The sequence below is a fragment of the Chenopodium quinoa genome, unplaced genomic scaffold (assembly GCF_001683475.1).
Source record: "Chenopodium quinoa cultivar QQ74 unplaced genomic scaffold, ASM168347v1, whole genome shotgun sequence".
Lineage (NCBI taxonomy): Eukaryota > Viridiplantae > Streptophyta > Magnoliopsida > Caryophyllales > Amaranthaceae > Chenopodium > Chenopodium quinoa.
In genome coordinates, this window is record NW_018745461.1 from 667,991 (window position 1) to 893,394 (window position 225,404).

The 225,404-nt window shown below is 35.6% G+C and overlaps 24 protein-coding genes, 1 non-coding gene and 1 pseudogene across 31 annotated transcripts; 12 read left to right on the top strand and 14 right to left on the bottom strand.

Moving 5' to 3' along the window:
* Positions 1 to 1,078: 1,078 nt before the first annotated feature.
* Positions 1,079 to 9,170, bottom strand: LOC110714916 (Werner Syndrome-like exonuclease). Of its 2 annotated transcripts, XM_021893470.1 has the most exons (6): positions 8,423 to 9,167; positions 8,061 to 8,240; positions 3,253 to 3,383; positions 3,004 to 3,165; positions 1,774 to 1,884; positions 1,079 to 1,696 (listed from the first exon to the last, which is right to left on the bottom strand). In XM_021893470.1, the coding sequence occupies exons 1-6, from the start codon at positions 8,799 to 8,801 to the stop codon at positions 1,649 to 1,651; spliced, it is 1,011 nt and encodes a 336-aa protein (XP_021749162.1). In that variant the 5' UTR covers positions 8,802 to 9,167; the 3' UTR covers positions 1,079 to 1,648. The 2 variants fall into 2 exon arrangements, with proteins under 2 accessions (XP_021749162.1, XP_021749163.1); XM_021893471.1 differs by lacking the exon at positions 1,079 to 1,696 and having other exon boundaries at positions 1,798 to 1,884; positions 2,968 to 3,165; positions 8,423 to 9,170.
* A 3,738-nt stretch (positions 9,171 to 12,908) lies between these two features.
* LOC110715007 (DNA repair protein RAD50-like) lies at positions 12,909 to 38,827 on the top strand. Its single transcript, XM_021893579.1, has 27 exons — positions 12,909 to 13,279; positions 13,687 to 13,773; positions 13,880 to 14,047; positions 14,806 to 14,981; positions 15,536 to 15,650; positions 17,382 to 17,610; positions 17,709 to 17,887; positions 18,699 to 18,869; positions 27,115 to 27,219; positions 27,334 to 27,441; positions 27,542 to 27,753; positions 27,870 to 27,962; positions 29,502 to 29,629; positions 30,184 to 30,298; positions 30,377 to 30,506; positions 31,192 to 31,401; positions 31,806 to 32,014; positions 32,837 to 33,038; positions 34,585 to 34,754; positions 34,851 to 35,175; positions 35,914 to 36,039; positions 36,117 to 36,169; positions 36,630 to 36,780; positions 36,891 to 36,953; positions 37,059 to 37,192; positions 37,272 to 37,400; positions 38,327 to 38,827. The coding sequence occupies exons 1-27, from the start codon at positions 13,157 to 13,159 to the stop codon at positions 38,364 to 38,366; spliced, it is 3,951 nt and encodes a 1,316-aa protein (XP_021749271.1). The 5' UTR covers positions 12,909 to 13,156; the 3' UTR covers positions 38,367 to 38,827.
* Positions 38,828 to 39,460: 633 nt separating this feature from the next.
* Positions 39,461 to 43,262, bottom strand: LOC110714912 (serine hydroxymethyltransferase 4-like). The gene is made up of 4 exons (XM_021893466.1): positions 42,307 to 43,262; positions 41,080 to 41,470; positions 40,860 to 40,961; positions 39,461 to 40,111 (listed from the first exon to the last, which is right to left on the bottom strand). The coding sequence occupies exons 1-4, from the start codon at positions 43,180 to 43,182 to the stop codon at positions 39,867 to 39,869; spliced, it is 1,614 nt and encodes a 537-aa protein (XP_021749158.1). The 5' UTR covers positions 43,183 to 43,262; the 3' UTR covers positions 39,461 to 39,866.
* A 9,688-nt stretch (positions 43,263 to 52,950) lies between these two features.
* Positions 52,951 to 55,762, top strand: LOC110714762 (adenosylhomocysteinase). Its single transcript, XM_021893308.1, has 3 exons — positions 52,951 to 53,337; positions 54,120 to 54,554; positions 54,695 to 55,762. Exons 1-3 carry the CDS (start codon positions 53,053 to 53,055, stop codon positions 55,439 to 55,441), a joined length of 1,467 nt encoding a protein of 488 aa, XP_021749000.1. The 5' UTR covers positions 52,951 to 53,052; the 3' UTR covers positions 55,442 to 55,762.
* A 5,915-nt stretch (positions 55,763 to 61,677) lies between these two features.
* Positions 61,678 to 61,749, bottom strand: TRNAW-CCA. The gene has a single exon. It is a non-coding gene; the product is annotated as a tRNA-Trp (tRNA).
* A 181-nt stretch (positions 61,750 to 61,930) lies between these two features.
* LOC110715000 (photosystem I reaction center subunit V, chloroplastic-like) lies at positions 61,931 to 62,709 on the top strand. The gene has a single exon (XM_021893565.1). It carries the CDS (start codon positions 62,065 to 62,067, stop codon positions 62,566 to 62,568), a length of 504 nt encoding a protein of 167 aa, XP_021749257.1. The 5' UTR covers positions 61,931 to 62,064; the 3' UTR covers positions 62,569 to 62,709.
* Positions 62,710 to 63,370: 661 nt separating this feature from the next.
* On the bottom strand, positions 63,371 to 73,004 carry LOC110714999 (partner of Y14 and mago-like). Its single transcript, XM_021893564.1, has 4 exons — positions 72,574 to 73,004; positions 71,520 to 71,633; positions 70,337 to 70,573; positions 63,371 to 63,878 (listed from the first exon to the last, which is right to left on the bottom strand). The coding sequence occupies exons 1-4, from the start codon at positions 72,778 to 72,780 to the stop codon at positions 63,735 to 63,737; spliced, it is 702 nt and encodes a 233-aa protein (XP_021749256.1). The 5' UTR covers positions 72,781 to 73,004; the 3' UTR covers positions 63,371 to 63,734.
* Positions 73,005 to 76,305: 3,301 nt separating this feature from the next.
* On the top strand, positions 76,306 to 79,636 carry LOC110714930 (mRNA turnover protein 4 homolog). The gene is made up of 8 exons (XM_021893483.1): positions 76,306 to 76,437; positions 76,853 to 77,018; positions 77,404 to 77,494; positions 77,588 to 77,646; positions 77,949 to 78,009; positions 78,253 to 78,343; positions 78,445 to 78,521; positions 79,243 to 79,636. The coding sequence occupies exons 1-8, from the start codon at positions 76,410 to 76,412 to the stop codon at positions 79,357 to 79,359; spliced, it is 690 nt and encodes a 229-aa protein (XP_021749175.1). The 5' UTR covers positions 76,306 to 76,409; the 3' UTR covers positions 79,360 to 79,636.
* On the bottom strand, positions 79,603 to 89,453 carry LOC110714931 (uncharacterized protein At2g33490-like). Of its 2 annotated transcripts, XM_021893485.1 has the most exons (4): positions 88,394 to 89,453; positions 88,138 to 88,210; positions 87,919 to 87,993; positions 79,603 to 79,716 (listed from the first exon to the last, which is right to left on the bottom strand). In XM_021893485.1, exons 1-4 carry the CDS (start codon positions 88,499 to 88,501, stop codon positions 79,709 to 79,711), a joined length of 264 nt encoding a protein of 87 aa, XP_021749177.1. In that variant the 5' UTR covers positions 88,502 to 89,453; the 3' UTR covers positions 79,603 to 79,708. The 2 variants fall into 2 exon arrangements, with proteins under 2 accessions (XP_021749177.1, XP_021749176.1); XM_021893484.1 differs by lacking the exon at positions 79,603 to 79,716 and having other exon boundaries at positions 87,481 to 87,993.
* Positions 80,344 to 87,242, top strand: LOC110714929 (anthranilate synthase beta subunit 1, chloroplastic-like). The gene is made up of 7 exons (XM_021893482.1): positions 80,344 to 80,717; positions 82,863 to 82,933; positions 83,084 to 83,121; positions 84,377 to 84,487; positions 85,353 to 85,452; positions 86,088 to 86,220; positions 86,846 to 87,242. Exons 1-7 carry the CDS (start codon positions 80,490 to 80,492, stop codon positions 86,930 to 86,932), a joined length of 768 nt encoding a protein of 255 aa, XP_021749174.1. The 5' UTR covers positions 80,344 to 80,489; the 3' UTR covers positions 86,933 to 87,242.
* Positions 89,454 to 91,378: 1,925 nt separating the features above from the next.
* On the bottom strand, positions 91,379 to 93,347 carry LOC110714932 (annotated as a pseudogene).
* A 1,096-nt stretch (positions 93,348 to 94,443) lies between these two features.
* On the bottom strand, positions 94,444 to 97,936 carry LOC110714795 (heat stress transcription factor A-5-like). The gene is made up of 2 exons (XM_021893349.1): positions 97,389 to 97,936; positions 94,444 to 95,849 (listed from the first exon to the last, which is right to left on the bottom strand). Exons 1-2 carry the CDS (start codon positions 97,614 to 97,616, stop codon positions 94,620 to 94,622), a joined length of 1,458 nt encoding a protein of 485 aa, XP_021749041.1. The 5' UTR covers positions 97,617 to 97,936; the 3' UTR covers positions 94,444 to 94,619.
* A 3,493-nt stretch (positions 97,937 to 101,429) lies between these two features.
* On the top strand, positions 101,430 to 105,269 carry LOC110714849 (histidine protein methyltransferase 1 homolog). The gene is made up of 9 exons (XM_021893399.1): positions 101,430 to 101,559; positions 101,640 to 101,783; positions 101,869 to 101,931; positions 102,804 to 102,870; positions 102,976 to 103,076; positions 103,712 to 103,756; positions 103,854 to 104,147; positions 104,243 to 104,345; positions 104,843 to 105,269. The coding sequence occupies exons 1-9, from the start codon at positions 101,542 to 101,544 to the stop codon at positions 104,923 to 104,925; spliced, it is 918 nt and encodes a 305-aa protein (XP_021749091.1). The 5' UTR covers positions 101,430 to 101,541; the 3' UTR covers positions 104,926 to 105,269.
* Positions 105,270 to 105,654: 385 nt separating this feature from the next.
* On the bottom strand, positions 105,655 to 106,369 carry LOC110714851 (protein RALF-like 32). Its single transcript, XM_021893400.1, has one exon. The coding sequence runs from the start codon at positions 106,212 to 106,214 to the stop codon at positions 105,867 to 105,869; it is 348 nt and encodes a 115-aa protein (XP_021749092.1). The 5' UTR covers positions 106,215 to 106,369; the 3' UTR covers positions 105,655 to 105,866.
* A 3,666-nt stretch (positions 106,370 to 110,035) lies between these two features.
* On the bottom strand, positions 110,036 to 114,680 carry LOC110715001 (selenium-binding protein 1-like). The gene is made up of 8 exons (XM_021893566.1): positions 114,505 to 114,680; positions 114,234 to 114,406; positions 112,838 to 113,033; positions 112,181 to 112,405; positions 111,587 to 111,818; positions 111,383 to 111,490; positions 111,009 to 111,281; positions 110,036 to 110,525 (listed from the first exon to the last, which is right to left on the bottom strand). Exons 2-8 carry the CDS (start codon positions 114,400 to 114,402, stop codon positions 110,244 to 110,246), a joined length of 1,485 nt encoding a protein of 494 aa, XP_021749258.1. The 5' UTR covers positions 114,403 to 114,406; positions 114,505 to 114,680; the 3' UTR covers positions 110,036 to 110,243.
* A 1,061-nt stretch (positions 114,681 to 115,741) lies between these two features.
* Positions 115,742 to 125,628, top strand: LOC110714714 (CRM-domain containing factor CFM3A, chloroplastic/mitochondrial). 2 transcript variants are annotated; one of them, XM_021893246.1, is made up of 10 exons: positions 115,742 to 116,178; positions 117,126 to 118,120; positions 120,326 to 120,800; positions 120,875 to 121,005; positions 121,229 to 121,579; positions 123,087 to 123,243; positions 123,350 to 123,642; positions 125,156 to 125,215; positions 125,334 to 125,417; positions 125,496 to 125,628. In XM_021893246.1, exons 2-10 carry the CDS (start codon positions 117,149 to 117,151, stop codon positions 125,580 to 125,582), a joined length of 2,610 nt encoding a protein of 869 aa, XP_021748938.1. In that variant the 5' UTR covers positions 115,742 to 116,178; positions 117,126 to 117,148; the 3' UTR covers positions 125,583 to 125,628. The 2 variants fall into 2 exon arrangements, with proteins under 2 accessions (XP_021748938.1, XP_021748939.1); XM_021893247.1 differs by lacking the exon at positions 115,742 to 116,178 and having other exon boundaries at positions 117,132 to 117,249; positions 117,332 to 118,120.
* Positions 125,629 to 145,873: 20,245 nt separating this feature from the next.
* On the top strand, positions 145,874 to 149,181 carry LOC110714944 (receptor-like kinase TMK4). The gene has a single exon (XM_021893496.1). It carries the CDS (start codon positions 146,084 to 146,086, stop codon positions 148,604 to 148,606), a length of 2,523 nt encoding a protein of 840 aa, XP_021749188.1. The 5' UTR covers positions 145,874 to 146,083; the 3' UTR covers positions 148,607 to 149,181.
* Positions 149,182 to 150,639: 1,458 nt separating this feature from the next.
* On the bottom strand, positions 150,640 to 153,927 carry LOC110714918 (pentatricopeptide repeat-containing protein At4g14050, mitochondrial-like). The gene is made up of 2 exons (XM_021893473.1): positions 150,883 to 153,927; positions 150,640 to 150,715 (listed from the first exon to the last, which is right to left on the bottom strand). Exon 1 carries the CDS (start codon positions 152,822 to 152,824, stop codon positions 150,965 to 150,967), a length of 1,860 nt encoding a protein of 619 aa, XP_021749165.1. The 5' UTR covers positions 152,825 to 153,927; the 3' UTR covers positions 150,640 to 150,715; positions 150,883 to 150,964.
* A 3,806-nt stretch (positions 153,928 to 157,733) lies between these two features.
* Positions 157,734 to 168,858, bottom strand: LOC110714907 (probable UDP-N-acetylglucosamine--peptide N-acetylglucosaminyltransferase SEC). Of its 2 annotated transcripts, none has more exons than XM_021893464.1 (28): positions 168,336 to 168,858; positions 167,008 to 167,153; positions 166,801 to 166,899; positions 166,612 to 166,662; positions 166,296 to 166,412; positions 166,149 to 166,205; positions 165,638 to 165,757; positions 165,450 to 165,512; positions 165,246 to 165,324; positions 164,121 to 164,230; positions 163,958 to 164,011; positions 163,820 to 163,868; positions 163,564 to 163,610; positions 163,227 to 163,429; positions 163,001 to 163,097; positions 162,596 to 162,667; positions 162,391 to 162,467; positions 162,172 to 162,288; positions 162,006 to 162,090; positions 161,754 to 161,921; positions 160,639 to 160,749; positions 160,475 to 160,561; positions 160,263 to 160,390; positions 160,039 to 160,121; positions 159,842 to 159,947; positions 159,600 to 159,746; positions 158,928 to 159,048; positions 157,734 to 158,126 (listed from the first exon to the last, which is right to left on the bottom strand). In XM_021893464.1, exons 1-28 carry the CDS (start codon positions 168,616 to 168,618, stop codon positions 158,013 to 158,015), a joined length of 2,991 nt encoding a protein of 996 aa, XP_021749156.1. In that variant the 5' UTR covers positions 168,619 to 168,858; the 3' UTR covers positions 157,734 to 158,012. The 2 variants fall into 2 exon arrangements, with proteins under 2 accessions (XP_021749156.1, XP_021749155.1); XM_021893463.1 differs by having other exon boundaries at positions 163,564 to 163,666; positions 163,801 to 163,868.
* Positions 168,859 to 173,291: 4,433 nt separating this feature from the next.
* Positions 173,292 to 175,247, bottom strand: LOC110714920 (protein MAIN-LIKE 1-like). The gene is made up of 3 exons (XM_021893475.1): positions 174,080 to 175,247; positions 173,574 to 173,999; positions 173,292 to 173,490 (listed from the first exon to the last, which is right to left on the bottom strand). The coding sequence occupies exons 1-3, from the start codon at positions 174,830 to 174,832 to the stop codon at positions 173,350 to 173,352; spliced, it is 1,320 nt and encodes a 439-aa protein (XP_021749167.1). The 5' UTR covers positions 174,833 to 175,247; the 3' UTR covers positions 173,292 to 173,349.
* Positions 175,248 to 180,395: 5,148 nt separating this feature from the next.
* On the top strand, positions 180,396 to 187,609 carry LOC110714755 (putative F-box protein At1g32420). 2 transcript variants are annotated; one of them, XM_021893300.1, is made up of 2 exons: positions 180,396 to 180,736; positions 181,705 to 187,609. In XM_021893300.1, the coding sequence occupies exon 2, from the start codon at positions 185,974 to 185,976 to the stop codon at positions 187,228 to 187,230; it is 1,257 nt and encodes a 418-aa protein (XP_021748992.1). In that variant the 5' UTR covers positions 180,396 to 180,736; positions 181,705 to 185,973; the 3' UTR covers positions 187,231 to 187,609. The 2 variants fall into 2 exon arrangements, with proteins under 2 accessions (XP_021748992.1, XP_021748993.1); XM_021893301.1 differs by having other exon boundaries at positions 181,737 to 187,609.
* An 808-nt stretch (positions 187,610 to 188,417) lies between these two features.
* On the top strand, positions 188,418 to 195,605 carry LOC110714792 (F-box protein At4g22390-like). 2 transcript variants are annotated; one of them, XM_021893347.1, is made up of 4 exons: positions 188,418 to 188,660; positions 188,856 to 188,922; positions 190,647 to 190,703; positions 191,277 to 195,605. In XM_021893347.1, the coding sequence occupies exon 4, from the start codon at positions 194,139 to 194,141 to the stop codon at positions 195,363 to 195,365; it is 1,227 nt and encodes a 408-aa protein (XP_021749039.1). In that variant the 5' UTR covers positions 188,418 to 188,660; positions 188,856 to 188,922; positions 190,647 to 190,703; positions 191,277 to 194,138; the 3' UTR covers positions 195,366 to 195,605. The 2 variants fall into 2 exon arrangements, with proteins under 2 accessions (XP_021749039.1, XP_021749038.1); XM_021893346.1 differs by having other exon boundaries at positions 188,418 to 188,922.
* A 1,887-nt stretch (positions 195,606 to 197,492) lies between these two features.
* Positions 197,493 to 202,815, top strand: LOC110714813 (protein PRD1-like). Its single transcript, XM_021893363.1, has 5 exons — positions 197,493 to 197,984; positions 199,471 to 199,577; positions 199,669 to 199,844; positions 200,442 to 200,753; positions 201,014 to 202,815. The coding sequence occupies exons 1-5, from the start codon at positions 197,493 to 197,495 to the stop codon at positions 202,813 to 202,815; spliced, it is 2,889 nt and encodes a 962-aa protein (XP_021749055.1).
* Positions 202,816 to 202,874: 59 nt separating this feature from the next.
* Positions 202,875 to 204,611, top strand: LOC110714984 (protein PRD1-like). The gene is made up of 3 exons (XM_021893536.1): positions 202,875 to 203,138; positions 203,206 to 203,863; positions 204,247 to 204,611. The coding sequence occupies exons 1-3, from the start codon at positions 202,882 to 202,884 to the stop codon at positions 204,493 to 204,495; spliced, it is 1,164 nt and encodes a 387-aa protein (XP_021749228.1). The 5' UTR covers positions 202,875 to 202,881; the 3' UTR covers positions 204,496 to 204,611.
* Positions 204,612 to 205,026: 415 nt separating this feature from the next.
* Positions 205,027 to 206,226, bottom strand: LOC110714814 (F-box/kelch-repeat protein At3g23880-like). Its single transcript, XM_021893364.1, has one exon. The coding sequence runs from the start codon at positions 206,224 to 206,226 to the stop codon at positions 205,027 to 205,029; it is 1,200 nt and encodes a 399-aa protein (XP_021749056.1).
* Positions 206,227 to 210,955: 4,729 nt separating this feature from the next.
* LOC110714904 lies at positions 210,956 to 216,915 on the bottom strand. Its single transcript, XM_021893461.1, has 5 exons — positions 216,605 to 216,915; positions 216,073 to 216,285; positions 215,749 to 215,982; positions 212,427 to 214,436; positions 210,956 to 211,893 (listed from the first exon to the last, which is right to left on the bottom strand). The coding sequence occupies exons 1-5, from the start codon at positions 216,639 to 216,641 to the stop codon at positions 211,262 to 211,264; spliced, it is 3,126 nt and encodes a 1,041-aa protein (XP_021749153.1). The 5' UTR covers positions 216,642 to 216,915; the 3' UTR covers positions 210,956 to 211,261.
* Positions 216,916 to 225,404: the final 8,489 nt, after the last annotated feature.

Sequence of the window (225,404 nt, forward strand, 5' to 3'; positions counted from 1 at the left end):
AATGAATTTTTTTGAAGTTGAAATAGGGCCAATAAGGTCAATAAAATTGCTTCATTTTTATGATATAATAATCTTTCAATATTACCAAAATTATAAGATAGATTGTCCAGAATAAGCATCAATGTAGAATCAACCAAACTTCCAAGAAAATGTTTCATATTAATAACCAAGAAATTCAAATGTTTGATTCAAAGCAATTCAGGCACTAACGTCATAGTCTATCCCTCAATGATCACATTAGTGTAAATTTTAAAGGCCATTCCTATAAGCTTAGCTTCTCTATAGATGGTAAGAAACGTAGTAGTTCAATATTATTATGACGTATAAAATATCCATGGTCCCCCGTGTTAGATATTAAGACTATTATTAACCAAGTAACATACGCGTTTAAATTATTTGCACGTAATTCCCGTCAAAAAAAAAAAAAAAATTATTTGCACGCAATAGATGTCAAATAAAATTTGTTACCTGTGACAGCACTCATAATTGTAGTCCATACTCCATACAGTGACACTAGTACATAAGTTATAAGTACCATCAACTTCTTACCTGTACTTGTGTCTTGAAAATTTCTACTAAAACATTGCCAAAAATGGAAGCTGAAAAATAGGATAAATAATTCCTCAAATAATGATACTAGTATTAGCTACTTTCACCTCTAAATCACAGAAATTTAGAGATTTTTCAGAAACTTTACAAACTGTTATTATCTCAATATAACTGTCATATTCTTCTTCAATTCACAGATAAAAAGTGAGAAAAATTCTTGTCCTTAATCACATGGGACACTACCCTACATCTAAAGGGTAGTGAGAGAGAAAGTAAAGACCATTAAAATCACATTGACAAGAAGAAAATGGCCCCACTCACATGCAAAGTGGCAAACAGTGCCAACTCTGCAATCACTTTCACATTGAAAATGGCATCATTGAAAAAAAAAATAAAAAAAATATAGAATTAAATATGGAGTAGAAAAATGTTATGGAGCTCCTTATGATTATACAGTAGCATAACATGGTACATTACCTCAGAATTCAGGGGATGAAATCCTGAGTCAGAAAATTTAATATAGTCATAAGAACTATCAAGGGCACATTTAATTTAAGGATAACACATTATAACATACATTGAATTAAAACAAAGTAGTTGTTGATGCAAACATGGGATGTGTTTTACAATCCCTTCTGAGGGAGCGAGTCACTCCCAGGGGATCTGATAGTAATTGTTCGTTCGTTACAGTTATTTCATGACCAACTGATACATTCTTAACAAGATTCAGACTGTAGGTTAAATGAAACTGATAAATATGGGAATTGTGTGGCAGCTCAAACCTCCCAACCTCGAAGTTAAAATTTCGCCTTTTCATCTCTGCTGGCTTCAAAACTGGGTTAGTGGCTAACCCAAAAAAAACAAAAAATTAATGTTGTGCACTTGTGCTACAGTTTGCCTATGAGATGGGTGGGTTCACTCCTGCTTCTTGCAGGGGCCAGTCCCAGGACAAATAAATTACTGGACTTGTGAAAAATACTAATGATATATAACTAGAGCAAGCTCAGAAAAGACCTGGGTGAGCATCTTAGCCTTGAACATAGAACCTGCTCACTTATAACAGTCAGTGATCAGTCAGTCACAAGTTATATTCCAGAATTTAGTTCTCCTTCTGATTCTCTGGTAAATCTGAGAAGGTCTCCAGCACCTAATGCGAGGGGAAACATAGTCAGATGACTAACTTTCAAGTGCTAAAACAAGAGAAACAAACTGACTTTTACTTGCCTCATAGAGGTACCAAGAAGCAAATGCATCAGTTGCTGCATAACGTAATTGGGCCTTTGAAAGCGGATCAGCTTCCCAATTTCCTAGTCTAATCTTCTTAGGCTTCAAGAGCTGCATACAAATATACAATACAATCTTTAATTACAAAATCTTTACTATTAAAAGAGCACATAACACAGCCAAAAGAGTAATGGGGACAGTTAGAGCCACAGTCATAACACACAAAAAAATTGATGGTCGGAGTGGAGAGCAGTTTTCTGAGGTGACAAATACCACAGTGGAATACAAACACAGAACTCAATCCATATGTAAATCAATTGTTTAAACATTTCATAGCACAGATGGGAAAAGGCAATTGAGGCAGCTTTTAAAATTCAGATTAGATATCAAGAAATCACAAAGAAACATGGAGTTACAACTGGCAAATTTAGGCTTCATAGGGAACTTAATATTGAAATTAGAATGGGACATAGCCTTCAAAAAAATTAGGATTGGCAACCCCCTCATTCATATTTTATACACTAAGCATCAGGTTGACGAGTTTACAACAACTTTGTATCATATATCTTTGTATCATAATGATCCTTTAACAAGTTACTCATGACACAGAATAATCTTCACCGGATTTCATTTCTAAGGCTAATTAAGGAAGAGACAAGGCACATAACATGGCTAACAGCAGAATCTGTTACGAATGAGAAGTTCCACAAAAATACTTTTTCAGATGTGATTCTCACAATAAACGAAAATTGTTGTAATCGTGCAATGAAAAACCGAGGTTCATGACTCAAGAAATTAAGTACAATTTATTTATAACAAACTGAAATAAGGAAAAATTGTACGTATATGAAGAAAAGTACGAGTAGCTAAGTTCCCATAACTGATAGGGTCTGGGCAACAAGCCCAAATCTGGGTATGATCTACAATGTCTATAATAAAATTCTCCATGAGAAAATGCAAGGTGCTGCATCATGTCTTCAATTTATGACAATCATCTATCTTAGAATAATCATACAAATAAAAAAAATAAAAAAATGAAACACAGATTGTAAAAATTAAGAAAGAAACTGATGAGCAAAGTTTCTGGTGAACATAAAACAACAAGAAGAAATTGGAGCATATAAAAAAGGCAATTAAAGAATGAAAGTTAAAGACACCCTCGGCATTAAAGAGAGCTTTAAGAGAGGCAATAACCAATAATTAGTAAATCAAGAGGTTCCAATTATGTACTTGTTTGCAAGTAAATGTTTCGACCAGTGAAGACAAACTCCACTGCTTAGGTACACCACCAAGCTTTTGATTGGCCATACTGGATAGATCTTCCAAAGATTTTATTGACACATTATGGTCATGAAAGACTTTGACAGCATCATTGTCAATACCAACTCCAACCTGTAAATAGTACAAAATTAATTCACTATTACAGAAGAGGTTCACAAGAGATACAATTTAGAAGCACAAAATTATAAAACTCACAACCTTGATATATGTAGAATCTTCAAGGAGAGATTGCAGACTACCAGGGATTCCAGAATGAATTATATGCAATACATAACAATGATGCATACCCCCGCATATTTGCATGACTGCAGCTTTTCCCTGTGGAATACCTGTAGCACAAATTTCAATGTAAGAATGATTAGAAAAGGTTGTAATTTACTTAAAAACGTTTGTTGGTGCACATTTTTCGTCATTAATATCATTGAGACAAACCCTTGACTATCGCTGCAACAAATTTTCAAAATTGTCATATCATTGAATCAAATTCATTCTCGATACTTTGTAAACCCTATTGATAAGCCTGTTATGGTTCCAAACCAACTATTATCACCCCGTGAGATACCCTCCACAAGCCCACATCCACTTCAACTTTGAAAAAGTTCCTGAAATTGGTCTAAAAACATGGATTATAACCTTCAATTTTGAATTTTTTTCAACTTTTCCGGCCAGAATGGATAGAGAAAGAGGTGTTTCCCTTAGACCCCGGCAAGCCACTTGGGTGGTTTGACCCATCAACTTTGGCTCTTAACTATCAATTTAGAATGTTATAAGACATGTCTTCCATCATTTATATAGGCCACCTCAAGATGGGACTGAGACACTGAGTGACTAACTAGGAGTAGTCGAGTACATGTTTCCAAACAACCATTTGTGATCACAAGAAGCATCCCCATCATAACATAAATTCATGAACTAGGGTTTGAAAATCTCTGAAGGTTCAATTTCATGTATAACCTTTAATTTTGCCTCAGAAGGACAATTTCGAACTAGCAAGGTTAGACACATTGAGGCACATCCCAAGCTTCTAAAGGGACCCCGTGAGGCCTATTTAGTGGTTGGTTCCATCTAATTCATATCTTAGCCCACGACTTTGCATCCTTCATAAATATGTCTTAGATGGCCTACCATGGCCTTATCGTACCTTGTTACAACAATTTTCATCTTGTTAAAAGTAGTAATTTCAATATAAGAATGGTTAGAAAAGGGTGGTCATTTTCTTACAAAATGTTTGTCGGAGCACAATTTTTATAATTTATATCATTGAACAAAGTAATAAAACTCTTTACTACTATAGTAACAAATTTTCTAAATAGTCATATCACCGAACCAAACTCATTCTTGATACTTTAAAATCCTATTAATAGACTATTACGGTTCCAAACTAGCTTTAGGTTGTTGAAACCATTTGCTTTGGCTCTTAACCATTAATTTAGCTAGTTGTAGATAAGCCTCCTGTCATTTATGTTAGGTCACCTTAGGCCTTTATGTAATAAATAGTATGTGGTTTCAAACAACCTTTTGCTAGCCCAAGATGCCCCCACCATCACTTGAGTTTATCTAGTTATTACATTGGGTCCAAAAATGATTCGAAAACGTGTTTGCAATCTCGGCCTCCAAAACTTTTTTGGACCCGCCTAGGTTAGGCAATAAGATGCTTCCTATGCTTTTTAAGGGACCCCGCGAGCCATATTTGAAGGACAAAGACATCAAATTCATATCTTAGCTCATGAATTTGCACCAATGCACCCTCAAAATTATTTTTCTTAAGTCACCTACCTCGGTAAAGGAAATAGAGAAGAAAGGATTCAAGAAAGGGAATTCAAGTTACATAATTGGTACAATTACCCAAAAAAAAAAAGCATTCAACAAACTCTCTCTCTCTCTCTCTCTCTCTCTCTCTCTCTCTCTCTATAGCACAAATTCCATGTTCATCATCTGCTCCCTTATCCTTCTTCAACCAAACACCATCTTCGTCTCTTACTGACTTCGATGATGATCCATTGCTCCCTATTGCTTCTGAGAAACCAACCAACCTTCATCTCTTTCTAGGGCTGTGTTGCAGTGGTCAGGTTAGTCTGTTTGGATATTTTTGTGGTGGTCTTTTAGCAGTTGGATTCCACGGTTCCACCATTTAACTTTAGATAAAAAGCTTCAATGACTGAGCTCAACCACCATCAATCCCTTAACCATGATCTTTCAGGATCATACTACTCTATCAAAGTTTATGTCTGCAAATACCATTTATTCCCCTGATTTGATATCTCAAATTTGCTCATACTTGCTGAAATATGCAGCTTTTAAGGATGTAATAATGGTTTTTGGGTTTCCAAATGGAAGGACAAAGGTGGGATAGGCCGATGGGGCTTGAGGCTTAGAATGTGTGGGGGGGCAAATAACAAAAGACACGATAAAAATCAATAAACTGCACACTAAAAGTTATAGTATAGATAGCAAAATAACAAAAAAGATGATATAAACCAATAAACTGCACACTACATTTAATTAATAAGGTGAAGAACAGAAAGATATACTCCACCCAATAATTTTGGAAAAAACATCAATGGAGGGAATAAAACCAAAGGCTGATGCATTGCATAAGCATACTACATCGAGGTCAGAGCTATAGATGCAATAACATTGGTCAATTTGGTTACAGTCCTGCATCGATCTTATATGCTATTATGTAACAGTCCCTTATGAGTTGTGCTCACAGTTTATCAGTTTGGAAAACTGAAAAGCTATAATGAAGTGCCAAATATGTGACATAAGGGGCCTTGTGACCATACATAATATTCAAATTCACAATATGAGCCATTGCACAGTCTCAAGTATTCAAGGGAACATAGCTAACTCTATCACAGTTGTCAAACCAAAGGCTAGAATCCCTCCAAATGGATGACACTACTGATACAAAAGAGATATCAGAATGATCATACCTTCTTAGGGGCTTGGCCCTAGCAGCATTTTGTGATGATGCCAAGTTCAAGGGAATAAGAAGAACACCATAAAAGTTCGAAAGAATTTCAATCTAACCACAACATGTGGGTTGTCAAAGAAAACATATCAAAGGTCACCCTTTAGAGATTATGATCTCACACTCTCACAAGAGGGTATCATGAATATCAAGGTCACTGGCAAGGACGTTGTGCACTGAACACAATCACAATGGTAACCTAGTCTCTACTGCAAAGTCCATAATTTGGTGGGACATGGTCACGTTGCCCAAATGGAAATAATACTGTAAGAAATTCAATACTCCAACCCCCCAAAGACTAATTCCATATAGTGCATGACCAAGAAGATATCGTAAAAGGTTGTCTTTATTAATCTCAGAATAAAAAAAGTTTAATGCTTACATGTAAGACCACCCGAAATAAGTTATGCTACTGCCAAAGACGAGATTTGGGGTCCGAAGCCAAATGTCAAAAAATTAGTCAATTGAGGACCTCAAGAAGCTTGGCATTAACTGCTAAAGTTCAAGGAAAAAACCCAATGTTAATAATTTGGATATATTTAGTTCCATACTTAGAGATGTCCTAGGAAGAAGAACAAATAGAACAGCATCTCCAATCATTTCAGCTTTTCAGGCATAATGTAAGACGCATTAAGCTTTTGAAACAAAGTAAGCATAATCTCATCAAATTACAGACCTGACTAAGATCAAAGATAACTTATACGACGTGGGGGAGTTCCAAGAAAGCAACAAAGATAATATATGCCCATGGTTACAAGCCACAATGGAAATGGGAATATTAACAAGTTCGAAAAAATGATCCTCAAAGCAAAAGTTGTCATAAAACACGTCTTTAAAGGCTCGGCTACTGTTATGATGTCATCAAACTACTCGCTAGGGTAAATAAAACCCTTTCTTCAAACCATGCACTTTCAACATGGTTCCATTGTCCAAATCGCCTCACGTCCCTAATAACGTGTAATGTACAAGATCAAACAAAAATGAAACATATACCTAACTATCTAAGTCAAAGGCAAGCTTTTTACAAGTGAATATTGCTTGTCAGATAAGCCCCTCAAACCAGTGTTTGAAATGGCTCGACAGAGCACTGAAACCAAGCACTTATGAAGATCTCGGCAAGTCGCTTTTGGACACTAAATGGCACAGTGAGAATTACAGGCTGCATTAATTCCATGTATGCAATCTGTTTTATACACAACTTTAAGAACTGCGCTTCACACCTAAGCCCTGTGACTCCATCACCTAGGCACATTAAACCTTCTCAACTATTGTCAACGAATCAATGATTCAAAGGTATCTTAATCAATTACCAATCTGGAATAATTATGCCCAAAGGGTCAGGATTCAATCATCCTAGTTTGTGTATGGAACTTTCCATCCATAGATAAAGCCAGATGGTACAAACCTATTGTCCTGTTAAAGGCTAATGGCATAACTGCAAAGCCTACATTCAGAAGCACTTCGTCAAGTCACAACTATCAAAGTCTATCATAGTTTGAACTAAGGGTAATTAAAAGCTAACAGTCAATACTTGATACCTCCAATTAGAAATTACAAGCATGAACAATGCCGCAAACAATCAGAGGGTAAGAAGTAAGGTCTTGCCTCAAACTGATAGTAAAGCTTAAATCACATATTTATAAATAACATGCTAAAAGGTTTCCAGCAATGATAGATTGGGTGCCTAAGCCTAAACTACACAAGCACTGATATAATAACATCAACAACAACATTCCTCGAGACCTCTAGATAGGCTCCAACACAAGATGGATAAGGGTTATAAATACAATCTTATTCTCATGGTAATATTAAAGCTACTTCACCATTGTTAAGAAGTACACAGAGTTTATAATGATCATTTTAGTTAGTCCATTAGAATCCAAAGTCAAATAACATTCCCAAGAACAAAGTTGTAGCGCGTGATCATGCTTCTCATTCTCATGCCAGACAAGCAATAGGCTCATATAGATATGAGCTTGGTAATCTAACAAACGAAACACTAAAGCACGAATAAGAAACCACATAAACCAACCTCGATCGAAGCTAGGTTTCCATTCAATGTCAAGGCCGAGAACAGCCCTGCCTGTTTCGCATTTCCTAGCCTCCAAAAACTTCAAAATCTCCAATGTAGCTTCCTCTACCTCCTCCGTCGTCCGGGAATACACAATGCGGCCACAAAAATTCAGTGCAGGATACTTCATTTTCACACTGCCTAACAAACAAAGTTACAAAATTCAATTCATCACATCTACAACAAAATATCCCCACAAATCACAATACTAATATTCTAAAAACAATCCATCAAAAACCTAAATTCCAGGCAATAACACAAAATTAACCAAATTTATAAAATCAAACAAACCCCAATTTCCAAAAAAATCCAATAAGTTTTACCTTGGTGGTGGAAGGCCCGATTTCTTGAACACGGGGTTAGCGCGAAAGAACCCGAATTCGGAGATGAACCCAATTCACCATTTGAGCAAGAAATGGAGCCCGGCAATCGACGGCGGGTCGTGGGTCGGGTATTAGGGTCATCGTCGCCGTTAACTGAAGAACTGCTACGTGGGGTTTTGAAGGAAGACGAAGAAGATGAAGGGGTTGCAGAAATTGTTGATGTTGCAGCTTCAAAAGCTGCTTCAATGGCTTCCAATTCTTCGTTTGAAAAGGGTTTATCCCAATCATCAACAATTGTTTGAAATTCAGTTGTTGTTGTGATTGTTGTTTCTGTTGTTGATGATGATGAAAAATAGGGTTTTTCTGGGAAATTCTTCATTTTTGGCGGAGTGTTTGAAACTTTTTAAACGTTTGGGAGTTGGAATTTTAGATTGAGAGACTTTCAGTTGAGAGACTTTCTTCTATAACAAGTGTTTTGAAATGTGAATATTTTGTTTTTTGTTTTTTTTTTTGGTACAAAGAGAATTTTATAAATGACAAACTTTTAAATAAAACGGATGTTCAGTAAATTACTAAACATCCGTTATAAAGTGACAACAAAATGTGCAAAAATTACACTAAAACGCACAAAAGTTACCCTGACATATATAAAAGTTTTTTATGTTTCTTTGATAAATTTGACAAAAGTGACACTAAATTTGACAAAAGTGACACAAAATCTGACAAAAGTGTACTCGATGTACAGTAAATTACTGAAAACTGGGTGTATACAAAAGTTTTCCTTTATAAATAATGAGCAAATTACAACCTAAGCTAAAATAAAGGAACTAAAATACAACACACTAAAATTTCATTACATACTTTGGTAATATGACCTATGCAAAAGAGAGCACTGCTACCGCAAATATTTGGTCGAAAAGAACAAGACAAACCCCGTTAAGAATTACTTGGGAGTCATGAACTTGCCGCCACCACAAAATACCCAAATCGGATCGAAGAAGATGAGGAAGCTGAAAATGGGAGTACCAATGTAGCATAGGGCCTAGGAAAAAGAACGGTACACAAGTACACAACGTTGATGGAAGTCGGTATGAGCAAAATACTACCTTTTCAAATCTCAAGTGCCATGACACTAAGGTCAACCCAAGGTCCTAACCACAACGAACATCCTGAGATCCTTGACCATGAGCTACTTAGGTTGGAAATACTCCTATATAGGAGTGCCCATAATTCGGATAAAAACCGAAATCCAATCCAATCCAAACCGAATTATCAATTCGGATCGGATCCAAACTTTAAATCGGATCGGATTGGATTGAGATTTTTTGGAAATTCGGATTTTCGGATTGGATCGGATTGACCCTAATTGGATCCAATCCAAACCAAAAACCGAATTATAAAATTAAGCTTGTATAAATATGAATTTTTTGTATATTTTGAAGTTTAGTTTAAATACATACTACTACATAAAATAAGTTAGAGAGACTTTGTATTAATTAATTAATGACTTGACGTTGAACTATTTATTTTAATCATGATTTTGAGGACTTTTATTTATAGTGAAGCTTTATTTTTATAATTGTATTAGGCGCTAAAAGATAATGTATTATAATTCGGATTTTCGGATCGGATCCAAATAACCGAATTGTAATTCGGATTGGATTGGATTGGATCAAGAGAGAAATTCGGATCGGATCGGATCGGAAAATTGAAAACCGAATTATATTTCGGATTGGATCGAATTTGGACTAAATCCAAACCGAAAACCGAACGGACACTCCTACTCCTATAATCTATTATCTTAAGCTGTAACATTTCACATTATTAGTTAAAGTTGTGACTAAGGTAAAAAAAAAAAAACAAAAAAAAAACAGAACACTTTTGATAATATGATTTAGCTGCTAAATTAAATGGTCTTGGACTCTTGGTGCATATGAACCGGTGACATTGTTACCATCAATCACCTCTTTCAACTCATGGTCTGTTCTTCACATTTTGTTTTCCAGGTACACCATTAATGTAATTAGCTTCAAAATATCATTTTTGCTAACTCTGAAATTGTTGTAATATCAATTGATAATTCTCTGAAAAAAAAAAAAAAAAAAAATTCAATTTAGCCCAGTTTAATAATGTAATCATGAACTAGGTATTGCTTGTTTTTTCAAATAATCAATTTCCTCATTTTCACATTTTTTGGTCATGAAATTAATTAACTTGTTGATATTTCAATAAATGGCAGCAATTCTATCTGCAATGCCATTATGTCCAAATCGCAGGTTATTCTCCGGTCAATTTGGGTCATAAATGCATCGACTTGTACCGAGTTTGACCCGGTTATGTTCAGTCAAGGTCCAAATCTAACACACAAATTAAATTGATTATGTATAACATATAGTTTCAAGTGATAATTAAATTCTGATAAAAACAATGAAAAACAATGTTTTATGTAATTTAATACAATACGCATTATTATGTAATTTGTTTATTTATAAATATTTATACACGCACAAAAACCCAGCTTGTTATTGACCCGACCCGAATTTTACTGGAAATAATATGAACTTATAATGTATATATTTCTTATTTAAACTTACTTTAACTTATTAGCTCAAATTTATGCTTCACAATCAACCTCGTCATCATCATCAAAGCTTTCAATTAGTTCAGAAAAGGATGCTGATTTGGTTGCTGCTTCCACTCCCCCCGATTCTCTTCTTTTTATGTAAGAGCTCTCTAATTTTTGTCTTTCCTTAAGTTGGTGATAATTTGTGCTTGAAAAAAAATAATTGTTAGGGGGGTCTAGCAGGGATGACAATTCAATCTGAGTTCCATTCTAATCCAACCCGATTTGAAAAAGATATCATATCCAACTCTGATAATGATCCTTCCGGAAAACATCAAGGTCCTCTACCAAGGTGTATGAAGAGAAGTGTATAATTGTGATACTGTTATAGTGTCATTTAAGAGGGAACACCCAACAAATTATAAATTGTTATATACATCCAAGTATAAGGTACACTCAAGTATATTTTACACTACTCGTACTTATTTGATATATGAGTATTTTTTTTTTTTGCTCATTTAATTTTCAAATAAAAAGAGCAAAATTATATCAAATAAGCAAAAAACAAAAAAGGGAAAAAAAAAAACTTTGGGTGCACCTATCTTTATGCACACCCGGGTGTATATAATAGATTCCCCAAAAATAAATTAATTAAGGGATCGTTGTCGTTGGTCTTTTGATCAACTTACTTTCGTTACTTAAGTGGTATAGTAATCGTAATTTCATAAAGTATTATCCTCAACTTTTGACTATGATGGGTGACATATGCACTATTGAGGTCTGACTATCGATTATGAAGTATTACCTCTGTCCTTATTTGTTTGCCACATAAATTTTTTGAGATGGTACCGTCGTTTTTAAATTCCACCCTCCTCCTTCCTTCCCCAGGTTTACCCACCTTCCATTGATACCATTATTTCCACCATGTCTCCACCTTCCACTGGTGGCACCACCACATCGAAAAATTCTATGAATAATTGTGAAATTATGGCTGATTAACCTCAAAGATATAGTGGTGAGCATGTTCTCCATTGAAGGTGTAAAAAATGGTGGAGATCGAGGGAGGGAGAAGGAGGGACTTCAATGGAGGATGGAGAAAAGACGAAGCTTCAATGGAGGATTGAGGAGCTTCAATTCTCCTCTATTATACCATTACTCATAAGTTACACTCCTCTAGTCCTTTTCTTTATAAAAAGTGTTTTGAGAAATAGTTTTTGAAATGTGAATAGTCGTTCTGAAGTCATATTCTATAATACATTTAGAAATTCTAATGAATAGTTACTTCCCATTGTTTACCAAATAACTTTATAACATGTCACAAACATATATTTTATTAGAATGAGTTCGAACTTGGATCTTGACTCTAAGGATCGAGAATTATTCAACCACCTAATCTATCCATTTTATTATACTCCCTCTATTTTTTTAAACCTTAATGATTTTTCCTTTTATTCCCTAAACATTGAAGAGCAGGGGAAGGGGACAAACACTTTTTATTGCTTTATTTCTTAGACTAATTCAACGAAAGCCGTTAATAATAGGAAAATGCTATACATAGCCCTTAGGGCTACATATAAGCATTTAATTTACTCTAGAAAATTGTTAAAAATTTCAAAATTCATGACAAAAACACACTAATTACACCGATTTGCGCATGTTCTTGTCATGAATTCTTAACTTTATATATTTTTCAAGAGTAAATTTAATGCTTAAGTATAGCCCTAAGGGCTATGTATTAATATTACGGAGTAATAGTTTTCATTAATATAACCGCTATCACCCTTCTGGTTTCACTATTACAGTATCGTAACCCTCCTACATGGACGGTATAAAGGGAATTACGAGTAATTTGTACTCGTACTAACCAAAGCAAATGGGGAATTAAATTTTTGGCTTACTTCGTAAGTCCGTAACCAATTTTATTTAATCGTTCGAGTATTCCCGCGCCCATTACAGAGTCGCAAAACTCCATATAAACAACTCACAAAACTTTTTGAGTGAAAATAATTGAAAATTAAACCCCCACAAAACCCTTGTTTTCATCTCTCACACTTTCGCCGGGAAAAAATTCCGGCGAAAACTCCATTAATTTTGCAGCAAATTGATCAAAATCACTCAAATCAGAGAAAACCCTTTAAAATTCGCAGCAAATTGTATAGAAAGCAGCAAAAATGAGTACAGTAGACAAGATGCTGATTAAAGGAATCCGGAGTTTCGACCCGGAAAACAAGCATGTCATCACCTTCTTCAAACCCTTAACCTTAATCGTGGGGTCCAATGGCGCCGGAAAAACTGTATATTTCTATTTTATTTTATTTTATTTTATTTTTTTTGTATTTTTTTGGTTACCCATTTTCTTATTTTTGTTGTAAATAACCTTAATTTTTCTGGGGTTTGAATGTAATATATTGCTTGGTATTTTTATTTATTAGATTATAGTGGGGTGTTTATTTGCTTTTAATATATTGTTGGTGATTAAATTGAGTTGCCCATTTCCTCTTTTGATTTTTTTTTTTAAAAAAAAAATTATATGTTAGTTGCAAAGTGTATAACATTTAGGGATGAAAAAGGGTGAAGTTTTGCTAATGATGGGCAATTAATTGAAAATTGATATTGAAATTGTAATTTAGAAGGATGATTAATGTACTTGGAATTGTAGGATTACTCTATATTGTTTGTGATTAGTTTGATTTGGGTGTAGACTGTAATCGAGTGCTTGAAGGTTGCATGCACCGGGGAGTTGCCTCCGAATGCTAGGTCGGGTCAAAGCTTCATTCATGATCCCAAGGTTTCTAATTCTCTCAGCTATATTTTTTTAATTTGTTTGGATTGTTTTGTTTTATTGGAGATTGGTGCTAATATGAGGGTTTTGCTTTGTTGGGTATGAATGGTAGGTGGCGGGAGAGACAGAGACAAAAGCGCAAATTAAGCTCCGGTTTAAGACAGCCGCAGGGAAAGATGTTGTGTGTATAAGGTCGTTTCAGCTAACTCAAAAGGCGTCTAAGATGGAGTATAAAGCTATTGAAAGTGTGCTCCAGACTATTAACCCAAATACAGGGGAGGTGAATACATGCTCATTAATGCTATCGTTGTGTTGTACGTCATAGATTGTTTATCTGCAGCAATTATTGAAACTTGGATGTTGCTAGAATCATTGTTTAGTGATTATTCAACGGCTATTTTTTTAAACCTTTGCAGCTTTAGGTGTTGTGCGAATTGCCTAATTTCATGTGTTGGGTGATGGATTGTTCAATGTATTTAACGGTTTATGTTGCATAGTTAATTGTTCATCAGTGGTATTTTTCTTCCTTTTTGGACGAAATGGTAGAGCTCTATGGTAATATATGTCCTCTAGAACTCTAGAAGGGATATACATAGCCCTAGAAATCCAGGATATCATTGAGACTTGAATATAAAAGGAGAATTTTATTTATTTGCCAACTATTAAGCCTAAACTTTTGCTCAATGCAACTCTAGCCCATATGCTATGCTCACATGTGTTTATCATATTGTCAATTTGCTGGTAAGAAGGTGCATGTTAGGCATTGTAATCTGTAAATTCTTACTATTAATTTTATTTTACGAGGAAAATATATGGTAAAATTGATGTAGGTGCTAGCCTCCCTTTCTTCCTTTGATATGTTTCAGTCTCCATCCTTTGAATTGTTTGTCTGAAGGATGATGAGACCTTGCAATTAATAGTTTTAGTTCTTACCCTGCATGCTACTGTGTCTGTGTATAATCTGTAAACTTGTATATGTCTTGCTGAAAAGGAAAAGTAGGTCCTCCACTCACACATTATTCTCTTACTTCCTTTTAGAAAGTTTGCCTCAGCTACAGATGTGCTGATATGGATCGAGAAATCCCTGCACTGATGGGTGTTTCTAAAGCGATTCTAGAAAATGTGATATTTGTGCACCAAGATGAGGCTAACTGGCCATTGCAAGACTCCTCCACTCTGAAAAAAAAATTTGATGATATATTCTCTGCGACCCGGTAAGGCTGTAGTCACTTGGCATTATGATGACGTGAATTTTTTTTGATGTGATTTGGAGCATAATTGTATGCTTTTTTTTAAAAAATCTTCTTTATAATTAGCGGAGGCATTCATGCTTCAACAGGGTAGTGGGAGCTCTATGTTTATACCATCTACCAATTGCCATTGTCACTAACAATCTCTGTATAGGTTTCGACTTAGGAGTCATAACTCATAACAACAACCTTTTAAGCAAAATTGCTTAAGGCCATTAATTAGATCTAGGCATATGCATGTCTTGAAAGGGTGCACCAGTGGAGGTAGTCGGCAGTTCTGCATAGTAATAATTAGTAAACATCACGAGGGATGGCTCATAAAAAAAAAACTTACTATTATGTCATAGTTGGGCTTCTATTTATTGCTGAACTAATGCAATTATAATTATGGAGAAAATAGTGCTGTGAGATACTGAGATGACATTATATATAAATTGTTGGCACCTTGACTTGTTTTCATTATTAAGTATAGCCTGAGTTGAGAATTGGATTGAGCTCTTTCAATGTGCTTTGACCAGATACACTAAGGCATTGGAGGTCATCAAGAAGCTCCATAAAGAGCAGGCCCAAGGGATCAAGACATACAAGCTGAAATTAGAGCATCTGCAAACATTGAAAGATTCTGCTTATAAGGTTTTCCTTCTTGTTCTCCTAGAGTCTTAGACATATGCTTCCTGCATCTTTTTTGGTCAGCTTCGTTTTGTGTAGTTTTGTTATGCAGTGTGGAATTTTATTTGGTACCCGAGTCTTGTATATTATGAGTGATCTACGTACCATTTATTTGTGAATTAGTGTAAATAGGGGGCATATATCAATGCGTTTGAAGTTGAGTTCACTCTTTCTCTCTCTTCAATCTGGACTTCTTTCATTCTTTCTCTTCGACCTTATCTTCTCTCTTTTCTAAATGTCTTCTTCCGTCACAAATTCAAAACTTTCTATTTTCTCTTTTCCTTTTTTGGATGAGCTTATTCTCCGTGTTCTTTCTCCTCTTTGACAGTATGAGTTTTTTTTTTTTAATGGTTTTCTTATTTTCCATTTTAGCTAACAGATTGACTGGTACCCACCCTTTGTTATATTTTTTTCAATGTAAAACGCACATTTTGATTATACAGTCATGTGAACCCCCCCCCCCCCCATCTCTCTAATTGTTTTATTTTTTTTCAATTCCTTAAAACTATTTTTTTGGCCTTCTTTTTTAATCAATAAAAGTTATAACCTTAAAAAGAAATAAAATTAGAACAAAAACAAAAGACAAAGTTTCGTCTCATTATCTTGTATATGAAAGGTGCACGGCCTTTGCCTTGCACCTTGGCTCCATTGACCATCTGCGCCTTGTGTGTCTCGCACCATTTAAAACTTAAGATTTGCTGTCCATTTAGAGAATTTTTCAATTTTTCAAACTTTACTCACAATCATCGGATGCAGGTAGCTAGTTTTCATCTATGGTTCTTGGAAGATTGTATGTGTTTTATCTGCTGTAGGTAAAAGGGGAAGGGAAGCTGAGATCAGTCAATGTAAGGGAAAGGTTAAGTCCTTTTTCCTTATCTAGTCCTCCTCCCCCTTCTCCAAAAAATGGTAGGGTAGAGCATGAGGGGAAATGGTGCAATATAATGCACCAGTGGTTAGTCTGTCCACCAGTCATAGGAAGGCTTAGGGGGTACGTGAGATAGTAGCACTGCAGTACCCACAACTGGGACCAAATGCCTTTTTCTTCACGTTTATTGGGTTCGTTGTCGTATGACTTGTATCTTTGACAGGTGTATACCTTGGAGGTAGTTCAACAGTCCTGTTTCTGTCCTTCTACTCATTCTTCTAGTCTATTCATATTAAATTATTATGGTAATGATATGTGCAACCATAAGGTGTACCCACGACTGGGACCAAATGCCTTTTTCTTCACGTTTATTGGGTTCGTTGTCGTATGACTTGTATCTTTGACTGGTGTATACCTTGGAGGTAGTTCAACAGTCCTGTTTCTGTCCTTCTACTCATTCTTCTAGTCTATTCATATTAAATTATTATGGTAATGATATGTACAACCATAAGGTCTAACTATAAGCATTAAATTTCATTCCTAATTGGTATTAGTCTCGGAATGTATGACAAAGTCACACGTTGATCACTAGTATTAATGCTTACTTTGTGCATGATGCTTAACTTTTTCTAATAATTATCCCTTAGGGCTGTACATATAATTTTCCTTTGTGTTAAGTTGCAATTTCTTCTAGCCATATGTGTCGAATTCCTCTGTTGTAGTTTTGGTGATCTATAGTTATTTGTCTTTAATTGTTGTAGTTGGAAACATTAATGTTTGTTTTCCTTGGGATGTTCTGATGGTCTGCGGCTTTGATCATTCTCTGACAGTTACGAGATAGTATTGCTCAAGATCAGGAAAGAACAGAATGTTTGAAAGTTCAAATGCAGAATTTGGATAAGGAAATCGAAGAGGTTGATGCGAAGATACAATGTACTGAAACTAAGCTAAAAGATCTTCGTAAGCTTCAGGATCAGATAACCGAAAAGAGTGCCACAAGAAGTGCTTCATATAACGAGCAGGTTCAAAGGCATCAAGCGCTCATAGAAGAAATCGAAGGTCTGTCAATCTGTTGTGTCTCATTTATTCATGAGTGTGCTAATTGCATTAATATTCTTTATTTGTGGATATTGCATTCAATATTGTTTGTATTTCAGATACTGATGAAGAACTGAAGGAGTGTAAGGAAAAGTTTGATGAAAAAATTTCTCAGCAGGATAGGCTAATTGCCAAATTGGTCAGAGAAGGAGATGACTTAGAGAAAACAAGTATTATCCTTAGCAAAAAAGTTACTGAGTATCTTGTAGAGATAAGCAAACTTCAAAGTGCAGCAGATGTAAGTCTACCATATATATTGTATAAGTAAATTTCACAAGGTAACTCTTTTTTTAACAAGATGCCAGCACTCCAGCAGGGACCTTTGGTCCATAGTGTTTATGCATGGACCATTCCTCAGAATATCCTATATATCAACTCCCTACACTGCATTGACATGATGAAGCTTTCCATTCCAACTACTTATAAAATAATCCAAAGTTTAATTTCTATGTAATTCACTGTCTTAGACTTATAAATAAAAGAGCATGTACATTTGTTGAAATATTTTATGAAGCGTTGATGAGGGCAGGTTTATAACTATCTCACTCCTTCATCTGAGGTTGTGCTGTCAGTATCATGGGTGCGGATTGGGTTTTTTTTTTTTTTTTGGGGGGGGGTCAACTCTTGTGGGCATTGACTTGAGATAAAGCCACTTGAAGCATAAGACTCCCCCCCCCCCCAAAAAAAAAAAAAAAAAAAAATCCTGACATTTTGCTCTTATTTTTGAGTAGCCTATTTATAATATAAAATTTTCATTGTGATAACTCCAAGATATGATGAATAGGATGAGAGTCAATAGACTGAGCAGGGAATGAATGAGTTTTATTTACCCCCTTTATAAATTAGGGGGAGTGGCAGTAGTTATTGCTTTAGCTCATGTTGAGGGTTGTGATAGTCATTGAATTTTTTTTTAATTTATTATTATTATTTTTTCACATGAAAAAACCATGGGGAGTTACGTTGTGTGATTTACCTAAAATTATATTTGTTGCCTGTTTCATTTTCTTTATTATTTACAATTATTGGATGTTTTTTGCTTTTGGCTCCAGGCTCATACTGAGTTAAAGAATGACAGGGACTCCATGATCAAAGAGCTCTATTCTCTGCACAATTTGGGATCCCTTACAAATGGTCCTTTCAGTGATGAAACAACTTTGAGTTGTACAAGTTATATAAATGAGAAGATACTTGACTTGGAGAAGGATTTAAACGAGAAGAAGGTCAGTTCTACCTTTTCTATGATTTTGTGAACAATCTTTGGGCTTTCTGATGCTTGTGATGTGCAAAAGCATATGTTCCTACATTTGTATTTCCATTGGATTTTAGACTTAATGATATGCTTTCTCATTGGTGGGCTTGCTCACTAAAATTAGTTTCATGAGTCTGGTCATCACCAATCACTCCAACCATTTAAAACTCTTTCTGAGTTGGTGTAGAATTAAGTAGGGAGGAAAAAATGACCAGATTCTACATCATGGACTGAGAAAGATTTAATGGGAGGGAGAGAAGAAATAGGCAAGATTGTTGATGGTCATGGTAGATTGGTAGTAGGAGTATAAAAGGATAGATGTGGAAATTATAGGAGAAAGACGTGTTGCTTACTTGGGAGAAGGGATATTATATTTTCCCCTGGTAATGGAGTACTGGAGTGGAGTACACTCTCAACTTTACCCTCTCTTTAACCCTGCTCTTCCTCGTGAATGCTGGAGATTGGAGAATCAGTAGCATCTGTATATGGAGTATATTATCAATTTATCATGTTTGTACTTTTTTTACTTACTAGGGTGGCTACCCTCTCTTTAACCCTGCTCTTCCTCATGGCTAGCCAATGCGGAGAAGTTATCAAGGCTTGTCTTTTTGCTAAAGATTTTAGCTTGTACATAGTTATGATTAGAAAGCATTTCGCATGTAAAATGTCTTATGCAATCTTTAAATACCTTGAAACTGATAAGAATTAATACAATGAACCTTTAGAAAGAGTAATAATCGACTATTAAGTTCAAAATCATATATCCTTAACCTTTTTGTCACGGATTCAAGTAATCCAAATCTCAATGCGGGTCAACCCTTGATCAAGGTCTATGCAAGGAAGAGGAAAGTAGCAGCAAGGATGGCAACAAAGGAGGACACACCATGCTTTGACAACTCCAAATGAGAAGATGACAAAAGTAATTAAAGATTAGAGAAGGAAAGGAAGGCAACTAGTTTCCTTGTGCCTTATCTATGTTTTTCTTAATTTAGCTTTAAGTAATCACATGTATTACTAAGGTCAGCTTGGCCATCTTAGTTAAATATTGTAGTAATAGCAAGAGGGAAGGGATCCAGAAAATTAGTGAAAACATTTAGTGAGAGTTGTAGCCTCAAGCTACTAAGGAGAGTGATAGCCTCAAGTTATCAATTGTAACCTTCCCTATCTTAATCAATCAAGCTTAAGCCTTCCTTCTCTTTAAATTATTGCAAATTGCTAGAATTAATTGATAGCCGTAGGCAGTACATTACAAATTGGTATCAGAGCAGGCGGTCTTGCGGCGGCCGGTGACCGGAAACCATCACTCCGATATTAAAAAAAAAAAATAAATAAAAAAAGATGGAACCCAGCACCACGCAACGACTGGACACCATGGACGAAACACTTACTGAGTTGAAAAGATAGATGGCCGCGATCGCCGAGAAGCTGCAAACACCTGACGACCATCTCTCACGAGCGGTGGCAGCAACGGTAAGGGCATCCATGGAGGAAGAACGGAGGAAAACAGAGGAGGCACTTACCGCCACCATCAACAAACTGGAGGACCGCCTTGATCGGTTCTGAGAGACGGTGGACGGTCAAGGGGCCGTCGACCGAGCAAAAATCACCAAGCTCCAGCAAGAAGTAGAAAAAGTGAAGCAAAATCGACCCCAAACTAATACTCCGTTCATACAACTGGAGGATGAGAACGAGTCGCAACCGGGGTTCGATCGAGCTCCAACACCAAGGGGTGGAAGGTCGAATGATGAACAGGAGTGGCGACCGCCAAAGCCAGGGGCTGGCGCGGTGGAAACCGGAGAGGAGGTGGAGACGGCGGCGATCCCGGCAGTGGTGGGCGGTGGAGACACCGAAAGCTGGAGATTCCGGTGTTCGACGGGTCCGACCCGGATAACTGGATTACACGAGCAGAAATGTACTTTGAGGTCCACTGATTGACGAAAAGGGAGAAGATGGAGGCGTCGATCGTCGCCATGGACGGGGCGGCGTTGAGGTGGTTCCAGTGGGAGCAAAAACGTCGGTCGTTCTACGGTTGGCCCGACCTTAAGCAGAAACTCTCGGGGGAATTCCGACCCTCTAACGTAGGTTCCTTGCATGAACAGTGGTTAGCGGTGTTGCAGCAAGATGGAACGGTCTTCGAGTACCGGCGGCGCTTCATAGAAAGGGCCGCTCCGTTGGAAGATATACCGGAAAGTCTAATGCTAGGCCAATTTATCAACGGCTTGAGGAAAGACATTAAGGCTGAACTGAGATTTACTCAACCCCCCAAGTTTAGAAAGAGCTATGGAAGTAGCTGGTAGAATTAAGGAGAGGAATAAATTTCAAGTGGAGCAGAGGAAGGCAGGAGGAAGTTGGAAGAATGGGCCAAGCATGGGAGGGCCGAGCTCCAGCAACCCAGTAGACAAAGGGGGGGGGGGAGCGTTGGGCTCATTAAGACTTATGGGCTCCCCAGCACCGTGGGCCCAAAGTCATGGCCCAAAGCCCCGGAATCATCTTAAGGGTCCGTGAACCACGTGCAGCCCACCAGTAGCAAGACGGTCGGCACCACCCAACGGTTAACCGAGTTGGAGTCACAAGATCGGAGAGCGAAGGGACTTTGTTTTCGATGTGATGAGAGGTGGGGGGTGGGCCACCGATGTAAGAGAAAGGAGCTCACACTCATGGTAGCCGGTGAAGAAGAAAATGATTTAGAAAATGAGGAACACGAAGAGGAAATACGAGAAACAAGTGAGACCGCCGTTGGAGTTTCCCTATGTTCGGTGGTGGGGCTTTCAAATCCAAAAACAATGAAAATTGGTGGCAAGGTGAAGGGGCGACGGGTGGTAGTGATGGTGGATCCAGGTGCAACACATAATTTTATATCAACACAATTAGTAGTGGAGTTGTCTTTAGGGGTGCATGGGGGTAGGGAGTTCGGGGTGGCCCTCGGGAATGGAGACACGGTGAAGGGCCGTGGTGTGTGCCAGAATGTGAAGGTTGAGCTAGATGGAGGAGTGACCATCGTGGAGGAGTTCCTTCCATTGTCGTTGGGTAATGCCGAGGTTATACTCGGAATTACATGGTTAGAAAAGTTGGGCTCCGTGGTCACAAATTGGAAAACTCACGTTATGAGGTTTACCGTCGCCGGAGTTCCGGTGATTTTGGTCGGCGACCCCACTCTTGAGAAGTCCCAAATATCGTTGAAAGTCATGGTTAAAAGTTTGTGTAAGGAGAAAGTTGGGCTCTTGGTGGAAATCAGCAAGTTAGAAGGAGAGGAAATGGGCCAAAACACAAGGCCCATTCCAGATTTTCTTGAGGGCCTCATTGAGAAAAATCAGAAAGTCTTCCACATGCCCATGGGACTCCCACCCAAACATGAGCATGAACATTCAACTGTTCTCAAAGAAGGTAGCAATCCCGTAAGTGTACGGCCGTACCGCTATCCTCAAATCCAAAAAGACGAAATCGAGAAACTCATCCGTGAGATGATTGAGGCCGGAATAATTCGACCCTCTACGAGCCCTTTTTCTAGCCCGGTCTTACTTGTCAAAAAGAAAGATGGATCTTGGCGTTTTTGTGTAGATTACCGAGCTTCAAACAAGGAAACGGTGCCGGATATATACCCCATTCCGGTTATCGACGAACTCCTTGATGAGCTCCATGGAGCAAAAATTTTCTCAAAACTCGATTTAAAATCGGGTTACCATCAAATTCGGGTTAAACCAGAAGACGTGCCAAAAACCGCTTTTCGTACTCATGAGGGGCATTACGAATTTCTAGTAATGCCATTCGGCCTTACTAATGCTCCGGCCACCTTTAAATCGTTAATGAACGATGTTTTCCGTCCTTTCCTACGGAAGTTCGTTTTGGTATTTTTTGATGACATTTTGGTGTATAGCCAAAATGAGTGTGATCATGCAAAACACTTGGAAGAAGTGTTTGAGAAGTTGGGCATGCACAAGTTATACGCCAATCTCAAGAAATGTGAGTTTGGCCAAACTCAAGTGGCCTACTTGGGCCATGTTATTTCTTGTCAAGGAGTGTCCATGGATCAAGAGAAGGTGCAAGCAATTATGAATTGGGCCTACCAAAGAATATAAGGGAGCTTAGAGGCTTTCTTGGGTTGACGGGCTATTATCGAAAATTTGTAGCCCGGTATGCGTTGATTGCGGGCCCACTTACGGCCCAACTCAAAAAAGATTGCTTTGGTTGGACCGAAGAGGCAATCCAAGCCTTCCAACGGCTTAAGGAGGCCATGATCACCGCTCCCGTTTTAGCCATGCTGGATTTCTCGAAGGAGTTTGTAGTGGAGGCCGACGCATCGGGGTATGGGCTTGGAGCGGTTCTCATGCAAGCTAACCGGCCCATAGCCTATTATAGCAAGATGTTGGGCATTCGAGCCCAAGTTAAGTCCATCTACGACAAGGAACTCATGGCTATTTGTTTAGCTATTGTCCGATGGAAGCATTACTTGATGGGACGCCATTTTGTTGTGAGAACCGATCAACAAAGTCTCCGGTATCTCACTCAACAAAGGGAGGTGGGAGGTGAGTACCAAAAATGGCTAAGGAAGCTAGTCGGGTTTGACTTTGAAGTTCAATACAAACCCGGAGCTTCTAATCGAGTAGCGGATGCTCTATCCCGAATTGGGGGAGAAATGGGCCAAGTGATCCCCAAGGCCCAATTTGCTGCCATGGTTTCCTCAATTTGGGTGGACTGGACAGAATTGGAGAAGGAGATTGAAGCTGACTCATGTTTGGGCCAAATTAAAAGGGCCCTAAGTGAAGGTAATGGTCCAAGTGGGTTCAAGATGGAAGGAAATAGACTCCTTTATAAGGAGAGGATCGTGATACCCAAAAGCTCTAAGTTTGTCTCCGAGCTTTTGAGGGAATATCACGCCACCCCTACGGGCGGTCATGATGGGGAGATTAAGTCGTATTTGCGGGCCGCCGCCGACTGGTATTGGCAGGGTATGAGGAAGGATGTCGGGGAGTTTGTGAGAAGGTGCGAGGTCTGCCAACGAAACAAAGTAGCCCAGCAGCATCCCCTCGGCCTTTTGCAACCGCTTCCAATCCCAGCAGCGATTTGGGAGGATTTGTCTATGGACTTTATCGAGGGATTGCTCGTGTCCAAGGGGATTGATTCGATTTTGGTGGTAGTGGATCGGCTATCAAAGTATAGTCACTTTATCGGTTTAAAACACCCATTTAATGCGCTGAGAGTGGCTGATTGTTTTATTCGCGAGGTGGTGCGCCTCCATGGATTTCCATCCTCGATTGTGTCGGATCGCGACAGAGTTTTCATGAGTATATTTCGGAAAGAATTATTCAGGCTACAAGGAACCCAATTGAAGCGGAGTACTGCTTATCACCCACAATCCGACGGTCAAATGGAGATCGTCAATAAAGGACTTGAGGTATATTTACGGTGTTTCGTAGCGGGGCAACCGAAACAATGGGCTAAATGGCTGGCATGGGCGGAGTACTCTTATAATACGTCTCCACACACCTCGACCAAGATGACACCTTTCAAGGTAGTCTACGGTAGAGATCCGCCTAAGTTGTGGCGAGTGGGAACGGGCAAACACCTGTTGGCTCCCTAGAGGAGAGCTTGAGGGAGCGTGATTTTGTGTTAGAGGAATTACGGCTCAATTTGGTACATTCTCAACTCGTCATGAAGGAGTATGCGGATAAGAAAAGGAAAGATGCAGAATTCGAGGAAGGGGAAGCAGTGTCTTTGAAGCTTAGGCCGTACCGGCAGAAATCTCTAGCGAAGCGCCCTTTTGAGAAACTAGCAGCACGGTATTATGGACCATTCAAGGTGCTGCAACGAATTGGGCGGGTGGCCTACAAATTAGAGTTGCCACCAACTTGCAAGCTCCACCCTGTTTTTCACATCTCCCAATTGAAACGCGCGGTGGGGAATGCCTCGGTCAATTCGACGATTCCAGAGCAACTCACTGATGAGTGCGAGTTAGTGGCGGAACCTGTTGCAATTCTGGATGTTAGAGCAGCGGATGCCGAGTTGGGGAAAGGTTGGGAGGTCCTGGTCAAATGGAAAGGATTGCCGGAGTTCGTAGCAACGTGGGAAGATGGTGACGCCATGGATCAACGCTTCCCTGACTTCCACCTTGAGGACAAGGTGAGTCTTTTGGGGCGGGGTATTGTCACGGATTCAAGTAATCCAAATCTCAATGCGGGTCAACCCTTGATCAAGGTCTATGCAAGGAAGAGGAAAGTAGCAGCAAGGATGGCAACAAAGGAGGACACACCATGCTTTGACAACTCCAAATGAGAAGATGACAAAAGTAATTAAAGATTAGAGAAGGAAAGGAAGGCAACTAGTTTCCTTGTGCCTTATCTATGTTTTTCTTAATTTAGCTTCAAGTAATCACATGTATTACTAAGGTCAGCTTGGCCATCTTAGTTAAATATTGTAGTAGTAGCAAGAGGGAAGGGGTCCAGAAAATTAGTGAAAACATTTGGTGAGAGTTGTAGCCTCAAGCTACTAAGGAGAGTGATAGCCTCAAGTTATCAATTGTAACCTTCCCTATCTTAATCAATCAAGCTTAAGCCTTCCTTCTCTTTAAATTATTGCAAATTGCTAGAATTAATTGATAGCCGTAGGCAGTACATTACACTTTTCTTATGTATTTTAAAGAGTAAAAAATAGCATTTACATGCTTTTCTTATAGAGTCTAGATGATTCTCTAGAATAAAATTTTGATACATATTACAAGCTGAAAAACAAAAAGAAACAAACAGAGGAATAATGAAATTTTGCATCAATTTGTTCTTTGGTACCCTCTGAGTAGTTAGGACTCTAGGACTCTCAGGTGTTAAATTTTAGTTTTGAGTTTGGATTTTGCTCAAATCCAATGCAACGTACATTTATACTTAGTATTGCTGTTAAGTCTAATATGATCATCTAATATAAAGTTTGATAGCTTGAACCCAATGTAAAAATCCAAAATAATAAAATACGGAGTAGCTTTTTTTTTTTTTCCCTCTCTTTGTATATTGGTCCAGGGGCTTTAATTTTTATTTTTTAATACTCTGTAATTAAACCCAATGTAAGAAGAGCTGAGTTATCCAATGCAGGCAAGCTTGAGCTAAGCTTAATTCAACTCAACAATACAAAGAAATATAGTAAATCATTAAACTGATACTCATTAGATGCAGAGCATATAGCATTATTAGGATGCATCATATCAGAATCTCACCAGAAAAGTGGTATCTTCTCTTCTAACAAGTAACAAGTAACAATAAACCTTTAAGGTAGGTTAGGATTGATAAGAGAAATACTCACACCTCTTTTCCTTCAAATATAGAATATACATCCAGAGCCTAAGCACAAAGGCATTCTACTCCCTTTAAAAAACATGTACCTTGAAAAATTGCATCTTTTAAAGTTGTGGACTCTCATTTTATGCTCTTAATCCCAAAATTATAATCGAAATTTAGATGTCATTTGCATCTCATAACAACGAATCTAATAGCAATGTTGAAAGCCACCTTTGTAAAATTCTACAATCCCCAAAATCAAAACCAAAGTACAATCTAAATATCATAAATAAAAATCCTAAAAAATCTTATAGGGAAAAAATTAAAGTACCTTTTGATTAGATTTGTGGTAGCGCTTAACTGGACAAACCACAAAGTCACTGACAAATATTCATGAAATGATCAAATTGAAAGAATAGAAAGAGATATGAGGGGCTTCCATGGGGTAGTGCTCGGAAGTTGGTATATTTCCCTCGCTTATAGTGTTTCTGGTTCTCCATTCACTTTAATTATCTACTATATTTTTTTCTTTCAAAATCCAATCAAATTTAGGAAAAATAGATTAATACCCAGACCCTAAAATTTAAAAAGGATAATACCTTAAAATCTAAAATTAATCAAAACCTTATAAAAAAGTTGAAATTAAAACTGAAAAATACCTTTGAAGATTGTTAGTGACTTTGTGGTTCAAATTTGAAACCAATAATTCAACCGATTGAATGTGAAGATGAAAAAGTACGTAATAACATAGAGAAGATATACAATATTAAAAAAAAAAAATCTTGTAATATTAAATAGGGGCAAATGCATAAATACACATTTTTGGGGTTATAATTGTCACAACACTATTCATAAGAGCAAGATTCTACTTTTTATACAGTAGGGATCTATGAACCTCCTTGCCATTTTTACACCATCTTTCTTTGCTTGTAAAATATTTAACTGAGATTGTTACAGAAAACAAATGAAACTGAAATTAAAGCAGCACTGGACTCCTATAATGATGCTAATAACAGTCTGAAGAATCTTGAAGCCAAAAGGAGGGCCAATGCGGACTATAAGGTTGTTACAATTTTTTATTTTTTATTTTTTATTTTTTTTAAAATAAAAATCTGCTTAATTTCATTCATGTCCACATAATATTAAGTGTCATGTCTTCTGGGTTGTTCCTTACAGAATAAGATTTTGAAACACATTAAAGAAAAAAAGAGTGAACGTAAGTCATATGAAGATCAGCTATCTGGATTTGATCTCCCTCGCTTAGATGAAAGAGAAAGGCACATGGTAATATATCTGTTTATGGGTTTCTTCTATGACGTTTCCCCTGCTTGATTACTACTTCTTAGTTCTTAAACCATTATACTTTATAATTTATTTGTTTTAGAATCTTGAGTTGGAGAGGAAGACAAAGCAACTTGCTGAAAGAGATTTTGATTCTATTATAATGCAAAAGCAAAGTGAAATCTTCAACTTGAACAGTAAGATTAAATCTCTGAATCGCGAAAGAGATATCTTGGCTGGTGATTCTGATAATAGAGCAGAGTTGGCTGCGAAGAAATCAGAGATAGAAAAACACAAGAAAAAGTTAAACAAAATGTCAGTTTACAAGCTCTGGAGCTGTTCATGTTTTGTGTGTTTGTTGAGGATAGATTTTATAAACTCCTGTGCTGCCTGATATATCTTCAAACTAACGTATTTTGCTCTTTTTCTAGAATGGATGAGTACAAGGATAAGATCAGAGGAGTGCTAAAAGGGAGACTCCCACCAGAGAAGGATTTGAGAAGTGAAATTCTAAAGGCTAAAAGGTTATTTTCAAGCTTTTGAAGATCTACTTTGATCTTTTTCTTCTTTTATATGTCTTGATTTTGGTTCACACCAAGTCACGATTTGAATGATATAGGGGTTTATTAGTTTATTGTGAGCTTCCTAAATCATGATCTATTTCTATTATATAACTGAAGGAGGAGGTGGTGGTGCCCCCATTAACTGCCAAGTTATCTTTACTTCATAATTAGTTCTAAAATGATCAACAATATAGAACCCGGCATATATGGATTAAATTAAAAGGCCAAATTGTCAACTTTTCTTATTTGTAGAGCTAATCAAGGACATAATTGATGCATGAATAAACAAACATAAATGAAATAAAAATAGCATATTGAAATAACTTCTATTTCAATAAAAACAATATAAGGAAATGAGCATTAGGCTATAAGATAACTATTTTGGTATAAATACATATTCCTATTACGATGGTTTGCTTGGGTGTAGTTTTCCCACTTTTTAATTAGTAATGAAGAATTATATAAAAAAGACTTCATAAGGCACATACAAAGTGAGGGCCCTGGGCAAGAAAGCTCATTCCCTTAAGCTATCATGAAGCAATTTATCTTCATAACAAGAAAGTTAAGGGTATTGATTAGAGTCTGAAACATGACTCCAACTGTACATAAGTTTCGACATACGGAACTTGAAAGTCTCAACTAAGGGAAGCTATATCATTAAAAAAATCTGTTTGCTTATTTCTAAGTGCACCGCCAAATTGGCAATGGAACTAATTAAGGAGTGCATACTTATATCCTTCTTTGTTTTGTCTATGGTGATTGGTGAGGAATCAATCAAAGCCTTAATCCCATAAGTGGGGTCGGCTAACATGAATCAAATTTTATTATTCCGTGTAGTGATCGACATAAATCTTCCTTCTCCATCCCTTACAATCCAATGCTTCATCATCATGCAAACCCATAAACTTCATATCCTTCCTAACTCCTTTTAGCCAAGTCATTTTCGGTCTCCCTCTCCCTCGTTTAACCCCTCCATGGTCCCACTTTTATATGACTTCTTACACTTTTATATTCTAACTTTGACTACTTTTATTTATTATTTTACAATGAGTCAATGATAAAGGTCCTTATTTCAATTGTTAAGGTTATAAACATTGTAAAAAGTCAAAATGATGAACTTATTGAGAAATGGATGAAGTAGATTCATTGGTACTTTCTTGTGGAATTTTTTTGGGGTAATTTTTTGGATGAAGTATATTTTTATTCTTATTATTATCTTGAGTCCGTGTACAAAAGTTATTAACATTTACGTTCTGTACATGAATAAAGGCAAGTGGTAAGGGAGTGATGATGTAGTGATTGGGTGCAAGAAAAGGGGAGAGTGTAAAAATGGGAGGGTGTAAAAAAAAAGTTGAATAAAGAGAGTGAGTGAAAAGGGGTAAATAATGTGGGTTAAAAGAAGGAAAGGTAGGGAATAGGTTTACCAAAAATGGACTAAAGTGAAAGTGTTAAAAACTTTCGGACATGGGGAAAATCTTTATTTTTTCATTATATGTGCAGCTCTACAAACAATGAGTTTGATGACCTTATTCCCAAGTCCCGCGAGGTTGAAAACGAAGTTTCCTTGTTGCAGTTGAAGATCAAAGAAGTCAGCAATAATTTAAATAAATTTCAAAGAGATATGAACTGTAAGTTTGATTTTTAATCTCATGGAGTAGCTAAATGCTGTAGTTGCTTGGGACATGATTTTTGGGTCAAATGGGACTTTTGTTTGGGTATGGAGTGTCATCAATACTCTATGTTCGCTGAGCTATAAATGCTGTAACTTTGGTTTGTAAATGAGCATATTTTGCTGTGAATTCCATTTCATTTCCTTTTATGATACAAAGTGCAATATGCACCCTTCATATACATATTATAATCCTCCACCCCCACCCCCACCCCCACCCCACCCCTTTGGTATTTGGCAATTTCATTTGCCTTATACTTGTAAGCCAAGTTGGCCCCTGTCTTCAAAGATTTTTATGCTTGAATGCTGGTGTTTCCTGTATCGTGTTAGAATTGTCTCATTTTGAACAATGTTTGTATGTAAGAAGTATACTAATCATAGCCTTGTTGATGGAGAAATGAGTTTTATTGTTGCTAATTCATCTGAATATTTCAAAGATATATGCACTTATTTTAATTGTTTGTCTTATACACCTAACTCTTCATCTAAATGCCTCTCCATGTATATTTTCAGCTAGGAAGAAGTTCATTGAGTCAAAACTTCAATTACTGGATCAGCAACTTTTTGGTGTTGATTCCTATCTGCTAGCCTTGAATAAGGCCAAAGAGAAAAGAGATGCTCTGAGAAGGTTCTAGACATATTATGCTCTTTAGAAGCAGGCATGACTTCTGTTTATGTACTAATTATTCTGACTAATGCGATGCAGTAAATACGATATGGAAGAGGGTATGCGCAAAATGTTTGTTCCGTTTGAATTTACTGCTCGAAACCATCATATTTGTCCTTGTTGCGCACGTCCTTTTTCTGCTGAAGAGGAGGATGAATTTGTCAAGAAGGTAGGATATTTACTAGTTTTTACTGAAGTTTTCATCAAAGATTTAATGCTGTAGGCTCTCTTCAATCCCTTGGGTAAGATTGCATGCATTTGAGTGATTTGACCCCTTATATCGTTGTAGGTGGGAGCCGAGAGCCTTATGAGAGGACTTGGGGCTTTGTTCTCTTCACTTTATTCATAATACCTTTTACTAGTTAAAAATATACCACATCAGATCATACCACAAAAATTCAGACCAGACCAAACAAAAACCTCTTACTATGTATTTACATTTTCTTAATGCCATATATCTTTAGTTTCATATTTGTAAAAAATATGAATTTTAGATCTTTTATTATACACTTTAAGGTGAATCTAACAAGAACCTACTTGAATGGTTTTTTATTAATTAACGTACAACTAAGGTCTATGTTCAGTCAAATCAGAGAACTGGACTAGACCAGACCAAAAAAAAAAATCAAATCAGACCAGACTGTAGAAATTCAAACCTGAACACCTTATTTCAGATGAAGAGAACAAAGTCTCGATTACTAAATTTGAGTAACGGTGTGATATGATATAGTCAGAGCCTCAGAGGCCTACTTTACAGATTTTTTTTTTCTTTGGTTGATCTTGTAAAAGCCTTATGATCTCTACAATGTCTTTTTCCTATTTTACAAAATGCACTTCTTTTGGTTTATGCTCAGCAAAAGGAAAGTATGGCCACTACTGGAGAGCGATTGAAGGAGGTGGAAGCAGAGGCTGCGAGTGCTGATTCTATTTTTCAGCAGTTGTACAGTCTCCGAGCAGCATATGATGAGTATTCTAAATTTAAAGAAGAGGCAATACCGCAAGCAGAGGCGGAGCTAGCTAATTTAAATGAAGAGTTGGATCAGAAGACGCAGGCACTCGATGATGTAATATTTTGGACTTCCGTATTTTGGACTTGTGTTCTCTTATCTTCTAGCAATAACGTTAGCTGTGTGTGTGTGTGTGTGTGTGCCACTGTGCCTGCGAGATTTATTCACGACACTTGTCTACTAAATGAGTTCAAGAGATTCACCTGAAATATTTCATTGTAGGTTTTTCACATGGTGATCATATCTAAGTTTTGTAGTGGATCATTACATAGGCTTGTTGCTTTCTTATGTAGTTACAGTGTTGACATTAAGTTTGTTCAATGTGTTAAATAAGTTCTGAAGTTCCATCTTTGCCTTTTTTCAGATTTAACTGCTATAAAAATCAAGATTGTGTTATGATGTTAGTCCTGATAATCCATGGTTCTTGAGTCTTATACTACACTGTTTATTGTTTCATGTAGATTTCATGTATAGTTGCCCAAGTAAAGGCTGACAAGGATTCAGTTGAAGCCTTGGTATTGCCTGTGGAGACAGCGGACATGCATTTCCTAGAGATCCAGACTTTAAAAAGTCAAGTCGTGACGTTGGAAGACAAGCTTGATTATCGAGGGCTGGATGTTCGATCTATGGAAGACATCAAGTCAGAGATCAATGATCTGCAGAACAATAAGTATATATATATTATCCTGATTGTTTTCCTATTTTGTTTGTGTTTGAGCATGATATGTTTCTCTTTTCCTCTGCTGAGATATAAATTCCTCGTCACATGTGCTTTTACGTTTAAGCAATATATAGAGATATGAAGATTGCTTTAGCTTCTAACTTCATACCAATGTTTGAAGTCATGTACTTAGAGCATAGCCAAACGTTAACCATTTAGGATGGTTATTGGGACAGAGAATGTGAAAAAATAATTAAAAAATGAAGAGAGAGAAATTTTTGGGAATAAAAAGCAATAACCTGGTTGTGGAAATAACCAGGTTATAAAGCTTGGTTATTGAGTGAAGTAGTAGGGCCAATTTGCTTGGTCATTGAGTGAAAGAGGGAGATTGTGTGGTGGGGTTGGGTAAAAGTAAGAGAGATAAGATGTGTAACCATGGTCAACCATTGGGCTACATTGGTTATTAAGTGGGTATAAGAGTGGTTATAAATGAGGTGGAAGATAGAGAAATTAATTAAATAAGTGTTTACTCTTAGTGATAACTTTTTGCTTTGCTGAATCTACATGTTATGTGCAGTGTGCCTGTCACATTTGAGGATTGAGTGTTTGAACTAAGCTCTTTCACTTGCCTTGTTGAAAATTGACCTCCTTTTCCTCTTTTCTCTCTCTTCTTTGTTTTCCTTAAGTAGATTGGGCATATTTCTAGCAGTTCTATGAAATAGCAATATAGGCACTCTGACTGAAATTGTAGACAGCTTCACTGTTTTTGTAACACTATTTCCCTCCCATTTTTGTCTCCTTTCAATGTGGCTTATTTTCTGTGCTATGAAGGGATAAATTGCAAGATGATATCGAGAAGTTAAGAGAAGAACAAAAGTATATCACGGAAGATTTAAATAGCACCACCCTTCGGTTGTACTCAATTAGGGAGGAGAAAATGAAAGCTGCTGCTGTATTGAATAATTTTAATAAAGTGGAAGATGAGCTTCAAAGTTTGATGGAGGAGAAAAGTCAGGTGGAGCTTGAGGAAAAGGTAACCTATAGAATAGATGTTTTTGGTTAAATTAGCATTAATGCACAGCTTTTGATTTTGTTTTGTTTTTTTTTTTTTTTTAAAGCATTGTCCAATCTGCAATGCCTCTTGCTTTACCCCAAAATGCTGTTTTCTTGAATTTATATTGAAATATTTGATGCAGATGAAACCAGCAATTGTTGATTTGTTGGTCTATCAAAATTGTACTCCGTACTAAAACAATACCAATTATTTACCTTGATAAAAAAAAAAATGTGTTAAGCTAGACTGGTAGGCAAATCTTAGGCGAGAATACACGTCAAAAAGGAGCATTAGGCTAAAACGAATCAAATTTAATCTGAATTTGATTATTGGAATTGAATACTAGCAGTCTTTGGAGACACTATTAGTTGATAGTTAAATTTTATTTTGGAGATTTGACCGCTGGTCTTGTTTAATGTATTTTTGCTGACAAAGTTGTGGGGATTATATTTGTATTATTCTGTTGTTAAATTGTCTTTCTTAGCCTCTAAACTCTGCTGAAATAAGTTCCTCACATAAGAAAAGTGTGATGCTCTGCCCTGATTTTAATTTTTACTTAGTTTGTGGCTTCTTGCTCCATGATCAGCCCTCCACTCTTCCGGCACCCCATAATTGAGACTTTAATAATTGACGTAAAAATCTCTTATCAAAATCAGAAGGCAAAGCAACTAAAATTAGGTGAATTACAACACTAATAACAGATTAACTGATCTTCTTTGAGACTACAACACTTCAAAACAAAAAGAGCACAATCAAGAGTTTCAAACTAATTCTCTATCTTTCCTATAAATCCTTATGTAATTGGTATATTTTCCCTTGTAAATTTCATTTAAGCATATGAATTTTAATCTAAAAATTGATCAAACCTAAGTTACTCAAGCTCGGGTACCCATGTCCAACATAGATATGTGTCCATTTATCCGACTCGGATGTTATGCGAAATTATTCCACTCCCACGATTTAGGCCCAAAATGAAGGATCTAAGTGTCCTATATGTTTGGGTGTCGAGGATTTGACATAGGTACTTGAGGTAAAAATGAAGAGTCTGAGTAACTTAGGATCAAACCATTTAAACTTGATGTTAATGGGGCTTTGTTTTATCTGAAGTACCATTACTTTTGAATCTTTATTGGTTTATCGTTTTTCATTGGATATATTCAATTTAATTCTAAGAATAGAGTAGCATGATTTTGTGAGATTATTGATATGGCAGAAGTTTTGTCTATTGTTTAAAATTAGGATTATTTCATTGTATCTGGATTTTTTAGGACACATCATACAGAACTCAACAGATATATTGATTGCACTATTCTAGGTCCATTTTGTTATTGAATATTTTGAAGTGAGGTTTATTTATGTACTCAACAATTTTGTAATTGGTATTATTGTTGTTTGATTGATTGTAGTTCATTTAATTTGTGTTCGATTGTTTATTGATTATAAACAATGTAAAAGCAGAATAATGTGTATTTATCTTTGAATATGATTTTGATGAGCTGAAGTTAATTTCTTTTCATAATTGCAGCAACATGCTGAGGTTATTAATCCTTTGGCCAAGGAGACATCAAAATTGCTAAGTGATTACAATGCTCTTAAAAAAAAACTTGACTGTGAATATGAGAGGCAAGCTGATCTGTGGAGAAGTCAACAGCAGCAGCTCAAAGACCTTCTCAAACTTAATTTCAAGATAGAAGAGTATGCAACTCAATCATGCCTTTGGTCATTTGGTTGTCCTTTCTTGTGCCCTTGACTTCTTTCCATGTGACTTTTTTTATAGCATTCTGCTGGCAGGTTTGATGAGACTAAGAAAGCAGAGCGCTTAAAGGAACTACAAGTAAGAAAGTCACAAGCAGAATCCCAGATTGAGAACTCTGGTCAAAAGAAGAAAAAAATATCTGATGAACTGGAAAGTGCACGGGAATTCAATAAGAACCAAGAGTTACTGAGACATAATATTAATGAAAACATTATATATCGGGAGGCAAAAGCCAGAGTAGATGAGCTTACTCGTGACCTTGAGTTGCTGGAGCAGAGACTAGTAGAGATTGGTAGTGCTGAGTTAATTGAATCTGAACTATTTAAGTTAGGCAAAGAAAGAGATAGGCTTCTGTCTGAGGTATTCTTAATCTCATTCATCAGTTTAACTGAAGTAATAAATCATTGTGTCGCATGATTCTTGTGATACCTGATTGCATTTCAATTTACTAAAATATTGGCAGATGCTATGTTACTACTAGTGGTGGGATTTATTTCGGTTTCCCTATAACAGTTATGGATCTGTGTATGTGTCATATTATCAGCTACAAGCCTACAAGTCATATCTGATATCACCTACTTTTATCAGATGTCTGGCTACAATTATTTCAATTGGTTGGAAATTTTGTGATGCATTTTGCACCAAGTTGGTGGCCGTTTACTAAAGCATCTATGCTGGATGCAATCCAACATGTATCTGCTGAATCTGAAGTATAGATTTGTATTATGACGATCAAGCATTCTGCATTAGGGCCTAAGAGGGCCTTTTATTCTGTTTTATTTTTCTGCGTTTGGGGAAAGTAATTGCTGTTTCACTTACCTGCCACTACCTCTGCTTCATACATGTGACTATCATATATTCTGCATGGATTCCTAACTTTTTATTGCACTCCCTTTGCCTGCTTGGAAGCCATATTTTCATGCCTTACTTGGAATGTTTTTTTTATGCTTGAAATCTGTCTAAAAATGTGATATATCTTGTCATGTATGCTTTCATAAAAAAAAAATTAAAACAAATAAAAACATACTGGGTTAGTTGAGTTGCCATAGAATGTTCTGCAGATATTAACTAAATTTATAACTTCTGTAATATCTATAGTTGAATAGGTTTCATGGTACAATGTCCGTGTATGAGAGCAACATATCAAAAAACAAGAGTGATCTTAAACAGCCACAATACAACGATATAGACAAACGCCACTTCGACCAATTTATCCAGCTCAAGGTAACTATCACACAGCTTTTACATCCTTTCCCTAAGCTAATTTCATTGTATTAATGACTATTGTCTGATTTTTACAGACTACAGAAATGGCAAACAAAGACCTTGATAGATACTACAACGCTCTTGACAAGTAAGCACTCCCTCATTAATCTAGAGAACAGTATATTTTATCTGGAAATTAAGCTTTTGTTTCCTGTTTTCTTCAGAATTTATGTACTTCCAGTATATAATGTAGGTTCTTTTTTATTTTTCCTTTTTCTTTTGATATCTTCTTTGTTTGACACTGTTGCTATATGCCAATGTGATTAATTTTTTTTTTTCCCCTGAAGATTTAATATCTTTGCAATTAACTAGTGTACAAGTCTATAATATTTTGACCTCAGTTTTGTATTGGGTGAACTAGGAAAGTCTCTTATTTCTGTGTTGATAACTTGATATTACTGTCAGGCCTTGAATACTTTGTCCAGCACTTGTAGTCATAAAGCTTTGCCCTCTTATACCACACATTTTGTCACTTTACGGTTTACGGGCTTTATGTGCTTGTTGCTAATGTTGAACATAGCTTCTTATGTTGGCTTACCTTCCTCCAGAGCCCTGATGCGTTTTCACACTATGAAAATGGAAGAAATAAATAGAATTATTCGCGAAATCTGGCAGCAAACATACAGAGGCCAGGACATTGATTACATATACATACATTCTGATTCTGAGGGTGCTGGAACTAGATCTTACAGTTATAAGGTAATATCATATTCTTGACTACGTAATAGTTCTTCATTAAGTTTGTTGCTTTACAAAAGCCCTTAACATCAGTGTATATATTTATTAATTGTCCGTGATTTCTGTTTCAGGTGCTCATGCAGACAGGTGATGCTGAGCTTGAAATGCGAGGAAGGTGCAGTGCTGGCCAGAAGGTGAGGCAGGCAGTCTGCATGTCTATAGAGATAACTTATATTGTTTTCCATTTATACTTGTTTGTTATTTCTAACTTTCTCATTCCATGGAATTTGCATCTCTAGGTTCTTGCTTCACTTATTATAAGATTGGCCTTGGCAGAAACCTTTTGCCTCCATTGTGGAATCTTAGCACTCGATGAGCCAACAACAAACTTGGATGGCCCAAATTCTGAGAGTTTGGCTGCTGCTCTTCTTAGGTATGCATAGTATTTGCAGAGGTTCATACCTGTTACTAATTAAATTCTAAACATCTTAGTTTTGGGTCATCCTCTTCAGAATCATGGAAGACAGAAAAGGCCAGGAGAATTTTCAGTTAATTGTTATCACTCATGATGAACGGTTTGCTCAGCTAATTGGTCAACGACAGCATGCGGAGAAATATTACCGGGTTTACAAAGATGAACAGTAAGGGCCTGCCTATTTCCTTGCTAACCTTATGCTATTTTCCCTGTTATGCTATGGTGGTCTGCTGGCCACTGTTGATTCCTCTAATGATTGACCAGTGGTAGTGGTGGTTGGCTGGGGCTGGGATGAGGGAATTTCTTTTTAAAAAAACTCCTATGTTTCTTATAACAAATTTAGCTTTCTTATGTTCTTTAGGAAACTATCTATAATACCTTATACCTAAAGATAGTAACTATCTATAATTCTATAGTAATCTTTAGGAAACTATCTATAGTAACCTTATACCTAAAGATATTTCTCAAAATTCCTAATCAACCCTGATTTTGTTAAAATTCTTAAATCACCTTTGAAATTGAAATCTGAAAGTGAGTTTACGTGTTTGAATTTAGTTGTAGTGAATTTTTTTCTACATTTTTTTTTTTTTTTTTGGTTTCTCACTTCACACTTTTTTTTTCCAACTGTTATTCAATCGATTATATGATCCATTTTAGCCGACACCAAATCGTTGGGACTGTTGTTGTTATGCTGTCCATAGTACCGTTATTTAGGAGAACTTTCTCTACAGCAGGGTCGATTTGAAAATCTCAAATAAGTCAGGGCCGTGTTCAGGAATGGCTCTAATATACAGAAATACCAATAGTACTGCCATAGTTCTTTTACTGTATGGGTTATAGATTATTTAGCATATTTTCTTCCTTTTTTATTTTTTTGCATGTTTGTTTGAATTGGGTTTGCAAAAGAAAGTGACATGAATAAAATGGGCTTGGTAGAAGCAAATAGAGAAGAGGATCTTTGTGGATTAACATGGGAGATTAATTATTTGTTCATGCAGCCAACCCCATCCTTTTGAGAAGGCTTTGCATTTGTGTGTTTGTATGCATGTTGTTTGTTTTTATCTAATAATATTTTTCGTTCTATTTTTGCAGTCAACATAGCATAATTTCTGCTCAGGAAATCTTTGATTGAAGTTCCTTAAGGTGCTCCATTGGTCTCCATTCTGTTGACCCTTTCCACCAGCCTATACTGAGTTTTTCATATCACTTGGTTTGAGGTGACTGATTCTGTACATCCTGCCTTCATCCAGCTTTTGATGTTTCTCTTAAAAGAAGTGAATACTTCACTTGTCTGCACATTTAGGTCACTTACATGGATCTTATTTATCATATGTATTGTCGTTCTCAGAGCATAGCGGAATATGAAGTGTATAAGCTGAAACATTGGTAGGCATTTGTGGTTGAATATCAGTATACCACTAAGGTTTGTTTGTATAGAGTTTGAAATGAGAGGAATGTGTGCGGTGTCCATTGAAATGAGTTTGCTATGTTACCACAGAACGTTGCTTTGTAAGATGTGCCTGATTTTTACCGTACAGAGTATATATTTTTGTTTTAGCTATTCTCGATAATCATTGAATTGTTTCATAATCACTATTCTTCCTAACTGAAATGTTTGATTACCTTGAAGAGTAGACATTAGAAGTTTATTTGGCTAAATTTTGCCCTTTTGTTTGGCACATTCTAGCCCCTGTTACAATTGACTGAGCCATTTTCTGGGAAATTGATTCACATAGCGTAATGTAATAAGTTGTTAACATTTCCTCTTAAGTGTGTTACAACAGAACCTTATTCAGCTAGTAGGTGCCTGTATAAGAGTAAAGGTAAATGATAGTGTGTGCTTCGGTGTATGGTATGAAATTTAGAGAAGCTGAAGAAGAGGCTGTATTCGATTCTCGTTGATAAATAAGAGCAATTTGCCTGCTATGACTTGCTAATATTGAAACCTGGAACATCTGAGAAGATAATACGAAGTATTGAGTCACACCAGCTCACATTCATTAGTTTAAATCATCGACTAATTACAACCTTTTTGCTTCCCTAGATGAAGTAATGTAATTTATACACCCATTTATGGTGTGTTAATTACAAATTAAACAGCATATGTAGTCACCAAAAATTGATGAAACATTGTGTGTAGCTTAAACCTAATAGTGAACATATACTGGCACCATAACAATTGAGTGATTCAACATCAATCGGCCTGGAACTAGTTACGGAGTATTCGTCGTTGCTTTTTAAAATGAGCAAGCAGCAAATTTCATCCAAGAGGATTGACATTACAGCATTGAGAAAGTTAAGGATCCCGACATTCAACCTAGGCTACCTAATTAATTTGATAAAAGCACGGGTGTAAAGGGAGAAGATAAGGCAATTTTACAATGTTTATTTCATATAAATTTCACCTCCAAATGAAAAACTGCTTTAATTAATTTCCATAGAGAAAAAAGAAAAGAAAAAATAACTAAACTCACTGAAATGTAAAAATTCCAGAACTTTTTTCTTTGGATCAAATCCCCTAATATACTACTAAAAAGCACAATTAGCTTTCTTCCACTGAGACAGCATAACATTGGAGGCTTCGCTCGTGGAGAAAACTGAAGTGATCCTGATTATCATTACACGAAAATACTTAGTCCTTGTACTTCAACTCGGACTTCAAGAAACCAGGCATGTCATATGAAGACGAAAACTTCTCAACGTCAGCCTTGAGTTGTTCAATCTCCTTGTTGTTCACTAGACCTTTGTTGAAGTCCTTGAGGAGCTTACCATACTCCTTTTGGATGTTCAAAGTGATGGTGACGGCCCTGTGAAGGAACTCACCAATCTGCTCGAAATCCTTCTCCAAGAGTCCTCTTGAAGTCATGGCAGGAGCACCTACCAAACACACAATTTATGTTAATACATCATTGCTTAGCAGGGAAATTAGGGAGCAGTGTGGAATTACAAGCGCACAATTCCTAAATTTAGAGCTACAGTCCATTTTGGTGGATATAAGTCAAAAGATGGAGAATTTTTTATACAAAATAAGAATATTTATTCATATCTGTCAAACAAATGCAGCCAGGTTGAAAAATTCCCATTCCCATAATCTTGTACGTGATAACTAATGAAAGTACAGATGCATTATAAACCTGGCATTAGGAATCTAAGCCATCATGATCACCTCAGGACAAAAAAGAAATAAATCTTACCGTGGAGACACTAACTTAAGATTGGAAAGCATGGCAAGCCAGATATTCTAATTGGCCAATTTTCCATGAGTTCAAGTTATATGCATTGCACCAAGAAGTCAAAATAATCCTATTAGTCTAAATACTTGGTACAAAGAAGCAACACTCCCTTCATTCCATGTAATTTAACCCACTTGAAACAAATTTTGTCGTTCAAAACTATCCGTCATTAGGTCACATAAGTACCAAAACGCTAAAATATGTTCGATCAATATACCAATTCACTACTAACTGTTAGTTTTAAGTTTCAAATTATCATTGCTATAGGTCACATAATTACCAACACCTATAACATGTACAATTAAAATACTAATGCAGTGATGCACTATTACTTGTGTTGGTTTTAAGTTTCAAACTTTCAATACAATAACTAAAACTTTTATGATCCATACCAATTCGTACACCTCCGGGAGCCAAAGCACTGCTGTCACCAAACACAGCATTCTTGTTGACAGTGATGTTGCAAAGATCGCATAGTTTCTCCACCTTGTTTCCTGCCAAAATATTGAGAATAATTCAATGCTTTGAACATCTACAACATATCTTCCAAGGATTCACATTGTAGTAAAGAATGAAGCAAAAGAAATGCCAAATGGTTCATCTTAAAGTTACCTGTCAATCCAAGTGGGCGAAGATCCCAGAGAACAAGATGGTTCTCAGTTCCTCCAGTAACAATGCTGTATCCCTTGCTCATAAGATAGTTTCCAATTGCAACAGCATTTGCCCTCACTTGCTTGGCATAAGCCTTGAACCCAGGAGACATGGCTTGCTTAAGAGCAACAGCCAAGGCACCAATTTGGTGGTTGTGAGGACCACCTTGCAGAGAAGGGAAAACAGCAAAGTTGATCTTGTCCTCGAAGTCGTAAACAGCATCCTCGGGTTGGCCCTTCTTTGGTGGTTTTGGGCCTTTACGGTAGAAAATCATACCAGCCCTTGGACCCCTAAGACTCTTGTGAGTAGTGGTGGTGACAATGTCACAGTAATCGAAGGGACTAGCAGCTTCCTGCAATCAAAACATCAGCAAAAGTTAGAGATCAGCTATGCAAGTGTATCAATTTCATGCAACCATCATATCGCTTTAACCAGCTTCATCAAGGAGAGTATTCCCAATCTCTAACAACCAAATTTATCAATAATAACATCTTATTTATCCACACTATCAATATATACTCCATCTAATTCAATAGTATTCTGAATCTCTAACAAGCAACAACCAAATTTATCAGTAATAACATCTTATTTATCCACTGATAACAGCCTTACAAGCTACAACAGCCAGATAATGAGATGATTAGAACAAAATGCTAATTATACACACACTATTACATTGTACTATTGTAGTAAAACCAATTACTTCATAGGAAAACAACCATACACAAGATACAAACACAATGGTAACAAATGCATAATATTACTCAGTAAAATGCAAATTAGAGACAGATACATTATACAGTCTTTCTCATCACTGTCATTTCCTCAAAACTATTACCATGAATGCAAAATTACATTTAACTTCACTAACAATATCTCCATCTATTACCACCTACCAAACGAGCCTGTTCGATACATACAACAAAACACACAAATTCCAGATCCAATAATGGACCAATTCACCAAAATCAGATCGCACATCCTATAATCAACCCAAAAAACAATTTTAAATGAGAATAATCACAAGACCAGATCTAATAATCAATTATTTTCAACAACCCACATCAAATCAACACTAAATAATTCAAGAACAACAATAAAATCTAAGAATTAATAATTAAAAAAAAAAAAACCAACAAAAATCAAATGAAAAATAATAATAATGATAATAATAATAAAGATATATACCTCAGCAGCAACAAGGCCACTAATGTGAGCCATATCACAAAGCAAAAGAGCACCACACTTATCAGCAATAGACCTAAATCTGGCATAATCCCAATCCCTAGGATAAGCACTTCCACCACAAATAATCAATTTAGGCCTAAAGTCCAAAGCTTTCTCTTCAAGCTTATCATAATCAATATACCCAGTTTGGAAATTCACTTTGTAAGGCAAACTCTCAAAGTAAATCGAAGTTGCAGAGATCTTCTTCCCACCAGCAGTGTAATACCCATGAGTCAAATGCCCACCTGAAGGAAGATCAAGCCCCATAATCCTGTCGTGCGGATTCAACACGGCCGTGTAAGCCGCGAAATTCGCCGGACTCCCAGAATACGGCTGAACATTAACACCCCATTTTTCTGGGTTTAGCCTGTAACATTCAAGTGCCCTTGATCGGCAAAGATTCTCGATCACATCGATATGCTCGTTGCCACCATAGTAGCGGTTTCCGGGCATACCCTCTGAGTATTTGTTGGTTAGAGCAGATCCAAGAGCTTCAATGACGGCAAATGAGGTGAAATTTTCGGATGCGATGAGCTCAATGCCTCGACATTGACGACGCTTTTCTTTCTCAATGAGGTCGAAGATTTCTGGGTCGATTTCTTCGAGGGAAGTGTTTCCCCAGACATTGACGGGATCCATTGAAAGAGGGGAGGAGAGAGAAGATGGGTTTGCAGAAGATTTGAGAATGGATGAAGAAGAAGATGAAGGGAGGAGAGAAGAGGGAGTGCACACAAGGTGTTTGATGAAATGCGGAGGAGATTTAAAGAGGGAAATGGAGGGCTGTGAAATTACTTTTATGTCCTTGTAGTACAGTGATGATGAGATTTGGTGCATCATTTTTTAATTTTTTAAAAATATATTTAGATAATGAAATAAAAATAATTAAAATTAATGTTATTTTTTGACTGTGGTTTGGTGGAGAGAGAGATAACGAGGAGAGAGAAAGAAGAGGTTGGTTTTGGATCTGAGAAAATGAAAGTGTCGACACATAAAATACAGTATTTCTTAGTATTTTATTTTGGAATAATATTAAAAAAATATATTAAAATAAATATAATATGGTTAAAAATATCTGATTTGGGCCCTTTGCGGTTTGTGGACTTCACTAACCCACTAGTCCACAACATAGAATATGGATGGAGTATATTATAGTTATCCATACAACTACTTGTCAAACTACCTACAAAGTGTGACTCGATTTCAGAGGTATAAGGTTTGAATCCTAAGGGTGCTTGAGGAGTTGAGGGTATGAACAAAAAGAAATTGTGATAGTTATAGTTTAGTTTGATTTACAATGAAATTATTACATATGAATTGGTCTTTCAAATTTAAGAAAATGTAGAATTAAAGAGGTATTTCTTTAATATTTAATATTACGTATAAGTTAAGGCTATAGCTCTTAAGTTTTATAGGAGATCAGATCAAGAGAATTTAGATGATGATAATACTACACTACAATGTATAAGTTACTTCGTATGTCTTTTTAATTTGAGTTGGACCAAGTTTTTGAATAAGATGAGCAACTTAGCAACTCTATATCTGTATTATTTTAGTCATATACTTTGTATATCTTGTTAGGTTTGAGAATAAAACTCATTCCTTTCATAGAATAGAAGTGTAGTTTTATAAACTTTTAAAACTCAAAACATTATCAATTAGGTTATTTCTCGATCAGATTTGAGTTTGATCACATCTTTACTGATATAGTCCGTCAAATTAAGAAAGTTTCAAACTACATTTTAATACAAGCTTGATCGATCTTTAACTTGGCACACTTTACCAAACTTTTATGAACTTAAGAAATATCAGATCATGTGAATATATACCTAGACTTTGTTGTACAAATAAAATCTTGTTATTATTGGAATGCCACTAAGCAAAGGTTGGTGTACAAGTACAACAAAGCGAAAATGTACGTGGTAGTATGTAGTAGGTGAGAAATAAGGTGTACAATACTACATAGTAAGGAGTTTGATTATGTCATTGTTATTGTGGTTGGTGAATTGTATGAAAAAGTAATGACTTTATTTAGCAATTTCATACTTAGAGAAAGCTAATTTTGGGAGTTGGTAATGACCATGATTAGATAATTAACTTCAATAACTATTTAAGTACCCGAGACCCAACTATTTGACATTCATGAAATATATTTTTGGCCCAATTAAATTACAGGAATTGACAGGATTATAATGATTGAGTATATTTTGTTTTTATTCCAAAAGAAAAGGTTTCTTGTACCAAAATAACTCTATTTTACCAATATATAAAAATTAAAAATACTAATATAGTCTATAATTATATCATAGTTGTCGAATGATATATTTGGACAAAGATGAAAATTTTGTCCAATATAGTTTTAGAAATTGAAAACAAATACGTAGTACAAAGTATTCAATTTAATTTTGTGCTACAGTAACAATCAATTAATCAAAGTCTTAATAGTATAAATGGAGTCGGCTATATAAACTAAAAATGATTATTCCGTTTAGTCATTATTTTGTAGTATGTACTATAGTATGATCAATTTTGTTTGAGTCGTGTCATAATAAAAATTTAAAAAAAAATTGCTTTTTTTTTTGGTAAGATAAAGTATACTATGTATTAAAAAGCATAAAAAGTCCTTACCAAACACCAACTATAAAAGTGGCAACCTAGTGAGTTGTAATAGTAGTAGGCTAGTAGCTAGTATGATTAACCCTCTTCATTAGTCACGAGCTTTAATTTGGCTGATTAATTGCTTATTTAAAAGAATTAATAAAAATTAGTGGTCAGAGTTGGTGGATTGGACAAAATAAAATAGCATGTATTTTATATAGCTTATATATGTAAAGTAATACAGTTATATTGACATGCTTATTGTTTGCTAAGTTTATGGAGTACAAGTAGTACAGGTGTAAAGAAAGACACAATCAACTTTCCTACATTCCTAGTTATTTGTTAAGCTTAATAAAACACATTCTTCATTCTTAAATTTGATATTATTTAAAGGAAACAAATGCTTAATTGGACAATATAACTAGTGAATGCATTGAAATTGAGGGAGAATATATAACTTGGCCAGCCTACATGCATGCATGAACTTCTCATTAGTGAATAGAGATTTTTTTATAATTGGCACCCCTTTTGACTTATGCACTAATTATAATAAATTATGGTTAACGAAAAATATAATAATGTGGGATTATATTAAATTCATTTTGAATTGATGAATTATGGTAAATGGCCGGAAAATCTAATAATGAATTGAACATGTCTCATCAATAAATGATTGAGGTATTTTAAGTTGTCTTATATTACGGTCATCACTAGGCCACAACGGCGCTAAGAAGGTGTATTTTGATTGGGTGCAAAATACATATGCAAGTGTCATGTGTAGGTCTCATCATCCGGGGAATTCCATGCTGCTTGCCATGTAGCGAGCTCTGGTTGGCCAATTTCGGGGGAGCTAGCTCAACATTGGAGAAGGCCAGATGTTGACTTCTAATTGGGTCGTGCGGCATTGGGTATTTTTACCTCCAAAAATTTGTATTATATCAGTTTATGTTAAAATCATACCGCAGTTTTACCTTGTATAAAAAACCGTCAATTCAAAAGGAGGGGTCATAAACTCGTAACTAAGGAATTTTGGTCTTTTTTTACTCCTTATATTTCAAAATATATAAGTGCCATAGGACCTGTTCTCTTTAGATTATTTTCACTTCAATTCTTAATTTCCTTCTCTCATAAAATATTCAATTCAGCTCAAATCGGTCAATCAGAATATGCCCTTAATGTGACTTTTTCATTATTCACATATTCCACTTTGATCTCCAATGCTGCTTACTTAGATAGATAATACATGGTTGTGTTGATATTAGTTGGGATCGATGAACTCAATGTATACTTCTTAATATTGACTTTTCTACTATTTATGCCATAATGATAGTCAAAGATATTATGGGCCAAAGTTTTAATTTGATAAATATACCGATTAAAATGAGCCAAAGTTTATGTTAAAATCTTGCTAACGAACGCCCTCCATGCATGACGTTAAATAAACATTTAAAATATTTCCTAAATTGGTGTTAATTTAAAAATATATGACAAAATCATGCATCGATCGATGTAATTAATGTTCAATTTAATTCAATACTTCGTATTTCTACTTTTATTTCCCTTATTCAATGCACCCAAGAGGTTTTTTTTTTTAATTGAAAAAGGTGAGTTGATACCGCAGCGACTAGTGAACGTGAGCCAATGAAGTGTGTAGCGTCACTCATTGTCCGGTGGCCTTGCACCAATTTCGTTTGATTATACGAAAATTCATACACTTGTTCACCTCTACTGTTTAAATGGGCCACCGACACCACTTCATTTCACTCTCATTACTAAAACTTTTTTTTTTTCTTTGGCCTTTTTCTTTTTAAGTTTTTCTTATTAAAGGAGGAATAGCTTTTTTTTTTTTTTTTTTTTTTTTTTTTTTTTTTTGTTGGATGTGATGGTGTTTAATTGTGATCACAAATAGTTTTTGTTGGTGGGGTTGTGTGGGTGATTGTTATTTTTGTTACATGTCTTATTATGCAAAATAACTAACTTCTAAGCAATTAATAAAAGTGATAAATAGGTACGAAGAATATGTTACTTTAATTGGCTTTTTATTTGATAAATTAGGTTAATTTTAAAATTGTATATATGAAATTATAAGGTTGTGACACTTGGAACATTGACATTATGTTTTATTGAGAGTTGTAAATTCGACAAGAAGTTATAATTATTAAGAAAATTGTTGGAGTTGAAGATTTCATCAATTCATTATAGACAAGGACAAATTATTACACACTAAATGAGCCTAATTTGAAAGCTCAACTCTCTAGGGCCAAAAGTGAATATAACGTGGTTATGATTAACAATTATGACAATGGGGTGAGAGTGAGGGATAACTCAAATGGTTAGAGTTTTCTCCAGGTTCCAAGGGATCATAGAATTGATTCTCAATTTCTCACCCCCGCCCTTTGTGGCTCTCTAAACACTAAAAAACAATTATGACAATGGGGTTATTGCAAAATGACAATTTATTTGCTCAATACTCAATTTAAGGTGTATTCTATTTACCTAATCGATCATGATTTTATTTTATGTTTATACCCAATTCTTGATTAAATCTGATAAACCCTAATTAACCTTAAAACTTATTCTTGTAGGTGAATAAAATGTATCCCTAATTAATATTGTGATTTTTCATTAGTTATAGAGAATGCAAAAATACTTTCTTAATCTCATAGACAATTAACAAACAAAAAAAAAATATAAATAAATAAATAAAATAAAATAAAATAAATAAAAAAAAAAAAGTAATGGAGTTTAGATTACCATTTTTCTTAAAAATTTAATGTATAGGTGCCTTGAGATCTTCATGGATCAATTATGCGATTATGCCCATATGGCCATATGCGTAAAATATTAAAGAATTGGTTTCACCAACTTCACTGAAACAAGTACAACTAAAAAGCCACTACATTTGCCAAATCTAAGTTTTTTATAAACACTATATTATTAAATTAAACATAGAGAATAATTGATGTAGTATTGAATTATTGTAGATTTGAGTTGAAGAAACAAAGATATTTTAGTCAAATGGACTAAATTAAAGTCATACGAGATCGTGACTTAAAATGAAGAGGTCCTTCTCTCAAGAGTTACACCTAATTTATCAATTTAAGGAATCGAGGATATACTCTTTCCATCCCAATTCTCAACATAACTAATACGTTAGGACTTTTTTTTCGCTATTTATATATTCATTCTAATTATAAACTTTTACTAACATAATAAAAATATATTTAGTCATAAAATATGTTGTTAGATAAGTTTTGATATAAAGTTTCATAATATAACTTTTATTATAATTTTTTATTAATCTTTAACTATATAAAAATAAGATCAAATTAATGCATCGACATGTGTGTAAAAGTTGATTGTAAAAGTTATTGTGGAATAGAGGGAGTAAATCAAATAGTGAAAGGAGAAAGTATTGCAATAATAATACTCCCTTTTTTGAGGGGGCAATAATAATACTCCCTAATGAGTAATATATTGTCAAAAACAAAAATAAACAAATTAAATTGAAACGGAAAAATAAAATGAAGTAAATTAAAATGAAAAGAGTGTATATGTAATTCTAAATTATACTTTCACCAAAATATAAAATAGAAAAAAGGGAAAAAAGATCAACATCGTAAGGGTGTCGCCATTTTGCCATTGTTAAAGTCACTCACTACCAGAATAAATAATAAAAAAAAGGTCACTCATTACCAAATACCAACCATAAAGTTGGAAACAATAAAAATCTTCATTTGTGGATGTTGTAGAATCGTAGAATTACACTCATATTGTGGAGCCCAAATGACATGAATTATTTTTTATATAATTCCTCTACTATTTTAGTTAAAAAAAAATTAAAAAATTGTACATCCTACAAAACTTTTAACATTGAGATCAATAAGGGCTTGTTCTCTTCAACTTATGTTCAATTCAATTCAATTCAGCTCCAATCAGTTCAGTTCAATTCTTAATTTACTTCTCTTATAAAATATTCAGTTCATTACAGTTCAGCTCCAATCAGTTCAGTTCATTTTAGTTCAATAAATCAAAACAGGCCCTAAGTGTTTGAATTTAGAGAATTGTTTTGGCTTCATTAAAGTCATGTTCCGATTTACTGAATACAACTGAACTGAACTGAACTAAATTGATTGGGGTTCAATTGAACTGAACTTAACTAAACTAACATTAAGCGGAACATAACAAACCCAAGTTTTGGGTTGACGACTTAAGAATTTGGGAACACGACAACGTGTATTAAGAGAACTTTCCACCTGATTGGGATTTGATTTAGTTTTACGAGGTAATTTAATTTGGATTAGTCTGTGTTTAGTAGACTTTAAATTACCGTGTATGTGTACATAACATAGATATCGAATAAATTTTCAATAGGGAGATTTACAAGTAATTAAAAATCTATCACCATCTGTTTCTTCCTCCCTTTTGTCGAAGGATCAATCACTAACCCGAAGTAAATTTATTTGTGCAAGATATTACCCCTATCAAAATAATTCTTATTTCCTCCGTTCTTTTTTACTTGACCTACTTTAAATTTTACACTATTTACTAACCATTCTTTAACAGTCTTTTGTGAATAATATATAAGGAAAAACAATTTCATGTGAGAACTATTTGAATTCGTTTCAATAAGTACTACCATAAAATATAAATTTTATAATTATTATTTATAGAAAATTAAAGTTGTTGATTCATTAAAGTTTTGTATTAATAAACGTGATAAAAAAAGCAGGTCAAGTAAAAAAAAAAAAAAATAGGAGGTATTATTTATCAATAAATAAAAATAAGTTAAAATAGTACTTTTTTGTTGGTGGTATAAACGGTTTTTCACTTTAGAAGGAAGCATGGGAAAAAAAGCTCAATGACCATAATAGAATATTACGGAGTATTAGAACTAGTCTTTTTAAAGCTTTTAACAACAATTGAAGTTCATTATGCAACGTCTATTGATTGGTTTATAGAGTAGGTGATCGTAGAGTGACATTTTACCATTTATAAAATTTCCTTGGTTGTTTGATTATAGTTCGTTTTCTAATGTTTATTGGCAGAAGAATGAATTAACATGTATTGTAGCTATATATGGTAATTGTGGCAATGTCGATTGTCATCTTTAATGCCGATTGTGGTAATTGATGATTTCCCTGAGTTTTCTTAATTGTAATGTATCCATATAGGACCATTAGTGCATTACGGAGTACAAATTTACAATATGTTTAGTCTAATGACGTTAATGCATGACATATAAAATATAACAATATTGACAACAAAAGTGAAAATTATAGTAAATCAATATTTAGTAGAATGTGCATAGTTATCGAGGATTGAGTATTTATCGGAAAGGGAGAGTGATGTTTGAGTATGTGTAACTAAGGGCATGTTCTCATTGCCTGAATTCAGCTGAACTGAACTGAACTGAATTACAACGTATGAGAACAGACCCTAAGTAGGGGTTGCATTTTGCAATCAAACATAAAAGGATGTTAACATGAATTTATTGTTAAGTGTTCTTCTTGATCGAGTAAATTTTGATATATTTTGATCTATATATAGAATCACATTCAAAGAAATCCTAGGCCTTCCACCCATCTGTTGTTGTGAATAGTCTTCAATGGCGAAGAATTAAGAGTAAATCAGCTTAGCTTTGTATGATTATTGTTGCAATGTTGCTGCATATTCTCATAATTAGGGCATTATTAATTACAAGATGCTTCATAAATTGTAAACCAAATTGTATTCGTGTTGATGCATGAGATATCTAATTTCAAACAAAAGTTTAAGTGTCTAAGTGATAGGAAAGTAATAACTTAAAGGAAGTGTATGGTTGTTGAAGATATACAAGAATTGAAAAGAAAGAGAAGTATTTTGGTAATATACAAGAATTGTTGATGCGAGCATGAAGTAGGCGAGGGGTTGCATTTTGCAATCATATAACTTTAGCATGAGTTATCAAGTGTTTTTCTTCAGTACATTTTGATAAATTTTGGTAACGCAAGAGTCAAATTCAAAGGCCTTCAATTGTTCTACCCCTCTATTTTTGAGACTTGAGAGGATTAGAAGTCTTCAAATGTGCAGGTGATTGAGAAAGTTAGTCCCACATAAGAGAAAGAAGATGTCTTTGATGACTTTATAACTCATTATACATCGTGTAAATGTAGATACTTTGGACCTACGAAAACAATAATCTATTTTGTTATACAGATTGGCTGTAGTAAATTAAAATAGTTTAATCCCAACGTTTACATAGGTTATTGTTAGCCTAATGACAGAGATTAGCCTCATTTACCTAGTTTATATTTTCCTTTACTTTAGTTTTGTAATTTCTAACACGTTTATACTATAAGCAATAATCAAGGAAACAAAACCAAGTTCTTTTCATAAAAAATAAAAATAAAAATAAAATTATCGATGAGATAGAAAAACTCTACATTTCAATTGATTTTACAATCAATTGTCTGAAAATAAACCCTAATTATTGTTGTAAGATCTAAACAAATTAACCAGCGTATATTAATGTGACTGCAGTCATAATATAAGGAATAATTTTTACATTAGACATAATCTACAAACCAAATATAGGAAGAAACACTACAATGATACATGCCCTGTTATATACCATAAGTAATTAATTAACTTTGATTACTTATCTTTGATGGTTGAAATCTTTTGGGTGATATCCAATATGGATCAATCCACTTTCATAAACATTATTATTTGACCTTCACGACTTTTTCAATGTTAAGTTGTATATTCAGAACCCCTTTTAAATGTTCTCGTCATCCTACATGACATTTGTCTTACACATGCCTAAAACCGTGGTCAATGTCAAAAACTGTGGTCAATCGATTGACCCAACCAAACTTAATCGTCAACAAACACCAACGGTAATTGTATCAAACGTCACCTTTCTCATTTTGCACAACAAACTCCTGCAACCAATTCCACCCCTTATGTCACACACTCACATGAATCAATACGTTCATTGCTTCCTCTAATTATGAACCTCTGCATCCCCCGCTCATTGAGAGAAAGAATTAAGGCTGAATCGCATGGTACAAATATAGAGTCTTGAAAAGGAAATTCCCCTTCGAAATATTTCTAAATACGCATTATAAAAAATTATAAATATTAATACTTAGACATTAAAAATCAAAACAAATCTAACAAACTGCTGAATTACTATGTTTTAACGAAGTATATATATTTTTCAATAAAGTATTGCGTTTAAAGGTAATGAAAAGAAACAGATAATGATAAAGTATCTTAAAGTTATAATTGTGTATCACAAAACATAAATCTAAATCTTACGAAGTATAAAATACTCTGTATTATTATTATCACTAGATGAAGCCCGTGCGATGCACGGTTTGTTAATATTTTTTTAAAAAAATATTTTTTATATTTATGTGATTTTTATTATTATATTAGCTTTAAAATATTAGATAAAATTCCTAATCTCAAAAGATAATATTTTGTATTTAATTAATTTAAACTTTAGTATATCATTCGTCAATTTTTCTTATGTGGCATTTGAATTATAATTGTAAAAGAAATTAATAATCTCTTATTTAATTGGCTACAACTTAAATTTATAATCTTACATGGCGCGCTAAGAAAATTAAATCCTACATGGCTATCTAAAAACTCAGGAAAAATTTCCCTTTATATTTATATATATATATATATATATATATATATATATATTAGATTACATCGTAAGTACATAAAATAATATACGTGACTATTAATTTAGAGTAAACGATAAAATGGGTTGGACTACTTGGCTTTTTTATAGAGTCATCAAATTCAAACATGACACTCCACAATTATAGTCCATGACCAACAACAACAAACAACAATATTATTAGCCCAACTCAATTTTTTTTTCAATTTAATTTAATTTTAATTTCCAAATCACCAACCCCTGAAAATCAAAACATTGATAGATTCAAATAAATCGTGACCGTCAAATCCAATCTCTTCAAACCTATTTATATCCCTACCCTCACTCCCTTAACTCCTCGCTACACCCCTCTTTCTCTCTTCTCATCACTCCTTCCATTTTCTCTCTCCTCTTCTTCTTCTCTCTCTTCCTGTTCTTCGAGCTCAGCAACAATGGCGGCGACTCCATTGTCAGTCGAGAAGACCACCTCTGGAAGAGAGTACAAGGTTAAAGACATGTCTCAGGCTGATTTCGGTAGACTCGAAATCGAGCTTGCTGAAGTCGAAATGCCTGGACTTATGTCTTGCCGTACTGAATTTGGTCCTTCTCAACCTTTTAAAGGTGCTAAGATTACTGGATCTCTTCATATGACTATTCAAACTGCTGTTCTTATTGAGACTCTTACTGCTCTTGGTGCTGAAGTTCGTTGGTGTTCTTGCAACATCTTCTCTACCCAGGTATAATTTCATTTATCTCGTCATTTTTCGATTTAATCCCCTTTTTTGATCTGTTGTTTACCCTTGATTTTGGAATTTTCAGATCTTAAATGGGGTTTTATTGCTTTTGTGGATTGGATCTTGTTGGGTTTGATTCATTTTGTGATGATTTTAATGAAATGAGTAAATGATTGAGTTGTAGAATTTTTGATTTGAAATGGGTTGTTTTTTCTAGGGTTTAAGATCTCAGATCTTGTGTTTTTTTTATGGTTAGAATTGTAGGGTATTTGCTTAATGATAAAAATGATGGTATATACTTAAATTATTTAATCATTTTTGGTGGGATTTGGTATATAGTTAGAGTTTAAAATGAATAAGTGTTTAATTTGTGCAATAAATAATTCGAAATGGGTTGTTCATTTCTGGATTCTTAAGATCTCAGATCTTATAGAATTATGGGGGTTTAATTAATATTAAATGGATGATTTAATGGTGGCATTACTGGTATATACTTTAATTATTTAATTATTTTTTGTGGGATTTAATCATAGTATGAATTGAGTAGATCACAGTGTTACTGTCTTAATTTTTAAGCTAAGATCTGTTTAATCATAATATTTCATGAAAATTTGAAGTTCAAAATGAAAATATGAGCTCAATAATCGGATCTTAGCATGAATTTTGGGTTTTCTGTTGGCTGAGTTTCAGATGCGGTTTTTGTGGATCTATTATAAAATTCATACATTATTTTAGCAAGAAATGTTGATTAATTAATTGAATTATTGATTTAATTTGTTATATAGGACCATGCTGCTGCTGCTATTGCTAGGGACAGTGCTGCAGTATTCGCCTGGAAGGGTGAGACCCTCCAGGAGTACTGGTGGTGCACAGAGAGGGCTCTTGACTGGGGTGCCGCTGGCGGTCCTGACCTTATCGTTGATGACGGTGGTGACGCTACCTTGTTGATCCACGAGGGAGTTAAGGCCGAGGAGGAGTTTGAGAAGACCGGAAAGGTGCCCGACCCAAGCTCTACTGACAATGTCGAGTTCCAACTCGTGTTGGGCTTGATCGTCGAGAGCTTGAAGGTTGACCCTAAGAGGTACCACAAGATGAAGCAAAGATTGGTTGGTGTCTCTGAGGAGACCACCACCGGAGTTAAGAGGCTTTACCAGATGCAGCTTAACGGTACCTTGTTGTTCCCCGCCATCAATGTTAACGACTCTGTCACCAAGAGCAAGGTATAAATTCGAGTCTTGGATATCGATACACTTGATCAGAATCGAATCATCATATTGACATTATCATAACTTGCTTTGTTGGAAGGAAAATGTGATTATTTGAAATGGTGTGGTTATAATGTATTTGTGTTTGTTAACAGTTTGACAACTTGTATGGATGCCGTCACTCCCTTCCCGATGGTTTGATGAGAGCCACCGATGTTATGATTGCCGGAAAGGTTGGTGTTGTATGTGGATACGGAGATGTCGGAAAGGGTTGTGCTCTAGCCTTGAAGGCAGCTGGTGCCCGTGTGATCGTGACTGAGATTGATCCCATCTGTGCTCTCCAAGCTCTTATGGAAGGTTTCCAGGTCTTGACCTTGGACGATGTTGTCTCTGAAGCTGATATCTTTGTCACCACCACCGGTAACAAGGACATCATCATGGTTGATGACATGAGGAAGATGAAGAACAACGCCATTGTTTGCAACATTGGTCACTTTGACAACGAAATTGACATGTCTGGACTTGAGAACTACCCAGGAGTCAAGAGGATCACCATCAAGCCCCAAACTGACCGTTTTGTCTTCCCCGAGACCAAGACTGGCATCATTGTCTTGGCTGAGGGTCGTCTCATGAACTTGGGTTGTGCCACCGGTCACCCCAGTTTTGTCATGTCCTGCTCATTCACCAACCAAGTTATTGCTCAGCTTGAGTTGTGGAACGAGAAGGACTCTGGCAAATACAAGAAGGAGGTCTACGTTTTGCCCAAGCACCTTGATGAGAAGGTTGCTGCCCTTCATCTTGGCAAGCTCGGTGCTAAGCTCACCAAGCTTTCTAAGGACCAGGCTGACTACATCAGCGTGCCCGTCGAGGGACCATACAAGCCAGCTCACTACAGGTATTAGAGTGGGGAACGGAGATTGGCGTATTGGGTCTTCGAAGAGGAAAGGGGTGGTGTGCCTTATATCTTAATTTTCGCTTAGGATGTTAGTTTTTTTTGCTTGTCTTTGCTGTTTGGGAAAGTTTGGAAGGGCTTAGAGGACAAGTATCAAAGTGTGTTTTGAATTGAGGTCCTAATATGGGGGTTTTGAATAAGGCAAAACTTTTAGGCTTATGTTTTGTAATTGCTCTCAGACTTTGCTGTTGTCTTGTATTCGGCTAGTCTGTTTAAAATTTTTCTATCAAAATGAAGAGGAATGAGTGTTTTATCATTTCTGTTTCGAAAATTTCGCCTTGTTAGAACATTGCTTGATTGTTTGCTTATTTTTCTGAACAACAAGAAGTTGCTGTTTATTTCTTGGATAGATGTTGGACAAATCTCATTGTCAAATTTTTGTTGGATAGATTTGAAATTTTGTTGATCAAGAGTAGGTTAAGCGTTTAACCACCAAACACTCCGCAGTCCGTATGTAAACTAGAGAGTCAACTTGACAATGATTTTATCTGTAATCAATATTTGGAGTGTCAAAATCTGTTACGGAGTATATAGTAAAACTAGTTGCTTAGAACCTATTAACTTGTGACAACAACATTCACTTGTAATTCGCAATAGATATGAACATGATTACTAACGAAGTAACACTTTTATTTTGTTCCCGTGTTTACCTATGTTATATTCGAGAATAACTAATTATTTTGTCGTCAATGCATAGCTTTTGAAATTTCAAATTTGTAAATTTTAATACAACCTCTGTTCATAAAAATAATGAACAATTGTTGATGAAAGAAGTCAAAAAGAGCACACTCCATTTTAATTTTTTAAAATTATTCTTTCAAATTCTTTATGAATACGTAATCTAACGATGATAATCCTCTCCTAACTAAGGAATTCCAAGCAAAGATATTGTCAAAAAAGGTGTTTGGTAGATTTTTTTATGGTGTTACTTCACTGACTTGGGCATGAGTGATCCGAATTACTATGCGATTATGTTGCTCTATATAGACTATAGAGGTTAATGTGCCTCCTAATAATAAGGAATTGACATCAATTGAGGGGTCTTGGATGACTATTTTAGGATCTTGTATTCTCGCTCTTTATGTTATCTCATTTTTCTTCGGTTTTAGGGGACTCGTATGAATTATGAATGAGGATTGTACAAGAAATAAGATCCACAAGTTTTGAATCTCATCAAGTAGCTAACCCCCTCTTTTTGTAGCACTATCAAATAATATGACACGTATCATATTAATTTGTGTAGTGAGATGATTCATCATTATGATTTATCACTTTATTCAAATTATATAGTTTAACTCCAAAATATAGACTTATTTCTCACTTAAGTAATGACACCAAAAGTTGATTTTGACACTTGTATTGTGAGACAATAATCTATAATCTAGCTCGAACTTATCATAAAGTGAAGTAAGATCCTCACTAAGCTAACCTGCACAATATTGATATATTTGGTCACTTGTAATGTAATATCTCCCAACACTTGAGCTCAAGATAACATCCATCCTTTATTTTCCATATATAAATGCTCACATAGTCATATGTATACAATTTTTTTTTTGAGAAAAGATGTATACATTTGTAATTGTGTAGCAAAGCAAAGATCAATTTGAAACATCCTTACAATTATTTAATTACTATCATAAAATTATAGGAATAAGTTTGTGTATATCTAAGCCAACTTAACCATATAAAGACGAGACTCATAAGTAGAGCTGTCAATTCGGGTAAATGGGTCGGGTAAGAGTGGGTCGGGTCAATTCGGATTAATTCCACAGCCTATGCGGGTCGGGTTTTGGGTTGGGTCATGCTTGAGTCAGGTCACGTTGGGACATACTTCTTATCGGGTTTGGGTACAGGTTGGGTTACATTCGGGTCGGGTGAACAATAGGTCAGGTTTGAGTCGGGTTTGGTTCAAGTCAATAATTTGCGGGTTAGAATCAGGTCGGGTCATTCTAGGGTTTGAGTCGGGTTCGGTTCAAGTCAATAATTTACAGATTATAATCAGATCGGGTCAATTTCAAGTCGGGTCATTCTCGGGTTCAAGTCGGGTTCGGTTCAAGTCATTTATTTGCGGGTTATAATCAGGTTGGGTCATTTTCAAGTCGGGACAACCTCGGATTCAAGTTGGGTTATGTTCAAGTCAATAATTTGCATGTTACAATCAGGTCGGATCATTTCTAAGTCAGGTCATATTCGGGTTCAACTAATTATAAATAGATAATTATCATTTTTATCAAGCTAATTATTTCCTTTGACTATAATATATATGACAATATACAAGGGAACTATAGTCTATAATTTAGGAAGATAATTATCTCCTTTGAGCATACAACAAATATATACTATATTTAACTCTTAAATTTGAGGATAATGCTCATTTCTTTTGCTGGCTTGGACTGACTTGGTCTCCCTACACAAAATGCTTTGATCAACAATAGTAAGGTGGTCTAAATTGCATTTAAGGTGATTTGAAATCGGGTCAGGAACAAATTGGGTTGAATATAGGTCGGGTCAATAACAAGTTGTGCTAATTTCGGGTCGGGTTAGTAATAGATCGGGTTGAATTTTTGAGTCGGGTAAATAATAGGTCCGGTAAAATTCGAGTCGGGTCAATATAATAACAAGTCGGGTTGAATTTGGATCAGGTCAATAACAAGTCGGGTTGATTTCGGGTCGGGTTTGTAACAAGGTGGGTTAAATTCGGGTCAGGTTAAGAACGAGTCGGGATGAATTCAGGTCAGGTTAGTAACAAATTGGGTTAAATTCGGGTTTTGACGGGTTAAAACGGGTTAGGGTTAATTTCGGTTCAAGTCAGGTTCGGTGCAAGTTAATTAAATTGGTCGTTGTAAATCGATAAATCGATGCAAGTTGTAAACCGGTAAATTGACCGTTTAACACCAAATTGGATGGTTCCACACACCCAATTGGACTCCCGTAGGATATTAAGGACCATGGTAAGCATTTTGGCAATTTTTATTTCCGGGCAAAAAAAGTCAAAAAATTCCAAAGTCAAAAAATTCGAGATGTATCCACACTTTTTGAGAAATTTTGAAGGTTTCGGGGACCAGTGTAGAAAAGTCTTGATATTTAAGGGGATACATCTCGAGGACATATAATGCCGTTTGAAACCATATATGATAATCATATGTTGTCATAAATGTTAGTGCTAGGCTTGATTTAATGAAATCGATGCAAGTTATAAACCGGTAAATAGTCCGTTTAAAGGCAAATTGAATGGTTGCACCCACCCAATTGGACTCCCGGAATGTATTAGGGACCATGGTAAACATTTAGGCAATTTTTATTTCCGAACGAAAAAAGTCAAAAAATTCCAAAATTGAAGACTAATATCCACGTTTTTTGAAGATTTTGGAGGTTTCGGGGACCTGTGTAGAAAAGTCTTGATATTTAAGGGGATACATCTCGAGGACATATAATGCCGTTTGGAACCATATATATGATCATTGTATGTTGTCATAAATGTTCGTAATATGCTTGAATTAATAAAATCGGTGCAAGTTGTAAACCATAAATTGGTCGTTTAAAGGCAAATTGGATGGTTCCACCCACCCAATGGTACTCCCGGACGGTATTAGGGATCATGGTAAACATTTCGGCAATTTTTTTCTTCGGGCAAAAAAAAGTCAAGAATAACAAAATTAAAGGCTAATATCTACACTTTTTGCGAATTTTTGGAGGATTCGGGGCCCGGTGTCGAAAAGTTTTAAAATTTTAGGGGATACATTTTGGGGTCATATAATGCCGTTTGGATCCATTTACGATCATTATATGTTGTCATAAATGTTTGTGGTAGGCTTGATTTAATGAAATCGGTGCAAGTTGTAAACCGGTAAATTGGTCGTTTAAAGGCAAATTGGATAGTTCAACCCACTCAATTGGACTCCCGGAAGGCATTAGGGACCATGGTAAAAACTTCGGCAATTTTTATTTTCGGGCGAAAAAAACCAAAAAATTCCAAATTTGAAGGCTTATATCTACGCTTTTTAAGAAATTTTGGAGGTTTCGGTGCACAGTGTCGAAAAGCCTTGAAGTTTTAGGAAATAAATCTCGGAGTCATATAATGACGTTTGGAACCATATATGATCATTATTGTTGTCATAAATGTTCGTGGTAAGCTTGATATAATGAAATCGCTGCAAGTTATAAACCGGTAAATAAGCCGTTTAAAGGAAAATTGGATGGTTGCACCCACCCAATTGGACTCCTGAAGGGTATTAGGGACCACGATAAACATTTTGGCAATTATTATTTCCGAGCGAAAAAGTCTAAAAATTCCAAAAATAAAGGCTAATATCCACGTTTTTTGAGAAATTTTGAAGGTTTCAGGGTCTGGTATAGAAAAGCCTTGAGATTCTATGAAATACATCTTAGGGTCATATAATGTCGTTTAGAACCATATATGATCATTATTTGTCGTCATAAATGTTCGTGGTATGCTTGAATTAATGAAATCGGTGCAAGTTGTAAAGCGGTAAATTGGCCGTTTAAAGACAAATTGGATGGTTCCACCCACCCAATTGGACTACTGGAGGGTATTAAGGACCATGGTAAAATTTTCAGCAATTTTTATTTTCGGGCGAAAAAAAGTCAAATATTTCCAAAATTGAAGGTTAATTGTCCACGTTTTTTGAGAAATTTTGAAGGTTTCGGGGCCCGGTGTCAAAAAGTTTTGAGATTTAGGGGAATGCATATGGGGGTCATATAATGTTGTTTGGAACCATATATGATCATTATATGTTGTAATAGATGTTCGTGGTAGGCTTGAGTTAATGAAATCGGTGCAAGTTGTAAACCGGTAAATTGGTCGTTTAAAGGCAAATTGGATGATTCTACCCACCCAAGTGGACTCCCGGAAGGTATTAGGGATCATGGTAAATATTTCGGGAATTTTTGTTCTCGGGCGAAAAAAATTCCAAAATTGAAGGTTAAAGATTTAAGATCCACGTTTTTTTTTAGAAATTTTGCAGGTCTCGAGGCCCGGACTCGCAAAGCTTTAAATGTTAGCGGAAACATCTCGGGGTCATATAATGCCGTTTGGAACCATTTATGATGATTATATGTTGTCATAAATGTTCGTGGTAGGCTTGATTTAATGAAATTAGTGCAAGTTGTAAACCGGTAAATTGGTCGTTTAAAGGCAAATTGGATAGTTCAACCCACCCAAATGGACTCCTAGAGGGTATTAGGAACCATTGTAAAAATTTCAGCAATTTTTATTTGCGGGCGAAAAAAAGTCAAAAAATTCAAAAATTGAAGGCTAATATCCACGCTTTTTTAGAAATTTTGGAGGTTCGGGCCCGGTGTCAAAAAGTTTTGAAATTATAGGGGATATATCTCAAGGTCATATAATGCCGTTTGGAACAACATATGATCATTAGTTGTTGTCATAAATGTTCGTGGTAAGATCGAGTTAATGAAATCGGTACAAGTTGTAAACCGGTAAATTGGTCATTTAAAGGCAAATTGGATGGTTCCACCCACCCAATTGGACTCTCGGAGGGTATTATGGACCATGGTAAACGTTTCGTCAATTTTTATTGCTGGGCGAAAAAACGTCAAAAAATTCCAAAATTGAAGTCTAATATCCATGTTTTTTGAGAAATTTTAGAGGTTTTGGGGCCCGTTGACGAAAAGACTCGAGATTTTAGGGGACACATCTTGGGGTCATATAATGCCATTTGGAACCATATGTAATCATTATATATTGTCATAAATGTTCATGATAGGCTTGAATTAATGAAATCGGTGCAAGTTGTAAATCGGTAAATTGGCCGTTTAAAGGCAAATTAGTTGGTTCCACCTACCCAATTGGACTCCCGGAGGATATTAGGGACCATAGTAAACATTTCGACAATTTTTATTTTCGGATGATAAAAGTCAAAAAATTTAAAAATTAAAGGCTAATATCCACATTTTTAGAGAAATTTTGGAGGTTTTGAAGTCGTAAAACATTCATTGTACGTGGTTATTATTAAGAGTATGAAACTAGCTTGATCGATGTAGAATTGAACCTTTTTTAAATCGTAGTGCTACGTAAAACAGAAATCATCATCAATCAACTTTATTAAATTTCATAAATACAATAATATATTCTCTCAATATGTAAGTCATACAGCAGCAAGAACCCAAAAAATAAAAAAATTTGATCCAATGAGTTCGGGGTTTTGAACCCGACGTGAATCGAACACGCAACCTTCTGATCTGGAGTCAGACGCGCTACCATTGCGCCACGGATCCTCATTTGTTGATAATTAACAAACCCAAACATACTTAATCAATATTAAAAAACTATAGGATTAATAATATAATCTTTGATCCACAACAAACCAATAAAAACAGTACACCTCACCTAGTAAAATCTTTTTAAAAAATCCTCAAATACCACCCACAAAAATATTCTGATTTGTCTGTCAGATTTTGTGGACATCATTCTTCATATCCATTTTTCAGATATCTTCATCTTTACATGATCATTTTATAGTTCATATCATATAATTTTCATGTTCTAAAATCACCCAAAAAAAAAAAAAAAAAAAAAACCGTAAAAAAAAAATGGCAGCAGCAACAGCAACAGCAGCATTAAGCAGCAGCAGTTTACTAGCACCCTGCACCACAAAGCAGCCGCAGCAGCAACAGCAGCAGCTAATCAAATGCAAGTCTTTCGCAGGGCTACGTCCCCTGCAGCTCAGCAGCAACATCAGCCGCAGCAGCAGTAGCCTTTCGATGTCAGGAAAAAGAAGAGCGATGACCTGCAGAGCTGAACTGAACCCATCATTGGTGATAAGTCTGAGTACAGGACTATCACTTTTCCTAGGAAGATTTGTGTTCTTTAACTTCCAAAGAGAGAACATGGCTAAGCAAGTGCCTGAGCAGAATGGAATGACTCATTTCGAGGCGGGCGATACTCGTGCTAAGGAGTATGTTAGCCTGCTCAAGTCTAATGACCCTGTTGGGTTCAACATTGTTGATGTTCTTGCTTGGGGTTCAATTGGTCATATTGTTGCTTACTATATCTTGGCTACTGCTAGCAATGGTTATGACCCCAACTTCTTTTAATCATTTCTTGATTAAACAATTATGTATTTGCCCTTTTGATTATGTTATTATTAATGTTATTATTATCGAGTGTTGTTGTGTAATTAACAGATTGTTCAAATGTTGTTCCTCTATATATGCCCTTATCTAATTTTGTGCCAATACTATTGTTTTGTTATAAGGATTGTTCGGATCTGGTTGAGTTCGAGGATTTAGGATTAGTTGTCGATTAGCTAATCATGATAAAGTGATCAATATTGAATCGTCGAGTTAGGATTTTTGTTCGGATTATGTAATTTCAAGTCGAGTTTGTACAACTGAGAATGTGAGGAATCAGAAACAATCTGGAAATTGCAATAGGATGTGTAACTAAAGCAAGGCTATTGATACGCCGTGATAACATGTAAAAAGTAATTTAATCTTAATTAAGAAATCGAAATCTAGGCACCCTGATCGGATGTATGTATTAAAAAATAGGTTTGGGAGGACAAGAAGACATTACCACGAGTCCACGAGGTTGAATCATACATCCACATTAATTGGATTTGAGCACGGTGCCAGAAAGTATCCGATCTGATGCAATCGTTGTGTATTCAACACGGCGTATATTTTAATAAACCTAATTGGATCGACAATTGCACAACTGACATAGTAACATGTAAAAAATTTATGTATGTTGTGGTTGTCAGCTTGCAGATCACCTGTTATATCAGTAAACTTAGGCAGTTGATCAGTTGATTGTCTTTGGATGAGCGAGCGACAACAACATTTGATCAACCCTTGTTCAATAATGAATGCAAGCAGTACGATATCAAAAAGAAAATTCGCAATGCAAATGTTACATGACTAAATTTCATAACACAGCATGTAAAATATAAGTTACAATGGCACAAACCACAAATATTGGACTCTAACAAAGCAACACTTCTCCACCGAATCACAAATAATCAACAATACCACACGTTATGTGCAGATATGACTAAATGTACTAGTATATAATTTTGAGTTGACACCATCGCAATTCCCCTGACCAATAAAAGCTCAAACACTCTAGAGTACACACCCCGAGGGGTGGGGGGAGGTAGCTTCTGTTAAGAGCCCCTAGACCCTAATGGGGAGGTTCAGCTAGTGACCTTACCAACTAATCAAGACAATCTTGGTTGAATAGCGACTACAACAAATGAGGGTCACGACGTTGATTCTGTCGTTTTTTCACCTTCCAAAAACTTTAGCTCCTCGCGCCAACCTTCCAACTTCTTGACCTTTTCAAGCTGCTCAGGCTTCATATCTTCAGGGCTAGCTTTTTGTAATTGAGCTTCTGCAAGCCGAATCTGAAGAAAGCCAAATTCAAGTTCATGGATCAGAATATGTTTAATCTGAAGAAAAATGTAATTATAGCCCACGGGCAGCATAAATTGATGTCAACTGAAATTTGGTTATTAACACATTAAGCTCGAAACTTAAATTAAAAGCAAACCTCATTGTGAATATAGAGAAAGCGAATAACAGTAAGTTTTGCTAAGCTCAGATATACACCATAGCATATTGTAATAACTGACAGTAAGATTTGCCAAGCTCACATATACAACGAAACATGTAATAAATGACAGATTTGCAAAGCTCACATATACACCGTAGCATGTGAATATAGAAAAAGAAAAATGACAGTAATGTTTGAGGTATAGCACGTCAATAAATGATGAGAGAGTAATTTCATTCCTATGCGACACAGTACAATTTCTTCTTAATAGCCATGACATCCTGCAATCCACAAAATCAAAATTGCATAGAGAACGAGTTATATCCTTTGAAATAGGAGCAGAGGAGGCTTTCCTCCACAAATCAACAAAACTTTTTTTTCCTAGCAATGAAATCGAGCTTTGTTGATTCAGTAACCTAATTTTGTCACTCATAACAGAGCTGGGAAACCCAAGTAGGCTCACTCTGGTTGCTGTAACCTTCTTAAAATGCGAGCCTCCAAAATGGAAACTGCTGAGGCCATTGGGGGATGCATCCTATAATATGGACCCTGGCACCCTTCAAGGACTATTACGGAGCTTGATAGGCTTTTAAAAATGTCTGCTTTTACAGCATAGCAATAGGCCCCAACTAATGTCCAAAGTAATGACTTTGAATTGTTGTAGGCCCAAAATAGCAATAGGCAACCATGGGAGACATCTGTCCATTTTCCTCACATAGTTTAATGCTGTGATGGCTTCATAATCTCTGTTGTAGTTTCCAACAGAATGCTGCTAGGGATATGTTTTTGGATGTTATAATTTTGATTGCCCAAAAGGAAAAATCTATGTATCAGGCAACTCAAAGAAACTTCCAGAATCTTTTAATAGCCTTTGCAGAACCACAGGAGTAGGAAAGCATCCACAACTTCTAGATACACTTTTAGAGGTTTCCGTGTGAAACGGTGAGCTCATGCCTCTCAACAAAATTATAAATCCAAAGTCTAATATAATACATAAAAAATCATGACCATTAGGTGACTCAAAAGAGTTGACAGACTGAACCCCTATTTCTATTGAAATTGCTCAATTGTCCCATTAGGTATTGCACACCTTTGCATCAGACCTGATATGTGAAACATCTGACCAGTATGGACCCAAGGCTACCAAATAGCCCAGAAACCTTAGCCCATTGTACATGACCACCACTTACAGTTGTCTTTGTGGTATTGTACACAAAGTTGACAAGGTCACAGAGATCATGTAAATAGCTTAACAGATATAACCTTCAAAACAAGAGTGAGCCTAGCTAGAGCTGTCAATTAAGGTAAACAGGTCGGGTAAGAGTGGGTCGGGCCAACTCGGGTCGGTTCAATTCGGGTTAATGTCGTAACCCTATGCGGGTCGGGTCATGCTTAAGTTGGGTCACGTCGGGTCATACATCTTATCGGGTTTGGGTCGGGTATATAACAGGTTGGGTTACATTTGGGTTGTGTGAACAATAGGTTGGGTTTTCACAGGTTAAAATGGGTTAGGGTAATTCTCGGGTTTGAGTCGGGTTCGGTTCAAGTCAATAATTTGCGAGTTTGAATCAGGACGGGTCATTCTCAGGTTTGAGTCGGGTTCGGTTCAAGTCAATAATTTGCGGGTTATATTCAGGTCGGGTCATTTTCAAGTCGGGTCATTCTTCGGTTCAAGTAAATAATTTGCGGGTTACAATTGGATTAGGTCATTTTCAAGTTGGGTCATATTCGGGTTTAACTTACTATAAATATATAATTATCATTTTTATCAAGCTAATTATTTCCTTTGACTATAATATATATGGCAACATACTAGGGAACTATAGTCTATAATTTAGGAAGATAATTATCTCCTTTCACCATACAACAAATATATACTATATTTCTCTCTAAAATTTAGGGATGATGCTCCTTTCTTTTGCTGCCAGGGCCGACTTGGTCTCCCTAGACAAAATGCTTTGATCAACAATAGTAAGGTGGTCTAAATTGAATTTAAGGTGATTTGAAATCAGGTCAATAACAAGTCGTGTTGATTTCAAGTCGGGTTAGTACTAGATCGGGTTATATTTTTGGGTCAGGTTAGTAATAGGTAGGGTAAAATTTTAGTCGGGTCAATAACAAGTCGGGTTGAATTTGGGTCGGGTTAATAACAAGTCGGGTTGGTTTCGAGTCAAGGTTGTAACAGGTCGGGTTAAATTCGGGTTAGGTTAGGAACGAGTCGGGTTGAATTCAGGTCGGGTTAAATTCGGGTTTTGACAGTTTTAAAACGGGTTTGTGTCTATTTCGATTCAAGTCGATTTCGGTTCTGGTCAATAATTTTACGGGTTACATTCGGGTCGGGTCATCTTCAGGTCGGTTCATGTTCGGGTTTGGATCTCACATACTCGGGTCAACTTGGATCTAAGGTTGGTTTCAGGTCGGGTTAGGTTTAGGTCACCATTTTTTCGAGTTCAGATGGGTCAGTTAACAATCGGGTTCGGGTCGTGTCAGCTTTTGACAGCTTTAAGCCTAGCTTTTATAAAGCTAAACAACTCTTGAATCCCAAAATTTCCTAAATTCCCACCAACACCTAAAAGGAGCCATTCAGCATGAACAAGATAACTTACTCCAATCATATACGATTATAGGAACCCTACAACTATTGAACAGCCAGTCAAAGACAAGCACTCTCTCAGGTTCAGTAGGTATTTGTAATTTAGCCTTTATGTGTGTGAAAAGTCTTATGTAACAACCAAACACTAAAGATATAGTGTAATAGAAATGGCATATGGGGGATGTTAACCCAAGCATCACAGTCATATCGATTACCAAGAATTGAACATATTAAGAAAATCCAGTTCTTATTATCCTATACTTTAAACATATTCTAAAATTTATACTTCAAATTATACTTTTAAGCACCTTATCTAGTTATTTTTGTGAAGAAATAGTGGTTCTAGACAGATGTATAGAGTAAAAATTAAATTTAATGTTCTTTTAAACTCATAGCCTTAAGGAAGGGCCCACAAAACATGCCAACAAATAAGATAGAAAATACAGAGCCATAGCCCATAGATCCAAGGAAGATTCTAAAATAAAAGGGGGCATGATTTGTGGCTTTTGCTCTGAGCCTCACAACCAGCTAACCAAGTGACCAACTAAGTGTTCCTCCTCTTATCCTCTCAACATTCATTATTCATCATTCTAGCTCATAAGCACCTCAAGAGGGTGACTTTGGCCCTAAAAAATGGAGACTGACTTAACCATACAATAACCATCAATATCCGAATAGGCAAATCTCTCATCAGATATCACATACATGTCCAAAGACCATTAATCGGTCTAAGGAAGGTTACGTACATGTCTTTGGGGGTCTTCATGAAAATGAGCCATAAATGTCAAGATGGGCTGTGAGCCTGTGACACCACCAAAGCTAGTGCTGAATCTGGTAATGCCTATGGTATGGAACTATGGATTATAGAAATGAGTGGTGCTTTAAACTTCAAAGCGAGAAAAATTACCTCAATCCTTACTATGATCTATGCCCTCAACAAAAATATTACATTACCCAAAATACATTGTTAGATGCACCTAATAATTATTTGACAACAGCAAAGGTGTTTGCCACTGTCCATTGAAGTTTCTCGAGGCCCTATAAGGAAAATATATGTGAATTATTTTTCATCTAGATGAATAATTTTTTATCTAGATGAATTATAGAACCCTATGTGATTCCAAGATGCTAGAAGACTGCAGGGTAGCAAAAAGACTAACATCTATAAATTTATTAACAATTTACCTTGTATTGTCAATTGTCCCTCACTCTCGGTCATTATCTAATAAAAGCCCTTACTACTTGAAATTTCAATTGCATCCTTAGCAATCACTACGACACCCATTTAATACTTCTATTTTGACTTTGCATATTATTTAAGAGAAGGTAAACCATAATGAGAGGATGCAAGGGGAAGTGCATTGGAAAAGTTGCCCATGAAATACTACTTATAGAAAAATAAAAATCAACATGAGATCGTAGAATTGGGATTAAGCAAATTTCACAGAGCGAAAATACAAAACAAATATAAAACCACTCTACCCCCCAATGTAAAAACTATTTTCCAACCTACAATCTAACATAAACTAAGATTTATAAATTAATTAAAAAGAAATACGGAGATGAAACCACATGTAAACCGTACCCATTCTTATTACCTTCTACAATATCATTTCTTTCTAAAAACCCCATCATTGAACTGTCCCCCAACAAATAAATACTCTAAGAAATCAGAATAACCTTTCAAAATACTGATATTGAAACATTTCGCAACTAAGCAGAATTTGTTAACTTTTTTGAAAAATAGCTTTAATGTAATTTGACTTCTTTGGTTTTTTCATTTTATTTTTTCTCAAAGGGTCAACCAGCTAGGTTAAAGTTACTTGATTTAAGATGCACGACAGTTATCTATTTAAATTTACATACTTCATCAGTTTTAACTAAAGAAGACATGACAAGAGCTAATATTTGTGATTCCAGTAAGAAGCCCTCATAAAAGTTGCCCTTACAGTGTTTACGTGTGCCTCAATCAACAGAAACTTATCCCATTGCCTCGAGATTTCTCCCAAGGGGAATAGAAAAACTGGGTCAAGTGTAAGTAGCCATATCTTGTAATAGGCTCTGCTAAGCATTTCACCTATATATAGTTGCTCTGCTAGCCTGTTCACCTATGTGTAGTTGGTCTGCTAGACTGTTCACCTATATATAGTAGCTCTGCTAACACGCATACAGCAAATTCACTTTTTTTTTTGAGGAGATACAGCAAATTCACTTTGAGAGTTACTATAAATTATAAGCATATACTTCCCCCTCCCTTTAAAAAAAAGATTCGTCAATAGGACATTCACATAATTCACACTTCTCTTTGACCATGTTTTGTGATTTGCATGCTAGGAAAAATATAATCGTGTGACCTTGTTAGATTTTTCTCGGGTATACTTCCAAAAATTAAAACTTTTGATAATTTTTTCTATAAAAGTAAGTTAATAATAGTAATGGTATAAGTTGTGCACCAACGGGTGTAAAAGTTCAAATTATGCAATTAAAAAAAAACACACACAAACAATAGGAAATATAGTTTAACAAGCCATCTTGATCAGTACATGACAGAGAACAACACAATCGCATAGAAATAAATAAAAACTTAGCAAAAGTAATTTGCCCTTTCTTTCTAACAACATACGTCAATATATCAACAATAAGGAATGGCACCAAACCATCTCCCACATTTTGTTTGCACAAAGACTAAATACTCCCCTCATAAAAAATACATAATGGTACCTAGGCAAAACAAATCCTTACTAAAAATTGCAAACTAAATCACCCAATGGTAGCAGGCAATCAAGTATTGAAGATGTAAATGCTTAATGGGGCAAAACACAGCACATCATCTTGGATTGACACTTAACAAGCCGTCTCACTTGGAGCACATTACTCATGTTGAGTTCAAATCATTGTCACCTTCTAAGTGAAGGAATTCAGTTCATGGGCTACTTGAAAGCACCACATAAATCTACAAAGGGAAAAGGGAGCCAAAGTCCTCCACATGAAGTCATGAAGTACCAATAGCATGTATAAGCAGTAGTGCACCACCACAATAGAAAATTGCAGAAGTACCCAAAATCCCAAATTTTGAACCAAGAAAAACATTTTCCAACCACAAATTGAATCATCCTCCAAAAAATAATCTTTTCAAGCAGTTCCTTGAGACATGTGATGGATTCCTCGTCATCCTATATCTTTATTTAGTTAAGTATATAGATTACCAGCAAGTGCATCTTATCATATGTTATTGGTTATGATTGTGAATTTGTGATATTTGAAGTCAATACCAAGGAAACAATAGATAACTACTTTATATATCCATGTTCATGACTGTAAACTACTATATATATATATCCATGTTCATGTTCATGACTCTATCAGTTTGTAAATATGAGAAAAAATGTCCAAGCAAAAATGGGAGAGAGCAAGCAAGACCACAAGCCAAAAAAGGAATGTTTCAAAGTGTTACATCTATTTACAAACACAGGGAGTAACAATTAAAAAAAGAAAAGGAACGAAAAGACATACAAGTTCCTAAATCTGTCAAAGGGTAATTTTCATTAAATAACTTTTTGTATGCAATATACATGAGAGTAAGGGAAAGAGTAGTATGAAGATTTTCTCAATCCTTCAGAAAATAGCAGATATAAAATTTGATCATCACTAACCAATTACCAAATAAACGTACTTTTATGGTAGAAAATAACATTGATAGGAAGTAGGAACGGTACCTTCTTTTTCAAAGCTCGGATCTTTTTGTCAATATCTACACCTGCATTGGCCGTATCTGATCCTACTGCAGGGTCCACTGAAGGTTTACTAGTAGCTGTGCTTGTAGAAAGAGCTAGTTGACTAATCTGAGAAGCAGCAGACTCCAGAGATTGCTTTAGATTAGGATCTTTAGAACTTGTCTCCTTCAGATCCTCGTCAGCTGAATTATCTGGGTTACTTACCCTTTCAACGGAAGCCTGTGAAGGCCAATATAAGTATTAGCTAATAATTTCATAATATGTTAAAATCCATACTGACGGAAGAGAGAGAGAGAGAGAGAGAGAGAGAGAGAGAGAGAGAAGAGGGGGGGGGGGCGAGTATTATGTTGCTTATGAGCTAGCATATCCGTAGCAATATTGTTATTCTAATTACAGACAATAAAAAAGATTTTGACGCTTTCAAGAGGTTTGAATGCTCTCCCAAATACAAAATAAAACAATTTTAAATTTCTTTACGTCTTCCTTCTCACTGCTCTCATTTATTTACAGAGCTAACTCGATTTCTTTCTCAGCAATGCTAACATGCTGCACTCCAGTATTATCCCTTCTCTACATTCAATGCATAACAATATGACGTAGGATGGTAAAAATTGAAAACTACAATAATACTATAACAGGAAACCAAATAAAATCTTGCAGCAAGTGGAGGTCGGAAATTGTAAAACACAGCTCCGAATGAAGCTACGGAAGCTACAAAGTTGTACGGTATAAGAGCAAATCTCACTAAGTCTATAGATAGGGGAAGCTGGAGTAGCAAGGGGTGTACATGAAAATTGTTGCCTTTTTACATTGACATATTATCAAAACATGTGGGGATAAAGAAAAGCAGGAGGTCCTTGTTAGGTAGTAACAAGTCTCCCATACAAATAAAAAAAAATCGAAAAACAAAAGGCAAGAACCCCCAATTGTGCATGACCTCATACACAAAAAGACGTAAGACAGGTGCTCAAGTTGAATCTCTCAGCTCCATCCGGACAAGATCCTTTAAAATTATTCAAAAGCTTGGGAGAAATTGTTTATACAAAATACTACAGTTTGAATTATGATAAGTATAACAAGAAGTGCTCAATATAGTAGACGCCTTAGATGTATATAAAGCATATCAGGATATATTAAGACAAAATAAGAATAATATAAGGAGTACCTGCTGTCTCTTTTCTTTCTTTCTCTCATTCCTCTTAACAGACTTGCTTTTAGGCTTTGCCTCCGTTTCAGGAACAAATCCAGGTGGCCCTTGTGACTCCAGCTCCTTTTTCCACTGCAATAATTTTTTAGTCAATCCTCTTAGATTTTGTTCGTATCATATTCATAAATTGAAGGCTACAATCCTACAACACACATATAAACACACACAAGAAGAAAATCGGGAAATGAAGCAACTTTGAAATTAAATTACAGCGTGGAGGCTGAGGCAACAGAGGGAGAGGGTGATGTAGAGGTAGGCATGCCAAGTAAATGGAGGCAAACTAGTCTTTTCTTATTTGAGTTGCAAACAAATGACATAAACTCTTGTCATTCTCATCATTTTCAAAATTAGCGAAATCGATAAACTTTGTTGTTCCTATACGGCTATAGGCAAATTAACAAATCAGCGAGTCCACTTTGAGTTAATGCTGGTCAAGTACAATTGATAAATAAAATACGCAAACAAGGGAAAACTTTGAATAAGGCTCGAGAACTACCTAGTACGAAAGATACAAACCGAAAAAGGGAGATCTCCAATAGATTCTCTCAAGAGCCTGCGAGTTTGAATTATCCCTAAACCACATTTACTAAAACCACTAAAAAAAACCTTTCATCAACATTGATCCAACCCAAAATTCAAGTTTTTGGATTCATGCAAAACTCTACCAAATACATGCGAAAACAACCCAAATCATACCCCTTTTCCAACAATTCCTTACAGATGAAGAATGATCATCAATTGCAGGTAGACATTGCCAAAGAAACATAATCATAAATTAACAACAAAAAACACACAAATTAAAGTGAAATTGACAAATAGATAACCAACTACATTAACAAGCAATCCCCAAACTATGAAAAAGATAACATCTTTACAATATAAATTGGCATTCACACTACAATCATCATCAAATTTGACACTTTTTTTTTTTAAAAAAAAAAAAAAAAAAGGAGAAAATTACAATATATTATCTAACAATACTAAGAATTAATGAATGATATAAAATTATTACCAAAGATCCTTTGGATTGATAAATTGCAACTTCTTCTTGAGGAACATAACCAGCCCTAATTCTGATGGGTTTGCGAAGAGTACCATCTGGTCTACGAGTAGGACCCACTAATCTCTCTCCTTGTTTAAGAGATCTTTCAAGCTGTTCTTCCATTTGAGTAGAAACTTCTCCTTCTTCAATTCCATTGTTTTTCGCACTGCTCGCCATTTTTCATCAATTTCCCCCCTTTTTTTCACAAAAACAATTGGAAAAAAAATGGAAAAAAATGCAGAAATTTTGGAAATTGAATTCAACCCAATTCAGCTAATAAAGAGAAAGAAAAAGGGTAGAAAGCCTTTACTCAATTGAGAAGGTAAAGGTCAGTCAGCCATGGTGGCATGAAATTGGTGTGCTCAAAGGTTTAGACTTTACAGTGTACTTCAACTGAGAATTGTATATAAGGTGTTGGGGTTTTTAACTCGTTTTAGGACTTGGCCCTTTAGGTTTCCGGGGAGATCCGACCCATTTAATAAAAGAGTCATACCGTCCATGTAAACTCGCTAGTATAAACTATAAAGTCATGTATTTTGTCGATTTGTTCAGTAATGGTAATTATCTAGATGAAGCCCGTGCGATGCACGGTTTGTTTGATTTTTTTAAAATAATGTTTTTTTTTTTTTGTATTTATGAGCTTAAAATTTGTTATATATTTAGATAAAATTCCTAATATTAAAAGATAATATATAATATTTAATTAATTTAAACTTAAAAATCTCATTCGCCAATTTTGATGACATTTGAATTATTTAATTCTAAAAAGAAATTAATAATCTCTTATTTAATTGGCTACTATTAAGATTTATAATAAATTAGATCCTACGTGGCTCTCTAAAAACTCGGGGAAAAACTCCCCTTTATATATACTAGTTTTGTGCCCCGTGCGATGCCCGGATTGTATTTAAATCTATCCAACGTGGCGCGACACTTGGCATTGACACTTGGCGAAAAGTTAGAATGCCAAGTGTCGCTGCCTCGTGACCTGGCTAAAAGTTTAGCGCTAGTTTTGTGCCCGTGCGATGCTCGGGTTGTTTATGGAATTTTAAGATAAAATTATATTATAATTCAATTTAATTGATTGAAAATAGAATTCTAAATTAACTTTTTTTTTCTACAAAGTCTATCTATATTTGTCCAACGTGGTACGACACTTGGCGAAAAGTTAAAATGCTATACGATGTTGTCTTGTGGCCTAATTATAAGTTTATTATTTGGTATTTTATCGAAAATAAAACTCTAAACTAACCCTCTTATTCTAAAATTCTATCTAATTTGATTGAAAATAGAATTTTTATCTAACTTTTTTATCTTATGAATCTATTTAAATCTATCCAAGGTGGCGCGACACTTGCCGAAAAGTTAGAATGTCAAGTGTCACTGTTTCGTGACCTGGCTAAAAGTTTATCTTGCGATGCCCGGGTTGTTTATGAAGTCGATTTAAATTTATCCAACGTGGTGCGACACTCAAATTTTATTTTATTGAAAATAAACCTCTAAATTAACAATTTTATCCTAAAATTCTATCAAAATTTGATTCAAAATAGAATTCTAAACTAACTTTTAAAACTCAATGTGGTACATTTTGAAATAATTCCTTCGCTCCAGAAAAATATTATGATACAAAAAATAAATTTATATGATAATTTATGAGAGTTATAATCTAATTATTTTTTCAATAATGATATAATTCAATGTGTACTTTCAATAATGATATAATTCAATGTGTACTTTATTAAAAAATAAAATTCTATGATAAAAATATTGGTACTTTATAAAAAATAAAACTCTAAATTAACAATTTTATCCTAAAATTCTATCCAAATTTGATTAAAATAAAATTCTAAACTAACTTTTTTATCCTACAAATTGAATTCTATAAAACTCTATCCTACGTGGTACGACACTTGGTGAAAAGTTGGAACGCCAAGTGTCGCTGCCTCGTCGCCTGGCTAAAAGTTTAGCTTTATATATTAGTTATATGATATATTAGATTATCTACGAAGAACTCCGTACTACTAACCATTGCTCGGTAAGTACTAAATCGCTAATTTTTGTACGTGCGGATAATAGGGGAAGATACGTTTAAATATTGGTAAATCCGTATGGAATATTAATTATTTTCTTTGATACTATCATGATTTTATCATATTGCTCAAGGATTATGGGCCAAATTTATAGAGGTTTATAATTTGGCCAAATGAAATTGGTTCTAAACCTGCACATAAGGTTTATAACAATAAGTTTTTTTTTTTTTTTTTTTAAAAAATATCGACTCTTAAAATATTTAAAAAATAAAATTCGAATTTCTTAACCCAGAAACCAAACCAAATATCTTTTGTCTAGTATAGCCGGAGCCGGTCCCCTTTGATACCAGATATCAACAAATATTGTTAATATCATGGCAGTGTTGTAAATAATAGGCAAAACTTATGAAAAGTATTGATAAAATTATGAAAAGATGAGGTGGACTCCGTTGTGCCAATTTGTGGGTAAATCTAGAGAGGAGGAGAGAGAAACAATGCCCCCAAAGTGAATCGTGATGTTGTTACCCACCTCTCTCCCTGACATGGCTGACAATAAAGGAATGCACATCAATCTGATCAAACACTACCAGCGGTGAATCTCAAACACTACCAACGGTGGCTTCTCCGCCAAATTAAACGATAACCCTAAGTAAGAAGGAGTAATTTAGGGTATAATTAACCCCAAGGTGTTATACTCCTCCATTGTTGCCACCATTAAAGATGAGCTTTCATTGCTTCACCATTAAAGATGAACATTTCATTATTCATTGAAGGCATCCACAAGAGTTTGCCTTGGTTGAAGGTGAATTGACGATGATTACGGGGTTCCAAATACGAAAATGAATTGGAATCTTTGTTCTTACAATTTTACCCCTCACTAACATAGTTGAAAAGACCGCAACACCCCTATATTAACAAATTTTGTTGATATATAATATTGACTTGTATTTTCTCGTCTAGCAGTGTAGGTTTAATATGATCCACTTAGGGCCTGTTCCGATTGACTGAACTGAGCTGAGCTGAACTGAGCTGAGCTGAACTGAACTTAACTGAACTTATTAATTAGTGATTTCTAACTACGGATTAGTGATCTTTGATTATTTATTGATTATTTATTACTATACATATGTGTATATACAAATGTACATATTATTAATAATAATAATATTATTATTAATAATAATATTATTATTATTATTATTATTATTATTAATTTTGATTATTATTATTATTATTTATTGATTATTATTATTATTATTATTATTATTATTGTTATTTATTGATAATTATTATTATTATTTATTGATTATTATTATTAATATTATTATTTCAATTATTATTGTTATTATTATTATTTATTGATTATTATTATCATTATTATTATTTATTACTTATTGATTATTATTATTATTATTATTGTTAATATTATTATTATTATTATTATTGTTGTTGTTGTTGTCGTTGTTATAATAAGAGCTTAAAAGAATGAAATTTGGCTTCATATCATTAGCAATATCATTAGACGTAAATTAAGAGTTGAACTGAACCGAACTGAAGTGAACTGAATTTCAACAGAAGAGAACAGACCCTTCTCTATTTTTTCGATCCGAACCGATTTTTGAACGCTCTAGCAGTCTAGCCTAGAGGCAACTTTATGTTAGAATAAAAATATAAAATGAAATTGAATTTATAAAACCCTAACCCCTTTCTTGCTTAAGTCCCCTCTTTCTTCTTCCTCATTCCCGCAGTCCTCTTTCTCTCTCTTCTTCTCCAAACATGCCGAAATCCAAAAGAAATCGCGCAGGTATTCTCTTCCTCCTTCTCTCATTAGCCTTACATTCGTATTTTTCCCTATTTATTATGTTCTTCTGTTGATTTTTATTATATTTTTCAATGTATTAAGAATTTCTATGTACTGCTATACTGTGAAGAAACAGAAGAATTATAGCTCACTCTTTCATCTGATATAATTTATGCAATTGTTAGTTCTACCAGCTGTAGTTATTTCATCTTTTTTCTATATTTTGTTTTCAATTTTGTATGATTTTTGGTGTTTTTAATCAGTGAATCGTATAATTTTATGTTTTTGTAATTGTTCAATATTTGATTTTGGGTAGTTTAGATTATTATCTTTAAAATTGAAGTGGGACAGAGAGTGATTACTGAGACAATGATGGGTTTTTTGTGAATTTGAAATTGAAATTAAATTGAAAATGCAGTGACCTTATCAAAGACAAAGAAGAAGGGAAGAGAGCATAAGGAGGTGATTGTTAACTCAATAAGGGAAGCAGCAGAGAAGTTCCCCTCTGTTTACGTCTTCGCTTTCGAGAACATGAGGAATCTTAAATTCAAACAGTTCAGAGATTCTATCAAGTCCTCCGGCAGGTGATTATGATTGGAAACCGCCTTTTTTTCCATATGAGTGCTTGTTATGAAGTCCGATAATACTTTATTTTGATGTTTGACATATTTAGGGGTGAAAGATTGAATTTTTGATACATATTATGTACTGTACTTAATGCTTGAGTGGTCTTTTCAATGGTTATGCTGTGTAATGATCACAGTTGAATGAGCATTGTAGGCGTGTAGTAGGGACTAATTGACATGGTTGTGGAATTGGTTAAATTACAATGTGTAGCTAGGTTTCTTAATTCAAATTCATCAAGAATCATATGAAGCAATTTTACTTCTATTAGTCATGCTTCTTGCTGGTTGTTCTATGTGTTGGTTATGACTTATGATGATTAAATTGTGCCATTTGCTATTTCAGATTCTTTCTTGGATCGAACAAAGTCATGCAGATTGCTTTAGGTCGTTCTGCTTCTGATGAGATTAAACCTGGTCTTCATAAAATTTCAAAGGTAATGTTCTGCTTATTATTTGTCTAATTTACATTTCTTGGTCAGTTTGTGATCTTGTTTCATTTCTTCTTTGTTTGCTTCCTGTTTTTGCAGTTTTTGCGTGGAGAGACCGGTCTTTTCTTTACAGACATGTCAGAGGAAGAGGTCAAAAAGTATGCATGAGAAATTGTTCTAAAGTTGTTTCTGTCATTGTTTATTACCTTTTCATTTCATGTATCTATTAATGCAATATTTAGCGGACAAGCTGATTTGCTTTCCCTTTTGTTCGGGTGATAAGAGACTGTCTAACAATGGGCTGGTTTTTATTTATTTTTTTAAAAATTATTTCTGTAAATCTGCAAGGGATTTTTGCTTCAATGTTTGCATCGAGTAGCAATTGAAAGTAGTACGTGGCTTTTTAAAATTTGATGTGCCAATGCTCCTCTAAATGTTGCTTTTGTGGCTTCGTCTGCAGAATATTTGAAGAGTTTGAAGTTTTTGATTTTGCAAGGACAGGATGTCTCGCTACCGAGAAGGTTAGTTTGTATTTTGTATATAGTAACCGTTTCTCAGTTTTTAGTTTGTTCTGCTGCATTGGTGGGTCATGTATATGCAAATGATATTATTCAAGAATATTTTTGAGGCTATAAGTCTTCTGTGCATCACTCATCATTTTTGTGGTCTAGCTCTTGGATATTTTGTATATAACTTGAAACTTGAATCCAAAGTTCATTGCCGTATGTTTGTCTGTTTAATCGGACAAATGATGAATCTTACAGGTGGAGCTTAAAGAAGGACCTCTGACTGAGTTCAGCCATGAGATGGAGCCCTTTCTACGCAAGCAAGGGATGCCTGTGCGATTAAACAAAGGTTTGCAATTTTAATTGTTCAGGATCTCTGTCACACCCCAAATAAATTTCAAAGGAAAAAAGAAATTGTGAACATTAATTGGGTTTTTATTGTCATGGCAGGTGTGATAGAGCTTATTTCAGATTTTGTTGTTTGTGAAGAAGGGAATCCTTTGTCTCCCGAATCATCTCGTATCCTGGTTAGTGTCACTACTTCATGCTCTACTGTCTATACTACAGTACTACCTATACACTGTGTACGGTGTTGTTAGATGTATATTGTAATGAATGTCAGTCTTACTTTTATATGGTGTGCTTAAGAGAGCCTCAGAATAGCTTTATATGAAAGAAAATATTCTAGCGAACCCACACCCGTGGAAATAACGATTAACAAAAGATTTTTTTCGATGCGAAGCTCTTATAGGTAGAGTGAGCTGTGGTCTTTTTAGAGAGTTGACTAGCTGAGGTTTGAGATTGATTTGGACCCCCTTTTTTAAAGGAAGTTCCCAATGAATTATCTGCGTACACATGCTTGGCATCTGAACATTTTCTGCTCTGCGTACATGTACTTCTTTTAGGAGTTCTCTCTTTTTTGCAATCCAAAGTGGGGAGGTTGGAGGGGGCTGGGATTTACATCGACATGTTCCAATTTGTGCCTTGTCATGTGTCCCACTCGATTATAACTTATTGGTGGATGTTGATGATGTGGCACAAATATAGATCAATAAATTCATGAAACCTAGATTGGACTCATTATAGGATTGAGAAGATGGTGGGTGTTAGGACCATAGGGATGCTATTTTGTGGTTAATAGTTGCTGGATTATATTATAAGCTATGTTGAATTGTGTTGCAAGTATTGCTATTGTTGAGACCGTGTTACTTTCTTGCCATATAATTCACTGAACTTTTTTGTTTGCAGCGTCTACTTGGAGTGAAGATGACTTCATTCAAGCTTCATCTGATCTGTAGTTTGAGAGGTGATGATTTTGAGGTGTATAGAGAAGGGTTGGAAGAATCTGACGTCGAGTCTTCTTAAAGATATAGCGAATTTTGGTGTGAGAATGTTCTTTTTGGTAGATGAAACTTAGATAGGAGATATAGGATCTTCCCCTGGTGTTTCTGTACTTCAAATGTTCAGTTTTTGCTGTCCTTGGGGACATGGGGAGCTGGGAGCCAAATATGAATGCCAATTTATTACAGAATTTGATTGTGATCGGTCTTTAAGTACTCGGTGTGTAGTATGTTGTGATGAACAAGAAATTTTGATGAGGTAGAGCAACACTAATGCTAAAATTATTACTCCTTTTTGTTGCGAAATTGAAAGCTTGATAACTCTTCTTCAGTTCTCATACGATGATTCATGACCAATTCAACAATGCCATGATTCATGAACCTAAAATCAAAGAATGAGAGCATATGACAGACATGTTAGACTTAATTAATAGTTTTGTAAGAAACAAGCTTCAAACTCAAAATTCATAAGTCATAAACATCAATAATTACACAAAAAGAAAACCTTAACCATAAATAAATTAATAAACTACATACTCCATAAATCAAAGAGACTTTTCATCGACGATTTATACTTCATTAGCTTTGTCAATCATGGCGATGACAATCTTGACTATTGAATATGGAAGTGGTTGATATTCTAATCATGGTGATGCCAATCTTGACTATTGAACATGGAAATGGTTGATATTCTAAGATATAGGTATGATTTAGATTCAAAATGTCTAATATATAATGCGGAGTACTATACTAAAGCGGTTCTTTTTTTAACATCTCGAGAATAGCATAGGGATTACCTAGTACTAAAACTAATTGTGTAAAAAGTTTAAATCCTGCGGCGAAATCTTTATTCTCCGAGTCATAATATACCGATATACTACGTATGTCACTCAATAGCTCAATGCATCCGGATCATATTATGTTGCTCGGTGCACCTTAGCCATAGTCCCTAATTCTATATCAAACCAAGAAATTATTCCTTCAAAAAACCAAGGAGAAAAAACAGTTATTTCTACAGATTTTGTGCCTTCTCCTACTCCTGAGCTTCCTCTCTTCCCTCCAATTAAACTCTCTCTCTTCAACTGATTTCTCTCTCCTAAATTTTCTCAAAAACCCTAATTCCCCAATTTCTCCCTCATCCAAATTCTTACCACCATGCATACATTAGGCCAAATTCCCACCACTTCTCCAATCAAAACTTCGTTCAAATCCCTAATTTCTCGAAAATTTCCCGCCCAATCATCCTCGTTGAAGTTTTCAATTAAAAATGGAGGTGATTTTAATGGTGGTTTGAAGGCTGTTGCGGCGGATACTAAGGCTGTGGATTCTCGCCCTTTCGTTGTCATTGATAATTATGATAGCTTCACTTATAATCTTTGCCAGGTTTGTTTTATTCTGATTTTGCTGTATCTAAAGTTGGATTGTTGATTGAGATAGATTTATTTTTTTGCATGTTTTTGTTTTTGTGTGAATTTATTTCTGCTGATTTTCATATAATATTATTTTTGCTTGTGACATACTAATGATGAATGTACCTTATAAGCGGGAATTTGGGTTGATTGATGCATTGGGTTCTGTTGAAAGTGAAGATGAGAGCATTGGGAATTAGAGCATGTTATATAAAGTGAGGATTATTTGATTTTAGAGGTTTGAGTTTCATGATTTTTGAATTTGTTGCCTTTTTCTGCCTTGGTATGTAAATATATATTTGAGCTTAGAAGGTCCGTTAGTATTATATATTGCATTGGAGGTGGCGGATTCGATGAGGATGAAGACGACGAGGAGGGGGGGGGGGGTCATGGCTGAATAATTAGCTAGGGAGAAAAGGGTGTTTTTTTAAGCAGCTAATGTACAAGATTCAGTTATTGGATCATTTGTGATGGACATTCAGCAAAATTCCAAAAATTGTAGAGAGTATATAGTCCATAGTGCATCATGGGGGTTTGGAAATTGGTTGATACAAAATGGTTGCATGACTTGCATCTATAAATATTAACGACAAATGTGGATGTTCTAATAACTGAATTGAGTCAAGAAGCAACAATAATACGGGAATCAAATAAAAATACAAAATTTTGTTGTATTTTCTTCATATGGCAGTGTGGAATTTGGAAATCGGTTGATACAATATGGTGGCACGTGTAGATCAGTAGGTAGTAACGGAAAATACGGTTGGTTTTGCTTGTCAGATTTCTATTTAAATTTAGTTGAGAAGCTACAAAAAGAGTGACAGTAAATGAAATAATAAAACTAGGTGTTTATAGTCCAAAGTACACCATGGCATTTAGAAATTGGTTGATAGTTATTGCGTCACTCACAACTCGTCAATCTCGTGTTAGGAATTATCATTATTAATTGCCAGTTGGATTCCAGATATCTGGTGTCTGTCTTGGGTTCATACTCGTATGTCTTTCTCATAGAGTTTGAAATGTCCAACCATCATATTAATGTTTTTGTGTCCTTTTATAGCTATGGTATTCGGGCTGTAGTCTAGTAATACACGGTGCTTTACCCCTTTGACTCAGTTGGGTCACGTGTGCATCCTAATTACATAATTTTTTTACCCGGGGGGGGGGGGGGTTGAGTTTTAGTGAGAACAAGAGTGTAAGGCTTGGGGCATGTATAATTGTTTAGGGGGTTGTAATGATGAGAACAGGACATTAGAAATCCTCTTCAATGAAAATAGGAAGGCACATGGATATTGTTTTTATACTATAGTATCAAGATTTGTTCAATCATGGAAAGGTGTTGATTACTAAGTTTTGAGCTACAACTACTAGCCTTGTGTTGATGTAATGTAATGGTCGCAGGTTTTACAAATTTGAAGGGTCAAAATTTATAACTTTGTTTGTTTTAGTAATAAGATAAATGGTAACAAGCATGGATTGTTTCCCTTTTCTTAGAGCTTTGATACTCTTTATGAATAGTGAACTACTGAACTTTAGTTGGAGGAATAGTTATCACTTCCTATCCTAACCTGATGGTCTTGGGTTTGATGCTTGTCCCACATTCCCACCAGGTGGGGCTCCCCCCCCCCTTTCCTCCCCTTTCCCCGGTTGGTTGGGCCACCTTCATGCCTTAAACTAATGGTCATGGGTTTATTGCTCATCCCACTAGGTGGGGGTTTCCCCCTTCTTCTTTTCTTGGTTTGGTCACTTTACCTTGTCCATAAAGACTCTTCATGAATAAGGCTGCTGTCTTGTGATTTCAGTCATTGTTACGTTTTGCAAAAGTTAAAAATGCCTGAGAAATCTGCCTTTTGAAATATTTATTTTTCCAAACTCTGTTGTGGATATTGCAAGAGTATACTCCAAGCTTCCTTCTTTGTGTTCTTATACAGATTGGATTGATGACCTAAGTAGCCTTCTGACATAATTGCTTTATCTGAATATTGTATCAGTGTATCTGAGCTTTAAGTTTCAGACTTTGAAGATTGGTTTAAAGTTACTGCATAAACAGACATTTAAGTTGCTGGTTACAAGAAAGCTATTTTCTAACTTTAAATATTATGTTGTTTTCATTTTCAAGTATGTGGGAGAATTAGGTACGAATTTCGAGGTATACAGAAATGACGAGATCTCTGTGGAAGATTTGAAAAGGTAAGGTGGGAGAAGAGTGGTTGAGTTTATTTATTTTTCTTATGTTAATTTGTTGCTTGCAAGTGTGTCTGAAGTTTTAAGCATTGTATTAAATTTTCTTTTCTTCAATTAGATTAAAGTTAATTTATGCTGTTCAAACTGTCGTACCAGGAAAAATCCAAGGGGAATCCTTATATCTCCGGGTCCAGGTGAGCTTTTTTGCTCTTTTATTTATTTGTTTATGTTTTTAATTTTTTTTAAAAATCTATGTACAATATGTCCATTTTGATTGGAGTAATATTTTTTTTTGTTATTTTGCTTTTTCATGGTAATGGACTACCTTTAAATGGATCATATAGTTTGGCTACATTCCTTATTATTACAAAGCTACCAACGCTCAGTGTGTGTTTAATCATGAAGCAGTCTCTCAATATCTCAGGTTTACAATATATCTGCTAAAGGTGGAGTCCTTTCAGATGCATAGGAGTGATGTTGGGTGTGGAATTGATACAAGTCCCACATCCTTTATTTTTTTCCCCAATAGATTAGTGGAAGTGAAAGAAATCTTGACCTTAAGATTACAATTGGAAATTGTGAAGGTTGGGTAAGGGGGTGGAGGGTATATGATCTCATTTTCCTGGTAGAAGATCCGAACCTATACATGTTATCTGGTACTTCGTATCTTGATAGTTTTGAACTGTTTGAATAGAAATCTGCAAAATTAAAAAGAAGATGAGAATAGTAAGCAAGAGAGACAGACAAATTGAAGCCTTGGAATTCACAAATGAGGGTTTCAGCCTCGAGTTTTTTTACTCAAAATCATCTCTGATATCTTTTTGGCTGAATCTTTGTGAACAGGTTAATGTTTTTTTGGCTGCAGAAACTCTTAGGAGGTAAGGATTGCAACATCTTAGGAGAACAGGAAAAAAAAATATTTATTTTTATTTTTTATTATTATTTATAAACTTATGTCAATTGGTTAATTGGGTTCAAATGTTAGATAAATTGACATATTTTTTTTTAGAAGTGTCTCTTCATAGACATCCAATTGTTTTCCTACTCTAGTTTCCTTTTTAAGTAAGTGATGGGGCTGAGTACTAGGATCCTAAGTTTGACAGGGCTTTGAAAATCTAATGACTACTTAAACGTGATGAAGTTCATGTACATGGATAGAATGTATCACATCATCATCTGAGTTTTGGACAACAACTCTTGTTTGAGGAGTAGAGTTTTTATATACTTTAGATACTTCTGACATTTTGTACTTCTTTCTGTCTTCTGAAACCTAAAAGTTCTGTTTATTTTCGATTGAAAGATGAAGTCCAAGTGCTTGGTTGAAGGGTGGTCGATTCATGTATGTATATGTGACTATATGATTGCTGATGTTAACTATTGTTGTCCTTGTTAACAATGTTAATTATTGTTGCCCTTGTTAACAAAATGCTCATGCATTTCCATTGAAAGGTACACCACAAGACTCAGGAATCTCTTTAGCTCTTGTTTTGGAATTGGGACCCACTGTACCAATATTTGGTGTTTGTATGGGCCTGCAGTGCATTGGAGAGGCTTTTGGAGGTAAAAATTCACTTTTGTTTCTCAATTGGCTTAGAGGGTCTTTTACACTGTAAATTAGAATATTAGATGATGCTGCTTCACATTCTGCTTAAACTTCTCTGTCTACCTATGCTGCTGCCAGTATTGCTGTTATAAAGTGTCATTAATTTATTCTTTCAGGCAATTGTTTTCTTGGCTCGTAACAACTGTAATTTAGTATAAGCGTTAGGAGGTTTTCATTGTGTTTAAACATAATTATGCAGGTAAGGGGTGTACTCACATTGTGATTTGTGAATTACAAATTCTAAAGAGGTCAAAACATATCTAGCTGGACTTACATTATTCTAATTTTTTTTTTTTTTTTTTATAGAGGATGAGCATGTAATGAGGTTAAAATGCTCTACTCAAGAGTCCAGAGCTCTTGGCGTGAAGTTTTGAAACTTAGATGCTGTTTTAACTTTTACTGGTGATGTTAAAAGAATATACTGGAGTTACCAGTACTGAATGAAATGCTTGAATTATTGTGAATTTTTGTGATTCGAAGAAGAAAGGTATACCTGCAATTAAAAGGAATGTACTTGTATTAGTGGGGAAAGGGATTTCATGGCTTTGAGTGCCATCATGTGTTTATCATCTAAATTTGAATTTATTTATGGAGTCAATAAAGGAATCGACTTGTCATTCATACATTATTGAATGGGAAGAATAAAGCTATATTACTCGTAAAGACTTACAGCCCAGACTTATGTACAAAATATATTGGAGTGTTTACTGCAGTTTCATCTTACTTGTTGACTGTTTCTGATGTATCCATTCCAAGTGTGTGTTTGTCGCTTGCAGAGCCATTTTCCTTTTGATAAGTCATGTTACCATAATAATTTTACAGGGAAGGTTGTGCGTTCCCCATATGGAGTTGTGCATGGGAAAAGCTCACCTGTGTACTATGATGAGAAGGGGAGCAATGGCTTGTTTACAGGTTTACCCAAGTAAGTGCTTTGTTGTGTATTATTATGATCAAAGTCTAGATGTGGAGCAATGCATCAGAATATAGAGGTGCTACACTGCTACAAGTGATCCAATTATGGAGTAGTAATTGATTTATATAGCAAGATTTAATCATGCAGGCGATTTGTAGTGCTCTTTTTATTTAGTTTTACAGGATTGCAGCTATGCATTTTTTTTGTGTGTATGTGTGTGTGTGTGTGTGGATTGTCATTGATTGAAGTTAAGCTATGCTTCTATGTTAGGTTATTTTTGTAGGTCGCCTTCTGTTTGAGTGTTTCAGCATGCTAACCCTCTTCTATCACTGAAGTATGTTAGGTTATAGGAATGGAGCCTCCTACTATTGCTCTTCTTATCTGCATCCTGTCACCATGTCTGTAGGATAGATTGAAGTGCTAACTTGATAAAGATAATTGGTTTAATTAAGGATTTTCTATGAAAACTAGTTTTTTCTTTTCTTAATGAAATAGAAGAAAAGAAAAACAAATAGTTCTAGCTGTGTTCTACTGGAAAATGAAGATAGCTATGTTTTACACGTGCATTAACTTGCATGTTTCCGAAAATGTACCTTCTATTGTATATTCCAGACTCTAATGATAGAAATTTCTCTATGTCACAGCCCCTTTACTGCTGCTAGATATCATAGCCTTGTAATTACCAGAGATAACTTTCCTGATGAGCTTGAAATTACTGCATGGACCGAGGATGGGTTGGTCATGGCTGCTCACCATAAAGAATACAAAAATTTACAGGTAAAAACTTGTCTACAGATCTATGCCATCTTCTACCCCATTACCCCCACTCCCAACACTCAAAAAGGAAAGATCTTTAAGGGAAGGAGACAAAAAGTTCTGTCCCCATTCAGAAAGGAAGGCCAATAAGTTGAGTTCACTTTGAGACATGCATACTGGAACAAGTCCTGGCCTCGCATTTTGTAGTTTGAGGATGTTAATGTCTCAATTTTTTGAGCATTTTTTTTCTTGGGCTTTCTATTGAATTAGTTTTAAATGATTCATTTGTTAACCAAGTCTATTGCTTTGTTCATCTACAATTATTGATTATGGTATGTTGAAACTGGAGATTGATGAGTGTTGACACAGGAGATATGGGAACAGATCTCACTAATAAAATAATTTTGTTTTTCTGAAAGAAACAGGTGTGAGTTAGTCATTTTGATCATTGCAATCAAAGATACGCTAATATGCACTAGAAAGAATGAATAAACATATGCTGGTCCCATTCTTTGTATAAAGTAGTCTCTTGGTAACTTCCATGGTTTTTGAGAGGCATTTTTGTGTTGGCAGCTCGCCCTTTTAATTGTGCATGGTTTCTTTTCGGAATTGTCCCATTAATACCTTTTCCATATTTAATTTTCAGGGAGTCCAGTTTCATCCTGAAAGTGTTCTCACTCCAGAAGGTAAAGGGATAATTAAGAATTTCATCAAAATGATCGAGAATAATTGAACAAATGAATTGCTTTGGAAGCTTTCAAAGTGATTTGTTTTATTGTTGTTAATTTATGAATTAGGTTTACTTGGCAACAAGATCAATTTAATCTCTATTGAAACAATAGAATCAGATCTAGTTGTAGCTATTTAAGAAAACAGATTTGCTACAATTGTGTAATTATTGTATCAAGTCAAAGGATATATGTTCAGAAACACCTTTTAATCCCCTCCATATTGGAGGAAATGTCTTTTATCTCTTCAAGACCAGAAGGTTGTGAACTCCTGAACTCAAATTTCAGAATAAAAACTCGAGCTATGTAATACTATGATGGGTTTGACTGTTGCCCGATGATTGACAGTCGAAAATACGAATAAGAACGAAGTCGCCTTTCTGGCAGCTCAAACCTCTGCATACTTGAGCTGTAATGAAAGAAGGTAGCTTTCGTTGAGTTTATATACTGTATGGCCTTATTTTTAGACATGAAAATGAAGTATGTTGAAAAAATTTCATGCAAAGTTTGTCTTGGCCCACAAAAGTCATTATCATTTGACCTGTAAAACAATCTGAATTCACCTGCCTTTGGATTTATTGTTTAGGAGAGAGAATGATGGGATTCAACCTGTTTTTTACTCTTATATTTGATGATGCGTACTCTTTTTCTCATGTGTGATTTCGTGCAAGTTTTGGAAATGATTGACTTTAAACTTTCTCCTGTAGTAACTATAATGCTGGCCTTGACATTTACTCTATCTAGTAAAGACAGTAGATGATTAAACTCAAGTATTATTAAGTTCCTCAATCTTTACGCAATTTGGATAATTGATGCAAAATAGATTGGATCAAGATTTCAACAAACTCGAGCACAGGGTCATCATCAAGAACTCTTATTGCTAAGCTTCAATTAAGAAGTAAGTTGGTTATTTCTCGTCCTGGTGATGAATCAAGTGGCCTGCTCAGAGATGAAAATCAAATCGAATTTAAATCGAATTTCGAAAACTCACCAGATTCTTCATCATCATTCAATGCAATTTTCTGAAGGAGGCAAACACCCATCTCACGCAATGATTCAGAAAACTCTAAAGAACATCAAAAATCATTTTAGAAAAAATTACACACAATTCCATAATAATTTTGTGCTACAATTGCAAAATTAACTACATTAATTCATAATTTATATACAAAATAATTAAAGTGTAAAAAGAAAATAAAAATCATCATACCATATGCACTATTTGTTGCCGCAGCAGCAGCTGAAAGCAAACTATCATAACAGTCTTTCATATCTTGCATAGCCTGCTCAATTCAAAACATAAAATTGCACGTTAATTTCAAATTCATTTTACAAAATATTAACAACAATCAAAATTACAGAATTATGAAATTCTTGAATTTCACCAATAATATAATACATTAAAATTGAATAAACATTGCATAAAAACCAATCAAAAATCGAAATTAAACCCTAAAAAAACATACCTCGGAAGCTTTAGCAAGCTCATCCAATTGAACAAGAGGCTGAATTTTTCTGTCTTTGTTATTGTGCTTATTATGATGATTAAGCAATTTCTTCAATGAAGTCTTCATTTTTTTTTACAGAAATTTCTTCAACCCAGAAATTTCGCCAACAATTACAGAGGAGAGAGAAATTACGAAGGTCGAAATTGAAGGATTAATGGCGGAGAAAACTTGCGATGCAATCAACAAAAAATCATCCCAAAATTGTATAAAAAAATTGAAATTGAAGAAATTGGAATTGAAATTGAATAATTTGAAATGAAATTAGGTAATATTCACACCCTTTATATGTGAATTAGGCTTTGTTCAACTAATGCGTTCTTCTTCGTTGTTCGTCTTCGTGTGAGACTTTCTTGTTGAATTTTTCTATGTACTCGTCGACGTACCAATATGGAAACGAATATGAAATGAAAATGAAATCATATCATATTCATATGTACTCGATCACAATTTGCTCATTATGATTTTTACATGTTTTACATCTCATTTTCGAAAATTGACTTTCCGATCAAAGGGTACGAGTTGATCGGACGCAGACGACATGGTGATCGGATTGACGGAGTAACAAAGCTGTGAATTTGGATAGTGACATTGTCTTGGAATAGCAGGATCACATTCACACCATAGACATAGACCATTGCACTTGTGCCCATAAAAAAAATAAATTGTTAATATATTCCATCATGAATGGTCAGATTTTCTTCTGCAATTACAGTCAAACAGAACAGAAATTACAGCAAAATTACCATTATTTTTATAGTAATTAACTGTCATTTCATCAATAATATCCCAATTCACAAAATTCAATTAGTACTCCAATGAGTCCAATCCCAGATAAAATTAGACCACAAACAAAGATAAAAATAAGATAATTAACCCTTTACTAATGTATCTAACACATTAATTAATCATACTAATATCAATTACACAGAAGATCAAATCAAATAAACCACAACAAATTAAAAAAATGATAACACAATTACCCTGAAAATTTGGTTCTTTTTTCAAGAGAGAAACTTGAAAAATCAGTACATTCTAGCACATTTAGTGATAACACTACAACCTCTTCTGTATCTGTTAGCTGGTGTAGCACCACAACTGTAATATGAAGATCCTGGTGTTGAACAAGGCACAACATCTCTCTTCAATGTTTCATAACTTATATATTTTCTCCTCATACTCAAAATTCTTCTGTTTATCTCTGAATCAACCTCAAATTCTTCTGCTTCAGTTGCAACAGGGCAATTTCCCATCTTTTCATCACAAACCCTTTTCACCATTTCATCATTTTCTGTTGAATTTAAGCTCAAATCTGAGTACCCTTTTGAGAATATGAGATGGGTTTGTAAGATTATGAGTAATGTAATAAGTAATTTGAGTTTGATTGTGAGCATTGCTAATTTGGGAGTGTTGTGGGAAAGATTAAAGGGTTTTTGTTTGATGAGTGAGTGAATTTTTTTGTTTTTTTTTGGGATTTTGTTTTTGGTTCAACAAAAGATTTGATTTTTACCTAGTTGAGAGACATTAAATATGATAAGGGTCACGGTCTGAACTAGTGGTCCACCGAGAGCGAAAGAGAGATACTAAATGTTTGCTTGTTGTGTCATAAATAATATGGTTAGAAAGGGCCAACTCAAAGTGATATGGCATGAGTGACATCTTGGTAGACCAACTCGTGTTTATGGATGTCATATAGATTAGTTCTCGAAAAACAGTTTAAGTACGATATTGTATTTAGTGTAAGAATCAAATACCTTCTGCATCACTCTTATAGTTTGGCTATAGTTATAGCCTTTTTGGATTGGCGATGATGTTTTTTCTATTGTCAATTTGTCATCCTTCGTTAATTAATTAAAGCTTATATGTTCAATATTGTGATAGAAGCCAACTTTAGTAAGGTTGATATGTTCCTTTCATAGGCAGTCAACAAATATGATGGTTTTTACGATGATCGACAAAAATATTCATTTGATTGGTAATTGTGATCTACTTTATAAATATACGAATTTTTGGAAATTACATAACTAGATAAAAGTCGTGATGAGAACAAAATGTCTATACTTTTATTTTTCTCTCAATAAATAATCTCTTTGATTAGAATATAAATCATAAAATTGATTAGCACAAATGATAATGTGTGTTGGGATAAAATTTCTAGTAAGAGTAAGTTATAGATTATATTCAATTATGTTTAGTCCTTACAATTTTTGTGTCGTTATCTTGAAATTACTACCAACATTGTACTATAAAAACTACTTTTATGTTATGGTTGTTTATTGTATTGGTGGGTCAAAATATGACAATTGCCACTCATTGGCAAATTCAAGCTGTCTTCATAGGTTTGTCGTAAGCTGGAATATGCAATGTGTACTCGTTTTAAACTCTTTATTTGTTTAGGGTTGTTGACATGTCTTAACTATACCAGTTTCATATCGAATTAGAGTGACATATGACACATATCGACCCTAAATACAAGTTATCTAATCCATACCCGAAACAGATCCAAAACTTGTTACGATACAATAAATAATGTATCTTGTACACATGCACCGACTAATTATGGACATAAAGTATTTCAATGAAGTATTCTCCACCACTTAGAAAGCCCGACCCATAAATTTGGGTTTAGGTGTGAATGCTCAAAGGATTTGTGTGTTTCCAATGTTAGTGTAGTGGCTTTAGATCTGTCTTGTTCAATTGAGCTTATTGGTTCATTGACCTTCATTTTAATGTACTAATTATAGCTCCACTAATCTCCACAAAAAGAGGGAAGCAATCATCGCCAATTTAGACATAAATAATGATGGATAATAGGGGTGATATAGTAAATAAAATTAGCCAAAAAATATACTCTGATACTTTGTACGAGTAATAAATTAAAAACGGGTCAAATCTTGTGAAACACCTAAATGGATAATTAAGTTGAATTTTAAAGAACAAATGGAGTATAATCAATTCAAATTTCAATGCTAACAAAAGTTTTTGTTACAATAGCCAACACGATAATTGTAGCGCTAGAGAATAGCTAAAAACACAAAGAAATTAATCATACATTCATACCAAAGACTAGCTAGCATATTATTGAAACTAGTATAGTGTTGATGTTGACTATTGAGGTAATATATTTTTATCGGTTAAGCTTGTAATAAAGTAGTAATTAACATTTGACAGTCAACAAATGTAATGCAAAAAAATCATGTATTAATCAAACTCTTCATCATTTATGAATCTTTTTGGAATCAACATTATTATTGAACAATTCCTCCATGAAAGCCTTCAAGTTCATATTAGACGATCCACCCTCGTTGACCGCTTTGACCGCCAATTCTCTCCATTTCTTAGCATTCTCCTTAATCTCTTCACTCTCCATAACCTCTTCCAAACACCTCTTAATCTCATCACTCTTAACTAATACATCACCTCCTCCTTCACTCAAATTGACCCTTACCCCGGTCTTCCATAGATCCTCCATCAGTTTAGCATTCATTGTTTGATCCGTCCATTGTGGAAACCCGACCATGGGGACACCATATGCTAGGCTCTCCAATGTCGAGTTCCATCCACAATGTGTCACAAAGCATCCCACTGAGGGGTGGGCTAACACCTCCACTTGGGAGCACCATGGGACTATTAGCCCTTGTTTCAGCTCCTCCATGCAACTCAACTCTTCTTCACTATTACCCTCTACATTTACTCCATGGCTCGCCTTCTCCCTATTAATGACCCACAGGAACGGCCTGTGGGTCTGTATAAGGGCTCTGGCTAACTCCTCCATCTGCGGCTTGGATAGCACTGAGATGCTTCCAAACGACAAGTAGATCACCTTGGAATTCTTTCCTTGCAAGTTTAGCCATTCCATGTAATCTGCCTCCTTAGATTGTTGGAAGAGGTCCCCTTCAAAGGATTTGTCGGAGGGGTCCTTCCCATTCAACAAGGCGGAGGGAAGGATAGGGCCGATAGGAATTAAGTTGAACCTTTCAATAGCTCTTAAAGCATGAACTTCTAAAGCTTCAAAGGTATTCACTAGGATTATTGGCTTATCCTCAATCTCTAATTGTTACATTTGCTCTTGGAATGAAGGGATGGCAAAAGTGTAAAGGGAATGGTTGGAAGGAAGAAGGAATACGGGGAGGTCACGTGCTTTGAGCTTCAATGGTATGTTTGGTAATTCTAACGACCATGAGGGGTCTTTTTCACATTCATTTATAGCCTCACCGTAGCCATTGAAATAGTAATAGTAGATATTAAAAACCATGGCAGGTTGAACCCAAAGGAGCGCGGATGGCAAGTGAAACTTACATGCCACCTCGGCGGCCCAAGGTAGGATTGTGTGCACCACGCATGTAATTTGTTTACCCTCGACAACACTCTTGTCAAGGAACTCCGATAAGGCCTCAACCCCACGCTGGCGAAACATTGAGAGGTAGTTCATTAAATCTGTATCGGCGACCTTAAAACTATCGCCATACCCATCAGAAAACGTGGTGAAGTTCATACCCTTAGGAACCGTGGCCTTTTTAAGGCATCGGTGGCCAGAGGCAGCGGTGATAAAGGTGACATCGGCCCCAGCTTGTAGGAGCCGCTTGGCGAATTGGAGGGCCGGATTGATGTGGCCTTGCCCCGGGAAGGTGACTAGGAGGAAGTGAGGCTTTTGTTGCTCCATAAAAGGCAGAGAGTGACGTTGGAAGGAATAAGGTTATGAACTAGCTGTAATGCTCTTATCTTAAAGATTGTGAATAGTATTTGTAGTGGAAGTGAACATTGGATATTTTTTTTGCAAAATGTTAGTTGTCTAAGTATGTGATCAGGATTATAATATGACACAGTGGCTGACAGCAAGCTATTCAGTATAATATAATCCACAGACTATTCAGTATAATATAATCCACACACTATTCGTTGATTGTAACTTAGGCTATTTAGCAAGTGGCAACCCTTAAGTAATAGAGTATGCAATATACATTGCATCTAAGGGTACCTAAGACAGTGCTCCTATCTCAACTTGAGGTGCGCATGACATGCTCAACCTTTAAAGGGAGAGCATGGCCGAGAGCACCATTTTCAGGTACTTTCGGAGTTCCCGAGTGCATATAATAATTTGTTGCGACTCCGCTCACGAGTAAAAGTGTGGGAATCAATTTAAAGGTGCTGAAATCACTTCCACTGTCAACAGTCTTACTGTATTACATATGTAAACCATTGTGAGCTCCATTAGCAACAAAGGTCAACAGAAGCTAGACAGTGATGAGATAGAAACTACTAATAATGTTTGACTAACTTCAGTGGCTCACTAAGTCACTAGTCACTACCTAATGTAATGAGCTAATCCGTAGAATATTGTACTGCACAAGCCTACAGCTTAAGGACAAGAAGAGGGGGAAAAAAGCAGAATGAAAAGCATATTTTGTCAGGTACTTTGAAAATTGGTTAGCGGCTGTAACAGATCCAAATCTATACAAGACAAGAATGGCTGAGCCTTGTTACACTCGTGAGCCTACTTTTTTGCTAGCTTCCAGGTCGATAATAGGGATGTTAGTGAATTATTAGATGATGATACTTGTCCAAGTGTTAGGCTCGACTAGTTTATGAAGGTTTGGGCCGTTTGGCTGGTCTTTGAAGTGTTTAGTTTTGTTGGGTATCGAAAGTAGGTAACAGAGAAAAACGAGGAGTTACAGTAGGATTTAGGTCTGGCGCTATAAGGAAAGGAAGTAAAAGGCTTCTAATAATGGCTCAAGTCCTGTGAACTTATGACATATTTGAACCTTTCCATCTAGAGTGTTTATGGGCGACTCTAGGGAACTTGGATAAAAATATGGCAAGCTTTATCAGCTATTTGTCACATTCGATGATAAAAAAGAGACTACAGAAATCTACATTTTAATTGGCATTCTAGAAAACAATAGCTAATGCATTGCAAGGTCTGCAACTAAAAGGCGTAAAGAGGAAAACAAGGATAAGCTAATTGCATGAGCAAGCCGAGCAACTAGCAGTTATCAAAAGAAACAATTAGATTTCAGCAGAATGCTACTCGTATTAGATTATTATATACAAAATACAACATTTAATGTTTAGTCGATTCAACTTAAATTGTGGTTGGCATAGTTTAAATCGTATAGATCTGGATAATTTCAACAGAATGAAAAATGTAATTGTCTATACAAATCCTATTCATAATATATGTAGCAGCTCAAAGAGTGAGCTTACCCAAATTCTTTGCATTTCTGGAAATTCCATGGCTTGACCCTCTATCTTCTTGCTCATCTCCAGGTAGAGCCCTATAACATGAAGAAGCCTCTTCTGTATCTGAAGCTCCAGGCCTTTCAGTCAAAAACTGCTCCCAGAAGTGGTCATTTACTCGGGCAGGTGCAGCAGGAGTAGGATCCTGGTTATGACTCCGAGTCTCTTGTGATGATGACGAATTGGCAACATTAACAATTGGATGATTGTTCTTTGAAGCCACCCCCAGTCCATCTCTATTACTACCGCTGGCATCAGGTTTTGTTCCTTGAGATCCACTAGCATCCACGTCCATATGGGTTGCTCGACTTGAATAGGCATTTTGATTGAGTTGTACAGGGGAAGAAGCTAATGAAAGATTCAACTGGCAGCATATCGCATCACATTCTTCTGCTGACACCATGTTTTGCTGCAAAGACGGCAAACCTGAACATTCCTTTACCCCAACTTTGTCCGACAATGAAGCATCCATCTTAAATCCCAGGCATGTTCCAGCGTCTGACAAATCGAAAGTTTCTGTGGCAAATGGCAGTGTACATATACCCAATTCTGAATCTTTTGGGTCTGTCCCAGATGATCTCCTTGTTGGACTTGCCCAGTCTTCATTTGAGCTATGTGTACTATTTGAGACCAAATTCATCTTAGAAACAGCTGTGGACAGCTCTAGCTTAAGTTTATTCGACAAATCTTGCTGATAAATATTAGCAACCTCTGGTCTGCAAAAGCTTTGGTTGTCCCCAAAATTATTCTCCCCTGCTGGTAGGAAGTGATCGGATCGGGGCAACCGCCTCTTCTTGTTATATGCCGTGAGGTCCATAGCATCTATTTTCTGAGAAAGATGATCAACAAAAGCAGGATTTTGAACTGCTTTTTGCAAGTAGGTAATTAGCTTCTCTTGCCTTTTCTCCATATCGCAATGTCGCAGCGTGACATCTTCAAGTTGAGACTTTGCCGCACAATGGTGCATATTGAAACCTGAAACTTTTGCATCAAGTTCATTTTTCTCACGACTAAGCTTTTCCATCTCTTCCTCAAATGCTGCTCTTTCTGGATCTGGTGGAGGATGACTGTGGCTATGGACGGGCTTTCGCCGGTGGATATTTTTCAAGAGATGCTTCTTATCTTTTATAAAATCATCATTCGCAAATTCCCATTTTTCTGGGTCAATTTTCCGAAATCCCTGCCAAAAAAAAAATTAATGTTCCATGTTCAGTTCACTTGACATGATTAAATTAGCCTTAAACCAACCATATTCAGGCTCTTATTTTCAAACAAGCCCTTAATTTGACAAAGAAACTTGAAAGTTGAAATAACAAGGAGTAACAATGACCAACAGCAATGTAATCGGAAGACACCTCCAGCAGTACACTATTACGAAATCAGAGCAGCGATAGGTCATTCACCTTGAGTGTAATGAATAACGATACATCAGAAGCAGATTCCAACTTTCTGAATCATGAATTTCACAATTCAAATCAAAGGTTGACATGTCAAATAAAAAGATGGGGATCATTATCAGGATTAACTACATCCAGATTTCAGATTAAACAGCTCCTAAAATACAAACATAGTCTACACAGACCCTAATGAGTAACAATCAACTAGTTTCACGGTGTAAGATATCCAGAATCTGTACAAGCAATCAAATTCTCATCACTCACAATCATTACGACCCATTTCTTAGCTCAGAATCTCAGATATACAAAATCATAAAAAGGCTACGCATTAAATTTACCATCATTCACAATTATATCAACCCATGTCTTAACCTAGAGTCTCAAATACATGAAAAACTAATTGTTAAAGGGCTTCTCATAAAGCTCATTCAAGGATCAAGCGAAAGCAGTGTAAACCCTACTAGCACAGAATGTAATATACGTAGTACTTCAAAACCTTTCACTACACCAACTACAAACCACCTACCAACCTATACTATCTTTGATTCAGTAATTGTTTCACAAAACTTGTCTGAAACATTTGAAGCCGGGGCTGATTCAGTAATTGTTTCATAGAAACTTGTCTGCATTTTGTCTAAACTTAATAGACATGACACATGAGGTGGGAAACTCTCACGTACAGTTCTAAGAGAAGGAATTGACCCTCCAATTCAGACCAGGGAGAACAAGCCATTCGACAACTCAATCAATCGGGTGATCTTTTCCCCTACAACGGATCCCAATACCGCCTCCCATAAACTAAACATCCATAACACCAATTGCTACACGAATACCGCTTAGAACAAAGTTGCCTTTCAATCAGCCTATTAATTCCTGAACTAATCTTACAATCAAGCAAGTTCTTAAATTCGCATAGATAACCAAAAGTCCAGTACAATAACACAATCAACACTTCAACAACACCTATTAATATAAAAAATCATCATAAAATTCATAAGAAATTGAATAAAAACTACAAATTTCCTCAAAAACGATTCAAAAACGTACGATTAAGCAAATTAATCAACATCATCCTACTAAACAAAACAAAAACTACAAAAGTCCTAAAAAAATGAATCACAAATAAGATTAACGCAAATTAATTAACATCATAATAAGAAACAGAACAAAAACTACAAATTTCCAATAAGATTAAGCAAATTAATCAACAACAACATAAGAAACAGAACAAAACTTTCAAAATTCGACATAGTTGAATCAAAAACCTAAAATTAAGCAAATTAAACAAAGTAGAAAACGAAAAAAAATTGAGAGAAAATTACGTAAGTGTTGAGCTGACGAATGAAACTGGAGAAATTGCTATGCTTGAAGTAAGTAGGAAGCAAAAGCCTAGCAAATTCAGGAGGATTCCAAACGATGAAACTAGTGTTGGAATCACTCCAAGATACGATCTCGTTGGTCGACGGATTGTCTACCATGTCGTATGTCTTCAACAGAAACGGCGCCGGACCTCCGCCACCACCGCCATTGCCGGAAGTTGAGGTTTCCATCGCTGAAACTGTGGAAGGTCGAGGAGAGAGAAAATGAAAAAGAGTGGTTGTTGAAGAAATTGTTTTTTTTTTTAATTTTAATTTTTGTGTTCAAAGTTGTCAATGTTGACTTAAGTTGAGGACAAAATGGTAGATGTTAAGTCAAAAGTTTGAATTCCATTTTTTTTTAATGCATTTTGAATTTTTGATTGGTACATTTACAAAGACGCAATTTTGATCATTGCTTCCTCCATCCCTAAATACAAAGCCCTTTTTGGTTTTAACACGGGTTTTCCTCTCTAAAACAGTAAAACACTATAGGTTTTCCTCTTTTCAGATTAGAGGTGAAGTGGGGTTCAACCACCCAATTGCCCTCCTTGAATGTCGTGGAGTTCATGCAGAACACACTGAACTCTCATTGTTTTTGCCCAAAAAAGTCGTTAAATTTCCAAAACTAAAAGCTTCCATGCTTTTGGACCACTTTTGGAAAAAATTTCCAAAATTGAAGAGAATATATGGCTTATCCCTCAAGGCCATTTAAGTAGTTTGAAGCCATAACAAATATCTCAGCAGGTCTATAATAAAGTCATTAGAATGAGGCCCTGTTCTGATACGATTATTTTCAATTCATCTCTAATAAGTTAAGTTTAGTTCAACTCAGTTCAGTTCAGTTCAGCTCTTAATTTCCTTCTGTTATAAAATATTCAGTTCAATTCAGCTCTAATCAGTTCAATTAAGTTCAGTTCAGCTCTAATAAGTTAAGTTAAGTTCAGTTCAACTCAATTCAATCAAATGAGAACATGACTTGAGTATTGTTTATTAACGTGGCTATTTTGGAGTTGTATTGCATTGGTAGTGAAAATTTGCAAAAGATGCATGGTTCTAAACTTCTAAATAGCAACTTGGTATCCCGAGATCCTATTAAGGTGTCCCTCATTAGATTATCAATCATACCCACTCATTACTTACCAAGTTACCATATGACCATATCTTTATGTTGTTATTGATACATGCATGTATTACTATACAGTATAAATGGGTTGTTTATATATTCTATAAAATATATTAAATTCATTATATGTCCTACTTATTACTACTAGCTAGGTAGGCACCACGACACTTATAAGGAAATGACGAACTTCGAATAATTAGAACATACTAAATTACTAAGTGAAAATTTCATATGGATTTGATTAGGGCTGTGCACGGTGCAAAATTGCACCAAACCGCAAAATTGCGGTTTGTGATTTTTTCAAACCGCACCAAACCGCAATTCTATACAAACCGCACCGCAAAATACGGTTTGGTGCGGTGCGGTTTGCGGTTTTTCCATAATTTTTTTACCTCACAAATAATGATTATTTGCTAATCTTTTATTATGAAATTTTTACTTAGAAACTGTACAACTATGCAAATAATTCAATAAAGAAGTAGTGCTTTACTTCAATGTTAATAGTGACCCAGTAACATGCCAAGGCAAACATTGAGCAAAATCATTAAGTAAACCACAACCACTCCATTACAACTCCAAAGCACAAGAAACGGAGAGTAATAAGAAAGAAAAACTTTGGTTTTCTTAATAATGACCCACACAATTCAGTACATATAAATACAATATAAGAGTCTTCTTTCCATATAAGAGTCTTAGCGTTAAATTGCGGTTTGGCTTGAAATTTTTTTGAAACCGCACCAAACCGCAAAACTGCGGTTTGATCAAATTTGAAAACCGCACCGTAATTTCCAAACCGCACCAAACCGCAAAATTGCGGTTTGGTGCGGTCTAGACCGTACTCTGCACTACCCTAGATTTGATTATCATATAATAAAAAGTTAATCTTACTAATATTACACACACAAATAAGGAGTACATCATAAAGTCATATAACTAGCTAGTACAAAGACTACAAACTAAGTTACACATAATATAGAACAGGGCATTCTTTATTCTTCTAGTACATAGAATTGAAACTCATCTCACAAAAGCATAACAACAAAGTTTAGCCATATATCTCACATAAAACCTCATATAAATAATGAGTTTTATGAACAATGATCATCATAATGATGGTGGCCATGGTGATGGTGGTGATGGCCGTCGTGATGACCATGGTGATGGTGGCCATGGTGGTGATGATCATCATAATGACCGTGATGGTGATGATGATCGTGATCATAATAATCATGGTGATGACCACCATGATGACCATAACCATGGTGCCCTCCATGATGATAGTCTCCATAACCATATGGGTTACCACCATAGCCATATGAGCCTTGCCATGGTGATGTGTGTTGATGCCCATATCCCCATCCCCATGTCATATTATTTCACAATGTAATTATAATTATTAATTGGTTGTAATTTGGAGTAAGAAATTCGATCTAATTTTTGTGGTGTGTAGGAGATATACTTGTCTATAGTGTGATATTTATAATGAATACGTAGGTGCATGAGATTAGTCGACCATATTGAGAATATAATTTATGGTGTTACGTGTTATTCCCTCCATACTACTTTATTCCCAAAGTTGCTAATGAAACTCTAAAGTATTATTTCTTTGATTACAAAAATCTTGATTCTTATTTTTGGTTACATGTCTCATATTAATTAATAATAAGAATCTAGGCTTAGTGGAAGAAGAATAAGTTCAAGCCGCAAACATCTAGATAGAGTTTGTAGTGATAAATTATTTATTTATTTATTTATAATAAAATTAAAGCATATTACATTTGGATATTTACATTGGAAATGATTATGTTACTTGTGTATGAAAGTCGTATATGGTGGATATAGCTTGTATGTTTGATATTTTAATTCATTAATCTACTAGTTGATTCATACCAAAAATAAAATAAAATAAAATAAATAAATAAATTTGTTGTCAAAGTTTTAAATTGTTGATCATAAAAAGTCAATTTCAGTTTACTAAAGAGAGTCCTTGTAGTAAAAACTTCTAAAGCAATCGTGAATGCGTTTAGGCTATAGTTCCATAAAATGTCGAGGATATAGAGTAATTCTCTCACGATACGACTCTCCATCCACTAATTGCAATAAAGTTTTTTGAGAAGAATTTGATTCTTTGAGTTTATAATGGACGGTTGTACAACACTTTAGTCACTTAAAAACTTTTTACCTACTAATTGGACCAAAAATCTAATCATAAAAGTCACTGAAAATATCATACTAGTAAAGGTATTATAAAATTGACAACACCATGTAACATACTATTATTGAGTTTTTCGAAAATGAAAAAAAGGGAAATACATTATTTTAGTAATTAAAAAGTGAAATAGTTGTTATTTTATTAAGATAATTTTTGAATTCAACATCGTACAATTGGTATAAAAAATAACATGTATTTATATTCGAACAAACTAGTTAACTAGATGAAATTGTAGGACCGACGTCTTAGTTGGTCACAACCACGTTTGGTCACGACTGACTTCATCCAGGCCACCAACTTCGAGGGCCACCACTCTGATCTTGGTTCTGATACCATTGATATAGGACAATAAGAGAGCCACCCCAAAAGCTAGCTCAAAGGAAGAAGAGTCCATTGTTCTATATAAATTCCACATCAACCCCTCATATGACCGATGTGAGACTCAAGTGGAGCCAAGTCCCATACCTTACAATTGATAATTCTATAACATCTAAACTGTTTTTTTTAATCTATAATTAAAATAATTTCTGTCTTTGAAAGATGCACCTGAATTGAACCGTCTACACCGTATGCTCCTATCCAAATCCGTATTCATACCCGAATCCATATCCGCATGGAGGTAATTAAAGGATTGGACTTAGAGCATAGCAATGGGCTGTATAACTCTCTAATACAATTAGCCCATAATTTTTAAAGCCATACTAAAAGAGAGAGCTTTAGACTTTATAGCTTACACATTACAATCCTCTATTTCAGCTGGGTTTTTCCGGTGAACTGCAAAAATGGCGGCAAATTCCGAGGTTAGCTTTCCTACCAATTATCTTCAAAATTTTGTCTTTTATTGTTTCTGTAATCGCTATTGTTTTCTTATTGTAAATAGAATACAGGGGTTAGATCGTTTCAGCTTTTTCAATCAGCTGATGAGAGCAAGAATAAACCCAATAATGGAGGATTAGGGTTTTTGAATTTCCCAGAAACCCCTCTTCCTCCTCCTCCCCCTTGTGTTGAAGTACTCCCTTCTGAGGTTTGTCAATTTTATTTTTTGTGAATTTTTAGCTATTTTATGGGCATTTTTTGTTTATAATTTTGTTGGGTATTGATATATTTAGGTATCTACTTCTGTGAAGTATACTGTTGAGAAGGTTGATTTGGGGGTTGTTACTTTGCTTAAGGTAAGCTTTATTTACTACGCATTATTTTATGTAATTGTTTTTACTGAATTGTTTAAGTTGTAGAGGAAATTGGAGTGTGGAAATTTATAAACTTTAGTAACACTGATCGACACATGATTTTATTATGCATTCGGAATGGATACTGGAAAGTGTTGGAAACTTAATGTTAAGAACTATACAAAGATGTATAGCCTAGTGATTTGACATTTTGATTAGAAGGATAGACTCAATACACATTCTTTTCATGAACTTTTGTTGAAGAATTTTGTAGAACATGCTATTGTGAGACATTAAAAGGTAGTTAGTACTGGACTAGTAGGCGAAAAGGGGAAGAAATAGTTAGATAGTCTTCGAATAAACTTGTTCAAGCAATGGTTTGAGTAGGAGCTTTTCTTGATGTTTGATTCATTGTGACGATAATGTGTTTGAAAACTTGAAAGACACTTAAATCACCTATGTAAAGAAGATGGCAGAGAATTTAAAGAACTCTTGATCAATCAACTTAGAAACTGATGCAATTTTTTTGTAAATTATTTTAGAAAACTGTTTCTATTAATTCTATTTATAAACCTTACATGTCTAAGCTCTAACCTTTGACAATTGACATGCTCCAAGATGATTGTACTTAGGTCTTGCATAAAAACTTAAATTTGTTTATGATATTTTTTGATTAAAAGTTGTATCTTAATTTCATTTGTTGACAAGATATTTTCTTCTTCTTTCTTGGATAATAAAAGCCTTACATATTCTTTTCCTTACATTGCTTTTGACTTGTAGAATGGGAAGTGGGGAAGGGGCTGGGTAGAAAACCAAATTTGACATGTTGATTTGATGTGCAATAAAGTTTGAACATTTTTTAAAAAAATTTACAGGGTCGGGTGAGTACACGAGAGGTTTTTGCATTGCCAAACTCTGATTTGGTTCCTGGGAAATATGAAGGTGTGCAAAGTAATTTACTTTTTGGTTTTCCTGTGACGCTTATATTATGATTTACTATATTATTTACTAATTAGCAATTGGTATTATAAATTATATGGAGGACAGGAGGTCTTAAACTCTGGGAAGGCTCGCTTGATTTGGTGAAAGCTCTCCATTCAGAGATTCAAAAAGGGGATTTATCATTTGAAGGGAAGCGAGTCTTAGAGGTGGGCTTTTAATTTTCAGGTGATTATTTTTGTTTGTTATTTTATATTGATGAGAAACAAAGAATGCCAAGGATGGCTTTCTCTGGGGGTGGAAGTTCTAGCCTTCATATAGGTTTCACATATATCATCTTCGTTTGTACTCTAATTATTATCTATAATCGCATGGTCAATGGTAACCCATGACTCTAGATTATTGCTTGGGGGACTTGGGAAGATGCTCCTTTCCAATTTCCATCTAAAATTTCCACTTGCCTAAAGAGGTGCCATGGATTTTGGCAAGCAACCTCATGTATGACCTTCTTTGAGGTGTCATGTGTCAGTTTGGCTTGCATTATGTGTTAAGACTGTTAACGGTGCATAGAATTTGGCCCTTCGTGATGGTATGGGTAATGATTTGACCTTGATTGTAGCCTATAGGTAGTAGGCATGTGCTGATGATTCCTTAGCCTTATCCAATGTGAACAATTGTATAGCTTCGAGCCTCGAAGTGATATCTAGATATGTTGAGATAACGAATTATCTTTTCAATTGGTTTTTCAATGAAAATGGAATTCAGCTGGATTTTTCATTTAATAATTTTTTTTATTCCATGCCTTTTAAGTTTTTAGTAACAGTGTAACCTTTGTTGTTTGTAGCTTGGATGTGGCCATGGGCTTCCTGGAATTTTTGCCTCCCTCAAGGTGAGCACGTCACTGTCTCACTGCTAACTGTTCATTCGTTGTCCCCCTCCCTGCTCCCTCTCATTTGCTCAGCTGTTCAAATTTATTCTTGTGTCAGGGTGCAGGTTCCATTCATTTTCAGGATTTCAATGTAGAGGTCTTAAAATGTCTCACTCTTCCAAACGTGAATGCAAATCTGCCGTCAGGAACTAGTATTGCTGATAATTGTGAAATTCGTTATTTTGCTGGTGATTGGAGAGAAGTTGATCGAATTCTTTCCCATGCTCACCCAGACAGTATTAATGCCACATCATCTGATGACAATCCAAATACAGGATATGATGTGATTTTAATGGCTGAGACTGTTTATTCCATCTCCACTCTACAGAGCCTTTACAATCTTATTAAGAAAGTATGTTGTTAGTGTTTCTCTTTTGTATTTGCATTTTGCTGGAAAAAAATTGTTTTTTTTTCCAAGACTAAACATAGTATGTACTACTCCTGCAGTGTGTCAGCCGTCCGCATGGTGTTATCTATTTTTCTGCAAAGAAGCATTATTTTGGAGTAGGTGGAGGATCAAGGCAATTCATATCTATTGCAGAGAAAGATGGTAGGTTTTTTGGTTGCATGCCATAGGATGCTCAACATTGTCTTTCATAAATATTGAGAGATTAATGCATTAGGCATAAACAGAGGGTTATTTATGCTGGCTACGATAGAAAAATTCAAAAATCTCATGAAGTATATTTTTCCATGTTTTCTATACATGTAGTATTGTTTGGTGGATTAATTAATACCTTTTCCGTCCTTTATAATTAAGCTTACTTGGAAATGTTATAGAGATTAAGAACTGTGGATAGAAAGAATATGTAAGAAAAAGCTTGGAGTTAGAGAGAGATATAGGAAGAGAGATTTTACTTGAAAAGAAAGGTGTTCTGTTGATATACAATGGCTAATTTGGGCATTATAATATGGGACAAATGGAGATTTGGGCTTTTTATTCACAACTTACTACGGAGTATCAAGAAGTTTACTGCAGAGATTCTGTTGCTTGCCATCTCTGACCTGTGGTTAATTGGCTTAATTTGTTGCTGACTGATGTTGCAGGTATGATGATAGCCAGCTTAATTGCTGAAGTGGCTGATGGCTCATCAAACCTCAGAGAAGTTTGGAAACTATCTTGCAAGTGAGCATGCAATTCAAATATTTCAGTTTGATGCTGGAACTAACCCTCAAAAAGACGGGACCAACTATTGAGAAAGCTTAGAGAAGAGACCGTTGTGGGATCTAATCCTTGTGGCAGTTGCTTTCTGGTTTTGCTGCAAAAACAAACTTGAAGCTTGCTATAATCTTGATCTATGTTGCTGATATGTATGCCTCATATGATATGTTTGTTTTATTGGAGGGTCTTTTTTTCTGTTCCTGCCATGTAAGTGTAATGCAAATGTTCAGGAACTATTTGAACTAATGAATTGGAGTTTTTATAAGATGAATGGGGCTGTGTTTCTGAAATCCCCTTCAGTTTTTTTACCTATATTCTTTGCCAGAACAGAATAATCATACAGGTAGAGAATTTCTCAGTTAGTATTGTAGTGTAGGACACAGGTAGATGCCCAAGGCCGTCTTGCGAAAATTTTCCATGAGTTTGGCTTACTATGAAGTGTCCATGAGTCTGGCTTACTATGAAGTGTCCATGAGTCATAAATTCATGTACAAGTAACGAGTATCTGACGCAGATATTTGAAGTGAAATGAGAAGTCTAGATTTTACCTGACTCAAAAACCTGATTGGGACCTGCCTAAAATCTTATGTTTGAACACCATTTTGACCCTAAGTAAGAAATGTATGAAAAATAGTTGAGCCAAAAGTGACCTGAAATTGGATCATGTACTATTTCAATAACAACCGAAGCCTTAATCTTGAAAAATTGATCTTGTATTGAACCAAATATAACTGACCCAAAACCAGTTTGACCAGCTGATTTGACAGCAATGGTTAACATTTGAGTCTAAGCAAGCAAAACCGTAGTAAAAGCAAAAATGGACTGCACAACTGATAACCAATATATTTCAGAAAATTTTCTTTCTGTGATAAATACACAAGTAGCAGCAAATATGAAGCAATTACAATGCTAAGTGTCTGATCTACAGCGATAATACTTTGAGCAGCCTCTGTGATACGGATTGGCTGCAGGACCAAGACATTCAGAATTGCTGGAATAAGCCTGGCCCCTAGGACCGCCGCAGGCAGGTTGATTTCTGTTCAAAGCACCATACGAGATGTACTTCCTTTCTTCAAGAATCCTCCGAGCTATTTCCGACATCATCAACATCTCATTCTCTTGTTGGCATTCGCCTATTGAACCATTACACTGTAAGTATGCATCAGTATCCGTTCTGGCACCATGAACGTGGAGCGGAAGACTGATGAATATAAAAAACAAGCAGCATGTAAGTTTCCTCATTGCTTTGTATTCCATATTTCTTTTCCCTTTTGAGCTGTTTATTTATGGCCTCCCATCATTTCCTCTTAGAGAGCACTATATAAGTAAGTGTTATACTCACCTTTATATTATAAAGGTGACAAAGTGGAAAGCCAACTTTAAGCATGCACTTTGATGGACCGCACTTCACCTAATTGCTCGAATTACAAAGCATATTGGTTTTTGCACGTTTAGCAGCTCAGAATGATTAACTTTAGTCAAATTATATGATTTATAATTTTCACTAAGATATGCTTTGCATAATGGTTGCCTACCAAGGGAGGAAAACATGATCTGCTTAATGATTGGTTTTGACTTGTGTTATATCATAAGGGCCCAAGTTTGGTAAACTAGCACCAAATCATGTCTTAGATTTGTTGATCTACATGGCATAGATATGCAACAAGTTTGGAAAAATCCTTTCTATCAATCTCTTATTGATGGCTAAATGTAGAGGTGGGCCGTGCTTGAGCCTCTGGGTGGCACGGCTGATGAGTGATGAGGCCACAATAGTCGCGCTGGACCACTGAAGTCCTTTTAACATGGTTGAGAAGGGAGAATTCGGATAAAGTTCCATAAAGATCAAACTCGAGTGATGAACCAATTAATTTGGGTATGTGTTGGGCATATAAAGTTTATTACAGTATCAATTATGTGTAGCTGTGTATGATTATACAACCGATTAGTCATGTCCATATTCAGGTTAGTCCTTGTTTGATTTGGTTTGGAAGATTTGAATCAGGTTATCTAGTTTCAGAATTGAATACAGGTGGTTGGGTTTGACTCGGACTATTTTGGCTATGTCAGTTTACGAGTTCTAGTTAATGCAAGGTAGGAACATAGCGCGAGTTCATTTAAAGTTACCAGAGGGCAGAGGAACTGACTCAGTCCATATATGAGATAAATCACACGTCACACCATTAAACAAAACTTAAGTCTAGGACACCTTAAATTCTACTGAGAAAATGAAACAATTGTATACAACACATTGCATCAGTTCAGACTTCAGAGTCTGACACAACATAGCCTTGTTTTATTTGCTTCATGACTAGAGAAAAAGGACATGTTAAGAAATTAAACTTGAAGAGTCATCTCCTGCAATGGTACTTGCACCTATGATTATTTTCTGGATCGGGGCTTGGGTTTACCCCTGGCTGCCCTATCATATTTCAGTACTCCATAGCTGATGTACGTGGCTCGTGTGGAATAAGCAGGGATTGGAAGTTTTGTCGATTGTTCATCATCGTTGGAGTCATCATCACTGGAGCTGTCACTGGACTCATCACTTGTCCAGCTCTTCTTTCCATGATGTTGCATACTATCAGTATAGCGGTAGCCTTTCATTGTTTTGTGGTTTGTGTGTGAATTTACTCGGCTGAGAGATTGGTGTTTCTGCTATTAAGTGAGAAGATGTACTCTTAAATAAGCTAGTTGCATTCTGAATAAGAACTTAAAATATTTACAAGTTGTGGAAACACTGAATCTGAATCTATTCCCCCAACAAAGTAGGATATGTAGATATAATGTATTGATTATGGGTATCTCACAACTTTTCTAATAGCAATAAGAACATGTGATTTGATTTGAGTAAACTAAGGATCAAATGTGAACAAACTCTTGTTGATCATAGTGATAAAGCCTGCATAGAGTGACCTGTTTCTTAATTACACGAGTTTTTATAAAGAGGCATCGAAAACATGTTGTTTAGAAAACTTAAATTATGATACTTCATCCATCTACAAATTATAATTCACCACAAAATTCTGGAGAATCTATGTCTTGTACATAGGCTCAGTTAGAAATAGGTGTAACCAATGCTATATTGGGTGCATGATATGCTCATTTCATTTGCTCATTTGTGGTTACTTTTTGCTCGTTCAAATGAGTACTAAAATAGTCTTGGTGCATCCAAGGTGTAACTAGAAACAATACAATTTGTGTTCCAACATTTGTTACAAGATTTTTAGTCATGAAATCTTGCAGAGCAGATATATTATTGGTGGACGAAGGGAATTTGTCATTTGGCCTCTTTGAACAAATCCATATCCAATCCCTAAAGAAGAATCATATTCCCCTTTCGGATCTTCCCTGAAGCCTGTGTATTTGTCCTTGAGGTCGAGTAGCATAGTAGAGGCCTAATATTCTATTTAGAGTGTATCTATTTCCTCAAGTTGGGTAATCAAAAGGGTCTGAAACATTGGCCCTTTATGAATCAAATTTCAGTTAGGCAAATACCCAACTCCTCTCATTTTCCTGAACATTTTATATTTTGAAAGCATGAAATGGAGGTAAATATGAATAGGTTTTTGAGTATATTGATATGGTGTTTATTAGATCTTGTACTATAGTACTTCAGAATCCTCTGAAACATGGCTTAGTATTATTTATGACATTAGTATGCATTATCATAGAAACTAGCTAAAAAAAAAACAGCCATGAAAGAAACTGAAAATAACTATAGTCCTCATTTTTCGGCCTCCTGCAGTCCTGTAGGTAAATCAACCCCTGCACCTGTGACACTTAGAGTGGCCACGACGCCAGGTGTTTGCAGGCTGAAGAGGACCATGAATTCCCTGGGGTGACTGTTCCTGATCTCCCTTCAGAGCATTAAAACTGATGTAGTTTTTCTGCTGAGCAAACATCGTCTCTTGCTCAACTTCCGTGTGTCTGCCATTGTGGAACTGCTCGTAGTCTTACTCGTTGTACTGCACCTCAGTGGAACTACTGTCATACTCTTGGTTTGTGTATGGCCTGTAGTTTTGATAGTACTACATAGCTATGATTTTGTTACGATTCTGTTTTCTTTGATTTGTATTTTAAAATGAGAAGTGATATTATTATCATCATTCTCTTAAATAGGCATGATCCAAGCAAAAGTTTACAGAAAATTGTGGGCAGTGGTCATTGTCATAGCGCACTGAATATATTCCTAGGACACTAGTAGGATGGTTGATAATGTTAAATATGTTAGTCTTTTAATTTTGTGGTCAATTCAAGAAAATAACCAAGAGTTTAGGTCAACTAAGGTCATCATGTCAACATGTATAAATGATGTTGACCAAGAGTAGTTGCCATTTTAAAAAAAGAAAAAAAAAAAAAAAAAAAACACTTCCAAATTTCCGAGTTTAGGTCATCTAGACTTAGTATCTCATCTTGTCTACATCATTGTCTTTTGTGACCCTCTACGAGAAGAAAGGCGTGGTATAAAACTGGTCACTCATGCTGTCATGCAATCTCTTATAGAATCTATAATAAATCAGGCAAAAAAATGGTTAAAACCCATTTTAACATACTGTATAAACCTGTAGTTCTGCCCTGTTAAGTCACTGGTATAATACAGTTATGAAAACTGCTAGCAATAAAAATATACTTGGAAGCAATTGGCTTCTTACAGAGCTGTATTCATGGCCTTTTGTCAATTATCAGCTTTTTATTCTTTAAATTCGACAATAGGCTTATCAGTTCCTGGCAAATTTGTTCGTAATTACACCATTAATCACAGTAATCATCAAGAACTGATACTACTGGTGTCAACTCACATCCAGTGCTGGATGTGATAAGAGGATAAGATGCCAATATGCCATTCCTTAAAGGCTAAAACTCTTGTGTGCTAATATAATTCGGTCTTTTTTCTTCTTATAATGGCGTGTAAGTTTAGTAAGCGTGTGTATGATCAACTTCTTTACGGCAAATTATATCCTACACCTGGGATCACCACATACTTGACATTGGCCACGGATATGTTTTGTTCAATTTAGTGCATATTCATTTGGAGCATCATGCGCATGGTGCTCTTTAACGACGACTTTTCTCTCACAAGGAAAACATAATACATGTACATAAAATTATTACAATGGAAACATTTAAAACCAGCATTTCAATAGCTTTAACAAATAAAAATAAGTTTTAACATTAATATCTAATCTAATGTCAATCCCACATTACAACAGAACTATCTGCAGCATAATTCAGATAGTAGCTAAATTTATTCAACATGAACTCTTATTTGCTGAGCAGTTTATCTGCTCAAACCCATATATCTGAAGTGCAGTCACCACCGGGGTATCTCATTTCATGGGCAAGGGAAGGACCATCAGGTTCCAAGCCAAAATCTACGAAGAAGTTGGGATTTATAGCAAGGCCGCCTTTCTCAGTGTCAACGTCTATTTGCAACATGTGAGATCCTTGTTCCTTTAGTTCAGGATAGAATTGATTGTCCCATGTGCTAAAGAGGGAATTGGTCACATAAAGACGCTTCCCATCTAAACTTAACTGTATCATCTGAGGCCCGCCTCTCAGTCTCTTGCCCTGCAAAATATAGAACAGTAAGCTTTTGGTTTTAAGGCAATAAGATCTAAAGGGCTTGAAATAAAATGTCATTATAACATGAGAAGTCACAGATTTGTTCAAGGGTAGTACTCCATCAGCTTAATACAAGCTTCAGGACCTGCACAATCACAAATCTAACCTAAATCAAGCGTAGTATGTCTGCCTAAGTCACTTCAATTCATAGGAGTATGGGACTAATCCAAGTTGTTCAGATAGTTCAAGACCTTCAAGTCCTATATATCATTCTTCCCATTTTGAACAATTTTGCCTCATCAAAAGGCTCTAAATGAGATGAACAATATGAAACAGAAGCACTAAAATTTGTCAGAACTCAGAACTAATTCAAGCAATATTAAGCCAGCAGTACAAATAGGTAAGTTTAAAGACCTAAGACTCCATGGTATATTGTCTGTTGTTAGCCTGATTCAAGCATAAGGACCTAAGATTACACAAAGATATTACCTGAACTTCTGGAACATCAACCTGATAAGTTGAACCATCTTCAGCAACTGCTGTAACAGGACTTCCTTTCCGAATAAGACCTCCAACCCACACTTGGCCAGTCAAAACAGGGTTTTTGGGATCCTCAATGTTATACTGTCGAATATCACCATGAAGCCAGTTCGAGAAGTATATAAACCGGTCATCTAGGGAGATTAAAAAGTCAGTTATCAACCCAGGCATCTCAGGTAGAACCCAGTTTTGCACCTGTATTGACTTAACAGATGCTGCAACCTGAAAAGCGAAACATGCAGACCTGTTTAGCTGAAGGAACTGTAAAATAAAACAGAGAGAAGTCAAAGGTCTGCAATTAGGCGGGAAACATGTATGCATACCTCATGGCTCCAAGATCCATCTGGGTTCTTGAAAAATCGAATCATATTACTTGATAATGCACTCCCAACAAAACCAGTATCTTTAGAAGGGTCGTGAAGGAACCGTATCTGTATATTTACAGGACACACATAAGCAAAGAAGCACTCCATTAATTCAACAAGAATTTCACAATAGTTTTTTCTTCTTCTCAAGTCTCAACCCACCTCCAAGGGTAGAAGTCCAGTATTGCCGAGGTCCAATGTCTGTTTCAATTCACCGTCAGGCCAGCTATATACAAATAGGTGTCTTCCATATAGGCCCTCAGACACGTGCTGAGGGTTAAAACCTTTAGAAAAAGCCAAAGGGGCTCCCCATGATGAGCTTATCATTGTCTTATGCCGGGGTTGGTACCAGAAATCATAGCCAAAGGTTGGACTATGCCCTGGCTTTTCCCACCTACAATAATGAAAATCCATCAAGGAGAAGATTTAAGCAACTAAAATTTACTCAAGATCATCTGCCAGAGCAAACAAACAATTAATATTAAAACCAGGGTAAGTGCCCCAACATCAGACTCGACATAATTGCAAAAGTTTGCATGAATGGAGTATCTATAACCATGATTGATTGTCAAGTATACCACTGACCTATACCAATATTTAGGTGTAATGAAGAGACCAAGTTAGCAAGTGCATAAAACAGAAGTAACATAAAGTACTAGAAGTCATTATGATGACCGTGTATGATGGAATATGGTATTGAAAGCTACATAGGTGCATCATGCAGTAGCAGAGAATAAAATAGCAATTTCGTTTTACCTTCCTTTTACATTAAATTCATTGTCAAGTAGGAGAAACCCATTTCCATCAGCTTTCCCATCGCCGCCACCAAGGCATGAGATTAGGATGTCACCAGAGGCAAGGCAATGAGAAGTGTGGGGGTAAGCTAATCCAGTCTTCGCCAAGATATCTTCAGGCTCAACAGCTTTGTGCAGTGAGGGAGCCTTTGGATTCTTTGTATCTACAATGTAAACTCTTCCTGATCTGTAATAACAAAGCAAGAGATGAAGAGAGATCTCATCAAACAAGCCAACATTTTATAGTTAAATCTGATTAACCCATATGCGCCCTTCACTTGAAAATTTAGATCAAATGTTACTTTAGCACAAGAGTCAATCTTCTTAACCGATTTACATAATCAGACCATCAGTATCCGAAACTTCAATACATGAAGTAAAAAATCAATCACGGAGAGTAACATTATTAGCACAAGTACATGACATCAATATTACTAAGGAGGCTCTTGTCCAGCAAATCCACTGGATAAAACAGAAGGTAGCATCGATTATTCTGACAGATGGTTACATAATACTATAATAGCTTCTGATATTTTGAATGGTGGCTATAATACCAAAAGCTAAATTTTCCAATTGACAACATGATGAAATTGAGGAATATATGAGTAACAAGCCTTACATTAAAGAGGGAAGCACGAGAAAACGTCTGTCAGCGGATGAGTCTCCATGGCAAGAGCTGCAGGAATTCCACCCTGAATGATGCAACTCATCCCCCAAATGAGGAACAAACAATCGATGGATAACTTTTGAATAAGTAGGAGAGTTAGGATTCACATCAACTGTGGCTAGGTAGTCAGGCTTCTCTCTCCCAGTTCCTGCAGATACCAGGACATGTTACAAGACCAAATTGGATTCTACACAAAATAAAGCAGCAAATGAACTCACATTCAGGAAATAGTTATAGAAATTTGTGACATTGCCTAATCTCTACACTTAGCAAGGACTTTATTTTAGCATGAAATTCACATTTCGTAATTGAAGCAGATTGCTAATTTGGCTAATCAACTACACAATAAAAAAAAATCTTCATAGCTGATAGCTGTAATTCCCCACTTAATAAGAGCAAGTCTTAGGTGATAATGTGAGACTATCTCGTACAAGATTTTCATCATAATAAGTCATCAAAGGATCTTGATTTGTTAATCCTAAGGTTTACCAATTTGTTTATACTTGTTCACCTTGTCCATCTTTGAGACACAATCATCAGAAAATGGCCCTGATGAGTGTCATTTCCAACACTATTTATATCTATGTTCCTTAGATCTTAGGTTATTGAGGCGTTTTGGAAGATAAAATGATGAACCAAATTAAAATTTCACAATTGTCATCAAAACCCATCTCATAGACAACACTAAAATTCAAACACTCCCCTGTATTGTATTCATACAACAATTCAGTTTACTAATTCCCAGCCTTTAATCAATCATTAACATTCACAAATAGCAAAAATAAAATCCCTTTTTTTCATAACATGCAAAAAAAGGGATTTAAATTATCTAAAAAAATAGGCACCAAATTAAAATTTCACAATGCAAACATTAAAAATTCACAATTCCCATCAAAACACATCTCAGAGACACACTAAAATTCAAACACTCCCCTGCATCAAATTCATACATCAATTGCTTTCCAAAAAAAAAAAAAAAAAAAAAAAAAAAACCTTCATACATTAATTCAGTTCATCATTTCCCAACCTTAATCAATCATCACCACTCACCAAAAAAAAAATCCCTTTTTTTTTTCTGTTGCATGCAAAATAAGAACTTCAAAATATCTATCAACAAAAATGATTGCATGATTATCTTTGAAGTAAAAAATTTCATGATTATCTATAAACAGTAAAGATTGAATTTTTTGAAAATAAGAACTTCAATATATCAATCAACAAAAATGATTGCATGATTATCAATGAAGTATAGGATTGCACGATTATCTAAGAATTAAAGGTAAAAAAGCAGACTAATAAACAGTAAAGATTGAATCTTTTTTGGGTTTTTTGGGTGCAAGGGTTTTACCAGTATATACACAAGTAACATAAAGCAGAGATTCTTTGGGCCCAGCCATGGCTTCCAAAGGACTAGCATAACCTGGGCCTTTGCCATGGCAGCAAGCTTTTCCCCCATTACTATCCACCTTCTTCTCTAATTCTCCATGCATAATCACTTCTACATCAACACCAGCCATTTTTCTGCAAAATTCACCCAAAACAAAGATTGATTAGAAAAGAAAAAAACTGGGAAATTGACAATTTTCAATCTAAAAATCAAAAGAACAAAAAAAACCCACCAAGAAAAGATGATTAATTTGATTAGAAGAGTAAGTAAATGTCTTTGATTTTATCGGATCACTGAAATAACATGGGAGTATAAATACAAAAAAGAACTGGGGTTTGTTGTATATAATGCCAAAGTGTGTCCAAATACAGTGACACAATAAATTATAAAATTCTGTACCAGGTTCATGGGAATTTATGGTAACCATTAAATATTAATGGACTTTTCTAAATTTTAGTGATGAGATTTAATTTGCCTAATTTAGCATTATCTTGATAGATACATATTGATCTTCACTGGCCTTGTCTTGATTAGTCTAAGATTTTAGTATCATTTTTAGTTTATTAGTATTTTAATTAATTTTGGCTCCCATGTCATGATGAGTTGGGTTGTCAGATTGGATAATCTCTATTCAAGATAGACCAATGTGGATATTTTTCTTACAGCCAATAAAGAACATGCATGAACTATTTTTCAGCTTATAATAAAGTATGGGAATGGATTATCGAATTTATCTTACATCCGTATATTATATTGATCGTGTGCAAATGGTGCTTTCTATGCAGCTGATTCTAGTTGTAAACTTATTTGAATTTGAAATATTCTCGATTACATAAAACAAGAAGTGAAAAAAAGTTGTACAAAATTGATTTAAATAGGTTATTTTAATTTTTTAAACAAAAGTGGATGTTAATAAAACATCTCAAACTTAAATTTTAGGGTGAAATTTAATACTTGAGATTAAACCTCGTTTATATTATTAGACTCACCACAAATTCTTGATTAAGATAAATTTTCATCAAGTTATTGTAAGACAAATTAGAGATACCTTAAAAGTTACGAGTATTAAAGTTATCCTTATATGCTACAAAAATTACCATTTTCATAACATAAATTTTACCCTTAAAAACACTAATAATAGAGTATTAGATTAATATATTAGCCTTCATAGCATGTATTCATTAGTTTTTAACTTTTTACACATTAAAATACAATCAAACTCATTAAAATTTTTCATAAAAAGTGTTAAAATTTGCCCTCAAATTGACGATTTTTCAATAAAATTAAGGTAATCATGTCTTATACTTTGTACAAAATTATTTACTCACAACTATCTCCATACCACAAGAAAAAAAAAATGTAAATTATTATTAAACAAATATAGGATACATTTTTCTTTACTTTTTATTTTTAGCACAATTAATTCATTTGTTAAAAATTAAAAAAAAATTATAATAAAAAATAAAAAACTCTTCTAACTTCTTTTTAGGAAAAAATTATAATAAAAAATAAAAAACTCTACTAACTTCTTTTTAGGAAATATAAGATAAATTAGATTGTTAATCTCTGAGATAAGTAGGGCTCACTCATAATAAAAGTAAAATAATAAAGTGACACAGAAATCAATGCGAGAAATTGTGAGTGGAGATGAACTTGAAATGTTAATCTCAAATATTAAAAAAAAAAAAAAATCTTAATGAAATCAGCTCACACAGTGACACAGCAATTCGCAATTACCTTCAAAAAAAAAAAAAAAAAAAAAAAACGGTTGTTCTACTTCCCAGAACATCATCTCATCCTCTTACAGTCAAATCCACCATTTCTGTTGAATTTCTTCTGCAATTTTTGCCATTTCTTGTTCCTCAAAAGTGGGGTTAGCCCCATTGAGCTCATTCTCTTCAGTAAGGTATTTTTCTTTCTCTCGTTTACCCTTTTCAATGTTTATTAATTTAAGCTTTTCTTGGTTAATTTATCTGAATTATATCGTTATTTGTGTTTGTTTCTATCTGTAATTTAAGAGTTTAAATTGAATATGACCCATTAATTTGTATGTAAATCATGTAATTCCTTTTGGGGTTTTTGCTTTTTAATGTTTTTATCTGTATTTTAATTGTATTTAACCACTAAGTAGTGTTGCAGTGCTATGTAATGGAATTTGGGAAACAATTGCGGGTTTAATCTGCACCCATTTTTTCGACTCAAATTGTTATTAGGAAGCATTTCAGTTTTTCATAATTTGAGTTCATTGTTATGTTGATTTTATCCTTTTGATGAAGTCAAGAACCAATTTTGGTCCAATATTGTTGAGGTTTTTGATTGATATTAGGTTTTTAAGGTCTAGTGAGAGTGAAAAAAATGAAGGACACCGAAGCCGTGTATTGATAGATACCTTGAGAAGCTATTCCTTCATCTTTATTACATTGTAATTTTGTATATATATGTTTGAATTAAGCTATTCCTCTATGTTTGGTTTTTTGTTTGTAATTTTTCCATGATAGATTACATGGGAGTCATAATCATATTTTGAGTGTATTAAAAGTTAGAATTTATTGATGGCAAACTATATATATAATTTTGCGAATCACAATGGTTTAGAAAATACTTTGTAATGAGTTGGTGAACTAGGCTTCCTATATACCTTAAACCTAAGGCCCTAAATTTCTGAACATTTCATCAACTTGGCATTCTTGTTGCTCTAGGTGATTAATTTGGTTACACTAACCTTTATTTTATTCCTTTTTATAGTGTTTCACAATTATCATGGTTGGTGTCAAAGAGTCAAAGATGAATTAAGTTTTAATTTTGTATATTAGCATTTTTGTATTTCTATTGACCTTTTATTAAATTTGCTAGATTGTTTCTGCGCTCAAGATAGGATGTCTGTGGTTCAGAGTTGTCACCTCTGCTCTACAAGTTTTATTGACTCGTTCCAGAGCTCGTTCTCCAAGTTTCAAAACGTTCCTATGCCACTACTTAGGTACAATTACTCTAGTACTTTTGGTAGACACAGTTATTACTCAACTCAGAATTTTATTCGGTCATGTTCAATCAATGAGCAGGACTTACCAAAGAAATCGAGTTTTCTGCTTAGAAGATATGAAAATCAGGGATCCCCTAGTCAAACATCCTTTTCCAGGTCAAATAAAACTGATGAGAATTCCAGCCAAACATCATTTTCTCAGTCAAATAGTGATGAAAAATCATCAAGTGCTTGGTTAGAGAAGTGGAAGGAAACCCGCCAAAGAAATTCTCCCAAATCACCCCAACTTGCATTGAACTATAGAAGCAGGGATAATATGTTGAATTCGTTTAGTTCTAGTAGTGACTCATCTAGTACCCATGCCACCAGTGGTAGTACTATGGACAGGATAGTAAAAAAATTGAAACAGTTTGGCTATATGGATGATGCCAATGAAAATGATGATAACCAAGAAAGGATGATTGAGAAAGGGTCAGTTGAGGATATATTCTATGCAGAAGAAGGAATGCTCCCTAATACACATGGTGGGTTTTCTGAGAATTTCTCATTAGGGATAGAGCAAGGTTTTGACAATGAGGACGATGTACGATTTCCATGGGAGAAACCTGCTGCAAAACCTGAGGAAGCTAATTCAGTCATAAAGAGAAGCAGGACTTATATGGCTGAGCTTACTCTACCAGAGTCTGAGAGAAGGAGGTTAATGCAATTGACTTTAAACACGAAGCAAAAAGTGAAGATAGGTGGTGGAGGCGTTACACAAGCAGTGGTTGATCGAATACATGAGAAGTGGAAATCCGCAGAAATAGTGAGATTGAAAGTAGAGGGCCCTCCTGCACTAAATATGAAACGTATGCATGAGATTCTTGAGGTTTGCATCTTATGATTTTTTATCTCTTTTACTTTTACTGGTATTTATTGCCTTGCAACTTAATTTTGGTTGCTGTCTCTCTGCTTAGCTGAATGTTGTCAAAATCAAACATAATATATATGAAGTAAGTGCTAAGCTGCCCTTTTTTGTATCTTTGTGGTGATAGATTGTTGTGCCTATTTAGGGGACCTTTAGACCATTATGAGGAAAATGATGAGACACAAAAGAGGCACTGCCATGAGGCTACACTTTCACTTGGTCATGATTTTTCCCTCATAAATCTATGTATTGCACCAGAATAACCATCAGTACTTGAGATGTAAACACATTTATACTTGATTGCAGAAGGTTCATTACTGGAAATCTTTGAAATGGTCATAATTTTCATCTACTTGTCTAAGCATTTGTCAGTGTATACCTCGGGTGTAATAACCAATTAATCATATCCTTGTTTAAATGTTTTTCTTATAGATTGTTTGAGATACTCCACATTCTTAAAAATCAAGATAGTCCATACATAGGTATACCGTATACATTATCATCTGTTTTAGTGTTTCATTTGTCAGTTTGCAAATATATTGAATATCTTAGTAAATGTTGCTGTGCTGAATAAGCATTATAGGACTTAAAATCACTATAAGACATATCTTTGGTAAGGTTTTACTTGCCAACTCTTAGTCATTTCTGAAGAGAAACAATTTAGTTTCATATCATATGCCGATGTGTAAATAGCTCAAGAGTCTTCACAAATGATCTCGTCGTTGAATGAACATGAAGCATATAGTTTAAAGGAATAGAAGTCCTATAAAATTCCCGTACAAAGTATTTTGTTTATGGTACAGATTTTACATGTCAACTCCCATGAACTCAATAAGTTATTAACTCACTTATCAAGTTATCATCTACATAGTCACTGAACTTCATTGAAATTTAATGACTATTTAAGTGATAGTGTGATACTTGGTTAGTAATCAGTTATCATTGGAATAAGTAAAAACAAATTGTCAATGTATCAAGTTAGCCTTATACCCCCCCCCCCCCTCCCCCTCTTACTAGTATCCACTATATGGCCACTGATAATTGATACTTGAGCCTATTGTTGAAGGAGATGAAAATTCAGTTACTTTTGATTAAAATTACCTTTTCAATTCAACCATCCTTACCCTTATTCTGACAATCACTTCAATTTAATGTTTGAAAAAATGAAGTAAATCTCACAGATACCCTATAGATCTCATGGGGTGAAGGGGACAGTTAAACTTTATCAGTGATTTCTGTTCTTACAGACTATATTCTTCCAAATTTATATCAAGAGTTCAAGACCTTCTTATAGTACAGGATTCATGTTATAACAGCAATATATGTGAAACCTACTAACCTAGTCACTAGTTTAAATTACAATTAAAAGAGAAAGAGAAATAGTATGAAAAGCTGATAGGGTGGACAGATCAGGGATGTTGGCTCATTCCAGCGATGTCACTACTTTTGTGCTCATGCTTAGCTTGTCCTGAAACTTGTTGAGTTGTAGTCAATGTATAAAAAAGCTCAAGGCGCGCTGAGGCGATAAGGTATATGCAGCGCCTTAGGCGCGCCTCGTTGAAGTAAGGCGCACTATATAAATAATTGAAAAAAATTGGCAGAATTATGCTTCAGGTGCGCCTCGGGCGCCTCAGGTGCACCTTATCAAAATCTCCTCGCCCAGACCAAAAAAGCGCTTACCCCCTATCGCCTTGCGCCTCAGTGCCTAGGCGCGCTTTTTCAAACACTGCTTGTGGTGCATGTTTATGATCACAAGAGGCTGTTGTTTGTAGTCCTTCAATATGAGAGTAAAACATCCAAGATTCTGTTTGTCATGACTCATGTCTACAAGCACAAACCTCTTTATCCTTTGTAAGTCTGGAGCACCCAAGATTTCTCCTTAGCTATTAAAACTTTCTCCCTTCCTATTAGCTCTTCTTATTTGCTGAACCTGTAGAGCTATGAAAGAAAGTTTATTTACTTCCATGAGACTGGAAATTTATATTGATTGTTCATTACTATCTAAATACATTAAGTGTAGTGTCTTATCTCTTCTTATATAAAATGGTGTGACTTCTTATTTGGGTTCTCATGTCATTGCATTTTTGTTGAACTTCTTGTATATATGGCTTGTAACCTTTTAGTTTCCTGTACGTTTATTGGTATTATTCTTCATTTTCAATCCAGAGGAAAACTGGTGGTCTTGTTATTTGGAGGTCAGGGACATCTGTATCTCTATATCGAGGAGTGAGCTATGAAGTCTCTGGGCGCACATCTAAGAACCATGGAACTCAGGTTTCTGGCCGATTGTTGCTTGATCAAAATCTTACAAAACCTTCACAAGATGATTCTTATGACAGTAAACGTTCTCCTGAAGAGGGCCTCCACAGAAATGATGTTGATAAAAAAGATTCTGAATCTTTAACTAATATGAAGTACGAGGACGAAATAGACAAGTTGTTATCTGACCTTGGGCCTAGATATGCGGACTGGCCAGGTGATAACCCATTGCCTGTTGATGCTGATTTGCTCCCAAATGTAGTTCCTGGCTACCAGCCACCATTTAGATTGCTCCCGTATGGATTCAGACGTACTCTTGGAGTGAAAGAGTCTACATCGTTAAGAAGGATTGCTAGAACACTTCCCCCTCATTTTGCTTTAGGTATGCTAGCTCTTCTACTTACTTTCTTGAAGCTTCTTAGATTTTTGCTAACTGTGTATTGAGGTTGTCTTCAGGCAGAAGTAGGCAACTGAAAGGTTTGGCAGCCGCCATCGTTAAGTTATGGGAAAGAAGTTCCATTGCAAAGGTAGCGCTGAAGCGTGGTGTTCAGCTTACTACAAGTGAGAAAATGGCTGAGGAGATCAAGGTAAGCTAATGGATGTTGATTGCTGTGCTCTATTTCTTATTATTTAAAATTATTAATTTCACTGCATAAAATATTGTTGATAAGCAATTCCTCTTGATCTAAATTGGAGTCTCTCCAGGATTATTGAATCAATGTCATTAATAGTTCAGCAGTTTGATATTGTCCCAAGCGCTGTCCAATTTTACCAAGCTGTTGTTTTACATTGTCTTAAAATATATTGCAGAGGTTGACTGGGGGAGTAATGCTTTCCAGAAACAAGGATTTCATGGTTTTTTACAGGGGCAAGGACTTTTTATCATCAGATGTCACTGAAGCTTTACTAGAAAGGGAGAGATTGGCGAAGGACCTTCAGGATGAAGAGGAACTGGCACGAACTAGAGCCTCAGGCTCATTTATACCTTCTGTTGGAACTGGAGAACATTATGGAGCTGCTGGTACACTCTCTGAAACTTTGGATGCTAATACTAAGTGGGGGAAGAGACTTGATGGTCACGAGGCAGAAAAGGTGCTGAGACAAGCAGAAGTAATGAGGCATGCCAAACTTGTCAGGAAGCTAGAAGGGAAGCTTGCTTTTGTAAGTTCCTAAACTTTCTTTTGATGTGGTGGAAGAGAAAGGCAATAACTTCAAGTGAATTTTCTTTCTCTTCCGCTCTTGTTAGTGACACACTCTTTCATGCAAGGGTGCATGTGCCGTGCCTACACAATTAGTTTTCTTTCTTATAAAGAAGATCAATCTCCCTTGAAGAATAAAATAATTAAGAGTTCAAGAGTGATCAAGTAGCCCTTTCGGGCTTTCAGATTCAATCAAATACCAAAGAATTAGAGAATATTATTTAGGGAAGTACTATATGAGACACATCAAACAGACTCATGGGGTGTTTTGCTCCTTTAGAAGTACTTAGCAGTTGAAAATTCTTCCTTGTGGGAGGAAGCGTTGTCCACAACTAAAGAAATGAATCTGGAAATAGTTCTATAAGAATTTTTTACATGATGTGTTTTTTTCCTACTTGATTATAGTATCAAGTCTATCAACAATTATTTAAATTTTTTTCAGGCTCTCATGTAAAGATTTCATGCATCTAATACAAATGTCACATATAGAGTAGTTAAAATGCCACAGTAATAGACTTTTAATACAATAACATGTCTTTTTGCACACCATATATCACCTACATTTTATACAATCAACCAGGGTTTTCAGGCTTTTGAATAGAAATATCCTTCATGTAATATGCCTTTGTTTAGTACGATTGTTGCTTTATACCTCAGAGATGTTTCTGAAAGTACAAGCAGAATCCCACAACATGCACCTAAGTGAAGATTTTATGAATATGCATAAACTTCTACTCACTACCAAGATGCATTTCAAATGTTGCTGATACACCTCAACCATAGCCAATCTGATTTCTTCTCTTCTCTAAGCTTTCCAGCTGGTTTCTTCTCAAAACATTCTAGAAATGGGGTATAAACCCTGCTCAAGTTTTGAAAGACAAAACAGATTTAATTAAATCCTTTATAATTAATGAAATTATGCTGAATATAATAGTTTAGGAGCCTCGTGTGGGTTAGGATCCACAGAGAGGTTTGTTGCATAGAATGTTTTGCTCCCAAAGGAAGTGAAGTGGAATTTTTGTCCCTGTTTTTTTAGAGGGGGGGGGGGGTTGCTCTCTGCTGGTCCTACCCATCTTTTTTGTCTGAAAAATAATAAATTAACAATAGAGAAGTAAAGTGTGTTTAAAGGTATTAGAAGGAGAGTCTTCATATTCTTCAATCTAAGGAAGCAAGGAATCAATAGGGAATATTGTATATGTTTGATTGAGATATAATTGGGCATTTGGATAGTTGAGGTCAATAAAGAATGTTTCATGCATAGTGTAATTATTCCTGATGCCTGAGAATTTTTTTCTTTTGAATGTGTCCTCACCCAGTTGTATCTCTGTAAGTTATTAATGAATTTTTTTTTTTTACTCGCTAACTCACATTTCATTTCATGACCATGTTCTTTGGTCGGAGCAATATCTTACATGTAGTGTATAATTGTGCGTGCTTCCATGACATAAAGCTCTTAAATTTTCTGCTAGGCTGAACGGAAGCTGATGAAAGCTGAAAAAACTTTGTCAAAAGTGGAGGAATTCTTGAAACCAACAGATCAACAGATGGATTCTGGGAGTATTACTGATGAAGAGAGATTTATGTTTAGAAAGCTTGGTTTGAGAATGAAAGCGTTTTTACTTCTTGGTATGACAAATTACTGAACTTTGTACATTCTTGATCTTGAGATTTTTTTTATTTTTTTTTATCTAGAGATATTAACTGATACAGCTTTGTAAATTTACTGTTTCAGGTAGGCGTGGAGTTTTTGATGGTACAGTTGAGAACATGCATTTGCATTGGAAATACCGTGAGCTAGTTAAGATCATTTTGAAGGCAAAGAATTTTGAAGAAGTTAAAAACATTGCTTTAGCACTTGAAGCTGAGAGTGGGGGCATCTTGGTTTCAGTTGACAAAGTCTCCAAAGGCTATGCTATCATAGTATTCCGAGGAAAAGAGTATAAGCGTCCTCCTACATTGAGGCCGAAGAACCTCTTGACTAAGAGGAAGGCTTTAGCACGTTCTATTGAGCTGCAAAGGCGTGAGGTATTTTTCTGCAATAAGTTACTTATTAGAGGTTGGAGCTAGTGATGTCACTTGAAATTTTTACTGGTTGGAATTTGGAACTAGTAGCTCCACGCTTTTGGATTCTGATGACTAGTGCCAAGTTTAGATTTGTGTGATTTTACATACTTCCTCCGTTCTTTTTTAGTTGACAGATTTTGACGTTTGACACTATTCACAGTCTCTACTTTGACTTGCTTTCATGATTTAGCTAAGAAAATACAGTCGTTTGGGATCTTTTTTATTTTCTTATCAATATATATTTTCAACGTATATACTTTTTAATTGAAGATATTAGCAATTGAACTTTTGCATTAGAAAATTTGATAAAAGTAATGTGTAAACTTAATAAGAACAGAGAAAGTATTTAAATTATTTTCTAACTGATAGTACTAAATAGAATGGAGATGTAGTTATATGGAATGTCTCATTTGATTCCTTTAAAGAAGCCTAATTAGAGGACCTGGATCTCAATATATTCTTATTGGTAGTTAATATTTCTTTGACTCGTGAAGTAGCAGTTGTACATTTACTAGCTGAGTAGGTGACTTTCTGAAGGTTCGTGGTTGTTATACTACAATAATATGTGTGTTCAATTGCTCAAAGAGGTCAACCTTGCAGGTCTTGTGTGGGATTATTTACTTTATAACTGGCTCAGCTGGCCTGGCTTGGTCTAGTCTGGAGTCAATCCTTGGACAACTAGGTTAGACAGGCCTGACTCTGTAACTGAGTTGGCCCAGGACTAGACTAACCCAGCTCGATATAGTATGATGTTATCTTCTTCCATTGTACTCATTTTTTGTACTTCTGCAAGACCCATCCTTTTCTCCGTTCCCCGTTTCTAATATCCTGTTCAATAAGCTATACAAGCACATGATTGCATGTTAACAGTTTGTACCTTTTTCTTTTACCAACTTATTATCTATACTCCAGCTAGTAAATACGGAGTATTTAAACTTGTTTCAAATTTTGTAAATCTTTAACCAAAAGCCTGTATCCTTTGTATGGATTCTCAGTCTTATATTTGCAAAAGATGGGTTGACTCTTAGTTCTCTGCCATAGGATCCTTGTCATTGAGTGCGGGTAACATAGGTCCCTGCTGCAGCAATCTAAAAATGCTATTGTGACGCCATTTTCTTTGCACAATTTTGAGAAACTGGGTTTGAGATTCTGATATTTATTTGTAAAACTGCGTTTGCCTGGCATTTTTGTGCAGTGATTGTGCTTCAAATAACGATAAAGAAAATAAGAAAAAAAAATGAGATTTTTATATTAATTTTTTTTTGTAATTTAAATTTAACTGCTTGAATTCTTTTCTATTTTCTCTCATTTCATTTCATAAGATTATTTTTTCTGGGGAGAGTTGTCTTCATCATAGTACCTTTTTTTTTTTTTTTTTTTTTTTTTTGAGGAAGGGCATCTTCATCAGATTACCTTTTGTCTGTCAATACTTAGTCTTTTATAATTAATCCATTACCATTACTGTTACATACAGGCTCTTTTGAAGCATATTGCACAGTTGCGGCGGAATGCAGAGAAACTGAAATCTGAAATCGTAAGGCTTTTTAAGCAATTACTCCGTATCATATTCTATATTACAGCTTGTATGAACTGTTCCACTATTTCATCTTTTTCTACTCCTAACTGGACTTCCCTTGACTAAACTATATTAGGAACACATGAATGTCATGGATGAGGAACACCAAAAAGAAGAGTTTTATGATAGATTAGATGCTGCGTATTCCACAGAAGATGAGGTCAAATCCTAGTATTTCTCATTTTCTTGTTCTTTAGATGTTAGTTCATCTTTCTTTTAACTGACTGGTATTCTGTAGGAGGAAGAAGATGAAGCATACCTAACAACCTACAGCGATGAAGGTGATGAGGATGAAACTGGGAGCTCTGATGGTATCACTCTGTAAATACGAATATCAGTTTCAGAACAATAAAGCAGCAACATTGCAACAAGTATTGGAGTATACTATTGGAATATTAGCTTAGATAGTTAGTTAATACTCCCTCCATTTTAAAATACTTGTTCCATTTTCCTTTTCCGACCGTTTTTAAATACTTGCTCCATATCCTTTTTTGGAAAGCTTTTATAATATTTAATTCATTTCTCACACTTAGTGGGCCTAACATAATACTCTCTCTCCTCCTATTCTTCCACTATTTTTGCTTTTTACAATTTTTTATTTTCTCAACTACCCCACTACCTCCATATTTTATTACTTTCTCCTAGGGGTGGGACTTCGGTCTGGCAGTTCGGTTTGACCTCAGTTTGAAACGGTTTCGGTTTGAAACAGTTCGGGTTAAAACGGTTTCATTTAGACGGCGGGTCGGTTCAGTTCGGTTTTGATTAGTCACAGGTCGGTTCGGTTTCGGTTTATTTTTGTACGATTTAAATTCGGTTCGGGTCATAAACGGTTCGGTTTATAAACAGTTCGGGTCATAATCAAATCGGTTAGAAACGGGTTGCTTCAGGGGCGGATTTACTCGGGTCAATGCCGGTTCGGTTTTTAAACGGTTCGGTTAATAATCGGGTCGGTTTGAAACAGGTCGGTTCAGGGGCGGGTTTACCCGGGTCAATGCCCGTTCGGTTTATAAACGGTTCGGGTCATGATCTGACCGGTTTGAAACGGATCGGTTCAGGGGCGGTTTTACCGGGTCAACGTCGGTCCGGGTTCATATCGGTTCGGGTCATGAACGGATTATTTTAAAATGGGTCGGTTCAGGGGCGGGTTTACCCGGGTTAATGCTAGTTCGATTCATATCGGTTCGGTTTATACTCGGTTTGGTGCTAAAATCGTTCGGGTTAGTTTGGTAATCGGTTAAATTGGATCGGGTTGAAATCGAGTTCTAAAAAGTGGTTTTGACCAGTTAGCGCGTTTTGTTTTATATCAAGTTGGGACTAGTATTTCCATTTCATTAGCGGGTCGGCATAGGTTGGTGAAAAAAATAATGGGTCGAGTAGAAATTGGGTTTTAAGAGATTTTTGACCGGTTAGCTATTTTCGTTTTATATAAAGTTGGGACTTCGTCACTTTATTTTCAGACATCGGATTATATACAATTACAGAAATCTTCATTTATTCAATTATTCTATATCATGTTAATATGTTATGTTTCAAGTTTGGTTATACTCTTGTTGTTGTTTATTCGATATTATCATATTAGTCTATTACAAATTTATAATGTATTAATGTATTATTGTTTCATTATTAAATATATATTATTAGGTTATCAGCTTCTTGTTGGATTGTTATAGATATCGTGTCATGACCATGTTTTGATGAGTTGCTACTTTGAATACGATAAATCGATTCAGATATCAGATTATATAGAATTACAGAAATTCTCATTCATTCTATATCATGTTAATGTGTTATGTTTCAAATTTTGTTATAGTCTTGTTGTTGTTTATTAAATATTAGTCTATTACAAATTTATAAGGTATTAATGTATTATTGTTTCATTATCAAATATTATCAGGCTATCAGCTTTTTGTTTTAAAGATCGCGTCATAACCATGATTTGATGAATTGGTACTTTGAATACGATAAATCGATAATTGATATTGTAATAAACTAATAATTTAATGTTACGGAACTATATTTGGATGTTTAATTAAAATCACGATTATTCAATTTCCCATTAGTCTAATAAAGTAATAATTGACAATTGTTTGTAACTATTCCATAATTTTGGTGTTAAAGTTATATTGCTGAATTACTTTGTTGTCTTACCCTCTCTAATCACCTTTTAAGATTACGTGCCTACAAGGCTGCAACATATATATGTTGCAACTTGCAAGTTAAAGAAAACGGGTGGGGAAGTAGAAGTATTCAATTAGATCGATCATCAACTGTTTTAAGTTTTAATAATCAGATACATTTATCGATTATCTATACATACCAATGATAGTATGATACCAATCGTACCATACATTATTATTTATTACATATACTGATATACATATAACTAATATACATATAACTAATATACATTAAATATGTCATATTGAATCAATTCCAATTTCCAAACATTTGTGTTTCTTACAATTTATAAGTTACATAAAGTTAAGAGTACAGTAGTGTTTTTATTAGTACGTAGCTATGAATAAAAAAAACATATTATCCAAATCCATTATCCATGATCCGTGTCACCGTCTTATATTAAATATCAGCCATTGATTTGCATGTCATCTAACGACCTATCATCGCACACATTCCAATTCACGATCCGTGTGTTTTCTTTTCCACCAATCAGATCACTCTTACCATCGTCTCTTTAGTAATCTTTTTGATTTCTCTCTCGTTTTCTTAATCCTCTTCTGTAATATTATCAATTTTTTGAAGCCATGGCTGCTAATATGCTCACTGCTCTCTCGTTTTCTCTCTCATCTCCTCTTCCTTCTTCCTTTCTTCTTCTTCCTTCTTCCGTCTATGTTCTCCTTTCTTCCATCTCGTTTCTCCGTCTCCGTCCACCGGCACCACGCACGACGGTTTTTATGGTCAAATTCGACCACGAAACTCTAGATCTAGTTGTTTCATGATCGAATTTGGCCTTTTAAAACCAAATTCAAGGCCAAATTCAGGATTAATATATAAGGTGTTTTCGTTCTTCCTTTTTTTATTTTCTGTTTTTCTTTTTAATTTTTTTTCAAGTTGTGGGCAACGGAGGGGGCCGAGTTAGGGTGGGTGCGGCGGCGGTTAGACTGGGTTCGGGTGGGTGGGGAGGGAGGATTTTTCGAGGGAGGGAGGGAGTTTTATGGTGGGTGAGCAATTAGAGTGAGTTGGGGGGTTTCGAAGATGTTGGGTTTTATGGGGGTGGGTGGGGTGGGGTTACGGTGGGTTTGGGTTTTTTTTTTCGATTTTTTTGTATGGGGTGGGGTGGGGTGTGTTACGGTGACGGTGGTGGGTGTGGTTGGGGTTGGGTCTGGTTTTTTTTTTTTTTTTTTTTTTTTTTTTTTTTTACAGTGACGGTGGTGGGTGGGGTGGGGTTTGTTAAGGGGGTGGGGTGGAGTACGTTACGGTGATGGTGGTAGGTGGGGTGGGGTATGGGTCTGGGTTTTTATTATTTACGGTGACGGTGGTGGATGGGGTGGGGTAAGGTTTGGGTCTGGGTTTTTTTATTTACGGTGGGTGGTGGGGTGGGGTGGGGTGGGTTACGGTAATTATGGTGGGTGCGGGGGTGGTGTTAGGGTGGGTCTGGGTTGACGTTGGTGGGGTGGGGGTGGGTTACGGTAACGGTGGTGGGGTGGGGTGGGGGTGGGTTACGGTAACGGTGGTGGGTGGGGGGTAGTGTTAGGGTGGGTCTGGGGTGACGGCGGGGGTGGTGTTAGGGTGGGTTACGGTGGTGGGTGGGTGGAGGGTGGTTGGACTGGGTGGGTGGCCAAATTTTTTCATTTTTTTATTTAATTTATAACTCCTAATTTAGTTATACAAGAATATAATTTTAATTTTATAATAGCAAAAAAATTTACAAATTTAAATCAATAATTATATGTAAAAAAAATTGTACTGTTAAATTACATTAAACATCAAATATATTTCGTGGAATCTAACAAAATGTTAAAGGCTGTAAATAGTTCAATTTGAATGGAACGGGTTGTAAACGGTTCGGTTTAAATAGTTTGTAATCGGATCGATTTAAACGGGTTGCGGTTTGAAAATAGTTCGGTTTAAACGGTTTAATGGGTTATAACAGTTCGGTTTAAACGGTTAGCGAGTTGTAAATTGTTCTATTTAAACGGTTTTTTCCTACGGTTTAAACGGTTTCGGTTTATAAACGGTTCGGTTTAATTAGTTAGCGGGTTAACATTAATAGGTTCAAACGGTTTCGGTTTATAAACGGTTTGGTTTGTTATTGGTTTACGGTTCGTAACGTGTTAACATTAATTGGTTCGGTTCGGTTTCGGTTTGACATTATACGGTTCAGTTCGGTTTTCGGTTTAAAATTAGCGGGTTATAAACGGTTCGGTCCGTGATGGTTCGGTTCGGTAACGGACGGTTTTACGGTTCGGTTTGAAAAGTCCCACCCCTACTTTCTCCTAAAACTCCGCGCATGGAGAAATGGAGCAAGTATTTAAAAACGGAGGGAGTACATAGTTTGATAAGATGTATAAATTCAGCTGTGTAATTACGAAGTACAGTATTGTAATATTACATTCATTTTTGAGTAATAACATCATGCATCACTTTCTCTCTCCTCCTCTCCCCATCTCATCAATTTCTTCTGAAACAACTTCTCCTCCCTCAATCTAAGTTATTTTAATGGCTTCCTATCATTTTTTTCCCACCATGAACGCCCAAATTAACATAATATCAGAGCGGACGATCCTAGGTTCATAGCTCAATAATTCCGCACAATTTTCAGCTTGAACGTGAATCTCCAATTCTTATTTTCCCCAAAATTTTTTGTTCTAATTTTTTGGTCAAATCAAGTTTGCAATTGAGCAATAGGAGCTTCAATTCGTCCTATTGTCCTCTATTTTCAATTGACAAATTTTTTTGATTCTTAGATTTTACCCAAATTTCTAGGGTTCTTCCAATTTTTCACTCTTTATTGTTCGAATTTGAACAATTAGCTAAAAGTTGTGAGAGGGATGCTTGTTCGACCTTCTGTATTTGTGAAATTTCAACCAATTTTTGGCAAATTTGATCATTTTTGGTGGTTTTATGGATGTTTCGTTCTTGAAGTTTTTCGATCGATTTACGGGTTTGCAAGTTTAGGTTATTAGAACTTCAGTTTTTCGATCGCTCAAATTTCTGGGTTTTATGTTTTGGGTTTAGAAATCGGAGTAAAGTCTCTGGGTTTTGCCGCCGAAATTACAGAAAAGCAATCAGTGAAGTTTAGTTTCTGGGTTCTTCGTTCTCATTGTTGGGTTCTTCGATATTCTTGTTGGTGATGTTCGTAGCCACCGCCGTCTTTGCTGTCACGGTTGTTGTTGGTGTTTGCCCTTTCTTTTCTTCGGTGGTGATTGAAGGAAGTTGGGTGTGTTCTAGTTCAATATTACTTCCCACATTCTTGATTGGCTTGAGACTATCTGGTATAATTCTCATGTTTTCAATCCTTGCTAGCTTGATTGATATTGGATTTGGGTTGTTCTTGATTGATAGTTGAATTGAAGTTTGAGTTGTATTGGTGATTAATATGTTTTGTGATGTAGATTTGATGGGTGATGGTGAAAGTGTCTGGTTGTTTCTAGAGAGTTTGTTCTTCTTGATTTAAGGTAGAATTGATGTATGTTTTGTGTTGTTGGATGTTGATGATGAATATTGGTAATGGTTTGTTGGGTTGATTATACCGATTTGGGATTGTTTCAAAGTAGTGTGATGTTGATATTTTGATTGATTGATGATTATTGGGTGTTGTTCAATGTTGATGGATGTTAATGGAGGTTTTGTAGATTGGAGCAGTTGGTAATTGTTTGTTGGCAGTGTTGGTGTGTTGAAGTTTTCCTGAAATTTCCCTGAATTGTTTCCCTAAATTTCTCTGAATTGTTTTTCCTGAATTTCTCTGAAATTGTTTCTCTGAATTTTGTTCCTGAATTCTTTTCTTCCTGATATTTCTCTTTCTCTTATGAGATTTTGATTCTCTTTATCCCAATATTTTCTCTGATAATTTTTTTAAGATCCTTTGCGATCATTTTCCTTCTATTTTTTTTCAGCTTCTAAACACGTTCATTTACTCTCTTTTATCCTTCCATATTCCCTCTTATTGCTGTGCCCATAGAGGCCTTTATTTGTGATCCATAGAGATCAAGTTTTATGACCTATAGAGGTCCTTTCTTGCCCATTGAAGCTATTTCTCAAAGATCCATAGTGATCATTATTCCTCTCTTTCACTGTTTTTCAGCTTCTATTTCTCTCTCTCTCTCTCTCTCTTTTTTCTCTCCATTCACTCTTCTCTATTGGTGGCTTAGTTGTTGATGCATCTTCAAGCTTAGAATGGATTTCTACCCTTCTAAGCTTGAGGGGGGTAATACGGTATTGATGATTCCAAGGTTGATGGATTTGGTTTGGTAGTTGTGATATGAAAGTTGAGGGTGCTAGAAATGGAAGGAGGCACATTCTTCATACTTGAAAATGATATTCAAGTAGACAACATTAAGTATTCAAAGACATTTTAGAATATTTTTTTGTGCATGCTCAGTTGGTCCAGCTGACTTCTTTGTGCTCTTGGTTCTAATTGGAGTTTAGGGTGTATGTAGTGTGATTTGAAGATGGTTATAATGGTGTGTTTGGAGGATAATTTGTGGTATATTATCCCATATGGGGCAACAATGATTGATGGTGATATTTTGGCACAAGGATATGATGTTTCATGATTGGTGGTGATGTTGGTGATGTTTCATAAGCAAGCTCAGTTGGTCTACTTCATCAGTCCATGATGGTTCTACATTGCTATCTCCTGTTTGGTTGATAGCTCAAGCTCAGTACCATCACTTCTCTTTACTTAGCTCTGTTTCACACTGTCATGGTTGTTCCACCCATTCCAGTTTGAGGGGGGTATTGGAGTATATTGTTGGAATATTAGCTTAAATAGTTAGTTAATACATAGTTTGGTAAGATGTATAAATACAGCTTTGTAATTACGAAGTACAGTATTGTAATATTACATTCATTTTTGAGTAATAACATCATACATCACTTTCTCTCTCCTCCTCCTCTCCCCATCTCATCAATTTTTTCTAAAACAACTTCTCCTCCCTCAATCTAAGCTATTTTAATGGCTTCCTATCATTTTTTCCCACCATGAACGCCCAAATTAAAAACAAGAAAGGTATAAAATATACTTCCTCCATTTTTTTTAGTTGACACTATTTGACTTTTACACTATTCACACACCACGATTTAACTAGCATTTGCGGTTTATAGATACGATAAAACATATTCATGTGAGATCTTGTTTGAATCGTTTCAATGTATATTTTATTAATATCCACTTTTTATAATTTTACAATGTTGATAATTAGAGATATTAATCGTTAAAAACATACGTTGGCAAGCGTGATAATACAAAGGTAAGTTTTAACAGGAACCGTTGAATCTGTAATACCCCGTATTTTTATATGTATTTTATTTAAAATATATACATTTTATACGTATTTTATTTAATATATATTTTATAAGGGTATTTAAATAACTCTAGCATTTTAATTATGATGTTTTAATTATTTATCCCATGTAAATTTGGAATATTTTACAAAAGGAAAAGTCGTTTAATTAATTAATTAATAGAAGTTTGGGTTTTATTTTAGGAATTTATGATTTTTAACAAGTTTTAGTAGGGAAGGGATTAGGAAAAACTAAAGGAGGAAAGTTATGGGTAAAAGGGGAGATAGAGAAGGGGTATAAATATCCCTCTTATGAGCCAATTCAACGTTGCCCAGAGTGGAGAAAACCCAAGGTAAACTTCTCTCCCTTTTCTCTTTATTTTTCTCTTTCTTTTTTTCTTTCTCTCTCCTTCCCTTCCCCTCTTGCCGTGCACACCACCACCGGCAGCCACCAACACCATCGGTGGGCCGCAGGCCACCAGCACCAGCCGGCAGCAGCGGCGACCACCGGCAGGTGGCGCCGGCCCCCCTGCTGTCGGCAGCCCTCTCGAAAAAAAAAAAAAAAAAGGTTTTTCTTGTTTAAAAATCAAATCTTTATTACCTAAAACTAATCTATGATATAGTCTAATTATAAATTATGAGTTTCGAGGTTTAATTTTGATGTTTGGTTATTGTAATTGTGTGAATTAATTTTCAGATTTGGTTTTTAATTAGGAAATTTTGACTTTTACCACCAAAAAATTTTGACAAATTGTTTTTTACCACCTACTATTTTAAAAGTTTTATTTTACCACCAAATAAAAAAATTAAAGTTGTTTTTTACCACCAAATTACAACTCCGGTGACTGAAAAACGCAATGGGTCCCACTACAATGACTACTTTTTGATTTTTGTTCGTTTTGATCACGATTTTCCGGCCTATAAAACCATTGCTTAATCATTCAACGATTGAAAAACATCAATTGTTCCCAATTCTCTCAAATTACAACATAAAGCTCACGGATTCAGCCACAAACATCAATATTCCACATAATTTTTTACGAATTGGGTTGAAAAGTGAGAATTGAAGCAGTTGAGGTAAGTCGTTTTTTCGCACATTTAATTACCTGATTTACTTGAATTGATTAAATAATTTTGTTCGAATGTTCATATAATTTGAGATAACGAGGTAGTTAATCCACAATTTGTTGCTACAACTTAGCAATTAAAACCCAAATTGTGTTTTTGTAAAATTAGGGTTCATGTTAAGTTTGAAATTAGGGGTTTTGTGAATCAATGATTTGCATTGAAATTAGGTTTATGAAATTGTAATTAAGCTGAATTGGTACAACTACTGAAGTTGTTAAGTGTGATTTTGCAGGAGGTAAAGTCTTCTTTAAGTTTTCCTTCAAGAGAGAGAAAATGTAAGTGTGGAGTTCTCTTTGCAAAGTTGCTTCAATCTTAGTGACTCGATATGCAAAGTTTTTGACTTCACAAATCTCACATCATACACCTTAAATGGACATTTCACTCTTTTTGCAAACACACAAAAGTACCTTTCGCTGTCAGATTCTCGAATCGTTGATGGTGAAATCGAAAAAGTCGCATGCTTTCAAGTCCCCCCCCCCCCTTGTTGAAAGTGACGAACTCAAGGCTGGGTTGTGTGGTTTGTGTGGTTCAGGTCTTCGTCTTTACGCAAACAATTGATATGAAAGCTCGAAGAAAAGTAAAAAAATTGAAAGAGAAAAGTCAGAAATTAAAAGTTAAGGTGAGAGAGCAAAATTCAGAGCAGTTAATGAGAGGAAGGTGAGAAAAGTGAAGGAAATTCAACTCTGTTGCTGGGGTTATTCAAATAGGAAAAATGAATCAGGGTGGGTAGCATGTAATTTGGATGGAAAGGGTAAACAGTGGGACCCATTGCGTTTTTCAGTCACCGGAGTTGTAATTTGGTGGTAAAAAACAACTTTATTTTTTTTATTTGGTGGTAAAATAAAACTTTTAAAATAGTAGGTGGTAAAAAACAATTTGTCCAAATTTTTTGGTGGTAAAAGTCAAATTAAAAAGCCCCAATTTTTGAAACCCTAGGTTCTTGTTTCATGATTTATTGAAAGATTATGATGTATAATAGGGTAGGCCTTTGTTTTAAGTGTCTTAAAACCAAATTACAACAAGATTTAAGTATAATGAAGTGCTGGAGTTTTATGTAGAACACTTGATATTAGGTTTCTTGAAGAAATTTTAATTACCCATTAATTGGGACTTAATTTATGGTGTTTTAAATATAATTTCAGCTTATTCTAATTAAATTATGAAGGGTTTAAAAATAGTATATATTGCTGGAAATTTGTTTAGAGTGGATATTAATACTCTACTGTGGATTTAATGTGTAGGAGACTTTAAAGTAAGCGATTTCTACTAGTCGTGGCAGTTTTAATAACGTACTCAAGGTACGTACACGTACTTAGCATAATTTGGTGATGTAGAATCATGCTAGGTTTGTTTGTAATTGATTATAAGTAGAATCACGCTAAGGTATATGTATGGAATTGTGAAATTATGGTGTTTGTGATAAAATGGTGAAGCATGAATTATTTGTGATGGTTTATGGATTGGAAAATTGTATTTTTGGCATGTTGTGTTTGAACCACATTTTTATTTATGGCATGTTAGAAGGCATGATTAATTAAACTACATGTTTAACTATGTTTGGAATATTGAAAAGGAATTTTATTATGGTTCACATAATTTTTATTGATGCTTTAAGCATGAGGAAGGAGCTATATAAGTGTTTATGCACACAAGGAATAAATTGTATGATGGTGCCTTTGTGCACTTAAGGTGTTTTTAACACCGAGGGATAGGATTTTTGGCGCATTATGCGTTTAAGGTGTCTTTGACACTGAGGTAGAATTAAAAAGGGTTCAACATTAAATAATATGTGGTCACTAATTATTCAAGAATTAAATTGGTATGTTTGTTTGATTGAATAATTATTGTTGATTGAATTATTATGCTTTGAGAGTCATCACCAAGTCTAATAATATGTAAATAACGTAAAGTGAAAGAGATTACGCACCAAAACTCTTGGAACGTATATACCTTGAGTATGAACAATGGGGGGGGTTATGGGGTTTTATATTTAACCATAACTTCCAACGGAGTACAGGACGCTGTATATTCCTTTTTATTATTTATTATGCGCAGGAATTCCGCCACCTTTGTGTGGTTTTGTCGCTGGCACAGTTAGCTCCCGTGCCAGTTAACCTCAAATTTATTTGGGGGAGGTTAATAGGTGGAAACCCGTTCGATGCGTAATCAATGCAAAATGAATTAATTGGGGTCTAGTCATTGTATTGTGTTGATTGGTATTTGTGAACAGGTGCAATGAGGTAAGTGTGTGTTGATAGGTGAAAGCATGTTAGTGTGGCTATTTTACGCTTATGTACTCAGCTTTGCTGATTGTGTGTGTTGGTGTTTTTGGCCATGTATTTACCTTAGCCCTATGATGACCCATTTTTAATGGAGAGTAGTGGAAGCAAGTAGAGATAAACTTTTCAGGTATTGAAGCATGATCATGATGGGGCATGAGTGAAGAGTGAATCCTATTAGTTTTCATTAGATTACAATGTGTTTTATGCTTTATTTATTTATGATATATTATGTGTGGACTAACGTAAAGGTTTGATTTGGGAACGGTTTTTGAATAAGGGTCTTTAATGGTTCCAAGTTGTAGTTTGATTTTATTTGACTTGTCCGTTTGGTTTTAAACTTTATTTTCGTTTGGTTGACTTTGGGTTGACTTGTTTAATCGGTTTTAATTTTGAGTCTTCCGCTGTGTATCTTTGATAATTGTCTTAGTCATTTTCACGGTGGCGGTAATGTCTTAGTTATTCCTAAATCATATTTTTAAAAGAGTAGAATGAGTATTTAAAGAAAGGAATTTCTAGGGTGTTACAGAATCCCCTAAATTAGGTTGTGCATTCACATTATATTTTCCTTTAATGTTTCACATGTGGGATTAGATGAGACAACTGGCACATTTGACAAGGGTGGAGTGATCATGAGGGCAAGCATTCCCTGTCTCTTTCTTATATGAGTCGTGAGGCGAGTTTTGAAGCGTGCTCCCTATGAAGCTACATCACAAAGACGACTGTAAATAATTTTAAAATTGCAATACTGGATGTTCAATTCGGACACAAAAGTAGTGTATAGAGGCGAGTAGCATAGGAGCTCTTTTTTTTCCCTTTTTTTATGGGAAGTTATTTTAGTATACTTACTCGCTTAGTGCCCGTGTGATGCACGTATTATAAATCAAATTAGTAATTTTTTTAAAAAAAACATTATTAATTTTCATAGTAAAAAATAAAAAATAAAAACAAAGATAATTCAATTAGTAAAAAAAAAAAAATAAAAACAAAGATAATTCAACTAGTAATTAAGGGTTCATTTTCACTAACACATTAATTATCAAATTTTGTTCAATCGTAATAATGACCGATAAGTACAAAAATTAAGAAACATAATTTCAATAGTATTTTTTTTAGGGAAATTTGAATAGTATTTTATGTCATTTTTATTTCTTTTATTTTTTTTATAATATTTTTTTAATTGAAAATTAAATGAATTATTATGCTCCCGTAGATAAAATAAAATAAAATAGCCTTATATTTGACCCAGTACTATATACATTTTCCTAAGTAAATCATTGTGTCAAAAACAATTACTTTTGTAGTAATAATTAATCAACAACTAATTGAATATACAACACAAATATATATAGATATAACCAATATTGAAAAATTTTATGCGAATAAAAGATATTTATTAATATTTTTTAAAATAAAATACATATTTTATCAACTAACCAGGCTTGTGTAAATAAAAAAAAAAAAAAAAAAAAAAAAAAAAAAAAAAAAAAAAACCTAACCAGGCTTGTAATATATATATTTTACAAACATGTATTCTTATAATGCAATTATTTAAATTTTGAATATTATCATTAAATTAGTAAAAAAAAATATATGAATATTTAATGGTTATAGAAATGAGAATATTCTAAACAATTTCTCTAAAAATTATTTAAGCGTAAATTACTTCCCTATTTGCATCGGAATAAAAACTTATTTTCACCATATTGTCCGGTGGTATAATCCTCTTTTCAAGTACTAGTGGAGGGGTATATATGTCCTTTTATATACTAGTTGAGGGGTACATGTGTAATTTCCTCACAAAACAATAAATGCAAGTTGCAAACAGTAATTGGATAGCTCGCCAAAGATAATGAATAAATGACCACTTTTTCGATATATTTAGAGAAATGCCACCAAATTAACAAAAAATATTTTATCTGACAGATAAAATTGTATTTGCCCGTAGAATTGGTAGAAGCTTCATTATTTTTTTAAAAAAATTTTATTTAACAAAGAACCACTAACGATGATAGCGGTTCTATACATAATTATATGTGAACTTGAATGTATTTAAAATAATTAATAATATTTATAACATGAAAAAATATTGAATTATTAAAATTGAATTATTTATTATGAGAGAATAATAATAATAATAATAATAATAATAATAATAATAATAATAATAACAACGTTTTTAAACCAATACTTATAGAAAAATAAGGGAAATTATCTTTGGTAACACTAAACTTTTAAGTTTTCTCAGTGGTGAATTGCAAAAAAACTTATTATCTTTGGTAAACTCAAATTTATGATTACCAAAGAGAATAGCTATTTTCATATAAACTCACTAACCATGGTTAATTTCTTTTATTTTTTAATAATTAAATTTATAAAAAAAAAAAAAACAAAAATCAAACCTTTCATATCTCTCCTCTGACCGAACACCAAACCAGACCACCACCAACGCCCACACCACCTGGACCACCACCAAACGCCCACACCACCCGACCACCCTTTCTTCTCTCTCCTTTAAACAAACAGTATCCTTCTCAACGATTCCCGTCGGCGACTCTCATCTCTTGCCCTGACGCCACACCCAATACAACGCCTAGAAACCTAGTCTTTCCTCCTCAAATCCGCCGCTAGAAGACTACTGAATTCGACGCACCGAACAACAAATTTGTGTGTGGTACCAAAGAATGGCTGATGAAAGGAAAGGAGAGAGAAAGAGAGATCGGAGAAGAAGAGGGAGGTAAGGGGTGCGGTTGAGCTTTGTACGAGTGGCCACGATTCAATGATTAAATAAATCAACGGCTTATAGTTCTTGAAATTAATGATGTTTTTCGTGATGTACGGTGAGGATGAAGAACATGGGCTGCCGTTTTAAGTTGTGGGTAATTGTGTGGTATTAATGTTGGAGCGCAGGGGTTTCGAAAGGGAGGAAGAGGCGGCAATCCGGCAAAGGCAAGGTGGTCGAGTTAGGGTGGGGGATATGGTAAGGGGGGTCGTTTCGTGTGTGGGGACTCCAATGGCTGCCGAATTGGGGGAAAGCCAGGATTCGTGGGTATTGTCGCCGACTGGTGGAGTGGCAGACTGGTGGAGGGAGAAAGTGGGGTTTTTTTTTATTTTTTATAAAATAAAATTATTATGTTGTAAAAAAAACATTTTAATTGGTTGAGGCTATTAAGTTAGGGCATTTTTGGAATTTCATATTGTTTTTATTAAAAAAAAGGTTAACCATGGTTAAGAATTTATAAAAATTATTTCACTAAGGTTACCATTGAAAATTATAACTAATTAGAGTTTACCAAAGATAATAAGAATTTTTACAATTTACCACTGAGAAAATTGAGAAATATAGTGTTACCAAAGAGAATTTCCCAAAAATAAAAAAAACTAGGTTCATAAGCTGAAAACCGCGCCGTTTAATTACCCATGCCCCAAATTCAACCCCAAAAAATAATAGAAAGATTACAATATATCTATGAATTTATACATAATTTGGTAATTTATAATTAATTTCACTTAATTTGTTAATTTATAAATAATTTCACGAAATTTGTTTTTATATCTATAATATAAATATTTTAAGAAAAATTGATTTTAATAATCTCAAATTTGGCTAATTTTCTTTAAGTAATCTCGACTTTTGATTATTTTTGAATTATTTCAATTGTATACATTATAAATATTTCCAAATTCTATATTTATATAATTTAGTTGTCTTTAAATTATTTGTAGAAGGGTCTTATTTATATTGTTGCAGCAGAAAATATAAATTTACAATTGTTACCTGATGATGTTGTAAGTCACTCGGTACTACTATTGGAATATGGGACAATTTTTTTTTTTTGAAACCAATTGCAGGGATGTAATGAGGAATGGGTATTAGATAACAAAGAAACAATGGAAAGAAACTTGCCCTAATATCTTACCTCAAGAAACTCTTTTATTTGATTGGTAAATTGCATCTATATAAAAATTCAAATGAAAATCCTTACACTAATTTGTATAGAGATGCAATTTATCAATCAAATAAAAGAGTTTAATTTATTATATATATATATATATATATATATATATATATATATATATATATATATATATATATATATATATATATATATATATTTGGTATTATATTGATAAAAAAGATTTGTAATAATTAAATCTACATATTATTTCAAATTATTTTTAAGGCATTAATCAACAAACATACTTTGAAATTTTAAAATTATCTTTGGTCACAACCCATTAGAGCCTGAACAACAATAAAATGACATTCAAATTTTAATACAACCATTAGACACAATCTATTCTCATACTTAAATCATTACTAATCTAATTTACTAAATCTAAAATGTTGAATTTTTTTTCTCTAAAAATCTAACTCCATACATCAAATCTCTTGTTATAGTTGTTTTTTTTTTTTTGTTTTTTTTTTATCATTCTTCTTTAACTTTATAGGACAAAATTACAATTGTATCCCTCCTAATTAAGCCAACCTTTTTGAATCAATTTTAAATTAGTTATATAATATATGATAAAAGACTAACAAAAACAAAAGGTATGTACTAATTTTAACTTTCTATTAGAATAAATAAATCGACATAAATAATTTTTTTTATTTCACAAAACATATACAAAGTATATCATTGTCATATCTTAATGGTTAATTCCGTAACATAGCTTTACAAAAATAAATAGAAATTAATAATACAAATTGTTTGTATATATTATAAAATAATATTAAACATAATTTATTTAAAATACATCAACATATAGAAGAAAAACAAGATCACGATGCAGATGATTAGAAATTTTTATAAAATTCACCATCTCTTCAATAGTCAAGTCAAGTGCATAAACATGAGGATGAACATGTCCTTACACATAAGAATTGCAAGTTAATAGACAGATTTCAAAACAAAATAAAGGAATTTGGAATAATTTTAAAAATTAATATCCTAAATCAACCAAATAAAAAAAAAATACACTATATAAATTTAAATAACAATACTTATTACATCGGGAACTACATGAACATAGAACCATATTTCATTTTTTTCTTTCTTTTTGTTCATTTCCCGATCAAACTCTTTTACTTTAATTTCAATTAAACTTGAATTCTTGATTAATTAACCAAAACTTTTATTAGACCCATGTTTCTTTCTAAAAACAAATTAAAAAAAACTTACTCATATAAATATAGAATTTGGAATAATATTCATATTGTATATAATTAGGATCATTCAAAAATAATCAAAAGTCGAGATTATTTAAAGAAAATTGGCCTAATTTAGGATTATTAAATCCAATTTTTCATAATATTTATATTATTAATATACAAACAATTTTTGGGAAGTAGAGTATAATATATATATTTTTTTTAAATAAGGTTAATCGAGCCCTATCCGAAGGTTTATATCACAGGAAACATAAGGGAGTGGGATTTGTCACTAGTGAGGATGAGACCTCGCACTTCGAGGATGCAAGGCGACTTATTGTGCCACTGCACCAGGAGGTCTCCCTTATAAGAGTATAGTAATAGTACTAGTGAGAATGTATCTTTTGCTGGAATATTATTACTCCAAAACTTTTGACTTTTGCTAATATAGTAATAGTTAGGAGGTTTAAGAAAGTCAAATTACAGGCTGGCATGAAGCCTTGACATTTTTCATTCTTGGACCCAGTACTATACTCGTATTAAAGAAGCCATGAAAAACAATTCATCTCAACTAATGTGGTCTGCTCATCTTGAATGGTAAAATTTGTTAATATAATCTTACAAAATTCAAGTTAATTATGAGAAACATTGGGACTTAGTGGCAGAAAATGTGTACAAGGTGGACCTTGATGCTTTGAATGGTAATGGCCTCCCGGAAAATTTAAATGAGACTTTTATTGTCCTTATTCCAAAGATTGATAATCCGGAGCTTGCTTCTCAATTTCTCCCCATTAGCTTGTGCAATGTGGCATATAAAATTATTACGAAAACCATAGTGAATAGAATCAAGCCAATGATGCCTCATTTAACCTCTTGTACTCAAACAAGTTTTGTTCCCGGAAGACAAATTACATACAATATTGTCATCGTTCAGGAAGTTACTCATACTATGAGAAATAAAAGAAGTGGAAAGGGTCTTACGGCGATTAAAATAGATTTTGAGAAGGCCTATGATCGGCTTAGGTGGGATTTTATTCGGGATACTTTGTATGAGATTCGGTTTCCTCCCCTTATGTTAGATCTTATTATGGAATGCATCACTACCTCCTCTATGCGGGTAATGTGGAATGGAGAGCCTACACAAGTCTTCAAACCGGGACGTGGCATTCGTCAAGGTGACCCTTTATCACCGTATATTTTCGTGTTATGTATGGAAAGGTTAAATCAACTTATTGAGGAGTCAATTATTCAGAATTTATGGAAGCCTATTTATGCTAGTAGAAACGGTCCTAAGCTTTCGAATTTATGTTTTGTTGATGACATAATTTTATTTGCAGAGGCAACAGTTGAGCAAGCAATTGTTATTCAAGAATGCTTGGCACGAGTTTGTAGTGCATCCGGGCAGAAGGTAAGCTACTCCAAATCAAGAACGTATTTTTCTCAAAGTATGCGTACGAAAGAAATTATTCCTATCTGTCATGCTTTGGGGATTGATGAAACTGATGACTTGGGAACATATCTTGGCATGCCCACTCTCACAAGTAGGGTGACCCGAGATACTTTTGCTTATCTTTGTGAGAAGATTGACCGGAGACTTGCAGGATGGAAATCAAAGTATGTTTCTTTAGCTGGTAGAATCACTTTGGCAAAAACTACTCTGACCACTATGAGCTCCTATGCAATGTAAACGGCAAAAATTCCCCGTTCGATTTGTGATGAGATTGATAAAAAAACGAGGCGTTTTATTTGGGGAGGGGATGAAGAGCACCGTAAAATACATCTTCTTTCTTGGGAGTGCCTTCAAAAGCCTAAAGAACATGGAGGTTTGGGTTAAGATCTTCAAGGCAATTAAATGCGACTTTTCTCACCAAGCTTGGTTGGAGGGTGTTGACGGAGCCAAATGCTTTATGGGCTCGTGTGCTTCGATCTAAATATTGCAAGGGGAGGTGCGACATCGATATGTTCGAATCCAAGGCAAATATGTCTAATGTATGGAAGGGTATTTCGGAAAATGCTAAATATATAAGTGAGGGCTCAAGGGTAGCTATTAATAATGGTGCCACAACTCTTTTTTGGGACCATAATTGGGCTATGCCGAGTCCCCTAAGGCTGCTGCCATCATGGATATTCCAGAGTGCTTGGATGGTGCTACGGTTGAAGAATTGTGGGATGATGTGAATGGATGGAAATGGGACATGTTTGCAGATTTATTACCGGCTAACATCTTGAGATTAATTGAAGCACATGCTCTTCGCAAAGACCCTTCAGTTGGAGATATGCTCTATTGGGGGAATGGTGTGAAAGGAAAATTTACAATAAAATCAGCTATGCAAATTATCAAGAAAGAGGACGATATAGGTGATGATGGTTCTTGGAAACTCATATGGAAACTAAAAGTGCAACAAAGAGCAAAGGTCTTTCTTTGGTTGGCTATGCATGACCGCATAATGACAAATTCTAATCGTGTTAAGCGTAATTTGACAAACAGCCCCTGGTGTCTGACTTGCCACAACCATGAAGAAACTACTTTGCACGCATTGCGTGATTGTAGAGCTGTTCGAGAAGTGTGGAGGCAAATTGGAGGTCCTGCTGTTAACCCGGGATTTTTTCATGGTAATTTGCAACAATGGATTGCAAGGAATATTAAGGTCCAGACTTGAAGTGATCTGTCCCCTGAGATTTGGCCTACGTATTTTGCAATTACCATTTGGTGGATTTGGAGATGGAGGAATAATGTTGTGTTTGATCGTACTCAAGAAACTCCAATTGATGTTAATCAGTTTTTGCTGGCTCGATTTGAGGAAGTATGGCGTGTGCTAGGAGAGGATATTCACAACAGCAACCAGACTACTAATGTGAGAACAGAAGCCTATATTAAGTGGCAAGCACCCCCAGTTGGCTGGCTAGCATTGAACACTGATGGAGCAGCTAGAGGAGCATCTGGGCCAGCTGGAGGTGGAGGCCTAATACGTGACTCTACTAGTAAGATGCTGCACGCTTTTTCGCTGAAGCTGGGAGATTGTAATGCCTTTATGGCAGAGCTGAAAGCAATTGAATATGGGTTGGAGCTTGCAAAACGCATGAGAGCAGCCAAGGTTCAAGTTCAATTAGACAGTCAAGTAGTAGTGGCTGATTTTAATAATGAAGAAAATCACCGAGGACAAGGTTTTCATATAATCAGAAGATGTAAGCAGCTTATTGAAGACAACAGTTGGCAAGTGCAAGTGCAACATATTTATCGAGAAGCAAATAGAGCAGCGGATTGGCTAGCCAACCAAGGTGTCGCCAGAACAACAATACAGAGTTGATTCAATTCCCACCTATTGAACTAGGCCGAATTCTTCATGATGACATCGTTGGGGTGGCCTTGCCACGTTTAATTATTGTATAGTTTTATTTTTATGCTTTTTTCCCGGGGCATAGCCCCTCATTTGCATAAAAAAAATGGATGATGTTTTACTCTAACGTATTGTGTCAAATTACTGTTAGCTTTATAAGGATAACCTTTTAAAGATGGTCATTATGTGTAATAATTAATGATATAGTGATAAAAAAAAAAAAATACAAAGATCACACTACATGATTTTAGGGTAGGTAATTAATTTTGCAAAACAATCCAAATTATATCCAAAATTATTAGACTTGCCCATTTAATTTACAAAATACCCCGAATAGTGTTATGATAGTTGTTAATAGACACTTATTTATCATTTGTTCTACTCCGTATCACTTATTTATTTGTTGGAGTTTTTTTTTAAAATTTTTTTTTTATTAAATTAAGAATAGTTTAGGTTTTTTTGGAAAATATTATGCATAGCCCTTAGGGCTACATATAATGATATAAGCATTAAATTTACATTTGAAAATCGTAAAAAGTTAAGAAATCATCAAAATATAAACACTAATAACACTGATTTACATGTGTTTTTGTCATGAATTCCTAATTTTATATAATTTTCCAGAGTATATTTAATGCTTATATATAACCCTTAGGCCTTAGGGCTACATATAACATTACCCTTTTTTATTTTTATTTTTGTAAATTCTTTCTTAAAATTTACTCCATTCAACCTTAAGGGTTTGTTCACATTTACTGAACTAAATTGGATTGAACTGGACTGAATAGAGGTGAAATGAATATTTTTTTAAGAGAAGGAAATTAGGAGTTAAATTGAATTGAAATTAAGCTGAAGTGAATAGACTTTAAGTATACACTCTTGTTCAAATCATACTCATTAAACTATTCTCCATTATTTGTGTGTACGATTTGACCAATAGTATTATATTGTACAGTTGTACACAGTAGAACAATAGTACGGTGTAGTTTTTATTTATTAAAAAAATATACTTCCTCCGTTCTTTTTTTATTGCACCATAAGGGGTTTCACGTTTGCCAATGCATTACTTTGGCTATTAATATCTTTAATTATACTTTTGTAAAAATTATAAAAAATTGATATTTGAAAAGTAGATTTCGAGACGAATGTAACTAGATCCCACATAACTATATTTTTCCTAATGGATAAATTACAAAAGATGGTCAAAGAAGATCAAGTGAATAGTGTAAAAGTCCTTATGGTGCAATAAAAGAAAAACGGAGGAAGTATATATAATGTCAAATACTTTGACTGAAGAGTAGAAAAAAATGAGATTTGGGAGAACTTTGAATGTTAAAGAATTCAAATATTCTGTATAACTATTGTAGGAAGACTTTCCCGGTCTTCTTCTCCCTCAATCTACATCTCTATGTCTCTCCTCTCTTTCCAAAACATTTCCTCCTCCCCTCTCTCTCTCCAATTACCAAATGGAAATGGTAATCCTTTTCTTCCTCACACTCCTTAGTTTCACTACAACCTTTGCTGATGACAAATCCGCCATGGATGACTTCTTGAAAGCCTTCGGATCATCTCCTCCTTCTGGGTGGGACTCTGCTACAGATTTTTGCAAATGGAAAGGTGTAAACTGTGATAATGGCAACAGGGTTACCTCCATTAATCTTGCTTCTCTATCTCTGAAAATTACACTCCCTTCTTCCATTAATACCCTCTCTCAACTCACCACTCTTTCTCTTCAAAACATTGAATTAATCGGCCCTTTACCTTCTTTAGCTAATCTCACTCTTCTTCAAACTGTTTTTCTTGATAATAACAATTTTACTTCAATTCCATCTGGTGCGTTTTCTGGGTTGTTTTCACTTCAAACTCTTTCCCTCTCTTTTAATGAAGACCTTGCGCCATGGCAATTTCCTTCCGAGCTCACTGATTCTCCAAGTTTGAGGAGTTTCTATGTTAATAATGCAAATATGGAAGGCCCGATTCCAGATGTATTCGGGTCGTTTCCTGGATTGCAGAATTTGAGATTGAGCTATAATAATTTGAGTGGGTCTTTACCCGGTTCGTTCAACGGGTCTGCAATTCAGAATTTCTGGGTTAATAATCAGGTTGGTGGGTTGTTAACGGGTCCGATTGATGTTGTTTCGGGTATGACCCAGTTAGCTCAGGTATGGCTTCATGCTAATTCATTTACTGGTTCAATTCCTGATTTATCTGCTTGTACTGAGATATTTGATCTTCAACTTAGGGATAATAAGTTTACTGGGATTCTTCCACCTTCAATTGTTAGTTTGCCTGAATTGGAGAATTTTACTATTAATAACAATAGCATTCAAGGGCCTCTTCCTGATTTTCCTAAGACTGTTGAAGTACAATTGAGAAATAATCACTTTTGTAGGAATGTTACTGGGGATTGTGATCCTCAGGTTACTGCTTTGCTTAATATTGCTGGGGCTTTAGGATATCCAATTAAGTTAGCTGATGCTTGGATTGGTAATGATGCTTGTAATAGCTGGATTTTTGTGACCTGTGATTCGAGCCACCGTGTAGTTAGTGTTAATTTCGCGAAACAAGGGTTTTCGGGTACCATTTCCCCTGCATTTGCGAATTTGACATCGTTGACGGAATTGAATTTGAGTAATAATAATCTGAATGGCACTATCCCTGCTTCTTTAGCTTCCTTGCCCAAGCTTAAGAAGATTGATTTGACAAATAATGACATTAGTGGGAAAGTTCCGCGTTTTAGTCCTGGGGTGATTTTGCTCGTTTCTGGGAATAAGAATATTGGGAAGCATGTTGCTCCACCTGGTTCTCCGGGTTCTGGGGGAAGCTCCTCTTCTGAGTCGGGTGGGGGTTCAAAGAGTTCTTTTATTCCCTATGCTTCAGTGGCTGCGGTGGTGATCACCGTTGTTGTTCTCATGATGTTTATGTACAAGTGTTACAGGAAGAAAAGGCAACGGATAGAATCCCAGGAAGAGGGGGAGAGTTTCTCACAACTGGCTCCTAATTTTCCTGTGAAATTTAGTTATCAAAGCTTGATGGATGCAACTAACAATTTTGATGTTAAGAAGAAACTTGGGGTCGGTGGCTTTGGTTCTGTTTTTGAAGGAAGTTTGAGGATTGGAACAAAAATTGCAGTAAAGCGTTTGGATAATCTTGGACAAGGACGAAAGGAATTTTTAGCAGAGGTTCAGACCATAGGCTGCATACACCATGTGAATTTAGTGAAATTGGTTGGATATTGTGCTGAAAACAAACACAGACTTTTGGTTTATGAGTACTTGAGTAATGGTTCATTAGATAAATGGATTTTTAGCGCAAATCCAAGAGGCATCCTTAGATGGGATGCTAAGAGAAAGATCATCTTGCAAATTGCAAAGGGGTTGGCGTATTTGCATGAGGAGTGTCAAAAAAGAATAGCTCATCTAGATGTAAAACCCCAAAATGTACTTCTAGATGACGCCCTTAATGCCAAAATATCTGATTTTGGTCTTGCAAAACTTTTTGACAAGGATGAAAGTTATGTAATGACTCAAATGAGAGGAACTCGAGGGTACCTTGCCCCTGAATGGTTAGGTCGAAAGATCACAGAGATAGCGGATGTGTATAGTTATGGGGTTGTAGTCTTAGAAGTAGTGTTTGGGAGGAAGAACTTGGACTACTCTCAACCTGAGGAAAGCACTCTCATCCAACTGGTCAAACAGAAGGTTGAGGAGTGCCAGTTGTTTGATCTACTAAACGAATGCAATGAGGATACAAGGCAAAATGTTGAAGACGTTGAGAAGATTATAAAAATTGCATTGTGGTGTTTGCATACAGAGCCAACTCGACGTCCTGTCATGTCAATGGTGGTGAAACTATTGGAAGGACATGGAGGTGCAATAGCTCTAGAGGCTATTACTGACTATTCCTGTGCAATTTTGAACACAGATGGACACCCATCAATTGAGCCAATAACCCAACTTTCCGACTCAGTTTTATCAGGACCCAGATGAGGAAAGTGTTGCGATCCTGATTGATAAGTTACGTTGGCCATTGTTGTGGAATAAGTCAATTATTTAGCTTCATCATAGACTAAAGAAGCTGGATGGGGCTCTAAGGAGTAACTTGACTGGACAGATTAAAGTTACTCTGTATAATGTAATTTTTTGGTTAGTTTCTATTTAGAGGACTTGTAATCTTTGATTTGTACTCTTTTTTAGTAGAATATCAAAAAATATGTAGCTTGAAATAATATGGGAAAGTACAAGGGATAATCCAAAACATTACATTTTATCAACGGGAAGAGACCAGCAGTATGGACCGTACCTATAACACGAGTAACCTCGTAAATGGGTGAGAATTCGACTAACTCGATATTATCCTTTACACTTCCGCACAGAAGAATAGAAAAGTGACCGATCAATCCAGTTTCTAGTATGGCATCCTTGCTGGGAATTTACAGAGCTCTCTAGGCATAAATTCATATATATGCATCCAAGTTTGTCAGAAAATCTGGACTATATTCTGTTTCTGTCAATATTGTTATAGTTCAATTTTCTGTTTTCTATTTTACCTTGACATTTGTGAATGAAAGGCTAGTTCACTTAAGTTTCAGTGCATTTTGTGAATGCGAATAGTAAGAAATGAAGGTTCTCTTATGATTATCCATTTTGGATTCCTGGAAAGACAATTCTTGATGTGTTTAATATTCTCCAGGTTATGGATCTTTATCTGGTTCTTTCTCCTCACTTGATATTGGGAAAAGTTAATATATCACTCATATCCCACCATGCCACAAGGTGAGATACCGTGTTACAAGCTCTTTTAACGCATGAGAACTTACAAGCACCACGGTTGCTGCCCAAAATTGAAGACTCTTTATTGATCATGAGATTTTAGTCATGAGATTTTTATGAGACTTCAGAAAAGTATCAGTTAGAAAATTTTAATTATGATACTTAATCTGTCATTTTTTGTGTACAAAGACGAATCCTGGACGGAGGACCTTCGTCTTGTACATAGGCTCCCTTGAACTAGGTGTTACCCATGCTCCATTGGTGCTCATTTAAGTTGCTCAATTTGGGTTATTTTTGGTGGTTCAATTGAGATAAAATAGTCTTGGTACGCCTAACTCAAGGTGGGATAATTCTTACCCCTAACACCGTATTATATTGTCTACTTTTGATTAAGTACTGTTTATGTATAGTACGAAGTATATGTCTACTAGATGAAGCTCGTGCGATGCACGATTTGTTTGAATTTTCTAAAATATATATATTTTTTTTTATTTATGTGCTAAAATTTGTTACATATTTAGATAAAATTCATAAAATCAAAAGATAATATTATATATTTAATTAATTTAAACTTAAAAATATGATTCGCCAATTTTGCTTACGTGGCATTTATCCAACATGACGCGCTAAGATAATTAAATCCTACATGACTCTTTAAAAACTCGTAAAAAAACTCCCCTTTATATATATATATATATATATATATATATATATATATATATATATATATATATATTAGATTTAGTGTAGAATGAAGCGAAGTTCAATATGCCCTGAGCCCCTAACATATATTCATTAAAATTACATATTGTTTTAGAGATAGGGATATAATTTAAATTTACTTTTATTATTACCATTACATACGTAGTATTTGAATAAAGTAATAATAGAAGCAATAACTATTATATAAGTCATTACATCACATTACATTAGTAAATGACTGATATTGGAGCATACTCACGTCCTCTCATTACATCAAATTGTGTCGGACTGTGAATCCTGCACCCGAATTGTACATTTAGCTGAGGCCCTTGGTAAACTCTGCACGGCCCGTTGGAGCGTCATTTGATCTGATACTGGAACATAATAATCACGTCCTCTCCTTAAGATCAATTCCTCCAACACAAATGCATGTCTCAGCAAAAACCGTATCACATATAGTTCCCGCTTCTTCCCAAAGTACGAACCAATCACAATTCTTTTAAGATGAGATCTGCAACATGAAGGAATCACTGCTAGAGTTTTTTCAAAAAAAAAAAATTCTTCCTTGAGGGTCTTCTTTAAATCGCCAAATACGTCTTTACCATTACAGCAACAGATCAATCCCTGCAAAGTAGATTAGATGCCAATCAAAATCAACCATTGTTTGAATTTAATTTATTATTCCGTGTCAAGATGTAAGCCACAGAGATAGAGTACTAACGTTAGGAATGGTGTGTGTGTGTGTTTAGAGTACCATAAATATGAAGATTTAAGAAAAGGTTGCTATAAACCTTTATAATACTCCTTAATCGAGTTCCTGAGCAATGAAGAGGTAGATTACGTCCTGTATACAGATACTCGGCTTGTAAGTGCCTACCAAAAATCACCACAAGAACAGCTACCATCCTTAAAATGATGAAACCTGTTGATATCTCGAACAATGATCTCCCTCTTTACGATGCTGCTTATGAATTTTAAAACCGTGTGACAATCCCCACAAGTTCGTAAATTTTTCACTATGCGTATGGTGGTACCAGGAGCAGATTTAAGCAAGCCATATGCTACAGCCCACCTTTCACTATGCCACAACAAATGTCTCTCCTTCTCATGCTGCTCCAGTTCATGTAAAACATAACTAGTATCTGGAACATAACCTCTTTTTCTCATCTCCAAATCCAACTCCTCAAGCAAACCAATAAGTTTTTCCTGCATAGGATGAGATGTCTGCCCTGCATAAAACACTTGACTCTCCTTTGCAAGTTCAATACAGCTATAACCAGGCTCTCTCTTCAAATCCATAGTAGACATCAATTTGCGAACTTTAGACACATTATCCCACATAGAAGCAGAAGCATATGTATTAGAAAGCAAAATGTAAGAAGAAGGGTCTTCAGGCCCCAAGCACAGTAAATGATCAGCAACCCTTATAGCAACCTCTGTATTTTTGTGTTTCCTGCAAGCACTTAACAGAGCAGCCCAAGCAGCTTCATCAGGATGATATGGCATTGTCTTTAGGAGTTTTTCAGCCTCATCAAGGTGACCAGAACGGCTAAGAACATCTAATAGGCATGTGTAATGATGCAACGAGGGCTTCATTCCATAATCTTGAACCATTGTATCAAAGAAATGCCGGCCTTTGTTGACTAAACCTACATGACTACATGCATAAATCAATCCTAGAAATGTCACTTCATTTGGTTTTACACCACCAATAACCATCTCATCGTACAGAGCCAATGCTTCTTTTGCTTGGCCGTGTTGAGCCATCCCAACTATGATAGAAGTCCAAGACACAACATCTCTTTCGTACATACATGAAAAAATGCCTTTTGCTGCTAAAAGATCACTGCATTTGGCATACATATCAATGAGTGAATTGGAGATGAACAAATTACGTTCAAACCCGAGCAATAGAACCAAGCAGTGTAATTGCTTCCCTAGCTGTAGTGCTGCCATATTAGCAGATGCTGCAATAACACTTGAAAGAATATATGGGTCAGCACCATGATCAACCTCTCTTCTCATATTACTATAGATACTACAAGCATCATTCCCATGACCACTATGCACCAACCCAGATATCAAAGCACTCCAAGACAACAAATTCTTGTCAGGCATCCTCCTGAAAAGCTCCACAGCATCAGTTTTCCGTCCAATTCGAGCATAACCCGAGACCAAAGCCGTCCAAGAAATCGTATTTTTCACCTTAATCGAATCGAAAACCATCCTAGCATAGTCAAGGAACCCACATTTTGAGTATAAATCAACAAGCGACGACTTAACAACATCATCCTCATAAAAGGGTGACAGAACAAAATGAGCATGCACTTGTTTACCAAGCCTAACATCAACCAAGCTAGCACAGGACCTAACAAGACTAGCAATCACAAAATGATCAGGCAGTAACTTATCAAGCTCCCACATTCCAAGGAACAAAGAAAGCGTTTTATGGGGAAAACCAGCATGATTAAAAGCAGTAAGAATTGAAGCCCAGGATACAAGATGTCTTTGAGGCATTTCGTCGAACACTTTGAGGGCATGATCAATAACACCACATTTGCCATACATTTCAACAAGGGAGTTGGGTATTGGGCCATAATGATGGAGACCAAGTTTGGTGATCTGGGTATGGAGTTTTTGGCCAGAGGAGAGAGATTGAAGTTTTGCACAGGATCTAAGTTGGTGGAGATAATGTGAGCAAAACCATTCGATGTTCAGCTTTTTTGGGTGCATTAAATTTGTTAAACAGAGTTTATTACAAAATTGGCTGCTATAAATTGGCTTCTAGTTTTGACCTTTACAAATTTCAATCCATTATTCAAGACTTAAAATTGGCTGCTAGTTTTGACCTTGGAGGATTACAATTTCCTTACTAGTTACTACTAGTATTAAAGATTTTTATGTGACTAATAAATTTAGCTAAACTTAATTTCTGATGTTGACCCACCTTAAAACGCCGCCAAAATGACGTGGATGGATGGTAAGACGCGAGATCATTGAGACCACTTTTAACTTTATAAGGTAAGATATGAAGGAATGACACGAGATCTCTAGAAACATAGAGGTGCAAAAAGATTGCGGAGTCGTAGTTAACTCTCCTCAATTATTTATGGTAGATTGCTCTTATGTTCCTGAAGGTGATGTAAGTCATGTAACTAATGCACACAGTCTAAGGCTAGGAAAAGTGCTTAATGTACCCAATTTCTTCGTAGATTAGTTATCAATTTTCTTGGTAATACGTGGATTGATCTTACGAGTTTTACGACTAAAAGGCTCCCAAGGAGAGAGTTTGAGCTTGATGTTCCTAATCTCGAGCATCTAACGTATGTGGACTCTACGGTGTTCATCTACTCCATCACCAAAATGAACAATCTAGTCAATGCTCAAGTCGATGTTGTAGAACTTTATCTCGATGGTTCTATATTCGGTATTTTCAGCTGGTTGTCTAATGTCCAAAGTTTGTATCTCATGTCAAGGACTACAGATACAATGCATAGTTTTATCTTTGATCCATCCTTTAACAAGTTTAAATTACCTTTTTACTATCTCTGTTAATTTCTATCTTCTATCTGTAACTTTAAGGTATTATATGTGAGATATTTCGTATAAAATATTTCAAAGTTGCAGATACACTAGTATTTAATTTGATCAATGACGGTATTATATTGCTCTTTTGTTTGTAGGCATCGATAGCTTGTGGTACAATAATAAATCTTAAGCTGCCTTTGTTTGGTAACCTCAAGCATTTGCAGCTTGGTTGTGAGGGTTATTATAATTGGAATAGCGTATTGATAGAGCTCCTACACCGTGCACCTTTTCTGGAAACACTCACTTTTATGGAGGTCAGTGTCATTTACCTTTACTCCTCTCTCAATTATTTAATCGCTACAACTTGACTTTCACTATTCAAGTATCCATTCATATACAAAACACTAACTGTAATTGGATTATTATTAATTACTATCTCCGTTAATTTTTAGTAGTAACAAAGGGTTTTATCCGTGAGACTTACACAATTCAATTTTATTGCAATTATAAATTAACATAGATAGTATTACTACTATTATTATTCGGAAAATGATATATACTGGCTATATCAATCTCCGATCATCTCTGTAGGGAATCACGATGGACAACGACGTACTAGAAGAGAGATATAGGGAGGTATTCCTGGAGGAATGTGAGGCATGGAGTAAAAGTGAAGAAATACCATCTTGTTTAAGGGTTCAACTCAAAAGAATCACAATATACGACTATTTTTGTACACAATGGGAAATGGAAGTGGTTAAATATTTTTTGAGAAACTCATTTGTTTTGGAGAATCTCATTCTTATTTGTTTTAGTCATCCATTACGTCCAGTGACAATAGAAGCTAAGATGTTACTTGACAACACGTTGAAGCTCATGAAAAGAGGCTCAAGGAATTGTTCAATAATAGTCAAGTGAATTGTTCTTTCGTTTCCTTGAAATACCTTTTACATTTGATGATTATAAATAGTCAAGTAACATTTTGTTTTGAAACTGAATTAATTAATTGATTAATTAATTACTATCCCTTATTGTTTGGAGTTAACAACGGTAAGAAATTAAAGGGCAATGAGTTTTTACTTTGTTGTCTTTTTTACCTCCCCCATTAGCTCGATTTGTTGTTTGTCAATACTTGTGTGCTCTTTGTTCTTCCATTCATTTCCCAAGATCAATGAAATATGGGATACAAAGTCGACAATTTTTAAATGCTAAAACAATTAAAAAGCTAAAAGCATTTTTAAAAGCTCTTCTCTGCTTCTTATATTGGGGTGTTTGGTTAAGCGCTTTTTGAAACAAAAGAAACTCTTAACCAATCACCCACCCTATATTATTTTTTGAAATCGTCAAACAACTCTATGTGTTTTAATTTATCAAAAAACTCCTAATTAAACACCCGAGGGATGAATGATAAGGTTGTTGAGCAACTTTGAAGCGGGGAATAGGGCATGGGATGAGCATGGTACTCGTAACCGTACAATATACAAGAAACCAAAACTAAGAAAATGATTGATTGATTCAATTACAAACGCCACCTCTCACACCAATCACGTGAAGTGAGCGCACGTTTTGCTATGCATGACCGCCACGCTAGCATTTAGGTCCAAACAAAAATGCATGGTTCATCTCAACTCCACGACAAAAAAGGTTACTAGCTTAGTAGTTTAATTTTTCTGTTATTAGAGGCTTGTATTGCGTAACAATACTTGTATTTGACTAATACTCCGTATTATATTACCAATGACTAAAGTCGTATTTGGTGAAAAGCTAAATATAAATCTAATTTGAATTGATTTTTACTAATTTATTGTAAAATAAGCTCTTTAAATTCGATTACCGCCAAACAATCCAATTAGCTAATTATAGTGATCAATCAGCTCATATTGGCTAAATAAAAACATGTCCCAATTATTTGTAAGTCATGGTATAACACTATAACTTATTGATCAAGTAATTTTATATTAGGAAGACTATTTTAACCATCCCAAATCCCGATCTCTACATTCCACTTTTAAATAAGTGTTATTGGAGTAATCTTCTCTGTATCATTCCAATTTTATCGAGTTGAATTTAAATCACGTAACGCCAAAATTGGAGTTTATCCCCCCACCGCTTTAGCCTTACAGTCCAAAATTCCACTCATACTCACACTGCTGTTTTTTCTAATAGATGTCTGTTTTTTTGCATGTATTATCAAACGCGGCACACCGTTCATGCTTCCACCTTCTCTTTCTTCCTATCTCCTACTCTTTCGTATTATACGTCTCGAAATTCTCACCTTTTTTTTCTCGTAATTTCTCCTACCTATTTATACCCTTCTACACTAATGTTTTTGACACTTTCTCCCATTTCTTACACTTGTTCATCAAATTCATATCCCTTCAAAAAAAATATACAAATCTAAAAATGCATAAACAAACTATTGTATCTCTTCTTCTACTACTACTCTTCATCTTCACTACAAAGGTGAATGCAGTACATAGAGGAAGAATGGTAGGAGCAAGAACACAAGTAAAAGACGTAAAAACTAACAAGGAAGTTCAAGAACTAGGCAAGTTTTCAGTAGAGGAGTACAACAAGGGGATCTTAAGCAAGCAGCCGAGCCCGCTTCAAAGCGTATCGAACCAGTCATTGGATTTTGTGGAGGTGGTGGAGGCGCAAAGGCAGGTTGTTTCCGGGATTAAATACTACCTTAAGGTTGAAGCCGTGCAAGGCGGTGTTAGTAGGACTTTTGATGCGGTGGTGGTGGTTAAGCCTTGGGTTCAGGAGTCCAAAAAATTGCTCAACTTTGGCCCATCTCCAAGGCCCAAATTTTCAGATGTTCCGACTGAACAAATGTAGGAAGCTGCTCAAGTGCTGAGAGTATAATATTTTTGTTCTTGGTTAAAGATGATGCTAATTAGTGATAATTTGCTTTTCTGACTTCTGTGATTAACAATAACAAGTTGTTCATCCTTTCATCAATAATAAATAATGACTTTGAATTTTCCGGATTATCCCTAATTTTCCATTTGATGTTTTTCGGTACTTCTATATTAAGCTTGTTGTACTGGATTTTGGCTGAATACGATTAATAAATATATAATCGGTTAATCGCGATATAAAATCATTATTAACCCCAATTTTTTTAAATTAAAAAAATATCTTCAAACTTTTCTGTAAACCAAATTTCAAACGAATGTCAAGTTCTGCTCACTGATAAGTTTGGCAAGTAAATTTGAGTTGTTCCAAGTTAGTCTCTTGACGAAAGTTAAAGAATGGTTGCTACTCTTTAACCATAATGTCACAAGTCCGAGTAAGATTTCAGTCGAGTAACAAACACGGAGTACTTGTTTGTAAATACTCAAAGAATGAATTTGTGAGAACCTCCCCTTTCAAGTGCAAATCTTCACCTCTTGCCACTTTATTGCCTTAGAAAGAGTTCCCCCCCCCCCCCCCCCCCTCAAATCTTGATGTATAGTTTAGTTTATTGTTTATATTATCTCGTCTTTTGAGTTTAGAAAATCCGTTTACCTGTGACAAATTAGTATTAGTATGGATAAGATTACTACCTGCCTTCCTTTTGCGCAGCTTCGACATAGTTGACATCATTAGGAATGCTAAAGCTTTCTGCCTCTACCTACCAGTCTACCACCCTCACACATTCAGACACTAGGACTACCGAAAATTAAACCCAGCTTCCTATTTCCAGAGACTTATTTTATCGCCTTCCTAGGTCAATATTATCATAGCCACCCAACCACACCCCTAAATTTCCAACATCCAGAAACCTTCTTCTCCTTCCCCCTACTACATCATAACTTCCATCATGTGCAGCATCTAAACCCAACCACGTACAGCAGCTGCACGACGGTCACCCATCACGAAAATATTAAGTTCAAGGGTTCATCATTGGTTACTTGCAGCTTCAAGGGTGATCACCACGAATCTCAGTGAGAGCATCACATACAGCTATAAGATTAGCATATGTTAACTAATTTCTTATTGACACCCTATTCTACCTGAATGATGAATTAGCCGTTCAATAATATATGTCAGCATGGACCACCTTGTTGAATCAACATCAGCGTTATTCTTCGTTGAATGTCACAACAACACCATTATTGTTCCTCGAGAGGAAAGACCAAAGAAAGAAATATCAGTGGAAAAATAGAGATGGAGAGGAGCAATGCACTCCAAAAAAAAAAATTAAGCAGATCTTTTCCCCCTTCTCCAATCATCCCGTAAGTGCAAAGCAACAATTACCTGAGTTTCAAGGCCTGACAGCTCCAGCACTTAAATACCTATAACACAATATAATCTCCATAACAAATCATTCTACCTTAACTTAGGCTCTTCAGGATATCTACAATGTTGTTATCTTGCATTGTGTTGTTATCTTGCATTGCAATTCATACTATCTGTCATAAGGGCATTCTAAATCATTCTCAGTCACTTTGAATGGCTGAGGATGCTGGCCAGCACAATATAAATTCCACATCTTGAAGTAGGCTCGCTCAAGGTTTCTCACCTGCATTCAATATGAGGTAAGAATCAGCAAGCAGCTGCAAAATTTACAACAGAAATATAGCAACTAAAGCAAATGAGAAAGCCATCAACTTCATCATATGCACATCTGTGCCTCTTTATAGCAGGCTAAAAGAAGCGTGCCAAACTTAAAATAGCTCATCGTGATTTGAGTTGAAACCTAAACTTGGAAATGCTTTTCAGAAAATATGGTCAAACATTTCATTCGTAAGAGATATGGTGGATTCATCATATGACCTATGAAGAGAATTCATGGAGAGTAATCATTCAAAAAAAAGATTCATTCTTGATGAAAAGGATCACTACAACTTCTAAAATAGGTTAAAAGGTGTGGTGTACACCTCGTGAGATATTTATGCAAAGGTGATATCTAGAAAGAGAAGTAACAAAAACGCATGGTTAAGACCAAGGTAGATGATAAGGAAATATAAATACAGAAAAGCATATAAAGGCCTTCCCATATACAATATATATAGGCAAGTAGTAAAAACTGAAATTTAAATTCAAAAAATATTGTACAATATGATTAGCCCTTGGGATAATTAGGGTACTGAAAAATAACTGCCATCATATCTCCTGAATGATATCTATACAACGATTTTTCAATTAAGTAACTAACATGCATAACTAGCTCTTTAACCAATCCTGTCATTTAAATGGCTTTGTCCAGTTCCCCATCCCCTTTAAATATTAGCAATAAACAATGCAACAATATTAGGTTCGTTTATTAATTAGCAAGAGCTAACGGTAACAGATCAATTAAAGAGGGAAGACATGTACTCACCCAGCGAGCAGTGTCAAAGAGAGGACAAGTCAAGCGAGCAGCCTTCAATCTATTGGTAAGATCCTGAAGCTTTTGTCTATTTAATGCCAAAGACACCGCCTTTTCTTCATATTCTCTCAGGCTTTCATATACAAACAAAAAAAGGAATCAGTGATGGTGCATTTTTCTTGCACACACAAAATACAACATGAAAGCATGAACAATGACCAGCTAAACACAAGCAAACAACAAAAAAGTGGCAATGCACACATAAACAATGTGCTCCGTACACATAAAAAATGCAACTAAAAAAAGCTACGGTGGATTTGACTTCAAGTATTACACTGCCTAAAATCTATCCTCCAATACAGAAGTGTGATTCAACAGAGGTGCATCATACATTTTGACAATACAACCCACGTGAATTAATAAACCAGCCAGATGATTATAAGGGCATAACCACAAGAGGATCAAGGAAAATCATATGCAACATCATAACCACCTACAAGATAATGCTCTAGCTTAAACCTTACATACTACACAACTTCAACATACACAATGCATGAGATCAGACCAGTTATCCATACTAAACACAATCCAAAGCCACTCGATCCAGATTGGACAAAGAGGAAACACATTTGGTGGATGAAAAAAACCATGGAGTACCAAGCACGCAGCTGGCTAAATTGCTACCTGTAAACAACCATCTCGTCTCCTACACCAGTCGCCAAACACAGTGAACCAGCAACCCTGCTAGCCATCTTCTCCAAGGGAAGCGTCAACATTGGCAAACCAGCCCAGAGAACATCTGTGCCAGTTGTGTGCCCATTGCATAATGGCCTACCTCAACAGAAGTCGAAGAATCAATAAAAAGGTAACTAGCAGACAGATACAAACATAATTTAGGCATAAAATGTCCAAGTCCAAGTGCTTACGTGTCAAGACAGAGATCTGCCAAAGAACTGCGTCTAATATGTTCTCCCTTCATGGCAACATCAGTAAATATTATTTGGTCCGGTTGCACACCCCTTGCAGCAGCATCTGAAGACGTTACAATTCAAGATATCATTAAAACAATCACATGAAAATTACAACCAGGCAATCGGCAAATTTTAGAAAAACAAGAGCTTACATGCACGAAGCCTAGTCTCGCCTGCAGCTGGAAACCTCAGAAGCCAGAGAGCACTGTTTGGAACACGCTTAAGAATATTGCACCTGAGCAGAAGGGGGAGAAACAAGATTAATTTAATGTCAGTTTGGCTTATCATGAACATTAAGTACTGTCACAGTAACTAAAATGCACAAGAGAATTTAAAACGTGCACTCGCAAGCTCCAAACTAGAACCCATAATATACCAAGTGTCAAAAATGTCACGATCTATCTTGTACAGCTGATTAAAGCATCCAAAGATGAACTTATCCTCAGGCAGCCCATAATCTGACCGTTTAGGTTTGGTACTGGGATCCAATACGTCACGATTTTTCTGAAACCAAATTATCACCACACATTAATAAAAATCCCATAAGGCAAATAAGTGGAAGCTACAAGTATAAGTCAAAAAGAACACCTGTTTATAATCATTAACAAAGTAGCAATTGGGAACATGAACTAGCGTTTCCGAGTAAAGGTGTGACAAATGACTAGGAGAAACAAACTGCAACAAAAATTTATTGGTTATGATTAAAGATTTTAGTTCAAACAGTCATTGAAAGATAATACTTCACTTCGCACCTCATCTGTCACCAAATATTGTATGTAAGAAGCACCCATGGTTCCAGGGAATCCCATGTATGAAACCTGTACAGGAGCAGGTTGCATAGCAAATATTTCATTCCTTGCACCCTGCAAAGTTATAAAGCATGTTAATAACAGATATTCTGGTTATGGGATAAACATGACGACACAACTCAAAAGTGACTTCAAAGTTCCAACAATACGAAAGCTCACATTCCCAGTTGCTATTACGAACACACATTTAAAAGCAATTTCTTAACATAATTTCTTTTCAATCTTTATTTCTATAGAGAAAAGTAAAAACTATTTAAATGCAGTATGGGATATGAAAACCATTAATAACTAATCCTACTTCAATTTTGGCAATGACCAGAGTTTAAGAAGACATGAAGCAGATATAGCCAATAACAAAGCTGAAGAATAAAGAGTTAAAGCAAATATGTGCACCTAGGAATGCAAAATGATTCATGCCCAAGTGAATCTAGGTCATTTCTCTTGCTCTAATGATGGAGCCACTTGTATAAAGCATAATAATATTCCTAACTTATGCACTGAAAATGCAAGTGAAATTATATTGGCCAAGGGAACCTAAAATTCAGAATCAATCAAATTACAGCCAAAGCGATTAACACACATTCATTATTTGTAATCAAAGTAACTTCAAATTAAAAAAAAAAAAAAAAAAAAAAAAAAAAAAAAAAAAAAAAAAAACCCAGCAGTAGACCCTACAGCCCTAGCAGCAAAAGTGCCTCAAGTCCCCCCTCAAAGAAATCACCCCATGAGCCATGTGAGTTAGTGAATTTCTGCCACAACTGCCATTATCAAAAGAACACATCCAAATTTTAACTGATCACTCAGTAACTTCCAAACATTGCACCTGATTATAAGCAGCAGTGAAGCCAAAGGGGAAGGAAAAAAAAAGTCCTAGCGAAATGTCTAGAACAGAAGACAAATAAACTACAGAGCAAATTGAGGACTAGAAAGGACAAAAAAGGTTCCAACCTATATAAGCAACCATAAAAAGTACTGAACAGATTATCTTTAGCCACACAAATTAGTAAACCTATAGCAATCTATTATCCATAAGCATCAAATTCAACAAAGCATCATACCTTTGTGTACCCATTAAGGTTAACAAGGATCTGAATATTGTCCGCATTAATTAATTTAGCTATTGCATCAGATGACAAAGATGAGATATCAACAAAGTGCTCAGCTTCTGACTGTGTGCGCAGCCTCCACTCAGAACCGTCACTTGGACTCAAGGCATAACAGAAGACCTGCCAGCATAGCAACAAACTTTCAATCACAGCAAAGATTGTATCCTTATACATGACATGAAATACAACTCAAATAAAGTATACCTCGACATTTTCTCTGTTGTGCATACCAAAGACAGAACCCATAAGATGTGACAAGGGATGATTACCAAAATCACTACTGACATATCTGCAACCCACACCATAATCTGTCAGACAAGAAGTGAATTTAAAAGTAGATTAATAGTATGTTGAAGGGGTTTAAACATACCCAACCCTCAACCGCCTGCTCCCCTCATCAGTCTTTACAGGCAACAGAGCAGGATAACTGAAGGAAGGAAGTGAATATCGAGCAGCAACAAGAGAACAATGCTCTGCGTATTTACGACTGCAGCAAACAAACGAAAGGGAAAAAAAAGGTTAGAACACCAACAATGATTCAATTCTATGGATACTAATACATCAGCATCTCCACAAAAGTGCTACTCACCTAATTTCAAGTGCAAGCAATGGATCCAGAGGGTAAGCAAAGGCATGAAAGGGTTGCACACTTGGAACAACAGACATCTGACAAGCAAATTAAAAAACCATTTAACACATAGAAATTCAAGTCTAGAGAGACATGAATGGAGAATAAAGAGCTCCACTTATGTATATCCAGAAGGGCAAAGGGCAATGCATAGAAAATTAAAAACCTGAATTTGCCGCCTTAGTATGCGCTCAACTTCAATGAGCCTGTTATCTAAACCCTCCCAGTCACATACACACTGCACAAATAAGCAGTTAACAAAATAAAGTTAGAAGCAAATTGAACATCATAGTTTCAACTAAAAAATGTACACACAGGCATGCCCTTTCAGAGATGAGTTGAATATGGAGAACATGCAATTACATTAAAAAGAAGACCATTTCTCATACATGAAACGAAAGGCCTCAGATTCTAAGCCAAGACTGAACAATAAAAATTACAATGAGCCTCGGAATCTAAGTCTAAATTCAATAATATACAATTACAGTAAGCTAGCAGACTTCATAAAGATTTGTAGAATAAAGTTACCCAAATTGCCTACTTCTGGAAAAACCATGTGTCTGCAGCTTACCTGTAATGTATGAAGGAGATTACATGTTGCCTCTGGGAAGTCAGGACGTAACAACAACGCATGCTTATAGCTTTTTATAGCTGCTTCCACATGGCCACTGTGGATAGGAAAAAAACCCTCGTTTACAAACATGAGCAAAACAAAACAAAAAAAAAATAATAAAATAATAAAATAAAATTTAAAAAAAAGAAAAGTCCCTAGCAGATGAAATAACACAATGCTTAACCTGTCTTTATAAGCTGAAGCCAAATTTGCATGAGCCTCTGCCAAACTAGGGCGAACTTCAATAGCACTTGTATAATCCTGGATAGCTTCATTAACTCTTCCAATTTCCTTATATGTATTTCCCCTGTTGAGGAGCGCATCAGCTGCCATTGGATCAATCCGAAGAACTTCTGTGTAGCAAGTCAGAGCATCCGCATAATTACCCTGGTGCAAAAATAAGCAGATATGAAAAATAGTTTAACGACCAAAAACAAAATACATATGTCCTCTAAGCATCAAAACAACTTAACCATGAACTAAAAAGAAAAACCTTCAAGAAAGCAGAATGACAACAATACCTGCTGCTTATAAATTATTGCAAGGTTATTGTATGGGGCAGATAATCCTGTGGTGACAGTAAGGGTAGCCTTATAATACTGAGCAGCAGTACCAATTAAATTCCTGTAATATCCCCAATATTTAAGTATTAAGAACTAGATATTAGACAGTGAAATCAACTTCATAGAAACTAAAGCAATAATTCCATAATGCAACACGAGAAGCAAGTAGCTAAGATGGAAGCTTAAGCAACTTACCACTCCAAATAGATGTTACCAAGATTAGTCAGCGCTTGTGGATGGCTAGGCTGCAGTGAGAGACATTGCTGCAAACAGTAATCAATGCATTAGTCAAGACGTTAACAAAACAGAAAAACATAAGGCAATAGGTACAGGACACGTAGTTAGCACATACCCGATAGTACTGAACAGCATCCTCAACTCGGCCAGCATCTTTCAGTGCATTACCCTTGATCATCACAATGAAAAGAAGATTAGACACTTGAGGAGTTTCAAAGCAAACTGCAAGCAAACAATTGGGAAAAAACTACGAGAAAGAACAGAGCATAAAACCCAACCAAATTATTGTAAGCTTCCAAGAATCCGGGATCACGAGCAATAGCTCGTTCAAAGTGAGCAATTGCCATATCCATCTGTCCTTGCTCATAATATATACTACCAAGATTGCCTGGGAAGATCAAAGTTAGTGAGCAGAAAGTAATGAAACATTATAAAGCAAGTTCTTAAGGACTTAACACATGAAAGAATGTGATATTTTTGCCGGTTTCGCAGCTAGGCATTTATATTGATAACTCACACAAATATGGAATTCAAGAACAAGCATATAACACAACCAAAAAAAAAAGTAACGCGGCAACAATGAAAAACAATTGTGACACCAGGTTCAGGAACGAGCAACACGACTACACAGAAATACAATATTACAATGTAGCAGGCAAAGGATGAGTAGGACGAAAAGGCATCCCCCTGATGAAAACTTTATAGTCCACCAGAAAGTAGCACCAGGTTTGGTAAAAAAAAAACAATTATCTTTTCCCTCAAAAAAAAAAACAATTATCTTTGACAGATCAGTTGAGCCACAATAGGATAACATCAGAATCAGTGAAGTTATTTCTTCCAAATTAATCAACCACACACTTGCCAAAATTATAATATGATAAAACTTTAAACAGCAACACCAACCATGGCTTGAGAATGAATTCTAACGTTGGTAAAATCAAGAAAAACCCGACACCATTTGTATTCAACTACCACAAAAGGCCTATCTAGCATAAGCTGAAACTTGCCGACTCTACTCTTAAGCATCAAACATTAAAATATTATTTGCCTAACCAAACGTTAGCAGAGGCCGCTTTAAAAAATAGACATAAGTTCAACAAGAACACAATAACAAAATAGATAGAAGCAAAAGAAACACAGACTAATTAGAAAGGTTGTCAAAGAGATGGAAAGCGAAGCATGGAGATGCAAAAGCATGTAGTAGCACTAATAGTATTTTGAAGATGGAAAGAGAAACAAGGAGATGTAAAAGCATATAACGCAGACTAGCAGATGGATAAAACAATAAAGTGCTATATAAAACACATTCAGATGTTTTAGAGCTATAATAACTGCATCACAATATGGTCAGTTTGGTCACATCTACAACTTAAAGCGCATCTGTAAAACATAGGTATCCTCACCATAAGCTATAGCATAGTCTGGTCGGATCTGCAGTGAATGTTGGTAACATAACATAGCTTCTTGGGGCATTCCCAGAGTCTGTAACAAGGACAGATGCGGTATTAGATGGATGGCTTGAACATTATTTCTTTAATTTTTTTTTCTTCTGGGAAGGAGGGGCAACTACTCCAAAAAACTACAGCATATATCCTTGGACAGCTTACCTTGTAAACATTTCCTAAATTAAGATAGGCATCTACACATGTTGGCTTGTGTTTGATAGCTTCCTGATATACATATGAAAAAGAAAGGTCATAAAAAAAAGTTTATGCAGTAAACAATACAAGGAACTGTATAATTTAGATATATATGGTCTTTCTTCACATAAAATAAACAAAAACCATCCAAGTACCTTGTAGCACTGAACAGCATTATTGTAATCTCCTGTCTCTGTAAAAAGCCCAGCAAGATTGGACCAAGCAACAGGAAGTTTAGGCTGGACACGAAGAGCCTCAACATAACAATTGTAAGCCTGCAGAGAAGATAGATTTTAAACAAGTCTGAAATGTGGAAAGAAGATTTTGGGAAGCACAATAATTGACAAAAAGGATGGTACAAGTGTAAAGCCATACAAAATGTACCAACAGCCAATCCTCCACACCAAACCCCCCGCCCCCCAACCCCCTCCAGCAAAAAATAAAAAAATAATAAAAAAACAAACAACGTGAATGAGTTTAACATATAGTATGAGACTATAGAATTTAGATAGTGAAACGTATCAATTTTATCAAAAAGACTATTGCAAGAGATACCATATCCAAAGAGATAAAAGGAGACAACTCTTTGACATAGTGAGCTGTTTATTCACACATGAGAAATGAAAGACACAAGTCAAGACTCAGCGATTCAGCTACTTTTCTCACCTCCTGGACCAGGCCTTGGGCTTTCATCAAATTACCCAGCGTACAACGAGCATCAACCTTCAAAAACAGACAAACTGTCAATAACAAGCCACTAGCAACCCAGTCCACATAAATTCATGAACATGATCCAAAACTCCAAATATTTACCAGATTAGGATTCAATGCAAGGGCCTGTCGGCAGCATTGCGAGGCTTCTGTAACTCGTCCTTTCCGCATATAAGCATTGGCTAAATTGGACCATGCATCAGCAAAATTGGGTCGAAGCTGTGACATACAAAATACAATAAAACACTAATAAGACAAGAATGTGAACACAGCATTTACAGGTTTGCAAACCATTACAACAAAACAGCATATGAATAAAATAAAACAGTATACAAAAGTAGTTGGCAGCCAAAAAGTGACATAAATCAAAATCAGTAAACACTATTGAGTATTGACATATTCAGGCTCATAGAGTTACCTCAATTGCAATCAAGTAATAGCGGATAGCTACATCAATATTTCCTTTCTCCTGCAAACAGGTAGAGAAGAGATCAAAAGGACTTACCACCAGCTTAGTTTAAACATTTTTTCTGAACTTTTCACGAAACAATGCAAGTCTGATTATAGAGACAACATATTCAAATAAATTAGAAGGTCTTCAAAGTACCTTCCATGCATTTGCCATGTTACCATAACACTCTGCAAAATGAGGATCAATTCGAAGAGCTTCTTCATTTTTTGCGATGCATGTATCGAAATCATGCAGCTAAAACAAGTACAGAACAAACAGTGAGCTAATAGATTACAAGTATCCAAACACAACAAAATGTCAAGCAAAATGAATCATATTCCACCAAAAAAATCAACATAAGACCTGATAATAAATAGCACCCAATAGCAAAAGATTATCGGTACGGCGAGGGTTTCTCTCAAACAAATTATTGCTGAAATCAAGTGCTTGCTTGTAGTTCCCAGATTTGTACTTTTGATGGGCAAGAGTCAGCAACAGATTGTCATCAACTACAAAAATGAGAGATAAACATTATTTTACAACAACTTGCTATGCACATGAAATATAACATACTACTTGTATATTGCAATCATAATCAACCAATAAGATGTACATTAGCTGAGCAAAAAGACCCCAAATTAACAAGTACAAATACAAATATACCCCAGAAGTACAACAATTAAGACAGAAAAGTACATGATAACACCAAAGATAAGTTTTTGGCCCCGGGGGATTCAGGAAATTTAACAAGCAATTTCTACCATCTCCTCTTTTCATATTAATGTCGATAAGTTTTACAGTGAAAACTGATACATAATGTACAAAAAAAATATATAGGACGCTCAATTGTCGCTTTTTTAATCTTTTGCCAATTAAAATTAACATTGTAGAAATACAACAAAAGGTTTCTCTTTAAAGGAGCATATAACTTATACCATCATCAGTGCCCTGTCCCAATAACTGCAACAAAGAATTACGTTTTGCTAAAGTATAGATATGCATCATTGCAGCAGAGAACAAAAAATCGGAGCACATTTACCACAAACTATATAATTCAAGAGGCGCAGATGTAAACAATTCCGAGCATATATCTAGTCCATAGTATCCTCCACAAAAAACACATACTATGGCCATCAATAATCGGAGTATTAACCAACACAGAATTACCCCGTCGATAGCTACTTAAGAATCATCCAGTTCATAGTATCCAACATCTTTTACTAAGTCGATAGCTTCTTAAGAATCATCCAGATAAGACGATACAAAATTCGCTACAAACTACCAGAATCCTCTAAAATTTTATGCAATTTTCAGTAAGACTATAAAACATAAAGTTCTCCCCAATTACTCATCATTCGTTGGGAAAAAAAAAAAAAAAAAAAAAAAAAAAAAAAAAAAAAAAAAAAAACACTGCCAGAGAAATAATCGGCTTACAAGCTCAAAGAATATTGTTTTTTAATCGAAAATTTTAAATTAATTGACTTAGAAGTTCAAAGAATATTGTTTTTTTAATCAGAAGTTTTCAAATTAACATCCTAGGATAACTGATTACTTCACAGACCCTAGCAACTGGCAAAAAATCGAAACTCAACAATTCAACTTATCCAACACTAAAATTAACAAATGAATTACCGGAAATAATGCAAAATTATAGAAATTATTGTCGAAATTAATCGCAAAAATCAACACACCATGTCGAGGATCCAAAGTTTGCGACTGCGAAGACTTAACCGTCGACGTCGAAGACAACGGCAACTGCAGCTGCTGCTGCGGCTGATGCTCAGAATGAAAAACAAAAGAATCATTACGATCGAGCGAAAACGGAACCCTAGAAACCTGCAATTGTCGCTGAAACTGCTGCAAATGCTGTAAATTCTGCGAATTCTGCTGTAATTGCGGCGAATTATGGTGTTGTGATTGCAAATTCTGCTGCTGAAACTGCTGTTGATCGTTCTGCAACAGTAACATCTCCATTTTCAGCGGAAATTTCTCTCTCTTGGAGCGCTTGGAGTTCGTTAGTTTCTCTCTCTAAAATGGAAAAGGGTTAATTCAGAGGAGTGAAGAGAAGAGTGGTGAAGGAGGAGAGAGAAAATAATGGCGCAACAATGGCGGATTTGCAGATCAATTTACGCGGAAAATCTCTCGCATTCTGACGAAAGAAGAGAGAAGAAGACTCCTTAATTGTTGAGAATACTTTTCTCAGATTTTGATGTTGCCAAATATATCCCGATTTTTTTTTTTTTTTTTTTTTTGGCAATATCCGGTTTTTAATTTATTTTTTTAGTATAGGATAAACTATTGTATGATACAGTTTTTTTAGTTAATACGTTTTGACCTTATCACACTATTCACTTATTCTCATTTAGGCCCCGTTCTTTAGAGCTGCTTTGCTCTGCTCTGCTGAAATCTGCTCTGCTCTGCTTAAAAATAGTACTTAAAAATAGCTGCTTCAATCTGCTCTGCCCTGCTCTGCTTTGCTCTGCTCTGCCCTGCTCTGCTTCAATCTGCTCTGCTCTGCTGAAATCTGCTTTGCTCTGCCCAGAAGCTCAAAAGAACAGGGCCTTAACCGTATTTTGTATTTTATAGGTAATGAAAAATATTGTCATGTGGGATGTTGTTAAATTCGTCACCATATATAATTTTAAAATATCAACTTTTTATAATTTTTATTTATTGATAATTAAAAATAAAAATGATTTAAGTTATGCATAGGCAAAAGCGACAATTAAAAAAAAATCGATGAAGTTAATGATAAGGCTACAAATAAGCATTTACGAGGGACAAACTTTTAAATAAATCAAATGTACAATAAAACATTGTACATCCTTTATAAAATTACCCTAAAATGAGCGAAAATTACCCTAATATGAATAAAAGTTATCCTGACATAAATCAAAGTTACGAAGTATTTATGTTTTATTGATAAAAGTTACCAAAATAATTGTAAAAGTGACCCTAAATTTGATAAAAGTGACCACCGATATACAGTAAATTATTGTACACTGAATGTATATAAAAATTATTCTTTTATTGGAGGTAGTATTCAGTTTCTAAATATCTTGATTCTTATTTTTCACCATTTTACATTAATCAAGAAGTTAGAATGACTTTTTGCTTCAAAAAAGTTAGAAAAATTTTCATTTTATTTGCTATGTGCTCAATATTAGGTAGATTTTATATACTAGTATAAGAAATTCTTTTAATTCAAATAAGTGTATGTCCGTGGTAAATGTTTAAAAGTATATTCGATCATGATTACCACCAGTTTTAACCAACTGAGCTACTATGCACTCCCTCCGTTCTATTTTAAATGCATCACTTTGACAATTGCACTATTCACACCCTATGGTTGACTTAATTGTTTCACTTATAAAAAATAAATAAATGTTATTATATAATATATCATTAGATTTGTCATAATGTCTAATTTCATAATATAATTTTGTTACAATTTCTACTAATACACAATTAAAGATATTAATGGTCAAAGACGTGTATCGGGAAATATACCGATCAAACATATGCATATAAAAAAATAGTGGGAGTATATCATTTTGTAGTGTGTATATATGACTACAGCTCTTAGAATTATAAATAAACCTCTAATACACTTTTCTTTTTTTAAGAAACCTCTAATACACTAAATATATATATACTCTGATTTAGAAATATACTACAAAATTATATATTGATCAATGTTATGTTTGGTGATTTAAGATGGAACATCATTTTCGTAAATTAATAAAATCACATGGAATGCAATTAAAACCCAAAACAAAAGAGAATTCGAGAGGTTTGAATTAATTCCATAATAAAATGAGGGTATTAAGTACAAACTCTTAAATAGACCTGGTTCACACTAATTTATTGTGAACCACTTATAATAGAGATACTATGGTCGTTTTATTAATTTAATAAAAAGGTCACTATGTTAAAATAATAGTCATTATGTTAAAATAAAAGTGATTGTGTTTTATAAAGGTCATAAGAGATAAAATTTTGTAAATGAAAATTTTAAAATACCGGTCAATATGAATAATATAGGTCAGTAGGTTAAAATTAGGATTATAATATCATACTTCAGTTTGCAACAATATTAAAAATCACACAAATTTTATTAAAGGTTACTATATCAAAATTAAGGTTACTATATTTAATATTAGGGTCACTATGTTCAATACAAAACCAGTTACGCACATGTAGAATTTCGGGTCTACAATAATATTATTGTGAATAGGTTCATACAAGTTTTTCTAGGTATTAAGATAATTTGAAGTGGACAAGACTTGCAAGATAAGTACCAGAATCTAGGACAGTCTATGCTTTTATTTCTAAAAAAGGGATAGCTTGTATTTTACGGTAAGTGGTTAGGTTTAGTTTTGGGACTTGTTAAACATCGCCCGCGTTTTTCTACATAAAGCCCACATTTTTTAAAAATTTTGACATTATTGCCCTTGTTTTAATTTTTACCGAAAATAAAAATTTTCACTCACCAAAAATGTGGAGCAGGACTGGATCGCCGAGTGAAACCGAAGAGCCCTCAACGTCGGCTAGATGCACCGGAGAGACGCCGTTGACGGCGGAAAAGGAGGTACGAAGCCATCTAAAACCACGAATTGGCGGCTGGCGTCCTGCCGGGACGCCGTGAACGTAGTGGTGGCGCCTAGCCAGGACGCCGCCACCGTGGCGATGGCGCCTGGCCAGGACGCCGCCACCGTGGCATTGGCGTCTGGCCAAGACGCCGCCACCATGAAAGCGGCGTCCTGGCCAGACGCCATCGCCACGGTGGCGGCGTCCTGGCCAGGCGCCATCGCCACGGTGTCGGCGTCCTGGCTAGGCGCCACTGCATTTATTTATTTATTTTTTTTTTTAATTTAATTTAAATTTTGTTTTTTTTTTTTTTTTTTTTTTTTTGTGTTAAAATTTTTTTTCGTTTTTTTTTAGGTTTTATTTTGTTTTGTTTGTAATTGTTTTAAAATGTAATGTAAAATTTTGTGTTTGATTTTTGTGTTTTTGATCGCTATGTTTTTAATGTTTATGTTTTTTTTTTGTTTTTATTTTTTATTTAATCTAAAGTTTTGTTTATGTTTTTTATTTTTGTTTTTTGTTTTTTTTTTTTTTTTTTTGAATACTTTTTGTTTATGTTTTTTATTTCTTTGTTTGTTGTTTATATTTTATTATTGTTTTTGCTTTTGTGCTAATGTTGTGTCAAATGTATTAATTTAAGCTAATCTTATGTGATTATATTTATATGTTATTGTTGCAGGATTATGGTGGAGACGGAAATGATTATAGTGGGATTTTTGTACACGATGGTCTGTTCGAAGATGCTCAACAAGCGGTTGATTGGGCGAAACATGTTGCAATTAGATCAGGTTTTTGTTTAGTAGTAGCAACTCATAAATCTCAACGGGATGGTAGAATGGATCGCATTTTGAGATGCGACCGTTATCGCAAAAGGGAGGAACGAGATTTCAGTCAAGCGATTCGGTTTGATACAAAGCGGAAAGGTTGTGGGTGTCAGTTCAGAGTAAAGGTTCGACAACAGCAAAGGGGTGACGGTTGGGAAGTGAAGAGTTACGGTAAATGGGGGTATCACAACCATGAGATGATCGCATATGAAGTGGGTCATCGACAGTTAAGTGGCCTAAGTCCTGGTGCGAAACTAATTGTAAAAGAAATGAGTGATGCTCAAGTGAAGCCTGCTAAAATATTAGCATCTGTGTTGGAGAAATTTCCTGAAGACCAGCCAAACCGAAGACACATCTACAACGTCAGACATAAATTGAGGTTTGAACGGTCAGAGGGAAGGAACCCTATCCAGCAGCTTCTACACCAGGCACAAGCACGTGGTTACCTGTACTGGTTTGAATCTGATGAAGACACATCGGAGGTGACTCATTTGTTCCTTGTGCATCCTGATTGTGCTGATATGATTTCGTCTTGGCCATCTGTGATTCTGATCGATTCAACGTACAAGACAAACAAGTATAAGTTTCCACTGGTTGAGATGGTTGGGATGACTCCAACGAACCAAAACTTTTTGATTGGTTATGCAGTTATGAAGGATGAGACGGTTGCGAGTTACCGTTGGGTGTTGGAGAAGTTGAGAAATTACATCGGCCCAAGTGTTCAGCCATCGGCCATCGTCAGCGATTGTGAGGGAGGTCTCTTTGCCCCTATAGCGGAGCTGTTTCCGGAGTCGAGCCATTTACTGTGCACATGGCACATCAACAACTGCGTGAAAGTCAAAGCCTACAACCTTTTCAACAAGAACTTAGATTCAGCAGAGAGATTGGTAAATGGTAAGTGGCGGAAGATCCTGCAAGCTCCTACGGAGGCAGAGTACGACCGAGCCTTGGATAACTTCAAGGATGCATACCAATGGTGCCCGGCAATCGTAGACTATGTGATGCAGCAGTGGGTGCCTCAGAGGGAAAAGTTTGTCAAATATTGGACAAACCAAGTTCTTCATTTTGGAAACACTACTACATGTAGAGTTGAGAGCGCTCATAGAGCTCTGAAGGACTGGATTGATTCTTCCACCTCTGCTTTGGATACACTGTTCGGGAGAATAAACAAGGCTATTGATACTCAGAGGAACGGCATCAAGAACTCTCTCGACATATCAATAATTATAAGAATAGATAATGTTAACTTTTACAAACAACTAGGAAAATGTTATATAAATGCACTGCCGACATATCAATAATCTCTCTGTGACGCCCACTGCCACTGCTCAAGGGCCCGTTCCAGTTCATCAATAACAGCTCTGCCTGTTGCAGTCGTCATGTTGTCCCTCTCCTCAAAAAGTCTGTGTCCCAACTGCGTCATCTTTCCCATCCACTACACATAACAAAACACATAAAATTCAATAACGACGTATTATATGAAAAAAAACACAACTACAAATGTTTTATGAGACGTACCGCATCCACGGCAGTGGGCGGTGGCACATCATCATCATCGGCGTCGTCGTCGTGGTGGACGTCTCTGATCAACCTCGGGTGCGAGTGCCGGTTGTACCACTCCATGTAGTGCTGGTCACACATGGCAGCCACCCCAGTTGGCGGCCGCTGCAGCTGCTCAATCCATATGCGGGCAACCATTGGAAACTGCTCCCACGTGCCAATCATGCTTGCCGGCCATTGGACGACGTACTCCTTCGACGACGCAGATCGGACGGCCTTACTGGGCCATGCTGGTGGAGGAGGAACAACTTGGACATATCCAAGCTGGCGAAGACAGCGCTGCGGCATGTACGCCTCTACGATCTCACGATACTGAATCAGTCCCGTGTAGAGGGTCCTGGGTACCCTATTACTAGGGTTCTGGCCGAAAGGCATCCAGTTCACCTGCACATTTTTTAAAATTAGTAAGATTCATACAATAAAAACATCAAACTATAAAAGTAGAAATAATTTAAACACTTTACCTCTAATGGGGACATCCTGTCAAGCAATAACCGTATCGATCGCAGGCGGTCAATGGACTTCTTCTCGACACGCGGACTCCACGCACAGGCACGTGGCTGGCCATCCCCAATAGGAACCGGGTCGCGGTGTGGTCGAAACGCCGGGAAATACTCGTATATCCACGTCTGTAACAACGTCATACATCCAGTGATACCTGCCGCATCAGCCCGGCTCGAGAATCCTAACTGGCGATACATGTACGCTAATGTAGCCGACCCCCAAGAAAACTGGCCTACTCTGTCGGGCTCACACGCGTCAACTATGTCGCGTGGCCTGAGCTTGTTTCCGCTCTTATCCGGAAACAAGGTACACCCGAGAAGAAGAAAAACATATGCAGCCAGCTGTGTGTCCTGCGTCCTACGTGAAGTGGGGTGCAAACATCGCTGCAAAACTGCTGCGATCTTAACACCGCCGTGATCCCACACACCAAGTGCCGCTGTGTACAGCGCAGCCCTATCCACCGCCAACAGCTCCGCCAATAAATCTGCCTGATCCGCATCTGTGACAACAGATGCTCGGTTTCCCTCTACGGGAATCCCAAGGATGGCCTCGACGTCATGCAACATGATCGTCATCTCACCGAACGGAAGGTGGAAAGAGTTCGTGTCCGGCTGCCATCGCTCAACGAAAGCCGTGATCAGCGTCGAGTCAATCCTCTCATGCATGGTGGCAGGAAGGTGGCTCACTCTAGTGCCCCTCAATCGGCCGACCATCTCGCTCTCCTCCGGCCAAGCCTCAGCCCAACTACACAAGAAGTTACAAGTCCTCTCCCGGGTTTGGCATTTCAAAATGCCGCTATCCAAAGCCCGCTCTTGGTCCTCCCAAATACGGGTAGCGATGTGTCCTAGAAAGCTAGGAATCACACTCCCGTCTATAGGTCCCCCAGCCACCTCGCCCCTCACCACCCAAGAATCATTAACGGCCCTCGACCGTTTTCTGCTAACCGCAGACACAGTGGACGCAGATGATGTGCCAGATCTACTAACAAATCTACCATCTCTACCCTTACGCACGTCTACCCTACGCGTCTCATACACATCATCAAGCCTCTGACTGAATGGACCGTAATCATCATATGGTCCACTCTGATCGTCCACATCCTCATCTGCATCCTCCTCCTCCTCCTCCTCATCACCGTCATCATCTTCATCATCCTCAGAATAGTGCACCCGTTCTCTACGAGCCGAGGCCGAAATACCACGGGATCTAACGTGTCTGGGCCCCGAGCTCTCCATTGAGTTGATCGTACTTCTCATAATGTCCATACTCTTCCCAGCCCCAGAACGAAAATACGATGCCTAACACAAAATAACAAAACATGTAATATGCAATATAAACATGTAATATACACATAAAAAAAGTAATTAAAATAAATAAATAAAACAATATACATATGATGGAAAATAAATTAAAAACATTACAAAATATTAACAACCTAAAAATAAAAAAATTAATAACCTAATAAATAAATAAATAAAAAATTGGAAAAAACAAAGCAAAAAAAAAAATTACCCAAAAAAAACAAATTGGAAAAAACAAAGTAAAAAAAAAATTAAAAAATAAAACGGAAAAACAAAAACAAAAAAAAGCAAAAAAAAAATTTGAAAAAATAATTCAAAAAAAAAATAAAAGAAAATGAAAAAAAAAAATAAATTAGGGTTCCGGCGCCTGTCCCAGACGCCAGAGCCACGGTGCTGGCGCCTGGGCAGGACGCCGGTGCCACGGTGGTGGCGTGTGACGTGGACGCCGCCACCGTGGTACCGGCGCCCTGCCCAGGCGCCATCACCGTGGCAATGGCGTCTGGGATTGGCGCCGGAACCGTGGTGTCGGCGTCTGGGACAAACGCCGCCGCCCAAACACCGCCGTCCAGCCACCAGTCGCCGCCGGGCCACCACCTTTTCCGGTTTTTTTTTTTTTTTTTTTTTTAAATAAAAAAATTTAAAAAAAAAAAAACATACCTTTCCTCCTCCAAACCCCCTTGCTCCGGCCACCGGTGACGCCACTTCCTTGCCTTGCCGCCTCGACATTTTGAAAAAATATTTTCGAGAGAGAAAGTGAGACTACAAAGTTAAGAGAAGATGAGAGTGTGTTTTTTACTAGAGTAGAGAAAATATAATTTTAGTTCGAGGGCAAAAGAGTCATTTCACTTTTAATTTGTGGGCTTTATGTGGAAATTTGCGGGCGATGTTTAGCAGTTCACTTAGTTTTAGGTGCACTTTGTCAAAGAATGGGGTTTGATAACTTTGTCGGGGAATCAACCTTCACCACATGTTTGAAATGTGTGCTTTGTGAGTTTTGTCAAGCAATGAGAAAAAGAAGAAACTCATAAAGTTGAAATTTTAAAATAATACCACCAATAACCACGTATTGAACACGATATGATATGAATGTATTTAACACATGTTTAATTTATCTTATTTTTGCTTATTTAATCTACTCTAGTTTGGTTTGATTTGATTGTCAAATTTGACCAAATCTTGACCTTAAGTGTGCGCTAAAGTTGCTAATTTATAAAATTACATTCGATTTGGTTTATGGTTCAGTTTGATTTTAAACCGTATTTGTTTCACCCTTATGGCCAACCACATATATAGGTTGGTGATTAAGGATTTTGTTCTCTCCACCTGAAAAAAGGAGATATGGTCTAATCTGATTTAATAATTTGATAAAGTTTGACTGCATTTTAGGGCCTGTTCATATTTACTAAACTGAGCTGAACTGAACTTAACTGAACAGAACTGAACTGATTGGAGCTGAACTGAACTGAATTGAACTGAAAAATTAAAATGCATAAAACTGAACTGAACTGAACTAAACTGAAAATAAGTAAATATGAACAGACCCTTAATCAATCAATAATCAATAATATAATACTAAAATAGACACAGGAAATGACACGTGTCAATTCCTGCTATAGTTTTTTCACTCCAAAAAAATCCTTCCCTTTTGCTAAAATCTTCTTTGAGAAATTTGGTATATGTAACTATCATAATATTATTTCAAATATTTTATGTGTATCTTTTATAATACTCCGTTAATTCCTTTTAGTTATTATTACTCCATTTTCATAAATATTACTCTGTAGGACAAATCTTTAATCCTATATACACCATTATTTTGTTCATTGGTTTCTCGCCTAATTCTAATACGAATCTAGTAAATAATAGGTTTGAACTTGAATTTTTTATTTTTTTTATTTATTTTTTAAATATTGTAATTGGTTTCTCGCCTAATTCTAATACGAATAGCCTATTAAAAATATGAAGGGATTTTAGCAACATACCATAACATTATAAGCACTTTTATCTATACATGTAATCATGTAAGGTAATTTGATTAAATTCTTTGTATGTGTTTTTCCAATACTTTCACATAGTATCAAAATTTAGGAAAAATATTGACTAGATACCATAATGGGGTTATCATTCTTGCCCATTAAGTGTAATACACAATTTTAAATACTTATTTGATTAATAAAAAAAAATTATACTAATTTATCATAGAATTTTTAAAACACTCAAGAGGATTAAGGGCCTGTTCTCATTGACTGAACTCAGCTGAACTGAATATTTTACAAGAAGGAAATTAGGAGCTGAACTGAACTGAACTGAACTGAGCTGAGCTGAACTGAACTGAATTCAACGTAAGAGAACAGTCCCTAATATGTAGATGTAGTTTTAATATACTCATTTGTCTAACTAACTCTTTCATTATATTTCATCTTTTATTTCATTATATACGCAAAATATGAAGATAATAAATATATTATACATGTATTTTATCTATGCTATTTTTAATACAATTTGTTTCTTTTATTGATTAAATTTAGTGAAATAACTAATCTAATACTAATCTATAAAGAAAAACATAATCAAAGTGGATCTTGTTAGGTTCGTCTCATAATGAACTTTTCAAATATGTAATTTTCACATTTCCTTGTAATACGCAATTAACTATATTTAGCAATAAGTAAATGATAATTAAAAGTTATTGTCTGAATATTTTTTATTTGATTTGATTTGGTCTGAATTTGTTAAGGAAAAAGTAATAATAAGTACTTGAAATAAGAGAACATGCCATCAACAATCAACAAAAATCATAATGTTGAATTGTCAAATTAACTATGGCAAATGTTAATTATTTAACTCAATTTTTCTTAATTTTTATTGTATACGTGTTCTTTTACATAATACTCGCATAGTCGAAGGTTTTGTTTGGTTCATTGTTAGTAAAGAAATGGAAGAGAAAGGAAAGGAGGGGAAAAGAAAAGAAGAGAAGGGAAAAGAAGAGATTTTATTTCCAATGTTTGGTTAATGAAATATAATGAAGGGAAGAAAAATGAAATATGCTTTTATTTTCTCTTTCTAGTCGAATTCCTCCAATTTTGGGAGTAAAGAAAAGCTGAAAATTTGTAAAGATGCGTTCCTTTCACTTCCTTTACTTCCTTTAGATTCTCATGTCATTTGGGTAAGTCTTGTATGTGGCTAGCCACACGGCGTGGTCACATTAGTTTACAAGAGTAAATTCCATTTTTATGTATGAGTAACCTCAAATTTTCGCAAGAGTAACCTTATATTGTCCATAAAAGTAACCCAAATTCATTATACGAGTGAATTCAAGTAATTTAGAAATAAGTAACTCCATTTGTTCATTCGGGTAACCCCTATTCTTTTATTTTGAAAAATGAAATAATTATCCCACTTATTTAAGAGAGTAACCCCTATTTCTTATTTAAGTAACTTACATACGCGTTTAAGTTAACCCCATTTGTCCCGTAAAAAAAAAAGTGGATTGCTAAACATCGCCCGCAAATCTCCACATAAAGCCCACAAAATTAGAGTGAAATGACACTTTTGCCCTCAAAGTAAAAAACACAATTTCTTCTCTCTATTCTCTACTTCCACTTTCTCTCTCTAAAAAACTTTCCGAGCGATGTCGAGGCGGCCCGGCAAGGAAGTGGCGGCACCGGCGGCGGGTGGACAGCGGTTTTCCGGCGAGAAGGTATTTTTTATTAATTTTGTTTTTAAAAAATAAAAAAAAAAAGTTCGGAGGCGGTGGCGGCGCCAAGGCCAGACGCCACCACCACGGCGGAGGCGCCTAGGCCAGACGCCGTGACGGTGGCGGCGGCGCCTAGCCCCATACGCCACCACCACGGCACCAACGTCTGGCCAATGCGCCGCCGCCGTGGTAGTGGCGTCTGGGCTAGGCGCCGCCGCCACCGTCACGGCGTCTGGGCGAGGCGCCTCGTTATATATTTTTTTTTTTTAATTTTTTTTTAAATTTGTTTTTCTTTTTTTTAATTTTAAATTTTATGTTTCTGATTTTTTTTTATTTTGTTTTAAATTTTGTTGCTTTTTTTTAAAAAAAATTTATGTTCCTCTTTTTTTTTTTTTTTAATTTTTAATTTTATGTTCTTGTTTATTGTTTTTGTTTTTTTTTTTTTGAATTTGTTTTTTTACTTAAAAAAAATTTTATGTTCCCTTTTTTTTTTATAAATTTTTTTTAAAATTTTGATGTTCTTCTTTTTTTAAGTTTTTATAATTTTATATTTTTTAAGTTTTGTGAGTTTTTTGTTTTGGTTTAAAAGATGCATTAAAAAAACTTTATTAAAAAAAATTTAATTCAAAAAAAAATTAAAACAAAATTAAACAAACGCAAACAAAAATCCATAAAAAAAAACATAATTATAAAAAACAAATCAAAAAAAAAAACAAAAACAAACAAATAAACAAAAAAAAAATTCAAAACAAAAAAAAAAAGAAAAAAAAAAGAGAAATTAAATTTAAAAAAAAAAAATTTTAAAGCAGCCCATAGTGGCGCCTGGCCAGGACGCCGGAGCCACGGTGGGGGCGCCTGGCTAGGACGCCGCCGCCATGGTGGCGGCGTCCTGGCCAGGCGCCCCGGCCGTGGCTCCGGCGTCCTGGCCACGCGCCACTCCCATGGGTGAGGCTTCCCCACCAGGCGCCTATGCCACGGTGGCGGCGTCCTGGCTAGGCGCCACAACCACGGCATGGCCTTCTCGGCTAGGCGCCAGCCACCATTTCGTCCTTACGATACGTTACGAACCTCGTTTTCCGGTGACGATGGCGACTCTCTGGTGCATATCGCCGCCGACGACGTCTCTTCGGTGATCCACATTTTTTTAGTGCGAAAAATTTGTTTTCGGTTAAAATTATAAAAAGGGCAAATTTGTCAAAAAATTATAAAATGCGGGCTTTATGTAGTAATTTGTGGGCGATGTTTAACAAATCCCATTTGCTCATCACCTAACCTCCTATCCACTTAATTAATTGTCTTGATCTGTTGATCATGTGAAGTAGCCACACGTGCCTGTATAAAACTTTGTTACTAAATTTTGCAATCAACAACAATAGTAAGGAAGAGTTCGCCAAAAAAAAAAAAAAAACTTTAGTAAGGAAGAACTTTTTTTGAAAGGTAGTAAGGAAGAACTTGAACTTAAAAAAATGGCGAAATTGAATGGTGAGGATGATAACTTCATTTGCAATATTGCTGATTCCAAGTCTCTGAAAAACAACGACTATGTTTTCGGCATCAACCCCAATCAACGCAATTCTTCCTGAACACCTGATTTTGGTTTCATTCTCCCAATTTTGCCGGTAAAAACCCTAATTCCTTTCAATTCTGTTTTAGAAATTTGTTATTCTATTATTCAAACTGATGAATTCGTAAAACCCCAATTATATTATTGCTGTTCTTCGTCCAAATTATCATACTTACTCATGTAATTATAGTTCATATATACAAGCTCAAGTTATTGCACTATGATGAGTTCAACAATCTGAAAATTCCATTAGAAACTGTTTTAAATCTTGATTTGCATTTTTAAAAGAGACAAATCCGAAATATAGATTTTGTGGGTTCTTGCAATTGCTTGGTTTGCTCGTTTTAGCAAGTTTCGACGACTCCGGGAAGTCTTAGGAGTTGTGGAATTTTCTTTATTTGCAATTCTGCAATGCATCATTGTGGATGTGGATGTGGATGATGCTTATCGGTCTGGTTACTCGTGCATTGATGATTACATGATTGGTTTTCAATTGAATCGTTCCTGCACTTATGCAATTGCAATTTGTTTAGCAATTATGATAAAAGGGCAATATCGCGTGTTTGCAAATTTTTCAGTAATTTTACTGAATTTATCTTAGTCCATTAGACTATCACTTAATGTGCGTCATCCTTCTTCAGTATAGTTGTATTATCGCTTATTGCATATGGTACAGATCGTGCTTTAAGCCTATGATTGCCTTGATTGGGGATGATGGCAACAGTTGATTCTAAACACCCAACTATGAGGTTTCTGACTTCAATGTGTTTATTATCAAATAGATATGAAAGCTAGATTGTAATTGCAATATTGGGCTGATGTGGCCCTTAATTATGCGGGTAGATTTTAGCCATGTCTTCTGTGCTTTTGAGCTTTTAATTGTTATTATGATCTTTGCATCCTCTGAACAAGCTCTTCACAGAATCACAATTATTTTTTCTTTAAGAAACAAAGTTAAGTAGCCTAATTTTTACAGTATATGTATAACTTCTCTGCTTTATCTGAAAGCTGCCGTTTACTCAGGATTCTTTTTTTCCTCTCTTCTTGGAGAAAAGGACCAACGGTGCAGCTTGTGAGTCTGTATTGGCGATATTGATTGCTCAATTTGGATCAACACGTACAAGCTTGAATTTTGAATCTGGTTGTGGCACAGCTGCACAGGCTTGGATATTGGATCTTGTGTACTCTATTTGCAGGATATTATAAGATTACTCAAGTAGTCAAGTAAGTTCATCAATTTTTTTGTTTTTTGTTTTTTTTTTTTGTTTTTTTTCCTCCTTCTAAAATATATGAAACAATTTTACAAAGTGTCAAAGTGCTTTGATTGGATTACTTGTTTGCTTATATGAGGGTATTTAGTGCTTGAATGCTTCAAATCTTTATTTTATGTATCTTAATCATAACCAGTTGAGGAAATAAGGCTTTGGTAATGTTTTATATATGTGATAATTATATAAAAGCCTCACATTCTAATTCAAGGTGCTAGCTTGGTTTAATACAAACAACTTGTTCATATTCCCCTCCTCAATATATAAACACCTCTAAGTAAAAAAAAAAAATAAACTTGTTCATATTCCTCTCCCCATTATATAAAGTATAAACAACGCCTCCAAGTAAATATTACTGAACTACTCGTACATGCTTTTGTGTATGTCTATTGAAGCTCCCAGTTTCAAGAGAACTTGTAAAGGTACCTGCCATTGTGGATTTGTGGATGGGGTAGAGACACTATGAGACAGTTGGAATACATCTAGCCATACATCCTTTGATTATAAAAGCCCTTAAAGGTCATTTTATGAAATAAGGTGTACTAAATTTAATTTATAAAACTGAAGCCATTGACAAAGAGTACTATCGTACTAATGTTCATAAGATTTTCTTTTTTTGGAAAGCAACGTACATGGTTTTCTTAAGGAGGTCAATTATGGAAATGTATCTAAATTTACAATAATGGTTAAGATTTCTTCAAATTTGATGATCCTTCCATTAGTTCATTATAAGCAATCATAGTTTAATTAAGTTTTATTTTTCCATTTTATCTTTGTCAAATAATGAAAAATTAAAGAATATATAAAGTTTTAACCTTAGTTTTTTCCACACAATCGGGGTGTTGTATCTTGCAATATACAAAAGATCATTGTCCTATTGTATCTAATAATTTACGCAAAATGAGCAAATTAATTTGTTACTAGCGAAATATGAACAAACTAATTTTGCTAATTTGCTTCATTATATATTTGCTTGCACAAAATGAGCAAATTTGTCAAGTAATGCAAAAGAACATATCAATTTGCTCATTCTTGTTCATTTGTGGAATTAAACGAATTGGACCAAGCTACAATTAATTGTATGATGAAGATGTTGCTAACTCGTTATACTACCTCCGTTTCTTATTATGTGCAATAAAGGGGTATTATTTATGATACATAATATATTCCTTTGTTGCACATAATAAGAAATGAAGGTAGTATATTTTGTTCATAATAAATTAATATAATCAAATATAGTGAATATGCGGGGAAAAAAATATTGAAAATTGGATGATCCAAATAGAAAAGTTGATTAAGTCTTAAGAGGATTATATCTATAATCCAAAGTGTTTATTTTTTAATTTTTTTAATTACAAGTCAAAAACTTTTTTTTTGCCTTCTTTTTTTGTCTTTTTTTTTGTTTTTTGTTTTTTTTTTTTTTAATCTATTGCTTTATGGAGTGACACAATGACTTTTTGCATTTTTACACTAGTCATATCTGTGTGGTTTATTGTAACTTTTTGGGTGTACCAAACACTCATTTGTGATGCATGTACGAAAAAAAGTAGAATTTAAAAAAAAAACTAAAATAACATAATTATAACAAAATTGTCAACTCTTAGAAGATTATAACACAAAAATATACGATAATATTTATATAATATATAATAAATTAAAAATATTTAATGCATTGGAACGTATTTCTTTAACGACATGAATTCCTAATTCTAAAATCAACACAAACAAACTATACCTTTTTCGTGTACTTATAAGAATATGGAGGAGAAAAAATGTACTATTGATAAAATTAGTTATAAACATCTATTGACAAAGGGAATTAGTTCCTTAATCATTTTAATAGTAGAATTTACTTAATTATAAAAGTTCCATGATTTGTTTTTCCTTGATTGTGCCTTCATAATTGAAATTCTTTAATAGATGGAAATTATTTGAATAATTAGTGCCAATTTTTACCTTGCCAAATGTGATTGATTTGTCAATGATTAGTTTCCATTTCAATTGCAATTGTAATATCAAAACATTTCTTTCCATCCATGCTGATTGATTGTTATTTTCCCCCATTGAGCTACAAAAGATATCATTGTGTCTTTGATGGACACCAATTGTCCTACCTTTCACTAATATAATAGAGATATAGAGTTTGACTAAATCTTTTCACTTATATATAATAACTAATATATATATATATATATTGATTTTACCACCACTTAACGGATTTTTGGAAGGAATCCGTTAAGTGGGGTCACGTTGCCACATGACACAATATTATTTGTTTTTTTAAAAAAAGAAAATTAAAAAACTAAATAAAAACCCCAAATTTAACCCTGCTCTAACCCTAAACCAGCCCACCATCATCACTGCCACTGCCGGCACTCCCTTCCCCACCTACCCCAACCTACGCACTAACCCGACGCACCACCCTAGCCAACCGGAAACACCTCAGTGTGCAAAACCACCCCCTTTCCCCCACCCTCGAAAGTCGAAATTGCCAAATCGACCATTCTGGGTTTCCATGGCCGATTCTGGCCATTTTGAGGGTGAAAGGGTAAAGGATTGGTGGTTTTCGGTCGAAACCGGTTTCGTTGGTGGTTGGGTGGCGTGTTTCAAGGCTTGGGTTGGGTTTCGTTGGTGGCGGCGTGTTTTAAGGTTGGCTGGGTTTCGTTGGTGACTAGAGGTGCTGAAGGTGTGGATGGGATGGGATGAGATGGGGAGAGGTGTTGCCGGCGGCGGGTGTTAGGGTTGCAGAAACTGGCTGAGATAACCTATTCTGCTCCAATTGGAATTTCTATCACTATTTACCTTTAAGTAGTTTCCTCATTTGAAATTAATGTTCACTTGCATATTATTAAGTCAATTGGTTCCAAGAATCTCCCAACGCCACAGTGAACTGAACGGCATAAAGAAAATCCACCACTCCTCAAAAAACACATAAGAAATTAGATAGGTCCTCTCAGAATGCCGAAAATGGAAATGTGTCGACCTTAATTCTAGATGAGGTTGAGAATTTAGCTGATGGGCTGGATTTTCCTTACTTAGACCCACCATTAAATCATTAATATAATCCATGGAGGAGATATAGAGGTGGAGAGTGAAAGGGGTTTGTGGGGGTGGTTGGTGTACGTGGGAGTGGTTAGTGTAGGTGGGGCCATAGCGGTGGTCTGAGTGTTGTTAGCTAGGAGATGAAGGTGTTACCTTGGAGATGGAGGAAGTTGGTGTGGTGTAGGACAACGTAATGATGTGGTATTGGATAGGGATGGGAGGTGTTGTTTATGGGATAGTGGTGTATGTTAGGAAAATGATGTGGTGAAAGATTAGGTTAACCATGGTTAGTATATTAATGAAACTAATCCATTTAACTCACATTAATGTCATAATTGGGATGAAATTATTATTTATGGTTTTGTATAAAAAATTTAAAAAAAGGGTCACCATTTTAGTGCATTAAAAGTTGAGGGCACCAACTCACCAATTCACCATTGAGAATTTCCCTTTTCTTTTGTTTTTAACGTGATTTTTACATTATATGTAATCAAATAATGCCTTATAGACTACATGTATTTCATCATTTTTGATAAATAATTAATGTTTGAAATTGTATAATTTAAAATTTTTAATATCTTTTATATGTTGGGTGAAGGGGCATGAAATTCGTTGAGAGTAAAGGGGCCATGAAATTATTTCGATAAAAAATAATACTACGTTGATCTTTAAGTGTATATATATACGGAGTATATATATATGTATATATTATTTGCATATATAGTTGACGGAGTAATACGCAATTAAAGATATTAATGATCAAACATATGTGTCGGGACTCACCATGCTTAATAAGTGTTGCGTGTTACTTAATGACACAAAGTGATTCTTCACATCTCCATTTCTTAATAAATACGTCCTTAATGCACTGCTTTAACCTCTTGCACTATTCTGAAACACTACAATTCCTCTAGTTTTCCGCTTTATCTCTCGTCTGAAATACCAATTGGTCACAACTAGAGTATTGGTCTGAAAATCTGAAATGGTGAAATTGAGGGAAGAGAATGATCCTGATACTATTGCTAATGTGAAGTGCAGGATCATCAACATCAGTAATTTTTCGGCAGAAACCCTAACTATTCCCGATGATCTCATAATCGGTAACATTCTGCCAAGATTGCCGGTAAAAACTCTAATCCGTTTCACATCTGTTTCTAAATTCTGGCTTTCTACAATTTCTACTCCTGAATTTGCAAAATCCCATCTCAAATTCTCCCTCAATCAAATTCTTTTAATCGATAAAAGACCTTTAAGATTCATGATATTGCCATATGATGATGAAGAATCTGACAGTCTGGAAAACCCAATTGAATTGGAAAACTTTTTTGATTCATCTTTTCAACAAAAATTATCTAAAAATGATGTTAGCTTTGTGGGTTCTGGTAATGGGTTGGTTTGCTTTGAATGTGATCATTTGTGTTTCTTCTTTATCTGCAATCCTGCTCTGCATTCATACCGTAAAATTATGTATCCGAATCCTGGTTACTGCTCCAATACTTCTTGGTTTGGTTATATACCATCTATTGATGACTACAGGATAGTTGTGCTATTTGGATTGTCTAGATTAAGAGTTCAGCGTGAACCTCCTGTATACTTTTATGTGTTTTCGCTTAAGACGGGGAATTGGAAAAGAATATGTGACCTTGATGATTATTTTACTCGCTATGAATGGTTATGCTGGGACACGAAAGTGGTCAATGATATTCTGTATTGGTCTGTTGGGTTTCTGGAATATGCGATGCCTAAGCGCATTGTAGGGTATAATTTGGTTAGTGAACAGGTGGAAGTATTTCCTTGGATGGATTGGTTACAACAGCTGAAAGTATTCCCTGGGATGAATTTGTTACAACAGTGCGTTAGTACAAGGTTTTTCTTGAGGAATGGGTGCTTATCAATAGCATGCATCAGCTTAATCGATCGGATGACTGAAGTTTGGACATTGAAACAATTTTATGATTGGAACTCTTGGGAGAAAGTGGGTTCTTTCAATCGTCCGTGCACGTTTGGTTGTCATGTCACCCCCACAGGCAAGTTTTTAGTAGAGAAATGTTTTGAGCTCCAAACACCGAACCGGTTCATGATAGTTGATGCAAGTCTAGATACTGAAAAACAAAGGCAAAGCCATACTTGCTCATGTGACAACAAAATAACTGTTTCAAATGCGGTGGGTTATGTTGAGAGTCTCATTTCCCCCTTCGGAACAATCATGTCCATTGATGAGGAAGACCGTGAACTGTGATCGACATTGCTATCTTATGTGGGTGTGTTCGCTTTGTGGTTTAAAATTTAAATTGCTTGTATTAGGTTTTATCATGTGATTTTCCTATTAGACCTTGTTTTTTTTCTGGGAATCAGCCATTTTTGTTGTTGTTGTTGTTGCTGTTGTTATTGTTGTTGCCGTCGTCGTTTTTGTTACCATTGTTGTGGTGGTGGTGGTGGTGGTGGTGTTGCTGTTGTGTTGTTGTAGCTTTTCTGAGACTGATTCAGACTCAAAGCTGTTTGTTATCTAGCCTGAGCATAAAATATTATTACTGTTGAGAAGGTGACAATTTTGTAATAGTCTGTTGCTTTTGTAGTGGTTGGTTCATGATAATAATAGCAACGAAGTTTTTATTTAATCCATCAATTTCATTTTGGCTTTGTATGAATTTGAGTATTTATTCCTTTCTGAATTTTGTAAGCAAAACTGGCTTGAATTGATCATGAACATGGTTACGCGGGTCAGTGAAACCATCGACATTGGCATAAACAACCATCTCCCTTTCCCTGACTACTGCCCTGATATCATATAGTTTATTCCTAATGATTGTGATGCAAGCAATACTCAATATGTTTCTTATTTTTATTTCAACTAGCTCTTTGCTCTTTCCAAGTTATTCATGAGTCAGCCGCCATAAGGGGTTGTCAGTTGTCACTGTGAGTCGATCTATTGCATGGTGCCAACAGAGAGTGCTGCTGGAAAGAAGAATAACATTCTGGTGGTTTGAAAAGTTTGATCCAACCTTGTGCAATTGTTAATGAGACATGTTCAAGCTTAAATTACATTTCAAATATTAAAAGAGCCAAACTCAAACTCAATTATTTGCATTTTTATTTAAGAAAATTGTTTCGTATACCCCTGAAGTTTTAAAAAATGCACCGACTGGAAACTTTCAAATGCACCATATATCCTTAAGTTTGTAAAAAGAAAATGCACCAAATACCCTGATCATCAAACAGATGTACATATTATTTATATGTCAAATTAAAATCATGCCTACATATTGACTCTTGCTAATTAATTACCAAATCCAAACTCTTTTTTAAAAAAACCAAAATTATTACTCATTTATTTTCCCCTCTCATTACATCTATCCCATTCAACCCCTTAAGATAACTATAACCCGTTTCACAATAAATTAATGAAAATGCTAAATAAAAAGCAAAACTATTGATTATTATTAATATTAAATGCGGCAAAGGTTTACTTACTTTAATCAAAATTTTCCTATTTTTATTGCATTAATACATATCATTTTACAGAATGCCCGTGATTACAACCATTGGAATATTGGAGTTGCTTTAATAGATTTTTTTTTTTTTTTTTTTTTTTTTTTTGGTGTTCCACACTTCTATGGTTCTACCTGTTCATCTTTGGACTGATCCAGATTCGGGGCTCGGCTCTAAATGGTTAGATTCTAATCCCTTCACAATTGTTGCTACGAGTAGTCAGTAGTCTCATTTTTCACTTCGCTAAACTTAACTAAATTTCCACTCACAAAAGTAAGGAAGAACTCAGAAAAATGGCGAATTTGAATGGTGAGGATCATAATTTCGATTGTAATATTTCTAATTTAAGTGTGAAAAACAATGACAATGTTTCAGCATTAGTCCAAATCATTGCAATTCTTCCAGAACACCTGATTTTGGTCTCATTCTCCCAATATTGCCGGTAAAAACCCTAATTCCTTTCAATTCTGTTTCAAAATTTTGTTATTCTATTATTTCTATTGATGAATTCGTGAAAACCCAATTATATTATTGCAATTTTCGTCCAAAATTTTTCATACTTACTCATACTCGTAATTATAGTTCATATACAAGCTCATGTTATTGCAATCTGATGAGTTCAACAACCTGAAAATTCCATTAGAAATTGTTTAAATCTTGATTTGTATTTTTATTTTGTGGGTTCTTGCAATTGCTTGGTTTGCTTGTTTTATCAAGTTTAGACAACTACGGGAAGTCTTAGGAGTTGTGGAATTTTCTTTATTTGCAATCCTGTTATGTGGATGATGCTTATCGATTCGGTTACTTGTGCATTGATGATTACATGATTGTTTTTCCATCGAATCGTTCCTGCACTTATGCGTTTTCTTTGAGGAATGGAAAGTGGAACAGGGTTTATGATATTGATGTTAGGTTGCTTTATACTAATTGGCATATTTTGGTGTTTGATTTCCAATTGGCGAGTTATTTAATATACGTGTATGTATGTAAAGCGATTGACTGCTGGTTAGTGTAATACAATTCTATGTAGGATTCTGATTAATACGTAATCTAGGTTCCAGAGAATACTGCGTGTAGTCAGAAAATTAAGTATTGGAATAAGACTATACATAGCAATATAGCATGATTCATGTATGAGACTAGATTTTGTTGCTGCATGTTTTAGAAGTTATGTGATCACTCCTTGTTTTATATCTTACTAGAATTACGTTGCTTGCTTCTCATTTGATTGGTCAGCCATACGATAACATACTAAAATAGCTAGTTTTACTTTGAATTATTCTCATTTGATTGGTCAGCCATACTATAACATAGCTAGGTTTGTGCTTCACATAAAAACTTAGAACAAGAACAATCAAAGGACAAGGACAAATGGTCCAACTTATACAGTTTATGGCCATAGTTTCTTTTTTGTGGTTTGTATATTTTTTTCTTACAAAAATTTTGATTCTCTTGGTTGATGTCCTTTTTTGAGTCTACAATGTTTTACCGAGTTAATTAATAAATTTTGAATTAATCACGTGATTTTGTGCAAATCTAGTGATGAAATCAAAATGGCATTCCAGATCTTTTTCAGAGGATAAAACAAATTATGTTCTTTGGACTGTAAAGGCACCTTGTTTCTATGCATAAGGTCATGGAGTGGCTGGTTAGATATGAAGAAAATTTTCTGCTTCAGAACCCTAAGTTAGAGAACTGCATGTAGCTAGGGAATTCAAGTAAAATTTTGGAATCACAAATATAATCGTAAGACTTGCACGAGAGTATACTTGTTACTAAATGTAGCTATGAGTAGTAAAGCTGTGCATCACAAAGCACCGTGAGACCATGACAAAGGGCTTCGCGAGTTGTGAAAATTGGCCTGTTTGTTAAAAGGGCAATCTATGCACTATGTAGCAATTATGATGAAAAGGGAAAATACTGTGGGTTTGCAACTTGTTCAGCAATTTAACTGAATTTATCTTAGTCCATTATACTATCACCACTAGATGTGCCCCCTCGTCTTTCAGTATAGTCATTACCTTATCTATTTCCCATTGTGTTGTATTATCACTTATTTCTACAGTACTGATCGTGCTTTTAGCCTATAATTGATGATAATGGCAATAGTTGATTCTAAACCCCAATTGTGAGGTTTGTGACTTCCATGTGCTTATTGTGAAATAGATATGATAGCTAGAGTGCAATCACAATATTGGACTGCTGCAACCCTTGATTATGCAGGTATATTTTAGCTATCATGATCTTTTCATTCTCTGCCAGAACAAGCTCTTCACATTCACAGAATCACACACACACACACACACATATTTTCTTGAAAGAAACACAGTTAGGCCCCGTTTAGTTTGATGTAAAATGTTTTCATGGAAAATGAGTTTCCCATATTCCTTTGTTTGATTTGTGAAGAGGTGGAATATAATATTCCAAATGGTGGAAAATTACATCCATAATAGTGGAAAACTATTTTCTTTATAAAACAAGGGAAGCCTCATTGTCTTCCCTTTCCCTTATCTCCTTTTTATTTTTCTCTCATCCATCTCCACATTTTCACTCCTATTTTTAATTTCTCTTAGTTTTTCTTGTAAGAACCAAACAAAGGGAAACTATCTTGCAAGTGTGGTTTTCCTTGAAAATATGTTTTCCATTAAAACTAGTTTTTTATTGAAAGTATTTTACATCAAACCAAAACGGGGCTTTAAGTTGCCTAATTTTTTTACTGTATCACATCTCTGCTTTATCTTAAAACTGTCGTTTACTCAAGCTCCCCCCCCCCTCTTCTCTCTTCTTGGAGCACAGGTGCAGCTTGTGAGTCTGTATTGACAACATTGATTGCTCAGTTCAGATCATATTAGAAGGTTCAACACTTACAAGCTTGAATTCTGAATCTGGTGGTGTTACAGCTGCATAGGCTTGGATATTAGATCTTGTGTACTCTATTTGCAGGATATTATAAGATTATTCAGGTAAGTTATCAGGTTCTTTTTTTTTTCCCCCTTTTAATAGGAGTCCTTGGCAGTTTTTAACGTACATATTTTCTTGGCTTCTAAAAAATTTTGAAACAAACTGTCAAAGTGCTTTGATTGGATTGCTTGTTTGCTTGTATGAGGGAATTTAGTGCTTGACTACTTAAAATTTTTATTTTATGCATCTTAATCATAACGATAACCAGTTAAGGAAATAAGGCTTTGGTATTATTTTATTGTTAGTGATAATTATATAAAAGTCTCACATTCTAATTCGAGGTGCTAGCTCGGTTGGTCCAACCAACTTGTTCATATTTGCCTCCCCATCACATAAACAATACCTTCAAGTAAATGTTACTCAACTACTCGTTCATAAGCATTTGTAGTTTAATTAAGTTTTATTCTTCCATTATATCTTTCAAGAATAATAGAAAGTTGGAGAATATATAAAATTTTAAACTACTTTTTTACCACACAACCGGGGTGTTGTACTTTGCAGCATACAAAAATTATTGTATCTAATCATTTACACAATGAGCAAATTAATTTTGCTCACTAGCGAAATTTGAACAAATTAGTTTTGCTAATTTTGCTTCATTTTTTTTACTTGCACAAAATGAGCAAATTTGTATAGTGATGCAAAAGAACATTCTCTGTTTGCTCATTCTTGTTCATCCATGCAAGTAAACACATTGGACAAGCTACAACTAGTCGTATGGTGAAGATCTTGCTAACTCGTTATATATCTTGTTCATAATTAATTAATATAATCAAATATAGTGATTATGTGGGAATAAAAAAGATTGAAATTGCATGATCCAAGCTTTAAACAAGTCTAAAGAAGATTATATACATAATCCAAAGCATTTTTTTTTTAAATAACAATGACTGAAAAAAATTATGTTAAAACAACTTTTGTTTATCTATACCCTCCGCTTTATTAAGTGACTCATTGACTTTTTTGCATTTTCACACTAGTCATATATGCGTGATTTATTGTAATTTTTTGGGTGTACCAAAGACACCTTTTTGATGCACGTATGAGAAAAAGTGGAATATTGAGAAAAAAAAAAAACTCAAATAACATAATTATATTAAAAATAGTAAACTTTTTGAAGACCACCCCACAAAAATTACTATGACATTAATATGATTGATAACAAAATTAAAAGTATTTCATGCATTGGAATATATTTCTTTAACGACATATGAATTCCTAGTTCTAAAATCAACACACACAAAATATACCTTGATTATGATATTCATGCACTTGTAAGAATAAGGAGGAGAAAAATTGAACTTTCTCTATTTGGTGTTTTTTTTTCTTCTTCTTCCAGTCGACACATTTTGAATATAGCACTATTTACTTACTCCCCTTTGACCGTGATTTATGCATTATACACAATTAAAAATATAGTCCCGTGGAATCTTGTTAGATTCGTCACGATATATATTTTAAAAATATCAATTGTTCATAAACCTTGTTTATCGGTAATTAAAGATATTAATAGTTTATGTTGCCATGTGGAAATTGTGACTAAAAAACGTGTCAACAAAAAGAAACGGAGAAAATATTATTCATAAATTTAGCTATATGTATTTACATCTATTCACAAAGTGGAATTGATTCCTTAATTATAATTTTTAATAGAATTATCTTAATTGTAAAAGTTCCATGATTTATAATTCCTTGATTGTACCTTCATAATTAATTTTTTTTAATTGATGTCAATTATTTGAATAATTAGTGCCAATTTTTACCTTGCCAAATGTGGCTGATTTGTCAATGATTAGTTTCCATTTCAAATATAAACTTATAATTGTAATCATCTAATATTTATATTATTGTATTTTAGGTGGACACCAAAGCCCTTCCCTTCATTTATATGATAAAGATATTGAGTTTTACTAAATTATCTTACCTATATGTAATAACTAATTTTAATCCATGATGCTTGGTTTTTCTTTTTCTTTTTAAAGTGACTTTTACATTATATTTGATTATATATGCCTTATAAACTACATGTATTTCATTAATTTTGATAAAAAATTAATGTTTGAAAATTTGAAGCTGTATATAGCATAAATTTGGAAACTTGAAATTCTAAAATCTTTTTATATTTAGGGTAAAGGGGCATGAAATTATTTTGAGGTGAAGAGACATGATATTGGAAGAAAAACTAAATGTAATTGAACGGAAAATATTATGTGAGTAATTTGAAGGCATAAAGGTGGAAGAAAATCAAGATTGTGTAGGAGAAAACATGTGAACCCCAAAGAAATAAGATAAAAAAAAGGTCTTTAAATGTGACACGTGGCACTTTGGATTTCTTGCAAAATTTTCCTATTATTAAATATTATTATTTTTTTTAATGAAATATTGTTATACTTCGTTCGTATATATTGTTGGATTAGTTACGAGGTATAAATTCATAATATCATTTTTTACTAATACGCAAGTAAAGATATCAACAATCAAATATTTGCATCGGCATGCGTAATAAGTGTTTGCGTGTTACTTAATAACACAAAGTGATTCTTCACATCTCCATTTCTTAATAAATACGTCTTTAATGCACTGCTTTAACCTCTTGCACTATTCCGAAACACTACATTCCCTCTATTTTTCCGCTTTTATCTCTCGTCTGAAATACCAGTTGGTCGCAACTAGAGTATTGGTCTGAAAATCTGAATAATGGTGAAATTGAGGGAAGAGAATGATCCTGATTCTATTGCTAATGAGAATTGCAGGATCATCAACATCAGTTATGTTTCGGCGGAAACCCTAACTATTCCCGATGATCTCATAATCGACCTCATTCTGCCAAGATTGCCGGTAAAAACCCTAATCCGTTTCAAATCTGTTTCTAAATTCTGGTTTTCCACAATTTCTACTCCTGAATTCGCAAAATCCCATCTCAAATTCTCCCCCAATCAATTTCTGTTAATCTTTAAAAACCCATTAAGATTCATGTTATTGCCATATGATGATGAAGAATCTGACAGTCTGAAAGACCCTATTGAATTGGAGAACTTTTTTGATTCATCTTTTCAACAAAAAATATCTAAAACCAAGGTTAGCTTTATGGGTTCTGGTAATGGGTTGGTTTGCTTTGAATGTAGGATTTTATGTTTCTTCTTTATCTGCAATCCTGCTCTGCATTCATACCGTGAAATTATGTATCCTAATCCTGATTACTGCCCTAGAACTTCTTGGTTTGGTTATATACCATCTATTGATGACTACAGGATAGTCGTGCTATTTGGATTGTCTAGATTAAGAGTTCAGCATGAACCTCCTCCTCCTGTATACTTTTATGTGTTTTCGTTTAAGACTGGGAATTGGAAAAGAATGTGTGACCTTGATGGTTATTTTACTCCCTATGAATGGTTATGCCTGGACACAAAAGTGGTCAATGATATACTGTATTGGTCTGTTGGGCTTCCAGTATATGCGATGCCTAAGCGCATTATAGGGTATGATTTGGTTAGTGAACAGGTGAAAGTATTCCCTTGGATGGATTGGTTACAACAGTACGTCTGTACGATGTTTTTCTTGAGGAATGGGTGCTTATCAATGGAATGTATCAGCTTAATCGATCGGACGACTGAATTTTGGACATTGAAACAATTTGATGACTGGAACTCTTGGGAGAAAGTGGGTTATTTCTCTCTTCCATGCACGTTTGGTTTTCATTACACCCCCACAGGCAAGTTTTTAGTAGAGAAATGTTTTGAGCTCCAAACACCGAACCGGTTCATGATAGTTGATGTAAGTCTAGATACTGAAAAACAAAGGCAAAGCCATACTTGCTCATGTGCTGGTAATAGAACTGTTTCAAATGCGGTAGGATATGTTGAGAGTCTCATTTCCCCCTTTGGAACAATCATGCCCATTGATGAGGAGAACCCTGGAGTTTGATCGGTGCTGCTATCTTGTGTTGGTGTGTGCGCATTGTGGTTTAAATTTTTCTTGTATTAGGTTTTATCATGTGATTTTCCCATTAGACAATTTTTTTGCTGGGAATCAGCACTTTTTGTTGCTGTTGCTGTTGTTGAGTAGTTGACAATTCTGTAATAGACTGCCGCTGTTGCAGTGGCCGGTTTATGATAATAACAATGAAGTAATTATATAATCCATCAATTTCATTTTGGCTTTGTATGAATTTGAGTATTTGATTTTTTTTTTTCTTTCTGAATTTTGTAAGCAAAACTCGCTTGAATTATTTATGAACAGGCTGTGAAACCATCTACATTGGACATAAACAAACATCTCCCTTTCCCTGACTACTGTCCTGATCTCTTTGGCCCCTTTCCTACTTGCTAACTGACTTCAATTACTGGTAAATTTGCGTCTTCTTGCTGTGACTGCTTTTTCTGGATTGCTAGTTCTCTTGTTTGCAGCCCTACCAATATGCTAATAATAATAGTATCATATAGTTTATTGCTAATGATTGTCATGCAAGCAATGATCAATATGTTTCTTATTTCAACTTGCTCTTTGGTGATTTTTCTTTTTGAGTAGAATTCAACCCTGATCCTCTCCAAGTTTGTCACGAGTCAGCCGCCATATGGGGTTGTACTGTGAGTCGTTCATTGCATGGTGCCAACCGAGAATGCTGCTGGAAAGAAGGATTACATTCTGGTGGTTTGGGAAGTTTGATCCGACCTTGTTCAGTTGTTAATGAGCCATGTTCAAGCTTAAGTTACATTTGCCTCTCTTTTTTTTTTTTTTTTTTTTTTGAGGAACAATTATTTGCCTAACTTGTGAGCTTATTAATTTATGAAAATGATTCTATATGAGCTTATTATTTGAATGACAAAGATAGGATACACTTTTTCACACAAATTGCCCTAGTCATATAAAATTACAAATTAAAGCCAAGTAACAACATAAATTTTTAATTGCACATGTTGAAACATGATGTATTTAGTCGAGTTTAGGTTTATCTAGATTAAACCCAAATCATTCCTATCAAGCCAAAATATTAAACAAAGTTATAGGATTAAGATGAGTTCATTCTCTAGTTTGAATTTATTAAAATTAAATCAAATCAAGTCAAGCTAATGTTAGAGTTTGTTAGATTTGCCTTAACTTGTAGTGATAATAAGCAATCAATGTGAGACTATACATAAAGCATTAAATCCTCCCCTCCCAAATGTTGATAATTATACTGCATTCTACGAAAAACAACTTTTTTGATTTGTGATGAAGAAAATGAACAATATATAAGTGTGCAATAAATATTTTTTGCACTATAAATATAGAAAAGATTCAACTCTTAAAGTTCTTAATCATTAGGTCAATCCTTCATTCATCATCGACTTATTACAAGTGAACTTAGGGAATTTAGGGATAACAAACAGGTGGTGGGCGTGGTGCGGTGCAATTGTGGAAACCCCCCTTCCCCAAACCTATATCTACCTGAAGTTTCTATACCCACTACCCACTATGGAATGATTGGAATCCACATCTACTATACCACTCAAGTAGATATCTATTACCCACTAATTCACATATTACCTGCCTATACCCACTTATTAGTTATTACCACCTATGACCATCGAGTTTATATATCAATAAAATTATATAGTAGATGTCTTGTGTATATAAAAATGTTGGGATTGAGTGAACAAGTGGATATTGAGCGGACGGTGGACATAAGTTGAGCGAGATTTCAAATTTACCACATATTCAATTCTTATGACGAATACGAAGGGTCAAAGTATGACTTTTTATATCCATACTCACTCATTAATCATTATATTCATCAAATTTGCACTCATATCCACTTAAATTAGGACGGGTGTTATATATAATCCGCCAAATCATACCCACTTGCCACGAGTGCGATCCCCGAATAAGTATATCGTGTTCAAAGTAAAACACACCCGAGCGCGAGCAAAAAAAAAACAAAAAAAAATGACAGCACTCGGCTCTTTTATAAATACCATTTCACCTCCTTCCTTTGGCGCCATAACCCCCAAATTCAAAATTTACTCCTCTCTCTCATCTCTCCATCTTCATCATCACCAAACTCCCACAAAAATGTACACCTACTTCAAACAACAACACTCGACATTATCGGTTCCGGTTCCAATTCCGATGCAATCGAATCATCCGATCTCACCACCATCTTCATCATCATCACCCCAATCATGTAGTCAAGGTCATCGATCTTCGCTCATCCTTCAATCCGAAGAAGGAGGTTCAATTTGCTTACTCTGTTTCACAAACCTAATCACAAACCCTAATTCTCCAACCTTCCATGTATCCTACGCTCTCTCTCAGCTCTCTCATGCCGTCTCTCAGCCTTCCTTTCTCTCTCCTCTTCTCTCGTTTCATACTCACCTCATTCTCTCTCCTCTTGTTCATTCTCTATCATCTTTTGATGATGAACAGATTGCTCGCCAAGTTATTGATGTTGTTTCTCAGATTTCTGATTATGGCGGTTCTTCGGTTGCTGGTGATTTTGTTGCCAGTGTTGCTGCTGTTTTGTCGTCTGGTGAGCTTGCTTGGAGTCGTCGTCAGGTTTACTCGGTGAGTTGTTTTTCTGTTTGTGATGAATTTTGATCAATTAGGTTTGGATTTTTGTTGTTTTATGAGATTTTTGGTGGAAATTTAATTGAGTAGTGAAATGTGATGTTAGGTTTTGATGTGATTATTTTTTTGTAGATTGATGAAATTTTTTGATTTCAGAAGTTGATTTTTGGAAATTGAGTGGTGATTTTGTGAAATGTAATTTTAGGTTTTGATGTGAATTGTTATTATTGGAGAATGATGAAATTGTTTGATTTCAAAAGTTGATTTTTAAATGGAGGTTGCAGATGAGAATTGGTGGCTTGTCTCTTAGATTGTGCTCAATTTTGATGAATGGATAGGTTGTTTGATGTCAATGTTTGGAAATTTGGTTGCTGAAGTTATGTCAAAGATCCGAAGTGAATTCCTGGAGACTTGATTTTACAACTTTTCGAGTTTTGAAATGAGAGATGTGGAGGATGGAGACCGTAGTGTTGACATTGATAGGCGTGTTGAGATCAGTAAAGATGGAGTTATTGGTAAGATCATTATACATTCACTTCTGAACTGAATATGGATTTACTGGTAAGAGCATTATGCATTCACTTCTGGATCGAATATGACTCTTGGAGATGAATTATGTTGTGACATATGTTTATAAGGCTTATAGCTAGCTTAGCATTCTAGCTACCATTATCTGTAAAAATCATTGATGCATTTTGTTATTTGAAAAACCCGTGGAAAGTATGCAAATAGAAATGTGAATGTTTGGGGAGTAATCGCAACAGCATATATGGATGAGTGTATAAGTGTATAATATTGTGCCTAGAATGAGTGTGAAATAGATTTTTCTTTTCTACAATGTGGTTATACTGTTACTTTATTGGTTAATTAGCTATATACTTATATACGGATTGATTTATTTCTCTCTACTTTTCCTTTACCCATCTTTGTTTTAGGTGTAATTAGATTTAAGCCTATGTAGTTAGATTTAAGCCTATGTAATTAGATTTAATCCTATGATGACTACCCATCTTTGTTTTAGGTGTAATTAGATTTTAGCCTATGATGAATACATTTTAGCCTATGTAGTTAGATTTAAGCCTTTGTTTTAGGTGTAGTTAGAATTAAGCCTACCAGCTTTGTTTTAGGTGTAGTTAGATTTGACTCATTTGAGCTATAGGCCTAAAATGAGTACATGTAACTGTGTATTCATTTGTTTGGTCATTTGTTAAGTGATTGGATTTAAGCCTATGATGAATAAAAATGCATTATGTCACAACAGTGATCATAATGTAGTCAGCTTATTGAGTGAAATTATGCTTTCTCCAAGCTTCTTCCCATTTACTCATATAGTCTTCTATTAGTGCATTTGCAGCATATAATATCAAGTAAACTACAAGCATTAAGTAAACACAAATTATTGGCACCTCAGTGATTTGGAGTTAAACTCACTGTTTTTTTTTTTTTTGTTTTTGTTTTTGTTTTTGTTTTTTTTTTATTGTAGCTACATTGTCTGGGAGTTTTTTTGACACGTCAAATGGATACTTATGACAGTATCAAAGATAAAACTGGTCTGATCAACAATCTTGTGATGGGTCTTCAATTGCCAAGGTATCAGCCTGAGCAAACACAGAGCAGTTTATTTATTGAGTACAGATTACCATCTTTTCACTTTGTCATTGCTATGCCATCACAAATGCAGTGAAGAAATTCGAGGGGAGATCATGTTTGTTCTGTACAGGATATGTATCCTCCAGTATTCCAGTGAAGATGAGGAAGGTGCTGATATATTGTTTGAGTATTGCCCCATGATCTTACAATTATCTTTGGATGCACTTATGAAGACTCAAAGAGATGATGTTCGCCTAAACTGTTTAGGTTTGTCCCTTATATCTCACAACTGCCTGTATATAGCTTTCTAGTTTGGATCACTCTGCAACACCTGCAGAACCAAGCTGTAAGACAATATTAAAAGTTGCATTTATGGTCTATACTAGTAGAAGATCTTAAATTTTGGATTCCAATCTTTTATTTTCTCTGGGCATGAAGGGATTAAGTTTCAGTAAGATCATTCTAATGTATAGCAATGTCAATTGGGTTATAGTTTTCAGCTAGTCAGATATTACACTAGTACTTGAGCTAGAGTGAAAGTTATAGAGGAAGGTATAACTTGGAAAACTCTATTAGAGGATTATTAGCTAAAATTCTTTGCTTGGTAAAATCTCTTGAGCAGTTTGCATGAGAATGTGTTATGACTGTCATCTCTTGTTAAGGATCAAATTGAATCTGCAAGCTAAGCTTTCTATTTATTTGGGGACATTTAGATTAGAAAAAATATGAATGAGACGGGCTTTACGTTTTGTTTTAAGGTTGTAACATCCTTGCATCACATAGAAGAGAAGCACTGCAAGAAGCATTTGTATTTGCATATCATTTCAGACTCTTAGTTAAGTAATGACTGATTTACTTGTGTAGCTCTTCTGAAGGTGTTGGGTCAAAGAGGATTCCTCTCAAATGCCTTTTCAAGTGAGTTCAACATGATGGATACCTGTGAAGCGGATAACTATACGCAATCCTCCAATGATGAACCTAATGGTTCTTCTTTAAGTAGATTGTTTGCTGAGGCTATTAAGTCTCCGTTGCTCTCTCCTGATAGTCAAGTTCAAGTCTCTACACTGGACCTCATAGTACATTGTTTGTCATGTGGGAACTGTTCACTCAAGCAAATTCAAGTCTTGGTGGAAGAGAATCTTGCAGACTATATATTTGAAATACTAAGGCTATCAGGTAATAATTTGTTTGCCTAAACAAAAATTTATAGGAATCAAACGTTAAAAGCATTCTTGAGGAATCATGCTACATGTAGTATTTACTATTTTATATCATCAGTGATGCTTTGTGCAGTGTTTTGTCAAATATCTTGCTATTCTAACTCAAGTTATACTGTTGTTATTAGCAACTTATATAGTTCTAGGTATAGATTTTCTGTTGGATGCGTTTCACAAGCTACCTAACTGTATGCTTATATTACAACTTCTACTTTGCAGAGTACAAGGACCAGATTGTAAGCTCTTGCGTTCAAGCTCTTGATATCTTATCAGCGGCTGAACACGTCTTCAGGCAGAGGCTTTCCCTTGGCTTCTCTACTTTGGTCTCTGTTCTGCCTCAGGTAGCTGAAGTACCTTTTCATCCTGTTCAACCTCAGATGCTAAAGCTCATATTGGTTGGCATCTCAAGTTATCCCGGAGTAGTATCTGCCAAACTTGCTGAAGAAATAAGTAGTTCCTTGACACTAATACTAAAGAGATACTCTGCTGGTGAGATGGGTATGCTTCCTGAAGCATTCATTACCATCTGTTCCATTTTTGTTGCTCTTGTGAAATCTCCTTCAGCTAGCAGAGCTTCAAATTTGATGGCTACAGTCCTGCAAGCATCAAGACATGCAATTCTGGCCTCATTGAGCACAAATGACTTAAACAGCTACCAACTTCTGCATTCTTTATCTCTGTTAAAAGAAACATACTCATTTTGTCACGAAATCAGCTCTATATGTAATAGTACAGAGATGCAACCGAGAGATTCAATTATAGAAGTATGTCAAAATCATATAGTACCTTGGTTTATGACAGAAATCAATGGTTTGGAAGAGGAGAGTGTGTTAAGAATATTGGAGACCTTGCACTTCATACTGTTACAAGCTCATGATAATCAGGCCTTGCAACGCACTCATGCTCTACTTTCACTCTCGTGGTTCAGCTTGTCTTTCAGATGTTTAGGTCTGTACCCAACAGAAAAGATGAAATTGACAGTGTATCTGATGCTAAGTACTATTGTGGATAATATTCTTGGCGATGATTCTGGCAAATCCATCAGAACTGTTGCATCTGCTTTGCCAATAGATCCTGTTGATCTTCTGTTTCTTCTGGGGCAGAAGCACAACTTAGATCTGTCATCTTGCCAGATTGCTGTATTACAAATACTGCATATCAGCTCTTTATACGACGAAATGCAAGTATCTAACCCTGCTTTGAATTTTCTTGACTTATTAATGTCCTTCAAGTTTTCCATCTTAACCTTTAGATTTTTCCCCATCTTTCTCAGGCTTGCTGACAAGAAGCTAATTTTGACTTCTCTGGAGCAATATATGCTTGCCAACAGCAGCCACTTGCTTTTCAGAGCTGTTGACTCGATTGTGGTAGTCTATTTGTTGAATCTTTATGCTCTGTGTAGAAGCTTTTCCAAGAAAAACTACCAAATTTGTTACAGTTCTGATGCAGAAAAGATTTTCTTCGAGCTCTTGGAGGAGCAAGATTGGGATTTATCATCTTTTGACATTCACCCATCCTCATTAAAATGGTTGTTTCAACAGGAGAAATTCAGCAAGTCCTTGTCTTGCCAAATCCTCAAACTCTCTCGAAATAGTTTCTCAAATGACACCCTAATGAACTGTGGGATTCTTAATTTCCACGATATAGCATGTTTAGCCTCTGTAGGAGACAACCTTTTACCAAAACTGTTGGTCCTTCTGCTGAAACAGCTTGTTGGAAATGATATGTTACTAGAGGATGTAATATCATTACTTCATTTTATATCGTCAATTATCACCATTTTTCCGCATGCTGCAGATCAGCTCTGCATGCATGGAATGGGCAGTGCAGTTCAAAATCTCTGTTCGAATTTGTTATGTTCTTCCTCACTAGAGAGCTACATGATCGTTTCACGTTTTATCTTCATCATCTTATGTTCTGTGCAATCTCAAACACTCTATGATGATGAAGCTTGGCTTGCAGTGGTGATGAAGGTAGGTAAGTTTTTGTGTAAAAGCATTCAGACCTGGTTTCATCCATGAAAATTTCTTACTTTTTCTTCTTTTTCGTCTCTCTCCAAGCAGCTGTTTGACTCGTTTACTTCCTCCATGAGGGCTAATGGATGGACAGAAGAGCATCTATTAGTACTCGGTGTCCTTTCATTAGTTTTGTATCATTCCACTCAGGGTGTGCTCGTAGAAACTGCAAAATTCATACTTCTGAATTCTTCTTTAGCCTCCCTGATACGAGCCACAGTCGATGGACTTTTGGCAAATGGATCTGCTTCAATTGAGCAAGAAGAGGAATCAGACACCGAGCACACCTTAGTTTTTCTGCTGTTATTTGTCCACTTTTACCTAAAAAGGTAAGCAAGGTTTTATTGAGTAACATTTTGATTGTTTCATCTGAATGCTAACTCTTTTGTGCTTTAGTTTGCAAGCTGTTCTACCAGGAAGCGTGGACTGGCAAAATTTCTTCGATTTACCAGAAGGGACATGTGCATTTCCTGCAGTTGGAATTTCTTGCCAGGATATATGCAGGTTCCTGCACTTCGGTTCATCCCTGGTAAAATTAATTGCCTCACATTGCCTGTTCGAGTTATTGAGTGGGATCACAGATCAGCAGAATGGATTGAAATGCACCAAGGGGTATTTACGGTCCATAGTTGCTGTATTAGAAGGCCTTATTTTTCACTGTGATCATCGAATTGCCCTGAACTCTAGCCTCTGTTTATCAATGATCTTCAGCTGGGAAGTACCCAGTACGTATCATACATGCTTAAATAGAAACAGCAGCTGGTGCAGGATGATTGTGGAGGAGTTAGCAAGATCTTTGGCTGCGCCATCTTCAGTATCTACTTCATTGATGAATCATCACCGGCCTGCAGTGCACATTGCTACTGCTCTTTTAAGATCAAAAACTGTTCCTTCGTGGATGAATTCTGTGTTCGATGAAGCCTGTGTATCTAGCTTAATCGAAAACCTCTCTCCTAATAACATTAGTGTTGAGGTGGTTCTCTTATTTCAACAGTTGCTGCTGTCAGCTTATCTGAAGCCTGATCAAATTGATAAACTGAATCATCTGCTTCAGGTAACTCTTGTCTCAAATTTTGTCTTATATAATTTTTTCATGAACTATTTGGCACATTTTATATTTTGTAGTAACATAATTCCCGATACATCCCCAAATTTGTTTGATCAGAGATAGTGAAAAAGAGTCGCAAAATCGGACATTAGTCAACTGTACTCTAATTTACTCTGTATTATGATATAGTCCTTTACTAAGAGATTTTAAGAGGAAGTTTTAGGAGGGACTAATTTGATTGTTGGCTAAATACTACGGTGTTAATACATTAAATTCCAAACCAGGTTATGTACATTCAAACTTTCTGTGATGTATAGTCCTAAGAACTAACCAGAATGGAATGAGGAGAATGATGCAAAACCATTTATATTCTACATTATGAATTTCAGGCTTGTAAGAGGTGCACACACATGGGAAGTAAAGACAACAGTGATTGCACGGGAGAGCAAGGAAGGAAGGTCGTGACAATGTCAAGCGACTTGGGAGAAATTTGTGAGGTTCTACTCCAATTAATGTCGTTGGAAACACAACTGGATGTTAATTTTGGCGGATATCATGCCAGGGCTAATAGATTAATGGAAGAAATGGAATTGTTTTCCAGGCTCGCGGAAGATATGAGGTTTGAGAACGCATGCTGAGCTTAGGCCTGTTCAAGTTTAAGATTTGTTAATACTGTTTGAGCACTGTAAATAGTTCGATCTGTTGTTTTTGCATATGTATATTCACAGAACTAAATTAACGCATGAATGTTAGAATCCCATTTTTATTTATATAAATACATACAGTATACATTAATATAAGCACATCTAATGGATATTAGTTCCTCATTCAGCTGTTTGAAGAAGGCGGTTTAACCAGCTAATTCATGGAGAATCACCAAATTATCTATGACCACAAATTTAAAGCAGGGATGGAATCATGAAAAGAGTAACTAAGAGGGGCTGTCATTACGATGGTTTGTTAAGCAACCTGATTTTGTGCAACTGTTGTAACATTGTTCGGGTTATATGTAAGTAAAGGCTTTGACAAATAAGTAACTCGATTTAAATTTGAGTGTATGAAATTATGAATTGATGAAAAATGTACCAATACTAGAGATAACACTTCCTCCCTTAACCCACAGAATTGAAAAATGCCTAAATGGTTATATGACGACTTATATCCTTGTATCAAACCTCGTGGTCTTCCTCTTTGGTAGATTTGATTGCTCCAAAAGGTGAAACAAGACTCTCGACATAACCTCTTGCAGCAACCATATTCAAATAAATATCCAACGAGGATTGTTGTAGAGTGTCTCGACTTGGATCAATTAATGTGATTTGAGAAATATGTGGTTTCAAATAATTTTGTGCTAAGAATTTGCCATTGGAAGTAATGTGTAGCAAATACTTATGTCCAATATCGAATGAAAACATTTTCTCCCAAGAACTCCATTCATTGCCTTGTTTCAATGTCCATACATCAGCTTGTGGTTGTCTCGATAATGAGTAGCAAAGTAATGACAGGCACCCATTCATCTCGAAAAAAGAAGCCCTACTATATCGATCTAGCCAATCCATCCATGGAAATTCTTTGAAATTTAAGTTTACTATATCAACCCCAATGATGTGCCTTATCTTCCTATGGCTCACCACGATAGACCAGTACAGAATATCATCAACCGCTGTCTGTAGTGGCACTAATTCCGGCTTGAAATACCGAAAAACTGTATCAGTATGACTTAGCACGTTCCATTCCCCAGTGCTCAAAGAGTACACATAAAATTCCAAACTAGTTGTTGAAGCGGCGAAAATCTTATAGTCATCAATAGACGGTATATAGCCAAACCAATAATAAAAAATTGTTGATGAAGGATTATTAATTTCATGATATTGATGTGTTGCAGGATTACAAATAACTAAGAATTGATAACAAAGTATTATTGTCGGATAACTGAGACAAGATAAGCAAACGAGGCCATTACAAGAACCCACAAGATCTACCACTCGACCCTTTTCCGTTTGTAGTTGTTGTCGAGAGGGTATATCGAGAGTAAAATTCATCTCGATAGGGCTTTTCAGATTGCTGGACTCGTCGTATGGCAATGACAAGAACTTGTAAGATCGAGAATAATAAAGAGAATTAAGTAAGATAAATTCATTATTATCGGAGGTTCGATTAAGGTGTTTTTTAGCAAATTCAGGAGAAGAAATTATACAAAACCAAAACTTGGAAACAGATTTGAATCGAACTAGAGTTTTTACTGGTAATCTTTGTAGAATTTCCTCCACTATTAGATGATCCGGAAGAGTTGCGGGAATTTGGTTCGGTGACGAAACAATGTTGTTCATCAAACACTTCTCATAAGCATTACCCTCCGATGTCACCATTGATGTTGTCGTATAACTTTTTATTAATGAATTGATTTTGTTCAAAAAAATAGTGAAGCAAGGGAAAGAGGTTTAGCTAAACTCAACCCTAAAATTATATCAAATTTAAGGCTGTGAAAAAATATCATAAAAGTTTATTAGAGATATGAGATATCGGAAAATATATGTGTAATATATTTTCCATATATCTTATACTCCGTAATATATTTTTTGATATTTTATATCTCTAACAAAGTTAATTATGTAAACTAAATAAATAATGATTTCATCTCTTTACAATTTTATATTTTTACCCGGGCGGCGATGAAATTGGTCAAGTGCAACTATGTCTACAACAATTTTTTACATACAAATTTTTGTATGTAGCTGGCCACATGGTGCGGCAAGGATTACTTGTAGGGTGTTACTGGTTTTGTCAGGGGTTACTTGTAGGTATTACTTGTATTTTGGGGCTACTTGTATGGGTGTTACTGGTTTTGGTCGGTGTTACTTATAAGGTGTTACTGGTTTTGTCAGGGGTTACTTGTAGGTGTTACTTGTATTTTGGGGTTACTTGTATGGGTGTTACTGGTTTTGGTCGGGGTTACTTATAGGGTGTTACTGGTTTTGTCAGGGGTTACTTGTAGGTGTTACTTGTATTCTGGGGTTACTTGTATGGGTGTTACTGGTTTTGGTCGGGGTTACTTGTAGGGTGTTACTGGTTTTGTCATGTGTTACTTGTATTCTAGGGTTATTTATATGGCTGTTATTGGTTTTGATCAGGAGTTACTTGTAGGGTGTTACTGATTTGGTATGAGATTTTGGTCTGGAGTTACTCAGAATACAAGTAACACATACAAGTAACCCCATGATACAAGTATCCAATACAAGTAACCTCATAATACAAGTAATACCATACAAGTAACCCCAAAATACAAGTAACCCTAAAATACAAGTAACCGTGTCGCACCATGTGGCTTGCCGCACTAAAAAACCTCTGTTTTTTACAAGATTGCAATACGAGTTTTAACATACGAAGTATATACTTTACTAAATTATGAATTTTATCTTTATTTCGTATTACAGAGTAGCAAATATCAAACTTTGGGGTCTTTAACTCAACCCTATATCCCTAAAAAAAAAAAAAACAAAATTCAACCCTGTATGATCGACCACCCTACAGTTACACATTTAAACATACTCAGAAACACCCTTGTTAATATAGTACTTCCTCCGTTTTCTTTTACTTGCAACACTTCCCTAAAAAGGAAATGTCACAATACTTGCAACACACTATAAAAGGAAAGTTACTTTAGGGAAAAAATTATATTATATCCCTTATTTAAAGCACATGGCCCACTAAATTACACCTATTTTAAATTTTAGGAAAATTTAACAACAATAAACCAACCTTTGCTCCATTATCCCAAAATGAACCAACCTTTAAATCTGCCCAAAATAAACACAAGTTTGCTTTTATTCTCCCAAAATGAACCGAACAGGTCACCTTACCTGTTATACTAGGTAAAAATCCACTGTCATTAAATCATTGGTCAAGGCTTTTTTTTATAATTTTTACAAAAAAAAAAGCAAAACACCCTTCCAATTGCCAGCCACCCCACTACCAACCACTCGAAGCTTGACCCCCAGCCCCCGGTGCTGGCCCGCCCAGAACCCCCCTCCACCGGTCGTCGGTGCCGACTATACTCACACCTTAACCTTCACCCTTCTCGCCACCAAAACCAACATTACTTACCAACAACCACATTCTCCACCTGCTGCACAAACAAAGCAACATCAGCAGCCCACAGTCCCACACCTACAACCGCCAAGACCCACAAATCACGACTCACCTCAACAACAATCGCCACCCATCAGCCCTGCTACGTCTCTTCCCAACGCAACTCCACCACCAATCATACAAACCCTTATCGAACTCTTCATCAACAATATCAACAACGTTGAGGGACGAGTCATAGTGTTGCTAGCCGGCGACAGGTTGCGGGTTGCGAGTTGAGGTGTTACTTCGTTTATGGGTTAAGGTGTTACAAAATCAACAACGATGATTATAGCCTTACAGGGGTGTGATTGGTGGCGATTTTGGGCTGTGGCTGGAAGAGGAATGTGTGGTGAATGGTGGTAAGGCAAAGGATGTGTGTTGCGGCAAAGTGGTGGTGATTGGTTTACAATTGAGGGGTAAATTGTGGCGTAAGAGGGTGGTTTCGAGAAGGTGATTTAGGGTTCGAGGGTGGGGTTGCTGGCACCGGGAGTGGTTGGGCATCGGCCGCCGGCAGACGGAGGGAGGAGGGGTGGCTGGCAGTGGATTGGGGGTTGAGTTTTTTTTTTATAATTATTTTAATTTTATTTTATTTATTTTAAAAAGATAATAAATGGAAAAATAAAAAAAGTGACCGGTTATTCAGGTCACAAGTCATTTGGGTTTACTACGGGAGAAAAAATGCAAACTTGTATTTATTTTGGGCAGATTTAAAGGTTGGTTCATTTTGGAAGAATGGAGCAAAGGTTGGTTTGTTATTGTTAAATTTTCCTAAATTTTATTATATCATGTAAATCCCACCTTTCTTAATTACCGCGCTAAAAGAAAACGGAGGAAGTATTATGTAAAGACAAGTAGACAACTATATTCATATATTCTCCTTTATAAATTTATCTTTAAAACTCACCTATATTACTGTCAATATATGTTGTTGGTGATAAGAACTAAGGACGTCTTGTTCTCTTCACCGATGTGGTATGATTTTATTAAGGTCTGGTCTGATCTGATCTAAATTTTTTTTAATATGATCTGATCTAATCTAATTCAATAATTTGAGTAAATTTTAACCACATTTTAATACTAATCTATAAAGAAACATTATCAAAATGTGTCTTGTTAGATTCTCATTATGAGTTTTTCAAATATATAATTTTTATAATTTTTTTAGGCTAATTTTTAAATTACCATCCAAAAATGTAACCATTTTCGAATTAACTACCCGTTTAATTTTTTATTTTAAATTACTACCCTTAATTTAAATAAATGCTCATATTACTACCCATTTCAAAAATCCAGTGGATTTTCCGTGTGTAGGTTTCACCTAACACTTATTTTAACCCTTTTGACTGATTTTTTCCCCGATTTTTCTCTTTAAAAACGCTCTCTAAACATTAATTCACATTTTCTTCCCCAAATTCTACCAAATTTCAAAGAGAAAAATGTGAGAAAATATATGAACAAATATTTTTATGGTATAAATGTTTACACACTAATCATCTATATGAGTTCAAAAAGAAAAAGGCTATTAACATTAATGAGGATAAATAAGTAAACAAACATTTTTAGGGATATATAAATGTCCGCACACTATTCATAAAAATTTTATATAGAATTTTTTTTTTGACGAGTGTTTAAACTTGTTAAACTATAGAAATTATGATCTTCGGGTCAATAATTACAAAAATAATTACGAAGTATAGTATGATTAAAACAATTATGAACTTACCATCTATAACTAAAACTAAAGTAACAACCGTTGATGTCATCTTTTCTCAAAGTTGTACACATGTCACTATCTCATGAAAATTTTTCCTGCTCAAATGTTAAGCCCATCTATCTATATATATCTAAACTTTTAGAGAACATTTTTCATGAGACTTCTATATTTAATTTTAATTACCCTCATTAAAAACGAGCATGGCTCGGGTATTATCTAATAATATGATTAAAACCATTACGAAATTACCACTAAGTTTACATCATGGCAAAGTAGTGCCGCTCATCTCAACTATTCCCTCCATTTTTTAAATACTTGATCCATTTCTATTGAGCACATATACCGATGCTAATATTTAATCAATAATATCTTTCACTTTCAATAAGTATAAATTCTAACAATTGAAAATTAATAATCTATTCATTAGACGATTCCAACAAGTACCCACAAGACTATATTTTTTCTTATGTTTAAATCACAAACATTAATCAAAGTAGGACAAAAGAATAGTGTAAAAAATAGAATTGGAGCAAGTATTTAATAACGGAGGGAGTATTTTGTAACTATAGGTAGTAAGGTATTGCGAGTCGATTTTATACTCTTTATACATGCGATTTTGGATGATGTGAGCATCACCCATTTGTACCATTGTACTTCTTTCGTTTTCTTTTAAATGCAACACACATTTTTTACACATATATGAGGAAGAGATTAAACAATGTAAACGGAAAATTAATAAGAATTATCTATACATATAGTACTTAACCCTTCTCTAATCTTGTTGTTTAAATCATTTTGATAAAGTCACTCATTTACCTACTCTAAATAACTCCTATAAAAATGTTCAAGAAGGTGGGTTACATTTACAAGAAAACGGTCCAAAAGATTGCCTACTAGTAATGGCCTAATGGGTGTCCCATAGGCTAAAAGCAAATATCATCTCTTTTATATAAAGCATTACTTAGGATCTATTCTGATTTACTGAGCTGAGCTGAGTAGAGTAGAGTAGAGCAGAGCAGCCTGAGCTGAACTGGATAGAGCTTAAATGAATTGTTTATAAGAGAAAGAAATTAGCAACTGGACTGAACTGAACTGAACTGAAATTAAGCTGAAGAGAACAGACCCTTAGTCCATCGGTTCACCCCTATGATTTACTCCCTCTGCGACATCTTCAAATGCCTTAATTATTTGCAGTTTATATGATTGATTTGTATCATCACAGTTAATAGCCTAATGTCTCCACAAAAAAGAAGGCATTAAGAAAAAATCTGCTGAAAATAAACTAATAGTAGGGCTCTAGTTCCTTTTCACAGCAAAAACAATAATTACTCCGCTCACAAATCTTCACTATGCAACAATAATCTGAACTAAATACTAATAATCTGAACTAAATACTTCATAGTATAATAAGATCACCAAGAGTATTAGGCTTTAAAAATCCAACATATAGACATCTCTTTTACAAACCCTAAACATGTGCATATTAAACAAGCATTCCACTTATCGAAGAAAATTGCTCCTCAAATGTGTTTCAAGTCGTTCCATTACCTTGAACAGCTATCCTACCTAGCATTGACAGATGAACAACAAAGAAATGGTGCCCAGTATGGTTTGTTCTTGCCCTTCCTCTTCTCTGTCTTGATATTCACCGGATACCTTGCTGGAGAATTCCATTCTTTTCCCATTTCTATCTTCGACGCCTCTGGAATGGGGTTGTTGGAACTAAGAATCACATTTTCTGTCTTTGAAGCATCATTATTTGCTACTGGAGTTTCATCAGTTTGGGGTTTCATATGTGTGTGAATTGGTGATTCTGCTCTACTTCTGGCAGTGGCTTCTCCCAAAAGGGTTTTCAAAGGCAGATGTTGCTTTTCGGTGCTCCAGTTGGTTACCTTGGCAATAATTTCCTCATTTCTTTTTCCTCCATGTGGCGCATTATCCAAATGAGCAACCGAGGTCGACCAAGAACTTTGTAAGGCAGAACCCTTCTCTTTCTGCTCCTCTAATGTCTGGATCTCAGATACACCTCCTATCGCTCCAACCACAGGATCAACTGACGATTTACTCTCAGGGTGTTGACTTCCCATCATAGGTTTCACATCCAAGATGCCATTATCTTTTGAGGCAGATACCTGGGATTGGTTCAATGCAGGAGTGTCATTGGCAGGTGGTGTGTCTGATACTGCAGACATAACTGCATCAACCAAAAACAAGCAAGCAGAGGTTAATTCCCAGGTGAACACAAGCTTCTTAATGTCTAATTAGAGGCATTAAAAATTCAAGCAAAGAAACCATGACTGATCAACCTCATACATTTGAATAAAAAGGCATGATCACAAGGAGAAGCCTACTCCGTCCCTAAAACAATTTTAAAGCTTCTTTGTGGGTCTCTGGTGTCTCACTAGAGTTATAACTCCGTTTTGCATGTTTTCTCCTCCCAAATCTTCTTTTAAATAGGGCCACTTAAATCTATGTACTTATTCACTCTCCTAAATCTTTTTGGAAAATGTAAATATTAACTACATTTGGAGAGAGGTAGTATTCAAAGATTTAGTTTCCGGATGGATGTAGTGAGAATGCGTAAAGAAGGAAACCTCTGAAGGAGAGAGGTGAGAAATAGAGAATATATACAAGAGTAATGCATCTGAATCTGTTATAACAGATATGACTATGTACTTGTGTACGCTGCGATATCTTACAAAAAAAATTCCAAAAAAAAAAATTTACCTGAAACAGATCCCCAGTTGCCTTCCAGACTGTCAGTTTGGCTACTAGAATCTGGGAGAATATCAGCTCCTGAAATAGCAATATGGGGCTTAACAATCCTATCCCCTTCAAACACATCGGCCTCCTCTGCAGACTTATCCGTGAAGGTGTCATCGACAGTAGCAGAGCTTTTCAAAGAAAGTTGAGCATTGTAACAAACAGCTGAAGAATCAGTTGATATCATCTTTGATATTGAACCAGGAAGATTGTCGGTTTTCGAAATAGCACCTAGACCATCTTCACTTGTACACTCTGCCCCTCCTGAACTACCACCAGTGCTCTCCACCATGGGTAGTGTATGACCTGCTATCACATCCCTAGGATCCACCGTCTTATCTGATTTAACATGGTCATGAAATCTATTTGCCTCAAATGTCTCATGAATGCCATCACGAGATCCAGCTATAATTGAGCCACTAGGTGCAGTTTCAGCATTAACAGCCTCATTACCCTCGCCTCCACTTCCATCCAAATGAGTTTGTGCAGCTCCAATGTTTTCATTATTACCTGTATCAGAGCCATCATGGATATTGCTTAGCTCTTTAGATTGGGGTAGAATGTCATTGATAGCATGTTCAGCCAATAATAAACCCCCTGACACATCATTGTTGCCAATTTCTTGTGAAAACACATGCTCTGAGTTACTTTTAACACCATTGGAAGCTCCATTTGAGGTGAACTCATGATTATCAGCAGCAACTAAGGGTTTCTGCTCTTCAGGAAATACATTATTCAGTGCAACAATGGGTTTCTGCTCTTCAGGAAATACATTATTCAGTGCAACAATGGGTTTCTGCTCTTCAGCACAACTAAAATTTTTTTCTTCCAAATTTTCATTCTTGAAGTCAGAAACTACTTCATTCCTGAATTCAGTTGTGCCAACATCAGAAGCAGATAATAGACTCCTTGACACTTCATTGTCAATGATTTCTTGTAAAACCACATGCTCAGCATTAATTTTAACACCATTACTTGTGTTGGAAGCTCCATTTGAGGTGCACTCTGGATTATCAGCAGCAAAAATAGGCTTCTGCTCTTCAGGAAAGACGTTATTCAAGGCAACAGTGGGTTTCTGCTCTTCAGGAAAGACATTATGCAATGCAATAGTGGGTTTCTGCTCTTCAGGAAAGACATTATTCAATGCAATAGTGGGTTTCTGCTCTTCAGCACAGCTAATTTTTTCTCCCAAATTTTCAGTCTTCAAGTCAGAAACTACTTCGCAACTAAAATTACTTACGTCACCTTCAGAAGCCTCAACATCAGGTAATTGAACTGGCTCACCAACAGGGTTTTGCTCAGCTATTGATTTCTGCCCAACATCCTGGTTAAGTTTACCCTCCATGACATCAACACTTTTTAGAATATCATTTTCAGAATAGACTTTCTTACTTTCACTTGTTTCGTGGTCAAAATCTTTGACTGCTCTCTCAGGATGCTTATGCGGAGGTAAAGCATCAGGAGCAGCTAGAACATAGACATCTGCATTAGCTCCAGATTTTAGGCCATGATCCACTGTCACATCACTTAACTTGGCTGAGCCTCCACTTGCAGGATCAATAACTTCAACTGGTTGCCCTGCTGCCTGAGAGCATTCAACATTGTTTTCAGAACCAGTAATTTTCATCACTACCGATTTTGCTAATTCACCATCGGAGACAGGACCTAGAACTCCTTTATCCATATCTCCCAAAACAGAAACATCTTCTGATGCTTCCTCAGTTGTTTCATTATATGAGGTTCTAGGTTCTGACTTCCCCTTACTCAAAACAATTTCATCAGCTGCCTCATCTTCACTCTCATTTTCTATAGTGATTAAAGCTGAGGCTGGAGCTGGACCAGAGGTGAAACTGGGGATTTGATCCTGAGATAGAATACCAGCTTCTATTCTATCATTGTCACCTTCCAAATTCTGAACAGGTTGAACTTGATCCTGATTGTCATTGAGATGTGTGCTGGGGGCTCCTAATTTATCTGCATTTGAAAACGTGATAAGCAATAATATTTCAAAAGGAAGAACACACACACACGATTAATTTTGAAAAAACTGAAGGAAAACAACCAGCCACAATCAGTTCACAACAGACCAAGATAAAAGAATGTACTGGTAATTTCTACACGTCTAGCACTTAGCACATATCACTAAACTTATGTGATCTCAATCAGAATATCAAGTTCGGGAACTTTTTTATATCTGATGAAATTATGTTTACAGAAATCATATGGATATCCTATGAAATTATTTTTATACCCAAAATCCTCATCTGCTACCAGAAAACATTAGAAGACCTCCCGAAAACGTCACATGTGATTCACTGTAATCTCTTAAGCAACCAGAAACATTATAAACAATTATGGGAGATGATAAAGCCATTTTCGACCTCCTGCATAACGGCATAAATAATTAAATAAAACTTCAGCAAAGAAGAGAATATATCAACGCTAACATACATATTATAAATTCTTGTAGTTTGGTTTAGCATGTATTCCATGTGCAGACAAACTATAACACTAGCTGTTTGTTAACGTAAAGCTTATCACAGCCAAAATAATGTATTATCGCCTTTATGTCACTCACAAAATTGCAAGAGTGCAAGGCAGATATGGCACATCAAAGTAGGCTTCCTAGCTTCCTCACAGTCAAGTGAAAGAACAGACAGTGGCAGATAACAGTATAACACACACAAATGAAGCAAAAAGAAAGCCACCAGCCCAGTAGTGGGAGGAAAAAATTAAGATTTTTTTTATTTTAAATCAGATGTAAGACCCAGTGGCTACTATGTTTTGCTCATAACAGCTACTTATAGAGGAAAAAAATATATCTATATAATATTAGCAAAGATTTGTACTACTTTGAATCAATATCTGTTTAATTTTCGACTTTGAATTTCAGGGCTTGATGATGGAGCCACATTGCACAAATAACATCCTTGCTGTGAGGTAACAACTTGACTTAGCTCATTCAATATAAACCTATCTGACTACCTATATTTCGTAACTTCTGAAGTTAATAAGCTCAGATGGCATTAAAAGATTCTAACTTCTAAGCAACAACATAAACCATCTAGGTACACATCCTCGGGACTACTTCAATCCTAAACTACTGACACAAAAACCCATACAAACTTATGGCACAAACAAGTTTTACTTGAATAAAATAAACAAATTACAATTTCTTATGCACACTCACCAGCTCAAACTTAAGATAAACATTCAGCTACTTCAATAGCTACAAAACAAACAAAAACTCGATAAAACATGGTAACAATAGAAGAAATTATCTCACCAGCATCAGCCTTCTCTGCAGCATGCTTAATATCATCCAAATCATTCTGAGTTACACGTTGCATCGAATAAAACCGCTGTATACCATCGGAGGCCTCTCCAGGACTTGGAGTGTCAGCAAATTCTGTGACAGCATCAGTAAACACTTCATCTTCCGATCTGGTCGACCTACTTGATCTATTACCAACTCCACTGCTAGTCCTCCTGTTTATAGTAGTCTCCACAACTTTACCACCTACCAAATATTCAATCAAAAACCCACTTCAAAACCATCATTCATACAACATTTATCAAGCAATTAACGCGAAATAAAATCGATTATTACTTGGGGTTTTGTGTTCATCATCAGAAGCATGTTCACCATCAGAACCAACCATCAAATGGGTCTTGTCTTGTGCATCATTATCCAGCCTATAGCCTTCAACTGTTCCACAAACCTTCTTATGAGCCCTCCTGTGCTTAGCACTAGGGTGTGGCTTTGGAAACGGCCATCCACATTTAGTACAAACATGAACTCCTCCACTATGCCCTTCATACCCTTTTGACCAAACATCAAATCAAAAACAGCAAAATCAAATTTTTTTTTTTATTTTTGCCTTTCATTTAGACATTTCATCAAACACTTGGCAGGCAACACACAAAAACGAAATTTATCCACAGAATACCAATTAATCAACATAACCATATTCAATAATTCCAAAATTCATTAACTATTAAAACCAGAAAACTCCAAACACAAAACCCACAAAAAAATCTGTACAAAACATCACATTTTACAGCAGGAAGAACAAAAAAGATAGATTTTAATAACAACCCAGAAAAAAAGAAAGAAAATTTAAACGACCCAGATAACAAACCTGATTGTTTAGGCTTTTTGTGATCTTGGGTTTCCATCAATCCGACCAGAAGAAGAAAATGATAGAAATTGAAAGAGGGAAAAAAAGGACAAAGAGGAGAGAGAAAGAGGAATGAATAAGAAATGAAAATTGGGAGTATTTTTGCAGTCGTTTTCAGTTAGATGGGTTGAGTGAGGTGTGGAAGTAACTGAGTTGAGTGAAGAACGAGTGAACGAGTCGAGTTGAAGTGAGTGTGGTGTGAAGTGAGGAAGAAAGTGAGAGAAAATGACAAGAAGAGATAATCCAGTACACCATGTGCGGTGATGTTATGGTAGGCCCGTTTTCTCTCAAATGGGTCGAATGGAATACAATGCAATATATCAAAAAATTGAATCCTATGATAATATTATAGTTTGGTGTATTTAATTACACCGTAATTTCATACTTAGGGTCTGTTCTCTTCGATATAATTTTAATTCAGTTCAGTTCAGCTCAGCTTCAATTAGTTCATTTCACGTTAGTTTAGTTTCTAATTTCTTTCTCTCATAAACAATTCAGTTCAGCTCAATTCAGCTCACCTCCAATCAGTTCAGTTTAGTTCAGTTCAGTTCAGCTCAGCTCATCTCATCTCAGCTCAGTTCAGTAAATCAGAACAGACCCTTAATACGGAGAATAATGAATTAATGATGTATAGGATTAGATATGGACATGGGTTGGACCGATACAAGGGTCACTTAGGCACGACACGAGAACAATGTCAACAATCCATTCCAGCACAAGCCTAATACGATACAAAAAGACACGCCGATTGGCAATGAATCTTGCATGGATATCGGTTTCAAAGTTTATCATCATTGTGGCATACTTTACTTAATTTTTGGCATTTCTCTTTGTGATTAGAACACTTAAAATTGAGTTTAAGGTATGAGCACAAAGTACTTTGTATGAGAAGTGAAAACATATTTCTAACAAGCAATACTAGGACTCGAACTTTAAAATTTTGTCCAATCATTAAGTAAACTTCCATCACTAGACCATACTATGCATATACGGAGTAGAAAATTACAAAGTGCATTGCTATACATAAGCGTTAAAAATTTATCTAATTAATCTAAAATAAATTGATATAACTCAATCTTAAATTTAAATTGTATGAGCACGATTATTTAACATGACTCTATTATTCAATTTGAACTGAACTCGACCAAAGACCCAAACGACTAAAGTAACATTTCGTATTGGCTAAACCAGAGTTATACGTGGCTCACGGACTTACATTAGAGTATACAATTATACATGACCTCTAGTTTGTCCTATTCACATGCTTTATGAAGTTTTCTTTTTGGTGAGGCTCCACATCTCGTGGTAGCTCAATAAACACTTCCCTAAATCAACGGCTAATATATTTTACAAATTATATTACTATTATGATTATGATATAATATATCCATTAATTATGGTTTAATACATTATTAAGATATATAATACGAGTAATTTTGTTTATCTGGTGCACCGCACACGTGCTTAGTCCTACTAACGTGCACCAAGCAGCTGATTAATTTGTTAGTTGTTAAAATTAAATTTGAAGGAATTCTCCCTAAATATTTGGCATAATATAGGCTGCATATTGCATGGATTTTCACGTGTGTTGCATTCTCAAACATTTGATTGGTTCATGACTCAATCCTACAATTTTCAATGAACATTAATGTCTTACATGTTCGATCAATTCAATAAAATATACATGTATTTTCTGCTATAATGGCTTAAAATTGACCAATAAAAATAAAAACGATCTTGCTAACGAGCGTCCCGGGGCGTTAGATAAGGATAAATTATATTGGTTGAAATGGTATTAAGTTAGGAATTCATGACAAAATCACGCGTCGTTCGGTGTAATTAATGTTAATTTTACTCTAATATTTGCATTTTAATTATCTTATCTAACGCCCCAGGGGCGCTCATTAGCTTTTGCCAAATAAAAATAAACTAACATGACGTAAACAATTCCAAAGTAAAAAAGCATGTATAATGCAAATGCACAAATCAGAAAAAATGACTATAAATAAAACGTGATTTTAGTGCGCGCGTAATGTAGATACTACAAATAGTATTTCTCTCCTCTCCTGGTTTCAGGAGATTTGTGGCTTTCTAAAAAAAAAAAAAGGGTAAGTTTATTTAAGTTTATAGACTTAATTAATCTAAGGGTGTGTTCGTAATCTTAATGAAAGACAGAAAGAGTGACCCAAGTAGTTAATTCTATTTTATTTCAGCCCCAAATTATCTATTAGCAGTTGAGCTGGTGAGCAAGACAGTTCAAATAACAACATCCAAACTCCAAATTTACAAATCATAAGTATGTATCAACTATCCAATAGTAACGAGAAGCGTTGATTGGCCCATTTTACTGAAAGTGGCAGGAATTTCTCGTTACATTTGTCAAGATAAGATGGAGGAAAATAATTAATTATACTACTTCATAAATTAATGATGATGCTATATTATCCACTGTGATTATGCCGCGTGTATGATTGTTATAGATTGCATCATGTATAGAAGATGAGATCATTAGTGAATTAGGTTTTGTTTCGGGTGAAAACAATGGGACCTTGTCGAAGGTCCGATGAAGTGGAGAAGACTAGATTCGATCCAAGTAATGTTGGGCCGAAGGTTTCCTGCACAGTAAACACACGTAAACTAGCCTCGGGGGTGTTGCCGAGGAAGGCCCCTCCGATGCTAAAGTCAGTACAGTGTGTAGAAACAGAACACTATGCAAGAGAATTAATTGCTTGAGGCTTTGCTTGAATGAATGAACAAATGTAATATTGATGGCTTTTATACCTTTGCATACATGGAGAAGTTGGGCCTTAGCCCAATTGGCTTGCCTTGAGGACTGATCTTTGACTTTAGCACAATTGGAGAGATGAACCTTGACCTTGGGCTTTTAATTGGATCATTTAATGCCTAGACCCAATTGGACTAAATTGGACCCAAACAACTTGCCCCCCAGACCCGATTTGGAAGGATGACGGGTCGGGTTTGATTTAATCAGAAAAGGAGGGAAGTGAATGATTTAATTAATCCAAAAATTTGAATTTAAACCGTAATTAAACCGTAATTAATGAGATAACAACAGTTAAGGCGGATAATTGTGGAAGTTGGACGGATAATGGGCAGTTTAATCGCAAGGTCGTGTGTTTAACGGTTACTTAGTGGGGTATTTAAGAGAAATTGAAACGCGGACTCCCCGTATTCCCATTTCTGGAGATATAATTAGAGGCGCGTCATCTCTCCTCACTTATTCACCAACACAAACCCAGAATTCTCGAGAGAACCCAAGAACCCGCATCAAAACTTCGCAAATTCCCCGAGCATTAAGCTTAGAAGCTGAGACTCGCCACTACCAATTCGTAAATCGGCAACTTTCGCTTCAGATTAAGGTAAATTCCTTTGATTTTAGTTTATTTTTCTTCGAATTTGAACTCCTTCCCTTTTTTTCGACTTTTTTCTTCGAAATTATCAATGGCGAGAGGAGTTAGGGGTAGAGCCCGTGCTCCAAGAAGAGCAAGGCCAATTCCCAATCCCAAGAACAGGATTGGGACCTGGAATGGACAAAGAGCAGAGTCTGACCCTGCTGAAGGGATTAGGGCGACTCCAATTTCCTCGGCTCCTCCTCAGAGAACGGAGGGGCCGAGCGCTTCTGGGCGGGACGATGAAGTTCCCGCTGTCCTTTGGGATATCCTTCCCGGGTTTTCAGAGTGGGAGGATGCCGAAGTAGCTTCGACTATGATAAAGAACCGCCCCTACTCATGGTGGGTGGAGAATGCCGAACAATATCGGTTTGCCGAACAAATTGAGTTGCATTACGGCATCCTTGAAGCTGATGGGTATTGGTGTCGAATGCCCGTGGCATCCGATAGAATCCATCGTCCACCCCCGGGGTACGTGGGGGTGTACACAAGACAACATCAGTATGGGCTGAGGTTCCCTTTGGACGTATTCGTCCGAAACTTGCTGATCCATTACAATATTTCCCTATGTCAGCTAACTCCTATTAGCATCCGAAGGGTGATGACATACTTATGGGTCTGCAAGTTCTTCAAGTATGTGCCGAACCTGCACTGCTTCAAAAAGCTTCATCGGCTAGTGCCAAATATTCAAAGTGGGCACGGAAGTCATGGTTCTGGGTGGTACCGGATTGAGTCTCGGCCCCAGTACCTAACCATGTGGCCGAACGACTCTTCAGACAAGGACTGGAGAGGTCAATGGATTTGGGTTAGGGCACCCACGGACCCGGGCCACCCTTGCGTCTTCAGCGCTCCCCGGTACCTTGCTGAGCCTGATCCCGACATGGGAAGTTTAGGTCCCCCCGCAGATAACGGCCCAGATCCAAACCTTAATCAACAGAATATCTTCGGCAAGCTGCCGAACCGGGGGGGCAGCGGTCGAATGCAGCATATCCCGGAGACTTGGCTCCCCGATACACATTATGTTTTCCAAGAGAACATGCTAGCAGCTGTCGGCCTCAGCCGAAAGTTTAAGGATGGTAAGCTTCTTCGGCTGGGGCCGAGGCCTTTTAATTATCTCTTTTTCTCCTCTCACTTCGCTTTTTTATGCTGTGCCAACCTAACTGAACTGACCTTTCCCCTTTTCTTTTTCAGAGCGGGACGAGACCAACGTCGGCATTAACTACGCTCGTCTTGGCGTCAACCGAGAACGAGTTGTAACTGATCGGGCCCCCTCTATCACTGAACCGCGGCATAGAGAAGTTCATCTAGACTCTTCCTACTTCCAAATTGAGGCTGTTGCTCTGTATCAGAGGCAGAAGCCTTGGTGGAAGAAGAGAGATCCCTGGTTTCAGCTGCTGGACGAAGAAGCTGAAGCTGCCCGTACGGCCGAAGAGGTTGCACGGGTTATTGAAGCTTGTGAAGGAGGAGAAGGGTCCTCCAGGGCTGCTGAAGAAGAAGCTGCAGCTAGGGCAGCTGAAGAAGACGAGGCTTTGCTGAAGACCTCGGTGAGCTTTCAGACTTAATTTTATCTGTTTCTGTTTGTTGTTTTGTTTTTTATTTTTTTTATTTACTCACATTCTTCCACCCCCCCTGTATTTTACAGTCTGAAGAGAGTAATAGACACAGAGAAGGGAAAGCCCCTGTTCGTCCCGAAGACCAGATACAAGAAGAGTCCTCAGACTCAGACATGGACGAGCAGCCGCTTCAGAAAAGGCGCCGAAGAATGGCCATCATCGGCCCCCATGACTTTCAGCGGAGGCCGATGACCATCGGCGTCGAAATAAGGGAACCCGAGGAAGGCAATGGATCGCCGAGGGTTCCCCGGCCACCACCTCAATCACCTCCAAAGACCCCTCCGCCACCTCCCGAGATGGAGGTGGATCAGAAAACTCCCGAACCTAAGGGAGGGGTCCAAGAAGAAGTTCAAGAGAGTGCTGCTGAGCACAAGAATGAGGATGCCGTGATGCCCAGTGCTGAGGGTTTCACGGCAGACATTGCAAGAGAGGTTGAGGCCTTCGTCCTCACCCCTGAAGAAGAAGAGGTCATAATAATTGACTCTTCTGAGAAGGAGGATGCTGAGCCATCCAAAGTTAAAGAAGCTCCATCGTCATCCTTTCCTTCCTTCCAGACTCTGCAATCTGGAGAAATGGGTTTCTCGGCCCCCCGAATTCCAATCCCAGATCACATCTAGGACCTCATATGGGGTCAGAACCGAGAAGGTGCTGCAGCCTACTTCGGCGATTTTGCTGGCATGTCCGAAGTAGATAAGGAAAGAATCTGGTCGCTGAAGGCCACTGCTGGGATGGGCGAATCCAGCAGATCAGTTCCTGACCCAGCCAGGTCTAACCAACTGCTGATGATGCAGGTGATTTTCCTTGCCTTTATCTCCTTTAAAATTCAGCTCTTTACTTATCATTATTATTATTATTTTTTATTTTAACTTGTGCTCCTGTTTTCAGTTCGTGCACAATCAGACTCTCACTGTAGAGCTGATAGATACCCTACAAGATAGGGTAGACGCTGCCGAGCACGACAAAAAGGTAGCCGAAGAGGAGTTAAAGCTTGCTAAGCTGAAGCAAGCAGCAGTTGAAGAGAAGCAGCAGAAGGGTGAAGAATATGAGAAAAAAGCTGCTGAAGCCTTCAAAACCTTTTGCGATGCTATGGAGAAGGAAGTTTTTCCCCCACTGATGGAAGGGGAAAAATTCCTCCAAGAGCACATGGGAGTGGACATCTCCAAATTCAAGGCTACCATTGAGAGCCGAATCCAGGAAGGAGTTGCTGCACAAGCTGAAGTGCAGCAACGGCTAGAAGCTCTTGAAGCCAGCAGAATGGCTGCTGAAGAGATGCTCCAAGCTAGGGATGTCCAACTCTCAGAGGCTGCTGCTGCTGCTGAAGCTCAGAGAGCTAAGCTCCAAGAAGCTGAGGATCAGCTGATGGCCAAAAAGGAAGAAGTGGCCCAGGCCCAGACAGAGGCTTCCCAAGTTCAGCAGCAGCTGAATGAGCTGAAAGGTTCCTCCTTCAAGCTCGCCGATGAGCTGAAGAAATCCAAGGAAGACTTGGAGGAGACCCAGAAGAAGTTGGCTGATGCTGAGGCTCTACTCAAAGTCCGTGTCTATACCCAGGAAGAATATGAAATGGGTTTCAGAAACGGGTTCAGAGTGTGCCGAAGAGTCTGCTTTCATGCTGAGCCGAAGTTGGACTGGTCCAAATGTGCTGAATGGGTCCAGGATCCCGAAGACCCTCATATGAAGTATGCAACTCCAGTCGAAGCTGAAATCCTTAAGGCTGAGGAAGCCGAAGAAGAAGCTGAGAGAATGGAGTTGGAGGCTGAACAGAGGGAAAGGGAGGCTCGGCAGAGTGCAAAGCCTGCTTCTTCTGCTGCTGGGGCTGAGACCACCATGGGGCCCAACAATGCTGACCAGTCTGATCCTCGGGCTGAAGCATAAGAACTCGGGCAGTCGTCTTCAGAATCTTGCGGTTCATCATGCGCTCAACTTTAGACTTGCCGCTTTCTGAATTTTTGTCTTGTTTGTTTTTTGCTTCAGCTTGCCTTGTCGTACAAAACAGTTTATTTTTTTGCTTATGTACGTATTTCGGCAGCTGTTATTTTCCGCTTGTGGGCGGCTGCCGATATAGTTTCTTAACTTATTTGAACTTGTAGCTCAATTTCTGAGCATAAATTATTAATTTGATGTTCTTTTCTTCAGCTGCTTTGTTTTTGAGTGCTTTACTGTTTCTTCAATTCTGCTGAACATAAACTTGCACTAGTAGTGCTTCTTGCCCCCCCCCCCCAGAAATTGAAGTATGGCTTCAGCTGAATAAACAATTTCTTTATTTCTTAAAAATGGGTATTCGAAACACAGGGCCAACTGAAGGCAATGCTTCGTATAATGGCTTTCTGGGATACAAGGCTCAGTTAAGGCAATATCCCATAATTGTCCATGGACTCATGCCTTTAGAGAACAAATCTTACTGAAGCTTGACTTCAGCTGAAAGACTAGAGTTCTTTAAAAAGACGAGTTTGCCAGCAATCAGAAACCCAGTTACCCGAAGGCGAAGGTTTCAGACGAGGCTGAATAAACAATTTCCAACAGTTGCTGTTATCCTTGATTTTCTGTCTATCATTGAAAAATGGATATCCGAAACACAGGGCCAACTGAAGGCAATGTTTCGGATAATGGCTTTCTGGGATACAAGGCTCAGTTAAGGCAATATCCCAGAATTGTCCATGGACTCATGTCTTTGGAGAACAAGTCTTACTGAAGCTTGACTTCAGCTGAAAGACTAGGGTTCTTTAAAAAGACGAGTTTTGTCAGCAATCTGAAACCCAGTTACCCGAAGGCGAAGGTTTCAGACGAGGCTGAATAAAAAACCCTTAAAGAGTAGATAGAACCGAGAAAACTTTGAAAGGATAAAAAGTTGCGAATATTTATATAAATGGCGGCTCCAAGGCCTTTCATTAATTCAAAATGTACTTACAAAGATTGTTCTGCCCCGAAGGGTTTACACATGATATTTTTTCAGTACATCAGCGTTCCAGTGATTTTTCAACTCAGTTCCATCCAACTGCCGAAGTCGGTATGTCCCTGGCTGAAGCTCATCACAGATTTCATAAGGCCCTTCCCATGCAGCTGAGAGTTTCCCATGGATTCGGCCTTTCTGAACTGCAGCAGCATTTCGAAGGACAAGGTCTCCAATTTTAAGAGGCCTTGCATGGACCCTTCGGTTATAAAATTTGCTGATTCTCTGCTTATAAGCGGCCATTCTGTCTCGGGCTGAGTCTCTTACTTCGTCGAGGAAATCGAGAGATTCCCTCATCAGTCGCTCATTCTCAGCCGAGAAGTGGTGCACTCGTAGGCTCTCAGAGCCAATTTCCACTGGAAGAACGGCTTCGGCACCATACACCAGTTCAAAAGGTGAATAGCCCGTTGCCTCTTTTTCAGTTGTCCGAAGGGACCAAAGGGTTCCAGGGAGCTCCTTCAGCCACTTGGACTTTTGATCTTCCACCCTCTTCTTGAGGGCATTTAGGATCTGTTTATTTGCAGCTTCGGCTTGTCCGTTACTTTGCGGGTGGCATACCGCTGAATATGCCAGTTTGATGCCGAACTGATCTGTATACCGCTTCAGTGGTAAGTTATCAAATTGCCTCCCATGATCGAAGACAAATACTCTCGGGATGCCAAAACGAGTGATGATATTCTGCCAGATAAATTTTCTGACAGTTTGCTCTATAATGTTCGAGGCTGCTTCGGCCTCGATCCATTTACTGAAGTAGTCAACACCAACTATCAGCCATTTTTTTTGGTACACAG

Coding starts and splice junctions, on each gene's coding strand:
- LOC110714916 (XM_021893470.1), bottom strand. CDS start 8,801: ATGAAGAATTTCCCAGAAAAACCCTATTTTTCATCATCATCAACAACA. Junction 8,241..8,422: donor TCGGGCCTTCCACCACCAAG/GTAAAACTTATT, acceptor TTTGTTTGTTAG/GCAGTGTGAAAATGAAGTAT. Junction 3,166..3,252: donor AAGATTCTACATATATCAAG/GTTGTGAGTTTT, acceptor TACTATTTACAG/GTTGGAGTTGGTATTGACAA.
- LOC110715007 (XM_021893579.1), top strand. CDS start 13,157: ATGAGTACAGTAGACAAGATGCTGATTAAAGGAATCCGGAGTTTCGAC. Junction 13,774..13,879: donor GCTTCATTCATGATCCCAAG/GTTTCTAATTCT, acceptor TATGAATGGTAG/GTGGCGGGAGAGACAGAGAC. Junction 30,299..30,376: donor AAAAGAGATGCTCTGAGAAG/GTTCTAGACATA, acceptor AATGCGATGCAG/TAAATACGATATGGAAGAGG.
- LOC110714912 (XM_021893466.1), bottom strand. CDS start 43,182: ATGATGCACCAAATCTCATCATCACTGTACTACAAGGACATAAAAGTA. Junction 41,471..42,306: donor GTGGCCTTGTTGCTGCTGAG/GTATATATCTTT, acceptor TTTTGATTGCAG/GAAGCTGCTAGTCCCTTCGA. Junction 40,962..41,079: donor TCGCCCACTTGGATTGACAG/GTAACTTTAAGA, acceptor ATATTTTGGCAG/GAAACAAGGTGGAGAAACTA.
- LOC110714762 (XM_021893308.1), top strand. CDS start 53,053: ATGGCGGCGACTCCATTGTCAGTCGAGAAGACCACCTCTGGAAGAGAG. Junction 53,338..54,119: donor GCAACATCTTCTCTACCCAG/GTATAATTTCAT, acceptor TTTGTTATATAG/GACCATGCTGCTGCTGCTAT. Junction 54,555..54,694: donor ACTCTGTCACCAAGAGCAAG/GTATAAATTCGA, acceptor GTTTGTTAACAG/TTTGACAACTTGTATGGATG.
- LOC110715000 (XM_021893565.1), top strand. CDS start 62,065: ATGGCAGCAGCAACAGCAACAGCAGCATTAAGCAGCAGCAGTTTACTA.
- LOC110714999 (XM_021893564.1), bottom strand. CDS start 72,780: ATGGCGAGCAGTGCGAAAAACAATGGAATTGAAGAAGGAGAAGTTTCT. Junction 71,634..72,573: donor ATCAATCCAAAGGATCTTTG/GTAATAATTTTA, acceptor AAATTATTGCAG/TGGAAAAAGGAGCTGGAGTC. Junction 70,574..71,519: donor AGAAAGAAAAGAGACAGCAG/GTACTCCTTATA, acceptor TGGCCTTCACAG/GCTTCCGTTGAAAGGGTAAG.
- LOC110714930 (XM_021893483.1), top strand. CDS start 76,410: ATGCCGAAATCCAAAAGAAATCGCGCAG. Junction 76,438..76,852: donor ATCCAAAAGAAATCGCGCAG/GTATTCTCTTCC, acceptor TTGAAAATGCAG/TGACCTTATCAAAGACAAAG. Junction 78,344..78,444: donor GCCTGTGCGATTAAACAAAG/GTTTGCAATTTT, acceptor TTGTCATGGCAG/GTGTGATAGAGCTTATTTCA.
- LOC110714929 (XM_021893482.1), top strand. CDS start 80,490: ATGCATACATTAGGCCAAATTCCCACCACTTCTCCAATCAAAACTTCG. Junction 83,122..84,376: donor CCTTATATCTCCGGGTCCAG/GTGAGCTTTTTT, acceptor TTCCATTGAAAG/GTACACCACAAGACTCAGGA. Junction 86,221..86,845: donor AAGAATACAAAAATTTACAG/GTAAAAACTTGT, acceptor TTTAATTTTCAG/GGAGTCCAGTTTCATCCTGA.
- LOC110714931 (XM_021893484.1), bottom strand. CDS start 88,501: ATGAAGACTTCATTGAAGAAATTGCTTAATCATCATAATAAGCACAAT. Junction 88,211..88,393: donor AGCTTGCTAAAGCTTCCGAG/GTATGTTTTTTT, acceptor TGAATTGAGCAG/GCTATGCAAGATATGAAAGA. Junction 87,994..88,137: donor GGCAACAAATAGTGCATATG/GTATGATGATTT, acceptor GATGTTCTTTAG/AGTTTTCTGAATCATTGCGT.
- LOC110714795 (XM_021893349.1), bottom strand. CDS start 97,616: ATGGAAACCTCAACTTCCGGCAATGGCGGTGGTGGCGGAGGTCCGGCG. Junction 95,850..97,388: donor TTCGTCAGCTCAACACTTAC/GTAATTTTCTCT, acceptor TTTTTTTGGCAG/GGATTTCGGAAAATTGACCC.
- LOC110714849 (XM_021893399.1), top strand. Junction 101,932..102,803: donor GGGTTGTTACTTTGCTTAAG/GTAAGCTTTATT, acceptor AAAAATTTACAG/GGTCGGGTGAGTACACGAGA. Junction 103,757..103,853: donor GAATTTTTGCCTCCCTCAAG/GTGAGCACGTCA, acceptor TTCTTGTGTCAG/GGTGCAGGTTCCATTCATTT.
- LOC110714851 (XM_021893400.1), bottom strand. CDS start 106,214: ATGGAATACAAAGCAATGAGGAAACTTACATGCTGCTTGTTTTTTATA.
- LOC110715001 (XM_021893566.1), bottom strand. CDS start 114,402: ATGGCTGGTGTTGATGTAGAAGTGATTATGCATGGAGAATTAGAGAAG. Junction 113,034..114,233: donor TGTTACTTGTGTATATACTG/GTAAAACCCTTG, acceptor TGGTATCTGCAG/GAACTGGGAGAGAGAAGCCT. Junction 112,406..112,837: donor CTCGTGCTTCCCTCTTTAAT/GTAAGGCTTGTT, acceptor TTGTTATTACAG/ATCAGGAAGAGTTTACATTG.
- LOC110714714 (XM_021893246.1), top strand. CDS start 117,149: ATGTCTGTGGTTCAGAGTTGTCACCTCTGCTCTACAAGTTTTATTGAC. Junction 123,244..123,349: donor GAAAGCGTTTTTACTTCTTG/GTATGACAAATT, acceptor TTACTGTTTCAG/GTAGGCGTGGAGTTTTTGAT. Junction 125,418..125,495: donor CGTATTCCACAGAAGATGAG/GTCAAATCCTAG, acceptor GGTATTCTGTAG/GAGGAAGAAGATGAAGCATA.
- LOC110714944 (XM_021893496.1), top strand. CDS start 146,084: ATGGAAATGGTAATCCTTTTCTTCCTCACACTCCTTAGTTTCACTACA.
- LOC110714918 (XM_021893473.1), bottom strand. CDS start 152,824: ATGCACCCAAAAAAGCTGAACATCGAATGGTTTTGCTCACATTATCTC.
- LOC110714907 (XM_021893463.1), bottom strand. CDS start 168,618: ATGGAGATGTTACTGTTGCAGAACGATCAACAGCAGTTTCAGCAGCAG. Junction 160,562..160,638: donor AATATTTGGTGACAGATGAG/GTGCGAAGTGAA, acceptor TTTTTGTTGCAG/TTTGTTTCTCCTAGTCATTT. Junction 160,122..160,262: donor CGTGACATTTTTGACACTTG/GTATATTATGGG, acceptor CCTTCTGCTCAG/GTGCAATATTCTTAAGCGTG.
- LOC110714920 (XM_021893475.1), bottom strand. CDS start 174,832: ATGGTCGGCCGATTGAGGGGCACTAGAGTGAGCCACCTTCCTGCCACC. Junction 174,000..174,079: donor ACAGGATGTCCCCATTAGAG/GTAAAGTGTTTA, acceptor AAAAATGTGCAG/GTGAACTGGATGCCTTTCGG. Junction 173,491..173,573: donor CGCCCACTGCCGTGGATGCG/GTACGTCTCATA, acceptor TGTTATGTGTAG/TGGATGGGAAAGATGACGCA.
- LOC110714755 (XM_021893300.1), top strand. CDS start 185,974: ATGGTGAAATTGAGGGAAGAGAATGATCCTGATACTATTGCTAATGTG.
- LOC110714792 (XM_021893346.1), top strand. CDS start 194,139: ATGGTGAAATTGAGGGAAGAGAATGATCCTGATTCTATTGCTAATGAG.
- LOC110714813 (XM_021893363.1), top strand. CDS start 197,493: ATGTACACCTACTTCAAACAACAACACTCGACATTATCGGTTCCGGTT. Junction 197,985..199,470: donor GTCGTCGTCAGGTTTACTCG/GTGAGTTGTTTT, acceptor TTTTTATTGTAG/CTACATTGTCTGGGAGTTTT. Junction 199,845..200,441: donor TGTTCGCCTAAACTGTTTAG/GTTTGTCCCTTA, acceptor TTACTTGTGTAG/CTCTTCTGAAGGTGTTGGGT.
- LOC110714984 (XM_021893536.1), top strand. CDS start 202,882: ATGAGGGCTAATGGATGGACAGAAGAGCATCTATTAGTACTCGGTGTC. Junction 203,139..203,205: donor GTCCACTTTTACCTAAAAAG/GTAAGCAAGGTT, acceptor TTTGTGCTTTAG/TTTGCAAGCTGTTCTACCAG. Junction 203,864..204,246: donor AACTGAATCATCTGCTTCAG/GTAACTCTTGTC, acceptor TATGAATTTCAG/GCTTGTAAGAGGTGCACACA.
- LOC110714814 (XM_021893364.1), bottom strand. CDS start 206,226: ATGGTGACATCGGAGGGTAATGCTTATGAGAAGTGTTTGATGAACAAC.
- LOC110714904 (XM_021893461.1), bottom strand. CDS start 216,641: ATGGAAACCCAAGATCACAAAAAGCCTAAACAATCAG. Junction 215,983..216,072: donor TGATGAACACAAAACCCCAA/GTAATAATCGAT, acceptor AATATTTGGTAG/GTGGTAAAGTTGTGGAGACT. Junction 214,437..215,748: donor TGCAGAGAAGGCTGATGCTG/GTGAGATAATTT, acceptor TTTCAAATGCAG/ATAAATTAGGAGCCCCCAGC.